At 38.2% G+C, this 288,358-nt stretch overlaps 2 protein-coding genes and 2 long non-coding RNA genes across 6 annotated transcripts in view; 1 reads left to right on the top strand and 3 right to left on the bottom strand.

Annotated features, from left to right (window-relative positions):
• Window positions 1-58,433: 58,433 nt before the first annotated feature.
• On the bottom strand, window positions 58,434-262,725 carry mdga1 (MAM domain containing glycosylphosphatidylinositol anchor 1). Of its 3 annotated transcripts, none has more exons than XM_023953566.2 (18): window positions 248,474-249,049; window positions 247,482-247,571; window positions 193,452-193,591; window positions 167,997-168,171; window positions 126,428-126,624; window positions 121,811-121,943; window positions 112,603-112,872; window positions 109,093-109,422; window positions 108,597-108,896; window positions 102,591-102,857; window positions 102,343-102,491; window positions 88,890-89,070; window positions 88,734-88,757; window positions 86,267-86,419; window positions 85,528-85,683; window positions 79,780-79,913; window positions 67,982-68,090; window positions 58,434-60,773 (listed from the first exon to the last, which is right to left on the bottom strand). In XM_023953566.2, exons 2-18 carry the CDS (start codon window positions 247,546-247,548, stop codon window positions 60,688-60,690), a joined length of 2,871 nt encoding a protein of 956 aa, XP_023809334.1. In that variant the 5' UTR covers window positions 247,549-247,571; window positions 248,474-249,049; the 3' UTR covers window positions 58,434-60,687. The 3 variants fall into 3 exon arrangements, with proteins under 3 accessions (XP_023809334.1, XP_023809333.1, XP_078801392.1); XM_023953565.2 differs by having other exon boundaries at window positions 59,667-60,773; window positions 67,973-68,090; XM_078945266.1 differs by lacking the exons at window positions 247,482-247,571; window positions 248,474-249,049 and adding an exon at window positions 262,708-262,725 and having other exon boundaries at window positions 59,667-60,773; window positions 67,973-68,090.
• LOC144991207 (uncharacterized) lies at window positions 161,874-166,095 on the bottom strand. Its single transcript, XR_013655169.1, has 2 exons — window positions 162,705-166,095; window positions 161,874-162,015 (listed from the first exon to the last, which is right to left on the bottom strand). It is a non-coding gene; the product is annotated as an uncharacterized LOC144991207 (long non-coding RNA).
• On the top strand, window positions 172,717-173,717 carry LOC144991206 (uncharacterized). Its single transcript, XR_013655168.1, has 2 exons — window positions 172,717-172,844; window positions 173,522-173,717. It is a non-coding gene; the product is annotated as an uncharacterized LOC144991206 (long non-coding RNA).
• A 20,715-nt stretch (window positions 262,726-283,440) lies between the features above and the next one.
• Window positions 283,441-288,358, bottom strand: part of zfand3 (zinc finger, AN1-type domain 3) — a 15,116-nt gene continuing 10,198 nt past the window's right edge. The window contains exons 5-6 of the mRNA XM_023953564.2: window positions 288,077-288,280; window positions 283,441-285,407 (exon numbers count right to left, since the gene is read on the bottom strand). Coding sequence (XP_023809332.1) covers window positions 285,253-285,407; window positions 288,077-288,280 — 359 coding nt within the window. The 3' untranslated portion in view covers window positions 283,441-285,252. The remainder of the gene's footprint in view (window positions 285,408-288,076; window positions 288,281-288,358) is intronic.

The following is a 288,358-nucleotide window of genomic DNA, read 5'->3' as shown; positions in this document are numbered from 1 at the left end:
GTCTCCAAATAGACTAAACGGAACATCTTTTTAGGTTGATGTAGAAAAGATTGAAGACAGAGGTGTTTTTTTTACCATTTTTTTCCTTTGTCCAACAGTGGAACTAATTTCACGATAACCAGTTAAGTGCATCACAAAATGACCATTTTATGTTATAATTAACAATTATGATGCTACTATTATAGCATGTTACCTGAATCTTTTCAGGCTGTTTTTCAGCAAAATTTTTTGAGAGCAGCCAGATCATTCAGAGACCCAGAATAGTGTATTTGTGTTCATCCCCATGTTGTGTGTGTATTTTCACACCTTCAAGTACCTTTTGCAGTTCATGTTGCTGTACATGAGTAAACTATTTTTGGCGCCCCATTGAGAGTTTGGGGTCCACTGGGATGCATGCTTTGGCTTGCAGGTGGTAAGATGTGCCATTTTTGGGAAGACGGTGTACAAACTAGCTACACCTAAAAAGGGTCACTATAAAGTTTTCGATTCTATGTATAAGAAAATATCCTGATACATGTAAATCTGAGATTTCTGTGGTGTTTTAGAGTTTTTGATCCACTGAATATTATCAGGTTCTATTGTGCAGATTGGTTTCTATTGCCTCTCTCTGTTCTGGCCACAATCACACCTGGCTTTCATTTGTAATCACTTCAGTTATGTTTCCTTTCTTAATTAATGGGATAGATTTAATAATAGTTGAATTTTCTCACTTTTATATCTTTTTTTCCCATTTCTTATGGGGACAAATCTTGTTTACTTTTAGCTTGTCGGTTCTGTTCTCTCGTTTTTTTTTCTTTGTTATGGGTTCCAGTTAAGGGCTTTCTCTACCTTTCTGGGGCTCTGCACCATCCAGTTAGTTTACTTGTCAGAATACAGGAAGGACAAAGTGTATAAAACAGTTCTAATGTATCCTTGTGCTATCCTATGGGGTCAAGATGACCATTGACGTGTTATCCCTACCATGACAAAGGTGGAGAGGATTTCATGTAATCCATGGACACCAGTGAAGATCACAAATCATTGAAGAAAAAAAATTCAGCGCACTGTCTTGTGGGGTCTAGATGACCTCACTCCCAATGTCAAAGTGCCTGGGATAGCACAACGGATATACTATCTTCATAGAAGTGGGAAAAATATAACATCCTTAACTTAGCTTAGATGGTGAGCAAGGGTCAGTAGAGGTTTAGATTATTTAAAGTCATAAAAAAGCATAAAAACTATAAAATAGAGTATGATAAATGACAATGCAATAGCTAGATGTCCTCTGTGTTGGTCTGTTCAGGCTCTTCAATAGCCTGTGATTATCCATAAGCTTTTCTATTCACTGACAGAAGTTAAAGATCCACCAATTAGCCTTGGCCTGCTGAAAACACCACTTTGGCTGCTTTTGTTCTGCAGTAATAGCTAGAAATGAAACCCACATCATACCCTTTACAGGATTGCCTGCTGTTCCACACATTTGACTGACTCCACTAAGGAACAAAGCCAGTGGCAGAGTTGATAACACACATACAAACAGTGTAGGATAATATGGAAAATGATTACCCTCTATATAGTTGTGTTATTTTCAGTTGTACTGTTTAAACCCCTAAAGTGGCATTAGGGCGGTTGGGATCTTTCCTGGCCATCATTGTGGACACTTCACATCACTGCTGAGGCATACAGTATGGACAGTCGTGCACAAATGTGAGCATGTGATTTAGCTGTTTACTAGAAATCTTTTTTTTGTAGCAATTTAAAATAATGTTTTACATTAAAAAATGTTTATAAAAATAATGTTAAAAAGGCAGAAGCAACAAATGAAGATTAAACTTTTCCAATGAATCTGTGAGAAGTGTGTTTTTTAATCTATTTGAGGTTAAAAAAGAATAAAAAGAAGCTTGAAACAAGGATAACTATATGATGTATTGTTTTTCCTTTCTTCTTATTTAATTTTTTATGGTAATTCCAGATCAAAAACTGCTGCATGCTGTTGGCACACTTCCTTTTTGAAGAAGGGAGCCTCAAATGAAAACATGTCACCTGTTTTTAATCCTTGGCAGGGGACTGTATTAAATGCTAATCTCTTCCATTAGAAGTGCTTACAATAGGAGAATAGCTAGCTAAAGGGAGATGAGGACAAAGGGCCAGATGAAACTTGGTAAAGAATAAAATAAAAGAATGTACTGGCAGAATTATGACTTAATAAAGACCTCCAATGACTGAACCATGGTGCTGCCTCCTTTTTTTTCCTCCCTCAAACCAACCCACTTCTTCAAAAGTATCACATTATTAGATTCCTCCTTTGACTCGTCGTCCACTGAGAATGTCTGAGATTAGTCTTGGTTCGGCGCTCAGTGTTGCTTCCTTCTGCGGTGAATCTGTATTCACTCGACAGCAGTCCTACAAGTAACAGCACTGAAGAAACAATTAGAGTCATAAAAGCTGATAGCTCGGGGGTTTGCAGACTAACTCTACTATTATTCAGTAATAAGACGACGAGGGCCATTAAATGAAAGCATTGTTTGACACAGATTGGATACAAATGGGAATTTAAAAGCAACAGAAAGGAGGACAATTTAACCCATAGCTTGGTGGAGTGAGGTTTGACGTGAGGAGAGAGGTGGAGGTATAAAGGGAGAAAGCAAAAGAGAACTCCCGTGGAAAAATTGGTCACACAAAGTTGAATGAAATAAAGACAACATGACAGAAAGGTTGAACATGATGACGCAAGTTATGAATTAAGAAACTGTTATACAACATTAAACCTCAGAAGAAACAACTGAGAAAACACAAGACATTGTTTTATAACCTGTAACGTTTATGGTGCAGTTTTCCCGATACATGAATTACACACTGCACCAAGTTTCACTGGACTTGGTTTATTAGTATTGCACAGCTTTTAAAAGAGAAACAACTATTTTAAATGTGACAAGTGTGAAAAATGGAAGTGTGAAGTTGCATGACTCAAATTTTAACACTTTGAGTGTAGGAGTGAGCTGCCACACTGCTTTTAAAGACCCACTCCAATGAAAATAGTGTTTTGGTGTTTTTAATGTGTTCTTGTATTTTTTTACATGATGGAGGACATTTATAAAGAAATAAGATTAAAACTGAATCTCAGAGTATTCCTTTATTCAAATCGGGGGGAATCAGATTCAGAAAGTATGAGTTAGAAAAAAAAAGCTGGGAGGGTCCTGAAAAAGCACAAAAACAGCTAAACTTTGTGAAAACAGGCAAAAAATCCCATGATGCAGTTTTGGGGAAAAGCAGGGGCGGTAGATGTGTGGTCGGAGAAGATCTGGAAGAAATATAAACATCCAGCAGCTTGTTGCTTTATGCTGCTTCATGGTTTTACCCCCCCCCCCCCCTCCTATGATCACCCTCCTATCCCCCCCCCGTCTCTCTAACATCCCTCTCTCTTCTTCCCTTCTTTCCTTTTTCGTCCGGTCCAAAACAAAAGATTTTCAAATATGATTAAAATGAATAAAGTTTGGCCTTGATTACAAAAGGGGTTTATTCAGACATACCTCAGGTTTGTCTGAAGATTAATAACCACTGTTGTTAAAGTAAAATATGTCCAACAATAGAGGCCTTCAGCTCTCATCTGTCTACCCAGCTGTTGGACAGGACAAGTTAAAACAAAAAAAACAAAAAATAAAAAGATCTGGAAGAAAAAAAAATCAGTGTGACTTGTGTTTGTCCTGACTTTGTATTTGACTTCTGACTCGAGAATTAGAATATTAACAGTAATAATGTCTTCCGATTTGATTACAACTTTGATTACAATAAAAAAAGAATTACAATTTTGAGGAAAAGACAGTGGTTTAGTGATTTTCCTGCTTTGGGTTTGTAATTGTTTTTTTCATGCAGTCCCGCTTGCTTTAGGCTTTTTTTCTAGCTCTGAAGTTCAGTTTTGTATTTTTGTTTTATATAATATTCCATCTTTTTCAATCTTATATGTTATTCTTCAGTATTAATTGTTCCTACCTCTTGACCCCAACCCCTATCCCCAATGGGATCCTTATGAGTGTCCAACTACTTTTTGTGCACGTTTTACACTTGATAATACAAATCTCATGTGAAGTCCCCGTTATTGGAAGTTTTTCCTTTTACTTCGTTGTCCTTGGTTAAATATTTAATTATTGCTTCAAAATTCTTAGTGGTTAGGTAAGTTACAGGGCTTTCATCTTCTACCTTCTTGCGTGGACCAATTTGTTCAACAAAAGAGACAATTAAAAAAACAAAAAGTAACTTTCATCTGAAGGGGCAAAAGAATGTGCTCAGGAAATGGTGCTTAATTGCTTATTGATAATTGCTAATATTTTTTTTATTTAAATCTTTAAATCTTTTCAACTTATATATAAATTGAGGTTGTCTAAAATTGCTAAACAAAAGGCAAAAAGACTCCAAGTTTTATTTAACATGATTGGTATAAACCAATTCTATCCAGATAAATCCAATAAAGTCAAATTATCTTAATTGTAAATTAATTGCCTGAAAGGGGACCAACAGCCTGCATTTTTGGACTCTCTAATTCCCTGTACTGCTTGAGCAAGCAAAAAGTCACAGTGGAAAGAGGAAGGAAAATTCATTCTTAATGGAGGATTAGGAAAAAAAAATCTCGAGTGGAACCAGACTCTCTAAGGGTGACCATCTGCCATGACCGGTTGGCGTCTGAGAGGACAAAAATGGACCAACGCAAAAAATGTTGAAACGTCTGTTGTAAGGCAAACTGCAGCAATGAGAAAAGAGGAAGCTGATGAAAAGTCCAGGAATATCTGTTTTTGGACAAAGGAAATGTTAGTCATTGTGGTAGTTAGCCATTAAGCTATGTTTTTTTAATTTTTTTATCTGTTTTTAGCAAGAGTATTTATCAATGCAGTCTTTTACAAAATAAAAATAAAAACATTTATTCCTCACCGGAATTTAAACAGGCAGCTAAAATTTCTGTAAAAATTAAAACAGTCAAACTGTAGTAAACAAGTAGTTATTAAAGTCCTTTAACTAAAAGCTTTCTAAAGATCAGTATAAAATAAAATTTATCTAAATGACAACACTGGTGTTTAAATTACATTTGGTTTTTCTGAGCCCAACCTGCGCATGGACACAAGCTTGATTCTTTGCAGCTCTTAAGGCTCCTTCTTCAGCACAAGCTAAGGCTGTACCCACTCAGCAAGGTGACATTTCACACCCCGATGGTTAGAGCCCATCTCTGTGCATTTGGTCATTGAGGCACCGGCCTTTGTCTCCCCCAGTACAGGCCCCTTGTGGTTACAACAACCCCAGGGCTAGCTCCAGAAAACAAAAACAGAAACATGAAGAAATTTGTTTGATCACTTTAACAAACAAGTGAGGTCATTTAGTTTATGTGTTTTATATTAAATGGACCAGTATTTTGTCTGCTTGAATACCTGTACAAAGCATCCATTTACTACTTTAATTTGATGTCTCCCAATTCTCTGAGTGCGTAGTTGAAGGTGAACATCTAACCTAGTTTCTTTACAAAGCAATTATTCATCATCAAAGTTTTTTTCAGATCCTAAACAGTGAAAACAAGAGAACTAAGAAAAGATCAACCCTCTAAGAATAGGAAGAAACCTCCAGGAGGACTATGCTCACTTAGGGCAACCATCTGTTGGAAGCATTGACTGTATAGGAGAAGTGGACCCAATGAGTGTGACTAACCCCATAGAAAATGGCTTAAATCCGGCTCTAACAAAATTAAGTTAATTCAGTCGCCATTTTGTGGTACGTTATGTTGGAACCAGATGACATCAGTAAGCAGTAATTGGTCCCAGTCGGTCTAAGTCAATGGTTCTGTGGCAACCACTCTGACCAATTAGGAGTGAGCTTGTTGGAAGGTCACACCCCGACCGTTAAGAGCAGGGTAGGGAAAATCTATCAGTCAAAAATTTTAAATGTTTGAGCTTTAATGATTCTGATCTGATTGGCCAGTTTATGTAAAATAAAGGTTAGCGAGAACATGTTACAGGTGTTGGAGCAAGAATGGTTATTCTGACAAATAGAATCACTGAGATGCTGTTTATTTCTCCATAGAAGTCTATGAGATTGAGCCAGGGTTACTTTCTGTTTGGAACGCAAGGGGGGAGGAGTCACTAAGTCCAGTTCCCATATACAGTCAATGGTTGTGAGCCAAATTGTGTCCACCCAAGTGATAAATTGGTGACCTTTCCAAAGTGTAGACCACATCTGGCTCAATGACAGATTGGGTCAACTCCTGACCAATGTCTAAATGGAGTAAATTACTTAGGTAAACAGTGAAAAGGGGATTGATTAGTTTTTAATGGACACAGATAAAGATGTGTACCAGTCTATGGGCAGTGCTTGATGTTGCCCATCCTTAATGTTGGCATCCTTGATCCTTAAAAGTTGCTATTTCAAAAGACTGATTATGCAATTACTACTTTGTTTTCAAGTAAGTACAACGTCTGCACACAGAAAAGCATGCTGATGCAAGACTCAGTGGAACGAAAAATATGAAATGTATAAAAGCTTTAGCAAATCCCATCAACACCACTGCAACTTTTAAAAAGAACATGGACAATGGAAACATTTAAAACAAACAAAAAAAGCAGTATTCCAGTCTCTCTGGGATTTATGGCTTCATTGTGGAAGCATTGCATTTCTGCTCTCTCCAACCATACTTCCCAACAGTTTAGTAATGAGTTCAGCTTTTTTGTTCACTGTGAAACACAACAAATCTGTGAGGTAAATTAAAAATCTCCCCCTTCCTTGATATTCTCCACCACTAGTGTTTAATTTGCCATGCGGTCTTTCTGCCTTACCTTGCCCCTGCGGGAAATCCTGAGGAAAGCTTACACAGGCTTATTTTAACAGTGTTCGACTTCACTTTTTTCCCTTTCCCCAGTGTCTTGCATGTGAGCCCAGACAAAACAGAGCACCTGAATCCTTAATGCCCTGATAAATGCAATACAAACAGTTTGCCCTCTGTGCAGTGGAAAATGTGCTGTAAAAATTAAATTGATCATTTCGATGTTTGTAGGTGATGCAAAGTTACAGCCATCTCACTCTGTGGTCAACTAAATGCACTATTGGGTGGAATCTGAGTCATGTAAAATGTGTGACTGTTGGACTAAAATAAGCAATTGAACATATAACTAATTCATATAAAGTGATTGTGTGGGTAGTATTTTTAGCTCATTTTTGTCGATTACTAAAATTATTTGATGTGCTTCTTTCCTCCCAGTCTTGTTCTCACTCTCTCAGTTTACCTGAGCTTAGATACAGCTGCCTTTTAATTGCCTGTGCTTCAATCCCCGCAGTGAAATTCCACACCTCATTAAAGCCTTTGGCAAATCCTTAGTCATTCAGAGAAAATCATGCAATTAAAAGGATGTTGGCAAGCTGTTCTTTTTGGCTAATTTATTGATTGACTGACAATGGTTTGTTCCGACTCTCACCCTGCCTCTTTGTTCACATGATAGCTCTCTAGTCCTTTTTTTGGATGCAAATTAACATCTGATTAGTTTAGACAATTGAAACTGTACATTTTAAACCATGTTTAAGGGATGTTTTAAAGAAAAAAATTGTGACATCTTCTACTACTCACCGGACATGTCACCCATTGAGCATGTTTGGGATGCTCTGGATCGGCGTATACGACAGCATGTTCCAGTTCCTGCCAATATCCAACAACTTCACACAGAGTGGACCAACATTCCACAGGCCACAATAGACAACCTGATCAACTCTATGCGAAGGAGATGTGTCGCACTTCATGAGGCAAATGGTGGTCACACCAGATACTGACTGGTTGTCTGAGTCCCCTGACCCCCTCAATAAAACAAAACTGAAGATTTCAGAGTGGTATATTCTTGTGGCCAGTCTAAGGCACACCTGTGCAATAATCATGATGTCTTATCAGCATCTTGATTTGGCACACCTGTGAGGTGGGATGGATTGTCTTGGCAAAGGAGAAGTGCTCACTATCACAGATTTAGACAGATTTGTGAACAATGTTTTAGAGAACTGGTTATTTTGTGAATGTGGAAAATGTTTCACATCTTTGAGTTCATACCATAAAAAATGGGAGCAATAACAAAAGTGTTGTGTTTATATTCTTGGTATAAAGAATATATATTGACACAGATTGGATACAAATATATATATATATATATATATATATATATATATATATATATGTATGCCAACACTTGAGGCATTTCAGGTTTGCCTGTGGTTGTGCAATTTAGGTTTTAATGTTTGAGCTCAGCAGAAACTTATGGGTTTCATTATTCTACCTGTTTCTCTCCACTTTCAGTTAAGTTAGTGATTCAATTTTTTGATTATTAATTAGGGGGCAGGAAAAAAACGTGTTTTAGGAAAAAAAAACAGTTGATGTGTAAAATGCAGGGCCTTTCCTCCACACTAAAGGGTTGTTCTCTAATTTGAGTTGTGAGCAGGCAAAGATGACTAATGGATTTCCTATGCACTTGGATCAGTTCTCAAAGGTGATTTAAAGGTATAATAATCCTTTACAATATTGCTCTGTGGTTTCCAGGCCATTAAAATAACACCAAATATGTCAGAGGAACACAAACAGTTCATTTAAAATAAATTGCTGGCCCAGCACAGAGACTCAGCCCAGGCATCAGGAAGCCCCCGCAAGTAAGTCACTTTTGTGGATGTTTGCACCATGGAAAAATAATAAAAGCATTTCATACAGCTCATTGGATTCATGGTTTTCTCTTTTCTTTTCAACTAAATTAAAGGTAAATTATTTGTGACACGGAAGTATGAACATTGCTGAAGTTGTGTCAAATAAGGTTTTTTTTCTATTTACTAATGGCCAACTGCAACACTGTTAAAACAAGTTGTCAAAGTCAATATTTCAATGTTTGCATTTGTTCTTTAAGTACAGTAAAAACAAATGCAACTGCTAGAGAACTTTTTATTTTGCCCTAAAGTTGCTGAACAAAAGTTTTAAGCAAATGGAAACAATTGTTTGCCTGTTTCTCAGTTTTTCATTTACATTGTTTTTAAGGAGAAAAAAAAATTTGGCTTTTGAAAAAGTTCAAGTAGGAATAGAACTCTTTTTGCTTTTGCAGCTGAGTCACGGTTTCTCTTTCAGTTAGGGCAGGGAATGATGACAGATATGTAAAAGTGTCCTCATGCGTGTCTTTGTCGGTGCATTTTTCAATTGGTATCCCAATTCTGAAACTTGCAATGCAAGCAAGCATGTCCAAACAGAGCAGAATATCAATAACCCAGCTCTTAAAGAAGTAATGGCAAACTCTGTTCACTCTGAAGGTGACTTTGTTTTAGTAATGGCTGTCACAAAGACCAACGATGAAACTTGAATTGATTTGCAGTTATATTTCCCCCTCTTGTGCTTAAAACTCATGCATCAGTTATTGCTGTGCATGCTGATGCCAAGGTCATTTTGAACATAAGAATGATAGAGTCTGACATTAGCCCCATTGCCTCTGAATGGGCAGATGCTTTGCTTCGGAAAGTAGGTTGCCAAGTGTCTGTTTTGATAACCCACTGTGGTTGGCTGAAAGGAGTTGGCAGGCTTGTGCGGGGAAACTCCCTGCGCGTTTACTCAATGTAGACTGACTCTGCTCTGTTGCCATTCAGAGGGCAATGAACACACAAAATTGGCTGCCTACTTACACACAGGAGAGAGATGTTTTGTGTTAAGGATTTCAGAATCCACTTGTTGATTTTATTACATCAACCAATGAGATTAAACAAGTACTTCAAGAAATGGACTTAAAGAATGTGGAAGAGCAAAGAAAGAAAATATTAGACTGAATCAATCCCAAGATTATTATTAATAAAAATTTCAGAGCTATTTTTTTCACTAATGACAGTTTTATTCCATCTGCTGGTTCTAACGAAAGCTTAAAGTGTTATTGCCTGCTCTCTCTTTAAAATAAATTATATCATATTATCTTACAAAGTGGCACTGTAAAAATGACAACCTATTGGTTTTATGATTCATTCTGCTTATCTAAGTTCTTGTATGTAAAAACTGAGGGCCAATTACTGTAAGATTGCACTTTTAAAGGCCGTAAAAGTCATAATCACTCATAGAAACTTTTATCCTAAATCACTCAATTTCTTTATCTCATTTATGAGAGAAGGGAATTACTTTTAATCTGAGACATCTGCAGAAAACTGTTCTTGTAAAAGGAGAAGTGTTTAGCTAAATGTTTTAATGTCTGCATATTCCTTAAATAGATTTTCACATCTTTTGCTGTGTTAGATCCCAATGGTTGTCACTGATCGCTCAGCTGTATTTTGGCTTTGCACGTCTTTGTAACTTTTAAAAGTGGCAAGTATTGGGAGAAATAACATGTTTTCTGTTTGAGAATTTACCTGAAACTGCATGTGTTTCATGCCTTCACAAATGATACACACACATAAAAAAGTCCAGTGTGGCACAATGGGAATTGCTTAGTGAGACCAAATAGATCTGCAGCTATGCTGTGTGGAGAAACCTGATGAAAAAGGTTCAATGCTATAACAGAAGTTCAGGATGAAATTTCAGATGAGCCAAATCTACAGGGAGCTTTATAAGCAGGAGGAATCTGCTTTATTGAACTGACAGGACTTTCACTGCTCTAAAAAATGCTAAGTAAAACCTAATATTTGTCTGGGAGGCTTTAGGCACCAAAATAACAACATTTATAGAGATGAATTCCCCTCAAATAGCTTTTTTTTAAATGGTTCAACTTGTTCTGGATTGTATTTGTTTTGTTGTGAAAAGTGAAGGTGAATTCCCAAATCTAAAAAAAGTCTGCGGTGCATTGCTTTTACATGGATGCTTCTTTATTAATCTCAACTGCGGTCAGCTGGGTATAAATGCACGTGCAGTAATTTTTTACCACATTTTGCACTTTGTTATCCTTAAAAAGTCCATTCTAGTGAGAGAAAAGAGAATTATCTTCTTCCACTATTTTCCTTTCAACTTCATTGCTGATGAAGTCAAAAGCTCAACAGGTAGGGCCCATAAGTGTTTTACTGATTTCACTGTATTGCTAAAAAAAAAGTCCCAATGGTTTAATAGCATGGATCAATGGGGATACAGCGGGTCACCTCGACTTATGTTTGACAGATATGAAAGCTAAAATGCTTTGAGTTTTACATTTATTAAGACAAAAGGACAACATTCTGGGAGGGCCCAAAGGTGAAACTGAAATAGCTAAGAAAAGTGCTGATGTATAACCTGAAATGACTAGTTTTGAATGATAAAGATTATTGAAGATGTACCTGGTGAAGGGGAAAAAAAGAACAGAAAACTCCAAAACGATCACGACAGAAATGTCATCAGCTTGTTCACCATCCTAACATCACCAGAAGACGATTGTTTAAATACCATCACAGCCCTACACAATGTGTGTGAGACGTTACATGATGGGAATCATGGTGAAACTTTCTTCCCAACAGCCAACTTCACAAACACAAGATTAATTTGATAAAAACCAGCATGGAAGAGGTTGGTACTTAATCAAATGGATGTGAAAACAGCTTACTTACACTCTTCCTCATTAATTAAGAGATCTCTATCGACCAGCCAGAAGGTTATGAACAAGAACGTTTTGATGTGTAAGCTGAAAAAGTGGGGAGAAACAATCTGTTTCCAACTAGAATGATTCCACTTAGAACCGAGAAAACCTCTGTTTCTAAACAAAAAAAGAAGAAACTGAAAAAGTAATAACGATCGGTGTTAATGACCTGATTTAAGCAACAGGCAGGAGGGGTAAGGAAAAATGCTTTAAGACAAGAAAGGAAGGATACAGAAGAAACTGGTGGAGATCTGGTCGCAGACAAGATGGTGGCAAGACATCTTTAGCTGAAAATGGAAATTATACAAGTTTTCAGAATTGTGGAATGTCTTCACAACCGTAACTTTTCAACACTTAATGTGATCAACGGGAATCAACATATTCTTTTGCAAAGAAAAGTGGCTGTGTGCAAGAATGTGACACTTTATTTGAATATCAGGGAAAAACCGCTTTGAATTGTTGCATTCGGGTGCAAAGCCGCATATCTCTGCCGTTCAGCTGATTCACGTTGATCAGGTATGGAGTTACGTATAGAGCAAAGCAGGCTTTGACAGAAACATCTCTGGTGTTAACGTTTTAACGCTTAAAGCTGAAAAAAACAAAAACAAACAGTAACTGTCAGGGTCGCCAGTTAAATTATTGTTTTTGGACCAAAATAAGTATTTCTCCTGACTGAAACGGGAGAGAACATGTCTGGTTCATGTCAAAGTGCCATGTGGTCTGCAACCAGGTCCTCTTGAGGATCCTGGCAGAAAGCTACCTGCTAACTACGATGAGCAGGGGTAGCTGGAGAAAAACTATTATGATATGGTGTGGCCTTCAAGGTGCTTGAAACCTCTCACTTTCTGTGAGGGATTTTTTAAATTATACGGTCATAAGGGTGAAAAGTTTTTTGTTAGGACAATCATTTATTGCTGACCTTTTAACCCAAAGGAACTCATTTTTAGAATCCCAATTCAAAGTAAGTCTTCAGAGACCTTTTATAGTAAGCCCATACATTTATTTTTGTTTTAAGTACATTTTATTTAGTTATGTCTGATGTTCTGAGAGATGCCAGTCTTTGTTTGGATGCTTTATTCCAAAACTAAACAAGTACGGTGGGCCAATACTAAGGCAAAAATCTGCAGTAGCACATTGAAATTATGAACTCATTTATTTTGGATCCATGCAAGCCCACATCTTACAGATCAACTACTTAGATCAGCTAATTCGCCTTGGCCCCTTGCTATTCTCATCCAATCATGTCCATACCTCATGAAGCACATGGACAGCACCATCACAAACAGGATTAAAGAACACAGCAAAGCAAAACAACGCAGAGCATGGCAACTTATAGCATAACAGGTTGCTACTGTAAATATCCACATAAGGGAAATTGCTAGATTTAATGCTAGGGAACAATAATAAACTCTAAGTCTAACATCAACAAATCTAGAAAAAAAAACAGAGGAAAGGACAGAAAAACAAAAGCGTTATGAATTTCAAAAATACAATATGGGTTCTAAAATAAAACACCATCTCCAACTGTCAGACCCCTTCCATATCCAGCTAATCCTCTGTGTGGCTCATTGTGTGGTGACCCTCAAGTGGCTTTCTATTGTAGTGAGCTATAATAATCAAGGCTATAGCAGAGGGCACTGAAAACAGCAGCATGGATGAGGTGAAGGTTGTCTTTTATTTGCAGCAAAGACCTGAATGCTCTCAATAAAGTTCAAGTAAGACGAGCCTTATTGAAAAAGCTCAAAAATGGAGGCAGGCCAGTGTCACTCGGATTTTCTGGGGGGAAACCAATCATAACCAATTTCACATTTCTTGAGTGCGAATGCATTTAATAAGCCAGTGTGTGAAAGACACAAGTCAGTGTGTGTGTCGCCTGTGTGCGTGTAATGTAGTAGGTGTATGTTGTGTTGCCCTTCTTGTCTTTTTAATAACATACATGCTTTACAAAGCATCAACAAACATGGGACCACTATTTAAAACGGAACCGTCCATCTTCGACTCGCTTTGTGATGGCTAAATGACTGGCAGGCTCATATATTCTTTATATTTTAAGACTAAGAAGTTATTACGTCATTTGTACCAGCTTACTAAAGCTATAAAAATTATAATCAACAACACAAAACTCTTTTTTCTGCTTTAAGGGTCCTTCATTTAACTATTTAGAGAAAAATACAAAAAAATGGTTGTAACCAGTTGTGAGTAGGATAGCATTTGTGAGGAGTTTTAGCAAGCACTTGCAGTTATGAATGTCAATGTATTTCCCTTTCTCTTTATTCTCTCCTTGTCTCCACCTTGTCTTATCTGACAATTAAAGGTATCACCAAATCTTGCTCATATCAAACACCCTCCTGCTGCTGTCCTTTCATCTCTTATCATATTCCTCCATCGTTTTCACTTTCACTCCCGCTCTGTTTACCCACTCCCATCTTGCCTCAGCCAGCATATCTGGCAAAAGCATCTGGCATGGATGCTAACATTTTATCCGGTCTGGAACAACAGAATGTGTCAGATGTTTGGAACTACAGGGGCACCATCTCACAACAAGACACCAATCCAATGGTTGTAAAGAGACTGATAGAAATTTTTGACAGGGGAGGTACTGATGTTCTTTGAACCCCCCCCCCCCAAGGTGTATTGCATGAAGAGCGGCAGTAGGGGATGCATGGCCTTTCATCTGATCCGTTTTACTAACACCTTGCACGCTGATAGATGAATGTGCAGAGCCTTCCAATGATCTTTTGCCTCACAAGCATATGAACCATCAGCAGAACACCCATTCACACCTGTCGTGACTTGGTGATATGGCCTCTTTGCGGTCTTTGAAACAGGTGCCACTTACAGGTACTTCCCTTTGGTGGTGTCACAGAATCACCAAATTCTGCCAAACAGCAAAACCCAGGAAATAAATTGGCGAAATCAAACAAGCCTGAAGAAAATTCCCATTCTCTGTTGTACTCTAGTGATTATTAGTCTCTTTTTATCAGTCATTGCTGCAAGGCTCATCAGGCAGCGGTGGACGGTAAAGATGGATGAGGGCAGAGAAATTAAAGAACTAGAAAACAGGAAGAGAATTTGCTATATTATGATGACAAAAGAGAGATTATTATAATAGGAAAAAGGGAACAGAAACTGACTTCCATATGGGAGTAAAAGAAAAAAGTGTTTTTCATTTATGCAAAAGCAGGTCGCATCATGCGACTTTTCCAGCACCAATTTTTCATAAAGAAGCATTTTAAGCAGTCAATGTATGACAAAATGTCTTCAAATCAAGACTTGCAGTCCTATAAAGTTGTTTAGTGTTTATAACAGGCTTGCATAATTATACCCTTATAAGGACCCACTCAGATGAAAGCCATGTTTTGAGGATTTTATTTAAATGTTTTTGTGGTACATTTCTCATTCTGGAGAACATATATGAAAAATTAAGCTTATAATTGAATTTCTGAGTATTGTTTTATTCAAATCATGGAGAATTAAGAGCAGTCAAATAAAAAAAAAAAGTTGGAAAAATCTTGTAGCAGAAGTTCACAGTTCAAATTTCCTATAACCTTCTGCCATTCTGCAGAAACTTTACCTATAAGACAACAGCCCCCCCCCCCCTCAAAACTGAATAATTATAATTAGAAGACCACTGGGAAATATATATATCAAAAGATTATTGGAGTGAGACTTTAGAATATTTTTTGCACTTCTTTTTATTTTTCAGCTTTGTGCTACCAAGTTGCTTTAACAGACTACAAAGCTAATTAAAAATACTCAACTGGCAGATAAATGGGCTTACTCTTTGTAATGACACATAAAGTAAACCTTTGTAAAGTATTTTAAACTAAAAGGATTAGGGTGACCATTTTGGTCTCTACTGAAGCAACAGATAAATATACAGACATGGCTAGGGAAAAAAGGAGCTTTTTCACTTTAAATCTGTTTATAAGATTCCTCAGTTTTTCACTTGATGTCTCTGTTAAAGGGGTGAGGTTGAAGGTACATGTTAGGCAGAGAGCAGAGGACACTCATACCAAGTCAGTTTTTTCTTTTTGTAAACAAAAAAGTGCCAAAAAACAAAAAAATACTAAAATTTTTTGTTATCTTTATGTTCTAAATTATTGAATATTTTATGTGTTCACTAATCTGTGGAGTATTTTCCCCCAAAACTGTTTCATTTTTGATCATGTGTAGCTCACTAACTGCCCTTTGCTGTATCATCAAGGTGGCCCTTTGGTCTTTAATCACTTTGCTTTTCCCCACTTTCCCCTCCTCTTCATCTTCTCATCTTTCTTCTTTTAAATACTAACCTGAACTTTCTCTCGCCATTCTCCCCCCTACACAATTGCCCTGGCTCTTTTTCTCTTGTGTAGTTGCTGGTCAGTAAAAACATTGGTCCAGAAGCACAGTCACCCCCTGAAGGTCATGCAGTAGGGTCAGCGCCAAAAGGGTCTGTTGACAGCTCAGGCTTGTATCAGCTCGTTATCCAGATCTGATACTGGGGACAGATTTAATGCCTGCAGTGTTGGAAGGGGCTCAGAGTCTATCACATGCCTGCCCTGCAAGAGGTAATGGCCATGAAATCTGCCTTTTTTTTAACATTTTACTGGACATTAATGAACTGTTTCTTTTTTTTTTAACAGCCATCTTTGTCTAAATTTGTAATAAAGTATTTTTTATTGGGAAAATCACAAATTAAAGACAGAAAAAAAGCATAAACAACAAAAATTTAACTTGAGTACAGGTAGCAGAAAAAATATTTGTCAAAAAATTAGGCAATCACCCAGATTAAATTCCAAAAGTCACACATCAGGGTTTCGGCTTGTGCAAAATCGTATAGATAATTTTGTTGTTTTGGTAGTTCAGAAAACATTTTGTTAAACATGAACCTTTCCTTTTATTTATTGCAACCCAACTTGTTCTTGAATTGGCCAGAACCTCTGGAACTTTGCTGATTTAGCTGTGGAAAACATTTTTCTTCCCAGCAGGACAAAGGCCTATTTAACTACGGAGCACACTGAAGAGAGAAAAGGATACAGAGAAATGGGAGTACCATTAAAAAATGGCCTCTAAACCACATGTGACAATAGCCAAGATTGCATTTGAACCCAATTCATCGAGGTAAAGTGGCCATTTGAGGAGGTTTGGTGTGGAATTGGTGTTCCTGGATAGAGACAGAGGAATACAAAGAGTGTAAATTGTTTGTTATATCTGTATGCCACTTTTAATCTTTGCTGCACACAAACACTGAATCTGAGTAGGATAAAGAACAGCAGCAGATTTGAAGGCATGAATGGGACATCAAAGAAGACAGGAACTAATAGATAGATGTCGGCCATGGATATAGTAAAAGATTTGAACGTTTTAACACGGATTGCAATAACTTTTTGTGAACTTTGACATTAATGATAATTAAACCTTTGACTTTTTTTTTTTTTTTCCCAAAAAGGGGTTATGGTTAAAGATGAAGTGATATGGACACTTCCCTTTTTTTTCTTGGGTCATTAAGACCGCAAAATTCACAGAGGCTGCATGTATGTCAGTTTAATGGCACGTAATTATAAACAAATACATGAACTCTGTGGCCGTGAGGTTGAATGTATCAGTGCATGATTTAAACAAAGGGTTTTATCTTATGATAGTTAATTTAATGAGCAAACCACAAAACATCTTACAAGACGCCACAAAGAACAAAATAACAAAAGAAGTCTTCTTTTTTTTAAAACACATTGGCCAATTGTATGAAGCAGCTATAAATAATTAGGTTGTTCAAAACAACTTGTTATTTTGCAGGCCATTTGGGATCTAAAAACAACTATCAAGCTTTTTAAAATCCTTTTTTAGTAAAATTCAGCAAACAAAAGTTAAAAGTCAGCTGGGGATGTGATTATCAAAATATGGTAATTACCAGATTCCAAGTTTTTACGCTGTTCACTTTTATGACCTACATAAAAAAGGAGAATCATCAGGGATGTCCACATGAAGGTTGGCTCCAGGATGGACAAATAAGAAAATGAAAAATAATATTAAGACACGCCATAATGTTAATTTTTTCCCCCTACAATTCATGGTCATTCTACAGTTCTGACCAATATTTATCTATGGTGGTTAGATAAACTAATAATGATAAAAAAATTACCGGTATGCTATACCCTATTAAATTGCATTTAGAAAATACATCTCGATGTTGCAACTTTGTGTTTATAGTCTCTCTTTTGCTGCATTTAAGAACACATTGGATAGATAAATATTTTCAACCACAAAAACAAAAATGCTATATTACACCATCACAAAAACCTGAAGACAAAAACTGCTTTCATCTGCTAGTAAGTTTGTGCGTTTCAGTTTTTTTCTTCTTCTCAAGAGTGGAGGACTATTTAAGTGTATATGCTCAGGTATGCATCATCAAAAATGTTTTGCTAAGAAAGACTGTTAACCCTTTTTTCTATGTTGGAGTTTGGTCTCCTGCATTTTGCAGGTTCTGAGGCATAACAGACCGCTGGGGTTAGTATTCTGGCAATCACACAATTCTGCCACCACCTCAATATTCAATGAGCAGAGCAAATTATCCCAACAACACAATCTAGTGAGCCTTTCCTTTTCATTTTGCTGAAACAAACTCAGAAGAAAAAAGCTCAGAAATCTTATTAAAGCCATTCTAACTATTTTAACAGACTGCTGAGATGATATTGTGCACACAATCATTTAGGATGCTACATACAAAGACACGCACGCTAAAATAGTCCAATCTACACCAACAAAAAACAAATATTTGTACAAATCTTACATTCAGTATCAAACAAGTATGGAGAGTTCTTGATTTCTCTCCCAATTTAAAGTTGTTAACAACATTTAGATCATCCAAACATTTTATTTTCCTGTTTAGTCCTGTGCAGGGTGCAGGGTGAGGTCGCTGGAGCCTATCCCAGTTACTTCATGGTGAAAGTAGGTAATGTCCAATGGAGTTTGCTTGTTCACAGACAAAGAAATGCTCCAATAGTGGTAAGAAATTATTACCAATGAGTATTGGTAATTTTTGTCATATTTTTATGCAAAAAGGGATCAGTATCACATCAAACCTTAACCCTTTAACTGCCTGCTCAACCAAACCGTGAAGCACAATTAGAAAACACGTTATTAAAATGATCAATAGTGAGGGATTGATCATTTCTCCCCCAAGGCAACAAGCAACAGAATTAAAAAAATGTATTTTTAATATTTGACTTGGTTGGGTAGTTCAGGGGTTAAAAGGGGTTGATACGATACCGTTTTGTCACTAAGACAAATAGACTCAGTTTCTGACTATATGCAATGAGATGACTGAGCGCTAACCACGAAACCACCTCATGCAGCCTTCTATTAACAGGCTTGATTTACTTTTCTTTATTTTATTTTACTGCTCCTTAATATTAACATATTTGGACTACTTTATAGAAATTTGGGGGAATAATTATAAGAGCTCACTACATCCTCTCTTTTTACTTCAAAAACGAGCCATCAGACTTGTACAAAAAGCCGGATATCTTGACCAAACAAACAATTTATTTTATCAATCTAGACTTTCAAAACTGTATAACCCTGTTGATTTTTTACACTGTGCAACTTTTATACCGAGTAAGTGGGAAAACTTTACCATTCAACATCCAAAAACAGTTCTTGGAAAATGAAGGAGGCTACAAACTGAGGGGATGTAGGAACTTCAAGATCAAAATGATAAGAACCACAAAGAAAAGTTTTTGTGTCTCGGTGTGTGGCACTAAACTTTGGAACAGGTTAAGTAATGAGCTAAAAAAATGTTCAAATATCCAAATATTCAAGAAAAGGTATAAAGAAACTCTGATTTAACAATATGAAGAAAAGAGGAGTTAAGAATCAACAGGTGTTTGAATAATTCCAAATTATTTGCAAAAGTGTGTAAACTTTACTGTGGTGAAATAATCAAAGCTCTTTTAATTACAATCAATGAGTATTACATTGTAATGTGCAATAATGATAACTGAAATATTTAAATTACAATCAATGAGCTATTGATTTTCATTACTTGATCTGCAATTTGTAGCAATAACTACTGGTTTATTGTGATAATGTGTTCTAATAATAATCAATGATTATTACATGTTGGTTACCGATACTGTTTACTGAAATCACAAATGAATGTTTTCCGAAGATAATCAATCATTTTTTACTTGAAAAGAATCTATGGGATCAGAACCAGATAACAAAAACTGTAAAACTATAAAATTAAAATTAATTAATAAAATTAATGAATTCAGAAGGGGTGGAATTATATAAGTTCGCTTCTTCCCACTCCTTTTCAAGCAATAAATCCAGCTCTTCTTGACTTTTGTAAATGATCACTGTATTTAATTAAGCAAAATATGACTTAGGTGACTTTTTTTGTTTTGTTTTGTTTTTTGTCTTTTTAAACTGTGCATTTCAACATTTCTGTAATGAGTTTGAAAAAAATATATGTAAATTCTTTATTGCTTTAACTACAATGCTTCAAATAAATCAATAAATCAAATCAAATCAATTTACAGCAATTATGATAGTTGTTTAACACTTGTGCTATCCTATGGGGTCCAGATGACCCGATCCTTACATTTACGTGTTATTCCTACCATGACAAAGGTGGATAAAGGTGAAGAGGATTTCATGTTATCCATGGACAACAGTGAAGATCACAAATCATTGAAGAAAAAAGTTTTATCGCAATCTCTAGCTGGTCTAAATGACCCCACTCCCAATGTTAATGTGCCTAGGATAGCACCAGGGTTGAGCAACACACAACAGAAATGAGTGAACTCAAATCTGTAAAACACCAATAAAGTCAGATCCAAGCTGCAACACCAGATAAATGAATATGAATTTTGGTATATCAAGTTTAAAGCTTTAATACTATTTTTCAGTTAACAAATGATCAACTCAGTGTCTTAACTGTTTCATGCTATAAACACTCAATTTTTTAACTTTAGGATTAGGATTTTTCAAATTGGTTAAGCAAAAAAAACAAAGCTGCTTTGGATTTCTTGGTGAAGCATGAAATTAATAAAATACTGGTAATGGTGATTGTAAATAACAATTCTTTTTCAAATCCATAATTAGTAAAACCCTTAAAATGTAAACAACAACTTGTAAAAGCAGCACATAATGTGTGCTGGATCCAGACATTTATCTGGTTTTGAAGCTTCCAAGTTTTTTTCTGAGGAAAAATGTGTTTATGCTCTAATGTGAACATCTCAAAGAGAGGAAGAAATCTGGCAGAGAAATCCTTCTGTTTAAAGACGGTATCCCTATTTAAACAACCACTCCACTTCAGCTCACAGTGTAATTCCCTCCAGTCACTAAACTAAAACAAAGCCTTTTTTTAAACATCTACCACGCACTTTTCTGGCTTTCTTTTCATTTTTGTAGTAAGTTCAGAATCGAATTCAACCAAATATCCTTTGACAACATATTCAACACTAAAATTACAGTTGACATAACTGTTGGGAAACAGGCGGCAGCGGCTCAGGCGGTTGATGACCGAAGGGTCAGCGGTTGGATCTCCGCTCCCCCCAGTCAACTGTCTTTGTGTCTTTGGGCAAGACACCCTTCCTGCCTCCAGTGTGGCTCCACTGGTGTGTAAATCCATATGAATGTCTCGGTGATGGTCAGAGGGACTGTAGGTGTGAACTGGCAGCCACGCCTCTACCATCACCAAGTATGAATCAAGAGTGAATGAATAATGGTCACATTGTAAGCACTTTGCGCGACTGGAAAAGCGCAGATAAATATAATTCATTATTAATATTATTATTGCAAACACTTCCTGCAGACTAACTTCAACATTATTTTCAGAAACAAGGTGTTGCTAATTGCGTGATTAACTGTACTACGATAATGTTACGAATTAACTTTCCGAGAAGCTTTTCCAAAGCTTGTTGAATTTTATTACTGGCTTTAAAAATTATTTTAGCTTAATGAATTTTAAAATCTAAGAAAAATTCTATCAAATTGTGAGGAAACAGATAATGACTTAAAATGCTTTCAAAATTTTTTTGCATCGATCGTTGTTTTATTTTTATTATGAAGTTTGCTGTCTGCTTCTGGCAGATGCAAGTAAGAAAGTCAATCTCTGGATTCCCTGCCATCTGGTGTCTTCTCTGAGTTTGTACTTGAAGATGCTGTCATCCATCTGCCTCACAGAACCCACTTTCATCTGAACAGTACAGGCTGCACTGTGAAGATCATCTGCGTTTAGCATTCATTTCTTGAGAGGTTTCAAGAAGATTCAGCTGAGTAAGAAGCCCCACAACCGCAGTTTGAGGCTTTCTCATCCGTTTGGACTTTTGACAGCTTGATAGACAAACCACAGTGTGTAAGATTGAGGGTTTGAGCCTTTCAGAAGGTGGACTGCAGCCCACGAGAACTGTTAAGAACTCTCAAGGGTTCTCCTTACAGACCCCTCAGATCTCTCATTCAACCTAGTAATCTTTAGAAATATTTATAACTGTCATTCATGGAAGTCTAGAGAAGTGATGAATTTGTCTACTCAAAAAAAATAAAATACAGGTCACGGTTTTCTAATGGTTAATTTTTTTAACTCTGATTAATGTGCAACTGAAAAAGTCAGGCTGCATGTAGGAGTAGTGTTGCTAGCTCAACAAAGTCACTATCACACCCACACATATGTGGGTAAATGCACGGTGCAATTTTGGCATGGTAAGAGAATGACTGATACGGAGCCAGACCAGAGAACTATTCAGAACTAGAGAGGACGATGGCAGAAAAGCAGGCGTTAGAGTTTTCATTTTCGGAACTACCATGTGACTGGCTTTGTTTTGCCAATGCAAAGCACTCATACAGACGCATTTAAAGGTGCCCAGCCATCCCCACCCCAAGACCCCCACCGCAGCAGCAGCCGGAATCCCCCCAACGCCACACGGGAACCGGCAGGGAACAACCGCCGCCCGGGCGACCAAGCCCGCCACCCAGGCCAGGGCCAGCAGGGCTGCCGCAAGGCCCCCAGAGCCAGAGGCCAGGGAAGCACGGAGGGAAAGAGAGCGCCGCCCCAGCCCAACCAGGAGAGCAGCCCCCCCGCCGCGCCGGGAGAACCCAACGCAGAGCCCCACCGGAGAAGGACGCCCACAGCCCCAAACGAGCACCCCACCACCACCCAGGAGTTCCGGGCATCCCCCCGCCCCAACCCCAGGTACGAGCCAGGACCCCCCAAGGGAGACCCGCTCCGCACTCCAGGCAGCCATCCGCCCGGCCCACGGTTGGTCCAGGGAGGAGCGAGGCAGGGGGCCCGCCGCCCCCGCCCAGGAGGGGGGAACCCCGGGGAAAAAAAGAGGGCCCACAAGGGGTGTTATAAATATGGCCCGACCAGGCTCGGCCACAGTTGGAAATTTGGCGGGGCCCAGCACTCAGGAGGAAGGACCAGAACCCACCCCCCAGGGACCAGACACCCCCGGCTCAGAAGTAATGTGAACTCCCCCACCGCGCGGAGAGAGCACCGCCGGGCCCAGGAAGCCGGCACCCCGGGGACACGGCCGCCGTTGCAAAGGGGCCCGCACCCCCCACCAGGGAAGAGGCAGGGGACAGACGGACCCAGGTCCCACCTTCCTTGCAAATTGTGTGTGCGTGTATGTGTGTTTGAGATGGTGTGTGTGTGCATGTGTGTGTGTTTATGTTGGGATGTATATATTGAGGGGGGAGGGGTGTGTGTACTAAGGGGGGTGCAGTTAAAATTGGCGGGTAGGGCACTAAGGGGACATCTCCTGATTACTCACAGTGACGTCCCCTCACCCTCCCCACCAAGGGGCCCTAAATGTCTAAGGTGCGGTTAAAATTGGCGGGTAGGGTGCTAGGAGGACATCCGCTGCTTGCTGGCAGTGATGTCCAAGCACCCCCCCTACCAAGGGCCCTACATGTCTAAGGTGCAAATAAAACCGAAAGAGGGGGGGCCCACTCCATACGGCAACCATAGGAGGGGGGCCACTGCCTAGTAAACCCCCCCCCACAAGGCTCATCGCAGGCTAAGCCCCCCACCCCCTCACAATATTATGAGGTTATATGAGGAAGGGGGTAAGTTGGGGACAGCTGATAGACTGTCCCCCGGTGGTCAAACAGCTGTCCCCCCCCCCCCCCCCCCCCAGCAAGGGGGCCAGGCCCACCCAGCCCAGGGGCCCCACCCCCGGAGGCGCCGACACCCCAGGCCCAGCACCACCCCCCCCACACAGAGAGAGAGGAGCCAGAAAGCGCCGCCCCCCCCCGGAGCAAGCCCAGGCCCCCACCCCCAAACGCCGGCCCTAGAAGAGCTCTGGTCAGGCCTCGACGGGACCGAGGCAGCCAACCGGCCGGGGAAACCGCCGATGGCCTCAGCGGAGACCCCGACCCGTCAACCCCCCCTGCCCCGTACCAATAGTGGACCCCCCCCTCCCCCAGAATGCCCCCCCACAGGTCAGGGCCGACAAGACCCCCCACCCCACCCCCCCCAGACCCGGCAGCCGAAGCGGAGGACACCCAGAGCGACCGGGGGCCCCAAGAGGGTTGTCCCGTCCCGCCCCAGAGCCAGGGAAGGGCCGATCCCAGCCCCAGGCGTAGATGGGAAGCCCATCCAGCGCCGCTGCCCCCCCCCCGAGCAGCGCCCCCCGCCAACCCCCCCCAGCACAGGCAAAGGGACCACCCCCCCAAGCCAAGCCAGACCACCACCCCACCCCCCCACCACGCACCCCCACACCCAAGCCCAAAGGACCACGCAGCGCCCCAGCCCGCCCCACCCAGGCGCCGGACCCGATCCCCCGACCAACGGAGCCCCCAACAACCCCCGCCAGGCACCGGAGGCCCCGACCCCCACCCCGGCCCACGGCAGAAGGGCAAGGAGCAGCGACGACCAGGCCCCCCCCCACCCCCTAAGTCACGGAGTTAGCTATGGGAGACCAGAGAGACCGAATTCTTTCGAAGTTACTTGAACTTTGGGCTGACATTTTTTCCAAGCTGATATGATCAAGCAGCAGATTTCTGTGTTGACTTATATTTATATTTTTTTTGCTTTTCCAATTTATTAAAATAGTTTTTTTAGCAATGCAAAGAGTTATGAAAATGATAGAGCCTAATCCTCCTTCTACATCGATGGCACTCATGTCACCAAGCACACAAAGTGACGGTGAAGCTGTGATTGAAACCTTAAGCCAGACTGAAAGATCGGCACATACCTGCCGCCAGAGAGCCTGGACAGGCGTGCAGAACCATAGTGCATGCATGTAATTGTCGGGTAGATTACTGTCACAGTGCTGACAAATGTCTGAGTTACTGAGACCCATCTTGAACATCCTCTGTCCAGTGTAGTAAATTCTGTGAAGAGTTTTGAAATGGATTAGCTGCAGATTTGGACTTTTTGTCATTTTAAAGGTGTTTAGACAAAGTTGCCTGTCCCATTTTAGCAATTATTACCTGTGTATAAATAAAAACCTACAAATGTTCAATATTCTATGTTTACATGAACCAACATGTGATGTTCTGACATTTTCTAGTAGTTAAGATTATGACAAACTACCAAAGAGTCTCACAAATAGGGAACACCAGACAGGTCATACATTGAGGTAATGACGCATGTTCATTTAAAAACAGTCAATGCTTCTCATATTATGGGGGGTTGTTGATTTTCTCATATAAGGTCTTGCTGTCGGTGAGGTAATTAAGACAAACTGTTACAACTGAATGGTTTCACTTTTCTTCTCCCATCCATCCCCACAAACCAAAACTCATTCTCTAGTTTCAAAATGAATCGGTAAAATTGACTGTGTCCTTGTAATCTAAATGATGATCGTTTGCCAGTGTGCAGTGCTCCTGTAAAGAAATCAATAAAAATCTAAACAGCTTTGTTTTCTTTTCTATTTTTTCTTTTTATTTCCTTCGGTCATTTAAAATATTTTCTTATCTTGGTCTTTTGCATGTTTTTTTTTGTCCTTCTTTGGCACTCTTTTTTTGCCACAGCAGTTGTTGGCAGAGACTCTATTTGTTGTCAAACCCATCAGTTTCATTTCATTAAGACAAGATTCAGTCGTCTGCTCTTCTAACACCATTTCTATTCGAACTGCTTCATGCAATTAAATTCTGTTGTGGGGAGATAACTTCTGAGCTGCAGCTAGGTCTCGTCATAAAGCTGAATAAGTGCTGTGTAAGACTGTTGAGAGACTACAATAGCATTGTTCGTTTCATTTGATACTCTGTCTTATATTAATACACACTTAATTCTTCAAATATTAATCCTTCTTAAAGAAAAAGTAAGAATCTAATTTTGGTAAACATTTAGGCAGTGTTAAATTTTTTTTTTTTCTTCCACCTGAAACGTTTACAAAGTCAAAAGGTTTTGACTAGAAATGTGTTTACTGCTCTCGTACAGGATGCAGCTTTTACCACTTCTTGATTGGTTTTCTTCACCAGAAACATGTTATATGCAATCATTTTAGGCTAAAGACTGCAACTTTAAGTTCAATTTGACCTGCTAGCCCATGATACTGTTGTTTACTACCTGGATCAGGTCCCACTTGTGGACGATAGCTGAGCAGTACTAAGGTGCTTTGATAGGATAGAAGCTCATCAAAGCACAGACATGTGCATGATGCACCTAAACAGTTGTAATTTATTTAACCCAATTTAACCGTGTGGGTGAGCATAGATTGAATAAATGGGCATTTTACTTGTATTTTAAAACATGTTTGAATTTTCTTTGACACTAAACGTATTTAAGTGAAGGCATAATTTTTGCAAAGTGGTTAACTACCCTATATATCCATCCATCCTACCCTACATTAATGCATCTATCTAAATTATTATAACTTAATCAGATATTAACTTTAAAACAATTTCTTTTTCATTTTTACTCTTATTTGAAAAAAATTATTAACATTCAAATAATTCGTATAAAACTATATTTAAAATGTTACCAAAAAATTTCAAGCCATAAACAACACCCTTGTCATTATTACGGCAGAGGTGTTGAGTTGTAGTAAAACAAGAGACCAGAACTCTAAAATGCGGTTTTAAGGAAGCGATGGGACGATGGCAGGACTTGCTTGCATTTGTAAATATTTTTTTAAATAGTTGCTACTTCTGCTCTTCTGCACAAAATCACTCAGCAAATAAGACAACAGATGTCGATTTTTTTTTCCACTTTAAAATAGGGATTTTGTTTGCCAGTTAACTCTCATTTATCAGTTTAAACATGATAAAAGTCAACATGTGTTGCTAGCTGTTTATGTGAAAAGAGGGCAAAAGTGCTACAGGTTTTCTCTGTGTGAGCAGAACTATTTGCAGAAGTGTTGCTAAATATACTTTAAATTGATATTTTTTTATGATTTATTATATACCCCAATAGATCTATGAAGACATGGGTGTCAAACACAATTGCACATTAACATTTCTTTACTGTTGTGTCATTTTATCTTAAAAATAAATACATTTTAAATATAGCAAAAGATTTTGCTCTATATAAAATATATATCCTGCGCGCGTCCTGAGTTTGATGGGCGCATGCCTAGAGGGGTGCGCGTCCTGAGTTTGTGTGATGCGCATCGTGTGGCACGTCTTGACTTAGGTTTTGGGTGGCGTCTTATGTTAATGTGGCGTGTCCTGAGTTTGATTTGGTCGCGTGCCTTGCGGGGCCCCGACCTTTGTTTGTGTGATGCATCTTATGTGGAACATCTTATTTGTGTGGTGTGCTCTTTGAGAGCTACCACTTTGTGTATGTGCTCTTTCTTCGGATAACTACTTATTTGAAAACAAGTTTTATCTTGGATTGGAGGGGTATTACGGCTGTGGCCGTAATATTGTTTTGTTTATATATTGGGAATGTTTTTTCTGTCTGTTTTATTTGATTTTCTACTGCAGTGGCAGGTTCTGTCTTTCCTTTTTCTGTCCCTCCTATTGTGTGCAGATTGGATGCCACAGTGTCCGGAGCACCTGATTGGCTGTGGACTTCCAGCTCAGCTTTAAAAACTGCCCCTCCAGCTGGTAGCAGCAGAACAATTGATAGATATTGTTAGAGGCTTTGGTCCTTGTAGTTTGGTTTGCTGGTTTTTGTATAGTTGAATTTTTCATTGTAAATAAATTCTCAGCTTAATTTCAGCCTGGGTCTTGTGAGAGTTTTTGAGTCATTGGTGAATTTAGTTTTCCTTTTTACCTTTATGTTACATCCTTTTACAAACCTCTAGCCAGGGGTGTAACATCTGAGTGCTGTTTTGTTAGTCTTCATCCCCGAGAAGAGCTTTTCACACAGAAATGAGCGACGAAACATGCAAAGGGTTGGAGCATTTCTGCAGGAACTGCCTTCAGTGTCCCAAAACACTGCAGCTCAATCAGCTCCATCTGAATCTGCGCAGGTGCAGTTTCCAAACTCAGTGTGCTCAGCTTCTCTGCAAAGTGTGTTTTTGAATTTGGCTTGTAGCGTCGTCTTAGATTATATTCTTTAATTACAGGCACATTTGCTCCAAAAAGAGACACGTGGGTTTACCAACGTCAATAAACATTTGTTCTGCCTCCAATTAGTTTTTAAAGGCTCTGTTTTCAGATCCAACTTTTTCTCCTGGGCATCTTGAGGGCTAGCAGAAGTGTTCACCTGAGCAGCTGAAGCACTGCATTATGGAATCTGAAGTGAAAATGATGCCACCGTTGCATTTTGTGGGGCAGCTGAAGTGCTGCATTATGGGATCTGTAGTTGACATGTTAAAAGCACTACATTTTGACTGGCAGCTGAAGCGCTGCATTATGGGATCTGTAGTTAATATGTTACCAGCGCTACATTTCGCCAGGCCAATATTAACACTAATGTAAAATGATCTTGCGGGCCGGATAAAATTACACAGGGGCCTTGACTTTGACATGTGAATTAAGACAAAAAAAAAGAGCAGCCAAGAAGGGTTTACGAGTCAGCTAGCCTATTTTTACCTGCAGTGCCAGAATTTCCGTCTTTAGGGAAGAAAACCCAGAAAGCAGCAGAAGTAGTAAAATGGAAGAAAAGATGGAGAAAGGTATTTCACACACTTGGATTATTCACTTCCTATCACAAGTACTTTACATCTGTGGGCAAGTGATGAAGGTCTAACAAGGACTCACTATTGCCCGGAAATTTATGATGATTATTTATAATGATGTGCCATTCTTAACTTAAATTTCAGTTAAGAATGGCATTGCAAATAGGGACAGACAGCAAAACCACACACAGAACTAAAAAATTTAAAAGAATGCAACAAAAACGTCTAAAATCATTACCATTTTAAAGTTGTACAAAGAAATTCTCAAGTTTAGCAAATCTGAAAATTGCTTTCAGTTTCTTCTTTTAGCTGTTCAGCCTTTTTTTTCCTTTAGAGAAAGATAAATAAATAATGACATTTCATTAAAAGTGCAGCTACACACACTAAATGTAACACACAAGCAGACAGATAAACAGAAAAGGATATTTCTGACCACACTGGGAATTTAGTTGCGACTGGTCGCCAATACGACAGACTGTAGTGAGACTCCCGGGGTGGAAGGGCAGCTTGTGACCACAGGAAGACTCTGTGACTTGATTTATTCATCAGCAGGTGTGAGGGTCCTCTGACACACCAACACATGCAGTCTGTTTGACTATGTTTGCACACACGATAGCACAGACCGTCTGGTATACGTAAACACATCAAGACATGTACACAAAGAAACACAAGCTTGAACGTTTGACCCAATCAAAGCGAGAGTGAAGAACCTGATGCATAGGTTGCATGTAAAACCAAACCCTTCAGCTGCTTTATGAGAACTTGGCTATGCCGCTGACCTCATTCTTTTCTGCCCTATATGTGTGCAATTCAGACAAATGTGCCTCCGACCATGCCTCAGATTCATGATTGCTAAATAAAAGAAAGAAGAAACAGAGCTATCTTTTAACATTCGATTTATTTATCTTTTTGCCATAAACTTTAAAGACCTCAGTTTCTGTAGTTTACTGAAACAGTTTTACTTCATATCAAATTAGGAAACACCTCAGAAGGAGGTACAGAATGAGAGGGCAAAAATCCTGTGGGACTTCCAGATCCAGACTGATAGGATGGTAATGGCGAACCAACCAGACATTGTAGTGGTGGATAAAGAACAGAGGAAAGCCGTTGTGGTTGATGTGGCAGTGCCAAGCGATGGGAACATCAGGAAGAAGGAACATGAGAAACTGGAGAAATACCAGGAACTCAAAGAAGAACTGGAGAAAGTATGGAAAGTGAAGGTGACAGTGGTGCCTGTGGTAATTGGAGCACTCGGGGCAGTAACCCCCAAGCTGGAGGAGTGGCTGCAACAGATGCCTGGAAAGACCTCAGACCTCTCAGTCCAGAAAAGCGCAGTGCTAGGAACAGCTAAGATACTGCGCAGGACCATCAAGCTCCCAGGCCTCTGGTAGAGGACCCGAGCTTGGAGGAGAAACCACCCGTGGAGGGTGAGAGGGGCAAACAGACATACATATATACACATATTTTTTTTAAAACTATGTCGGGTACCCAAAAGCAATCTACTTCTACTTTTCTTGACACATTTTTTACAGATGAAAAATGTTCATTTACAAATGGAAATTGCTTGTCTCTCCTTTTTTAGATTTCTTTCACAGAAAATATATATATATATTTACCCTTTTCTTGTTTATTGGTAGTTTTTCTTTCGTGCTAAGTTTTTCTGAGTATTTACCCATGTGTTTAGCAAAGGCAAGTACACTATAGTTCAGTTTATACTGTATTTGTAAGTCAGCTAACCACTTGGACTTAAAAGGTTTCAAAAGGTAATAAAAACTGTTTTGCATTCGTCCCGAATTTGCACTAAGAAATTATATTCACAAGAGTGGAACTGTCCAAATATTTTTGATATTGTATTTTATTGGCTCAGTTTATATTGATTTGTACTAGCAACAAACTATTTTTGACCCCGAGTAAACAATTGAACTTGATCGAATCCCAGGTCAAGACTAAACTAAATTTGGCTCAGTCGTGTTGGAAATCAAGCCTGCATCCATGGATCCAATTCCTAAATGTATTCCAGTGTGTATTCTCTATTGGCTAACTGAATGTCTGCATGCACTTATGTATGTGCAACCTCAAGAACTGACCTGTCACATCGTCCTTTTCCCTCTCCTGTGGTCTCCCTGTCACAGTCAGAATAAAAAGTGATGAGTGGCACAGTGTCTCCCTCAAGAACAGTAAAAGCATGCATTATGGATTGTCATGTTGGTAGATAACACATGGTGACCTTTTGGATCAGGGGAATGTCCAATAAAAACTTTACCACAGAAAAGAAATCACTCCAAAAAGAAAACACTGCACTTGAACGCAGTGCAGTGTTCTCAAATTGTACAAAAATATGTGGTCTACTGAAGAGCTATGGAGTGGCTTTCCATCAATAGAATGCTCAATTACGTATATCGTAGATAAGTCTACTGTTAATGCCTGAACGATTGTGAAAAATCACCTCCTGGTCAAGGAAGACATTTAAATGGTAAATATAGCATCTTTGATGCTTCATTATTGATGTCTGAAAACAAGGAACTCTGCAAAAAAAAGGTCTGTGCATGACTGTTTATGTGTGTTTGGAAATTTGCTTCTGTGCCAATGAATGCAAACCAAGGACAAGATGCCCCAAAGTACCACTTCAAACCCCACAACAGGCAGCCACCAACCCCAGGCATGCAAAGTCATGGACCGAGCAACAACTAATCATCTTTCTTAAGGCAGAAGAAGAAAAGGCCACCGCGGTGAGAGGTGGGGATCAGGCCTTTGACCTTAAGATGGAGAGTGGACACCCCATGTGTCCAGGATGCATGTAACTCATAGGCTGTATTAAACATTTAAATATTTCATTCTTTTTTTTAATTTTTTATTTTATTTATCTGTACCATTGGTATAACATAAAGTTAGATAATCTGGGTAACAACATGGAACATGATTTGAACTTGGTGGTGATTTGTCGCAAAACAAAATATAAAACATATTCTGCAGATTCCAACAGTCCTGAGAAAAAATAATAAATATTCTTGGGTTTAAAATGACAGCAAAGGGCTTTCTGTTTAGAGTGAAACTTGGGAAACCCAGCAGGGCTATAAAAATGAATCCTGCTTTTCAATTTACATGTGCTTGGAGCAAACAGGCCAGTTAATTCAGGTGAGGTGGCTGCATATTTACCAAAACTACTTTGGTGTTAGACACTCAGAGAAAACCCAGTGGTTCTGAGTCAATAGTTTAAGCACTCATTAAAAACAGTTCAATTTTATAATGTTTGAATAAAATTGACATTTTTTATTCCAACAGAGTGCAGCGCACATTTTGTTTTTTAGCAGAACTTTTAAAACTTTCTATGCTGTGCAATGTTAGAAATTGAATAAGAACGGTTTGCCTGTGCGTTTGCTTTTTGACATTTCTCTAATTTGGTTTTGACTCATAGCAGCGGAGAGCTTAGCTTTGTTCTGACTTTAATAGAGAAGACTCTGGGATCTGACAATGACTTGAACAAGCACTTCTCTTTTCCTCTTTTCCTCCCTTCAGCTTCACTTTACATCCCAGAATGACCTTTATGAATAATGAGGAGCTCCCAGGTAACCGTGACAACGGGTCTTCTTTAAAGGTGGCAAACAGACACTGCAATAAAGCAATTCAACACCTGACAAGGAAGTATGGTGTGTTTGCTTCGCCCACTGAAAAGCAGAATGGAAATCTCCTGATTAACGCTGACAATCGGAACAGTACATTGTGCAAGTACATTATTAATAAACTTATAAAAAGCCTTAGCTTGCTTTTACAGCCATGAAGAGAAAGTGGAATGCAAGAATTAACTGAGGGATGACAGCAAGGTTAAAACATGGTTTGGCATGCCTGCAAGTAATTTATGGGCTCCACTTGTCCTATTTAGAGGCCTTAAAAAGTAAAATAACCAATTTTGATGGTACTAATTAGCTTTTTTGTATGGGATGGTATTTTAGTTAGTACAAAGTACATAATTAATAACCCACAAAATGCTAATGGTTTCTGGGGCATTCAGCACTAACTGTTTCTGCAAATTAACACACATGACAAGTGGGATTTAAACTACAACATACAAATACTAATAGCGTGACGCAGATGATAAATCTAAAATATTCAAAAATTGTGTGTTCTGGACAACATTTATTTACTATAACAAAAAGAAAACATCAGTTTTAGTATTACTGGACTTGAGTGCATCTTTCAACACAGTTGACCACTCCAGTCTTTTAAACAGACTGCATGACATGGTTGGAATCACTGGAACACTACTCAGCTGGTTTGAATCCCACCTCACAGGAAGATATTTTATTTTTAGTGTATATGAGTCATCATCTGGGAGGCACAGACTGACATTCGATGTACAACAAGGTTCAGTCCTTGGTCCTACACTATTTACCCTTTATATGGTTCCACTTGGTGATGTCATCAGGAGATATGGCATGCACTTTCATAGTTATGCTGACGCCCAGTTACAGCCGCACTAGATCCCAATAACTTGCCAAACTACAGACCCATTTCCAACTCACCGTTCCTGTCCAAGGTTCTTCAAAAAGTTGTCGCTGCTCAACTCCACCATCATCTCTTAACGCATGGCTCATATGAAAAATTTCAATCTGGTTTCCGGTCAGCCCACAGTACAGAGACAGCCCTGGTCCGATTCATGAATGACCTACTTATAGCTGCAGACCAGGGCCCATCTCTACTAGTCCTTCTGGATCTTTCAGCTGCAATTGACACAGTGGATCACAGCATTCTGCTTCACCGTCTTCAGACTACTGTTGGACTCTCTGGGAACATATTTAACTGGTTTAAATCATATCTCACAAACAGGACAGAATATGTGGCTCTGGGGACTGCTAAATCTCACACACACACAGTCACCTGCGGATTGCCTTAAGGCTCTGTTCTCGGACCTTCACTTTTTACCATTTACATATCTCCACTTGGACTGAAGACTCAATACTGAAGCCATATTAATCGGTACACCTCACTAAATCAAAACATCTTCCATCAAAAGCATTCTGGTTTCTGGTCACAACGTTCCGCTCTCTTCACCTGTGATAAATCTTGCTGTCAAAATCAACTCTAATCTAACATTTGATCATCACATACGTCACCTCTCCAAAGTGTCTTTTTTCCATTTTAAAAATATTGCATAGCCCCGCTCCTCACTCACCCAGTCTGATGCAGAAAAACTAATCCATGCCTTTATTTCCTCCAGACTTGACTACTGCAATGTTCTCCTTGTTGGGATTCCTGGCAGGAGCCTGGAAAACTTCAGTATATCCAAAACTGCGCTGCTAGGGTCCTGACGAGGAGACGCAAATTTGACCACGTCACTCCTGTTCTTCAGTCACTGCACTGGTTACCCATTTGTTCCACAATTCATTACAAACTCTGTCTCCTCACCTACCAATGCGTCCATGCAACCTCCCCTGCCTACTTTAGTGAGCTCCTTTCCCCACATGCCACTTCACGACTCCTCCGCCCAAACTTTACTCACTGCCTTCACCAACTAAGAACCAGGCTAACCACAATAGGAGACAGAGCCTTTCAGGCTACTGCCCCTCGACTCTGGAACAACCTTCCAGAATTCCTCAGAGCCCCACAAAGCCTTGACACCTTTAAAAAAGGCTTAAAGATATTCCTTTTTAATGTTTGTCAGTACTTTTCTTTTGTTGTTGTTGTTTTTCTTCCTTCTTATTTAATAACTATTGTTAGTCCTGTTTTATAGTGTAGCACTTTGAGATTTTTCCTCAACATGTTAAACGCATTTTAAATAAAACTATTGTTATTATTATTATTGTTATTATTATTATTATTATTATAAGTGGCTGTGTCTCATGATGTCTTGGGACCCATTGATGACCTTCTAAGTTGTATTTTAGACATTAAAATATGGACGGGAGGGAACTTTTTAAAGCTCAATCAAGACAAATAGATATTTTAATTGTCGGCCCTGAAGCTAAGAGAGAAAGGGTCAAATCCTTTTTCATTTGATTTTATGAAATTTATTAACAATGTAATTAATTTTCTTTACATTGTCCTTGTGGGATGTGTTTCGTTTTTTGTGTTTTATTTATTTATTTATTTATTTTACTATGTTTGCTATTTTAACTATTCTTTTTTATCTTACTATTATCTATTTTATTAGGGAATGCACTTTGCGATGCTTTGTTGCAGAAAAAGGGCTGTACAAATAAAGTTGAATTTTGAATTTGAATGTAAACATGTATAGGATGCCTTATTCTGTATGGAAACCTGTGTTTGTGTCTTCTTTTCTTTTTTAACAACTGCGGCAGTCACCCATCTAAACCAGTTCACAACCAGCTATTGCCTTCTCACAGCAAAACACTTTACCTCAGCTGCTAAACAACGATACTCATAAAAAAATTGGTCCATAAAGATTTCTTGTCATAATTCATTTTGTTGACATCAAACATTTTGATGACAAACAAATGTATTATTGATGGGTTATGATATGTTGTTATCCTCACAGCATAGTCATTTTGTACATTCTGGTACTGTGGCAGTTTTGTCCCAAAAGTACTGTTATGCCTAGCATTTGTTCCTTTTTTCTAAAAAAATATTTTATGACTTGGCCATCTGTGCTGTTATGGTAACATTAAAGTGGGTTATGTTGATTTATTCAAAGTGATGGAGTTAAGTTTGATGCTTCAACAACAGGATATCAAGCCCTATTGAACACCAAAGAAGAAAAGTTCTGTGATGTTGAAAACGATGCACGGTGGGCCTAAAGTGCAAATCACACCGACTAGTCACTATGAAAAAACATGTTAAAGATCACAGTGGCAATTAAAAACAAAGCAAAGAATAAAAAACAAATAATAATGTTAGATTCAGGAAATGAAAACAAAATTACAAAACCACAGAACAATATTTAAAAAAAAAGGTAAATATTAAACTTTTCGGAAAACAAAAGTAATTTCCAGAAATCAAAATGATTGTAAAAAGAAAACACACACAAAAAAAACAATAAGAAACCAGTAAGGGTACTATGGGACATCACTATATTTAATCTTCAACACATACGCATGCATGCATGTGTGTTTATAAAATAAGTGTATAAAACATATTAAAAATGTAAAAAAAATTAAAGTTTCCAGTATAAATTTGTTCTTTGTTTAGTACACTTTCAATTTGCATGATGTTAAACTTTAAACAACTTTACAGTCTTTTTTCTACTCCTTTGGGTTCACACAAAAACATTTTTGCATGCAAAGTCATTTAGTGCATTTTCCATTTTCAGAATAAATACATTTGAATGCACAGACACTGGCTGGATGATTCATTTATAATCTATAGTAGATATTTTTCATTTCTTCATGACTTGTATTTTTAGGATGAGTGTGCATTTAAATCATCATTTTAAAGCTCTTTGTCCTGCGAGGAAATTGGAGCCAATGGTACTTCCACCAAAGTATTTTTTCCAATACATCTGGATATCTTAAGTGAGCAGTTCAAGAAAAAATACTGTTAGATTTGAAATATTACTTGGATGGTTGTGCATATACGCAAACAGTTGCCAAATGTAGCAAGCTCATGTGCCAGCACAATGGGTACAACTCCCCTGGTGTCCAGTGACCAGGTTGGGAATCATTGATCTGAGCAAATCAATAGTCAGCCCGTCCATCTCCCATCCACGCTCAGTGGGTCACCATCTGTGTGTGAGCCCTTATCCTGTCCGAAGTCTACACATAAGCCCAACAGCACACACCAGGTGGCTGCCATCTGGGTTCCACCGCTTAACACACAGTATGGTTCTGTGTGTAGGAAAGTGTTGTATCTGAGCATGGATTTGTGAAATATGGAGTGACTATTAAATGCTTCATTTGTGGGAGTGTACAGTCACTGGGCTGTCAGCTTTGAAGTGAAGGTGCACAGTGTTATTTTACAGCGAGGCGTGTGTCTATAAATTTGCACGTAATCAGTTAGCAAATCTTAATTGGAGTTTCTGGAGCTGAGGAAAGTGGCGTGATAAAACACGGGTAGCAGGGGGTGTTTGTTGTTTTGGCTCCCCACTTTCAGAAAGACTGACTGTGGAGAATACTCCATTTTTGAGATGAGCAGAGATGCATGGAAGTGTGGCTGCACTGATGTCTCTGAACCAGCCCCTATCATTACAGTTATCTATATGACTTTCATTTTGCGGTCTTTGACATTTGGTAGGCATGATTTATTTTCTTTTTAAACAGGTGCAATATTTGCTACTGGTAACTTTAATTAAACCTGTTGTTGTTTTGTTGTTTTGGTTGTTTACATTTAACATGGCTAAATGCATTACATTTCTGAAATGAACAATTGTCTGAGCCGATTAGATAAGCTATCAATGGTAAAGCTAAAATAAAACGTACACATTGAATACAGATTGGAAATGGTAAATCACTGTTTCTGTCCCACTTAGATAAGTTGGATTCTCTATTGGACTGAGCTCCAGAGAACAGGCCATTCCAGAACCTTTATAAACTTTTGACATAGCCACTTCTTCATTGCCCATGATGAGTTTTTAGGATTCTTGTCCTGCTAAAAGATCCAGGCACATTCAATACTCAATGTTTTTACTGATAGAAGCTCTTTGCCCAAAATCTCACCATGCGTGGCCCCAAAAATACTTTACCAAATGTAAATAGTTTGATCTGCCCTCTTTCCCCACAAGTAGTCCTAAATCATGGTGTCCCCACCGCCACGATTTATAATGTTTCTGTTACGGGGGGAATGGAAAGTACCCAGGCGCAGAGAAGGAGAGGAGGCAGGAGGTTGCAGGGGAACGGGGTTTAATAACAAAACTAAAGACAAACCAAAAACCACTGCAGAGCAGGCTAGAAACACTCAAACTCGAAACTCGAAATACACAGGAACGGGGAAACATTAACCTATGGAGCAGCACAGGAGGAAGGAAAAGACAGGACTTAAATACAGACAAGGCAACAAGACACAGGTGGAAACACTCAGGACTGATGGGGCAAGGTCAAATTCGAAACAACAACGGAACAGGAAATACTACAAAATAAAACAGGAAGTGTAACTCAAAACATCACAGAACAAAAAGGAAACAAGGCACAAGGGCAAAGAAACAGAAACCGTAAGTTTCTTGTTTGCAATTAATAGGCAGAAAAGGTTTCACCCCACTTTTTAAGAGAACAATGTGAATGAATGTCCATGTGAATACCAAAACTCGGAGTGGGAATAATTATGAAAAAGATCAAATAAGAACTTATAAAATTTAACAAATTAAAGAAAAAAAGAAAATAAGAAACTATTTTATGTTCCTTATTACAATTAAAAATTGGATATTTTATAAATGTTAAATGTTTATTTGTTCATGTAAAAGCTTTTACAATTAAATGCAAATTGTATAAAAATCCTCTGCAATATTTTGTCTTGCTTTGTTTATTCTGATCAGCACAGTGATATTTTTAAGGTAAATATGTTAACTATAATATTTAGCTAATACATTTTGTTTGAGTCTGTGTAAGAAATGTTACTGTATAGTTTTTTTGATAACAATTTTTTCAAGTCATATTTAACACTTTGAAGGACTAACATCCTAAAAGACAAACTTATAACGCATTTGGTTTTTAGTGTCAAGCCGAACCATGACAGGGAAAACAACTTGCTTATCATTTCCATACAAAATATCAACTATGGAATTTATTCATTCTTACTGAGTTTTGGCGGAAGTTTCCACAATAAACTGGTTTTAACAGTCTTTCCAAAAGAAAAAGTCCAACAAACCATTTATAACTTCTCATAAATACAGTATGACCAGCTGATAAGTTGGCTTATTTAATCAGATAAGGTAAAATAATTTTTGTCTAACTCCATTGTGTAGTTTTATCTGCCCTGATTTAATGTGTCTGTGTAGGCACGGACAGGACACATATGGCTACGGATTGTATTGTATGAATAATAGCGAGAATTTCATGCATATTCTTATGACTCCTCTTTGGAATTTTTCTATCTGCAGCATCCATAACTGCTACATCCTCTAAACATGAGACCTGATGTATTCCTCAGAGTGTTATTTGAAGGTGTTTGGTTCCTTATCTGTGCATGTCCTATTAAATACATATCCATGCAGAGTCTATGTTTGCAGCCTTTGTCCCAAATTCCCACACAGTGTTACCTGCTATCAGAGTAGCAAGGCTGCACAGTGGAGCAGAAAAGTAAACATGCAGTGAACTACTCTTGGTCCCTTGGTAAAAGTAGCACCAGCTATACAAGAAAGTGACCTGGAAAACAGGGTAATAAAAAAAAACAAGGTTTGTAGAAAACAATGGTTTAAAAATATGAACCTTTGAAACAATGATGAATGAAACTTTCTTCTGACAATTTTTTCCTTCTTCAAAACGTCTAAACTTCTAAAAAATCTGCAAAATATGATGCATCTCATTAATAGCACTAGAAGAATTTCTCTGTCCTTTCACAATTATACATCATCTAGTGTTCTTTACTTTATCATTCTGTGTTTTGCGTTTTTTAGGATTATAGGTGTTTGTTTGAAGTTGACCCGCAATTTGAACAGTGGGATTTTATTAGTGGATGTTTTATTAGTGGTATTTGAATTCCAATCAGATCAGAGGTTGTGGCAGACGGATGTTGATTTAGTACAAATAAAAGAAATGTCATTAAAGCAATAAATAAAAAAATAAAAAACCTTTGCTTTCAAGTTTAGGTAACATTTTTTCGTTTTCAGGTATAGAACATATCAAAATATCAGAAGATTCAAACCCGCTGCCTCTTACCAAAATGCTAAGGTCTTTTTTTTTTTTACCACTTACACTATTTTTGGATTATGAATGCGTTACATGTACTGATCAATATTTGGTATCAAAAAGTGTGAAGTTTTAGAAAAACCTCCAGGACAAAATTATAAGACGGACTTATAATTTTGATTCGTTGGATTATTTTCTTCTGTATAATGTATATGTTAGAGGACTGGTGTTTTTTTCTATATAGTTCTATATAGTTGCTTTCAATCCTGTTTTTTTCTGCTTTGTTCTCTTTTCAGATTTTTCGGCCGCTCAGTCCCAGTCACACCTCATTTTCAGTTTTAATCATTCCCGGTTATTTCAGTGAATTAATCCTTTGTGTATTTAAGTTGATTCTTTTCAGTTAGTGAGTGTCAGGTCATCAGTTTTAGCACCCAGTTGTTCTCCATGTTTCAAGTTAATCCCAATTTTATTTTTTTTACATTTGAGTTCATCATTTAAAATCTCTACATCTGTGCCACCAAGCTTGTTGGCTGCATTTGGGTTCATCAGTATTTCATGACCGGTAGTGATGCAGCCTTTAGAAGGGGGTTTGTTTTTTGAATACTTATTATTTTAAATGTTTCAATATAAACGCCTAAGTCTGCACAAAACAATTTAAAAATAGTAGGAAAAACAATAGTTTCTCTGACTCATCCACCTGCTGCCACAAATAATTCTAAGTACCATGCCAGACAAGATTCCAACAAGTTTAATCTATTTTATTTGTTTGGGTGAAACACTTCAAATGCTGTTTTATGTTCATATTTAATGAAATTAAACAGGACAACAATTTAATGCATAATTTCAATATTTGTTTTGGTATAAAATATTACTCTTTAAAAAATATATATATACTTTGAATGACAATGAACTTTTTTTTCCAAAATAAAAGCTCAAGAGACACCTTTTTGTAAGATAAATATAACAGAAATGAATTCAAAACAACATGTGTAGTTTTGTTAATCTTTTAAAAAAATCTTTTAAAGAACTAGCTTAAAATATTTGGTATGCAGGTGTGATAAAAGTTTTCATCTTAAAGAATCAAACATGGTTGCTGATCTATAAGGTTTTTTTATGTTTTGTCAAAGCCATTGTGATTGATAAACATTCTGTTCAAGTTAACAGCTGAATTGATTGCTTGGCATTTGTGTGTTAATTTACTTTTCGTTTCAGCACCCACTTCCACACACGTCACATTTTTGCCAGCAGTTTATTAAATATACAACAGGGAGAACATGATGGAGCACATTATTCTGTTTTCTTTATGCTATTTCCATAAAATGATTATTAAACTGTTGTGATAAAAACAGGATTTTGGTAATGAGAAAATCACTCTCTGCTGCCAGAAATTGTTAAAAAGAACGATCGCTTAAAATACATCACACTGATCTTTATTACTTAACTACCAGTGTGGTAACACTGCAGCATTTATGTCCATTTGCATCTCTGTCTTATGTAAAAAATCATCCATGCCTTATCAACCCCTCCTCTTCACCAGTTTGTTAACATGCAGACAGCTGATCACAACAGAACTCGGGGTGCAGTCAGAGGAGACTGTATCATTCCCTTTAGAAAAAGACTGCTTTTTCTGGTAGAGCTGCTACTGAGTGGAACTGCCCCCCCATAACTATAAGGAATCAAAAACCATATAATTAATTTAAGAGACAGTTAAACAAACAGCTCACTGACAATCAGAGCTGTCAACACTAAGTACACCTCCTCTCACCGATCCCCGCTACCATCTTGTCTTGTATGTGTGTGTAGGTTCATACATTTGTCTGATTTTGGATTGTTTCAGATTGATTTACTTTTAGGTTAACTGCTAACTTTACTGAATGTATTATTTAATATATGTATGCAATGTTATATAATATGTAATTTTATTTGATCTTTTAGGGCGATCTTAACATCTACGTAGGGGCTGCAGATGAAAAATAGCCCTTTGGCTAACTCTGGCATGTTGACAGAATTGTTTATCAACATGCACTGTCCCTGTATCAAATATAAAAACGACACATTTTTTCTTCTTAATATCTGTCATGAAAAAACATCAAAAACACTTTTTTCATTGGAGTAGCTCTTTAACATCCAAAAGGCATTTTTTTCAATAGCTACATAAAGACACTCACCAGACATACACTGGTCAGGCATAAGATCAGAAAACAATTTTTTTCACCAAAGTTTACGGTCGACAAAGGGAAAAAAGTGAGGGGGTTGCCAAGGACCATGTTTGATGGCTAAACTAGTGGGAGGTTTTAAAAAAAAAAAAAAATAAAGCGTGTGTGCCCTGTTCCCAGGTTGTACGCTTAAAGTGCATCAAAACTGAACCAGGGAACAGCAGTGAACCAAAGACCGGGTCATGAGCGGTCAGAGCTTAATGATGCATGTGGGGGGTTAAAGCTAGCCTGTTTGATTTAATTTAAGTGACAGTCTGTTTCTAAAAAAGATAAAATGGTTGATGCTGGTTGTGACATAAAGTGATAAGAATCCTCAGTCCATCACTTTGATGGGTCATCATAGCTGCTGAAATGTTATGGTATCTATGTTGACCAGTTTACATCCAGAACAGATGAGAATCCAAGTTTTAGGAAGAAATTTCACTTTTTGCAGCTTTTCTTTATCAAACCTAATTATACCTAATTGACACAATCATGATTTATGCATTGCTAGTGCATCACAGTTTAACTAAATGTTTATTTATTTCTTATGTGCATAAAGCCACTTTTCAAAGTCATGTGCTGGAACAAAACAATAGCGTCAGTAATTATCAAAGTTGTCACAAAGACAGTTAAGCCCATTGTACCATTGTATACTTGCAATTAGATTTTTTTTCCTGTGAATTCTGTGTGATTGTTTCATTTATTATGCTTCTGTTTATGGCTTTGATTGGGAAGATTTTCAGAATTTAAAGCTGACTTAAAAGACTTAAAAGTTGGTCCTCTTTCGCGTTTCTCTTTTTTATTGTTTTCACTCAAAAACTGTCCTCAAATCTTTTAAAGTAAACATATAAGGAATATAAAATATTGTATTTTTATTTATCATTTTAGAGGTAGTTATCACAGTTATTCATTACAACGTTTTGCCATAAAAAACAACATTTTTATGAGAAGAAATGTTAAAATGTTTAAAAAATGTACAGAAAAATTATGAGGAGTTGACATCTGTGAAAAATACAAAAAAACAAGTTTTTATTAATTGAGTCTTTATACTGGCAAAAAAAACCTTTAAATCACACTTCCAGCTAAGGATTTTGCAGAAAGAGTAATTCAAAAACAAGAATTTTACTGTTACAAACCCCTATTGTAACAGTAAAATCTGTCCAACACAAGGGGCCTTCAGCTCTGATCTGTTTGCTCAGCTGTTGGACAGGACCAGTTAAAAAAACAAAGAGATGAACGGGAAATTCTTTTCAGTTAACTGTAAGGACGCTCAAATCAGAAGCTGGTCAGCCTGAACTCTTATTTTTTTTTAAATTCTCTACTGGAATCGTTTCCCTCTGATGCCCAGACCAATAAGAGTGTGTGTTTAAAACAAGAATATTCCGAAACTAAAGGTGTAAAATAGTTTTCATTCCACTGTGATGTCAGATTTTTTTTATGCTAAGGGGATTTTCTTCTTACAGAAACATCCAGTTTTTTAGCTACACAAAAAACTCTCCACTATGTGTTCAACACTTTTTCTAATCATCTGACCCATTCACTTTATGCTTCCTTTTAAAGTTACCTTTAAAAATGTAATTCAAATGGCAGTGCTAAAAAAATCTAAATACATCTCTTTATTGATGTGAATGCTAGGAGTTTTAGTCCTTTCTGCTAATAAGACATTGGATCTGTGCTATGCAGCCTGATGGTGGAGCAAGAGCACAGAAATCTATCAAATAAACTGTATTTGTTGGGAAACATGTCTGCTTTTATTTGCAGACACTCCAGGTGGCTGGTACAGTTTACATATAGAAAGAAAAAAAGGAGGACTAAAAAGCCACATTACTCAAAAAGCGTCAAAATGAACTTTTCTTTATATATTTGTGTTTCGTACAAGTTTTACTGACTGAGTCACATCCAATATTTAATAAGATCTTTCTCACACATTGATGTAGACCTTCCCTATCCAGAAATGACTCATCAGAGTTGTGCTTCCTCTCGGTTATGAGGTACATCATTGGTTCCGGTGTCAAAACATCACTTTGATACTGTTTTCGCCCTCGCTCTGCTTCAGTTTCTAAAGACACAGAGCAGAATGGTGATCTTGTGATTTTTAATTACAGCCTTTAGTTATGTCTTTGGCTGCATTATATAAGAGCGTGCCGTGGCTCTGTTTGCTGTGAAGGGGGGGGGGCAGCTCGCACACATCGCTTCTCATTAGAGACACTCCCGGGGCCTCATCAAAGATCTTCCTCCTTACTGCCACTTCACTTCCTCGCATCTTCCATAATGCACCGTTTTCCCAACACACCGCTCCCTACACCTCCAGGACAAACACAGCAGCAAAAACATTCCTCCTCAGCTAACTTTTAACCACGTTGCTTCAAAAGGGAAAGGATTCACAGCGACTCCTTTTTGCTACGAGCTGTCGCTCCTTTGCCAACCAAATATGGCTTTCACACTTGAATGTTGGAACTTGTACAGCATCAAGCAAACGTCAGTGTTTGTATGTTGTTCTTCAAAATTTCTGTAAATCAAAGACACTTCAAAAGAGCAGAGGTTTGGAAAGAAGGCCTTCCTTACCTTGGATTTCATAAAACACCTGCTTACTATGATTTAATCAGACCTAGGAGTAGAACAAACCTAGAGGTCCTATTGCAAAATATTTTTTCATGTTACTATTACTTCAAACGGAGTCCTACTAATAGTTTGAGTGATCCACACCTGATTTAATAAAGCCCTGAAAGTCCTACATTCAGTCGTTCATTCGTCTTTTAAAACCGTTTTGTCCCTATCTGGGTCACGGGACTGCCGGAGCACCCTAAAAGTCATTATTTTTAATCAATTGCACAAGGAAGATGGTGAACTCAAAGATGACTGAAAACAGAAACCTGTTGTTTAGAAAATGTGAAAGGCAGAAGTGTTTTTTTTTTCTTTTTTGTAATTTGTAACCCATTTTCCTATTAGTTATACTCATTTATGAAAAGTTGCAAAGCACAACAGCACATTTCAGCAAATTGTGTTAAAAAATAAAAAACTGTTGTTCTCTGAACTTTTATACATTATTAAGCCGGTAGGCTGTCTCTAAGGTGAGCTAAAAGCAATAAAATGTTGAAAAAAGTAAAAGTTAGTTGTGAGCAAAATAAAAATGCAAAATAATATTGAGCTTATTTTTTTGTGCTACACCCTCCCTCTCTCTCTGCTTCTTTATATTCATCTCTCGACTCTCAGCAAATTGCTCTGAGACTTACAAAGCTCCTCTAGCAGAGTCCCCACATGGGAACTGGCCCAGGTCTACGATCTGTGCCTCATACACTTCGAACTTTAAGTGTGATGCCATCAGCTCAGCCAATTAAGCCTTTTGTTCCCCTGCAGTCCTGCCTTCTTCTGCTAACACTAGTAATTGGAAATGAAAATAATGTATGTGGCTTTCCCAGGTGGCAGACAAGAACTGTCTTCAGCTCTCCGTCTGCTGTAGGACATGTGGAGCTTTTTGATGTATCGTTAATTTCAAGCATAAAAGAAAAGAAAAAATGACAGAAAAGTCAGAGTCTTAATAGTATAATGGTAATAAATACTTTCCCATCAAGACTTATGACAGTCAGGTGCTGTCACAAGACCAATTAAAAAGTTCCTGTCATAGAGAGGCCACATGTAAGAGGAATTCAAGCAAAATGATCAATGTATAAATTCATTTCATTAAAAAAAAAAAAAACTAATATAAATAGTAACATTAGCTAAAAGATGAACTTATAATAATTACCAAAATTCAAAAATTTTCTTTTTTTGCTGAACTCCTAAGTTTTGTTCCACTTCTCACTTTTGTTGGGATTTTAAATATTCCTGATGTCTGAGCAAAAAGAGAAGCTACTTAGTATTGTTTTCTTCCACCACAGCATTTGACCTGCAGTTTATTTATTGCTGCTCTTTCTCTCTTCTCTCACACTGACAGACTGGCTAAGTAATTTTATGTCATCATTTATGTGTTATGTTGACTAGCTGTCAACATGTCCAATTTTCCTATTGGATGAAGTTGTTTGAACTTTAAACTCATTATATTAGTCTCAGAAATTAGAAGTACTTCCTACTAAAAGATGTTTCCATGTTGTTGGGTTCTCATTTCAAAATGAATAAGTGTATAAAGTAAAATGCAGGAATATTTTATGCAAACGTAAAACACCTTGTCTAAAGTGCACGTGCAAATAAGTACTGATTTAAATTTTAAATAGCTCCACGATGATCATCATGAGCATAAGCAAAATATATTGATGGTCAAACCACAAAGAAAAAGACAAAATTACTTATTTAAAAAATTCCTCCCTCCTCCTGTGGGAATCTGACTCCATTCAAGTTTGGGTCCTTTAGCAGAACGCTTGAGGATCCTGTGCAGCATCTAAACTGTTTCTAAAACTGCTTTCATTTACTCTAAATACATATAGGCTGCAATTATGAAAGTTTGCTGAAAAAAAAGAATGCTGGTTGATCATGTATCTGCTACATTCAATACTCAGTAATCCCCTCCCTTTACTTTTTTTGATAGATTTTAACTGTAACTCAAGAGGACCTGGCTGCAGGCATCAACGTCCAGAGCCGGAAGTCGTCTACCGGAACGGGAAGTCCCTCCATATTCATCCAAATTACATTTTAACAGGCGACGCTAACAGTTACAGTTTTTCCCATTTTAAGCTTTGAGTCTTTTCTACACTTCCAAACTCTTTCGGGTTAAAGTTAAGGTAAATAATATAACTTCCGCTTACGGGCTATGATGTCAGGGCTAGCTGGTTTGCATCCAGGTCCCTTTCCTGTTATTTAGCACATCATTGTCACAATAAAGAAGTAGACCACAAAGGAGCTCAGAGTGAATCTATACCATGTGTAAGAATCAATGGTAAAACAAATTATATCAAGAGCTTAAAAAGGAAGAGAGTTAAAAATCATTTTAGATTCGGATTGACAAGTACTGGGCTGACTGAACAAAGAATGGAGAAGGGGTAAACATGCGCTCTCACCCAATGCAATTCGCGCATCAGGGAAGTCCAGTTTGAATGTTAAGTTAATGCACAGACGCAATCAAAGATTCTGCGGCACGAGTTGAGCATCGGGCGCCTCAGTCTGGCGGCCAAGCGTTATGGGTATCACGCTGCAATCTGGCCGATGTGAGGTGTCGTGAGTTCAAAAACCTGATCTTTGGCAAAGAAGACACGTCACGTCAACCAACAAGGAACTCAGCTTTGGCCTGTGACGTGTTGAAGACGCGATCAGCAGGTGGAGACCAAAAAAAATAAGGAGAGCAATCACAGGCATATGTTTCCCAAATGCACAGTCTTCTACAGCACAGTCCATCTATTCATTAAAAATTAAATAAAAAATAATCAAAGCTGCAACAGACTGGAGCCCATTTTCAGTACATCAACAATCAGACAGAGCTAGGATTGGCAAAGAAAAAAATTATCACATTATTTTAGTCCATTGGGTAAAAACAACCAAAATCAATCCAGACTTTCTAATCTAAGTTTACAAATGTAGCTGCACAATGTACATTTTTTTACACAGTCATATGATAAAAAATGTCTATAGATTGTCTATAGACTTGACTGATTTTGGGCTGTATCAGCAACTATGGAATACAAATGCATTTCATTGCAACAAAAGAAGATTCTTGGACTAATCTATGATGTAATTTTAGGGCCACCAACAAAAAAAAAAAAAAAAAGAAGGTAAAATTATGAGATTTAAAAAAATAAATGTATGACTTTGAAGTAGTAATTATGTTTTTGTTAATGATGTTTGTAACCTGGCCCTAAAACTCTGTCGTACTAATCAGGAAAATCAAAATAGGATTAAATGTGGTTTAGGCAGAGCTATATACTTGCTGAGTAGCGAATTTATTTGTTTACAAGTACTGTATTGTCACGACCATAAGGCACACTTAGAAACTGTTTTTAATATTGATTTCTCCCATATTTTTGTACAGCACTTTGTAATCTTGATTTTGAAAAGTGCTATATAAATAAAGTTTATTATTATTATTATATTATTACTTAAAAATCTTAAATTTTCTCCAAAATGTAGGGGGCGCCCATGAGGCAGTGCGCCTAATGTGTTGTTGTGCGAATTTTGTCAGAGGACGTAGGAATAGACGGCATGAGAATGGTGGAGGGAAGTGTGGGGGAGTGAGGTTTACATAAAGAGACCAGATGGTTTTTTCCACGTGTCACCGTCTCTGTTAATCTGTGACTCCATGCGCGCACATCTCACAGATGCTGTGAAAAAACAAGTGCAGCAAATGAACTCGGAGCTTGCTGTCATTCCGGGAGGCTTGATGAAGGAACTCCAACCGTTGGACATCGGTGTAAACAGGGCGTTTAAAGTAAGGTTGTGAAGGGCGTGGGAGCGATGGATGACAGACAGCAAACACACTTTTTCTAAGACTGGGAGGCAGCAAAAGCCGGCATCATTCATGAGGAGCCGCACGGCAACGAGACGGATTCTGACAATGACACAAGTGAACCTGGCGTGTTTAATAGAAATTTAGCCCAGCTGTTGTTTTTAGGGACAGAAGATGAGGACTTTGATGGACTTTTGGATTCTGTTTTATGACTGAAAAAGTAAAAATGAAATCACAACCAACTCAGTTTTCCTGCAGCCTTTTTTAAACACACACTAGCATGCATGTTTTACTGGTATGTTTTAACGTGCCCGTGCCATAAAACCCGGTGCGCCTTTTGTGTGTGTTGAATACAGAAAAAGCACCCATTACTGAAACTGTGCCTTATAATCTAGTGCGCCCTGTGGTCGTGAAAATAGGGTACTTTTGTTTCATATCCTAAAAGATTTTTTAACTTTATACATGGCTTGTTCAGGATGTCAACGACAGCTTGGTCAAATTGTAATACAAAAAAATCCATTGACCCATCCTCCCATCCATCTACTCACATAAATGATAGTTGTGTACATGAGGAAAAAAAATCCAACTTTCATTTAGATTTCTCTTTGGACTCCAACAAGCCCAGTATTTTAAAGTAACAGTGATTATCAACAAGAATCTTAAATAAATGATTTAAAAACATGTTCATGCTACACAAGTTGGTAACAGTCCTGCATGCTTTGCCATCGTGTTATCATTTGCTGAAGTCTATAATTGTACAGTAAAACATCCCGGAAATGTGTCTGTTCAGATGAAGATGTATTTGCGTCTTTATAAGTGGTTGTTTTGTTATGAATATCATTTTTCTAAAATTATAAAATAATTAATTTTGGAAGATGCAGAATATATAATTGCACAGGAAGAAAATACAGTCTCTGAATGCAACGTGTGACTTGTCAGCACACACACACTTCTGATTTTTTTTTTGCTTCTTTTTTTAAAATTGTACTTCTTTGTCTGTGGGTGGGCTTATTGATGGGGCATGGTGTAAGTGTGAGTCGTCTTCATTTTCTGCTTTGACTTAATAGAGACTATTTTGTCTTTCTCATGTTCAGCAGTGAGATATAAAGTAGGTTCAAATAAATCACATGGTGCTCAAGTCTCACAAAGGCTCTCTGGCTGGCTTCAGTTCCTGTCCGTCAACACATTCCAAATGAAAACTCTATTAACAGTTTCCGACTGCCTTTCTCTTAACTAAAATATCAGCATGACCGAAAAGGATGAAAAAAACATTTATTAAAAAATTGCTAAAACACGAATTACCTAAAGACTGGTTGAATCCCTTCAGAAATGTAAGAAAAAATAATAGATAAAATTTACATTTGCTGTTAATAAAGAAATCTTTATTTATTCAAGAAAAAAGTTTCTCAGACTGCACGCAGTTTGAAGCGCTTTACAATGAAAAAACTAAAACAGACAGAAATCTAAATAAAAACCCTAACCACCCTTTACCCTCCTCTGTAAAAACATCCCATGATCCTACACACAATGAATACTTCCTATAAAAGCAACTTGGATCTGCCGTGAGTCCACTCCACAGCCCTGACCCTGCAATGCTGGACCCCCGCTGCCCCAGAAGGGCGAGAACTGTGGCAACAAACACCGACACAAAGAATCCCCACACTAGGGCTAAACTCATCAAAAGAATTAGGTTAAAATTAAATAAATAGGATGCATGTTAATACAGAAAATGGAAAATAAAATTCAATACATAGAATAAATTAAATACAGAACACATAATCAAAAAAATTAATAAGGTTTTTCTAAAGGCAAAAGGTGAAGTGAATGTGTCCAATGTTTTTTTTTTTCTTTTTCTTTTAAACACATCCACCACAATCTGGCTTATGAACTTCTAACATGTTTCCACACCAAAACTAGAAAAAATTAATAATAATAAATAAACAGGAGTGTTTCAAGTGACAGAATCTGACCTATTTGTTCACTTCATTTCAGCAGACATTTTTTTGTTTGTTTTTTTCTAAACACACATCTGAATACAATCACTCCCAAAGCAAATTTGTTTATCTTGCTTTATGCATGCATCCCACTTGTGTGTTTGCTATTATTATTGATGGCTTTTCTCTTTTGTATTACAAGAACAAATTAAATTAGAGCTGACAGAATACAAATCAGACTTTGCCAAACAAATGCTAACTAGAGTCCTAATAAAAAGGACTTGGCGGCATGAAGGCACATTTTTTTCAAGAGGCAGGAAGGGAATTGGTTTCGATGTGTCTTTTAATGAAGTTTTACTATTTTTAAAAATACAAACAAATTCAAATAAAAAAATAAAAGAATGCTTTTTTTTCTTTAGGCACAGTTTACTCTTCATTTAGACTCAAAGCAAAACAAACCATAAGATAAAGTCAGAGCTTAATCATGATGATATCTGCATTTGAAAAAAGTATGAACTTCATTAAGTACTTATTTACTTGATGTAAAACTGTATTTATTATAACTTAAAATGGCAACATTTAGAAAAAAAATGTAGTTTCATGTTTTGCAGAGAAAATTTTGAATCAACCTTTTCTTATAGAATTTCACTTCCACATTATCAATAAAGTCACCCCTGCAAGTAATGAATCTGTCATAGACGCGTTTAAATAGTCGAAAGCTGAATTAAAGGTAAAAACTAAAAAAAAAAAAAAATAAAATAAAACAAATTTTCAATAAATATGCATTTTTTTATTCTTTGTGGTAATTGCATTGATGCCAAGGTAAACATTCAAGTATTTACTCATATTTCTTGGTAATACTATTCTCTTTATTAAAACCGTGTGCGTTATTTCAATTTTGTTTCCTTACATCAAAACAAAATCATGTTTCCTCCTTCTCACAACAGCTGTGTTTATTTTTCCAGCCTTGTCCTTCTGCTGTGTAGGTCTGTCTGTTCATTAATTAGCTTCTGGCTGAGAGGTCAGAAAAGCCCCTACATGTAGACTGACCCACAGTGCACAAACATGAAAAAGGCTGAAAGCTAAAAATAAATACTGTAGCATATCTTTCCAAAAAAAAAACAACTTTTTTTTGGGGGATTCCAAAACTAGTTTTACCACGCCTGTAGATTTCACACTTACAAAGTTCTGACAAACTCCTAACCTTCTCTCTTTTCTGTAGCTGAATGATTGTTTCCAACATTTCCAACAGTTCCCTTGAGGCTCATGCGGCCACCTCAAGGGACGCCATGAAAACCTAAAACCTAACATTTTCGTACGTGTATCGTTAAGTATTTATAGGGGGTATTGTAGGCTGCATGCACTGATGGCGTATGAGTGATTCCTTGCACTCGCTTTAGTCGTTAGTGAGGAGCATGTACTGGCTCCTTACTGACTGCATGCAGATGGTGTATGCCTGGGGTGTGCCTGTAAAACACAATTGCCCCATAGGTATTTTAAAATTATTTTATAATGGAATAAGTCGATTCAAATAAGAACTTGCCTCAGACAGATCGATCTGGTTGAATCGTAGGTAAATAAATAAATATATTATTTGATTGACAGATTAATCTTTACACCCCAAGTTGCAGCCCAGCCCAAGTGTGGTGTTTGATTCCCAAGCAAGTAGGATGCTGCCTTAGTTATTGAAGTACAGCAGCTTGGATGCACTGCTGTCTTCAGACAATCACCTTTACTCCTGCGTAAGGAGTTATTACTTTACAATGTGAACAGAAAATCTACAGGGATTGTGTCTGTCAAAGATGATGGAATTGGACCATCTAAAGAAAAAAACTTGCTGTGACTGATGGATTTAATTGGCTGGTTGTTTAAATGTTTGACAGGGTTTTATGATTTTTCTAGGCACTGAAATACGGATCGTCCTCTGTCATAGTTTAAAGCCCGTTAACTCTACATTTACATTTCATCATGAGTCTCAATGGAACTAAATCAAAGGGATCCAAAACTCAAGGGTGCAGTTGGAGTGTTTTACCAAAACACTGGGAGCTGTTCCAACCTTTGATGGACTAACTTCAACAATAAATTGTTTGTCAAAACCAGTTTACGTAAGGACGGCGTATTAACTTATCATAGCAAAATAAAAACTGAGCTGTCTCCTGATGAGAAAAGTTGCCTCTCGAGTTTCTGAGTGAAAGTGTTTGAAAGATAAAGATGCTTAAAATAGAAAATCTAAACTAGAAACTTTCGTAATCATCTCAGTGTGGATTCAGCTGATTCATTTAATTTAAAGCTGATTTTGATAAACCAGCATTCAGCAAAGACATAGAAATGAAAGAAAACAGAAAACGTTTCTGCAAACAGAGCAGCAAAGAGGAGGCTTGTCCTTTATATTGAAGTTTCTTCTTTCCTAGTTTTGTTGTTTGCGGCCCAAATAAAACTTCAAACAAAGACACTATGTTTGATTTTTTTTTTAAATACTTAGGGATGATTCCTTTCATTTTTAAATCATAATCTGACTTCTGAAACATCAAATAGCCAATATTATCTGTTTAATGTTCATTTTTTGGTTTGTGCTGTTTAAGCGGATGTGTCTGTTAATGAAAGGGTTTCACATTAATGCAAAGTTTCCAAACATACAAAAAAGTTAAATGGGCAAGTCTGAAGCTGTGACTCATTTTACTGTGATAAAACCAGTGTTTTTTTTTAAATAAAACAATAGTCAGTAAACAAGAATAACAATCTGCAAGGTCAAAAAAGTCCAGAGGGAACTCTTTTATTTTATTTATTTTTTTGTTCACTTAGGTTCGGTTGATCGTTTTGGGTGACCCTCCGGCCACCTATTATAGCCCGCAGTTTCTTTTTAAAATAAAGATGCATTTGCAGAAAGACATATTTTGAATAACGTGCTTTGCAAAGATTTGGACCAGAGGCATTAAACATGTTTTTTTTTTGTTTCTTTCTTTGTTTTGTTCTTGGAATGGTCACCAAGTACAGCTTGGAAGCTGACTCTTAAAGGAAGATGATGAGCTACCCCTTTGGAGATTCTGCCACATTTTGAACTAAAATCATTCTCGTAAAAACCTAAAACATTTATGAGACTAAGTTAAGACTTCTACCTTCAGAAGTCTGCCACTGAGACGGCAGTTAAAGTAGCCACAAAGGAGCGCTGTTTAATGAATTATGCAACAAGGACAAGCCGTAGAATATTGTACATTTCTTTCCTGTGTAATCTGATGAAAACCGTTAAATTCACCAGTGGCTACGTATCAAACAAATATAATTCTCTCTTGTAGTATAACATGATTGTACTCTTTGGAAAAAGCCAAGTTTGTCATTCCACAGAGGGCAATGAAAATAGAAAGGCCTGTGCTGAAAAAAGTTGGCTGTCATCCATGGGGGGCACAAGCTTCTCTATTGGCAGAAAGAAAATTTAAAGGTCAGTGATCCAGACATAAAACCTGAGCTGTATTTACTTTTGGACATGTGCCACTGGATTGTTAGAAGTCGTAATCCTAATCCTGCCTTTGCTTTGATGATAGCAGGGAAAACACTTTAATAAAATTCTCTCCCCATGCAGTATCACAAACACAGTGTTGATCCAACAAATTTAAATCAATTCTTTTTGAATATGGGAGAAAATTTGCTTGAATTGTCCTTTGCTGTCCTTTACTGCAGCCTATCATTACAAATGGATCCACAGCTGATTGTGTTTTGATGAGAGAGGGCCATGCTAACCGCCAGCATCTGTCAATCACATTAACTGCGATAAAAACTAGGCTGCTGATTGTTCCCACCTCACATACAGTACAGAAACACTTAAACGTGTGTAATGCATCTCTGTTGTTGTGCTTAAGCAACCTTTAATAAATGGAAGCCATTAGGGAAACTGACATTACAGGAAATATCTCTTCTCAGTTTCTGTTGGTCCACTCAGAATTGCAGATGACAACACTTAAGGTAATCTATCTACACAAGAACAATTTATTATGTACTGTCTGTACTTTTAAATTCAATCACTATGCTGTTTACGTGCACACCCTAAACAGTATCATTGGTGTAGGATAATATTTGTGTTTACAGATGTAGCAGTGACACTGACGGTGGGAGATGCTGATCACAGTCTCGCATACGTTACAAAACAACAATTCACCATTCCAGGATTAGCACAAATTTATAGGTTAAAAGATGAGAACTAATTATTCAAAGATCCCAAAAAACTACAACAAAATACAACTCACTTGATATAGCCCATTACACAGATTAAAGTTCAACTCCGATCATCTTTTGATCTATTTTAAAAGCTTTTCCAGCGGTCTTTTAATGATAATTATGCTGTTTTAAGCCAAAAAAACAAACTGTGTTGCTTTCTAGGACATAGTTTCTGCAAAGTGGCAGCAGGAATTCATAAGAAATTTGTCTCAGTGTATCGCTGATGGCCTCTCACAACCCCACCTTAACGTTACAAGGGCAACAAAAGTGGCAAGCAATATTGGAGCTATCCAGCCGTACAATTTGAAGCCTGATAAATGCTGCAGGGACGTGTGTTGTTTGTCAATCACAATACTCATGAATAACACGCTTTCTAAAAATTATTTTACAAATCTCCCAATGTTTTTTTCAAACTAAATGCACATGCTTTGAAGATAACAGATGTGACCTTAACAAATCCTATCCGATTTTATGCGAAATTTTCAATCTCGTGGAGTTTTCTTGGAAAGTAAACATAAAAACGTCAACCACAAATATCAGTGAGTATCTTTAAATCAGACTGGAACGACACAATCCACCTGTCTACTAAATGTGTTTGCTGCAGTTCCAGGAAAAGACAAACATTTAAAGCTCACCGATGTTAAAACTCCTCCTCACAGCTCATACAGAAGGAAAAGCAATCTTTAAGTGTTATTTGCATTTATAATTTTTACACAATAAACATGCATGATGGAAGAGAAAATTAAGCCACTTTTACTTAAACTGGGGATCTGCAAAACTAATGAGGTGTTAAAAAAGCTGGCCTGCTTTTCTCATAGGCTTTATCAATGATGGAAAAAAGTAACAAAAGGAAAAACTGAAGCTGAGTGTTTGATTTTTCTGTGTGATAGCTTTTTTCCAAATACAAAACTAACTTACCGTAATTTGCGGATCATGGAGCGCACCTGATTATGAGCCGCATCCATTACATTTTTAAAGGATCAAACATTTTGTACATACATAAGCAGCACCTGTCTATAAGCCCTATGTACCCACATTGAAACATGTTGTAGAATGAGGATGTGTATGTGCTGAAACCATGCATTTGTAAGAAGGCGGAAGAAGGGGAGAGAGCGTGCAGCACAAGAGGGAAAGAGAGCACGCAGCGGAGGTGTCTTGGGGGTGCGCGTTCATGTTTGATATACAGAGTGAAAGAGAACTGTAATAAACTGTGCGCAGAGGCAAGCGCAGCGTGTGCGCCGGATGTTTTCTTCCACAACAGTGACACACCGTAACACAGCACTAACAAGGCTGTTTTAAAAATGTGAACGTAAAAGTCACTGAGAGCCTTCTTCATCTTCCTCCTGTGCACTGAAACCATGGAAGTCTTCCTCCTCAGTGTCGGATTGAAATAGCGTCAGATAGTCTTCGCCACATACTCTCTCAGTTTCTCCTTCGTTGTCGCTGTCAGTGTCACTCTCATCCTGAGGCCAATTCACTCCTGAGCTTGCACCGTCCTCTCCGTCACGCAGCAGACCGGCTTGAAAGGGGTTTGATAGATAACATTATCATTGGAAGTCAAAAACAAAATATATGGATTGAAAAATACTTTTCAGAGATTTGGCTGATCTCTATGAGCCAATCCAAAGCATCACTGCTCCTTAAAAGTTTCTGTATTGTATTTAGTCTGTCAATATACCACATTAAATTCATCTAAATAATGTATGACTTTGTATTTGTTAACTCTTATGCTACGTTCACATTGGGCATGCAACACAAGTTCAGGAAATGCACATCCTTGAACGTGAATTTAGCCTATGGAGTTCACATTAGATTGTCGCTACCGGACACTAGCATATGTACCTGTATCTGTAGGACGCTTGGTAAAAAATGTTAGAGCGGTTTAAATCTCGTGACTTTTGCTCCTGGCTTTTTCTTTCAAAGCTCCATTCTGACATATGACAGAACTGCAGTTATTACTTTGTCCTCCATGATCAATTTTCAAACGATTGGCATGTCCGTGTAGGAAAAGGGACTCCATGTTTCTGTCATTACCAATTTAGAGTCCCTCATTGGTCAAAATTCAACCTGCTTTACCTTTCAATGCATGGTCAGCGGACGTCCATTTTTTAAGTAGAGCCCGATGGATTTATGTGCTTAGCGATTAGTGCTGGGTTAATAAAATCAAGAAATTGATCTGAATCGATACAAGCTTAATAAATCAATGTTCTATTCATAAAATTAAATAATGCTCTTTTATGCCTTTCCTTTTCCGGAGACCTAAAACATAATAGCATAAAGCCTAAGTCTGCTAGCTTGATGCTAACGTGTAATGGAATTTCCCATAGGAAGGCTAGTGCGAACGCTTGTTCGACCTAAACGTACATTGCTGACTAAACAAAAAGTATTATTAACTTACAGAGATTAATTTTCCAAACTCTTGCATTTTTTTCAAAGTAACCATTTGTGGTCTAAAGGACAGTTTTTTGCTCAAAGCTTTGGGAAAAAGTGTAATGCCATGGCACGAGCTCCACCTAATGGTCAAACTGAAACGCAGGCACATTTTTGTTGGAGCTTCTCCGTTTGATAAACCATGTAACACTGTATGGTGTTAACAATCTCATTGGTTTATTGTTTTTACTACTACATTTTACAGTGCGTGAAGTGTAAAATTGAAACTATACAAATATGTCTAAATGTGAAAACCATGTAAATTCTAAATCTAATCAAATCGAATTAATTCAGGCTCTGGTGAATCAAATTGAATTTGGAAATAATTGGTGATACCCAGTCCTAGTATTGCGTGAAGACGAGAGTTTCATCTAGAAATGCACCCCTATGCCCGTTTACGCAGACCTTTTATTGCAAATTGTTGCTTCAACGCATGTTGCAGAGGGTGGTGTGAATGTAACATTACTCTTGACCACCATGTTACTGCATTGGGATCTGGAAAAATAGCCCAAAAATAAACCAAAACTTGAGCCTCAGAAACACGTTTTATGTAAAACTCAAGACTCACCTGGTGGACTTTAAAAGGGACAAACATGTAAAGAAAAGACTTGATTCTCATTTAGCTGTAAATATTCAAAACACCCATGATGACACCTTTTACACTTAAAAGTGTCTTCCAGAGACTCTTCAGTATGTCTTAAAATGATTTTGGTAATTGAAATTTGTCTTTAATTAAATTAACACACCTGACTTTTAACATCAGATCAAATTCTTGAGATAAAAACTCCCCCCTCTTAAAGATAATACAAATAAAAATGCAAAGCATGTTAAGCTTTTAGCTTTAAGAATGTATTTAAATGGACTACTCAGTTTAAATTAAAAAAATATTAATATAAAAAATACTTTAATCCTGAAGAGCATTGATCATAGTAATTATAAACATTGTTCCTAAATTTCTGGATTCAATTTTGAAAAGCAAGGAATGGCTGAGTGAATGAATGAATGAATGAATGAATGAATGAATGAATGAATGAATGAATGAATGAATGAATGAATCATTGTTTTGGGCATGTAAAAATATATTACCTAATTTTTAAAGCTAGATGTTGAAAAAAATGCGCTTTTTGATAAAACAATGCATATTATGTTAAACCTTGTTTTCTTATAAGCCTACTTTTATTGTTTATGGTTATTCCTTTTTTGTTCCACTTCAACTCATTATATATGTTTCTGATAGCGTTTACTATTCTCTGCATTTTGATTATTTTTTTCTTACTATTTTACAAGTTGGGGGTGTGTTTTTTATGTTACCCAATTTTTTTTAACTTTTTACTTTTTTTGTCTTTATCCTTTGACACATTTAGATTCCCACTTTACTTATTGTACGGATGTAAAACCTTCAGCAAGATGAGTATAGATTATGTTGATAGTTTTATCATTTAGACCCCCTTAAACAGCAATGCTAACAAATAGGCTTAACATTTAATTTTCAGCCAAATAAATGATTTTGTATACTTTGTCTAAAAAAAGGTTTTGCAATTTAAAATTAGTGATAAATGAAACAAAATTATCCTGTTCTGTGCTGAAACAATGGATGTTACTTAAAACGTAATCAAAACTTTGCAGCGTGTGATCAGAATTAGTACAATACATGCTAATTTAGCTCTGCATACCACATTGAACCGTTCAAAATGAAGAGTTAGTTACTGTATGATCTATTAAAACTGCTTATAAAGAACAATTATCACTAAATAAAAAAAGGGTGGAAATTAAATTGAAGAAAAACAAATGATTATTTTGTTGAAATCTGTGACAAAATAAAAGATTAATTAAAACATTAAATAGGCTTTTTTCCCCCAAAAGCTGATTACTTTGAGCTGCTCTGATCAAAAAATATTAATCAGGATTCTAATTTAACACCAACAACAAAGAATGTCTGTTCTTTCAAAGTAGATGCAAGTCCCTGTGTTTAGGATTCCCACGTCACACAGTTCAACATCAAATAGAACTTGGAACAGAAGAGAATAGTGGGTAATTGTTTATATTTGCATACATATATATTATGTTGCTTGAATACAACATCAGCCCATTTAAGATGGAATATTAAACAAAATATTTGTAAAATGAAAAATGTGCTTCTATGGATATGTAACAAAGTTTTCAAAAGAATAATTTTACTGCCACTGATCTGAACAGGACATTGTAAAGCAATACCTGACAGCCAACATGAGGGGAGAAAATGAACATCTGTGCGGGAATTTTAAAAGTAATAAGCAAGTCATGTAAGCTGCTTACATTATGACAGAATTTACAACAAAACCTGCCACTCTAATAGATCTAGAATAATACATTTCATTCTTGTATGCCGCACAGCCATTGGTTTTATCATTTTAGTGACCACAGAGAGGATACAGGAAGGATACAGGAGGATACAGGAAGCATTTTAAAATATTGAAAGAGTTTTTAAAGGTTTTTCCTGAGAGGCTTTACTTTTTTATTTTTATTTGATTTGATTTGATTTTATGACATGCTTGTGCCTAGACGGAATGATTCTCTAAATACGATCCATTCAAACAAGGACAGCTTCAATGGTACAATGGCAACAGACAGAACAACACAAAAAAACAGCAAGACTGGATGGAACATGTGTCGAAAATCATGTTGTTTTGATAAATATGTAGTACACAGCAATGGAGATGGTCAACAAACATAAAAGTACATCACTAACAATGTGACAGCTAACATGGACGTACTTGGGATGAGTTGGAAAATTAAGCAGTAACTTGTAGTAAAGTATACATGGATAAATGCATTATGAGCTTTACAGTTCATCTATGATATAAGTAGAGCTGATTACTCTAAAAAGGCCCATTTGTAATTAAGGTATCAAGAGTTTATTGCTACCAACATCGAACCTTGTATGATACATGACACTCAAAAAGTTGTTGAATTCCCTCCAGGGTACTTTACGTCTTTCATCATCGATGTGATCTTTTCATCAGAAAATGATATCACTATCTTAATGTATATAATGTTAATAAATTAAGAACTGAAATGACCAAATCTTTTTTATTTTTGAAGTAAAAGTAAAAATTAAAAACAAACCCTTCACTTATGTTGTCTTTGAAAGTCAGTTGAGATTCCAGCTGGTATAACTGGTAATGGGCATGCCGAGCTGTGTCTGTGTTCAGCAATGAAAAATAACTTCCTTCCAAGGGCAGAACCTGGTTTCAGATGGGAAATCATCCTCTTTAAATCTTATAGATATGAATATAATACTTTATTATTCATTAACCCTTGAGATTTCATAACAAAAAAAATATCAAAAACATTGAGTAGGTCTGACATACTGCAACAGCACACAAAAAGTAAATTAAACACCAAGAGAACAGCAGAGGTCGTAAAAACTTTGTGCTTCTTTAATTTTCACTTAGTAAAGTCCCGTCTTAGTTGTGTTTTAGTTTAAACTTTGTTATATATAATATATATTTATATATGTTATTGAGATAAACAATATGTATACTCCCCATTGAGGTTTGTCTCTTGTGGCAAGCAGAAAGACCATCGGGGGACGCAGCTTTCCAATTCCTGTGCGTCTGTCACTCAGCTATTCCTTTATTCATTCATTGATTCAACAGTTTTTGTCTGCCGTTATCCCTCATTCAGCTCCACCCATCATCTCAAAGGGTGGAAAAAAGGGATTCAGTCTTAGTGAAAAATTCAGACGTTTCCTCTGTCCTTTCACGTTCTCTGTGGAATTACCATTTCCTCGTTTTATTCTCTCTAGATCTTCATCATCTTTGGTAGAGTGTCCGACACTTTGGTGTGTCCGGGGAATAGGGTTGGAGCTTCTGAGGACGGAGGGTTAACGGAGTACGGGTACATGAGGGGGTGGACACATGGAGGCAGGAGGTTGATGTTGCAGAGGTAAAAGTGACACTGACACAGATCAGATAAGGGGATTCTTATAGGATGACATGGAAGAAATGTCAAATTTTGCTAAACCTTACGTATGCTAACCTTAAATACAATATGAGTGTCAGCTAGTTACAAATTGTGCGACTCAAAAAAAAAAGTGACAATAAACTAGACAGTTATTCAAAACAGAAGACTTGAAGTGATGCGAGGACGTGAGACTGCAAGCCAGGAGGATAGACAGGTGAGGAAACGGGTACGAAGAGGGAAAAAAATGGGGGTGGTTAGAGAGGGAAGTAAAAGAGCACAGGTCAGGGCAGTGTCTGACAGCACAGACAGGCGGTGCAGCAGTGGGAAGTGCTCATCATCTGTATGGGAGTGAGAGGAAACAAGAGAGGCCAAAGGTCAGCCAGCTGGCCAGTGGGAGAGACCGTGATCCTCCAATCAGGACTGCAGAAACAGAAACAGGGAAGAGGCTGATCAGTTATCGCCAAGAAATGGTATTCAATGTCATGAATTATTGTCTTTCATAGAAAAGTAGGTAAGTAGGTCCTTCTTTGACAAATACCAGAGTGCAACCATAAGTCACAAAGCATTTCATGACGAGAAAAAATATGCCTATTATGGAGTATTCAAAATGAACGTCAATATTTAAAGAAAAAGAATAAAGGAATAGAGTATTCAATATGAACGTCAATATTTAAAGATAAAGAATAAAGGAATGGGAACAATTGCTTTTTGTAATATGGGCTTTAAAACTAAACAGTTTTGGGACTATCTCACTTGAAACTGGCCTTTAGAGAAACAAAATTATGGAGTAAATTGTAGCTCCAGAGGGTAATATGAAATATTTGTTTGACTTTAACATTTTAGTCCACTCTTGCATATTTAAGCCTGTTGGTTGAAATTTTTTTCTTCTGTATAAAAAACAAGTCCACATTCACCCCTGCTAGCACATCTTTTTCAACTCATTCACAGCAGGGCTTTTTGGTCTGAAGCAGAATATTATCACACTGATGGTCCCTTTTCATTTGGGTGAGTTTGAACAGGCATCTGACCTCTGGCGTGGACAAAACAAATAGACTCTCGTCCACTTTTGTGTCAAAACAGGGAGACGGCTGGTTCCAATTGCAGCAGGTTTATTAGCTCAGCTAAAAGTCCACAGAGCTATATCAGGGTCCGACAGGAAGGGGTCAATAATGACCATAGGAGCATCAGAGAAACAACAAGAATAGTCAAGATCCAGATGAAAGTTGGGGCAGGTAAACGCAATCCGAGACAAAACAGGGTCAGGAAAGCAGAAGATCACGTCTGGATGTAAAGCTCAGCAATGCAGGCAACTTGGCAAAAAAAAAAAAAAAAAAATACAATCCTTCACACTGAGTGAGGCTCAGTGGAGTGCTTAAGTAGACTGTGAGTGATAGCAAATGAAAGTCAGGTGTGTGAAATCCAGAAACTATGCGCCGGGGTTGCTGGGAGATGAAGTGCACTCAGAACTCTGGAGACGGTTCCCGTCAATGACCAGAGGGGGAGACAGATCTCTGACTTTGAACAACTTTAGAGCAAATTTCAAGAAAGGTTTAAAATTTTTCAGAAGCGAATGTGGATGAGTTAGATTGTAAAAGAATGCAAAAGAAAAAGGACAAATGATTATTGTTTTTAAAAACTATTATACTGGTGCTGGAAGAAAGGCAGTCGAAATGCGACATCACAATAAAATAAGGGAAAAAATGAAAGGTAGATAGGTTGATTATAAGGTGGAATGAGAAAATGCTATGAATAAAAAGAAAAATGGCAATAAAAGTATATAAAAGCATTTATCTTAAAGACCACACCAATAAACTATCGGAATTCAATAAAAATGAAACAATGCTATCATAACTATCAAGCACGGTATGAATTTTTCTTATTTTTGGCGAGCTGTTATTGTTATTTTTTTCAAAAGGGAATGAAAAATCTAAAGCAAATGTTTTTATATACCCTATCTAGTCCAATTTCAAGCATTTTGTAATAAAACAAAGTACTTCATCCCATCTAGAGTTTTCAATTTTTTATTCTTTAACTTGAATTCTTACATTCTGCCCATAGAAATCCATTCTCCTCTCCACAAGCACAGCTGAGTCCCCCTTTCATACATAAATTACAAATACAACATCTTCAGACAGAGTTTCATTTAAAAAGGGAGCGTGGTATTAAAAAGATCAATATGATTTCATACCAAGTGTCCATCCTCCAGGCACAAAATCAATACCTATAACAAAGCAAAGCTACAGGCACAACACAGACAAGTATGCACACACACATGAACCAAAAAAATGAAAGTAGAACACAGTGTTCTACCTAACTGGGACTTTCCTCCTCTTCCTGGCCTTTAACCCACAGTCAGGGGCCATTAAAGCCATAACTCATTCTGCCATTCGCCTATATATGTGTCTCTTTTATTACATTTTAGTTCACATACATATTCTCTTTTCATAACGATGAATTATGGCTGTCAGACCAAAGAGAAATAGGGAGCCTTTTGATGGGGCAAGGTCCTTTTTGTCCAAAAAGATCATCACTGCAGACATGCAGTATCATTCATGAAATGTAATAAAAAATATGTACTTTGAAGTCAGCAATTTGACTTACTGTAAGTGTCATGTGAACATGAATTATGACATGCATTGCCTTGACAAATTAACAAAGCCCTTAAAATTGTATTTCTATCCGTTAATTCTCAGTTTAGGGAGCTGAATGCAAGGAGGTAAAAGCTGCACAAGGCAAACAAATTGTACTTCTTACAGTAGTGATTTTAAGTTGCCTTCCTTATAATTACCCATCTGTTTGCGCAAAGTATCTCTGCCGAGATGAAACCCGCAGGATGCCTGAGCACACTCACACTCGGAGAGCTCAAGAGCCTTCCTCTTCCTGCTTATACTTTCATCAATTATTTACCTCATCCGCCAGTGTTGTAACATGCGCACATGTAATAGATCGCAGCAAGCACACGTTCAGAAGCCATACACAAGCATCTCACACAGAGAGTTTGAGGTGGAAAAATGTTGTTAATTATTCATTGGAGTGTGTTTATTTAGTTTTTTTTGTGCATGGATTTAATGTCTTTGATTTTTCTTTTCTTTTCTTACACCAAGTTTTAACAAGTCCTAACAAGCTCCTGAAGATTTTGAAAATGCATTCTACCTCTGCATCCTTTCTTCCTCCTTCAGTCTTTACTGCGTTGAGTTACATCATGGCAGATTTCAATTACAAATCTCTTGATAAAAGATTAATTTCAAGTGTTGAATACTTTTTTTTGGTGGAATTTACTGTGGACAGCAAAGTAAGAAGGTCATTGTACGGAATGTACATTAAACAATTCCACATGCTCTGCAAGTACTGTATTTGATACAAGTGAACTTTTAGTCCCACTCTGATCATCTTTTGATTGATTTTACAAAAGTGTCCCCAGTGGTCTATTAATTATGATTATGCAGTATTTAGGCAAAATCAAAACCTTTGTTGTTTTCTAGGACATAGTTTCTGCAGAGCGGCAGTAGTTCATTAGAAATTTACCTCTGAGTTGTGGGCAGGACCGTTGGCACACCTTGTCCTGCTGTTACATCCCCTCACAGCCTCAAGCTAACATTAGAGGTGCAACCAAAATGGTGAGAAATATTGGAGCCATCCAGACGCACAGTTCTGAGTCAGATGCCAGCTCAGACGAGGAAGACAAAGATGTACATGGATCTATATGTCTGCAGGTGGATGCTGAATGAATGGTGCGGAGCAGTGATCTTGTGGCCTGCTGATTATAGTTTGTACGTAACAACTACAAGCTTTTTTAAAAGTATTTTTTAGTCTGCTCCTGATTCAGCACGTATTGAATAAAGAAATATGCAGAAACAGGATTTTAATCTAAATATTCTTTATATATTTCCTTCATCAAAATGCTACAAGAGCATGTTAAAAACACTAAAAATATTTATCTTTTTGGAGTGGTTCTTAAAAGTCACAATACTTTGGCTACAAACCGAAAACTACATCATTCTAGAATAAAAGTTAAAGGACATACGGTATATCATGCAAAATAATTTTTAGATTTTAGGTGCATTATAATTCCTCACTAAAAACCACCCAAAAGCGGCATTTTGATCTGTTCATTCATCTCTGAGTATTTTTCTAAAAACCAGGAGGAGTCTGCGCAGCCAGCCCCGCCCCAGGCTAACACACACACACACACTTTTTCTGCTGAGCTAGTTGTAATCAGCGAAGAAAAATCATTTTACGCACAATATGCACATCCATCCTTGGAAAAGTTTGGATGTTGTTTGTTTTTGTGGGCGAAACGCAGACACGCTGCTGAGACTCAACATGATGTCATTAAATGGGCGGCACCCACAAGGAGCGAAAGGCGGTACCTCAGAGTCTTACTTCTGAGTAAGTAAAGAATGTAATCAAAGTAATTGTTCTTTAGTGTTTCAAAATTTACTATCTTATATGGATAGATAAATTACTCTAAAAGGCTTAAGAAAATCACGATATAGGCCCTTAAAAATAACACAGTTTTGAATTTAGACTCCTCAACAATTTTTTTGATTTTAAAGTAAAATCCTTGTTCCATAATGTTCTTACAAAGCACAGATCCAACAGGTTATTCATACAACTCTTGTGGTAAGGTCAAATTTAACATGATTTTTTATGATTCCCAATGTGCATCACAAAACCCAAAAGTCAAAGTAAGTATATGCAGATTTTATAAATTTGTATATTAAGTATTATTCAATGTTATCGCTGGCTTTGTTTATAATAATCTTCTTTACCCTCATGTATGGATTCAACCAGATCAGAGGGCCTACATAAACATTAGGGAATATTTTTTACACCTAGATGTAAATGTCTACTACTGAGCCTGTGTCCTGACATTAAAAAAATGAAATATCCCCCCCTCTCTCTAACGTCCCTCTCTCTTCTTCCCCTCTTTCCTTTTCCGTCCGGTCCAACACCAAAGATTTTCAGACATGTTTGAAATTAATAAAGTTTGGCCTCAATTACAAAAGGGGTTTATTCAGACATACCTTTGGTTTGTCTGAAGATTAATAACCCCTCCTGTTAAAGTAAAATATGTCCAACCCAAGAGGCCCTCAGCTCTCATCTGTCTGCCTAGCTGTTGGACAGGACAAGTTAAAAAAAAAAAAATGAAATATATCTCGTTCCCACAAATTTATGTCTTGTTCGCACGAAATAATATTCCATTCCCACAAGATAATATGCCGTCCTCACTAAATACTATTTCATTCCCTTTAAATAATTAATTTGTGCGAACGAAATCATTGTTTACGTCATAATTCATTCATAAACACGGATATGCTCTCCGGCCGGCCACAAAAGCCGCTTTCAGCAGTAACTTCCGTGTCTCTGAGACCCACATACGTTCAAGAAAGGAAAAAGAAAAACAAGAATGATCAATTTATAATTGTCTCAATGAATATAAGAAAAATATCATAAGATTTCGGATGCCCAAGCTTGCTGTTTTGCCACACCACAGCGATTCTCCGGACATAGCACCTAGCTCCGCCGCAGAGCTCTTTAGCCTGTCTTGCCGGCATTCGGGCATCCGAAGGTTAGAAAGCTTCATGCTATGTGTCCCATCGTGCATCACGTTTTCCCCATAATGCATTTCGACCGATCATTGTGTCCCTATAACTGTAGTGTAACAACAAGACAAATGATTGGCTAGTCGTGATGCATGATGGGATACGTAGCATGTAGCCTACTAGCCTTCAGATAAAAAGTGACTGCTAACGAGTATGATGCTTTTGTAGAGCTTTTTAAAATAAACAAATCTGATCTCTAAACATCTTCCGTGTCTTCAATGCAATGTAATGAGACACACACAGACAGAAATGTGAAGGTATCTGCTGTAAATCCAACTATTGCTCACATCCGTGTTTATGAAGCTAGGAGCTATGTCCGGTAGGCGAAGCAGCAATCCGTGTTTATGAATGACTTATGACGTGAATAATTACTTCGTTTGCACAAATTAATTAATGCGGGAACGGAGTATTATTTTGTGGGAACAAGATACTATTTCCTTCGCATAACTTAATTATTTCGAGGGAACAAAATAGTATTTCGTGGGAACAGAATATTATCTTGTGGGAACGGAATATTATTTTGTGTGAACAAGATATTAATTTGTGGAAACAAGATATTAATTTGTGGGGACGACATATATTTTATTTTTTTTATGTCAGGACACGGGCTCCGTAGTTTACCTTTTCTCTTTAACGGGTCTTAAAGATCTCTGCTGAAACCTGCAATGACCGAAAGTTATTCTTTCTGGTTGATATTTACTTGTTATAATCCAAATCCGTAGACTGGCAGTAGCAGTTATGCAGAAATCCACCTCTTGGAGGGTATTTTCAGACGGACTAAATGTATTTTCCCCTCACAGATGCATAATGCAGCACCAAATGACATTGTTCAAACTCTTTAAAGAGTTCCACTGATTTATGTTCCAACCATGTCTATAATTATATATGATTTATGTTTTTTTTTTTTAGTATGATACAATTCTGTTCAGGGTACATTTCATCCCAATGCATTTTTATCAACATTTTTGAATGTAAGACAAATTAAAAACAGGATGTATTACAACCTCTCATCAGTGCCTAGTGAAATCAAATTTGGCAGCAATAAGTGCATTGAGTCTTCCTGTGATTAATATTACAAGCTTGGCATGCCTCGTCTCATTCTTCTTGGCAGAAATGTTACCTGACAAAGAGGCAGCAGTGCCATTTCAGGTTTGTGCATTAATGTTGAGTCTTTCACAAAGTCACTTTTCCATGACCTCCCCAATTTTGGATTGTTCTTGTTGTGAGTTTACTTGTGAATTTTTATCCGAAATTTGAGTTTTAAAATTAGGAAATTTGTTTTTCTCATTTCATATTTCTAAAACAGCTCACCTGATAAACATCCTTTGTTTCATGCTTTTTTTTTTTCTGAAATAACTTTTTTTTTCCATGGTCTTTTGCTTTTTTTCTTCTTTTGCTTAATTTATTTTTCATTTGTGGTTCCTTTTTTAAAACCACACATACACTTTACTCATCATGCTTCAGTCTCTCTGTTTTTGACCCTTAGTTTATTTCCGTTTCTGTCCACTGCTGGACTCATCATACATATTCCCCTTTTTGTAATTTAATTAACTTTTTACATGAATGTAAATTTTGCCTAGAAGTTGCACATTTCTGAAACCTAAGCTCTAATAATCAAATTGTTATAGTTTTTTTTTTTATTGACAAACTATGATGCTTTATCCAACCCAAACTGCACATAACTTTATATCGACTTTAGCGTAATCAGACATGCAAAGATGCACATTATCCTCTCATGTCCACTACTTCAAAGAATCTGTTCTCACTTGTTGCTTTGCAGTTAAAGCTCTCACACTGCTACATTGTAATCCCCGATACAAGTCGGCTTTTTTGACATCTCACACATAACATTGTTTTGATCCTTGTTTGGAGGTCTCTTATCTTAATATTGTTAACTCCATTAGAAAGGATCTTGACATTTTTTTCCAGTTTTCCAGGCTTATTTAACTTAGATTTGTCAAGATGAGAATTTAGTTGATCAGATTTTGTAATTCCATTCCTTTACACTCTTACCTGTCTTACCTGCATTGTCTAGATTGTTTTCCCGCTTGCATTTTCCAATGGTGATGGACACATCGTCAATTGCAATATCTCCCTCATAATTTAACCCTCGAATTCCTTCGAAGACAATCTGTTTTAAAAAGAAACACAAACATAAGCATATTTTACAATATGTAATAAACATAATCAGGAAATTGTCTTAAAAGTGTATAACCAAAAAAGTAATTATGTTGTACTTTATTGCTTTCATTTCTTTTTTTTTTTTATCTTGCAGAAGGTACAGTTTACCAAAATATTCATCATAAAACTTTGATGTTTTAGCCACCAGCTATTGGGTGTTGACTGACAGCCTAATTACTGCAGTGGACCAAGGCACCAAAAGCCCTCAACACACAGCTCATCAAAACCAAGCAAAGTCTGGTTGGCATTTGAAAAGAAAATAGCAAAAAGAGTCCTTTGTTGCTCTGAAATATCAACCTCAATTACTATTTTTTTTTTAGGGAGAACCCCATCAATTTTACGGTAGTAATAAATACAACTTCCTAAGGATTAGACAAGTTCACCAGCCTGTTTTCCAATCTGTCATAAAATCTCAGTTAATCTGCTCAGTTGTTTGCATGAAACATTTTTCAAGAATTATCTAAATTTTCCTTTTATTACCAAGCTTTCCTTAAAACAAGGCAATGCTAATAAAAAATGGAAAAGATGATGCTTCATCAAATTTAAAGTGGTTGCTTTAAAGGAAATCATGGCTGTGACTAATTTGCACTTCACGTACTATACATTTACGTACTCTATCTATCTATCTATCTATCTATCTATCTATCTATCTATCTATCTATCTATCTATCTATCTATCTATCTATCTATCTATCTATCTATCTATCTATCTATCTATCTATCTATCTATCTATCTATCTATCTATCTACACCCCAACTGACGTGTGCTCAGTGAATGTCTCAGGCAATGGAGAGCAGAGGATGCAGTGCTGGAGGACAGGTCCTCATGGGAGGACAAACCCTTGCATTGGATGTACCAACAGACCATAACTGAAGTGGCTGATATCAAGAAGTCTTACCAATGGCTGTGCAAAGAAGCACCTGAAACAATCCAGTACATAACTGCAGGGTGTAAGATGCCGGCAAGGAAAGCATACATGAGGGCCACAACCAAGTGGCTGCTAGAATAATACAAACCTCCTAATGAGAGAGCAAAGATCCTGTGGGACTTTCAGATCCAGACTGACAGAATGGTAATGGCGAACCAACCAGACACTGTGGTACTGGATAAAGAACAGAGGAAAGCTGGTATAATGGATGTGGCAGTACCAAGTGATGTCAACATCAAGAAGAAGAAACTGAAGAGAAAAACTAAAGAAATACCAATGACTCAGGGAAGAATAGGAGAAAGCATGGAAAGTGAAGCTGACAGTGGTGCTTATGATAATTGGAGCATTTTTGGCAGTAACCCTCATGCTGGAGTAGTGGCTACAGCAGATATCTGGAAAGACCTCAGACATCTCGGTCCAGAAAAGCGGCATTCTAGGAACAGCTAATATACAGTGCAGGACCCTCAAGCCTCTGGTAGATGACTCAAGCTTTTGTGAGAAAAAAATCCAGAAGGCTGAGACAGGTTTTTTTTTTTTTAAAGAAATGTATAAATAATGTGAATATTGACAATTCAGATTAGCAAGAAGGTGAGCACATGCAAGCACAGAGGGGTGGCAAATATGCATGACTGGCTTCATGTTACAGAATCCATCTGTTAATACCAACGTTCTGTGGTTAAGGGGCATGCCTGTGTTTAATGTGAATGCAAATTTACCCGACTCGAATGTGCCTGGGTTCAATGACCTGGATCTTATCCACTAAAGAGAATAACCTGACAAGTGAGCTGGCAGACCTCCCTCTCCACATAAATTTCCTCTAGTTTTGCTAGGGAACCCCAATGCCTGGAATATCTCCCCAGGGAGGTCGTCAGAAGATTTTAGAAAGAAATAAACTACTTCAACTTGCTTCTCTAGATGTGGAAGAGCAGTAATTATCACCCTAACTCTATGGGAGCACCCATCCATCTTACAGGGGAGACTAATTTTAACTAACGTATCTGCAATCTTATCTTTTCGGTCACGGCCCAAGGTGAAGGTAGGTACATAAATTGACCAGTTAATTGAAAGCTTTAGACTTTGCCTCAGCTTCCTCTTCACTACAAGAGGACTGCACGTCTGCGGCCACTGCACCCATTTGCTGATCAATCTCACGCTCCATCCTTCCATCACACGTGACACCAAAACCTCTTCACTTGTGACACCGCCCTATCAGGAGAGGGCAAACCGCCTTTTTACTGTTAAGAACCATGGCCTTTGGCTTGGAGGTTCCAGTTCTCATTTCAGTCACTTCACACTTAAATGTGAACAGTGTACTCTCCCCTTCTTGAAAAGTGGTACCATCAGCCCAATCTGCAAGAGGTCCTGTCTCTGATGACAACATCATGTTATAAAGGAGCGTCTCCCAGGACAACCCAACAAAATTCAATGAATTTAGATACTCAGGATGGACCTCATCCTCTCTTCTTTTGGGGGCATCAACAGGAGCTTGGTGACTTCACAACCTTGGATGATATACCGGACCATTTTTGTGTCCTAACCCAGAAGAGGAAGTACAGGAAGAGCAGGCACCATCATGAAAGAAAAAATCCCTGCATGGTTTGTTCCACTGATATCGGAAAATCCAACCAGTGCCTAGACCAAGCTAACAATAGAGCCCAGGAACTAGAAAGAGAAAAGGGGAAGAATTGATAGATGTAGAAATCCCAAGTGATAGCAACATCAGAGAAAAGGAACATGAACAGATAAAGAAATGGAGGAACAGAGGTCCTTGTGGTAATATGAACACTCTGAGCCATGACCCCCAAACTGCGAAAATAGTTCCAGCTCATTCCAGGCACATTATCCATGATATCTGTCTGGAAGAGTAGTTCTTAGAAACAGCTAAGATACTGGGCAGGTCCCTCACGCTCTCAGGCCTCTGGTAGAGGACACAAAATTCAAAGGAATCAAACTATTCTCAGGACAAGTGAATATGTATCTAGGTTATAAATATATACTGAAAGCAAAAAGACGTGGTGCTGTTATGATGACAAATGAGGAATGACAAAGTTCAGCTGCAAAAGATAGTGTGCCTATGTTTTTTGGTTTTGATGTGTGGATCATGTTTGGTGAGAGAGCTTTAACAGACTGGCAGAGTTGTGGCTGTAAAATAATACAAGTCTTTAAAAGGACATAAACTAACTGTCTCTTCCACTGTTTTTCAGTAAAATTGGGAGTTTTGTTACTGTGCAATTGTATCAAAAGCGGGTTTTGCCAAAAGCCTTCTTCCCTAAACCTATCTTTCTAAAGATATTACCACAGCCAGCTGAGCCAGTTTTCACACGTGCAAAACAAGATACTCATAATGGCTCTTAACAAGGCATACCTTTGTACACCTGCAAGTGCATCTGGATCAAGCAATATACCAGATTGCTGAATAATTACAAAAAATGAGAAAATAATAAAGGAATTGAAAGGCAGACACATTGGCTTTGACACACAGAAATGTAGAACATCTGCTCCTCTGAGCTATAACACTGCGCCATGAGAACTGAAAAACAAAAGGTTTCTGTGTAAAAAAATCTTTGTATGTATTATAAAGATAAACTGAGTACATGTATAACTAACATCAAATTAAATAGCAACATGATAGTCCTTCTGATTGAAGTTAAACAGCCAGCTGATAAAAATGGCATACTGTATGAGTAATGCACATGATTAACTCGATTTGACGTGCACTTTACTATTTTATAACACATAAAAACATCCTATTCCACATGTATATGAAGGACCAGAAGGAAGTAATTGCCATGACTCCGTTGACTGTGACGCAGAGAGTGGGCATGAGAAAGAAATACATGGCTTTGTGTGCGTGTGAGTGTGTGAAGGAGAGAGACTACAAGATCAAAGATGGTGTCATCAAGTGTCAAGACATAGTTGGGACAGTGTCGTTTTGTCAAGCTTTGTAACCTTTAATGTTCGCCTTGATGTGCTAGCAAATCACCACAGGGGATACAGGCTTCGGAGTGAGGTGAAAATGAGTCTGTAGCCGCGGTTACATGGGCAGAATATCTTGATCGGATCAATGGTCGGGTTAAAATTCACCCGTGCACATGGGCACAGAAAACCTTTTTTCCGATTAGAACAAACGTTCCCATGGCTCACACTCTCGTTCGGAATGAATCATTTGGGCATGCGCAGTAGTGTAAAAATCACCCGGATGAGGATATAGGTCCCGTTGTAAACAAACCGCTTCCACAGACATTTATGCAGCAGCTCGGTAACATACGAGACGATCTTCCAAACGTGCTTTTATTAATGTCATGAATATTATGAATTGCCTGTTCGCTCATCGTTATATTTAATCTGTGTGGTCAGTGCTTTTTTTGTGGAAGAATTAAGCTGGACGAAAGCTTAGGACAGACTAACACGGGCTAACATCATTAGCCTGATGGATGGACACAAAATCCAGGACCGTGCAAGAAACGCAGCAATCTGCAGCTTTCTAAGGACTGAGCGACATTTATTTCTGCTCTGAAAAGTTCACACAGACCGCCCCAAAGCCACTCTGTGAGCTAGCGGCCCGAGCTCTGTTCGAACACGGTTCCTCCTGAGTCCTGCAGCCGCTAACCCAGAGCGGCGGGACGGCTCGCAGTCTGAATTCTCCCACACATAACAAAACAACAAAACGCACACGTAAAAAAGCCCCCCCCCCCCGACACAAAATTATTAATCCAGCTGCTCTGCTCACTCGGGTGCCAGTGGACCGAGTGAGCGTCAGGGGGCACGAAGCGCTCCTCCTCCGAATCTCCCCCGTGAGGGGTGAAAGAGAGGGGAGAGCCAGCGGGGCGAGAGCGGAGCGGCGCTTTTCAAGGGGCGTCCGCAGAGCTGGTCGGTCCCGTATGCGCTCCAAAGCATTCTCACAGCGAAACACCTTCTATGCGTGACGTAAACCAGAGCAGCAGTGACACACGATCGGAATGACCGTTTACATGCTCCACGATCGGATAAACGATCGGTATAACCCACCTATCTCGATCGGAAAGAAATTCTGATCCGAATGAGTCTGACCGGGGCAGAGTATTCCGAACGGCGCGTTTACATGACGCATTTTCTTTCCGATCAGGCGTTCATTCCGATTGCTTTTGCCCATGTAAACGCGGCTTGTGTGTGACAAAGAAAAGTGAAAGAAAGAAAGAAAGAAAGAAAGAAAGAAAGAAAGAAAGAAAGAAAGAAAGAAAGAAAGAAAGAAAGAAAGAAAGAAAGAAAGAAAGAAAGAAAGAAAGAAAGAAAGAAAGAAAGAAAGAAAGAAAGAAAGAAAGAAAGAGAGATTAAGGGAGGGACTTTTTGAAATATCCCTTTGTAAAGGGAGGCACAGAAATGTCGGTTGGCCTGGTTCCCTGCAGGCCACCCAGGAACTAAACACAACACACAGATGTCCACAAAGTAGTACATTCACCTTGACATGCTTCTGCATTTTTGTTGTGCCTCTATTGAAATTCTATTTTCATAAACTTGATACTCATGTTTAAACCTAACTAACAAAATCTTATTAGTAAACAGCTGAAAACATCTAAAAATAATTTTCAAAACCTGTTACTGACTTAACTGCAGTTTCTGCTTGAAGACATAAAGAAAGACTAGAAAGCTTCAAAAGAGGCATCTCACATTTTGCATGTTCATAACACAAACACTCAAAACAACCACAGACAAGACTTGCAGGCAACCTATAGCTTCAAATTATAAATCTGTGTGTGTTCTGTCACAATTCAAGGTGGATTTATTTCCCTTTATTCATTAATTTCATGTCATGTTTAAATGGAAAAAACTGGGATTTCTCAGCCTTTACTTTTTTGTGTAATATTAGCCAGACAAGTCAGAGTTTGACAAACTCCAGTGTCTCAGATAAAAGAAGGTTATTGCATTTTTTTTTAGAAACTCCTCTTTTTTTGTTTCTTTCTCTTATGTCATTTTAATGATACTTACTAAAAAGGTCAGAAGCCTTTCCATTTGAGATCCACAGAACAGGTATGTGGGTTAAACAATGCATTCTGAATACAAATGTGACACATAGTTCTTACATTATTTGTTTTTCTGTTCCTTATAAGTGAAACTAAAAAGGTAATGAGTTAATTAAATTGTTACCAATGACATATTGCATTTGTCTGCATATTGTGTTACATAAGGTTAAAAAAATGTGTATTTACTGCTCATAAGCAGGGCTGAAAGTAAGCCGGTAGATAGATAGATAGATATAGACAGATAGACAACTTTATTTATCCATTTGGGAGGTTCCCGCATGGAAATTGACAATTAGATCTGGCGGAGGTACTCTGTATCGGCTGGAAGATCAGCTGTGTGGCGGCTCTTTACTGCTTTGACACTTATTTAAAAGAAGCTGCAGGCTTATGCCGCTAAGACCATGAACCAGGCAGCACTTTATCTCATAATTTTACAGTTTCTGTGGTTTTTAATGTCTTATCATCGCTACTAAATGTGATCTACGTCCCTCTTCCTCCTCACGGTATCTGCCAATTCTGTAGCTTCCCTAAACAATAGTTAGTCGGTTGGAAATTCCTTGTATTTCTTGCAAGATAATCACATGTAAAGTAAATGTGTACAATCAAACAAGCAAACAAGAATGAACGGTAAATCCATTTATATTTTAGTTTCATAAGGTTCAGCCCACTGCTGTTTTTCCACATCAAAATAATCCAAAGGGAACATTATTAGAATATTCTACCACATAGTACGGGCATTTATTTTTGCAAAATTCAAAGTGTTTCTACACATTGGACTGGAATGATGGCTTAATTATTATTTGTTGTCATCATATATATGTTGTCCGCTGTGATGTTACTTGGTTGTTTTTAGGTTACAGTAAAATAAACCCACCATGTCTCAATCCAAATGGTATTGATATGAGTTTTGATGAGTTTTGGTATGATCAATTATCATCAATTTATTTAATTTTGAAACAATTTTATAATGGTATAATTTCCTCCCACCATCCAAGAACATGCTTCATAGGTTAATTGGCAACTCTAAATTGTCCATAGGTGTGAGTGTGAGAGTGAATGGGTGTGTGATTGTGGACATTCTACCCTGCGACAGACTGGCGACCTGTCCAGGACATCCCCTGCCTTCGCCCACAAGTGGCCGGGATAAGCTCTGGCAGCCCCATGACCCCGAAAGGGATAAAACGGAATAGAAAATAAATGAATGAATGAATGAATAATTTGATTCAATAAACAACTTGATTCAGACATATATTTGTGGTTGAATAAATGTATTCAATGATTAATCATTAGACCCCTAATCTACATTTATTGCTATTAAAACTGTACTTTGATGATGGTATAGTACCAGCATAAACAAAAATCTACTTTCACCACTGCTCATAAACCATATTTCGTAACATAGCACATCAATTACTGTTTAGTTAATGATGTTAATCTCATCACAGTTAAATGCATTTTATGATATTCTATTGTTTTCTCTCAGTGTCAAGACACAATACATCTTGTTGAAATGCTAAAATGTAGACCCTTAAGTAAAGGCATAGGTTGCAAAGGTCTAATCAAGGGTATGTGAGGACTTGTATGACATGTTGGATTCAAAGAATGAAGAGGTAGATCTGTACTGGTTGGCAAGTCAGAGAAACAAGAATGGAAAGATGTGCAGCAGGTTAGGGTGATCAAGGACATGGATGGAAATGTGCTGACTGGTTCCACAGGTGTAATTAAAAGATAAAAGGAGAACTTTGAAGAGTTGATGAATGAAGAGGGTGTTTGTGAGCACAGAGGAGAAGAAGTGGCTGTTGTGAAGCAGGAAGTAGCATGGTTAAGTGAGGATCAAGTAAAGTTTATCCTGACAACATGCATTGCTCTGGAAAAGGGAAGAATGAAGGTCAGCTGCAGCAAGACAGTATGAATAAGAGGGAATCAAGTAAAAAGGTGAAGTTTTAGGGACCAAAGGAAACGAAGATAGAAGACTTTAAGTACTTTGCGTCAACAGTCCAGAAAACCAGAGTTTTGAAGAGTGCAGAGAAGAGGCTAAAAGATGTATGTAAGCAGGTTGAAATGGGTGGAGGAATGTGTCAGGTGTGATGTGTGACAAAAGAGCGTAAACAAGCATGAAATGAAACGAGTAAAAGACTGCTGTATGAGCAGCCATGGTGTTGGTTTGGAGACAGCAGTTCTGAGAAAGAGAAGGGGGCAGAACTGGAGGTAGCATAGCAGAAGATATCGTCTTTGGGAGTGACAAGGTTGGATTGGATCAAAAATGAATACATCTGAGGAACAGCTTGTGTTAGATGTTCTAGAGATAAATGCAGTAACACCAGATTAAGATAGTGTGGAGATGTAGGGAAAAAGGACTGTGATTATGTTGGTAAAAAAAATGCTGAGGTTGAAGTCCCCAGGAAGGAGGTCTAAAGGAAGACCAAAGAGGAGGTTCATGAATGAAGGAGGACATAAGGGTAGTTGTTTTGAGTCAGGATGATGCAGAGGATAGGATTAGATGGGTTGAATAATTTGCTTTCGAGACTTCTAAGGGGAGCAGCCAAAAGAGACAAAATAATCCCGTCCATGAAGTCACAAGGTTCTCTTAACTACCCCAACATATCACAACTCCTGTTACTTTACTTTACTTTACTTGAGTCAAAAAGTAAGTAATGATACAATTAATCCCCCCCCCTCACTAAAGTGGGATTATGCTTTCAAAAGCTGCTGAGAAATGTAAAAAATATATTTAAAATGCTTTTAATATTTAGAGTTTAGCATGTTATGGGCATTCCATTAAACATGTAAGTTGTTGTGCCATAGCTTTTTTAATCTATTTCCTACCAAAAATGCTGCATCCCCAGTTTTAAAACAGAAAAGAGTCATGCAGTTAATACAGAGTAAATGCAGCCCCCCAGCTAAAGCACTCCATCCACATTCATCATGAATTCAATTTTCCCTTTGGACATACAAAGGGTATCTACAATCATTACAAAACAACTAGCAGGCATCCCTTGCTCATAGCTAAACCTGTTAATTGACCCGTCAAAGCTAATTGCTGCAGGGGATGGGAGGCTAGGTATGCATGTTTCAAAAATAATTACCTGCGTATTTAAATCAATAACATCATTAATTCATGAGATTTTACTTAAGCATAACAATAACTTCAACAAAATTAGAGTGCCTGTGTTGGAAATGATGATTATAAAGAACTGAAGACTCAAAATTGGTTCAATTGGCTTACATTAAAACTCTTTGGATAAACTTTCAGACAGTAAACTGTAATCAAAGTGATGAGAATGATCAACAAAATGTACAACATGATTACTTTTGTTTTTTCTGCTGATTGGACAAAGTATGCACACAAACATTTTTAAAAACTCAAAACTTTTAAGTGGCTAGGAAAGAGATTTTGAGAGAAAAGTGGAACATTTGCCAAAAAAGTAGCTGCCAAAAAGCAGAAGAGACATCAATTAGACAGAATTCAAACACCCTTTTCTGTTTCGTGGCACTTTTATTTCAAATATTGACTAAATATATATTTAATTTAAACCTATCACCTTCAAATGATGAGCAATAAACGTGCATTTCTTTGTGTATTAATTATATTGTGAATTTGTGTAGCTTTGGTTAATAGTTGCTTGAAAAACAAATAGGACATTCAGTCCGGTATCAAAATCAAAACGTTTTCAAAAATCTTTGCATTTTGGATGAGTTTTGATTCAATATTGTTCCTGTCAGCTCGGTTTTGCTCTGTTTTCTGGACATTGAGTTTAGGTCGCGGTAGTCAAGCAAAGAGTGAACTGCTATTTTCTGGATAGTTCTGATACACAATAATGGTTTAGTAAAACCACCAGAAACCATCAGAATTCATTTTATTGACTGTTACTCATGTCTTCAGACTTTCATTCATGCTTTTAGTTCACTTTTTTGCAATGCGGTTCACAATGGTGTAATTGGTTAATTACTAAGATCCTTGACCAGTGCAAGTCTAGGATGACAAAGCTTTACTTTAATGCAACAGTTATTAGTCAAATTAAACTGTAGTTCGTAATTAGTGTGTTAAACTAGCATGTTGGATTATGCTTCAATAAAAGCTCAACCTGCAGTTATAACAGAAAGTAAACCACAAGTCTTCCGTAAACAATTTGATCCAATAATTTTCTTTACAAATAACTTTAAATAAATCAAATAATTTATGATTTCTTCTTCGTCTTACTTGTTAATCAACTTTGCAAAAAGTGATAAGGTAGAGGTTCTCATTTATCATTACTCACAGCTTGTTGAAAATGCCATAATCGTGCGCTCTCTTCTATTTAATGAACTGATGACGAAGTCGAAAGAGTTTTTTGGGGGAAAAAAAGATTAATCTTGACTGGATCCAAAGTGAAAAATGTTCAACCTGAAAAGCAAAATCCAGATGACCTTTCTTTAAAACGTTTCCATCCTGGATGAATGAGAGTCTTCACAGAACAGATCAAGTAAAGATATTCTGGGGTTTTTATTTATATCATTGCTTATATTTCTTTACATTAATAACTATCATTTAAATTTTATTTATTGATGTTAAAGTGTATGGCTGTGTTATATTTAATCCAGGAGCTTAACACACATTTGGAATGTGTGCTTACACATCCACACCTGCAACCTCCTGCATCTGCAACCTCCATCATCATCTATGAGCAGCACGTTTGCAGTCTCTTTAAAATATTGTCCAATATTTATACCACAGTGAGATTTTCCTCAGTAAAGAAAACAATCAGTGACGTGAAGGGGTTAAATGGTATTGCACTGGCAGCACTACAAACATTGATGTTTATGACATGTTCTGATGGACAGACTCTCAAATAATTTATGTTCTCAGAGTCTCCCATTGGACAGATACTAGCCAACAAAAAAATTGGAATATATTTAGCTTTGTAATCACTAAAATATTCATCCTGTAGAGACCGTTGGGATCTTACCACCACTAAAGAGATTTTGGAGATTTGATATATCTCTAAGCTCGGTGTATGAGGTAACGCTGAAGCTGGAAAGAATGTCTTGCTGGTAAATCTAATTCAAAGGCTATCTCCAGTTCTTTTGAGCCCCAAATGTCACTGCAAAGAATGTCGTATGAAACATTCATCTGACTCAAAGCAGAATTTAAAGCCCAAGTCTTTCAGGAATTCTCCAGTTTTATAAAGTAAGTGTATAAAAATCCTGTTTGTTCCAGGCTGAAGTGGTGATCTTTCTTCAGGGAAAGAAATAATACAGAAGAAATAGCAGCAGCAGCAGAACAAATATCAAGGACGCAACCATTTTTGTGTCATCTTCTTCAAAGACCAACCAGACCTATGACGCTGGGCAGAGAGGAAAAGCTAAGGAAGTAATAACTGGAGGTTGAATTTCTTGTATATACTGATCTCTATGGAGTGCACAGTTGTACCTAAAGCACATCTCAGCTGACTACTGCGAAGCAGAAGGAAGTTTTTCACGATTATGATGCCGACATTTTTGCTTTCACTGCAAATACATATTGGCTAAAAATATTGGTTAACGACTGCCTTGACTACCTACTGCAGTTTACCTACCGACCCAATACTAATTACTATTGGCCATGAAAAAAAAAATTGGTTGATCGCCTGAAAAAGATCTTTGTGAAGGTAGTTTAGGTCTGCAGATTTCCTACTTCATTCAGCTCTGATTTTTGTATAATTGCTGTTGTAGGAAGAAAAAAAGTCCTTACCTGGAAGGGTCCACTTGGGCTGATGTCAAAGTCTGCTCTCTTCCAGTCTGGACCTTGATGTCCAGACTTGGTCCACTTCAGTAAATCCAAAGCTGAAGCAAAGCTTCCCATTCTGAGAAATATATTGAGTGTGCCTGTGAAGATATTGCATACATCCATGTAAGCAGACTCAAGCACACAAGATAGAAGGAACTGTCAGTTTACTCCTACAATTTGTTTAATTAACCCAACAAACATCTAAGTCTGCCTCATTATCTGATTAAAAACACTGTAGTTCTATTACTACAAACTTTGATTGTTTTATAATAAAAAAAATATGTATTTTTGAATTGTTTCTATTCCAATTATTCATCTAACAAGAGAAAAAAATGAATGCAAAATTAATATATACCACCCAAAAATAATCTGTCTATTTTAAGCTATCACAGAATCATCAGCAATGCATTCACTATGACAACACCAGTCGATGACATTTTCAGGCAAATGTTACTGCAAATGTTACATATTTAAAGTTGACATGGCGGAACCAGCTCTTTAAATTTCTGCATCTAGTTCTCTGCACAAAAAGCAATATAACCAAACACAGTTTTACCATGTTTTAAAATGAAAGGACAATATCAGCACAAAAACAGGTTGTTCTCCACAAAAATACAGTGGAAGTAAAACAATCACTGTTAACTGATTGATTCGAGAGCTGATACTATAGTAGCAGAGACATGACACTTTGTTAAGCAACCCACTGGGAAAAAGCAACTTATACGATACAGGAAACTTTTGAGTTGAAATTAAATCTGTGTTGTCTCTTAGCAATATGCTTTCATGTCATCATGCAGGACATTTGGATTTCTCCCCGACAGCCATCCAGACAGAAAAAAAGCTGACAATAGAAGGACTTGTTGAAAGGACACAAAAAAAAGATTTCTAGAATGTGTTAATTAACCATGTTTCCTTTTGTATATGCACAAAACACACTATTCTGTCGAGTGGTGTGTGGATTTAATGAAATATGTTGTGTGAGCAATGGATGAGACTCTCTCTCTCTTGTCTCTATTTCTCTCAGCTCTCTAAGATGTGAGAGATTCATTTATCTTCTTAACGATCTCCAACCAGCTCCTAATTGGAACATTAACCAACCACCAGTCTCTTAAACAAATAGACAAGCAGGGGGCATCTGTGTGCTATAGGGTGTGCTCATAATTTGGAGAATGGATATGTGTGCAGCATGGACATATGCTTCCATCAAGGGTGTCCTAACTGTGCAAAGTTGTCCAGATATGATGTAAAGGCTTTCCATCCAGCTTGCATCCTTATAATAACATTAAATGCAAATGACCTATTTAATGAATACTTTTGGAATGGGATACTTTTCATGTTTTCATATTGAACAGAAATAAATTGAAACACATTCTGACCAAAATTATTGTGAATTTCTTAATTGGAGACTAAAAATACAGAAAAAGTCTGTTTGGGGAAGAAAAAAAAGAAAAACTTTTGTAAACATTAAATTATTTACAATTAGATGATCACTGTAAACTTGTAAATTTAAATCAAGTGAATACAAATAATACTAGTAATAACACAAATAGTTATCAGAAAGATGGCTTTGATCACTGAAACAAAAAAAAACTGTTCCTCACATTTGGCCCTTAAGGCTGTGAAGGTAAAGTAGCCACCGGTTGTGGCCACAGGTTTATGGCTTACAACGTGACTTAGCCAATTTTAATCAAGAAATCATACACCCAGTTTTAAAATAAAGTTTTGATTTTATTATTACTTTTATGTCAAAAGACTGTGGGACAGTAGAATTTGAAAGGGGGCCACATTTGGCCAACATGCCGGACATTGGGCATGTCTGGCTTGGCTTGAATGTTTTCTAGATTGTACACTCTCCAGTTTTAGGCAGAACAGAGAAAATATACACATATGGTAATTTTCCTGATTTTCTTGTAGAAGAAAAATAGGTAAAAGACTGCAGTCACTCCTAAAAATGCTACGACAGATGTGAAATAAAAAGACTTTTTGTGGATTGAAATGCTCTTTAAAGATGAAAAAGGTGCAGGTAGGTGTGCAGGTGAGAGATCCAAATGCAAGGCATGAAAAACAAAACAGGAAGAAGTCTAGAACACAAGCAAACAAAAGGAGCAAGAATGTCTACACAACAAGAAAAACAAACGAACACTGAAAAAAATAAACCCAACAATCTGTAAGAAAAAATGCTTCTGGCTTTGCTGTTTTGCCTCACCCAAAATGAAGCTGACTATCCTAGGAGATAAAAGGTGGTCGGGATCAAAGAGAACTAAATGTGTCACAGTGAATGTGCTAAAAGTGTAATGTCAAGTCAAAGTCCCCAGTTACATCAGGAAATGTTCACAAATTTGTTGTTTTTACATCCAAAATTATATTGTAATATATACAGATATATATGTCACATTGTGATCTTTTTTTTAGTTTGCTTTGTCTGATTAAAAAGTGAAAGTGTTTCATTGAATATATGTTTAGCACTTTTAGGCAAAGTGCACTTTGTGGTGATAAAGTAATTTTTGACATTCTGCAAAATAACAACTCAAAAAAGCCTTTTTTGTTTGTTTCGTTATTGTGTTAAGACAAAAAAAACAAAAAAAAAAAAAAAAACACTTGTCTTGCACACCAATAATTGCAAAAGAGACAATCTTCAAATATGTGGAAAAGAAGGAAAAATACAGCAATTCAAAAGATAGTATCAATGCATTCAAACATATTTATCATATAGAGTACTTTTAACACTTAAAGCTTTACAATGAAGCACTTAAAAACCATTCACAGTACATTATCATCCTCTCACTACTTCTAAACACCTACAGGGTAATGGCTGCTCTTAAACCACTGAGTGTTTCTGTACTTTATTCGCCTCTTTTTCCTCCTGTTCTCTTTGGTCTGGGTCTCATTATGAAGCATGTTCTTTTTTAGCCTAAGCTTTCCCTGACCCTCATCCTGCCCTGACTTCTCTCATCTCATCTTCCTTCTCCCTGACCCCTCTACCTTATTCTCATCTTGCCTTTTCTTTGACACGAGTGTTAACTCTGCATGGATAAGGCAATCAAAGCAGCATCGCATTGGAGCTGCCTGGCAGGACAACATGAAAATTGAAGGAGGAAAATTGGAAAATTTCTCCCGCCACGTGCAAATATGATTGCATGTTCTGCTTTAACTCCAGCAGGCGCATTTTTAAGTGCATTTCATTTTTGTGCATGATACGCATAAAATCTCATTTTGAAGATTTTCCTGTTTTAGATTTTTCCAAGCTTTCTGAAATAACAAGATCTTGACAAGAGGAATACTCAGTAAATCCAAGTGAAATACAGGACATACTGGCCAAAAACATTCCATGCAGTTTTCTTAAAACAAGATTTGCATTTAGAATTATAACATATTTTCAGTAGACTTTGAACCGCTTTATTGATTTAGATCTAAAAGTGCAATCATTTTCTTTTAACAAAATGTAAAAGATGGACTCTTGCTCCAATATTTTCCCTGAAAGTTTCTACAGATGCTCAATGGGGATAAAGTTTGGCCTATCTATGGGGAGAGACCAATCTTTCTATTTAAAATAGTCTTGGTTTTGCCTTCTTCTTTGGTTTTGTGAAAATTATACTTTGAAATGAAACACTCTGAACCATTCTCTCAAAATGTATGCACACTGATTCAACTCTTTCTAAATATTAACCTAACCAGCCTCGAAAAGAACGTTAAATATCCCCCTTTTTTCCTTAGTATTAGGCTTTTCCTTGCTTTGTAGTATAACATTTACAAATATTGATAGTTGAATGTGATTCAAGTTTAACATCTGACTTCTTACAACTGATGAATCTAACAGTCAAGTAGACTTGGTAAAAAAAAACACATGCTCCTTCAGAGCTAGAATTGGGAGTTTGGCGTGCAGCCGCATTACCTTTATCACTCTGAAGCCTTCGTTTTTTGGAAAGAATCTGCTACTAAAAGAACACACATTTTTAAAAACTATCGTAAATGAAAATGAGCTTAGTTAAGACGTGTTGCCAAAAAAAAAATTACTTAATGAAATTGTTTGCAAAGAAATCATAAAAAAAAAACGAAAGGGAAGCAATGCAAATTTGCATTTCAAAGAGCCTATACCATGCTATTCTTAAGCCTTTTATAGTAAACAATGTCCATGTATATGATAATATTTTACCTTTAGCAAACACAAAAAAACATTTTTTAAATTAAACCCGGAAATGACATGACTCAATCTCTGAGGCATCGCCTGTCGAGGGGGCCGCCCATTTCATGACGTCAGCCTAGAGTCGGCCTGTGGGTGTGTGTGTTAGCCTGGGGGGAGGTGCTGGCAGTGCAGACTCTTCCTGGAAGGGGCTGTTCTCATTTATCTGTCAGCTTGTGAAAACCTACTCATTTTCGTTGGTTGTGAGGGGCTGCTTGTCAGAGAACAGATTGTTAGAGGAATACCCAGAAATGTGTGAATGGATCAAAAATACCTATTTAGGTTTTTTTTTTGTGAAGAATGAATATTATAACAGATTTAAAGGCTCAAAAATTGATTTTAGTAAGTTTTTCTTGTTTTGTAGTACTTTATTTCATTTTTTTGTCCAATATGAACAATACATATTTATTGTTTTCGTTTATGATCTTTAACTGTAACACACAGTTCCCTTGCAACAAATTTGGATGCGGACTAAAAGAAATATTTACTAGTTTCTTATTATATCTGTGTTTAAACTACATATTCTTCACAACTTCAATGTATTTTTCAATATCATCATGCAAGCTGGACATGAATAACGTTGAAATCTAAAATACAGTGTTCCCTTGTCTATTGCAGGGGTTACGTTCTAAAAATAACCTATGGTGGGTGAAATCTGTGCAGTGCGATTACAGACGTTTTGAGGCTTTCAAAATATTAACATCATAATATTAATATCAGTCAAATATGAACATTTTCACTCTTTTCTCTTTTGTTTAAACTCTCAAAGTCTCAAAGATTGTTTTGTTCCTCTGGCAAACGGAATACATTCTGTACAGCAAAAATGCACAGAGGAGATTGATTGACAAGGTATACACCTAATCAGGACGTAGAACACAGAATCACTGAGTAGTAAGAAAAAAACAAAGCAAAATTGCACTGAAAAAATTCTGAGAAATTGTGAGAACCACAATATAGCAAGGGGACACTTTATTGGTTTTTATTTATTGAAACCTTTCTGTCTTTGACTTAATGTGTTTTAATTAATACAATTTCACATTTGTGCATTGACTTACTATTTGCTTCCATGTGAGTGCTAACATGTTTGCAGCTGTGTAAACTCGGCGAAATATGCATTCAGGCTGTCTGACAGAGCATATTATGATGAACAGCTCTGCCAAATGACTGATTGTTTCTTATCCTTGCTATAAATCACACAGCCACTGCCCCCTTCATCCAACCTGAAAACACACAAGTGCAGCCACACCGAGGCACGACGGAAACATGCAAACAGACCATTTTTAACATCCTGCCCTCCATCCCACACCTCTTCTGCTTACACACACAAAACCTACAGGGTTGTGTCTGACAAGCTCTCCACAAGCGGGTCAAGCCCAGAGATCAGTCTCTGACAGAAATATACCGATAGCAATGAGGTTTAGCTTTGTCTGCACACTGCAACATTGTGCCTGAATGAATGCTTTCATTTCAGAGGGAAGGATTTCTGTGTGTGTGTTTGTGTGTGTATGTGCATGCCTGTCTATAACACTCACCAATGTGTTTGCCCTTCATGTGATAGTAGAAGGAGACGCAGTATGGAACTGGACCCTTTGGGCTTTTGACAGAAGACACGTTGAAAAGAGGGGAAAGAAGTCGGGCTTTGTCTCCTTCAGCTCGCGGCCGTGATGCTTCGATGTACATGTAATACCCTACAACAAGCCATTCCGGAGAAGCAAACAAACCTGAAGTGACTGACACCTTATCAAATTATACACAGCTGTGAAAAATACTTTATCACAAGCATATAATAGGCAAAATAAGAATTGTTTGAAAACAATTAGATGCTAAACGCGGTGGTTATCCTGTAAAATGTGATAATCATTACAAAAGTACACTTTCGGGGGCTCTGAGATACAATTACATGTATGATAAAATGTAAAATTTGAAGAAATGAGAAAAAATGTATAATTTTTTTCTCTTCAACTTTTTTAATAGTGCTATGAACATATTTATTTTTATTAAAATGTCTTGGTGGACCTACCAGGGGAGCCCCCCACCTTATGGCAAACAGTTGCTGGGATAGGTAACATCGTCCCCGTTACCCCAAATGATTCAGCAAGTTTGTGAAATGGATACATTTACGTTTTCTGATTTTTTTCAGTCTGATTATCTTTTTTTTTTTTACAATTCAGTCTTGACACATCTTAATGACTAATCTCTAAAACTATGGTGGTAGCTTTTATTCCTGTACATCACAATGTTCTTTAATGTCCCCCTAAAACCTGTTCTTACCTTCCTTGGTTCCGCTCCGGTCAGTCTCTGGACCGGTATTGGTGGATCTTTTGGGATTTTGGGTCAGGTTATTCTGTCTAGTCCAATCAAAGACATCAGTCCGGTCTTGAGTAAAACCGCAGATCCGCTCATCCTCAAAACCACAAACTTTATCTTGAACATGTTTAAATATAAAAAAAAAGACAGAGCAGGAGGAGTGCACATTTTATATGTGACATTTTACATATCTGACATTGTTAAGACAGACATTTTTTAACTTTGCCTGAATGCCAACATTAAATGTGTATATGACCTCAGCGTTATGCTCTTCAAATCAAACTGCCAGGCAATTACTGACAAAATAATGGGCACAATGTGGGAGGCAGACAAGCACAGTCTATATAGGAACTCTTAAAGTGGACTCCTTTGCATTCTCTAACGGATGACGCAAATAAATTCAGCAGTACGATTAAGTAAGGTTTTTTTACATGGAAATATATTTTTCGCATTGCACAGCCAGTCACATACATATGTCAGTGATTCTGTTGAGAAAACCAAGGGCAGCCTGTGGCATACTTTTTTCTGGAGTGTCTGGTGTTTGCAATCAAATATTCACAGCATGACTGCAACTTCAGTGCGTGCTCATCAGAAACCCCATGGGAACATTAAGAACACGAAATAAGCCATTTGGCACATTGTTTAATTTAGATATTAATAAAAAGAACTGCAAATAAATGACAAAAAATATGGGTTTTCAGCAAAAGGTTCACAAGAATTACAAAGGATGATGTCTTATGAACTTTTGTTGTTGTTTTGCTTGAATCATATGTCCACTGTTGATCACAAATTGACAAGGTGGTCTAAAATGGAGCTCAGATCTGACACAAATTAATCCAGTTTCCTCTGGTTCAGTTCAGGTTTGGCCTTCCAGAGGGAAACAAGTCAATAGAAATTGAAACTTCATCATTTGGCACAGCGTGGCTCAAAAATGTCAACACAGATGAATAAGAACTCAAAAGGTAAACCAATTATCAGGCTGCTGTATCAAACACTGTCTTAAAATAAAAACAATGCCGTCTCATCAAAAGTATGAATTAAATTTTATATATATATATATATATATATATATATATATATATATATATATATATATATATATATATATATATATATATATATATATATACTTCCTGTATATACAGTATAATCTTATATCAGGTAATTCAACCCCATAAAAGTTTGGGAAAAAGAAAAATCCATTCTCTGAACTAAATAAATTTTCTGACAACCACACAGCACAGGACTACTTCATAGATGTCTTTATTTGTCCAAATAGAGTTAACACATAACCTTCATCACCCATAATAACCACTTGATGGTGTTTGATAAACTGAAAGCATGAATCTGACCCTGCAAATGAAAGTAAAACTTCTCCAATCACAACATGTTCCGTAATAAATCGGACAGAACATGCTGGAATTAAATGTGTACTTCTCTGAAACCCCTTTTTCTTATCCTACGAACTTTAAATTAATTTCAAAACTAGCCATCAATTTCTATTTTAATTGCTGTGCACATCATTAAAGACAAAGAAGCAATGCTGCTACATCATTCTTAACGTTGATGTTCCTTGTTAAGCAAGATGAAGGGGCTTCTCTCCATGGTGTTGTCTCCTTCATTAGCCCATCTGGAGGGCTTAGCCATTATCAGAAAATCACTAAAGAAGCCAATATAACAGCCGTCATATAAAAATGCCCAAGCTGACAGCTTTAGCAAGAGCATCCCAGACCCACACGCACACGAAAACAGTCTGCTGCAGATCCACGCAGCTCTTGCTCCCCATGAGGACTGCCTGTGTGTTCGTCTTTGTTTCGGGGAGCTAATCTATTACCATTCACACCCTGTTTCACTACATGCGCTCCTTTCAATTTACACTGTTGTTCTTGCAGTCTGTTACAATCTGCTGTTGTTTTAATTGCCTCACCCTGGCTGAGCCAACTGCCACTCCTGCCAGAAAAATTCAGCGTGTCCCTTAATGAAGAAAATAGACATGATGCAACTGACTGAGAAGAAGAAGTAGGAAGAGAGAGGATGAAAGGCAGATGAGAATCAGTGCATAAAAAGCATCAGACTGACAGAAGCAAAGAGGCTCAACTTCATGTTTTTTTGTGTTTTCTTATCAATTTCACCACTAAAACAAGTTGTTCATCCTGCTCTCATGGACACTGTTTCACTTAAAATTCCTTTGAACTCTTTCCATCCTTTATTTGCCTCCTCAAGCTTTTTATCATTGAGCCTTTTTTTTGTTTACCAATAACAAATGTAATAAAAGCCAAGGCCTATTTCCAGCAAGTTCCACACTGGCAAACTTGCACTTATGCTGCCTGGAGCAAACTTGGCTTTCTTTAGGAGTTTTACATCCATCTGGCTAATGCCAGATGGATGGAATACAGCAATGTGTGATGGAAAAGTTGTAGTTTATTCTCACCTGAAGATCTTGGGTAGGTGTAGGCTGTGAAGAAAAATTAAAAAATTGTAACTATCAGTCAAATTTTCCTATAAACATTTACTTAAAAGTAGCAGTTTCAGAAAAATGTAAAAATCTTTCTCAAAGAATAGGTTAAGGGCTTTATAAGAAACTCACGCTCAGAGTACTGGATGATTCGGCTGACATAATCCCCAGTGCTGTAGGCAGTGATGGGAGCCAGTCGTACCTCGTAGGAAAGAGGGATCCTGAGGTCTGGTATTGTGTAGGACATCAGGACACCTTTCTCTGGCTCTCTGCCCCCCAGGTCCACTTGCTTTGACAGAATTTTCTGCTTGTTCTGCATTCACAGGGGTGATGCCACACACAAGCACAAAAGAAAAATGCAGGGAGATGTGTTACATACAACTGCGAATGACTGTAGGAAAAAAACATAAAGACATGACTGGAAGGCAAAAACAGCAAGAGACATAAATGTGGGTGGCTGCAAGGCACACTTTCAGCACCCACAATCTCTTCTCTATCTTTCATGACTCTATAACAAATGTACTATTAAATGGCATTTTTAAGTAGTTCTGTGTGAAGTACTTTGGAGTAGTAAATGTCTCATATGGCGGTCAGGTTGCTAATAGTTTTGAAAATTGAGAACAGTACAATACCTTGGAATAGCAATCATCGAGAATCTATTTGTTTTATCCATCAAATAACTCAATTTAAAATATTTTCATTTTTATAACAACAATAGATGTTAGATGTTTTATATATTTTTGTAACCCCACTGTGCGTTCTGTAACCACAGATAGCTATTGTTGCAATACAAAATTCAGCATTAGGTATTAGTCATGGCCCCTACTTGGATTCTGATTTTGAGTTCTGCTTTGTTTTTGTTGTTGTTTTATTAAGTCTCAACAAACAGAACATGTGCATTCTCTACCAAAGACCAGTACCTGAGGTTTTTGTTATGGCCACACTCAAGGATTAGTATTTGGTCAATATAATTCCACAATATACCATTTTCTCAGAACTGTAAGCAAACGAAAAAGCCTAATTTTTTTTCAAAAACTGCCAGTGTGTTTTTTAATCTGGAGCGCCTTATATATGGATTCTTTTTAGTTTTGCTTACTGATGTCAAAGCTATTTTGAGAGCTACAGACCACATTCAAAATGTCACTTTGTTTTTTTGCATGTTGCAAACAAGATCGTCTGTTTTGCAGTGTAGATATACTAACATGGTTAATGTGTAGGTGTTGGGCTGTTTTTTACATGTTGGGAGTTTGCATAATCACAACTGTGTTTGCTTTAGCGGTATTGGTCTTTTTTTTTTGGGTTGCAAACAAAGTTGGGTGTTTTGTAACTGCTAATGCGGCTACCGTCAAATTGTGTCAAACAGTCTTTGTTACGGGTTACTAATGAGGTTAGTAGTTAGCATAGTCACATGTTTGTTTTAGTGGTATCAGTCTGTTTTTGTCCACATTGCAAACAAGGTTTTGTAAATATGCCACCGTGGCTAACAAGTAGCTTTGTCAGACTGTGTTTTTTACATGTTGCAAACAAGGTTGGGAGTCACTGCTCATAGCTAACATGTAGTTTGTCACAAACAAGTTCTAAAATTACTGTGAACACAGTTTATAAAGTCTGACTGATGTACGCCACAAATCTTTGACTGTTTTGTCTCGCTTAATGCGCCTCATAGTTTGTTGCATCTCATATATGACAAATCTTCCAAAATAGAACATTCATTGATGGTGCACCTTAAAATGCAGTGCTTTCTGTGGTGTCGAAAAATTTAATAGATTTCTTGCTTTGTTTATAAAATGACTTTGAGCCAACACAGTCAAATCTGCTTCGTTTCCTTAACTTATGTCCTAAAGAAGACATGTTAGTCCAGTATCACTGACCTCAGCAAGTCATGTAGTCTGCCTCAGGTGCACCAGCACCATGACTCAAAAACAAATACTTAAAAAGTAAAATTTAAATGAACCTTTTAGAATTAAACTTCATTTTTACATTTCAGGCTGAATTGTAATGTTTAAAAAGAGTCACATAAATCCTGCATAGGCAGCCCTAAATTCATTTAAGTGATCGAGCATAAGAATAAAAATGTAAAATGATTATAATATCAAGCATGCCCAGTTGTTGTCTCTTTTGATTGTTAAGCTGTGGATTTTTTTCTTCTACTGTCCCTATCACATGTATTAAAGCTATTGCTGTGTTATTCCACCCACAGAGATAAGGATCCATTAGCTGTGTATCTCCCTCTGATCCCTACTACTTAAAGACCCGACGGTGAACTCAATCTAATGCATTGGGTCAGCCACTTCACCATAACAACTTAGTCCACCCACAGCATGCCATTATCAGGGAACACATGAAGCAGAGAAGTGTGTTAATGCTGTGTCATGGGTGTGTGTGTTTGTGGGTGTGTGTGTGTGTGTGATAACTGGTTACTCAACATGTTTCTTCCATTCAGTCAGTGTGTATATAGAAAGTTTAGAGAAACATATTTGAACACTCATCTTAGAACTAGACTTTTATTAAACAATATAAAACAAATGAAACATATGCTTCCGTATAAGACACTTTTGAACCAAACTTTGGAATTTCATATCTGGGGACCTGAGTTATTTAAAAAAAAAAAGGCTGTTGAAAAGTGGTTTCCATTTTATTGCTACAATATGGCGTAATTTGTCTGAGCTGCATCTTGTTAATTACCTTCATTACTTTCAGTGTAATACTCCAGTTTTAGTTGTTGCTTGCCAAAATCTTCTTGTCATTATTCCAGTTTCATTGCTCAGGCTTTGCTTACTGTCATTATTTTGTGATTTGGGTTAATTGCAGCAATTTTTGTTTTGTTTCAGTTACCTGCGCCAGTTGAACGTTTGCTTATTCCTTACATATTGTTGGATACAATAGTGTTCTTTAAGCTCCTGGCATTTCTATTCTAATGCAGTGGGTTCCTTCAACTCACCATCAGCATTTTATCACAACAAAAGCCCTGAAAGGACAATTTGTGGATATGAAATTATTCTTTATGTCTTGAGGACCTGGAAGATTTCATTACTGATAGAGTCATAGCTCTTCTCTGTATCAAAATTTGACCATCACTTAGTAACTAAAGATCATGCATAATTCTAGCAGTATTTTTAAAAGTTCCAACAAAATAAATGAATTTTTTGAGGATGCCTTGTCAAAAACCAGATGTATATTGCTATACTTTGAACAAGCTCAAACACCCTTCTATTGTTACAAAGAAAGCCCTTCACAGCCAAACAGTGAACAGTTTGTTGCAGTTGCCATTAAAGATCTTGGCTCAACTACTTTTAAGGCTTAAGAAGCCCTTTTTAAATGGACTGCACAACTTTGGACATTTTTATCAAATCTTAAAATAGAGACTGTTCAGAAACAGCATTTTGTGTTAACTGAGAGCAACAGTATGCTTTATAAGAATAAAACAATGACATTTCAAACATTTTTAAAGTAATAAAAAAGTTATTTTCTCTTTAAGTATGTTTGTCAACTACTCAATAAAATATGTAATATTCCCTCCAGTCCTTCTGTAGTGTTTTTAATAAATATATATTAAAAAAAAAATAGTAAAAAAAATACGCCCCTCTCACCCTTCCACAGGTGGTTTCTCACCCAAGCTCTGGTCCTCAACCAGAGGCCTGGGAGCTTGAGGGTCAGGACCATAAATATTTGGACAGAGACACATTTTTCCTAAATTAGTTTCTGTACATTATCACAGTGAATTTTAAAGAAAACAACTCAGATGTCATTGAAGTTCAGACTTTCAGCTTTTATTCCATGGGTTGAACAAAAAGATTGCATAAAAATGTGAAAAACTAAAGCATTTTTTAAACGCAATCCCTTCATTTCATGGGCTCGTAAGTAATTGGAAAAATGAAATAACTGAAAACAAAATGGTCATTACTAATATTTGGTTGAAAAGCCTTTGTTGGCAATGACAGCCTGAAGTCTTGAACTCATGGACATCACCAGATGCTGGGTTTTCTCCTTCTGAATGCTCTGCCAGGCCTTTACTGAGCGGCTTTCAGTTGCTGTTTGTTTGTGGGCCTTTCTGTCTGAAGTTTAGTCTTCAACAAGTGAAATGCGTGCTCAATTGGGCTAAGATCAGGTGACTGACTTGGCCATTCAAGAATATTCCACTTCTTTGCTTTAATAAACTCCTGAGTTGCTTTGGCTGTATGTTTTGTATTATGAAACGCCACACAATCAGTTTGGCTGCATTCACCGGATCTGCGCAGACAGTTTGTCTCTGAACACCTCAGAATTCATTGGGCTGCTTCTGTCCTGTGTCACGTCATCAATAAACACTAGTGTCCCAGTGCCACTAGCAGCCATGCACGTCCAGGCCATCACACTGCCTCCACAGTGTTTTACTGATGATGTAGTGTGCTTTGGATCATGAGCTTCTCCACGCCTTCTCCATACTTTTCTCTTGCCATCATTCTGGTAGAGGTGGATTTTGGTTTCATCTGTCCAAAGAATGTTTTTCCACAACTGTGCTGGCTTTTTTAGATGCTTTTTAGCAAAGTCCAATCTAGCCTTACTATTCTTGAGGTTTATGAGTGGCTTGCATCTTGCAGTGTACCCTCTGTATCTACTTTCATGCAGTCTTCTTTTTATGGTAGACTTGGATATTGATACGCCTACCTCCTGGAGAGTGTTGTTCACTTGGTTGGCTGTTGTGAACGGGTTTCACCATGGAAATGATTCCAGGTCTTTTTGTGTTGCTGAGTTCACCAGTGCTTTCTTTCTTTCTCAGGATGTACCACACTGTTGATTTTGCCACTCCTAATACTGTAGAAATTTCGCGCATGTTTTTTTCCTGGTTTTGTCTGGTTAATGATGGCTCCTTTCACCTGCATGGAGTGCTCCTTTGACCGTATTTTGTCTGTTCACAGCAAAATCTTCAAAATACAAGCACGAGTCCTCTAATCAACTCCAGGCCTTTTATCTGCTTCACTTATAATGACATGCCAAGGGAATTGCCCACACCTGCCCATGCAATAGCATGGAAGTCAATTGTCCAATTACTTACGAGCCCATGAACTAACACATTTAAAAAATGTGTTAGTTTTTCACATTTTTATGCAATCTTTTTGTTAAAGCCATGGAATAAAAGCTGAAAGTCTGCACTTCAATGGCATCTGAGTTGTTTTCTTTAAAATTCACTGTGGTAATGTACAGAAACTAAATTAGAAAGACTGTGTCTCTGTCCAAATATTTATTGTCTGGACTGTATGTAAGGGTTAATGGCCAACGAAGTATGCATTTTCACTTTTTCACACACGTTGTGGAAGCCTTTGCTTCCGCTTATACCATGGTCACTTAGAAAAGAAATAAATATTATTTTAGTCCTTAATTCTTGTTTTTTTCCCCCCGATTTGGATCGCTTTTTTCACAAAAAGCGGACTATTTGTTATGTGGAGCGGTGCTTTGTCATGTTAACGTGTCAAGGCGCCACACCACCACTGGAGTCAAGATTCGGTGATATAAAGCGATATATATGTATGCTGATCGTCACGATGGGTTGAATAAAGCATCAGTTCACAGAGAAAGTTCACCTCTTACCGCTTGTTTTTTCCCAGATGATGAGCTAAAAGTTGTTTTGAAGAAACCGGCACAGTGATACAGAAGATTTAAGATAGGTAACCAGAACTTCTTTTTGGGGCGTGCGGTTATCACTGTGTGTTATCACTTTTTTTTTTTTTTTTTTTAAAAAGTGTGTTATCACTTTTTAATGCACACCCAGCAGCCAATCGGAATCGAGTATTCACCCAGACCATATATATGTCACACACAGACACACGTACATATATATATATATATATATATATATATATATATATATATATATATATATATATATATATATATATATATATATATATATTATGGATCTTTAACCTTTAACATAGGTTAATTGGCAACTCTAAATTGTCCATAGGTGTGAGTGTGAGAGTGAATGCGCGTGTGATTATGGACATTCTACCCTGGGACAGACTGGCGACCTGTCCAGGGCATCCCCTGCCTGCGCCCACAAGTGGCCGGGATAGGCTCCGGTAGCCCCATGACCCCAAAAGGGACTAAACGGAATAGAAAATGAATGAATGAAAAAAACTGAAAAAAGGATCTTTAACACAAACGATTGCATCAAATCTGCACACTTGGAGCTCCTTGTACCTCCCCAAAAGAGTTCTGTACACAGTGCACTTTACTTCTTTACTTTTGCTCCTGTACTCTGACACTCACATGAGGAGAGCTGGATCTCAACTGTGTTTTCCCCTTTTACACAAATTCAGATTTTGCCAGTTTGAATTGATCATTTTTATTTATAGGGCCATGGTGAGTCCTGCCTGCAGCTGCCAAGAATTTGGTGCATCTCCAATTTCTTTGCCAGTTCCTCATAGCAGCCACGACCCAGTCCAAGAGCATGCTTGGCAAGAAGCTTGGAATCAAATCCAGCCTCTTTCACCAGGTCCTGTGCCACTAAAGCCTGTTAAGTTCCCCTGCTTCCTGCCAGTTCTTCTGGTTTCTTGTTAAATGCATCAACACTCATTGTCAGTGGTGCAAGCAATGTTGACTAACTTATTTTTTAAAACTTATTTAAACTTATTTTCTCATCTAACAATACAAAGTGTATTAAATGTTGATGCATTTATCTTATTTTGACAAAAGAGTAATGTACTTAATAACTTAATTCTCCCAGCTGCTGAATTAGAAAAACTTCTATTGAGACTAGGGGAAAATGTTTTATGTAATAGAAGGGCCTTTTTATGAAGTAGCAGGAGAGTTGTCTTATGATTCCAAAAAAAGAAAGGTCATAGGTTTCACTTCTTAATTGTTTTTCAATAGTTTGCCTCTCCACGTTTTAAAGAATTGGTCTAGCACCCCAGCATGTTTATTTAAGTCCAGTCGTATTGATGTTCTCACTGTTTTTAAAGTGTTGTCAATTGCACTATCCCAAACAGCTCAGCATGCATTTCTCCCCTGTTTGACCTGCGTGCAGCAGTTCTTCACTCCAGTCCTGGAGAGAGTTGGGGTCAGTTTAAGCATCATGGCTGAGAGCCAGCATTTGGCCTTAAGGCTATGCGAAACAAAATACCTGCTGCTTAGAACAGGAGGAAGGGGAATGGGGAAACTCAACGGGATAGTATTCTTGATACTTGGTCACTATTAAAGACAAAGAGGAAGCAAAGGCAATTTCATAAGGTTTAGATTTTATTTTAACTTTTTTTGTTTAAACAGTAAAAAAAAGTGATGATTGGTTTCTCATTTATCGTGGATCATCTTTTGTGGTCACACTGTTTCGTGGATTTTTTTTCATGCAATTTTGCATGTTTTATTAAATTAAACAGGACACTGTGTTCCGCATCCTGATTAGCTGGAGACCTTGTCAACCGACCTACTGCATGCTGTGTCTCCTGTACAGTCATGTGGAGCTCTCCAAATCTGCTTAAATTGTCAGTTTATCTTTGTTTACAGCCTTAAGATATAATGCAACTTTGTGAATTTGACCTAGTGCGGGTGATTTTTAAAACATATCTCCTGCAATAAAGGAACACTGTACAGGTTTTTGAGTACATTTTACTGAATCAGACATTTTATCTTACTCGACTCAAATGAAGATTTGAAAGATAATTGATACTTTATTGATCCCTCAATGGAGAAATTCTTCTCCGCATTTTGACCCATCCCCTGGGGGAGCGGTGAGCTGCAGCCTAACCGCGCTCGGGAGGCGGTAGCTTTAAGGGCCTTACCTAAGGACCCTCACTGGCTGATGTTCATTGCTCGCCATTGATATGGTAAATGACCCAGTACCATTGTTTATCCCCTTCCGGGAATCGAACCCTGGATTCCTGCACGTTCCCAAAGGATTATGGGAACAAGTGTTTTACTTTGTGGTTTAATTTTACATAACACGGCTTGTGGTATTTTTCTTTGTAAATCAAGCAAAACCTATTAGCAAAACTGACATGTATTGTTATATCGTCATAGTTATTGTTCCATAGTTTTGTGTTTTTTCCAAATTAGGACTAAATTAGCACATATACCCAAGTATATAGTCACAGATACACCTTTATTTATTTAAAGCACTGCTCAGAATTCTTATCTCTCCTCGTACAGCTTTAGAACACTTTTACTGATTTACTAGTATATCGGCTAGCTGACTCACTACTCCACCTCGCACATTGTCATGCGGTATATAACATTTGACATCAAAGCTACTGCAGAACACAATCATTTAAATCGAGGGCTTTTAACACCAAACTTTGCTCCAATTCAGCCAAACAAACATTTGCACAAATGCGTAGGAATAATTGTGTTAAATATTGAATAAAAGAAAAGCTTAGTTCATGTCATATGCATAGTTTGTCAGTTAGAAGAGATGTGTCAATTGTTTTCTGGTCAGCAATAAATGTAAAGGACTTTTATGGTGGGTGGGAAACTGATGACATAGGTAACAGGCAGGAATAGGGGTTTGGACTAAAAGGCTCTGGCTCACATTCATGCACTATTTCAATACATTTACAGTATGTCAGCTGGATCAGCAAGTTACTGAAGTGTGGCTCAGAGGAATCCAGCTGCTCTGGCTGCAGGTTCAAGTCTTTGACAGTCTTGATAGGTCGATCCACACACATACACAATCGGTGTCTTTGTTTGTGATACAGTGACACGAAACTAAAAAGCGAAGGAGTAAAAAAGATACACAGGAGAGTGACAGAGTGAAGTATTTCAAGGGTATGATGGATGGATGTGTTCAATCACACGCAAGTCCATCTTCAACCTGTGTATGTGTGTGCCTGTGCGATCTACCACATATGTATGTGTGATATTGAGAAACCCAGAGGCTTTCATGATTTTTCTCCAGTGTTCTTAGTTTTCTTTTTCCATCAAACTGTCATCAAAAAACACAACACGATAAAAATAAAAATAAACTGTCAATGTGGGTAAGAGGCAAAGAGCCGTTGTGCAATAAAGATGCAACTCAGGTCTTTTCCCAGTTGCTGATTCATGCAGATGCCACAGAGGCGTAAACCCAGCCTTTTATGACCTTAGGTGCCAACTGTTACAGTGCTAAACAGGAGGGATGTTACCAGTAAGACTCCTCATGATGAAAACATTTTAAACATGAGGCTGAAAAATATAACATCTTTCATAGCAATGATAACTGGCAAAAAGATTGCAGGTGTGCTTACAGGCCCAGATACTTTTAAGTGGTATCTCTTTTGCAATGGTTAAACAGTTTTAATAACTGCAAGCAGCAATCAGCATTTGAAAATACTTCCAAATATAGCAGCATCAGAGAACTTACGAGCGAGAAAAAGTTGGAGATAAACTCAAAATCCTGAATAGACGCATTTCATTGTTTCCTGTTATGTTTTAACTATTTAAACTATTATTTTTCTTGAGGCATTTATAAGCTGGGTAACATATTCTATATTATTGCTAAATAAAAATATTTGTTGCTCAACTGTGTTTCACTTTCTAAAAATCTCTGTTGTACAAATGCAGCATTTAAAATAAATCAACCAGGAAATCAAGTCAATAATTGTCTTGTAACAGAACATTGTAACAATATGGGCTGTTACTGAAATTCAACACAGATGTTGGATCTTAGTCTTTTAGTAAACATTTTCTAGATTTACAAAGACCCACTAAAGCTTCTTTTGACCTCTGTTCTTCTTCTTCAGTGGTATCTTTAAAGCGAAGATTGCATCTGTTGTTCTCTTTCTTGGAATGAAACCATACTTTTGCTCACAAATACAAACTTACCACATCCTATCTTCCACAACCTTTCCCCATAACTTTATTGAGTGACTCATCACCTTTCCTTTACTGTACTTTCTACAACAGGTCTCCCTCTTTGTCAAACATTGGCACCACCACACTTTTCTTCTATTCCTCAGGCATCCTCTCACTCTCCAACGGCCCATTAAGAAACTCCCCAGTTTCCCTGATCATTTTAGTTTTAGATGTGCGGTCATTTGGGAGAAAATCCTTTTTTCTGTTCCCCCCTAAAGCCACATCCCACTCCTCCCCATTTTAACTTTCACCACTTGGTCCTCTGCTTTGACCTCTTCACCTTCCTCACCACCAGAGTCATTCTATACACCACCACCTGTAACTACAGGCTACATTCTCCACAAGGGGTGTGTAGTGGCAAGATTCTGGCAATACAATATGTATCGCCATACGCATCTCACGATACTACATGTATCACGATACATCTCAGCTGCGCTGCTTCACACATTCTCATCTGAAGCCTGCTACAAAGCGTCACAATCCACGTTTTTAATATTGTACTGGCAGCAACAGGGCACAGAGTTTTGGTCTGGTACCCATCCCAAGCAAAGACTAAGTAGTACATGTCTCATGACAACAAAAACTGCAAGGCTGACTGAACATTTAGCATTTAACAAAAGCTGATTCTTCTGAGATCTTGTTGTTTTGGTGCGGTGTAGAGCTGCTCAAAGAGGCTCAGAGTGCTGTGCCGCCAACTAGCAGCCAGGGGTTTAAGTGGAAACATTCTGAAGTGGCAGACATCAAGATCTTTGACCACTCCTTGCACGTTATTCCTTTTGCAAGGTATATATTAGTAATTATTAGCACAGATACGGCACTGACTCCCTGGAAACTGTGCATTGCAATGGCCCAAGCTTTCTCATTTCATTCCATTGCAATGACATGAACAGAAAGTTGTGCACACTAAAATCTTCATTTTAACACTGTTGTTTGCACAAGCATTCAAATACCGGTACTTTAAAACTGGAAGACAAAAGTAAGTGCCATCTAAGTGCTTGTGCACATGGCTTTGTTTCATCAGTAAATAAAATAAAAATGACATGTGTGTCAATAATTACCCTAGCCCAAAATCATTTGCTGTTTTCCTGTACTTTAGTACTAGTAGTTGTTTTTGAATATTGATGGGACAAACAGTTGTTTACCTGCTTTTACCCACCTTTGTTTCAGCTAATTTGTCAAGCTGAGTGTAGACTATTCGTGAGGTCAAAATGTCGGAAGGTTTAGAACTAGCAAAAACAAAACCACGACCAGACAGAGACAGCCCAATTTCAAACTTAGCCCAAACAAGTTACCTTAACGCCTAATGAAAAACACTGCAGAGCTGACAATACGATATCTATTCAGAAAAATGCTAATGAATCAAACACATGTAGAGAAGCATAAAAATGAATTGTAATAGGTAAAAAAAACTCCATCATAATTCTACAGTATTTATCTGATATTAAAGATCGATTATTCTTTAAAGATAGTATTTAAAAATACCACTCTCTCAAATATGTTTGATTTAGTTTCTCTCAAGTGTTGTATTTGAGACAAGACGTCAATTACATGTATGGATGAGCTCTGACATCTTCATTATGATTATAAATGCAGCATGCACCCAACAATTAAGGAAATCTACAACTCATAACTAAAAGGTGACATTTTTACAAATCAGTTATTGCCTACAAATTCAAATCTGGGAACTGTGGAGGGTGAAGGATGTTTGGAAATCAATCAAATAGAAGAGAGCTTTCCGAAAACAAAGGCGACACATCAGTTGTAAGTGTGAATCCCCAAACAGTGAAGTAACAGATGCCTACAGCAGAGTAAAAAGGGATTTCAAAGCATAATAGTAAGTTCTGGTACAAACCATACAGATCCACTCACGATTGCATGTAATCTGTAAATATTAATTGATACACTGATTTAAGAAAAAAAAGACATAGTGCCAAATGAATGAACACCAGCTTACATATATATATATATAAAAAAACTCCAGTCAAGATGTAATTAAAATGTGAGTATAAGCATACATCTGTTTAGATCTACACCACAGAGCACTGCCCTCAATGAACTGATCTGTCCTGCTGCATTTCCCTCAGTGTCTACATGCCTCCCCGAGGACCCCTACATCATTTTGCATGTGCTAAAAAGATAGAGTGTCAAGGCGTTAAAAGGATGAGATGTTAAAAAAGTTGCAGAAATAGATGGGTTGTGAAATTGAGATGGTATTACATCTGAATGTTCTAGTACTCTATTTAATACTTGAGAGGACTCGAGAGATTTGCTGTTTTTCTTTCATTTGCATTTAATTTCTCGGTTTGCATCCATAACTTCTTCCCCGGCCTCTCTTCTTTCCTGTTTTTGGTATTTGTGACTTCTTTGTGATTTCTACTGAATACATAAGAATGTGTGCAGGTGAACACCCAGAGATGAAATGACAGAGATTAGGAAACACATCTTGATGCAATTTGACATCCTTAATCTGCAAGAAATGGTGGCAAAAATGGCATGAAAAGTGGAAAAGTAAAAAACTAAACTTTAAAGGCAGAAAGTGAATTGCTTATAATTCTGAACACAAAGTAGTTAGTAGACGAAACAGTAATTAATAAAGAGGAATAATAGTTGTTGACTTGACTTCACACTCATGCCTTCAGTAAATATTTCTGCACAATCGCGTCTTAAGTTGCAGATTCTGAGTGCAAGGCTAATTTAACACCTTCACAAGGCTGTGAAAATCCCAGTCACATCAAATTAAAGATGCTCAGCCAAGGACAGGCACAACAAATCATAGTAAGAAACATAAAAGCTGAAAAAACTCATTTTTGTCACATCATTTAGAATTAAACAAAATTTTCCGTCAGGCAGATTTTTTAAGCAATAAATTGTTGTTTGAAATGTTCAACGTAGTTTCAGATTTTGGTGCAAAGGAGCAGAACGTCTTAACTGTCCGCTCTACTTTCTGTTCATGGAAGATGAAGATAAAGCCTAGAAATGACAGAGAAAAGATTTTCATTGTTTAAGTGGTGACATTTATTATTTAATACATTCATCTATTTTATATTTAAGTACCGTAATTCAAACCGGCACGAAAACACTATTTAAATAACTATTATTTATGCACATCTAGTAAAAAAAAAGGAGGTCTTCCCACATATTGCCAGTTTATAGTGATTCAAAACACATGCTTGAGTCCTCCAAAGCCCCAAATCCCTATCTTTACTAAGCATGCATGATTTACCACACAACACACACACACATGCATTCATGGTGTGTTTGCTCTTGTCTTTAAAATCCATGAGGGAGACCATTCAAGGTGATTCTTTCAAAGCCAAGACTAGTGACCGGTGCTTTCCTTGTGTCATGCCCTTTGCTTCCTCTGCCACTCCCTAGTCAGGATTACTCCTTCCATGCATGTGAGTGCCCCTCAATTGCAGGAGAGGAGACAGGTGAGGCACACAGGTCAACGGCTGCAGTGATCCGTCTTTACAATGAAGATTAGGTTCATTTCAGTTACTGTCAGATCACAGACTGCAGTAAATATTGTGATTGAGCCAAGTTTATTTTTCTTTACCATTGGGAGGTGCAGTTTTCTTCAAGTTTGTACTTCCAGACTTATGCATCAATCTTCTGTTATGATTTTCACCAACTCTGAAACCCCTGAGTGTTTTAGATTTTCTTCAAGAGGATGTCTTAGTTAGCTGTCTGTCTGTTTACTTCAACAGCAGCTGTTTTGTCTAAAAGAAAAAACCCTATTTTAAATCTGTAGAATACACAACCTGAGTAGTTTTTATATTACCTTGCGTACATTTAGCCAGTACCCGACGATGCGTTCTGTGGCTTGAGGATCTTTTTGTGTCCACTGCAGGTTGTAGGAATAATTATTTCCCTTCAGAATACGCACCGGGTTAGGTGTGTCAAAGTAGAATTCAGCATTGTAGGGTTTAGCTGTTGGACACAAAGAAAATAAAGAACATTCTTTATTGTTTTCATTAAATCAATGATTGATGTTGAATAGAAAGTGACAGACACGTAAAATTCACTCACAAGAAACATTAAAGGTGCACGAGGATGTTCCTGCACTGTTGCTAACTCTGCATTCATACGTGTCACTATTGTTGGGTTCCAGTTTGAATTTCAGCTCTGGTGATTCCTTCAGACCCGGCAAGGACATTCGTATGAAGTTTCCGTTTCGTAACCATCGGATTTCTGTCAGGCGTGTAGGGTTTGCTCGCTGAACTGTACACTTCAGGGTGACTGTCTGAGAGGTCCGAGAACGCACATCCTGAAAGACCGGGTCCAGAATGGGAGGGTCTGTGGACGCATCAGATATCATTCTGTTAGTTTTTAAATTCTGTCTCAGTGGCAGTTCAAAGTTCAAAGTGGTGACTCTTATAAAACACAACATATTTGAAAATAATGTAGACAGGTTGTGTTTGCAAAAAATACTTTAACTCACAAGTTAAAGTCTGTTCAATTACTTCATTTCCTGTTGTTGTTTTTTTGTGTGTTGTTTCATCAGATGATTTTAACACACTACACAGAAACATGTTCAAATCGCCATGGACAGATGAGAGAAAAATCAGACTTTCCAAACTATAATCTCTTAACTAGTTAACTTATTAACCCATTAAAAGTGAATGGTGACTTTGGAGGTTAATGGCTGGCTAACTGCTGCTGTTCTCGGGTCAGCCAAGACACAACTCAACCAAATTACTCTGAAACAAATCCCAGGCCAGCTAGAATGCTGTTGGCTAACCATCTACGAAATCCAATTGCTAATTGTGGTACATGTGAACTGTGATAAGTTTTGGTGCTAAAACCCCTGAAGGTGGAGACATCTCAGTGGAGCACTTTATGAGTCCAAGTTACCCCCTGTAAATATGTCATTTGCTTTCATTTGAGTATTTTGTGTAGGTACGCTGCAGGATGGTTGAAAAAAAAGAAGACAAAGATGACCATGTTTACTAAAAGGCAGAGAGGAAAAGGTCATTTTAACTCTTTTTTTGTAAATTTTATTTATCTTAACTTGTCTTTTTTAAACTTATAGTATTGAGACTATTGATAAATGAACCAAGTTATTGTCATTATGTTGCTTCTTTCTCAAGCATTTGTACTTGGACAGCATCTAAGTTCTTTTCAGACGGGGAGACACGTGTGATCTAAAAACTGCGAAGCGCTGTTGCCACCAGCACATGCTTCTGTGCCATTTGTTTTTTTGCCTCCTCCTCTTATGCTTTTTATTTGTTAACAAGTGTAAAAGACATTGAAGTTTTAAGAAATATGATATCAACAGTTGTATAATAAAATGAAAAAAAAAATCAACTTAACTTTGGAGTTCAAGATTGGGCCAATATATATATATATATATATATATATATACACATATACATCAACTGTGACAACTCTTCCTTCACTTGTCCTTCACTTATTGTTCAATTTTTATCTTTAAACCTCCAATAAAATAGCTCCAAAGATGGATTTTAAACATTTTTTTTTAATATGCAAGGCTTTTATAAAGAATACATTTTGGGCACTACAAACTAAAGCAATTTAAAACCTCCTTGCCTAATGCAGCATGAACAAGTAAAGCGTTCAGAGGTAAAAAAACAAAAACAAAAAAAAACAGCTCTCTGTCAAGACAGCAGCTTCAAAGCTCATTCGATAATCTATCCAAATAAATTTACTGTATGTTTCAGAAATGCATAATGTTCCAAAAATACATCAACTTATTGTGACTAAAACTCCTACTTTTTTTCCAAATATTTTTCATAGACCGGTAAACATAGTCAGACCAAATTTCTGTTAGAAATCAGTTTATCATTCTGTGCTTGCACTGCAGTCCAGGGAACATGAGCGAGCACCTGAATGCTAAAAAGACTGGAAACCACCCCAGCATTTACCTTCTGGCATTCTGAGCTGCCTGTTTGTGTTTTCAGAGAAGATGCTTAGTGTTTTGGAAAGAAAATTCCAACATCTTGCCTTTGTCTTGTTTTTATAATCGTTTATTTATATTCTGCTCAGTACCATGCCATCATGATCCCCCAGAACCCCTTATACATGCTTATTGCAGAGTTAAAGCTGTGTGACAGAGGTTGAATGATGCAAAAGTGGTCAAAAGAGTAGTTCGATGGTCTGATTAGTGTATGGTCACATACTCCTGTTCCTATTTATAGACTAATAGATGCATATAAGTGAGTAAAACCAAATGACACGAGTGAGAAAAAACAATCTGTCAGGTAGGGATAACAGAAATAAAGAAAAGGCTGGAAAAGAGGAGAGGGAAGTTGTGAGCTTGTGTGTGAGCAGTTTATTAAATATTTTCATTCCCACTCAAATTTGGTAGACAAATTATTTTTTCTCCACAGCACACTGGCTCTCATGTTTACACTCCAAATAACAAAAGTGACTTGGCTGTGTTACTTTATTTTCTAACTTTTCAGCTTCTCCCGGGCTTTGCTTTTGCATTCATTTCCTCCTCATTAGGGACTCGCAGCACAATGCCGCAATGTTTCATAGACAGCAAAGCGTAATCCATGTAAGCATACTGTTGCTATCTGTCTTATTGGATATGAAATGGATTCCATCCAGGAATGCAACACTGATCAAGCCAAGCGCTTACAGTACACACAGAGAAAATCAATTTGCATGAGACAGAGAACAGGGGGCGGTGAGGTGGGGAGTTAAGCAGGATGTGGAGAGAGAAACAGCTCTTTAGCAAGACGACAATGAGGAAGACAAATGATGGAGAAAGTGCGGAGCGAAAGAGCAGAAAGGTCTGTGTGGTAGGTTGGGAATGGATGACAGAATGAAAAAGAGGACGACAAAACAGAGGAAGAGAGATCTTGGATGGAGGCCAGCACTGATCTGGTTGATGACGTTGATGATGAGGATGACAAGAAACACAGAAGAGAAAGGGACTAAAGCTGGAAGTGTCAAAAAGTGCAGCTTTGTCTAACAGCCTGAGACCCACTCCAATGAAAATAGTGTTAAGTTTTTTTTTAACATGTTCTTGTAGCATTTTTCTCATGATGGAGGACATATATATAAAAAAATACAATTAAAAATTGCCATCGGAAAAAGCTTGCAGTTGTTATGAATACATCTACAATTAGCTGGCCACAAGCTCCCTGCTCTGCTCCATTCTGATGCATCCACTTGTAGAAAATATAGATCCATGTCCGGCTTTGTTTTCCTCGTTTGAGCTGGCATCTGGCTCCAAAGTCTGTGGCTGGATAACTCTGATATTGCTCGCCATTTTTGTTGCACCGCTAATGTGAGATTGGGGTTGGGAGGAGCTGTAAACTAGCAAGAGAGCGTGTCGACAAAGGGATACTGGGAAATGAAAGGGACTCACTTGTGCCAGCTGCCCCCCACACATACACACACAACTCTGAGGCAAATTTCAAATGAATGGGCTACTGTCGCTCTGCAGCAACTATGTTCTAGCAAATGACATATTTTTCTGCCAGAAAACAGCATAATTGTTATCAAAAGCCTACTGGGAATACTTTTAAAATAGGTCAAAAGATGATAAGAGTGGGACTTTAATGAAAATAGAGAACAGCTACCTCTTATAAAAAAAAAAAAAAACGCCCCTCTCACCCTCCGCGGGTGGTTTCTCCTCCAAGCTCGGGTCCTCTACCAGAGGCCTGGGAGCTTGATGGTCCTGCGCAGTATCTTAGCTGTTCCAAGCACTGCGCTTTTCTGGACTGAGAGGTCTGAGGTCTTTCCAGGTATCTGTTGTAGCCACTCCTCCAGCTTGGGGGTTACTGCCCCAAGTGCTCCAATTACCACAGGCACCACTGTCACCTTCACTTTCCAGGCTTTCTCCAGTTCTTCTCTGAGTCCCTGGTATTTCTCCAGTTTCTCATGTTCCTTCTTCCTGATGTTCCCATCGCTTGGCACTGCCACATCCACCACAACGGCTTTCCTCTGTTCTTTATCCACCACTACAATGTCTGGTTGGTTCGCCATTACCATCCTATCAGTCTGGATCTGGAAGTCCCACAGGATCTTTGCCCTCTCATTCTCTACCTCCTTCTGAGGTGTTTCCCATTTTGACCTTGGGGTTTCCAGTTCATATTCTGCACACAAGTTCCTGTATATTATTCCAGCCACTTGATTGTGGCGCTCCATGTATGCTTTCCCTGCCAGCATCTTACACCCTGCAGTTATGTGCTGGATTGTTTCAGGCGCCTCTTTGCACAGCCTACACCTTGGGTCTTGCCTGGTGTGGTAGATCTGAGCCTCTATCGCTCTGTTGCTCAGGGCTTGTTCCTGGGCTGCCAGGATGAGCGCTTCGGTGCTGTCCTGTAGGCCAGCCCTTTCTAGCCATTGCTAGGACTTCTTGATATCAGCCACTTCAGTTATGGTCCGGTGGTACATCCCATGCAGGGGTTTGTCCTCCCATGAGGATCTGTCCTCCAGCACTGTATCCTCTGCCTGAGACATTCACTGAGCACACTGTCAGTTTGGGCCTTGAGCTTGATGTACTCATGGATCTTGGATGTTTCATCCTGGATAGTGGCTTCTACGCTCACTAGTCCTCGGCCTATATATGTGTATATATATATATATATATATATATATATATATATATACATATATAAATCTGAGTGAATAGAAGTGATCTTGTCATCTGAGTTAAAATTTTCTTTATGTTCATTTGCACATCACCGTTCCTTTTTTCGGTCCTTTGACCATCACTGAGCCAACTCTGATTTTAAAATTCTCTCCTATTCTCATTGTTTTTTTTAACTTGATTCCTACTTTTGTATGTTTCCCATTCCTCCTCTATAGGGCGGCCACCTGGTTCATTAATCAGAGAAGAACTACTGCGGACAGAAGTGTTCACAGAGTGTTGCCCCTCCAGAGTGCCTGCATTAACAACTAACTTTGTAAATACTTCCTACAGGTGAGAGGAGAGAAATGAGGGGACAGGAAAGAGGGTTTTCCCGTTTTTTTTGTCTGAATAAGGGCAAAAGTGTACAATGGTAAAATAAAGATGAATATTAACAAACTAAATAGACTGTTGGCATCAGTGTTTGTTGTTGGTTTGCCAGTTTACTTGCAGATTGCACAAAGCTTTTTTTGTTTAATGCTAATTAACAACAAGACAATTAAAATTAAGTGTTTAAACTAAATGATGAACAACAAACTATGAGGGATTTTGTTATGACAAATATCCACAAAATGTGTTTTTCCAAATAAAAACAAAATACTTTTTTAATTAATAAATAGTAATCAACCATTTGCTCACAATTAAGCTCTAATTTCTCAAACTATTTAAATCGGGACACTTCACATCAAACATTGCAGTCAAGTGTAAGTAAAATAAAAAAAGAACAAAATAATCATTTGAATTTTCTTTCCATTTTGCAATAACTCAGAGATGAACTGGATGTTTAAACACAAATGACCTAAGTTGCCTCCTTCCTGGAGGTGCCTTTACAATGTCCCATACTCTATGATGAGAGCTACAGGGTTGAAAAGTGAGCTGTCCAGTTTTTTTTCTTTTTTCTACTTTTCATTAATGTTTGACCTTTTTAGGGTTAATGTGATGCCCACACATTTTTGGCTAAACTAACACAGCAGGTAATTTTGCTTAACTAGGACCCTGTGACTCCAAAAAGAAAAAAAGGCGTAATCAGACATAAGCTTGGGTCTTAAGAGGTTAAATAAAAGTTTACATGAAATGCTGAATTGATAATTATGTTCATCTGGAAATTAGATAAAACCTTTTTTCTACTAAAATAGATATCTGATCAAACATTTCAATGATCACTTGCAAAATCTAAGACTTTCACAATTTCATGCAATAACACATTTCTAATTCATACATAGCAAAGTGGCTAAACTTTTAGGTTTTGCTCTTTTTCGCCTGTAATATTTCTATATTTCTCTACTTTTCAAAATAAGTTATAACCATGTATTTACATTTAACAGTTTTGTGATATGTGGCACTGTCTATGTATGTAACACTGCTTGGTCTGAAGGATGCTATTGGAGATTTGTCAATGCTGTAGGTGAAATAAGCCAATGCACACTCACACTGCACATTGAGCTGGACCTGTGCTTCCCTGCGCTTGATGTTGAGTCCGTTGTACGGAGCAGTCTGACACCGATACCCTCCCATCATGTCCCGGCTGACGTTCCTTAGCCTCAAGCGCCCATCAGGCGTCTCCACTACGGGTATCCCTGAAGGCATCACAAGGTCCTTCTCTGTCCGCGACCACAGAATCGGAGGACGGGGTTTGCCTTCAGTCACCAGGCAGACCAGCTCAGCATTGCCTCCCTCGCTTATGCTTACAATTTGACCTCCTGGGGGAACTGACAGCACTGGAGGAGTGACTGAAATAAAGTAAAGTGGGATTATTTCATTTTTTTTTAGTTTATCATTTTATAAGAAAAAATACTCTATTAAAAAAAAAAAACTCCACAATTGATGGGAAACAGTTACACTGAATTTCAACTGCTGTAATTTAAAAGCAAAAATGCCTTTGTTTTTAAATCCTATAAATGCAGATTAAGAAAAGAGAAATCTTACCACTGCTCTGAGAGATGTTGACATCGACACGAAGCTCCGGCACCCTGCTTCCCGGGAAGTTGACCATACAGCTGTATGTGGCCAAGTCACTGAACTTTATGTCCACAATGTCTAAGCTACTGGTGCCAGGCTCCATTTCAGGATCACTGCGCAGCAATATCAGATTATCCGAGTTAAAGATGGGGACCCCGTTCTTGTACCAGGTGTAGTTGACTTTGTCTTGAGGCGTGGCATCAACATGGCAGGAGAGTTTGAGGTCACGGCCGATCTGGATGGTCTCACTGTCCTTATTAGAGTCCGGTGTAATTTGGAAGGTCAGGTTGGTCATGGCTGTGTGATGATGAGGTGAAGAAAAGATCTAGCATGTTAAATGCATCTGGGAGGCTTTAAGACATTCTCACAAAACATTACAAAAAAGAAACAGGTTGCAGTAAACCTGAGATGTGACAAATGTATAGCATGGAAGCTTTGCTTCAGTTTGAAAGTAATCCTAACTGCATTTGGAGTCTTAAAATACAAATAAGCTTAATGTAGACAAACACTCACTCTGCCTTCTTTAACTTTAGCGGCAAAACATGGGACCTGCTGATAATTTACAAATCACTTTCAGTTTTTACTCCACCATTCTGTAACAAAAGCAACAAGCCCATGTCATTCTTTTTTTTATTACATTAAACATTCAAACTTTCATAAAGAAAGAGAAAAAAAATCTCAGCTTTGGAATGTAAATGGTAAAACTACAGAATGACTGACCACCTGACCCAACATTACACTAAAATGCTATTTAAATAAACTAATAACTATTGAAACATGTATGTGATGTGGTCATGATGTGGCCTCCACACTCTGACCATAAAATTCTGAAGATATTTATGAATTTGGCATTTTATGGGGAGAAAAAAGGCCATTTTATAGGAACACCAAATGGTTATGAAGCAGGGATGGTAAACAATAGGTCATAAATGTTCTGAATGCTGAAATCTCTAGTGATCAGACACGTTTTTCACAATTTAAATGGCTCGATCCAATAAAAGTGTTTAATAATAAAAGATCAAGATGTGTCCCGTGTTATTGACACACAACTTTCTGTCATTTTATTATAGGAACTATGCATGTTTAAACATGCCTATGTTCCATTTTACCCTGGGGCTGGATAAAGACCTTAAATGCCACAGGTCCTACTTTTCATTCATTTTCTCCATGAAGGTCATTATAGCAAAGTTTTAATCAAATTTGAAACCTTCGAGACCCTGAAAACTTTTAGAAAATAAAGGGTAATAAATGTAGAGGTCAAGCTAATGTTTTTTAATCTAAAATTTGAAAAGCAACTATAAGATTGTGCACGTCACTGTCTTATCACTTTTGTGTTTGTCCAAAGAGGACAAGTGTTTATTGTCAACATAAGGTTATTATAGACAAGGGGTGGCAAACTATGGCCTGGTGGTGGTGGTGGTGGGGTGTGGATGGGGCACTTGTGCGGCCCGTTAAACAGGAAACAGTTAAATACTGGCCCACACAACAGGAATAAATTATGTTGACAATCCTTATTAATGTTGTATTTCCATGTAATTCTTTCGTCTCTGCATAGATGGTGCACAAAAAATATTGACCTTTGCTTAGGCGCAGAAAGTTATTTTGCATTCATGTAGTGTTGAAAGATTTGTTGTTTTTCTGACATTGCTTACTGAGACGTTTCAATCATTCCAACACCACATGAAAACGGCATATCTCTAAGCTTGTGTTTTTTCTGAGGGACATCAACCCATTAGGGCAATAGGCACAAAAACGACAATAAAAAGCCACAATTTGAAATAAAAAAAATCAAGATTGCTTTGTTTTAAAATATATAAATCAATTTTCAATCAAAATTAAAGCATGTTTTGGTCAGGATTCCATGCTATTTCTTTCTCTTATGAGAAGAGAAAGACTGACCAGCTCAGTGGCCTTGTGGTAGACTGTCTGCCCAGAAACTGGAAGATTGTGGGTTCAAATCTGCAGCAGAGTCTTATACAAAAAGCTCTAAAAATGGGATCCAATGCCTTCCGGCTTGATGTTCAGCAATAAAAAAATGGGTTAGGGAGTTAAACCACCACATGGTTTGGTGGTTGTGTCAGCCAAAAGTCAAAGAGTTTGGCCACCCCTTTTATAGAACAAAAAAGAAAAGAAATGTTGGTGGTAATCCGCAAAAGAGGAAGATGGTAGCCAATGTGAAACATTGCAACCTGTGGTAAGGACAAAAAAAGAAGAAGAAAGGAAATTGGAAACGGAAGACTGACACAAAAAGGAAGAAGCAAATATTGGAAAGAGAAGAAACAAAAAGAGCTATATATGAAATAAAATAACAGGGAGCTAAAGAGAAAGCGGGGGTACTAAATCAAGGACAAAGAGTAACTCTCACACTGTCACATTTAATTTTTGCGTTCAAAGGCTGTGTTTTCCCCGCTGATTTCCGTGTTGAATACAAAACAACTCTGTTTTTCTGCTTAAAGGAGGCACCGGCAGTGAGGAAGAGAGAAAGGAGGTTTGATGGAACTGCTTTTGAGCTCATTAACAAGACGCTTTGGAGGGGCAGTGGATGGTTTATGTTAGCCTGCATCTTCATTTGTGTGAGCATTAGTTGCAGGGATATCTCAATTTGTTTGGACTTTACTTGATCACAAAAATGGGGGGGAAATGGAAATGTGTCCTGCCCACCTAAAGCAATAAATTCGCCAACTTTGAGTGTGTCTCTTCTAGCATCCTGACACCTGCGCTGGTATGAAAATGTGTTCAGGCCCATTAAGCTAACAGGAGAAACCCATCCAGCATATGTTCTCTGCAGTGTTAACTAACAGAAAAGACTGCCACTAATTGCTTCCACTCCACTCTGAATAATTAGAGTGAATAAAGATGATTAAAGGGGCTAAAAATAGCCAGAGGGGAGTGAGAATGGAAGGTTTTTGCTTTAATGACATGGAAATTGCAGAAAGAGCAATACTTAACCTGCCCATTCTGGCAAAATTCACATCAGCTCACTGAAATGATGGATCAAATGCTCACTCCACACATGCAGCTCACGCAGTTAATGTACACGGACAGTTAAATATCTGATCACTGATTGAAATTCACACCGACTGCAGAGGTTCATAGACTGAGCAGGATGACTTTACTCCAGTCCATGAATTTATTTCATACAATTACGTTTAGATGTACCCCACATTTGCTCCAATGACTGAGCAGAACAAGCTAAAGGTTGTTTTCTGTTTCTAAGGCATTCTTCAAAAGTTTTAGTTTTGCATCAAGTTAAGGATCTGAACTTCCAAAACACATTTTAAATCTCAAGACTAATGAGGGAAAAAAATACTACATTTTTCTCCTATAGTAAGTGACGCAGACATTGTTTAGTTTTAGAATAATATATTTATGGCAGTTAAAGCCACATGTCTTGCATATGCTGCATATAAAAAAGACTCAGATAAATCTCTGAGCTATTTTCCCTTTTTTGTCCAATGACAAACACGAGTGACTTACTTCTGACAACTAGATTGACGTTCTTGCGAGCCGGGTTGCCCACGTTGTTGAAGGCCGTGCAGTTGTAGAAGCCCGCATCAGCCTGAGTGACAGCACGCAAAATCAATGTCGGCCCTCGGACTTGGGCGCTGAGGGGAAGAGGACCTGGGTAACGTGACCAAGTCACAGTGGGCCGGGGGAAGCCAGCTGTCACCTCACAGGTTAGGACAACATCCTGCCCAGGATCCACCACCACAGTGTCATCGACTGACAGTTTGATTATGGGGGGGGCTGTGGAGAAGGAACACACAAGGCATCAGTCTCTCTTTACTTTGATTGAACTAAAGCTAAATGTTTGGAGTAATGTGTGAACATTCAGAGAATATGAGGGTCAATATTGTTCATTTTGTCAGTTGCAGTTTTCAAAGACCTCTAATTACAATGCCAGCGTACTCCCAGCCTAAATCGTTTCTCCGTTCTCCTATGCATGAAAAACGATGGACTAAATGCACAAAACAGTTTTACTTATGTCATCTGTGCATTTAAATTATTTAAAAAACTTTGTAAACTCAGCCCAGTTCAACCACACTAGTAGTGAGCAGCCTAACACTTAATGATTTTTTTAACTTAATTTATATATGAGGTACAATACCTGTAATTCCCAACCTTGTTAGTAACATGTAAAACAAATAAATAAAAAAAACAGTCTGACACACGTTAGTCACATTAGCGTTTTCATAACAACAGCCAACTTCTCAGAATCACATCATCAGTAAATAAAACCAGAGTGAATCCATATATAAGGCGCACTGTTGTTTCTTTTACAAAAAAAAGGCTTTTAAGTCTGCCCTATAGTAAGGAAAATACAGTAAAAAACATCATACGGTTTCAGTCAATGAGTGATTCTTTTTCATTGTGCATTTGTTTGAGTGTTCCTTCTACTGTCATGGTGAATGACAAGAATTTCACATTTAATTTCTCTACTTCACTTTGAATTTTAATTTAATTCTATAGTTGTTTTTTTTGTTATTATTATAGTAGAAAAATGAGGAAGTAGCCATCACCATTTCTCTGCTCTCTTGCTTCCCACCACAATACATTTTACATTTCCTGGAGCTGAACTTCAGCAGGAAAACCAGTGTGACCCCAAATGTAGTAGAAAGAAGTGACAAAAGTAATTTTGCAACAAAAGACAAGAGTTCACTTTGACACAGTCAGTTTTAGAGTAGAACAATTCAACTCAGGCCACACACAGCTTTTTGGTAGATTAGGAACAGGTAAATAGTCTTTTGTTGTAACTTTAAAAAAAAAAAAGACATTTAACAAGATGGAAATGCCATCTGCAGCATTTTGTAATGGGTTTTTTACATATGCTGCCACGGGCCCAGATGGGGTTGCAGGAGGGTAACATTGAAAGAAATGAGCCTGTGGCCAGCGTGTCACCTATTTAAATCCCTCGAGAAGCTGCAACAATTATTTTTTCTCCTTTTTTTCTGTTGAACTGAAAGGTTTCACCTCCATTGTCTGACAACCTTCATTGTCAACTACATTAAAAACACCCAGAGGCAAAGTTGTCAAGCACCAGCTCCTCGTCGGTGCATGCTTCATTGACCATAAGGTACTAATCTATACAGCTCAACAGTACAGTCGTGTCTCTGTGTGTAACCTTACTGATTTAAGTAAAAAATAAAATGCCGCTGTTGCACTAGTGAAAAAGCAGTAGTTCACAACATGAAGCAGGTCAGAAGTACTGTGCCATAGATAAGTGGGGTTGTGTTCAACAATGTAAAAATCTGAAAGACACAATTCTAGTTCCAAATCGTGACTAATTTGCCTATTTAATTAAGCGTGACCCCAAATGTTTTTCTCCAGTTAGGAATTAAGTATTCCTAATTTGAAGTAAAGTGTCTGTACCGAAAGATCATATTTGATGTTTGACTGACTTCACTTCATTAAGGGAAATTGCTGAAGGTAAAAATCTTATCAGCGACCTTGCTGTGACTTTAAAGATTAGGAGAAAAAGATGAATTGAAAATGTTTCAGAAAATGATAACAAGCTCATAACGGTTTAACTCAATGCTCTGATGAACAAAAAAAAAAAGTTTTTTTTTCTTTTTCTTTTCTTAGAAATAGCCCATCAACAAATTAAAGATGAGAAAGAAGCTGAGACCGTGGCATTGACAAAAAACAAATAAAAACTGTTATTCCCAGTCAGAAGTTGACACCACAAAAAGTGAGTTTAAATTCTGTAATAGAAAATTACTAGACAATGAAATTATGGATTTTCTTAAGCTATTTATGCAAACCTGTGGTAATGTTTAATGTTTTAATCTGTTTTATACATTTAAAGGGAAATGCAGCTGTTACAAAAACACTTAACCTGAGGCCTTTTTGAGCTTTGTTTTCTATTTTACAATTTGCTTGAGAAATGTATCTTTAAATCTGTTTTAGTGAGGATGAACCATCTTTTTGGTACGACCCCAGGTTCTATTTTTACAGATATATTTCATCACACAATAATTCCACGATGAACCTAAAACTGTCCAAAAGACTTAACTCAGAATGGTAAATGTTGCCATTTGTGTACTGCAATAATACAAAATTGAGATCAAAATGTTTCATGTTTAATAAAAAAATCATTAAACATGTAAAGATAATTCAAAAGTATAAATCAACAAACAAAGCAAAGACAAAGTCAGAACAATCTAAAAAAAAGACAAATCTCCACTGAACTATATACAAAGTTCCAAAGATATCAGATTTATGTTTTTGTTTTAGAACTGTTTGATTTAAATAAAACATTTCAGACAAGAAAATTTCTGCATTTTTCATGTTACATTTTAGATAACAACAATGCTAATGGGGGGGTGGGGGTGGGGGGGGGGGTGTCCCAGCGTCAATGTAAACAGGCTATGTGATTGGTGTGATTGGCAAACTCTACGGTGAGTTCAGTGACTACTGAGGGGTAAAGCTTTGAACCGATTTTATAGATTTCTTTTTGTAAAGAGATAAAAAGCAATTTTTTTAGAAGCTTAATAAAAATACAAAAAAAAAATGGAATCCAGGATTTGTGAGCTAAAAAAAGAGATAATCCTCATTAAAAGATTGACCTAACAGAGTCCAGTCATTTTAATAGCTTTAATGTGGATCATTATTTGACTGTTAGACTGCAATCATCACAATGAAAAGGACAGGCAGATAGATGTTCACCAAGCAGAAGATGCCTCAACCATTAAATTGACAAAGCAAGCTGAAATGAGCACTCGCAAAGCCATGTGTGCACTCTTTAACTAGTCACAGCGTGCATGCCAAGACATATACTCACTAATGGGACATCTCTTCAACTAACTTCACTAGTGATGGGTCAAAACTTGACAAGAAATTTCACTGGTGTAACAGCTGCAATCAGCACATAAATAACACTGTCTACTTTGATTCTATCAAACCACAGCGCCACCAAAGCAAATCCCTATAGGCCTGCAAAAGCTTTCTAAACTGCAAATGCAGCTTCGATGGAAAATGTTTGCTTAATCTTTAGCTTACTTGTATAATGACAGTTTAATTGCATGTAAATGCTATACACACACACACATATATATATATATATATATATATATATATATATATACACATATATATATATATATATATATATATACACATATATATATATATATATATATATATATATATATATATATATATATATATATATATATATATATATATATATATATATATATATATATATATATATATATATATATATATATATAGCAAATAGAGACCAAAGCAAGGAGGAGTATCTGGGGATTAGAGAATTATAGCTTCTATTTCCTGGGGATGCGTGGGAGACAGTAACAGAGGGATCAGCCAGCACTTGTCCCAAAGTAATGGGATTTATGTGCAGCACAGTGGTTTACAACCAGGTAACAAATGCCTCCCTCCTCCATGCTCATAGTTACTTATTTAATCTTATTCTATTTCTTTCTCACTTTGTCACCTGTGAATCTTTCATTTTTGTATTTTCTTCCTCTTCTCTGTTTCTGGCTTTTATCATTCTGAATTGAACTTAATTTAGGGTTTATTTTGTTGTTTGTTTAAACATTTTGACAGGATTTTTGTCTTGTGAAATGCTGTTAAAACTCTGTCAGGTTCTGTGACAGGAGGCTGGGCTGGGTTGGGGGTTCCATTTTCAGCTAGCAAAGTCACATGTTAAGATATTCTTTGGCAAGACACTAAGCAGGTTCTGTACACGACAGGTAATTTAGTTGGAAATTGGCCTGTGTATTTGTGTTTTTAACCCACAATAAGCACAAAAGTGCAATGTCAGGACGTGCTACACCTGCCTAAACTGGTAACAAATGTTCTGTGGTAGAAATGCAGCCAATAAGATGTAGTCATCAAAGAAGAAAAACTACCAGAATTATGGTACTGTATCTGTGGTTTTTAAATTTTGTATAAAGGTATATTTGTGTGTACATATTTTAAGCCTGCAACCAACGGTGTAAAATTGTGAGTTTGAACTCAATTGTTCCTGAAAAATAACGAGGAGAGATTTCTTCATAAATGAATCCGATATAAATATTTTTTAGGTCCTAATAAATCTTTAAAATAAATAAATAAAAATAAGATAAAATTAAATAAATTAAAAAAGAAATATAAAAAAAAAAGAAAAAAAAAGATAAAGTTAATGGTGAATCCTGGTAGTAAAATGTGTTTTTTTTTTTAACTGGTTAAAGTTAAAATGCAACATATTGGGGGGGAAGAGGACTTAATTTATTCATAGTCTATGACTGTATGTGAACATAAATGGTGTTGAATCAGATGATTAAGTGGTGCCAATGTGGACTCCCTCATGTTCCACAGTGGATCAGTCTTGCTTAGTGGTATTCTTTGGCCATGCCTTCAACACAGACTGCACCTTGGTCCCCGATTTCTCTACAAACCACAATGTCATCTTAAAAAATTATAGTTCAAGAATACTTCTGCCCGATCTCATCTTTCAACCTGTCCATCACCGTTGCAAACAGGAAAAAAAAGGCTGATCCTTGATGTAAGCCAACTTTCACTTTAAAAACAGTCCATCATTCCAACTGGTCACCTTTTGACTGTTCTGTTGCCCTCATAAATGTCCTCCTTGTGCACTTTTTTTCTACGCCTGACTTCCTTCTACAGCTTTTTTGTTTAGCCTTTTGCCAAGCAATCTCCATAAATTCACAGATAAAATGTAGCTCTTGTCTAAATGGATACATTGCAAAATAATAATAATAATAATAATAATAATATTAAAAAAGACAATATAAGTGGTCTGTATTCTTTTCTCTCCAACAAACAAACCTCATGTTTTCTTTTCATTTATTTATTCTTTCCACTGACTCGAGAGAAAACCAAATTATGGCATGTTTTTGCTTTTTGTCCCCTAAATTTGAAAACAAAATCACAAATTATAAAAACAAAATATGTCTGACTGTCATGCAGTAATTTTTCTCCTATAGATTGCAAATTAAATGTTCTCATTAGCCCATTCAAATAGTTAGTAAGCAAAAACCCACGTTTACACTGTTGATTAAAACATAACTCATAGTGTTGTAGTTAAATAAAACCCATTAAGATTTCCTTGACCTTTTTAAATGTTTGAGTGATATTTTTGACATCATTACTCTGCAACTCCGGTTCTTGAACAATTCCAAATCCTCAATCTCAGTCCACTTCATTTAATGAGAGAACATGCTCCACAAATTTGCCAATAACCTTCTTTTTAAAGGAAGCAAAAGAAAGAGGATTTGATCACTGGCAGCACTTACTGACAGAAGTGTGTGTGTGTGTGTGTGTGGGGGGGGGGGGGGGATTGTCAAGTTCCAGGCTGAGATTATTCTATAAAAAAATCAATCAACTTGTGCCAGTACAAAGAATCAAACATGATGTCATAACCTCGTTGGATGAATCTAATCTATGCAGTGACGGATGCAACAAGGACAGACAGAACTCATCTGGGAACAAAACAATATGCTTGTTAGAGGAATATTTAAGAGGATGAAAAGCAGAGCATGGGTTTGTTTTCCTCTTTCACAATCTCTCTGTGGCTCTGTGCCCATCTGCTCCTCTCACTCTGGTTCCTCCTCTACTCTGCATCTCTTTTGTCATTTTCCTGCAGGTTCTGCTGTCTGTCACTTAGGTTCATATTTTGTCATTTTGAGAGGTAAGACAGCGTTTTGCAAAGGTTTCCTTTTTCTTACTGAATATAACATTTTTGCCATTTTATCAGTTTTTCTCCTGTTTTGTTTTTCTAGTTTTATTTCAGATTCTCTATAACATAATTGTGGATAATTTATTTGAACAGACACTTTCTGGCAAGTTTGCAAATTAAAGTTTGTTTATTCTACTATTGGTTTTACACTACATTTCTATTTAAAAAGTTTTTAAATCAATTTGCCAAATGCCACAGAAAACTGTATTCCCTCAACAAAATGGTTGAGTTTCAAACAAAAACTAGTTAAAACTGCTAAAGCATGTATATTCTCTAGCCCTAAAGTATGTGAATACTCTCATTCATGCGGGTCATGTCTGTAGGCCATCGGTTTTTAAGTTGGATTGTGGCATCTGGTAATTGCATGTTTCTGATTTGGGCAAATATGGTTCCAGAAAGTCTACAACCAAAATCTGAAGAAAAGATGCAAGTGTCCATTCTGCAACTCAATGTACCTCCTAAGGCTTCTTGTGTCTAGTTTGCAACTTGCCTGGTGTTTGGAAGCAATGACTTTTTAAAAGATGGTTAAAGCATGTTGTATCATCACTCACTGCTCTATCTTAGGCTGCTGTGGAAACAGTTTGTGGCTGCTATCTGTATAAAATATGATGCATTACCTGTCCACACCTTAAACAGTCAGACTGCAACTTCTTTACCAAGACCAAAACCAAAGAGCTTTCTAAAGACACCAAAAATAAGATTGCACACCTGAATAAGACTGGGAGGAACCAATCTACAAATAGACAGGAGTTTGGTGAGGAGAGAGGAAGTGTTGGAGCAATTATTAGAGTGTTGAATAAATACAAGATCCCTGCATATCTCCCTCTAAAAAGCCTTTGGTATAAATGCCAATCACTGTGTACAGAAGAGAAAGAATGCGGAATTGCATCCAAGAACAACTTTGAAGCATGGGGGTGGTAACATCATGCTTTAGGGTTCCTTTTCTGCAAAGAAGTCAACTGATTTGTATTAAAGACAGAATGAATAGGTCGTGTATTATGAGATTTTGGATAAATCCAAATGCATCAGTGAGAGAATTAAGGAAGAAACATGGCTGGGTCTTGCAAATACAACACAGCCACAGTGTGTGTGTAAACCTGGTGAATACCTACAGGAAACCTTTGACCTGTCATTGAAAATCAGGGTATGTTACAAAGTGTTGAGGTGAACTTTTTCTTACTGACAAAAATACTTATTTTCTGCACCATTATATACATTTAAAAAAATCATATACAATGTGATATCCTGGATTTTTTATATTATTCTATCCCTAGGAGTTGAAGTGTACATATAGAGAACCTTACAGACCTCTTTCATCTTTTTAAGTGGGAAAACGCAGAATCTTTGACTGAAAAACTGTTTTTTTCCCCACTTCACAGTATAACAAGTCTACTAGTGGCTGACCTCCCTGATGGTCCTAGTTACTGTGTTTCAAATGGAAAGATATTGTGTCCGTATTGATAAAAAGAAAAAAAAACTTTAAATATGGAAGATAAATTACAGTTGAAACTGCTAAGTGGTAATTTATTTAATGAGCACATAATAACAATTGATGTCACACATTACAAAACTTTAAGAAGAGGCAACAACAACTCTTGAACAGATAAAGGCAACACTTTCTAAAAACTTTTTGTTTTAAATCTATCTGTTCCTCTTATGCAGCCTCTTTCAGACTGGCTGTTTTGGCGAGTCTCTGAGCCAGATGCCAGGCAGGAGTTTTTTCTGTAGCTATATGTGTCTTTGCAGGTGTGTTTACTGCACTGTTGGGATACAATTGATCTCAGCTGCAGGAGCTCAGTCAGAAAGGAAAGCTTCCAAACTGAAAGAAAAGAATATCATAGGTGGAAGAAGGCTGGTCAGTAGTTCAGGCCGTTCCTGTTTTTGACACATTCAATTCAACGGTAACAGTCTGTGACGTCAGTTTGGAAAAAAAACAACCAGTGCCTAAAAACTAAGTGTCACTCTGTTATAATTTGTATTGCTTAGTACATTAAGTTGCTGCTTTTTGTTTTGAAGCCTTGGCCACCTTTCTGTTTTCAATTTACTTTCTCTTACTTACTCTTTTTGTTCACTTTTATTACTTTGCATATTAACCTTTTTATTTTTTTAATGTCTCTAGTCTTTTTTTTATTGCATAAAGAGTCTTATCAGTAATGCAGATATTTAATTAAAAGAAAGATGTCCCCTTGTATGACTCTCAGAAGAAATAATGCTTGAAGCTGCAATCAACACTGACAGTGATAGGAGAATAAACATTCAGAAAGTCATTAAATTCTGTGTATGGTTAGAAATAGCTGGATAACAAGCAGGGGGAATCAACATTTTCAAGTATGCTGCACAACCCTGGACATTTCCCCGGTGGTGTATCAGCCTGTCCTTTACAAGCCTGACAGGGTTGTCAATGGCAACGATGTTGTAGTAAGTAAAAGAGTTGCCAGGCGATGGCGTGTAGATGGACAGAACTGTGCAGAGAGAATTGGAGATAACAGGGAGCATGACAACTGAATTACAGCTGACAGCCCCGAGACGAGCTCTCAGCAACAGAAAAACTAGAAAGACAGACAACACCGCATGCAGGGAGGCAGGCGAGACGATGGAGATACTCAGAGCACATCTCAGCGGAGAGTCAAAAGCCAGAGAAGGAAAATGCAGGAATAGAAGTGAGGCAGAGAGGTAAGGAGGGATGTACTCTAGATGAGAAAATGAAGATGAAAGGAGAATGCTAAAGATGGAAAACACTGTAACAATAAGAGAAAGAGACCGCTGGCAAAATACTTCTTAAGCACACACAGCAAATAGATGAGACTATCAAAGAGTGAGAAAAGAAGGGAAATATTCAAAGAAAGAAGGAAACAATGTTGACTGTATGCCGACATGTGCCTGTTTGCGATTGTGTCACTTCAGACGCCTGTTTGGCTTTCTAGTGATTCAAAGAAAATGAAAAGCTTGTGTAAGATGTAGAAGAAGAAAAAAACTTACTTGTCGCATTGGTTAGCCTGAAGGTGACAGACTTATCTTCAATGTTACACACATTACGGACAGACACCTGGCAGGTGTAATCTGCAAAGTCTTTGGGTCTTAGATTTTTCAGCTTCAACACCTTGGTCTCCCCCTGGATGAAACACACCGACAGCAAAGTGATGCAAATTAAAGAAACAAATGCAATCCCCACAAAAATGTTAACGCATTATTTTTCCACCTTTTTATGTCACATTTCAACAATGTAAGAGATCAATGCTTTTATTTGTTTTTACTCAACTGCCCAATTATTTTGTCTTTGAATGTGTGAGGCCACACATGGATCAAACCGAACAACAAACTCTTTACATCCACTCGTCACAAAAGTAGCTGCAGACGTTCAGAGGAAACTATTCATTTAAAAAGTCCTTGGTTGTAAATAGTCAGCTCATCTGACACTTTTAAAATTGACTGAGACATTAAAAGTTTTTAAAAGTACTTCATGTATTCCCCTCCTTCATCCACAGTTTGTACTAACTAACCAGTATGAAGCTACATTCATGGACACAAAAAAAGCTGCAGATCGTTGTCAGCATCACTGTGATTTCTCAGATCAAGACGTTGTTCATGATGAAGCTCAGAGTCTCTAAGGCGGCTACAGAATGAGATCCTCTGACTGGTTAATTGAACTCCAGGGGTTCTGCTGTGTGTCTGACTGATGCTTTGATAAACGCAGAAAAAGGGAACAGCTGTCTGAATTCAGCCCTTCTGTGCTCATCTCCTTTATCAGAGCTGGAGACACTGATTGGCCAACTTGTTAACTTATTGCCGGCTACTCGAAACAAGTGAACTAATAGATGGTAGCTTAATCAACAGTGACATGTAGCAGCAGTAGATGGGACAAAAAAGTAAAAGAAATATATAATTACAAAAAGTCAGCAAAGCTAACTAGTATGTTGGTTAAAAGGAGATCTAAAGTCAAATTAAAAGGCAATTTGTTTGTTAACTTTATTTTTTATTTATTTTAATATTGTCATTGTGAGATTGTTATCTGTATTACAAATTTGCTGAATGACGCCTTACATCAGCTTCACTTTTGTAATTCCTGAACTGAGTATTGTTTTGATAGGTTACACTACAGTGAGGGAAATGTTACATTTATATATAGATCTATTTGTGTTAATGTCAAAGGTTGCCAATCTTTTTAAATTATTTTACTCAAAGTTACTTGCAAAATGGAATCAGAAACTCACATTTCATATTTGTTTCCCATTAATTTTTTAGAAGTCTGCAAGCCTATTTACCAGGAGAATTTTTTTTAAAAAGGGGGCCAGGACTCTCTCATTTGTGTCAACAGATATTTATCGATTTAAAAAAATCCCATTGTGAAAAGTTTTATTTCTTATCATCACAGCTGAGGAAAAATGCAACATTTAGCTGTCCTCTAACATAATCAAGAAAACATTGATGAATAGAGACGACCAAACTGCTGTAAAAAATTTGGATGAAAATTGGTTAAAATTGAAAACTGCAAGAGCATTTTGTCATTCCCAATTTACATTTGAAGCACAGAAAAAAATAACATAATCAGTGCTGAAGTTAGTTATCAAAAGTAAAACCATTGAGTACAAAAGTTAGACCAGAGGCACAACAGCAGGAAAGGAAATGTAGGCTATTGCCTGGGGCCTCAAGATGGAAGGGGGGCCCAGTGGCAGAAGATAAACTAGTCAGCATGCTGTGCCGCAACCTGAACAGCTCTTGAAATATTACTATCTGCAATTGAAACAACAGCCAAAGATAAAACAACATGAAAACATGTTTAGAACTCGCCTTGGAGGGACTCCATATGAGAGTGCAGATTGATCAACAACTGACTACTCTGGTTTAAATCCAGTACTAGCTCATAGATCGCAAAAGGTAATAAAGGAAATTAGGGAGCCAAATATGACCTTGTGATAATCAAAAGAGAAAAAAACCAGCGTAATCAAATTGATTTTCTAACATTAACAAATTGTGATCAGGATTTGATTAAAAAAATTAATTGGTCATAGAAAATATAGATTGGGAAATTCCAAACATGATCAAATAATAAACCAGCAACAGTAAAGATTTTATAAGGATGATACAGTTACTGTAATGTCATGCAAAATGATAGCTGAAGTCTCCAACCTCCTTTCACTGATGTGATGGTTGTACTGTGTCTGCTGCCGACACCTGTGAAACTTGATCCTCTGATGACAACTTTTCAGCTTTCAAGCACTTGTTTCAGGAGAGTCTTGCAGGACTGACTCTGAGGTCCGTTAAATGCCATGTACAAATGTCAAGAAGCTTTTGTTGCTCGTGCTGAATAAAATGCTGAAAGCAACTTCATTACAAAGCTATACAACTAAAGTTTGAATGTAAAATCAAGACATACAACTAAAAAAAACAAAACAAAAAAAGTTTTATTTGACTTCTACCTTTCTTTGAATACAAGAATATTAAAACGGTTGTTTTTGACCCAACAGATTGAGCTGGGAATAGGTTGTAAAAAAAAAAAGTACTAAAGTGTCTGCTGACTGTGGTTTAGCGGGGCAGCAAAAATATGGAGCTATGGTCCAGTTTCCTTTTCGGTACAGACGTTTTAGCAGTTCATTTATTAGATTTTCCATCCAGTTTGCATTTTATTGTCATCAACTAAAAACAATGAAAGACAAGTCAGGAAAATAAGCATGACAGAATCTGTCAATTTGGTGTCCCGGAGATGTTTTTCTGAAAATACCTGGCTACCTTTGAAAGATAAACCTTCAACAAATCCATAAACTCTAACACTGACGAAAAGCAAAAGAGAAACACTTTTTTGTGAATTCACAAAAGCCACAGTCCTGCACTGCATTAAATTGTCTATAATTTTAAAGGATCTGTGTAAAACTGGAACAACTGCCAATGTCTGACTCATCATAAACTTTATTATCTGCCTTAAAGCGGGGATTTTATCAATACACTGCTTTAGAAAGATAAACATTGCATGTCTTTATAAGCCATTTGTCTCTAAGACTGCAGTCTTTGCAAACTTTAAGCACGTGGAGAACACTGACATCTGGGTAGACGGGCCTTGCAGAAAATAGTTCCTGAACCTTTCCTGCTCAGGCCTGGGGGTGGTTAGTGAAGGCTCTGTTTATTTTTAAAGCTTCTGCGTGTCACAGTAGAAATGATGACAGTTTAATGGCCATGGGTGTTCCTAAAGTGCAACAAAATTTGATTTAGACTTTTTTTTTCTTTCCAAGTGTCAAAGTCATCATTATAATACAGGTGAAGAGAAAAATAACAATAATAAAAATAAATAAAAAGCAAGAACACATGATAGAATTAGAAGTTTGGTCAATTCTAGTCTGGTGTCATTGATTCACAATGTCAACCTATGTAATAAATAAAAATTAAAAAGGATCCACTGAAATTTTTATTTTGAATTATGTTAGTGCTCTGATAAAATCATTTGAAATAACTTTTTATATGCAATATTTTAAAGTGATACAGATAATTCCATGGCTTTTGTCACATCATACAATTATTTAATTTAATAATTACAGATGTATGGAAGCATGGATAGAGAGAGAGACAGAGAGACAGAGAGACAGAGACAGAGACAGAGAGAGAGAGAGAGAGAGAGGGATAAAGATAGAGAGAACATGGCTTAACATTAAAGTGCTACTTCTAAAACCATTGCCAATGTTCTGTAAATTATGATTTTGCAAATTTGATAACATAAAAAAAAAACTTGACATAATTAATAATAATCTAAGTTGGTTTTAAAGCTTGAGCAGGAGAAGGTCACTTAAAACAAAATTTGCTTTTGTATAAATTGAGCGATAGAAGAAAGGCCAATCAGTTGTTTCACACCACTGTACACAAACACATTTGTGAGTATTCTTTATACCTAGTTAGGGACTTTAAAAATGTATTTTGTAATCTGCAGGCTGTATAGCATGTTTACTGCTAAGCAAACCATTTCATTCTACTAAGTGTCTCTACGGAAATGACCACATTTTGACTGTGCCCTGAACAGGTGCAGATCAAGCCACCTGGAAATGTCACTCAATTACAGCTAATTGTGTTTGAGGCCATGTTACCTAAAATGAGAACTGACCAGAAAAAAATGAACAAAAGTTGGATAACCCCTCTAGTCCTTTGACTTTCATATGTAAACACCTACTTCCCAATTACACCTTTTTTTTCACCCTTGGTACTTTCTAAAACATTAATTGAGACATTTTTCAGATAAGAATTGTTTTCATTGTGTTTTATTTTACTCACTGGAGATTAGTGGAACAAAAAAATATATAAAATTGTTATCTTGTGATTTTTTTTTTCTTAGTTGAATCTCACTTTAAAAAACCTTTGCTGTTGCTCTGCTCTTACCAGCAATTGTCTCGTTGGCTTTTCTTTTAACACATACTCAAAATGTTTCCTATAATGTTTGTGACAAAACATCACAAACATCAACATAAAAATGTTGGGTTTTTCTGTCAGTCTTAATATACATGTGGCACACATCCCTGCATTAATGATGTTTAGTTGGACCATAGCATGTTTTAAACAAAACCAAGTCTAAACTATTGATAAGAGGTTGGGGTGTGTGTGACATGTGCCCATGTGTACCTGAGTGTATAGAGGCTCATAAATGTCCACGCCATTGTCCTTGCTTTGTTCGATGAGCGTATTCCCGCGTTTCCAGATAAATCGCGCTGGTGGGTTGGAGTTTACTGTGCAGCGCAGGAACACCGTCTTCTCCTGGTAGTAGCTGCCTCGCACATCGCTAATGGTCTGGTGCACCGTCAGGACAGGTGTGTCAAGATCTGTACGTTACACAACACATGGTTGAACTTTTCATGAGACAATTATACATCAACATGTGAAAATACTTATACTTTTAACAAATAAATTGTATGATAAAACAGAAGAACATTGTTTAGTAAATGAAAAAAGGAAACAATGAATTAAAATATTCTTTATGATGTTGTTAAACTTTTTGATTAATTTACATTAAATTATGTTAAATTTTGACACTTTTAAATCATAGAAATTTTCTGACGTTGAAACTATTATTTATTTAATTCCTTTGTCCAAAAATCACAACATGCTTTCACTTTTTGATCAAAAACGTATCTCAAATCAGTCAATTTTTTATTTTTTTTGTTGTCTTTGCTTGTGCTCTCCCTCATATTGCATCAACACCCTTTCAGCTTGATCATTAGAATGGAACCTGTTCTCTATTTTCTTCCACCTCTCAAAAATTCACTGCCACTTTTTCTCTTCATCACTTCCCACCCAAACCCATCCTCTTCTCCTAGCCGCTTGTGTGTGTAATTTTGATTCTCTGTGGTCTAATTGTGGTGTTGCTGAGTTCCAACGTTAAGGAAATAATTTTCAGCATCACTGCAGGTACCTCTTCTCTTTGCCTCCTCTTCCTCACCTATTTTTTCTCCCCTTGGTCTGCATTTTCCCCTCACTTACTTCCTGCTATGTCAGGTCCCCTTTGCAAGGATTACGTTGAGAATAGAGTATTTGACAACAAATTTAGAAAGGAAAGTGTTTGTGTGTATGAAGAGATTTGATGATGTGGGGCATCTTCATACATTTTTTTTATTGTATTTTTGATTGTGAAGATAAGCAAGCCTGATTTTTGAGTGTGCTATTGGAAAGGGCACAGCTGTCACGTGAGGCCACTCTCTCGAGCACGGACATGCGCTCGCCTGCATAGCCGCCCACGCGTGGCACGCTGAGAGCGCAGCTCTAGCACAGCAAAAGAGCACTTTTGCAGATTGAAGGTTGGACCTCTGGGACTGACTGGCATAGGAACACACAAGTAGTTTAAGCTCACAAATGTGGCAACAAACACATCAGTCGTCGCACGGGCAAACGTCTTTTTAGAATGAAAAGGAAGCCGCAGGCTCATGGGAAGTTTATTAAATCATTTATTGTATAAGCACTCAGGTGTGCGGTGTAGAGCGAGGTACAACACAAGTCCTTTTTCAGGCATGATTGGATTAACAGCTTCATCAATATTTAAGGCATGAGGATTCAGTCACTCTGATGTTAGTCGTGCTTCCTTTATTTCTGATTACATGAAATGTCAGAAAAGGTAACTGAGAAAGAAACCATATCACAAAGATCATAGTGTATTTAACAGAGAGCTATATGAGTAAGATATGAGACTAAAACTGCTAGTTTTGAGTTTTGCTTTTTTTAATCCACATTATGTCATAACAGCTTAGAGTTGGAGGCTTACAGAGTCTGACAAAACCAGCAGCAGTGGATGCAAGCAGCTGATAATATTAGGCTACTCTTCAACACAGATTTATCTACCCGTGCTCCATCTTATTCAGGATCACAGGGTTTACTGGAGCTTATTTCAGTTGTCATCATCCCAGAGAAAGCCCAATCGTGCACTTTGAAACATTTGAGTTGCAAAAATAACAAACAAGTTTTTTCCTTCAATCATTCACATTCACATTAAAACTAAAATGACAACAAAAGCTCTCAAAATCACTAAACAATTGAGTTTTTTAAAATAAATTTGTTTTGAAATAAAATATATGTACATATCAACGTAGGTACAGTAGTTTACATGTTATTATGTATGACGATGTAAGGAGTGGAAGTCTCAAATGCAGCTGAAATTTTCTCTTTGCAAGATGACTTCTGAGATATACCACATAGAGACAGATTGCACTAGTAAAACATTACTAAAAGAATTGAGCAAAGGATAACAGGCAAAAAGACGTGTATTTCAGGATTTCTATAATCAATGCAACAAAAACTGGGGCCTCCCTTGAAAGAAAAATGGGAACCCTCTGAACATGGTCTAGCAACTATGATGCTAGAGGTGTGCTCTGTTTTTTTGTGACCAGAGTTTCAAGGCGGCATGTTAAGGCCAATGTAGCAAACTCAACAGGTGATCGTGGCCAAAAGTGTCCTCCCAGGGTTCAAAGCTCTAGCACAGGTGGTGGTCAGCGCTCTCCACAGTTTCTCTAGAACACAGCAGTTGGGGCTTTGGAGGGAACGTAATGTGCAGACAAGAGGAACAGACTTAGGACAAAAGAAATATCTCAGCTTAAAATGTTGGAGAAAAAAAGAACTCTGTTAAAAACAATTAATGTCTGCTTTAATTCCATTTCTTAAGTCAACTGAAAACATAAACACTACACTGCAAAAAAAGGCCCTAGTGAAATACATCAAAAATTCTTACTGCGTTAATCTTTCTTTAAATAAATGGTAAATGGCGTATACTTATATAGCGCTTTCTACCTTCTTACGAAGGCCCAAAGCGCTTTACAGTCACAGTCCCATTCACCCATGCACACAGACATTCACACACACATTCACACACTGATGGCGGCTCCGCTGCCGAACACTGGTGCCAACCTCCCACCAAATAAGCTAAATAATATCTGCTAACAGGCTAAGAAAAATGACCAAGAAGTCCAATTTAAGAAAAAAATTCTAGTCCCTAAAACATGCCATCTTAAAAATAAGATTATTTTGCTGTTGAAAAACTTTCTTAAAATTATTTTTCTTGCCAGACAGAAGAATGACATTTTTTTTCTTGAAATAAGGGTCTTTTTACCTTCTTCAGATTCAATTTTTTCAGTGTGGAACTCTGAATTCATTATAGCTTATGTCCTAGTATACTTTACCTCTTTGTCTCATTCCAAAATATTTAAATGAGCAGATGCCCTTTCTCTGACACATTTTGTTGCATCAATTCTTCTTTAAAATACGCTATTTGTGTATAAACTTGTGCTAGTTTGCACACCCTTAAAATGGAAAAATATGGACCCAAAGGAGCTTCTGCAATCCTGCTTCTTTTTTGAAGGTGCAAAATTGATCTATCTCCTCTCCACAGTTTGCACATTTTGCCAGATTGGCGCATAGTGCATTGATGGTTAATGTGAGCGCAATGTTGTCTGTTTAACAGATAAGTTCTCGGTAGTAAACCAAGTGGACATTTTTTTTTTGCAGTTGGTACACAGTTTCATGCAGGCAAACTTTTAATAAATTTGAGCTTTTGTGCTCGAAGCAAAATCACAAAGTGAATCAAAAATCCACATTAGCTCAAATATTGCTTTTAACAGACACCCAGAATAAGAAATTTAAAGAAAGAAAATAAGGGGGTTGGTGAATGACTGTTACATTGTAGCTTAAAAATATAAAGCTGTAGCCTTTAAAAACCATTTGAGTGTAGTTTGAAAGAACAATTTTGTTGCGCATATTTAAAAATGTTTTTTCACACGCATAATTAAGAAAGAAAAAGCTTTAAAAATATATTTTCATGATCATTCTTTAATCTATTTAAGGAAGGTCCTTCTCGCTTGTTTCATTCTCTTTTGCCACCATACCAAGACCTCTTGCCACCTTTTTGTAACCCTAGGAAAAAACTTTCTATCCCCAACCAACCGCCTGTAAATTAATTGTTGCTTTTAGATAAAAACCCAGAGAAGGGAAGTTTGGACAGCATTGGCTATCATTTATTAATTAAAGCACTGCAGCTGTGCATCCGTCTGTTATTGTGACTGCAGCAGATCAAAGATGCGCCCTGATGAAAGCAATGCACAGATTTTACAGCGTCCAGCATCATTATTCTGCTATTGCAAATAGTTACAGAAAAGCACCAGGGGATCCTAATTAAACATAAAACTTACATGCTCCCTAATAGGAGAGATACAAAACAAAGTGTGCATATAAAGGGTCTACAATGTGCAAAAAGACACATCTATCTTGATATGGACATAAATTAACAGTGAAAACCTGTAATTACAGATGTCTCAAATATTTTTTTTCTAATATCTCACTAACAGTCACCGATCATATTTCAGAGGAACATGAAGTAATGAGGAAAACGTATGAAGTTCTAGAAATGCCTTCATGATTTGAAACAGAAATAAGCAAAATAAAAAAAAGACTGATGCTGTTTGAAGAAAAGTAGTACTTTAACTGTGTTCCATGAACTGATATGTGAGATGAAAAATTGGCATTTAAAACTTGCAACAGCTTCTGTGTTATTTGAAAAGAAAAAGTGTTTTTAAGAATGAGAAATCTACTAAACATAAGGCCTTAGTCACAACTGCCCTCATGGGTGGATATGGACTGTTTGCAGGCAAAAAATGGGCAAACCTGTATGGGTCACACAGGTGGCCCGCACGAAATAATGACTGGAGTGCAGCGCAAGGGGACCATATGATAGTATTACTCTTAGGCCTACAAATACTTCACAATACACTTACATATAGGACAGTGGTACGTTCCATTTTCATGACATCCTCGCATGACTCTCAAGGGAATTTCAAGACACATCTGCGCTCCTAATGAGATGCAGCTCCGCCTGTCTGCAACCCTCTTTGAGCCTGGACAACCAAAAAGCCCTCAGTATACCCGTACAGATCAACCTACCATATTGGTGTATGTGACTAAAGCATAATTTGCTGTAGATGCTTTAAAAAAAAAAAAAAAAATCACAAATTTGGAGAACCAACTCATTTTTGCTCTTTTTGTGTCTACCACATTCTAACACACACTTGACTAATGTTGAGGTCATATTATTCCTAAATGGGTAACTTAAATTTGACTGCAACCAAAATTGTTACAACACTGCCCAATGGAAAAAGCGGTGTCGTAGTAAACCCAGGTTCATACTAAGTTATACTTGCTAAGATTGCCTCTGTAAAGTAACGCACACAAAACTTCTTTGCAATACCTGCAATACCTTCCTTGTGTAAAGCATGTGTTGTTTGTTTGTGTGTGTGTGTTGGGGTGCAACCAAGAGGCCCTAAATGTCTCTGGTGCAGTTGAAATTGGCAGGTGGGGCACTGAGAAGACATCTCTTACTTGCTGGCAGTGATGTTCAAGCAACCCCACCCCACACCACCGCTAAGGGTTCTACATGTCTAGGGTGCAATTTAAACCAAGAGGGGAAACAATCGTCCCCCAGCCCTCCCCAGGGTTGGGCCCCTGTCTGCCCAGCCAAGGGGGCCCCATCGCAAGAAGAGTTGACCCCCCCAGCCCCAACACTCCCCCATCCCCACCTCTTACATCTTTTTTTAGTTTTGTTAAAAGTGTTAAATTGGGGGAACTGGGTAGATGGAGGGACAGGTCCTAATTTTGTGTAAATGTCCTGTTTTATTTGTGTTTTTTTGTTTTTGACCACTCTGCCTTTTCAATTTGTATTTTATTTGCTTTTATGTAAAGCACTTTATATTTGAAATAGTGCATAATTCACATTTGAAATCTTAGAATTTCAAATCTTAGAAATTCAAATTCTAGGGTGTTTTCCTTTACAAATGCAGGAGACTTTAGATGAAGCTCAGTCTGCTGACCTACTGTTACACTCTGAGTCTAAAAGAACAGCTTCAACTAGCATGTTGTTTAATCAACCAACAGCAGAGTCTACCTTAAGAAAAAAAAGGGATTTTAGATTTAAAACGACTTCCATGTCCTCACAAAGGGGGGAATGCACTGTAGTCTTTGAAAGAAAATAATTTAACAAACACTTCAAACCTAATGCATGTCTAAATCCCCTGTCAGATCGTTTTTTAAAAGGACCGTATTTTTACAACCCAGGTCTCCAACAAAGGAGTTGCTACATTTTTGTGAGTCTCAGTCAGAGCCCATAAGTAAATGGAGACATGAGATGAAACTGCAAGTGTATAGAAATACGATATGAAACTTTAATGAAGGCTCTGATTTCCCCAAAGTCCTGGCTTTGGACACAACTGTGATCAATGATTAGGCCATTTTTTTTATTTCTTGGTTTCTTTTGTTTTTCTGTATGTACATCTAGCCTTCTAAATTAAAAAAAGTTGCAGTAGGTGTCATCCACTGTTTTTGGATGGTTGGATGAGGCAAAACAACTGTGTTTGCTGAATGATGCACACATACATTGCATAGTTTAGCTTTCAATTAATCTGACAAATAAAATGTTTGTTGACATCTATTTTTATTTTCAATTCATATACAGGTCTTAGAAAAAGCAAGAACAGTGATCCTAAGCTTTTAAGACCTCAAACCGGTAATTGTGTCTAGAAAAATAAACTGAGCATATAAACAGTTAGTCATTATGTTCTTTTTTAAATCAGACAATAATGAGTACATGTAAAAAAAAAAGGACAAAAAGATGTAGCTTACGTTGACAGTAATAAAAAGCATAGACGTCAGTCTGCAAATCTGAAACCATTTATGTCTTCTGAGAGGTCTGTCCTTTCAAACTAACAGGCCACAACAGACCTTACCTTGAGAGAAATAGCCATCAAGCGATCAGGATTGAGAGCTCTCTTTATAGAGGCAAGAGTGCACTCCTTTGACTAAAACATTCTTAAAGCAGATATTTTAAGATGAAGCAAATATGAACCAGCCAAAACAAAAAAAAATTGAAGTTTAATTATTGAGAAGCAGAATGAGCAGAAGATGATACCAACATTTATTGGAGAGGATGACATAAGGACTCCGAATGAGTTAGTCAGTTATTTGTTTTTTTTAATACATTTTACCATCCAATTATTTCTATGTGATCGTTGCTTTACCTTTTCAGATAATAGGAAGGTAAAAGGCATTAATCAAATAAAAACTCCCCCTAACCATATATAGACAAGATCTCTAAGTGTGACACTTCCATCTGAGGAGGTGCACTTTTTGGTATTTCCAACATTCCAATGCCAATATAACAGACTGTTTTACTCATCTTTGCTGTTTTATAGTGAAATGAGACGTTTCATCTGGAGGAGGGGACGTATGTAACACTGTTTTCCTTCAGCCTTGGTGTTGTGCGCATGACAGGTTCATGATGTAATAAGACAAATGGGCTTCTGGGTATGTGGATGAAAAGGAAAATAAAGTAGCGTCACTTGCACCCAAACGTGTCTCTGAGCTCCTTATTTTACATATGAAACTCTGCTTTACTGTCACAGAATCCCGGAAGGCCGGCTACACTAACAATAAACTGATTTTGAGTCGCCAAAAGGTTCGGAATTTCTTTGTTTTTGGAACCTATCCGGAAATAAAGCTTCACAAAATGCTCCACATCTTTCATCTTCAAGCTAGGCTCAGATAAACAGACAACTTTGGTGTTTATTCTCGTAAATTTATGACTTTTTCTCTTAAATTCACGACTTTAAAGTCGTAATAATAAAAAAAAAAATGTTAGTATGACGGCGTTTTGGGCCGGTTTACAATTTAAAACCACAGTTCCATGACTTTAATTGATGTAGGAAATGCCAGCATGACAGTTTTTAACAGTCTAAACAAAATGTCTAACTACTGTAACTTTGGCAACAACTAAAACAGAAAATGTCTATTCTTGTGGTCAGAGTGTGTTTTGGTAACAAGCTGACCTCTGCTTGGTATTTCCTCCAGCACAAGGGCACCCTGGACTCCAAATCCTCTTTGATTTCCAATAACATGCCCGGCACTAATAGCTCTCCAAAAGTGGATGGCCATTAAGAGACCAAATAGAAGATGACAGGTTCAATTATGTGAGAATGCTACAGAGAAGGTGCAGTGCAAGGCGTGTGTGTGTGGATGCAATTGCACAGGTTACCAGCTCTGTGTATAGAGGATTCTACAAAGCAGCTATAGGGCTGTGTTTTGAAAATCCATGGCACCAATTCCAGATTTATTAAGTGGGGTTTGGGGACTGTGTGTGGTCACTTTATTCTTTAACAACAAAGGAAATATTTCAGGTGCCTCCTGGAAGTTTCAAAAGGGCTGTTTTTGGATTTACTCAGAAAAGCAAAGTATTCCTTAGGCTTAAGACATTGTCATCTGATTAGTGTGTAAATTCAAATGTCCAATAAGAAATGCATGTATTTCTGCAATTAGGGGCTTGCTAAGCAATACCATGGTCAATGAAGATTATAAATTGAGGAAAGTGATCGTTTAGTGTTTGAGGTAAAGAAAGCACATAATCATTAATATTAACCCAGTAGAGATGCTTTCCAATGAGTGAAAAAGTGTTCAAATTAGTAAACTATGAAAGGTTTCAACCCTGTCGACTAACGTATGACATTTTATTACTTTTTTTTTTTTACTGTCAACCAAATCATTGTATTTATCGTTTTAAAAAAAAAGTTCAAAAGCCTTTTATCATAATTTAAGTTTTGCATCATGCTCTCTAGACAATGATACAATGCTATGCAACAGATTTCATGGCTCTGATATAGAATGTGGAAATTGTTCATAAACAAACTGTAGTGAAGCATATTTGGATAATATCACCTTTAAACTGACCTCGGCAAAGAGCAAGATTTTAATAAACGCGGCAGAAAACATCAAAGTAAATATTGTTTCTTTTTTTTGGCAAATTTATGTCATGATTTGAACTTGTCTTGTTTTTGGTCCTTGTTCTGTCTTGTTTCTGTTTCCTGTTTTATTTTGAAAGTCTCCTGTCTTGTCTGTTTTCTTGAGTTTTACTTCCTTTGGTCCCCATCAGCCCTGATCGTGTCCACCTGTGTCTTGTCTGCCCTGTCTGTATTTAAGTCTTGTCTCTGCCTTCCTCCTGTGTTGGTCCATTAGTTATTCCTGTCCTGGTTGTCCTTGTCATGCCATGTTCCTCGTTTCTTGTTCCACGCCACAGTGAGTTTTGTTTAGTTTTGTCATCCTGCTCTGCAGCGCCTTTTGTTTGTTCATTAAACCCTCTAGACTCTGATCCTCATGCCTCCACCTCTGCGTCTGGGTCCAACCGGCTCTCGAGCCACCCTCCACCATGACAGAATGGACCAACCAAATTTTTTGGACCCAGCAGAGCGGGACATGCGGCTTCTGGAGGCCTACTGCCAAGAAGCCGAGCATACGAGGTATTTTTGGGTGTTTGACCAGGCCCAGTTTCCCTCATATGCCTGGAGTGGGAGCTCCCTGGACTTTACTGGGAGCCGGCTTGCCCTGAGGGGGGGTCGTCGTCGCCGCCGCCGTCCCCTTCAACCTCCCCTTCCTGTTCCGGAGGTGGTCCGGCACGCACCACAACCCCTTCCAGTGGTGGTCCCGGATGCCCTCCAGCCCCTTCATGTTCCGGAGGTGGTCCCGGACGCACCACAACCCGCTCCAGTGGTGGTTATGGACGCACCCCGACCCGTCCCGGCTCCCAGGGGGTTGCCGCCTGCACCCCGACCCGTCCCGGCTCCCAGGGGGTTGCCGCCTGCACCCCGACCCGTCCCGGATCCCAGGGGGTTGCCGCCTGCACCCCGACCCGTCCCGGCTTCCAGGGGGTTGCCGCCTGCACCCCGACCCGTCCCGGCTTCCAGGGGGTTGCCGCCTGCACCGCGACCCGTCCCGGCTTCCAGGGGGGTGCCGCCTGCGCCCCGACCCGTCCCGGCTTCCAGGGGGGTTCCGCCGGAACCCCGACCGGTCCCCACTTCCGGCTCCACGCCTGACCCGCCTGAGCTCGGCTCCACGCCTGACCCGCCTGAGCTCGGCTCCACGCCTGACCCGCCAGAGCCTGACTGCTGGCCCGACCCGCCAGAGCCTGACTGCTGGCCCGACCCGCCAGAGCCTGACTGCTGGCCCGACCCGCCAGAGCCTGACTGCTGGCCCGACCCGCCAGAGCCTGACTGCTGGCCCGACCCGCCAGACTCCATGCCTGACTCCATGCCTGACTCCATGCCTGACTCCATGCCTGACTCCATGCCTGACTCCATGCCTGACTCCATGCCTGACTCCATGCCTGACTCCATGCCTGACTCCATGCCTGACTCCACGCCTGACTCCACGCCTGACGACTCCACGCCTGACGACTCCACGCCTGACGACTCCACGCCTGACGACTCCACGCCTGACGACTCCACGCCTGACGACTCCACGCCTGACGACTCCACGCCTGACGACTCCACGCCTGACGACTCCACGCCTGACGACTCCACGCCTGACGACTCCACGCCTGACGACTCCACGCCTGACGACTCCACGCCTGACGACTCCACGCCTGACGACTCCACGCCTGACGACTCCACGCCGGACCTGCCTCGCCGGACCGCTCGGCCCCCCGGCCGTCCTCCGGACCTGCCTCGCCGGACGGCGCGGACCCCCGGCCGTCCTCTGGACTCTTGTGCCCGTCGAGGTTTATCCTCCGGGGCCCCCCCTCATGTGACTTTTGGAACCTCGGAGCGGTTCCTTGAGGGGGGGGTACTGTCATGATTTGAACTTGTCTTGTTTTTGGTCCTTGTTCTGTCTTGTTTCTGTTTCCTGTTTTATTTTGAAAGTCTCCTGTCTTGTCTGTTTTCTTGAGTTTTACTTCCTTTGGTCCCCATCAGCCCTGATCGTGTCCACCTGTGTCTTGTCTGCCCTGTCTGTATTTAAGTCTTGTCTCTGCCTTCCTCCTGTGTTGGTCCATTAGTTATTCCTGTCCTGGTTGTCCTTGTCATGCCATGTTCCTCGTTTCTTGTTCCACGCCACAGTGAGTTTTGTTTAGTTTTGTCATCCTGCTCTGCAGCGCCTTTTGTTTGTTCATTAAACCCTCTAGACTCTGATCCTCATGCCTCCACCTCTGCGTCTGGGTCCAACCGGCTCTCGAGCCACCCTCCACCATGACAATTTAAACCTATTTGTGCATCTGGAAGCTAGTATATTGCTTAAAAGCAAAACGTCATTATTGTTTTCATATAAAAGCAGCTGCTTTTAACAAAACTGCTGGTAGGAATTTCCACCAGTCCATAGTAAAAACTGGACATCACAGGGAAAACAAAAACAACAAAAAAAACAGTAAAAAAAACAAGAAAATATCTGGTTTATTGACCACACAGACTGACATTAATAGATGCAGCACAAAGAGAAAAGCCTGCGTACTGAGCACAAGCGAATGTAGACTCCACTGTTTGATCCAGCTTTGCATTTCGTCAATTATTCATTATTCCGCTCATAGACATCGCCTTAAAGAGGACATAAATCATGCACAAGGCCTACATTTAGAAATAACGAGAACTCGGTCTGTGTTTAAAATGCAACGTTCACAAGTAAAGATTGATTTAGGCTGATATTCTGGAGAAGAGTTTGTTGATGTTTGGTAATAATTCAACAAATCAAAGGTTCTTTTTTTCTTTTGTATTTTTGTTTAAAAAAAGAAATTCTTGATTCCGATTTTAGAACTGATTCCTAAAACCAAACCCAAAAATAAAAATTAAAGTAAAAAAAATGAGATTACAAAACTAAAGCCAGTGGAGCTTTTGTGTTGAATAATGTTGAACAATTATCAAGGTGATGAAAAAATTACAACCGTTTTGAATTTTGACCAGTTTACGAACCAAGTTTTTTTATGTTTTTTTTTTATTGCTGTTTTATTCTTGACACCCTTTAAAGTAGCTATTTTAACAGCTCTTTAACCTTTTGGGAGAATGTCATCATTAAACCAGCTATTCTACAACAGCTCTGGTGGTCTTTTTAAGTATTCTCAGGCTAAAACAAAATTATTTTTATGTTATTCCTTTAAATTACTGTAATGTGACTGTAATTTATTTTATATCAACTTCAACTTATCAAGACTGATTTACAACTATAGGCTCCATTATTGATTCTTTTTTTTTTTTTTTTTTTTTTTTTTTAACTTGTTCTGTCCAACAGCTGAGCAAACAGATTAGAGCTGAAGGCTTTTTGTGTTGGACAGGTTTTACTATCACAAAAAGAGGTTATATAGCTTCAAGAAACTAGAGTGTAGATTTGTATAAACCCCTTTTTGTCGTATTATTTTTTATTTATTTGTTACATTTAGTGTGTGGGGAGGGAGAGGGGAAGAATGTGAGGGGAGGGTGGAAGAGAGTAAAAGGAAGAAAGGTGAAAAGGTGGGGGATACAAGCACTGATTTGACTAAGTTATTAATTTAAGCTGTAACAATTATACCAGATCTGCTGGAAAGACGAATGTTACATCAAAGGTGAAAATCTGACACTAAGATGAGCGAAAAAAAAAAAAAAAAACTGTCCATCAATACACTGTAGGTAAGGAGGAGGGATGAAGCAGACAGGGAGCAGTGTGGCAGTGTGCATGTGCACGTGGGGGTGGAGATACATGCATGCTGCCGACGTGAACCGTGTGTTCATAAAGGGAGCCAGATCCTACCCAGCCAGACCAGCCAGACCAGGAGAGGGGAGGAGAGCCCCCCAGGCCAGAAGTCCCCCCAGCATCCGGACCCAGGCAGCCCGGGAGGGGAGGAGGAGGGGACCGCCCACCCCACCAGCCAGGCACAGAGAGGGCCCCCCTACAGGGGCCCCCCCAATGCCCAGAGGCACAAGCGAGCCCAGTGTCCGGCCCCCAGGCCACAAGACAGGAGCGCTTAGCCGTACCAGGCGGCAGCCATGGGGGCCACCGGGCGCCGGACACCGAGACAAAGGCCAGGGACGAAGCCAGGGCCCCCGGAACCCATGAGCCGGCCACCACCCGACCGGCGCCCCGTCCCCGCAAGCCAGCCCAGGCACGCGACCCTAGCAACCCAGGGATCGCCACGCACCCACAGCCACAGCCACCCCCCTAAAACCCTACGCACTACAACCCCCCCCCCCCCCCCCCCCGCCATAATATCTGACCCCCCCTCCCCAACCCTCTCAGTGCCCTCCCCTCTCTGTGATGGGGAGGGAAAGCCCCAGAGGGTCCCAGCGAGCCAGCCCCCAGGTCGGTCCTACCCATGCACTCACACACACATACTCACAATCATCTGGTTACCCTCCCTACCCCCGCCGCCAAGCAGTAACCCCCCCCCCAGCCGGCCGACCCCCAGCGCCGCATGCCCGACCCTTCCCACAGCCGACAGGACACCCATAAGCCCGGCCGCCCTGAGAGGACCAGGTGGGTGAAGACCGGCCGCCCCCCCCCCCCGACCCCACCCATGTATGGAGGTGTGGGAGTGCTGTGTGTGTGCTGCAGGTAAAATAGGAGGTCACCAGTGTGGGGGGCTCCACCGCTGCCAAGCCGCAAAGCCCCCCACTCTGGAGTCCCTCTGTGAGTGGTGTGTATTTGCTGTGTGTGTGCTGCTAGCATGCAGTGTGTGTGTCTACAGAGAAAGTTAAAATTGTGGGGGGGCCAGCGAAAGGTGAGCACGGATGTTCCACCTTCTCCCTTACACCAGACCCTCTCCACAAGGCCCTAGATGAATCAGAGTGTCTAATATGCAAGTAAAAAGCGGGGAGGAGGGCGGGTGCCAACGAGAACCCAGAGAGGGGCATCCCCAGTGAGCCCCGCCAGCATACCCCTCCCATCCAGATCCCGGGGCCCTATGTGCCTGTGTGCAATATTTGTTTGGATGAGAGCGGGGAGGAGCGGGCGGATGGGCACAACCGGGGGAGAAGGCTCCCCCGAGCGACCGGCCCCCCAGCCGGCCGCAGTAGGCGCCCCCCCTCCCAGAGCGGCCGGGCAGCCAGAAACGCCAAGCCAGTCGCAGTTGGAGGCCAGAGCCTCGCGGCGCCGAGAGACAGCCAGCAAGGAAGGGTCCCGGTGCCAGAACGGGGGGGCAGGGGATCCAGCCCCACCATTCATACCCTGGCCCCCCTAAGGACTAGCACACTGCCCCCCCAGCCCCCCCCCCAAAAAAATAAATAAATAATAAAATAATAATAATAATAATATTAATAATAATAATAATAATAAAATAATTAAAATAATAATAATAATAATAATAATAATAATAATAATAATAATAATAATGAAATAAACCCACCCAAGTGAACCCATTAACCCCTGCTGTGACTGCGGCGCCAACCCCCGGGGGGCCAGGCCACGCGCCAACTACCGGCCACGGGCGAAACACCGGCCACGGGCAGACGACCCCAGGCCCCAGAGCACCAAGCCCCCCCCCCCAGCCCCCGCCACGGCGACCAGCCACCCAGCACGGCACCCGGCCGCCGTTCCCGGTCAGCCGCACTGCCTACCCTGCGCCCAGCAGGCACCCGCCCAGGAACCCCTGCCAAGTTGCCGGCAGAGTGTGCGCCCCCACCACCACCCCACCCAGGCAACCAGAGCCCCGAGCCGGGAGAACGACAGGCCCGGCAGAGCCCACCCCCCCAAACCCACCCCGGCCCACCCAACCAGCCAGGACCCGGCTCAACCTATCACCATCCCACCCCCACTAGGTGATGTGACTAACCAGCTGGAGCCAGGGAGAGTCTGAAGCCGACAGGTTTTTTGTGGAGGACATTATCTCTGAACTAATATGCTCTGAAATGAGGTTTCTGTAGTGGTTGATGCTAAGATTATTTTTAGATTTCCAGTTTAGGAGGATAGTTTTCTTTGCGATACATACAGCGGTGAGAACCTTATAAGCCTTGTTAGATTCCATGTTGATGTTATTCAGGTCACCTAATAAGCAGAATTTGGGGCAAGCAGGAACCTTATGATTAAACCAGATTGATAAATCCTCACAAACCTTACGCCAGAATGATTGGACAGGTGGACAGACCCACAGGGCATGCAAATAGTCGTCTATGTTGTTACCTATGCACTGTGTGCATATAGCAGACTGATTGAGACCCATTTTAAATAACCTCTGTCCGGTGTAGTGAGTTCTGTGGAGAATCTTGTATTGAATAAGTTGCAGATTAGGGCTTTTGGTCATATTAAAGGCATTCAAACAGATCTGTAGCCAAAATTGATCACTAGAATTCAATGATAGCTCAGACTCCCATTTTGTCATGGGTAAGTAAATGGTTTCCTCTATGTCTGATAACATCTTATAAATTTTGGAGGTGAGTTTGGGATTTTTAAGGTCCATGAAATGTGTTACTGTAAGGGGAGGGTCTAGGTCTATTTGGGTCAGGCAGTATTTAGTGCTTATAGCTGATTTAAGCTGCTGATATTCTAGAAATTTGTTTATATTAATTCCATAGGTTGAGGATAACGTTGAGAGGGACATAAATTTTCTATTCTGAATTATATGCTGGAACTGCTGGATTCCTTTGTTCTTCCATGAAGCAAAATGAATCATGTTTTTGTTAATCAAAATGTCAGGGTTATTCCAAATGGGGGTAAGTTTACATGGAAATAATGTGAGGTTGTTTTTTTTAAGAAAATCCCACCAGGCTGTTAAGGATGAGCTGATGTTTAAACTTCTGAAGCATTTGTGTTGTTTAATTTTAGAACTGAAGAAAGGTAAATTAGAAATATCTAGGTTATCACAGAGATTTTGTTCAATGTCTAGCCAGGATTCATCCAGCACACCAGGATTCAGCCATTTTTGTACATAACACAATCTGTTCGCGGAGTAGTAGTCCTGGAAGTCTGGAAGGCCTAGTCCTCCTCTATCTTTAGGTTTTTTAATAGTTTTTAAACTAATCCGTGGGGGTTTACCTTCCCAGAGGTATTGGGAAATGAATGAGTCTAATGATTTGAACCAAGTAGTTGGAGGTTTGGAAGGAATCATTGAAAATAGGTAGTTAATTTTTGGGAGAATCATCATTTTTATGGCTGCTACTCTCCCGATTAGAGAAATGGGTAGAGTTATCCATCTAGTGAGATCAGCCTCGGTTGTTTTAAGTAGTTGGGTGTGGTTTAGCTTGAGTAGATCAGAAAGCCTAGAGGAGATATTTATACCTAAGTACTTTATGTTGCCTGTTTGTATTTTAATAGATGACGGATTTAGATAATTGCAATTAATTGGTAAAATTGTGCTTTTAGACCAGTTTATGGAGTATTCTGAAACTGAGGAAAATCTATTAATTAGGGAGATGATTTGGCAGATGGAAGATTGTGAATTAGGAGTAAATAGTAAAACATCATCTGCATAAAGACTTATTTTGTGTTCTAAATTTTTGGTTTGAATGCCTTCAATGTCTCGACTTTGCCTAATAGCAGCAGCTAGAGGTTCAATAAATAGTGCAAATAAAGACGGAGATAGTGGACAGCCTTGTCTGGTTCCTCTTTGTAAATTAAAGCTTGGAGATGTTTGATCATTTGTTCTGATACAAGCATTAGGAGAGGCATATAGTATTTTAATCCAGTTAATAAATGATTTTCCAAAGCCAAATTTGTTCAGGGTGGCTATTAAAAATTTCCAGTTGACCCGATCAAATGCCTTTTCTGCGTCCAGTGACAAAATGGTTGCTTCTCGGTTGTTGATGGTTGTATAATCTATGAGGTTGATTAATCTGCGCATGTTGGTAGATGAATGTCTACCCTTTATAAAACCTGTTTGGTCAGGATGTATTATTTTTTTTTTTTTTTTTTTTTTTTTTTTTTATTTATTTTTTTTTTTACCTTGTCCTGTCCAACAGCTGGGCAAACAGATGAGAGCTGAGGGCCTCTTGTGTTGGACATATTTTACTTTAACAAGAGGGGTTATTAATCTTCAGACAAACCAAAGGTATGTCTGAATAAACCCCTTTTGTAATTGAGGCCAAACTTTATTAATTTCAAACATGTTTGAAGATCTTTGGTGTTGGACCGGACGGAAAAGGAAAGAGGGGAAGAAGAGAGAGGGACGTTAGAAAGAGGGGGGGAAGGAGGGTGATAGTAGGAGGGGAAGGGGGATAAGACCATGAAGCAGCATAGAGCAACAAGTTTACTGGTTGTTAATCACCATGGTAAGGCTCAAATGCAGTACAAAAAGGGCGGAGCCTGTCCACACACACACCCAAGTGTCAAACACACCTGCTAGTTGCAAAAATGTCCATCTGTCGACATGTACACAAAACAGATAGTGCTCACACGCATACTTATGCCTTAAAACCAACTAGTGTGAAACATTTCAGTCATTCAGTCACGCAAACCGCCAGTGCAAAGGTGAGCCAACACCCGTGCTCAGGTGAGTGCTCATGTTCTTCTAATATGGATGGTGGAATGTGTAAAGAAGGAAGGAGAGCGCCCAGCCATCCCCACCCCAAGACCCCCACCGCAGCAGCAGCGGCAGCCGGAATCCCCCCCACGCCACACGGAAACCGGCAGGGAACAACCGCCGCCCGGGCGACCAAGCCCGCCACCCAGGCCAGGGCCAGCAGGACCGCCGCAAGGCCCCCCAGAGCCAGAGAGCAGGGAGGCACAGAGGGAAAGAGAGGGCCGCCCCAGCCCAACCAGGAGAACAGCCCCCCCGCCGCGCCGGGAGAGCCCAACGCAGGGCCCCACCGGAGAGGGACGCCCACAGCCCCAGATGAGCACCCCACCACCACCCAGGAGTTCCGGGCATCCCCCCGCCCCAACCCCAGGTACGAGCCAGGACCCCCCAAGGGAGACCCGCCCCGCACTCCAGGCAGCCATCCGCCCGGCCCACGGTTGGTCCAGGGAGGAGCAAGGCAGGGGCCCGCCGCCCCCGCCCAGGAGGGGGGAACCCCGGGGAAAAAAGAGGGCCCACAAGGGGTGTTGTAAATATGGCCCGACCAGGCTCGGCCACAGTTGGAAGTTAGGCGGGGCCCAGCGCTCAGGAGCAAGGACCAGAACCCACCCCCCAGGGACACCAACACCCCCGGCTCAGATGTAATGTGAACCCCCCCACCGCGCGGAGAGAGCACCGCCGGGCCCAGGAAGCCGGCACCCCGGGGACACGGCCGCCGCTGCAAAGGGGCCCGTACCCCCCACCAGGGAAGAGGCAGGGGACAGATGGTCCTAGGTCCCACCTTCCTTGCAAAATGTGTGTGCGTATATGTGTGTTTAAGAGGGTGTGTGTGTGCATGTGTGTGTGTTTATGTTGGGATGTATATATTGAGGGGGGAGGGGTGTGTGTACTAAGGGGGGTGCAGTTAAAATTGGCGGGTAGGGCACTAAGGGGACATCTCCTGATTACTCACAGTGATGTCCCCTCACCCTCCCCACCAAGGGGCCCTAAATGTCTAAGGTGCGGTTAAAATTGGCGGGTAGGGTGCTAGGAGGACATCTGCTGCTTGCTGGCAGTGATGTCCAAGCACCCCCCCTACCAAGGGCCCTACATGTCTAAGGTGCAAATAAAACCGAAAGAGGGGGGGACCACTCCATACGGCAACCATAGGAGGGGGGGCCACTGCCTAGTAAACCCCCCCCCCCAAGGCTCATCGCAGGCTAATCCCCCCACCCCCTCACCCTATTATGAGGTTATATGAGGAAGGGGGTAAGTTGGGGACAGCTGGTAGACTGTCCCCCGGTGGTCAAACAGCTGTCCCCCGCCCCCCCCCCCCCAGCAAGGGGGCCAGGCCCACCCAGCCCAGGGGCCCCACCCCCGGAGGCGCCGACACCCCAGGCCCAGCACCACCCACCCCACACAGAGGGAGAGGAGCCAGAAAGCGCCGGCCCCCCCCGGAGCAAGCCCAGGCCCCCACCCCCAAACGCCGGCCCTAGAAGAGCTCTGGTCAGGCCTCGACGGGACCGAGGCAGCCAACCTGGTCAGGATGTATTAGACAGGGAACTACCTTCTCCAGCCTTCCCGCCAAAGCTTTGCAGATTATTTTAAGATCTGCATTAATCAGCGATATGGGTCGATAGCTGGATGGTGATGTGGGATCTTTCCCAGGTTTCAGAAGTAAGATTATATTAGCAGAATTCATATTTGGAGGTAGATAATTGTTGTCCTTAATTTCTATTGTCATTCTGAGAAAAAGTCCATTATTGATTCTGCCTTTTTTTTTTTTCATAGCAGGTTCTACAAAGAGCAAATCGTCTTTGCAGCCCCGGCATTGAGATTATTATTGCTCAGAAATGTCCTGATTATGGGTGCATGAACTTTAACATAAGGTTTTATTAAGAGTACATCTTTTTTTAGGAATGTTATTACCTCAAGCTATAATGCATACAATTATTTGTGATCTCATGCTCTCTCATGCTGTGACTACCAGTGGTGTTGACTTTTCTGTAAAACTAAACGACTTCAACTTTTTTCCTCCAAAACGTGTTTTGTAAAATGTTCAGCCTGAGCAGAAACAATATTTATTCGTTACAAATTTCACTGTTAAGACATAATGTGTGTTAGGAGTAAACCTGGTAACACGAGTCCATTGAAAATGCAGAACACATTTTTGATGAGCTCAACATTCACGAACACTAATTATGCTTTTGTCAGCAAAGAGCGTGGGAAAAGGAATTAAACATTAATGATAGCTTGCCTCTACTATTTTAGGCCATAAAAAAGGCTAATTTGGGCATGCTTATTTACTGTGAGCGTAACCTCAAAGCTGCACAATGCGGGGCTGACAGCAGAGAGGGTGTTCTGGGACACACAGACGCAGCTCATTGATTTGGCCTTCAGGCTAAAATCTCTCTTCCACACACATGCACAAAACATACCAGAAAAGCTGCACATCACCACATGTACAATAGCTATGTGATGAAATGCAAGCACAGACATCAGATATGGGGTGACACAGAAGAATATGCTCACAAAATACCTCCGGGCCACCACAGCACATGGTTCTTACTTCCCTTGGTGCAACCCCTCAGGGCAAAAACAAGAAAGAAAGGTCTTCTGAGTCCCTACCAGTACTTTCTGAATGTATCTGCAATGGAACCAAGCGGATAAAGAATGCCCTTCAGACTCCATCCATATGCTTGTAAATGAATGGATCATATAATAGGAGCTGGGATGCATACACAAAAACAACAGTTTGATCATAAGTCTTAAAAAAATAACGATGTGGGCAAGAATGAAAAATCAGGGGTGCCAGCATCCATAACTTCATTTATTTGATTTATTCCATGGCAAGCACCACAAGAGTAGCTATGCAGTAAACATTTAGTACACCTTCAAATATGAGGCCACACTTATAAAGTTTCTTGCATTTTTTACTGTTGTGCAGAGGGAGAAACAGTAGACTCTAGTGCAATATGCACAATGTTTTTATTAATGCAACTCTGGACACCCTCTGTGAATTCTTCCTCAGACAATGAAGTGGTATTCAAGCTCTTCACTTCTGTAGTTGGAAAGAGTAAACAAATAAATAAATGAGAAGGAGGAGACTCCCAGGGTAATTTGAGTCTAGAATGCAGTTTCTCCAGCAGTCTGAATGCTAGGTCGGGGTTATTGTTGGAATGCATGTGTTAAAGATGTCGAATGTAAGTGCTACTTCGTCAAAGATTCATAAACATATCTCTCTGTATAACAGAAAGTGTGCTCATTTTCTTTTAAAATGAAACCTAACGACGGAATTTATGTTTATAGAACATTAAAAATGAAGTCTAGTCACAATGTTTTCTTTCAGAAATATTGAATTCAATTTATTTGACTACATACTCATCATCCAACATATCTAGGGTTTAAAGAACCCAATTCTTTATCCTTCCTTACTCTTCTCTTAAGGAACCATGCAGGGTTATCAGACTTTATGCTTAAAATGCTAAAAGCTCATTCAATTTGTTCTCCCAGCTGTTGCAAAATTTGCAAAAGGTAGTCATTGGAGATTAAAAAATGTCTAAATTAATAGAAATAAATAGAGACACAACTCCTAATATGCCTCTCTAAACAAGGTGCTCAATAGTGCCATCTCTGAGAGACAGTAATAAATTCAACCAAATGTTCCCTAAAATAAAACGTTTAACTCTTCGCTATTAAACACAATACCACAGCTTAGTGACACATTGACTGTTCCTGCATCCATAACTCCTAAATGTTTCTTTAATTACATTATAGGAAGATGAAAGGTTTACTGCAGTATTTATTTAGAACATGATACATAACGTAAATGTTATTTACAGAGAGATCTGATCATTATTCAGCCAAAATGAGCTGTTAATGTTAATCCACCTAACTAAATGTACTGTAGTGTGTGTTAAGAGGAGTCTAAATTTGAAATGTGAAATAAAATCCATTAAGAAGGTAAGCAGAGAGAGTTCACTTTGATCCCTTTTTACTGGGGCCTCCACCTCCTGTAAATTTCATCTCCCTTCATCCACAGAAAAGTCAAACTAATGTTAGAATGAACCCCTACTTTTCTTTTTTTTCTCTTCATCTGCTTAATAATTAAACAATGTCAAATATATTAATACAATTCATTCATTATAATGTATTTATATATTTTATAATATAATTTATATATTATAAAATATATAAATTAGAAGAGTAGGTAGTAGTGTGCAGATTTTACATCATTTGTACATTAACATACCTGTTTAAACTGACTGAGTGTATTACTAAATGATGACATTCTTAACATATCCAACACATTGTTGCATTTTTTGAGTCTGGTCTGCTTTTTCTTCTGTACTTTATTTAATACTAAACCATATTCTTATATATTCTTAAATATTAAGCATTAAACCTGGATAATTTAGTGGAAAAAATATGAGTTAAATGCTTGTTGTATTTTGTGATTTTCTCTATTCTGATGGGATTTATAAATGCTTTCTTTTTAGCTGCTTTTAGGGGGGTTCTGGATCAAGTTGTGTGAATAGATCTTTCATCGAAAGTGTAAAAACATGTTTTAATTGTCATCAGGTTTTCCTTTTTTTGCCCTGATTGGGTTGTTTTTTTTTCAATAAAAGGGACAAAGCCAATCAATGCATCACATTTAATGTCTTCTAGGATAAACTAACTAAAAAACAGCTTTTGCATAACAATCTTCATATGTTTTAATGTGTCTTATCTCCTATGTCTGCTTACATTTTCTCTTTAGACTATATTTTTTGTAATTCCTTGCCTTAGCACCTGTCATTCATAAATAAAGAGTAGTGATTGTTTATATCTGCCCACCTAAGATAAACACCAATGTTTTAGGAACAAAAAATTGATTGTCTGCCAGTCTTTGTTTCTTTTTCTCTCCAAATCTTCGGGAGAACACTCGTCATGAAGCTTATTAGGCAGTGCTTTGACAAAGAACACCCTCACTGGCCTGTGGCTGTAATGGTTATTACCTTCTCCACATTGATTTGTGTGGTTTTCATCACCTTCCTATACTCTGAAAGTGCTGAGTGCATCCAGATCTAATAAAGGTTACACAGAGTAGTTAGTAACAGTTCAGACTTTTTTTTTAATTGTGTTTTCCTATTATTCTTTGACATGTTTTTGCAGCTTTAGTTTCCACTACTATCTAAAAAAAAAAGTATTTGGATGATGCAGCAGAACAAAATACAGATGGAATTGACCAAAAGTAAGTTAATTTTGCCATTTGAACTTAGATGTTTGGTCTTTTCTTCATCCGTTCTTACAGATGTTATAAAAAGGCTTTAAACAAGACCCGACACAAAGAAATATTTCTCATTCCAGAAACGACTTTCTTTGTCACCTTATTGTTATTTCTTTATTTTTTACAGTCTTGGATTTTGTCTGTTTCACTGCCTTCTAATCCTTAAGTCTGTGCCCCCTACACCTCCATCTCCATTCCATTTGAGCTTTTCTACCTGTGATTCGTGGAGCTTGCCCAAGGCATGTCCCACAGTATAAACTACCTTCATTATCCAGCCCGGTGCAGCTGGTCATAAAAAGGAAAGAAAGAGAAAAAAATTAAAGAGGGGTGGAAACGAAAGGGGGAGGGAAAAAAACATACAGAAAGAGAGAGTGGCTCCGAAAACTAGAGTCAAAATTAAAAGAAAATCGAGAGGAAGGCAGTCTGAAGTAACAAGAAGGGGAAAAACTAAAGCTACAAAATCAAAGCCATAAGTTATTGGACATTGGCTGAATGAAAAATGTCATTGCCATAAAATAATATTAGAATTGGTCTGGCCTTATGGCATTGATGAATACAGATGACACCCCTCGGGGTCTGGGGAATGGAAAATTAGTTAAGTTGAACAGTTGTCTTACCTGTGAGGGCATTAAAAAATATGAAAGGAAATAAAATGAAAGGTTCATTGTCAGTTGTTTAATTTATACTCCAACATTTACATCTCATAGGGGCTTCAGGTCCCATACTAGAGAACTACTTGCTGAAAATAGCTAATAACGGCACAGTTTTCCATGTGTCCAGGAATGTAAGTAATATCCATGAAGGAGCAAGACACTGGGGCAGAAATGAACTGGCCTCTGCATGAAAGAAATCTATAAATGAATAGAGCAAAACTTTAAATCAATCCTGCACAAAGACATGAGATCTTATTTTATTCCCTCCTCCCCATCACATTTTCAGTAATTGGCCTGCGAGGACTGTGAATCAAGCCAGCTGATGAGGGCTGAGAGGAAAGAAATCTGATCAGTGGTATTGATTGGGGGATATTAAAAATACAGCAAGTTTTCTTAATTACTGCATCATCATGGTAATGTGATTTTTATCACATTTGTACAGGATTTTCAGACATCCACCCCACCTATCTCTTCTGTAATTATTTAAAATACAAAGTCAATGTCACAGCTTGGACTAACAGGTGTAATATGATTATTAGAGTATGTTTTTCCTGCATGGCAAATATGTATTAGAAGATTACCTTACCACGTCTGAGGATTATTTGATGTATTCTTGTAATTTCTGGTTTTCTTGGTCATCTAGAAAAAAGACTTTGCAGTGGATGACAGCAAAAGGTTTAAAGACCCCTTTATCTTCTCATACAAAAGCATCTTCTATGTAATAAATGTCTTTCATAGTTTTTTTTCCTATATCAATTTTAATAATGCTTTCCACATTGGAAAAAAGAAAAAATTCAACCTCTTGATTTATGTGTCATTCCAGCGTAACAGTTATTTTCTTGATGAAAAATATCAGCAGGAACCAGGAGCACATTGTAAGGTCAAGATAATTTTGAGCCTGCACTGCACAGTATAAATTTCAGGGACGAAAGGAGTCAATAAATAAACAGAAAACACAGAGGAAAGTGGAAAAAGGACACATTTAAGATAAACTTAGCAAGATGACAGGGAAGGGTGGAGGGTTTTTATCTCTAGCTGATCTGCTGGATAGCTTCGAACTAAACATTAAAAGACTTATGAGTTTGTGATGTGTTCTTTGTGCGCTCAGCAGGTCTATGGGATCTGTAAGGTATTAAGATCTTTTAGAATGGCTTACTTCACAACTGGTAGACTTTATTATATATAAATAGAAGACTAAGTTGGATTTATGGTGTTTGATCTAGGGATACAAATTGGCGTGTTCGTTGTGTTTATATAAAAATGTTATTTCATTGAAGCTCTTTTAGATTACTGACATCTGAACAAAAAATATAAACGGCATATTCCTGTACTTTAACTGCGAGCACACAGAATTTCAATACCTTTGCTCTATATTTCAACCAAACTGTTTCTTTGCATTATTTAATAAATTGTAGCCATGCTCTCTGATACCATTATGGAACATCTGACCTACAGGCAACCTGAAATCGTCATGGAAACTTTATCACATCATTGGTGATGTATTCAGGCTGGGATTCAGAACTGTGAGGAAACGATACATAACTCCTGATGTGGTTGCAAATTTTATCAATATTTTACATCAAACTCCCGCTCATATTTTATCTGCATCATGTGATTTTATGGTTGAACATTTTAACAACAAACTACAGTCAGCCATTGATGCTGTAGCTCCACTTAAAACGAAAACGTTGAAAACTAAAGCTACAGCACCGTGGAAGAACGAACCAATCAGAGCCTTGAAACGCGGATGCAGGAGAGCGGAGAGGAAGTGGAGAAAAACGAAGTTAACTGTACATTGCGAAATTTTTAAAGAACAGCAAACGAGGTACAGTCATGCAATAAAAAAAGCCAGAACCCTCTACTTCTCAAACTTAATTTTACAAAACAAAAATGATCCTAGAGTTCTTTTTAAAACAATAGACAGTTTAACTAAAAGAGACTCTCAAAGGTCCTCCATAGGAGCCTCAGATGCTGTATGTGAGAGTTTTGCAGACCACTTCAGGAGTAAAATCAATGCTATTAGATCTACTCTTTTAATTCAAAAAGGTGTTGCTTTTAATGAATCTATAGCATTGTATTTATCAGAGGTAACACTGGAAAGTTTTGTCCTGGTTGATGCTGTGGGACTTGGTCAGGTTTTCTCCCAGTTAAAGCCAACCACCTGCCTTTTAGACCCAATCCCCACATCGTTGTTGAAAGCATTTTATGACTTCTTTGAGTTTGAGCTTTTAAATATAGTAAATAACTCTCTTCAGACAGGTGTCTTCCCTGCTGCCTTTAAAACGGCAGTGGTGAGGCCTCTTCTGAAGAAGAGTAATTTAGATCCAAACAACTATAACAATTATCGTCCAGTATCCAACTTACCATTTTTAAGTAAAATGATTGAAAAAACTGTTTTAATCCAATTTAATGAGTTTTTAAATAGAAATAACATATTTGAAAAATATCAATCTGGTTTTAGGACGAACCACAGCACAGAGACGGCCCTTGTTAAAATAGTAAATGATATTAGATGTAACCTGGATTGTCAGAAACTCTCAGTTCTGGTACTACTGGATCTCAGTGCTGCTTTCGACACTGTAGATCACAGTATTTTACTCAACAGACTGAGAGGTTTGGGCATCTCTGGTACTGTACTAAAGTGGTTTTATTCCTATCTCACAGATCGAAGTTTTTACGTAAGTATGGATACTTGCTCCTCAAGGGTCTTCGACATCAACTGTGGGGTCCCCCAAGGTTCAATTTTAGGCCCACTACTTTTTAATCTATATATGTTGCCACTGGGGGACGTCATCAGGAGGCATGGCGTTTGTTTCCACAGCTATGCTGATGACACTCAACTCTACATCGCTGTGTCTCCTGATGATGAAGAGTCGGTCAACACACTCTTAAAATGCATTTTAGACATTGAGTCATGGATGGCGGAGAACTTTCTACAGCTAAACCAGGACAAAACAGAGGTTTTAGTGATCGGTTCTGAAGACAAGAGAGAGATAGTTTTATCTAAACTAAAGAATTACAAAACTTCTCAGTGTGTGAGAAACCTGGGTGTCATTTTTGACTCTGAGTTGAATTTTATCCCACAAATTAAAAACATCACAAAAACAGGATTTTATCATCTAAAAAATATATCCAGAGTCCGCCCATTTCTCTCTCTTTCCAGTACAGAGGTGCTAATGCATGCTTTTATTACCAGCAGATTGGATTATTGTAATGTCCTGCTCTCTGGTCTTCCCAGAACAAGAATAGCAAATCTTCAACTGCTGCAAAATTCAGCAGCACGCGTTCTGACGAGGACCAGGGGGCGGGAACACATTACACCGATTTTAAGATCGCTGCATTGGCTCCCTGTGCAATTCAGGATTGATTTTAAAGTTCTTTTATTGGTTTACAAATGTTTTTATGGTCTTGGGCCTTCATATTTATCTGACATGATTTTAAAGTATGAGCCCTCGCGGACCCTGAGGTCCTCTGATACAGGCCTTTTGGTTATCCCAAAAGTTAGAACAAAAACGTACGGCGAGGCCTCATTCAGTTTTTAGGGACCTCGCCTGTGGAACAGCCTCCCAGAGAGCCTCAGGGCTGGAGAGACAGTTCATGTTTTTAAAGGAAGGCTTAAGACCTACCTTTTTAATTTAGCTTTTAGTTGAATTTTAGGATTTTTTATTTTTTTTTATTTTATTTATTTATTTTATTATTATTATTATTATTATTATTTTTTAATTTATTATTATTATTATTTTTAAATATTTTAATTAATTTATTTTTCTTTTAACTAGTTTTATATGTGTATGTAAATACATTTATTTATTTATTCTATTAATTTTTAAGACGCTCTTACTATTTCATATGCCTATTAAGGTTTATGTAATTATTTGTTCTTTGTCCATGTTTTATATATATTTTAATTTTATTCCTTTTACATTTTATTACACTCCAGTGTTTCCCTCTGAGGGATCCTCCACATCAGTGACTGACCCTTCTCAGTGAGCGGGGTCGCTGCAGTGGGATCTCCTGGGTCTGACTCTTTTGATCGGATCTGGGGGGTTCTGTGGTGGTGTACTCCGTGAACTTGGGGTGGGGGGTCGCTGGTGTGGACATGTCCCCAAACTATCGTTTTCCCACCTCAGGACAAAGCCAGGTCTCTACATTCTATCATTCTATCACTTTTTTATTTATTTATTTATTTGTTTATTGATGTGTGTGTGTGTGGGTGTGTGTGTGTGTGTTTTTTTGCGGGGGGGGGGGGGGGGGGGGTTGTCGCACGGTTTGTCTGTCATCTTGTTTTTAAATTTTATTGTATTTTATGCACAGCACTTTGAGTGACATCTGTTGTCGAAAAAGTGCTATATAAATAAAGGTTGATTTGATTTGATTTGATTTGATGAAGTGGAGATGGCAATAGAGCTTTTCTGTTATTTGGATTTATTTATGTGTTTATACTTATTCTATTAAGACCACATATTGTCAACATGCTTGAACATAAAACAAAACATTTCAACCCCCTTAATGTTCTACTTTTTCAAGTTAGTTTCTACATATATAATATTCAATTAAGATTAAAACTACTTTTCTGAATATTTTTTTATTCAAATTGTTGTGAATCAGGAGCAGACAAAAAAAGCCTTTGGAGGTGTGACGTAAAAGCCACAATGGCAGGCCACAAGCTCCATGTGCAACTCCATTCTGATGCATCCGCTTGTAGACAAATAGGTCCACGTACGTCTATGTTTTCCTCAACATTTGCCTCAGAACTGTGCTGCTGGATAGCTCTGATATTGCTCGCCAAGCTAGTGGGAGTTTGTGTAAACAAATAAACAAAGGGATGATGGGAAGTGGGGCTAGGTTTACTCCTCGCCAACAGTCTTGCCCACAATTTGGAGGCACATTTTTGACAAACTCCTGCTGCTCTGCAGGATACTTTATCCTAGAAAACGACACAAGTTGTTTTTTTTGGCTAAAAATGGCACAATCATAATAAAATATCTCAAAGCTTTTACAATAGATCAAAAGGTGATCAGAGTGGGACTTTGACCCATAAATTAGCCCTGACAGAGAAATATCTACTTAAGAGATGATGAAAGTGAACAGTACAACCTGTGTCTGATTTTTGTGTTTATCATTTCTGACTTACACTTAACTTACACAACTAGAAGAAGCCTGAATATCAAAACAAAATAAGGCTTGACTGTGGTATTAATAAACATATTGCTGGGAAGAAATGAAAGACTGATTGTGGTTTTGTTTTCATCACCTCCATCTGCCCATCCGTCAGGCTCACTAGAAATTATTCTAAAAGAGAGAATATAAACACTTAATATATTAAAATATCAAAACTTCCCACATCACACAGATGTCTCTGAAATCACCTGTTCATAATACTACACATCCCAGGTTTAATTGGATTAAAATCCTGTCCGTTTTCCCACTGTTTTGAATATTTAAAAACTAAATAAAGAGCTGGGTAGAAAAATTTAAATGATACAAATTCAACAGTAAATATACCCACTAATCTGACACGTCACCCTCAACTTTTATCTCTAACAGAAAAAGGAGAAATAGTATAAATAAATGTCAAAATGCAGTGTTTTTTCCATTTATATAAGTTGTCCTCCAGAAAAACTCAAGAAACTTGAAAAATGAAAAATGTTTTTTTAGCTAATTTAAAGAAAAACAGCTCATTGGTGGAAAAACTAAAAGAGCAACATGTACATATATTTTTATGTTACTTAAATTGTTTCAAAATCGTTTTGACCTTTTCATAAAAAAATTCAGCAGCAATAATATTTGTTTGTACATTTAGTATTTTGAGACTTTAAAAAAAATTGTCATTTACTGTTCCTGCTATCGAAAAGGTGCGACTTTCTTTCATGTCAGTGTTGAAGTTGGTTTACAGCTTTTTTTAAGCTTAGGCTGCGAGATATAGGTTTAGTTTTTCAGACAAGAACACCATTTTTCCACCACATAGGCATTCAAGTTAAACATGGTTCTCTAGAGATTTATTAATCCGTTGTTTCCATTTCGGGGTCATGGGGCTGCTGGAGTCTATCCCGGTCACCTGTGGGCGGAGACAAAGGACACCCTGGACGGGTCGCCAGTCTGCCGCAGAGCCACAATCACACACCCATGTGCAATTTAAGGTAACCAATTAACATATGAAGCATGTTTTTGGACGATGGGAAGAAGCCAGAGTCTCCGGAGAAAACAAACGAATACTCGGGGAGAACATGCAAACTCCACACAGAAAGGTCCCCCATTGATGTTCTATTTCAGGTCCCAAGGCCAGGACTTGAACCAGGGGCCTTCTTTCTGTGAGGCAAGAGCGCTAACCACTGTACCACTGTACCACGGTGCACCTCTAGAGATTTGAAATAAAAAAACCACAGTAACTTCGTTCTTAAATATAGTGGTCCATGTAACATGACAAAACTGTCAATACAGATTTTTCATGCGAGGAATGATCCCCACTTAATACTTTTGAGGTAGGCATTTTCAAAGACTCCATTCTTCTGGTTGATCAGAGGATTTGGGAGATACTTTTAAGTGCTTTTCCGTGTTTAGTTGATACATACCCTCCAGAACATAGACAAGCTATTATCTGCTGCCATGGTCTCCCTTGATTTTTCTGTATGTTTCCTTTATCAAGGTGACACTAATCCACTTGTCTGTGAGTTCACATGCAATACTTTTACCTTAAAGGGAAAGGTTTTATAAACGCTTAATCACATCCTCCCTCCTAAGATCTGCATGCCCAAGGACTGTCTGGATGAGCAGTAAATGAGGTCATCATTAGTGTCTGACAAGTTAAAGACCATTAGTCTAGAGTATTTCATTAATAAAATAAAGTATTTATGAAAAAAAGGAAAATATTCAAGTGATACAGCTTCTTCCCACAGTGGGCTGTTTTTTCCGCATTTGCTTCTGCTCTTTGGTCCAATGAGTAGTAGATGTGCATTTAGACTAGTAAAACACACTAGGGGTTCTATTAAGTGTAAATTAATAACCTTGTTTTAGTGCTTGTTAAATATAATTGTGGCAAGCATTTGTTTTTGCCAAAAAACTGTAATTCTGACAAAACAGTTCTGAGTAAAAGCACCAAAAGATGTCCATAAGCATGACAGATGGCCTTTTGTTTCCATCAGTTGAATGGCACTGTGACAAACAATGAACTATTTTTAGGTGAAACCTTTCTCATTTCGACTGATAGACTGCCTAAAATCAAATTAAACCAAAAAATTTGAATGCATAATTTGCTGATCTGTGAATACTTTACCAAACTCATTTAATGGGAGCAGGCAGGACGTCGCAAAACAAGGAGTTGGGGCTCACCCAAAGCGTCAAAATGTGACAGAGAGGGTTTCCTGCCAGTGTGTCCGTATATTTTGAGATGGGAGTGAAAATGTGTTGACCAAACTGTAATTGAAATGCATCAAATTAGCACCTGATGCAGACAAAGAGAAATATTTTGGATCACTGTTCACTATTTTTCTTTCAATGATGTCAGCTTCAAGTTGGTTTAAAGATGTAAACATCACGATTTCTATCATTTTATTTGAACTTGCCTAACGTTCCACAGTTTACATGCTTTACTTTTAGAATTACACATCCTTCATTAGACTCATTTTCACACATTTTATGTCAACATGGTTCTTATGCTTAAAATTCTGCTTAATTTTAAAAGATTACCATCAATGTGCTTTTTAAGCAAACCCATTTTTGTCTATTTCTAAATTTGAATAATTATGTACTCTAATTTAAACTGAAGTGGAAAACAATATTATTAGCTATTGAGCTTGATACCATCTTCTTACTGAGCCAAAAAAGGATTTTTTCAAAAAGTAGATATGAAAAAAAAACCTTAAAGTTAAATAAATACAGTAAATACATCAATATTTGATGTATAACCACTTTTTTGTCAAAACAAAAGACACTACAGATTTATTTTCAAATGACTAGAGGAGCTTTTATTTTGGTGGAGAATAATCAAATTACTTTATTTTAGATTTGACTGACCGTAAAAGTCCACTCTGGAAATGTAAACGCACAAAGATGCAACTCAATTATCTATAATTCTGTATAAGATTTCAGATAATGCTAAATACTTTTTTTTTTTAAATAGGCACAGCTTCTTCATCTACTGCTGGAGCTGATTTTAATTACAGATGGAATATTCAAGCATTGCAAAACATGTCAACTCATTAGATTGGACAACATTCAACCTTTTTGGTTTTGAGGAGCTCACGCCTGCTGTATCGTCCATTTTCTCTTTTTCGCTGAAAAAAAAATGGAAGTGATTGTGATCCCCTGAATTATGGATTGGCATGTTCTTTGAAAGATGCTTTTAAGCAGGCTTGTAACAAAAGGTAATTTTGGTTAATGCTGTATTTCTGTTAGACATCTTTCCCTTCTTTGATTCTTCTCTGCCTTCAAAAAGCATTTTACCCAGAAAACTGTCGCTCACTGGATGCTTTTTTGCCATTTTGGATGATTTTCAGTAAAACTGGTGTATAGTCTAGTGTGAATCTTACAATCGATCATCAGATTTTGAAGTTCATAGATCAGCTTGCCAGAAGCATTTTGAAAGTTGCATTACCAGTTGCATTTCTTCATCTATTCTGACAATTTATTTTGACTTTAGCAGACCTTCAGACTATATTTTGATGCATAAATGTGTTTAGTTTCAAGTAATATATAATGTCTTGTAAAGATAATGGTGGTAATGACAGATGGTGGTAATGACAGATAAACTTCTCTCTGGCTCTCTGGGAACCAGAGACTCCAAAATCCAGGAGAGGTTGGAGTGTAAACATATATTGACCAAGGTAGATGGATCAGTTCCTAATTGGTGATTCTGAACAACAAAGAAACACAGACATGATACTGTCAGAATGAGGACTGAGGAAGAAATCCAGGTAGATCTTAAAGACTTATCATAGAGCCTGATCATGGACAGAAACTTGACTGGCATTGTGGGCTTGGACTGAAGCATTGAACTCTGTCGATAACACAGATTTCATGCTAAAGGAAGGACAGAAACGTAGTTTGCTGTGAAGAATTCATTTTTATTTTTATTTTGGAAGAGTGTTTAGATCCATTTTGACAGCTATGGCTTGTTTTTGTTAGCTGTAACCCTTTAACATCGGAGCTTTAGCTCCAGTATTGACATTCTTTCAACTACCGTTACTCTTCAACCGTTTACACAATTAATGCAATTCCAGCGGATTCTGAAGTGGAGAAAAGCAGCTTGGCACTGATACGTAACACTTTACAGTAGTGAAGTGCTTATGCTGTCAATGTAAATCAGCTGATATTGATGCAGAGAAAAGCAGTCAGTATATAACAAAAGCTGCTTTTCTCTGCGTCAGAATCCTTTGGAATTCTGTCAATTGCATAAATGGTCAAAGAGTTATGGTAGTCAAAACATCTCCAGTGTGAAAGGGTTAAAGTACCAAACAATACATTTATGTGATCAAACGTTCCCTGTGCACATTTTGTTGCTATTACCCACAAAATAAATAATTGATACATCAGTCATTAATTTAGGGCACAGACCTTCAGTCTGCTCCAAATCTACCCACGTGACTTCCAACTTTGAAAGTAAGTGGCTATTTCATCATTGAAAGAATTGTCAATCTGATTTAGAAAGAAAAAAAAAGAGGAATCTTTCCTGGTCTATTTTAGGTCTCCTCTTTCAACAAAAGAAAATGATTTTCTTTAAAAATAAGTTGACAATGGCGAGTAACAGAAGAAGGACAAATCAACTGAAGACTCCTACCTGCTATTGTACAGTGGATGTTGATGTTGTAACAAAGGATGTTGTGGGTGTAATCGAGATCTTATTCTGGTTCCTGAATGTCCTCCTTGGATGAGAAATTCTCTTGAAAAGCAGTAATGTTTCAGTCTGGTATTCTGAAGTAAATGCATCCCCTCTGGTGCTGCTAAAGATTTACTTTATTATCGTTTGGCCAATCCTAAATTGAAAACATTGACTGACATGTCTTTCAAACCACAAGTCAAAGAATTGTTTTTTCAGCCGCCTATTACCTTAAATATCTGACGTCATTGTTGAACTGACACATTCTCAGCTTTCAGCAAACACCAAGCTTTAGTTGTGATGGTATTCTGTAACATCTCTTTCTTTTTTAATATATTTTTACTCATTTTTTTGCTGCAACTGTGTTTCATAAAGTAGGAGGGCGTTGCAACAGAAGAAATTCATTTGGCACTGTGCTTGTCCATATTTCATTATGCTTTCGAAGCTAATAGCTGATTTGAATTTTTTATTTCTCCAGTGCCCTCAGTACCAGGAGTGCTCATTATAAAGAGGTTAAAGAGGGTTTGGTTAAATAAAGAAATTAAAATGTCAGTGTGTATTTTGTTTTTCTAACCTGAATTTAATTTAATCTTTAACCGGTTGGTACCTCTCTGCAAATATGGTGTGATTAAACTTATGTTTCATTATTTTTCCCAATGTATTAAATAGTTAGCTGCAATACAAACATTTAAAATAAATGTTTCTTTTTTCCTTCTCTATTATAATTTTATTTTTGTAATTTATTTACCAATTGGAACCAAATCTCACTTTTACCATCTTAATGTTTCAGGTCAGCATGAACTGACTTGATCCAGTACATTTCCACTTGTAGCAAATGTGTTATACAGGTTAATATCATGTAATAGGATGTGAGATTTTTTTAAGTTAAAGCATAAACTCCAGGTTAAAATATCTTGCTTCAATAAGAGTCCATTGCAAGTGAGGAAAACACTTGTTCTTGGGTGAGAAAATAGATAAAAGCAGCAGACGTGAGATTGAACTGTTATAGGAAAAGTGAAGACATTACTACAACAGAGAATGTAATCTTGTGAGAAAACACAAACAGATTGAGACATTGACAAAGACACATGAACAAACAGAAAAACTGGAAGTGAGCTAGAGTCATAAAGACAAAGTAAAAAAAAAAAAACAGTAAAACAGGCCTGGACTGGAAAAGAAGGAAAAAAACAGTGAAGAGATGTGAAAGAAGACAGCAGTAAAGGGCAGAAAGTTTGTGTAACCTTTGCCATGTTGTGTGACTGAAACAGCAAAGAGGTGGCCCAATGATTCACCATCTTTTTTTTAACCTTAAATTCACAGAAAGGTCAATGGTTCTTTTTTTTTCACTGCTTCTTCCCCCGTCTTTCTTGGTTGTCTAGTTTACTGTTTCTCCCTGTAAGAATGTGAGGAGTCAACTTCTGTTTGTGCTGTTTTTTTTTCCCTTTATTTTCCAATCTATTAAATCCAGTTCTGCTGCATATTAATTTTGTTTCATTCGGGGCTGGAGCCACCTTAAAACTGACCACACCTTGTGATCAAAAAGTGTCATCTGACAGTAACGAGCACCTGGTGCAACGTGGATTGGTCTGAATAGGTTACTGAGTGGTAACAAGTAATTTTTTTTAACTAATATATATATATATATATATATATATATATATATATATATATATATATATATATATATATATATATATATATATATATATAGTGTATAAGGAAACTACATACATTATGTCCTCCCATTGACTGTCAATGTCAAAGTCACATAAATTTGAAATGTTCAGTGGCTCAACTGATCAAGAAAATCAACAAAAACTGATTTGTTTTTTCTCAGTATAGCTTAAACGTGTAAAAGCCCTTTATTTTTTATATATTTGCTTGTGAAATCTCAAGCAACAGATGAAAATTCTGTTGAATTGTTTGAATTAAAAATGTTTTTGCTTGTTCTTATTACAACTAAAACCTTTTTTAGTGTGAATGAAAATGACCTGTTTTTTCCTTATTTGCATTTACACTCCAACTAAAATATTTAGTGAATTGGTGAATATTTATTTATTATTTGGCATACATATACTATACATACTTGCTAATTTGTGCAAATGTTTCCTTAATGCAGTTTTTAACTGGACTGCTTCTAAGAAATTGCATTTGAATTGGATTTTTATCAATAATGGAATTAAGAAGAAAATAAATTGTCCTAAGTTAAAGTCTGAAGTTTAAATTCTTAACATGTACATGTCCCCATGTACACTCCTTATGTACATATGTTTGGGAACACAAAACAGTACACTTAATGTGTCCACCTAAAAAAAAAAGAAAAGTCAAATGGTCTTTATAATAATTATTGGACACATGGAAGAAAAATAAAAGCAATCAACAAAATATCAGCTTTTTTTAACATTTCTGCAAAGGAAACACCATAGTTGTCATTCACTTTAAAACGTATAACCACCATCACATCTGCACTTACCTTGTCCTGTTGTCGAAGTAAAAATCATGGACGTCTACAATTTATCTGAGGATATAATTTGTTTTTTAACGGATTGACCATTTTTCCTGATTAAACCATGCTGGGTTTCTGAACCAAGTCCATCCCATCAGTAGAGGCTCCTGAAAGTTAAACCCGCCTGCTCACTGCCCCACTGCCTCAGTGGCCAGAATGTCAGGTCATTGGTAAGCTGTGTCGTTTGTAGTAATGGCTTGTGTGTGGGCAGTGTGTTGAGTGGGGTCCATTAGTGAAACCAGCTTAAAGGCCTGTTCACACCGGGACGAATTTCGCCGGCGATTTTCGCCGACGTTTAACGCCTCGTGACTAAACAAAGGGCCCCAATGAGAGTGTGCACACCGACGCGAAAAAACGCCAGGCGTTAAAGCGTCAAAAAAAAAAAACGCCTCGGGTTCGTTTTTTTTTTTCGACGCGTCGCGTCGAAATCTACTCGACCAATGAGAACGGCGCTTTTGCTCACGTGTCTGGAGCTTCTGAAGTTACAGTAAAACACAACTTGGGGGCGCTCAAACACAAAACTGCCTTGCTGAGCACACATACCAGCGAAGAAGATAGTCGCCAAGTAGCGTCTACACAGCCGCGAAGCAATAATGACGGACATTCTAAAACATCCCCGAACCAAGCACCAGTTGGAGCTACTGGTGCTTGAAATATTCATGTTTTCTTTGTTTGATTCTGACAAGCGTGTAAAAACTTGCTCTCTTCTTCTGAGTGAAAAGCGACTTTAAGAAGCGTAAAGTTGCGCAGCGCCACCTTGTGTACAGGAGTATTTCTGTTTTACATTAAGCGCCATCTAATGTCAGGGAATGAAATTGCATGTTCACTCCACTCATCGTCAGCGAAAATCGCCTGGGTGTGAACACAAAAAACGTGGCGAAAAACGCTGGCGAATAACGCCTGGCGAATATTCGTCCCGGTGTGTACGGGCCTTAAGAGGCGGCGTATTAATGACCAGGGAGATGTACCCATCCTGCTGTATACTTTCTCAGAGAAGAGAGAAAAACTGTGATTTACAGGAAACCAACCTTTTTACCACCTTATTTATTTAAACCATCCTATGTTTAATAAGTAAATACTTTCTGGATTGATACATGATTTACAACCTTGGTTCAGAGTACTCAAATGAAAAGACAATGTGAAGAATAAAAAAGTAAAAAAGAAAGATACATTTTTGTTGGGTGAAATGAAAAAGAGAGAAGAAATAGTATAAAAGAATAAGAGAGAATGAGAAAGGATGTGGGGATATAGGAGTGACTTTTGATGTATTTGCCTCCTGTTCAAAGCAGAATATTGAAAATGTGCCTTGCTCCACTCCTTAAAGTCTTGACTCATTTTCCTTGCTCCTTTTTCAGTTTCCATCCATCATTCACTCCCTCGCCTCCTCATTCTTCCATACTGTTCGTCTCACTCTCACACTTTGAAGTCTGAGCATGTGTGTTAAAAGGCTTATGTTTATGAATATACTCAAAGTGTCCAAGTTGAACATGCATTGATACGTCTGTTCATGTATGCAAATAAGGGCTGCTGAAGTTAACACCATAAAGATCCTACTGGGAGGAAAAGAGGGGATGCTGGAGTGAAAGAGGTAGTTCTCACAGCCCATCTTCACTTCCAGCTGCTGCTTTAAACAGGAAAAATACAATATACTCCCAAATCGGGAAATAGAAATTCCTTTTTTTGTTCCTTAAACTGCAGGAAAACCAACCACATGCCTAACACAAAAGTTTTAGTAAGAAAACTACAAAATGCATTTAACAAAAAAACAAATGCGGAGAAAGTTTCAGCTTTCAGCTCTGGTAAAGGGAATGTAATGTAATGTAATGTAATGTAACAAGACTGGTGGAGCCCAGTATAAAGATTTACCTTTTTCCCCCATGTATTGTTCTTAGTCTGGGTAATATGTTCGCTAAATAATCCTATCCTTAGACATATTAAAATTATGAATTTATTCGATTTCTAAAAGCAATACAAGTTTTTTCTTCTTCCCAGGCCTTACTTGATTTCATTTCCATTTCTATTGGGATGTAACAATTAATCAACTTAATCGATTAATCCATTTACGATCCAACAAAATCGATCTGAGGCAATTTGTAAATTGAATCAAACTATACCAATATAAAAAAGTTGCAAAATTAAATAAGTCAATAATAATCTGTATTGGAAAACACCATTTGGAAAGACGTACGGTAGATTTATTTTACTATAATATAAAAATGATCAACCGCATCACAGCAGACAACACGCACGTGATGGCAGCAAAAAATGAATGAATCATGAATCAGATCAGGAACCAGAAATTATTGTATCAATTGAATTGTTTTTAAAATAAATGATCACACCCCCAATTTCCATGCATTTTCACTGTCTACTTTAGGAAGTGAAGCATCTTCCATTAGAGCACTTTCAGATGTTCTATAATTTACCTCACTCCCAGTTACCCCCAATGCCGAATTCCTAGAGAAGAAGCACAGCAGATGACGTCGTTTAATTCTGTTTTCTCTTGTCTCAACATGACTCACTCCCACTTGACGTTTTAATTTGTGCAAAAATGTAAGATGTTGTAAAAGTGAAACAAATTTGGGTGGAATTCGATTTTTACCTATCAAATATAAGGAGTTCTTCAATGAATTAATGCTAAACATTTTTATTGTGTTTTTGGGGATAATCCTAACTCTAAAGATGAGAGTGCAGCACAGAAATGTATTCGAGGTGGCATGTGCGCACTGCTTGCACGCCTGCCTGCATTCATGAAAGACACTGTTAAATCCCCATGCAAGGTAGATGACCTATAGCCAGACACTGCTGTGTTTGCTTGAGCCTCACAGCTGGGACCCCAGCTGATTCCCTTCATTCATGTGTAGAATCAAACAAACACTGAAACAGCACTTTTACATGAGGCATGCAGCTTAAAGAAGAAAGAATGTCGAAGACGTGAACAAAGAAGCTTGTAAAAAATATGGAGAAAAGAAGCCTACTGCAGATGAAAAGCAAAAAAAAATTAGGGTAGAAAGGCGAATATGAGGTGGAAAATAAAAAGTGCAGCTCTGACTTTCAATTTCACGCAGCTGGGATAAAAAAAAAGTGTGAATAGAAGACAAGAGAAAGGGACCTGAAGCTTCTGTGTGGGCAGAAACATCCTCTGCCTCTTGTCTGGAAACTGACCTGCAGAATACATCCAAACTGGATATCATCACTACCTCAATTTCATTTTATGCATTTAGCTTCCTTTTCTTATTTTCTTTCCCTCCATCCATTTTCTCTGTCAACTAATTTCTATTTTTCTCCCAGTACATTTTAGTGCTGCTTTCTGACTCAAAACTACTCTTCACTTTGCTGTAATCAATCGTCACTTTTTGTGTCTTGCTAAAGTTTTTCCACAAAAAGGTCAAACTCTTCCTTTGACCTGTACATTAATTTTTACATCGACATCCACACATTGTGTATGTGTGTGTTTGTACTCTAAAATATACTGTCTTTCTCACCGCCTTATGTGCCAGCCCTGCAGCTGACATTTAATCTGTGATGTCTCTTGTTGTCTTTGGACAAAACCTTTGGAAGTCTAGAGTCGGATTTTACAACCAACCGTTATTTTGACAGTTTACTTTAGCCAGAAATACAACAAAAAAACAAAAAAAAAATACAATGATATTTTATTTTGATGAAAGTAGCACCTAACTTTAACCGTTAAAGTAGTCCCCCTAATTTAAACCATTAATAAAAGCATGAAATTTCAATGACTTTTTCTAAAGCCATTGTTTTGGGAAAATTGGTGAAATTACAGCTGGGATTATAGAACAGGAGGAAAATAAATAAACCCTCTGAGACACAAAGTAAAAATGAATATTATCATCACAGTCTGACAGAGGCTGATATCAAACGGATGGTTTATTTGATGCCAGCTTTGGAGTTTTGCTCAGTTCCCTTTGTTTATTTTCCTATGACGTTCTCTCCCTGGATAACTCTGAATTTGTGAATTAACAAAGAGTTTTAGGTGCCAAAATATTTCCCCAAATGGTTGGAACAGTTCTAAATTGTTTTCTGAACTTTAACTTCCTAACAGTAAATTTCAAATTGCTTTTCCATTTTTTTTTTAAATATAATTGTCCTTTTCTTTGATGTTTTTCTATTATACTTGTGTGGTGGTCACACCCATTGCCCTTATGCTAACGTGACCTCAATAACTCTCTGCTCAGCTCCATTCTGATGCATCCACTTCTAGACAAACAGATCCATGTACGGGTGGACAGCGCTGATATTGATCGCCATTTTTGTTTCACCGGATATGTTGGCTTTGGTGTCTATATCAGACATTTAATTTTGATTTAAAAATAGCAAACATCATCCCTACAGTCACTCTTCAAAAGCTACTGACAATTAACTTAAAATCTAACTAATCAAATTACCCTATTTCAGCACAACTTTAAATAATGCAGGAAATAATCTGATAATGTGACATTAAATTAATCCCCAGCACAATCGCCACAAAATAAATCTTGTTTCCCTCTTTTTCCTGGGCTAATTGTTCCATCATTCCGGGCTAAAGACACTCTATTAAAGAAGCATGGCTTTTCGACACTGCATCTAGCACCGCACCGGCACAAAAGAATTGAACAAGCATTGACCGTCAGAGCTGCTTAACGTCACACAGCTCCTGTCACAACTACACTCACAATGAAACCTGTTTACCAACCAAGCCCCCTGCAATTACCATCTCCCCACTAGTGGCCAAGCTAATCCCAGAGGAGAACTAACTCTATCTAAAGAAGGGGGAGTGGGTTTAATGAGAGTGGGAGAGAGAGCCATATTAAGAGGCTGAGGCAGGGTGAAGGGCTAAGTGATGAATCTCAAAGGGACAAGAATGGAGCAAGTTTGTGTGTAAGTGCGTATATACATTTGTTAGGGTTGAAAAGGAAGTTGTTGTCCTGCATTAAACCATAAAGAAAGATGAGTTTGACAATGAAAGAAAGTAACGAGTTACAAGGACCTTGAAAAACCAGCTTTTTTTTTTATTATTCTATAAATCCACCATTAACACGATTGAATCAATGAAGGGGGGGATTATTTACTTAATAATCAGAGGATGGGGATTTTAGTGCACAAGGACTCAAATAAAAGCACATGGTTGTATTGATGTGTTGAGTGTATGGTCGCATGTGAATCAAGCTCTGAAGACCTGACTCCTGACTCACAGGGACAGTGGGGCAGTGAAACAAGCAGCAGCATAGGACCCCTACAACGCAAAACTGTTCTCAACTGTAGAATAGTGCACAATGTGGGCAGAGTATGATTTCTTGAGACAAAAACTGGTAAAGTTTAAAAACAACCTTCACATTTTTGCAAAAATTAAAACTGCTAATTATATTTAATGACAAGGTTGTCCACCCCATCCTGTCTGTATGCAAAATACAATTTGCCTTCAGTAAATTCTGGAATTCTCAAAGTGTCAAATGATGACACTGCTAGGTTAAAAACTCCTCAGTCTGGAGTGCCTCTCTGGTAAATTGCTGGTTCTGGTCCAAGACAAAAGTGCCTTTTAATATAATCTTGTTGTTGTTTCACAATAAAAGAACGACAGCTCTAGAGAACCAGACAAAAGAAGGTCAAGAAGGCTTATAATGTCAGGTTAATGTCTCTTTAAAATGTGATTTTACAAGCATTTTTTTTTTGTATGAAGTGCCTTACATGACTTTAAGAAAGCACTAAGGATATTTGACTTAACTTAATTAGTGCTTTTTAAATAAATGATGAAATTGATTAGTTGAGAACAGGTGAGTTAGGGAGCCTGTGCTGCCTGGACTAACTATTATGAAATCTGAGTATTTTCCACAGGCTTCACTTTCCAAAGAGTATCTGTCAGAAGGTTCTTTTTCTTTCTTTTACCCTCAAATATTAAAAGTTGTTGTATTAACACACAAACAACTACAACTGAACTGATCCTTTTGAAAGTGTTAAATTGTCCTTCAGTATTTTCATGATATAACTCCATATGATCCTAATCCTGACCCCATCAAGCTTTTAATCCTTTTCACCATGATATATCAGATACTCTTGGAAGCCATTCCCACCTGAAATATCCTCATCAATCCAATCGGTCTTTCATCTTTTAATCTTTCTGACCATTTTTGCTCTGTCCAACAGTGGGAATGGCTGCAGTGAATGTCAGCTGTGGTTTCTAAGTGGAAGGAGCATTTTCTGTTCCTTGGCCTCCCAGCCCACTTACACTGCACATCTACGCGGATGGACTTGATGGCAGCCACCCCCACCCCGTTGTCGGCTTTGCAGTAGTAGCGGCCCCCTTGCACTCTCTGGATGCCCTCGATGCGCAGTGTCTCATTGTAGATGGATGTTTCCTGGAACTTGTCTGAAGCACTTCCAGCTGTCTTTGTCCACCTTACCTAAACAGGACAAAGGAAGAGAAGAGAGAAGTCAAAAACATTTTTAAGAAAATGAATTGAATAATATTACACCTAAGTGTTTTCTTTTTCCTCAGATGGCATGCGTCTATGGTTTAGGGATGCTGTGCTTTTTTGTGTCTCTTTCTAAAAACAGACATAAAGGATTTGGAAGAGGTACCCTGCCATTGTTGCAAAATGCATACAACTTCAAAGTTTGAGTGTCTTTCTGCTGGAGATCTCTTTTCTTAAAAAAAAAAAAAAAAAAAAAAAAAAAAACGTGCAGCTTAAATAGCGAGTGCTCCATATACAAAAAAAATGTATCCTGTAAAAGGAACAAAGTCAATACATTAACTCAAAACGCAAAAAAAAAAATTTAGGAACAGTCAATGAGAACAAAGCACCAAAACGTGTTCATCTTTAAACAATCACTTCCAAAATATAAAAGAAAAGAAAAAATATTTTGCAATTAAAATTATTCTGCTGACTTTAGAAATATAACACGACACACGCTTTTATTGCTTTATCTAAAATGTTGGAAATAAATAAAAAAAAAAAAAACATGTTTTTCACTTAGAGGACAAAGAAGAGACTGTGGGTGAGAAAGGACTTGATGAAGCTGATAGGTCCTTAAATAGTTTATTCTAAACCTAAGATGACATGCATGTGTATCATAAGTCAGGTACGTAAGTGCTTGTTGAAAGATAAAAAGCTTGTTAATTGATTCAGGTGGCAAAAAAAGATAAAGACAACACATTAGTGAGACAGACAAGACTTAAAATGATGTAGCGAGTTATTAAATTGTCAAACAGATACAATTCTTTATTACGCTTTTGGTAATAAAAGCATTCTGATTTATGTGACAGTACTGTACTCCAGTGTCCCTGCCACTCAGAGCAGGAAGATTTTGACACACAATATAAGGCTTCTTCACGCTTATCTCATCAAGTTGTGTGCAAGCTGCACAGCAGACAGCATCAGTCATACTCTCAAATGATTAAACCCAACTTCTATACACTTCAGATAAACATATGAAAGGCTGTACACATTTCAGCTCTGTTTTTGTGTACCATTCTCTCCATGACTCTTGTGTATACTCTATTAATCCCTATTAACCCCTCTGTCTCTTATCAACATCAACAAGACTATCAACAATGCCCCTCCAAGGAGGTCACAGAGGATAATAGGGAAACATTCCAGATAACATTTGTGCGTGTGCAAAAGTTAGAGTGCATTCCCTGTTTTTATGCACGCTTCCTTGCTTGTGTTGCTGGATATGTACACAGTATCAGTGCAAAACCTTTTTTTTTTCTGCATGCATTTGATGGTGTGTGTTGATCAGAGAACAGGTTGAATGGATTAGCGGATTATCAGTGCTTGTGTATATGCTCTCTGTCTGTTTATTCAGATCTGTTTGAGGGAAGGATTTGGAAGAGGCACCCTGCCATTGATCAAACCAGCCAAGGTGAGCAATGAACTGAGCCCTGTCTCTTTACGCTTTATTGACTCCAGTTTATATTCATGTGTGTGTGTGTGCGCGCGAATATGGATAAGATAGGATGTGTTAAACCCTAAAAGGAGCTATATAAGAGCAACAGTCATTCAACCTATTAGAGTTGACACAAATTAGGCACAGTTCTTTTTCTTTTTTTAGCAGATTTAGGATTTAAAAAAATACTATTTCGGAACAGTGGAAAAGGAGGAAGAATAATTTAAAAAAAACTGTATGGTTTGTTTCACTATATGAAAATATGGGGGGGGGGGGGGGGGGGGTTAAGAAGCAATATGTCATACAAAAATGATAATATGAGTAAGGATTAGGTTATGTAAGGGTAAAATGTGAGGATAAATATCAGTCAAAAGCAAAAGGCTGGATAACAAAGAACAACCCTGCATGTAAGGAAAATAGCAGCTGTGTACAGAAGAGTTTGTTGTTTTCTTTTCTTTTCAGGTTGTAAGAACAAAAACATCAGAAAATGAGAGGGAATAATATATGCGGCATCCCTGGGAGCGGAGTGACGACAGGGAAGGAGTGCAGCACACTAGGAGTTGCTCCACCAGGGTGGCAGATGAAGCAAAATAGTGAGCGGCGATATGGTGAATAAAGGGTGGATTGTGTGCAATGCAGATGACAGCCAGGCGGCACAGGAACCTTTATCTCACTGTGACACAAGGAGCTTAATACTGTCACCTGCGCTCCCTTTCTCTGACCTCCTTCACTCTCCTTCCATACTTCTCTCCTCACTGAACGACTGACGCTGCTTTCTTTTTCTCTGCTCAGGTCTTGGCAGACTGAATATCTGAAAGATGGTTTTTCTGTCCCTCACTCAACATTTTTTGGCTTAATTTTTTTTTGCAAAGACCAAGAAAACCAAACACTTGCAGATGAAAGCACATTTGTTGAGTAAGACACTTTCCAGATAACAGCTCCTCTGTCTGTGTTGGGGGTGCAAAGCACAGAGGGGGCGGGGGGGGGGGGGGGGGGCTACATGTCTCTAAAGATTCAGCTTGACTTGAAACGTAAAGTTTTTTTCTTTTTTTTTACAGTTTTTGTGTGCAACTGGGAAAGTGCATGCCGTCTGGGAAACAGGTATTACAACAAGAAATGGGAACGTATGTAGAAAAAAACATGCTACTCCTCATTAGAATATTGGGTAACGCTTTCTTTTACAGTACAGTACTTACAGTGTACTTAAGTGGTATTTACATGGTACTTATAGTGTAACTACTGGGTACTTTCAGGGTACTTACATGGTACTTTTTATGGAATTTACTGGGTACTTACAGTGTGTTTACATGGTACTTTCTATGGTACTTTACTGGGTACTTACATGGTACTTTTTGTGTCTACTCTGTACTTACATTGTACTTACTGTGTATTTATATGGTACTATTTGGTTCATACCTATGTGGTACATACTGGGTATTTATAATATTCTTACTGGGTATTTACATGTTGTGCAAAGGTGTCTTTTATGGTACTTACCACATGTAAGAACAAGGTAAGTACAAATAAAGTACCTTGACCTTTAGGTCTGCACTCGCTGCACGTTTCATGGTATTTACCATGAATTTACCACAGAAACTACCCCTTAAGTACAGTGAAACTGTAACTGTAAAAGAAAGTCAGCCCTATTTCCACTCAACTACATGGTACTTTCCTTACTAAATACTGGGTATGTTCACTTGAATAGTACTTGGTACTTACCCCTTAAGTACAGTGAAACTGTAACTGTAAAAGAAAGTCAGCCCTATTTCCACTCAACTACATGGTACTTTCATTACTAAATACCGGGTATGTTCACTTGAATAGTACTTGGTACTTACCCCTTAAGTACAATGAAACTGTACTGTAAAAGAAAGTCAGACCTATTTCCACTCTATTACATGGTACTTTCAGTAGTAAATGCCACTTATTACCTTCCCGTACAGTGTACATGAACACACTTGGTCTTCTGACCTCACCACATGAGACAATGCTAACCTGTTGGTAAGGGTAAAGTAACTACATTGTAAAAAAAATATACTGGCCTGATTACTTCTTGTAACATGAGGCAAGTTTAAAGAGAAACAAGACAGCTGTGAAAACAACAATCTTTAATATGATACATGTCTGCAGCATACAAAGTGTCATCACAATGAAATAGGTTTTAAGTACAAAACAGTACAAAGGAGAATTCTAAAAAACACATTATTGGCCTGAGGGTCGTGCTTTTTGTCCAGTTTGGTAAAGGTGCAGGACTTCTTCAGAGTTTGTAACTGCAAGAAAATTCACAATATGAGCTCAAGTGAACATAAAAAGCATAACGACTTTGATGAAATACAAAATAAATTTTACTTATTTAATCATTTCTGTAATGAGTTTGATAAATCTCTATGAATTTTTGTATCGCTTTGACTGTAATGCTTGAAATTAATCAAGTACTATCCTCATTTAAAAACATAATAAATTATTCAAAACTTAACTTTTTTTAAATATTGTTCTAAAAATGAACTTTTTTAAATATATATTATATAATGTCAGGAAAATATGTAAAACAACAAGGCTAAATAATTAGTTTTAATACTAAAAACACCCCGAGTGTGTGTTTTTGTTAAGTATGGCAGGGGAAGTAAAGTTGCAAATTCCCAGCGCACTTGAATGCAGCACAACTACCCCCAAAGTGAACGTGCAGATTAATCCGGAGAACCTCGAGGCGCGCGCAACAGTTTGAATTTATCTTCATCTGGCAGGTAAGACAGTGTTTTTTTTTTTTTTTTTAAATATTGGATAAATTACATGTAAATATTTAAACTGATCAAACTTTATAAAGAAGCTAACCTCGTGATTTCAAGCCGCTATCTCTGTGTTTGAAACGTGACGTAAGAGCCTGTCTACCTTACTGCAATAATTTCAGTTATTTCATGTATACATTTTCAAAGTTTGTAATGAAAATCTACAAACATTTTTGTTACTTACCAGGAGAGAGGCACCTGTAAAACAAGCACGTAGCCTAAATGATAAAGTCTGTTGTTCTGTGCTCGTTTGACTGAGCGCACGTCTTTCTGGGAAAATCAAAGAAAGGCGTTTATTTAAAATAATGATGACGTACTTCCGTCTTTTTACCGCTTTAGATCAGCTATGGTGAAGAAGACATCCCAGACGAATCCGTGAAGCCACAGGAGAGTAAGCTAAAGTAAGCTAAATCCACCAAGTGGACATATTATTTACATTAATGAAGAGTTTAAATGCCGTTTCCCCATTTTCTTTTCTTTCGCCGTTTTTATTTTATTTTTATTTATTTATTTATTTTCAAATATGATAGAGACAACAATACCACCCAACAGTGAATGTAAATGTTTGAAAATTAAAACATATTTTTGTGAATAACTGTGTTGAATTTGAAATTGCCTATTTATTTATTTTTTCCTTTTTTTTTTTTTCCTTTTGGCAATTATTTTTCCTTTTCTTTTACACTGCAATGTTTTTCATGCTAATGCAAATTGTAGGTGCGAATAATATTTATAAAGAATAAATACACACAGCAATTGCCAATTAAAACATTGCTTTTGTCATTCTTTGTCTAAACAAATTTGATTTTTTTATGGCAATTTTGATTTTTTTTCTTTGATTTCTTTTTTGTTGTTTTTGTTTATGTAACTAAAATATAAAGTTGTGAATAATTTATTGTCATGTTCATAAATGAGGATAATTGATTAATTTCAAGCATTACAGTCAAAGCTATAAAGAATTCACAGAAATTTATCAAACTCATTACAGAAATGATTAAATAAGTACAATTTATTTTGTATTTTATCAAAGTCGTTATGCTTTTTATGTTCACTTGAGCTCATATTGTGAATTTTCTTGCAGTTACAAACCCTGAAGAAGTCCTGCACCGTTACCAAACTCTGCTGAAAGAATTTTGATGGACAAAAAGCACAACCCTCAGGCCAATAATGTGTTTTTTGGAATGCTCCTTTGTACTTTTTTGTACTTAAAACATATTTCATTGTGATGACACTTTGTATGCTGCAGACATGTATCATATTAAAGATTGTTGTTTTCACTGCTGTCTTGTTTCTCTTTAAACTTGCCTCATGTTACAAGAAGTAATCAGGCCAGAATATGTTTTTACAATGTAGTTACTTTACCCTTACCAACAGGTTAGCATTGTCTCATGTGGTGAGGACAGAAGACCAAGTGTGTTCATGTACACTGTACGGGAAGGTAATACGTGTACATACCCAGCATTTACTACTGAAAGTACCATGTAATAGAGTGGAAATAGGTCTGACTTTCTTTTACAGTTACAGTTTCAGTGTACTTAAGGGGTAAGTACCAAGTACTATTCAAGTGAACATACCCAGTATTTAGTAATGAAAGTACCATGTAGTTGAGTGGAAATAGGGCTGACTTTCTTTTACAGTTACAGTTTCACTGTACTTAAGGGGTAGTTTCTGTGGTAAATTCATGGTAAATACCATGAAACGTGCAGCGAGTGCAGACCTAAAGGTCAAGGTACTTTATTTGTACTTACCTTGTTCTTACATGTGGTAAGTACCATAAAAGACACCTTTGCACAACATGTAAATACCCAGTAAGAATATTATAAATACCCAGTATGTACCACATAGGTATGAACCAAATAGTACCATATAAATACACAGTAAGTACCATGTAAGTACAGAGTAGACACAAAAAGTACCATGTAAGTACCCAGTAAAGTCCCATAGAAAGTACCATGTAAACACACTGTAAGTACCCAGTAAATTCCATAAAAAAGTACCATGTAAGTACCCTGAAAGTACCCAGTAGTTACACTATAAGTACCATGTAAATACCACTTAAGTACACTGTAAGTACTTTACTGTAAAAGAAAGCGTTACCGAATATTGCAGGACTAAGTTAGTAAACACTAAGCCAACAAACTGCTGCTGTGTTCCTATGAGGGCTGAAGAGGGCTATTAACCCTAATTTAAACTGTGGTTATTTGTAGAAAAATGACCGCAGATAAACAAGGTAGTTAATTTTCTATGAGTGCTTCTGTGCTTTGTCAAAATAATTGCCAATTTTTATTTTATTTTGATTCTCAAACAGTACATTACCGTTTCTGCACTCTCAGAGCCACAACACTTAATGCATGATGTCCAAATGGCATTGCATTTCAAGTGATTACATGTGCGGATTACGGGGAAGGCAAAGCCTTAAGTACCCTTCAGTAACTGACGATTTCATGGCTGTGATACACAAGTTTCCACATTTAAACCTAGAATGGCAAGTACAGATTGTTCAGTGGAACTCAGGTCTTTCCATTTCACGCTGCATTCTTCTCTAGTTTCTGTTCTGTTTTGATAAATTATACTTTGGTTTATCACTGGCCTCTTTTTACCTGTAACAAATCAAGGCTAAAGTTTCAATTAACTTTTCAGAGTGAAGTTTTATAATCACATTTGGGTGATTTCATTACCTGCATAAAGATGCTTCTCATGCAGCAGAGATTTGTATCAGATGAACTACAAAATTCAGTTTTGTGTATTTTCTTCACTATCCTGAATAAAAGGTGATATTCCCCACATTTCATCCATCACTGCTACTTTCTATTCACCCAAAACTTTCATGGTAGAATAATGATTAAAGTGAAACTCCCATTAGTTGTCATACACTTGGGTGTGTGAAATTGGTTTTCTGGATTTGAACCATCCCCTGGGGAAACGGTGAGCCGCAGACAAGCTGTACTCTGGAACCATTTGGTGGCTTAACTTCCCAATCAAACCTCTTAATGCCGAGTGTCAAGCAGGGGGGCATTGGGTCCCATTTTAAGAGTCTTTGGTATGATTCAACCATGGAGCGGACACTCTACCACTAGGTCACTGGTAAGAGGCCCTGCATTTCCATATTCAAACAGAGGTTGGTGGTACAAAATTATATAAAAAACATATTATATAAAACACAACTTGCTGTTTTTGTTTATTTTAAATATCTGGAAATAGAATAATTTTTTTAGACACATATCCACTGGATATGTGTTTTTACTCTTTTGTGTTTATTCACATTATATTTCATTCAACAATGAAAACCTTTTCCTAGAATTGCTAAAAAATAAGTTCCATTAGGTAAAAATGATTTTATTAAATGTGTTTCCTTTACTCCTGTAGATCTCAAAGTGACTTGCTCCAAGATGTATTTTCTTAACACACACTTGTTACAACTTAACGTATTATATTGTGAGGAAAAAATCCTATGCACATAATTTTTATCAAGTTTGTCTGATGTCAACATAAACAATGCCTTGCCTGCAAGGCCTTCTTCTCTTCTGTACAGCAGCTGTCTGATGTGTTTGAATCCTTTATAGTGCATCTTACAAAGCTGCCTAGAACTGTCTTCTACAATTTTGCTAACTCTTTTCTTGATGTAATGCCAACAGAGTTTACGATACAGTGCCTTACGCATCCAGCTGGCACACTTCCCTTGAGTAGGATTAAGATGGTAATCCTGTTATCATGGAATTTTTCTTGGCATGGATGCAGACCACACAAAACACACACACTCACATCTGAGATATACACAAATGCATAAGTTCAATAGAAGAACAACATAGTGGGTGACAGTGGAGGCTTGAAGTGATAAATACCCTGTGAAATGATCATCTCGCTTGACTTTAGAAATGATGACTACATTGGTTACGTTACATTGCATCGGTGTGACAATGCATGGATGACATGCAGTCTACCAAGAGACAAAGAGTTCTAGTACAGGAATACATCTGTTTAAATAAGATGTCAGCATCAGAGAGGAATTTAAAAACAAATCGGTAGAAAATAAAAATGATGACTTGCATGAGTAATGCAATTGCCTTTTTAGTAGCTCAAATGACTGCTATCAGAAATGCTGGTGTAGAATCCACAGTGCAGGATACTGGGCTTCTGACGGAAACAATAACCACTCCACAGAAAATGGTGTTTTGGGTGTTTTTAACATGTTCTTGTAGCATTTTCTTCATAATGGAAGACGTACAGAAAATAATTTAAGAACAAAACTCAATTTCTGAGTTTTTCTTTATTTCAATTGTGATGCATTAGGAGCAGATAAAAACCTGCCATTTGAATTCAATTGTGTTGTAGCAATTGAAATGGGCGGGCCAAAGCCTTTCTTCTCTGCTTGATTCTGGCGCACCCACTTGCAGACAAGTAGATTCATTAACGTCTTCATTTTCCTCATCTGTGCTGGCATCTGGCTCAAAACTGTACAGCTGGATTGCTCCGATATTGTTTGCCATTTTGTTGCACTGCTAATATTAGCTGGGGTTGTGAGAGGCTATAAGCTAGCAGTAGGGGTTGTAAACAAAGGGATGATGGGATATCAGCGGAAGGTTACTTTTATTCCAACAGCCCCGTCCACAACCTGGAGGAGAATTTCTGATGAACTCCTGCCATTCTGCAGAACTGATTTTAGCTAAAAACTGCATAATCATAAATAAAGGACCTTGGAGAACATTTACATTTTTTTTTAAATAAATAAATATATAAATAAAAATATAGGTGGACTTAAATAAATAAACTTAAAGATGACAAAGTTGAGAACAAAGGGGGAAAACTTAAAGGGTTACAAACCTGACCTGACAAACCTGAACTAAACCAAACCCTTGAATTTACAGAGAATGTTTGACTTAACTGAAGACAATAAGGAAACCAGGTGAGACTCACTGGGTTTTGTAAAAAACAAAACACATATTATAACATAACATGAACCAAAAAAAAAGGATAACTTATATCAAACAAATAAAATAAAACCAAAGGCTTTAGTCTTCACAGATACTTTTTAAATAATGCAAGGTATCCGGTAAAGAAAAATAAATCCCCCTGTAAAAGGATTGTTTGATACATCTTTTTTGAGGAATGTAGATAAAGGCATTAATGTAAATTGAAATAACTTTAGGAAATGTTTTGATTGCAACACATCTCATCTGTGGCACCACGATCCAATGATGAAGCCGACTAGACGTTTTGCTGATCTTAGTCTTCTCTTTTCCCCCCTGGTCTTGACATGAATGTGGTTTGAACGAACACAATATATACACAATATATTTGTTATTTGTTCAGAACTAAAAAATAAACAAAGAAAAAAAAAAGAGGTATTTAAAGTTTGCTACCAAAATAGAGATCAGTTACTGACTCAAATAAAGCAAAGTAGACTAAAAGATGAAATGTCAGGTTAAATTAAAGAAGAAAGAAGAAATAAAGAAGGTAAAACAATGGTAATAGTTTGTACTTATATCTTCAATTGAAATATGGTAAATTACTTTAATTATTAGTTTAAAACCCATATATATATATATATATATATATTCATCTTTTTCCCTCGAAATTGTTTACTGTTCATGACCCGACCCCCCTGTTCAGTGTTCCTGTTACTTTGTAGACACATACATCCAGCTATTCAGACCCTTTCTTTAATACTGTTAGCTGTAGCGAGGGGCCAGCCTAAAGTACATTGCGTTTCTATGGCAGCAGACACTCCACACAGGTAGTTTTCTATCCAGACATGTCAGCAGCATAAAAGCAGTCTTGTTTATGAAAAAAGTTTTATCATTGAATGTTTTAATTTTGTCATTTTTCAACTGGACAGAGGCAGTATGGTCATGTAATTTGTTTATTTTTTCATACATCTTTGTTATTAAAAGTAGACAGAAGATGTATTGCATGCAGATCTTTAAAAGTTTCCAAATAGTAAGAAATTGAGCCCAATTTAAAGTTTGAGCATGATGATACAACTTCTTGTGAGCTTCTGTTTGTATTTTTTTTTCTGCTCAACTGCCTGGTCACTTAATGTTAATTGTTTAACCCTTGTGCTATCCTAGGCACTTTAACATTGGCAGTGGGGTCATCTTGATCCCACAAGACAGTGCAATAAACCTTTTTTCTTCAATGATTTGTGATCCTCACTGGTGTCCATGGATTACATGAAATCCTCTCAACTTTTATCCACCTTTGTCATGGCAGGAATAACAGGTCAATGTAAGGATAGGGTCATCTGGACCCCATAGGATTAACACGCTTTTTATACGTTTTTAAGTGAAAGAAGTCAAGATTAAAGGAGCATGCTTTTAGAAAATATATCATTGTAGATTTTCACATGATTGTACTTTTTGTTTGTTAATGTGTGATTTAGGGTCATTGTTATAGTGAGGTACTCTATGAACAAAACTGTTGAACCTAAAAGTTTTTATTATAACCATCAACTTTTATTGTCACACCTTCATAATCTAAACTGAAACCTAATGGGCTTCTCATCATCAGTGCCCCATACACAATTTAGACTCAGACACACTTAGGACAGATTGATCTTCTGAAGCATTTTGCATCAACAATCCACATTTTCCAGAATTATGGTTAGATTTGTTTGTTTTCCCTCCATTCTCAAGTCCCTATATCTGTTCAGTGATTGGTACATATCAATGTCTCTTTAGCAAGTTTTTAGACATATATAACTTTTAGATGTTTTATGACAGCAGATTATGACAGCATCTCCATTTTTCACTCACAGAGTATATCTACCGATACATCTAATTCGTTTTGAAGCAGTTCCTCTGGAGATTGTCAAAGGAGAATCATCAAAGCAATCAAAACCTGCTCATTTCTTCAGGTTTTCTTTTTTTGTCTTTACAAATCATTTCTTACAGTCAGATTATCAGGTCGACATAAGTTAATTTTTGAAATGTTATTGTTTTGAATTTTAGTCAGTTCAAACAGCATTTACTAATCATCTGAAATGTTTTTTTAAACTTCGACTTATATGAAACATTTGCTTTCAGCCTCCACTTTTGGCAGTCTCCCCATCCTCTGCATCCAGCGATGACCTTGTTTGCATTTGGGTTTTGTTCCCGTTGAGTGCCTGCACAGCCTCGTGCTGCCACCCGATCAGCCCTGCTCTCATCCTCACTATCGATCGCCCTCCACTTCACCCTCAAGGACGGAAATCCAAAACCAGCATTCCAGACCACAGCCCCCATCTCCCTCTTCCATGTCCCCTCTCTTCCCCACATCTTTTTTTTTCTTTGCTGTGGCTTACCATTTTTCCCACCAATAGCATTCTTCACCTTTCCTTTGTATAGAAACCCAATGTACACACTTGTGCAGGTCTCACAAGCCTCAAGGTTGCAATGACCAGAAGCCCCATGAATAAATAATAAGGAGGTAGGAATCACTTTCAGAAAAAAGCATTTACTCCCCAATTGTGTTCTTGAAGAAGACATTTGTGTGTGTGCGTGCACTGTCCATGAGTGTGTAACTAAAGAAAGATTTATGAGAGAGGGTACAGTGTTTTGTTAAATAAAATGCCTGCTGCTCCAGGACTTAGCTTAAGCTACAAAACTAGGGAGTGACCACTATAACACTATAACAAAATAATTCTTTTTTTTTACTTTTTTTAATGCCTGACTTTGAGAAGATCAAGCATCAAATCACTCTGAAAGAGAAGCTCTGTAATTTGTTTAAAAGTGAGTGTGAGTCCATGTGTGGTTGTACATTAGCATGTGGCTCTGTGATGGACTGTTGAGGAGTCCAGGATGTGATCCTTATTCAATGGGATAAGGCTGGCATGGGCTCCAGCCTGTCTAATGATGTCATTGCTAGAAGAGAATAGGGATGGATGGATGGATGGATGGATGGATGGATGGATGGATGGATGGATGGATGGATGGATGGATGGATGGATGGATGGATGGATAAAATGAATACAGCATAATATTAGATAAATGATAAGTTCCATGTGTTTTCCTTTTCTTTTTCAGTATTGAAGTTGTTAGTGTTTAGCATGTTTAGTTCTTGAATTAGTTCTTGTTTTTATCATTTATGATTATGATGTATGATTTTGACCATATTTTAGACAGATGTAGAGTTTCTTACTTTGACTCTCAGATTTTCATTTGTATTCTGACAGTGTATCAGATGAATGTCATCAAGTATTGGAAAAGAAAAAAAGGGTTAATGGAACAAATATCTGAACTTTTTTCTCTGCTGGCAAATGAATACCTACCATTTTGTTTAATCAGGTCTCCACCTAAATCTTTTGATCACTTAGAACTGTGTCAAGCTTGGATAAATCTTGGATTTGACTTCTCCAAAGCAAAGCAGCTGTTTCACAAGTTGGCTCACCCAAAACTGCATAAAATGTTCTTGTGAGACAAGCTAACAGACATGGATATCTACTCTCATCACTTCACTACTTAATGGCACTGATTCCCATTTTTTTTTACAGCTGTTTGCATTCAAAAAAGGCTACATGATATTAAAGTCTTCAGCAGTAATGCATTTGGACTGAAAATGTAGAGAAAGTCAGTGTCAATCAGAACTCATGCATCGTATTCCTGTGATCTTAAATAGACCCATTAGAATGTGGGACACGAGCAGCTCCCCCCACAGCCAGAAACCAGGGACAGATAAAAGACTTTGATGCTCTCAAACAGCTCATCTGTTCAATAAAATATAAAGCTCTAAAGTTTTTAAAAGAGTCTGTGAGGTTTGCCTCACAGGGGGTATGTTTATCAATAAATATATAAAAATGTCATTAACACAAATTTGTTGGTGTATTCTTTCTTTTACAAGAGAGCAATATGAGAGCTTTCATGCTGGAATGGAGTACATCCATAAATGATAACAAAACCGCCAGAACACTTGAGTAACTTGCATATCTGCCAACGCCCAGAAGCCAGAACAAACTTTCTCATTGAGGGTTGGAAGGAAATAGACTTTACAAATACTTCAGCTGTGATTCTCTTCCTCTTTTTCTCTTTATAGAATTAGAAGTGTAAACAAAAAAGATGAAAAGTGGCGTGGAGGCGTGTTGCCAAACCACTGTGAGGAAACCTCTGAAATAGGATTCATTTCTTGAGGCTCCGTTTTTGTTGCACATGAAGTTTATCTTACAAGGTTTTCATTTGTTATTAATCCTACTAATGAAGCTTTAATTTAAACTAGCAGCAGCAGTTGGTGTTTTTGTGTTCTTGTTTATTTTTTATGTACAACACCTTGAGCTGTTTTTTTTTTTAGTTACGTGAAAGATGCTTCAGAAATAAAAATTTAAATTTGAATTTTTAAAAGGAGATTCTATAGATTTGTTCCTCACATATTTATATTTTTTTCAAATAACTATACAATTAGTTTGGCTAAAGTGCAATTTATTGAAAATATAGTATTTTCCAAGAAAATCTTTAGAGTTGGTCTTTTAAGTATAAAAATGACCTTTGCCTTCATTCACAGAATCTGCAGGGTTACAGTCATTTTTATGGAAGTGCGTGAACATGCAATGCTTGAACATTTATTGTAAGTCTAGTTTTTCTTTTTTTTATGTATTTCAAGGACTTGGTATGGATGGCTTTTCGATATTTTGCTTTTTTCTGCTTGGAATGAGCTGCAAAATCCCTTTGGAGCTGTTCGAACTAAAAAATCTTAAGTAATCTTTCAAATAGTTTGACAAAGCTTGAGAAAAATGTCTAAGCATCATCTCTTTATTTTTAATCTTTTGCAATCATATTAAAATTCTGATCACAGATATGTTCTTGCACACCAGTTGAGATTGACTCCAGAAGACAGAGAGGGATGGATGGATGGATAAATAAATGGATGAATGGACGGACATTCCTGAACAAAGAATGTCATAAAATCACCCACAATGTAAGGAGGATTAGAGAGCCAACCACACCACCCAGCCATTATAATGTGCTAAGTAATGTTTCTGCTTAAATAACACAGCACTCTGTCTGCTAAAAGTGCATTAAAATGATAAGAAAATGATAAGATAAGAAAAACAGCTGAAATTAATATGTAAAAAGTAAAATTGAAATGCATGATGGATGAGATACATGCTGCCTTTAGCGCTCTGCAGATTAAAATTCCATTCACTGTTGCCCAGTGTTTAGAACAGTACATGCTGACAGTCACTTTGCTACATGTTTGACAGCTACACACATGCTGTGAGGAGCTGGGAGTCAATAGATGCATTGTAGAAAAGTTTTAAAGAAAGTGAATGTGTTAGAGAGCCAACAGCTAACTCTAATCCTATAGACTGTCTTCTTTGCTTTGAATTTCAGCTGCTCCTTGTAGGGGTTGCAACATCAAATCATCTTTTCATTCACATATTGGGTTTGGCGTTGGTTTGACGGAAGCCCCAACGACCCTGCATTTATGCAGACTTGGAACAGGAAAACGAATGTTACCTAATTAATGCTGGTTTTATAAACTATAATCCTTTGGTTACATAATCAGATAAATCTAAATAGCATATGACTTTCCTTAATCATTTGTGAAAATGATTCTACAACAAATAAAGAATAACCTCTATACACGCTGACAAAGCTACCTTTTCAATATAGTCTTAAATCTGTTGCCATGCATTTTCTCTCCGAATCCCTGTGTGAATTGATGTTCACTTCAATTAAGTTCATTCATAAAACACCAGTTCACAACCAAGATTGTCAACAATTGCAGTACCAAAACGAACAAATCATGACACAAAGCTTTAATTTTTATCATTCAATTTGGTCTAAATAATTCCTATAAGCGCCTTAATTGTGTACCAATAGCCTATATAAACAGACAGCACTGCTGTTTACCATTTAGATGCCATCAGCAATTTCTTTTGGTGCAAAAGGCATGAGCTGGTGCCACATTGCCACTTGGTGCCCTATGCACAACTCTTGTTGCATGTAGTGGGAGCGGTGGAAATACCAACAAATTCTAACAGAGTTTTCAGTGTAATCCACTTTAAAAACAACAATGGAGGAGAAAAAAACTAACTCTCAATTAATCTTTTTAGTGGAAGATTGGGAAGAAATATCCAGTATTACCAGATTCAGTAAGGGCGACCGTCTGCCATGACCAGTTAAGGCTTGAGAAGACAGGAAAGAGACAAAACCAAAAAAAAAAAAAAAAAATAGAAACATGTAATAAGATTAGAAACCACAGCAATAAAATGAGGCAGATGAATAAATGTCATTAAACTCCTCTTCGAGGACACAACAAGTAAGACACAGCAGCAGTTAGGGACCATGAAGCAGACAAGCACAAAGTCATTGAACATCTGACGTAAGAAGAGATATGTAGGTGACTGCAAATGATAAAGAACGCGATGAAGATGGACCAACTTGAAAACCTTATATTCTTATTGTCAGATGTTAACCTATCCCCACTTCAAACCCAAGAGTTTTCAAAAGTAATGTAATAACTCATACAGATGAATTAAAAATGAGCAAATAAACCAATAAATAAATAAACCAGTTATAGAAACAGTGTTGGTTTATACTGACAATCTTTGCACCACAGTGGGCAAAAATCAAGAGGTTCTGTACGATAGATATAGGCCACTTTAGGTTTATACAACAAAATAAACTGATTTTTTGATTCTCACGGTCCTGGTTTCAATTGAAAATCTGAAACTTAAAAGAATAACAAGAAAACCCATAAGAAAATGGGTTCATAAACTTACAAAATATCAAACAAAAAAAGTCCACTTTGACTAATCACAACTTTGTTTTTTTGTTATCTTTGAAAAGGATGAGGTACTGAAAGCTGTAAAGACAGCTGAAGGAGACACTGGACTGAGGCAGATCAGGTCATCAATGCAGCATGTGGAGTGCAGCAGAAACTCAGTAAGCCCAGTGGGACCAATGCAGAATGCCGCAAAGTGCTAGTCAGGCAGTATGCACTGGAACAGAGGTCAGCATCCTCAATGTTTGTTCCACCATCAATGCGCCTCAACTTTACCTCATTTTATGTCAAGAGAAACTATGGATGCAAAGCCTATGGCTGCTGACTAGCTGTGGAACATAAGCAAGACATATGTAGTAAGATTAATAAATAGTGCAGTGTAAATTATAATTTATAGCAATATAATTTAGTTTCTTTAGTTCAGCTATTAGATTACTTTAAGGCTGTAATTGTTTAAAAAAAACATTTACAATGTTGATTTCCAGTGGTGTTCCTGTTGGAGCAGGAAAAAACACATTTCTTGTTATAGCCAAAATCTTATTAGATTTAACAATTTTCATTTAGTGCCACAAGGTTAAGTCTTAGGATCCCTGTTTTTTATTTTACTATTCACAACCAAACTATCATGCATTTTAGGCTTATATCTCATCACTTAACAAGAAATCAATCTTTATTTATATAGCAATTTTTTATATGACATAACACAAAGTGAGAAAACAAATATAAAAACAAGCAAAACCGAAATAAAAACAGAACCCCTAGCCTTATTTCACACTTCCCATCCTCTTAACTGATGGAGATAACCACTGGGAAAGAGGCTGAGGATGAAAACATTTGTTGGTGGTTAGTAGTTGGGACCTCCCCTCTCTGTGGACAGCTGCATAGCCAGCCATGGCAGGCGGGGACCCAGCGACACCACAGCGAGGTGGCGATGCAGATCCCCATCTAGAGCCGCAGCGGCTGGACAGCATGCTGACCCAGAGGGAGAGGATCCAACAGGGGAAGCTCTGAAAATAAAACTAAAAATAAACCATAATAAAATCAAATAAAATCAATAAACAATTAAAAAATAAAACCTAAAATAAGGAATATTAAAATAAACTATATTTAGTCATGTGTAAAATTATAACGATAAAATGGATAGATGAATAAATACAAAATATATAAAACTATTAAAAATAATACAATTATATGAAAGCCAGGTCAAAAAGATGGGTCTTGAGGTTTTTCTTAAAAAAAAAAAAAAAGCTCAAGATCCATGCAGATGATATGTTTTGTTTTGTTTATTCTTTTAAAAATGTTAACATTTCATTTGATTTCCAACTTACTCAATTCTTTGGTGAGTACCAATAAACCTTTAGGCGACAATTAACTAAACCTGAAAAAGATTAACTCATATTTGCCCCTGACATGATAGTTCCATAGATCCATTCCTTGAACTCCTTTCTTCAGTCAGGTTTTAGGAACCTTGATGATGTCTTTGATCAGTCTGAGTGCAGAGATCATCCTGAGGGATGTATTGTTTTGACATGTCTTTATCCTCTCTTAATTGAGGAACAATTTCTTGTTTTGATTGGGGAATGATGTATGCTTTAATTTCTTTCTTAGGTTGAAAAGACCTAAGATAGAGTGAGGTGGAAAGGATGATTCGCTGTGGCGACCCCTGATGGGAAAAGCCGAAAGAGAAAGAAGAAGAAGAGGTTGAAAAGACCTAAGCAGGAACCAGCAAAGGAGGCCACATTACACTGGTTTTACATTCACCTCACTGGCTGCCTATTGATTTGTAGAATCAACCATCAAATTCTTTTCCTCACTTTTAGAGCTCTTGATGGTCAAGCTCCCAAATACATATCTGACCTGTTGACCCTCTACAGATCCTCTTGTGGTTTAAGGACATGGGGTCAAAATGTATTTGTAGCTCCTAAAAGCCATTATGAAGCCCAGGGGATCTGTGTTTTCAGTCAGTGGCTTGTGGATTTCTGTGTAGCCGACTCTCCTGACTGATTAAAAAGGCAGTTGAAAATATTTCTTTTACGATGATCCTCCAGCCATATGGGCTGTCATTGCTATAGATTGTTTTGTTTTTTATATGTATTTTTATGTATTTATCATCTATTTCTTTCTTTCTTTAAAACAAATGAGGATTTCTAGTAAGTTAACCTATATTAATGTAAAGAATATATGAAAGAACAAAGTAAAAGAAAGAGGTTTAGTCTCAGTAACGGACAGTCTTTTTTACAGTTAAGGTCACAAAGAGCCATTTCAAAAGGCAACTTTCGTGATTTTAGTATTAAAATTTTACAGACCAGTTTTTCACATATTTGTTTTTGGATGAAGATGTTTTGTTTTAATAATTCTCTTTGAAAGGCAACAATTCATATCATTAAAAATCTTGAGAAATTCAGTTTGTAAGGGACATACATTTGTGGGATTAGATTCTAGTATGCAGATTTCATCACAGAAAGAAATTGTCTAATATCCTTGGTGCAGTTTACTTTTGTTTTGGACTTGTGCAGCCCCCAGTTTCTGTGGCAGGTAGGCATCTGTTTCAAGACTCAGGTCGCGCTTGGTGAAAAAAAAAAAATCAAGATTGCTTGGAAGGAGCTTGAGAGGTAAAAACCAAATTCCGTAGAACCATGGATGTTACCTATATCTTGCAAATTCAACTTTGAGCTTTTACATGTTCATTCCTTACAAAAAGAAACCTCAAAGTGGTATCTTGATTCATTCACGCATTTTTGAGTATTCCTCTTAAAACATGCTGACGTAAACCAGTTTAAACAGCCCCTTCCAGGGAGAGTCTGCACCGACAGCACCACCCCCAGGCCAACACACACACTTTCTCTACAGAGTTATCAGTGATCGGCAAAAACACTTCCTTTTTCTATGCACATTATGCGCGTCCATCTTTGCGAAAGGTTGGATGTTGTTTGTCTGACAATAAGAATATAAGGTTTTCAAGGTGGTCTATCTTCATCGCGTTCTTTATCATTTGCAGTCACCTACATATCTCTTCTTACCTCAGATGTTCGATGAATTTGTGCTTGTCTGCTTCGTAGTCCCTAACTGCTGCTGTGCCTTACTTTTTTTGTCTTTAAAGAGGAGTTTAATGACATTTATTCATCTGCCTCATTTTATTGTTGAGGTTTCTAATCTTGTTGTTCATCTTATTACACATTTTTCTGTATTTCTTTTGGTTTTGTCTGAGACACGCTGCCGAGGCCGGCTCTAGGTTGATGTCATGAAATGGGCGGCACCCACAAGGAGCAGAAGGCGGAGCCTCAGAGATGGAGTTATCTTACTTCCGGGTTGGAAAATAACTCAGAAAAATGACTAATATTTAATTTAAAAAATGTGTTTTTTTTGTGTGCCAAAGGTAAAATAGTCTCGTATTCATGGATACTGTTTACTATAAAAGGCTTAAGAATAGCATGGTTTAGGCCCTTTAAAGAAAGGCTGAAAGTGGGTATCCCTAGAAGATCATACCAACAAAGCCAATTCCTTAACTATTTGCCTTCTACAGATTTGCAGATTTGTTGGATGGTTCACTGCTGTATGCACAGCAAGTGTGAACCAGGCTGCATTTAATCCATCTGCATTGGTGGAACCTGGAGATGTGGAGGAATGGACTGTTAGTCCAGATTCTGCCTGCAGCAGTTTTGTTTTAGAGTCAAAGTGTGAGGAAGATGAGTAGGATGTTATGCTGCACTGATAAAGTAACATCTTTACACACACATGAACACACAATGGACAATGAAGAGTAGCTGCTGGTGATCCACTGTCAATTTCCCTATCTCAAATTATGGTGGCCTGTAACTGGCCGCGGGTATCTGCACCTTATTTCTAGTGCCTTTCTCTTCATAAGGTAAGTAGGATCCTGAGCATCTACACCCACAGCCATGACAAAAGTCCGAGACCAGTCAGCATTGGTAAATGGCATATACTTGTATAGCGCTTTCTAATTTCCTCAAAGGCCCAAAGCACTTTACAAACCCATTCACCCATTCACACACACATTCACACACTGGTGGCAGCTCCACTGTTGAACACTGGCACCAACCTTCCACAAGAGGCAAGGTGGGGTTCAGCGTCTTGCCCAAGGACATTTCGACACATGGTCGGGCAGGGCGGCAATCGTACCTGCAATCTTCCGATCAGAGGACGATCGGCCTACAGCTGCACCACGGCCGGCACATTTTAGGCAGGGGCGCAATTCCCCAACTGTCTTGTCATTGCATTTACACTCTAACTCACAAACGCCTTGGGTGACTGGAGCCTGATAGGTTACCCAAAGTGTAGAGTTGGTTTCAACTTAAACCAGCACCTGGCAGCCATTACGACCAGTGGTTTAATTGCTTAGAGAAACTTGAGGGCATCTCCTAAATTGTCCTGATCCACTTATGGACTCAAAACCTCCTCTCATCTGGGGCTGATGAGGCCTTCAGGTGGACTGGATCCCAGATATTCTGGGTCTATTCTTAAAAAATGGAAACTCACCCACCAAAGCTGGGTCTATGAGGGAATACCTTAAGAATTTGGGACTGGATACAATTTAAAGATTTAACCATTCCTCTGTGACACCACCAACATACCGGTACTTCTTTCACAAAAACAAATTCCTTACAAATGTGGACACATCTAATAAGGGAATGAGCAGGCTTTCCTACAAAATACCATGAAGAAAATCTACTAAAACTGATTCCCTCATCTTGTGTACTTTGTTAATATGACTTTTAACTATATCAAAACTGTCAGCCTCTTAAATGTATTTAACAATAGAACTCAGATGAACTTTTTAAAAATGTATTTTATTGAGTTAGCTAAGGTTAAAATTTTCATTGGAAAATATAAAAAAATGTTAACATTTTTATGTCAACAAACTGAGCAGGTGGAAGATAACTGCCTCTGTGCTATTATAATACTTCTGATCTTCTTTTGACATATGGTGTAGAATCTGAGCATCTGGCTCTGTTCTCGCATAACCCTCTTTTGTTTGATCATTTTGTAATTGCTTTTTAACTTGAAAACAAAATCTTCACTGATTCTAATTTTAAAAGACAAATAAAGTATTTTATCATTAGCAAAACGAGGTTTAGTTAAAAACTATAATCAAGCTTCTTTTTTTAATTTCCCATATGAAATAACTGTTGATGGTCAGAAATCTTATGCTGACACGACTACATCAATCAGCTGCCAATCTACACTTGTGTACTGACAACATTGTTCCAATAAAGCTCAGAGCCTTGAATTTTACAAGTTCCTGTTATAGCTCACAACTTGAAACAAATGCTGCAAAATCTGAAAACAAATGCAGTCTCAGTAAATCTGATAAGAATTTAAAGCGATTACAGCAACAAAAAGGACCTGAGCAGGACTCAAGCTACCCAATTCTCTCTGCTTATGGGAGAAAACAAGACTTTTTTTTTTTTTTTTTTTTTTTTTTTTATTGCAGACTAGTTGACCAAAAATCCAAGCAAGATTAAACAGTGCATCGTCCCAAGGTGAAGAAAAAAAGTCTGGCTTAACTTAAACGATTTAAGAATACTGTTTGATCCCATAAAAAGAGATGTTAAAATAATTGACTTTACTGTACACCTTTACACCTGCCCTAAAATAACATCACATAAACAATTGACTTCTTTTAGACCTCACTACTTCATTTGAAACCACTGACCACAAGATGTTAACAAAGTGATTTAAACAAACATTCTGCTTTGGGTTGTGCTTATTATTATCGATTATATGGTTTACAGAATGCAGGTTTGCTGGAAGCATGTGTGGATGCAGAATTGGTGGTCTTATTTCCTATAAAGCTAGGTTCGGGCATTTATTCCCATTTTTACTTGCTTGTACGTATTATCAATATCTTTCAAATTGATGATTTTATCACTTCTTCATTTGCTATTTTCTTCTATATTCTGTTTCATCCCATTGAGCATTGTGGGTTTTGCGGAGTAGAAAATACATTCAGTTTTAGTCAAGAGAGCTACTTTATCAAACTCTTTAATATTAGAGAATGAATTTGGTTTTAAAGTTTTTCCTTTCAGTCCAGGGTGTATAAAAAAAAGGTCTTTATAAAGCATAGCAAAACCATAAGTAGCCATGGTTCTGATCACATCAAGAAAAATGTATTTTTGTGGAGAAGGAATGGAGCCCAGGAAAAAAATCTTTAATTGACAGAGAGGAGGTCAAGGGTCACAATTTCGAGGACCTCACTTAGATTTTCCTGTAAAAATGGCTGTGGTCTTAGTTTTCTTTTGTTAGATTAAAAATATATATCTATATCTATATCTATATCTCTATATCTATATCTATATCTATATATATAAATGAACTAATTTCTATATATTTCTTCTTTTCTTCTTGTGGTAGCATTATTAGCATAGGTTTATTTATTTTATGTTGTGTTTTATTTCTTCAAGGCTGTGTGTTGTACACTGGATGTGTTTTGTGTGTGCATGCTGGTCGAAGAGAGCAGAATGGAGAGAAAGAGACAAATGATCAAATGAGAGAGCTATGGAACAACAGGCACGATTATAGGCAGGTTAGGTCAACAAAAGAAAATTAGATGTGATTGTTTTGCTTCTGCAGAGCCACATGACAAGCAGGAACTGCTTCTTCCATACAAGCGCATATTCATACACGTACATGCACACACACATTCATGCACAAGCACAGTCTTTCTTTGTGTAAACATAAAAAGAAGAAAACTTAGACACAGGCACTGATTTATTCATGCTGATGTGATGCCAGTAGACATGCATCCGTGAGGAACACCACTTTTCTCACCTCACACATTCCCACAAAAATACACACAAGGCACACAACCCCTCCAGAGTCACCTCAGTTTATTTTCTATAAAGTGCTGGATGCTAAAGCAGGCTAACACACACTAACCCCTGCACGATTACACACACATCATTTGGTTTAAAAATGTTTTTTTGTAGTTCAATGCAGAAAAGCAGATGTGCCCAGGGTCAGAGGATAGCATGCTGCTTTGAGTGCAAGAATGTGATCTCATATGACGGTTTCCTTTGTGTTTTCGGTTACAGTCCCTGTATGATTTTGGCCCCAATCCGATTCCCAGTCACTTCCTTTATCTGCTGATACGGAGTCCTGGTTCCATTTTTATTAACTTTCTATCGTCATTTAACACTTAAACTTCTGTGAAGTAGCTTTAACAATCGAGCAAAATATTGCAACTATCAACTTGAAAAAGTAATCACTAATACCTAGTAAAAATAGGTGATCATTAGTCCTGTGGAAAAGTTTGGTGACTGTAGCTTTTAGCACCTATTGAACATTTTTGATCATATGTGATTCATATCTCCATTAAAAATTCTTAAGAAAAGGAGCAATTACCCGGTACTTTCTTTTGTTTTGTTACATTGTTGTTATACCATCGAGTATTTATAACTACCTCATTTCATTGGAACAAAAAAAAATAAATAAAAAAAATAAACATTGATTAGTTTGGGTTGGTTCTGTGAGAGTACAGATTTTTAAATCACTTTTTCCCAAAACTTGCACATTATAGTCGGTCCCTTAGTAGCTGTCTCACAGTCGTCTCTCCATCGGCAACACAGGGAGAGCCATTTGTATTAAAAAGAAAAACATCTTTTTGAAATGCCATTGCAGTTCGTTGTTTAAGTCAAGACAAAACGATTGACACACTTGCTTTCAGTTGAAACCGTTTATTAACCCCAGCTACTATTTGAGCTAACCAAAGACACATTGAGTCACAATGCCCCAATTAACCAGAATTAACTACTGTGGTAATATAACCCAAAAAGTGATGTCCACGAATGTAGACGCCAGGTCTTAGGAGGTTAAAAGCGTTATCGAGCCCGGAAGTTTAAATGTGTGTGAACATCTTGAATATCTTTGCAAACTTAGCAAACTTGTTGTGCACTTCTTGCTCAAACTAGTGCCTTATTCTGTTGCACTTTACGTCAATAAAATGTTGTGATCTATTCATGGTATGCAGACTTCTAGTAGAGTATTTATCTGTTGTAATAAACTTGAAATATTTAATATTGATCATAAGAATAAAATACATATTGGATCTCTGCAAACTACGTGATTGGGCCCGATTTCCGACATCTGTCTTTTTTATTTTTTTAGTTTAATTAGCTGGCTGTATCATGAGCACATCTAAAATTAAGGCAAAGGGAATTTAACTGTGAATTGCAGTGGATTTCCATAAATGAACTGTTTATTAACCTGATCTGGTGCGTGGGTTTTTACAGCTTACTTTTCCCCCCCAATGTTATATATTAAGAATCCACCGATGCTGAAGCACACTCAGCTTTGCTGAAGGCGTATAAAATAAATCAATTGTTTACAGTACAGAACACATTCATCCAACCAACCAGTTGTTTGCAGAAATTACACCCGTGACCTCTAAGTCACAAACATGTCCTCAGCTCCAAAGTTGCTTCTTCTCATGGAAACGGTTTGCATTGGGGTAAGCTACATATGGTGACAGTATCATTAACCGGATAACAAACTCAGGAGAGCCAGTTTGCATCGTGGCTCAGTAGAGTTCAGTTCGTGTCACTTTAATAGAAGAGCGCATTTAACACAAACCATATTTTTCTGTGACTGCTAATCATAAAATGTATCCACGTGGCATGCAGTCTTTTCCCATTATCAGCACATTTTACCAAACAGCACTTGCCTGAAAACAGCAACTCTGTGTAAACAGACTTAAATCTGCCAGATTAAAGAAAGAAGAGCCCATGCCAACATCAGCAGCTGGATAAGACCTCTGGCCCTGCTTCATTTTCATCATCACATCAGCTCAAATTCAAGCCCAACACTAATATTCAGCAAAACTAATAAGTAGAGATCTGAAAACGTGGGATTTCTTGAAGAGAGAGGAGCAGAGAGCTAATCAAAGCTTGCTGATAATCCTGACTGGCGAAAGAACGAATGGGTAAGAGATAAGTGGCTCTGATCAACTTTATTACCATCTGCACAGAAACAAAAATCTCTCGCTGTCTTGCAAGTGAATGTTTCTAATTCATTCCTTTGATCATTTTCTGTCTCATTACATGAAGCATGCAATTTTTTTATTGCTGTTGTTATATAGTCACATTTTTTATTATTTTGGTGTGAAGCATTCCAATTTTAAGTATGTTTTCAACAAAAAAACAAACAAAAACAAAAAACATAAAACTTTAATTTTTGATTCACAATTCCTAGCATGATCTGTTAGGATCCTCCAAAGCCAGCCTGCACATTTAGTTGTAGTGGACAAGCAGTCCCTTGGCATCTGAAAGTGCATGAAGGAGGCAGGTGGGACAGGAACCTACCTGTGGCCGTGGGTGTCCTTTAACAATACACTGAAGCACCATTGTGTCCCCTTCTTTGATGGTGTAGATCCTCTCGTTTATGCTCTCATCTTTGACATTACACGCAGCACCGGAGTGCACGATCTGGGCGTTGGCAGGGGCTGGGATTGAGCACACATCCAGACACAGACATGAATCCATGCATACAGAGACAGACACAAACACAGAGGGAAGAAAACATGTTACATATTTAGTAAGATCATCTGATAAAAAAGGCTCATTCTCTTGTGGCTCTAAGTAATACTAGAGTTAGTATTGATGAGTCACATATATCACATTACTCTCACATCTGCATGAACTCAGCTCTTACAAAACCGCTCAAGTGATATATCCATCGGTTTCGGGCAGGGGACACAAGCATTTATTGGAAAATGGATACTATAGTCACCTTGAGAAGGTCAGAATGTGCATTTGTGACTGTAGAACAGTGCGTTTGTGTTGTTTTTTTTTTTTGTTTTTTTTATATTATGTATGTCTTTTTTGGACCGCATCTGAGTCTGAAATAAAGTGAATTATCTATTTTAAAATGTTTTTGCATCACCATAGGGTATACAGTCACAATGTTTTTAATATGAACACCGAGTTATAGTTATCTAACACTTCAAGCAGGTTTCCTTGATTTAACATAAATTGGTAAATACAAAGACAAATGTTCAAATTCTAATTTTTACACTATTTTTTCAAAGAATTAGAACCAAAAAAACAAAAGCCATTCCATATTGTCTAATTTGTCTTCTACAAATTGCCTTGTTCCAGTCTCAGCTCTACTTTACAACAATCAGTGACAGCTGTTGCAGAAATAATAGATGATCGTTGCATGATAGGAGCTCTTTGCAAAGATGACAGTTAAAGCATCAATCTGCACAGACTTGACCCATGCGGGGGGGGGGGGTTTGCTTGCGTGCAAGTAGCCTCAGTTGGCTTCGCCTCCCTCATGATCAGCAGAGACATGAAGATGCAGGGCAAAAAAGAGAGAAGGAGTCAGAGCATGAGAAGCAGCGGGTGAGGAAGAGAAAACCAAAGAGGAGTGTGAAGCCCTAGAGAGCTATGAGGAATAGGGCTGCACAATGATGTGATTAACATCGATTCACAAGGAGAACAAATCTTCACTGTACTCAACAACTGTTATCATTGAATGGACAGAAAGAAAGCGGGGAGCCAGTTCACTTAAACTTCATTAGATGCACACTCATGAAAAAATGTGGCGCCTAAATGCGAGTTTAAGGTCTGCTTGTAAATGGGAAAATTCATGTTTTTTGATGTGGAGTCATCTGACGCCTATATTGAATAAGCATCTTAAACTGCTTACAGTTTCTGAATACCACAGTTTTACTTCAACACACTTTTGCTACAACAATTTAGCTTAATATGCTTTTTTTAGTGTCCTCTTAGGATCTTACCATTTGAACTATAAGAAGTATATATCCTTTATTACTCTCAGTCTATTGTATATTTTAAGTAGTGCATCAGTAAAAAATCTGAAAGATTTATTTATTTATTTTCCAAAGCCGTTTTCTTTTTTTATTCTTTTGTAAAAGCAAATTAAACTGGTGTGGGTTCTAGATATCCAAAGTAAGGCTTTAAAACAGTTTGCAGTAATAGGAACATGTTTTCTTGGAACATTATGTCTCGTAGATTTAAATAATTTGTCAGGTGGGCCGGTGGTTTTAGTGTTTTTTGGTTTTGGTGGACACCAGAGTTCAGATGAGCTTTTGGACTTTTCCAAACAAAGGTAAGCATTCATCTCTCGGCTTGACCAAACAGCCTTGCTTTAAATCTTAAAATAAAAATCTAAAAGATATGACATCACTCTATTAAAAATCAGAGGAAAAATAAATAAATAAATAAAACACAATAAAAAAAAAAAACAAAGTTTTTGTTTCAAAGTTTGTTATATTTACACAAAAATACCTCAATTATTTTTATGTTAATCTACCATACCTTCATATTTTGAAGAGGAAACAGAATGTAGAGAAAAAGCTTCTTCATACGACTCAGTGAATGCATATTTCAGCTGAAGCACTGTGGGGACGTGTATGTGCTTGAGGAGCACAACAACATAGGGGTCAGTCAGTCAGTCAGTTCTCCAGTGTTTTCATTATTCTTACAAAGGCATTTTTTGCATGCCACAGCCATTCCTTCTCCAGCATAGCAAAGAACCTGTCTGCTCTTTTAGCCTCCTTTTTATACGTTTTAAGCACATTCCTTTCTCAATAAGATGGCCATAAAGGTATAGAGGTTTTTGTACAGACAAGTTCAAGCATAGTCAACCAAGGACATAAACCTTAAAAGTTGCGTAAAATTATAAAATTTTACACAGATTGTAATGGCTTTGACATATTTTATTGTGGCGACAGGAAACTGAGCACACATGTAATAAGGGTTTAAATATATTGTTAGAGAGGAACGCTCCATCGAAGCAAAGTTTTATGCAAGACAACGCACAGGGCAGCAGATAGCAGGTCAATAAACTGTTGGCCCATGAGCAGAATTAAAAGCCTCAAGGCAGAATAAGCCTTTGTGCATTTTTTTTACTAATGAACCAAAGTAATTATGAGAAAAAATATATATAAAATAGGGCAAATGAGCTGGTTTCATAGGTTGTGTTAGACTACCTGAAATGACTGGGGGGTACTTTTAATTTTGAATAATACTCTATTAAGAGTTTATACTGCTATGTCTGTATTAGTTTCCACTCTGGAAAAGGTAGGAAGATCAGACAGAGTGGCTCCTCTACATCATCCTGCTACTGGCAGTTTGGCTGCATCAACTGTTTGATCGACTAAAGTAAAAAGACGCTGAGTGAAAGAAGGCAAAAGAAGAAAGGGAAAAATACACCAGACGATATCAATATGCACAAGTAAATGAAATACGAGAACCTCACCAAAAAACAAAAAAGAGACAGGAAAAAAGGGAATAAAAAAGTAAAAACAAAAAAAAAAGAGAACACAAAACACAGTGGAGTCATAAAAGAAAAGTTGGTACAAAAAAATAATAAGGAATAAATCTAAGGATAGGATAATCTAACCAGAAATTTGATGAAGCAATAAAAAAATATAAATGACAACTTTAAGGGAGCGGTAAAAATATATGTAGCAAATTTAAAATGCAACAAACAGCATAAAGTACAATACAGAAATGACATTTTTTTTGCATTAGACAAAAACAAAAAATGACAAAAAAACTTGATTTAAATGATGAATGATGAATGAAGTATTACATGCAACTTGAAAGGTTAGGCATTTTGAACAAAGGCACATAAACACTAATTCCAATGTTGTTGTTTTAACATGTTCTTGTTATTAAGATTAAAATTGCATTCATGAGTATTTCTTTATTCAAGTCATGGAGTAGACGAAAAAATGCAATTTGAAAAGAGTCCCTTTTGTGATGTCACAAATGCACTAGGCAAGCCACAAGCTCCATTTCTCTGCTCAATTCTGATGTTTCCACTTGCAAACAACTATCCATGTACGTCTTTGTTTTCTGCAAAGAGTATGTTAATAAAAGACAAGTCCTGAATATTATTATTCCTATATTCAACCTTAAACTACAATATCAGCTGGCTGTCTGTCTACCGGCCAGCCAGCTGCCCAAATGCCGACAAGCAGAAGAGCTCAGCGGCGGAGCTATGTCCGGTGAATCGTATGGCAAAGCAGCAAGCCTAGGTATCATAAATCTTATGATATTTTTCTTATATTCATTGAAAGAGTAATAAATTGATCATTCTTGTTTTTCTTTTTCCTTTCTTGAACTAATGTGGGTCACAAAGACACGGACTAAAAGGGGCTTTTGCGGTCGGACGGAGACCATATCCGTGTTTATGAATGACTTATGATGTGAATAATTATTGCATTCGCACAAATTAATCATTTCGAGGGAAAGAAATAATATTTAGAGGGAACGGAATATTATCTTGTGGGAACGAGATATTATTTTGTGCGAACAAGATATTTATCTGTGGGAACGAGATATGTTTTCATTTTTTAATGTCAGGACACGGGCTCCGTATTAAAACATGTACGTTTTTTTTTCTCGCAAATGTACAACTTCACTACAATCTCGTAATTTAACAGTTATGACTATATTTCTTGTAAATTTACGACTTAAAAGTCGTAATTTAAAAAAAATTACTTTTGTAAACTGGCCCTAAAACTCTGTCGCACTGTGCAGAACCTGTCTTAGCAAATGACACAGCATTTTTGATTTTGCCTAAAAACAGCATAGTCATGGCTAAAAGACAACTGAGAACAATTGTAAAATAGATCAAAGAATGACATGAGGGAGACTTAAAACATAGAACCAGGTTGGAATCATTTGAGCTCATTAGGGTATGGGACAAAACTAGAAGAAAATGTTAAAGATCTGAGATGGGATTTAAAAAGCAAGTTTAGTTAGTACAAATTATATCAGAAGTTATTATAGCTATAAAGTCTATATTGCGGGCAGAATGTTGAAAGCTGTTAAAAACTTCATTCTATACTCATGTATTATCACTCCACGTTACTTTTGTTTCCTGAACTGTACCAAATACTGAACAGTAGGCAAACAATATGATTTTTAAATTAAAATGCCAGCAGTTTTAACATCTCTAACATTTTTTGTGTCCAACTTCTTTTAGGATATTCTGCAAAGAAATTAGACTTCTTCTGGGAGGTTCTTGCAGAAGATCTAGTGGAAAAGCACGCGTCAGGTGCAGTGGTCTTTGGCCTCATAATCATAGACAGAACACAAAGCAAAAATACTTGGCAGAATTCAAAAGGCAACACTGTTGGCAACAAAGCAGTGGCCAGTATCTAACCATCAGCCAATAGGTATGTAAATAATAAATCTCTGGACCAGGACATATTAACCGAAACCAAATACACACCACATGTAATGCCCTATGCATTTACGCAAATAACTATAAAAAAATACATGACTAGTTAAAAACAAAAGAGTTGCAACCTGAACCATCAATGCATTTTTTTCCTTGCAGCTAAAATTAAACAAACTCGTTTTTTTGTGCTATTTCAAAATTTGAAGCACCGGAAGTCCTTCTCTTCAAGAAGGAGGACTATGAGATGTGCTTCAACTACAGGGGGATGGATCCCACTTTTCAGTCTCCTTAGGAAAGTCTACTTCACGGAGGGAAAAGAGAGGAGAATTTATCTGTGAGCGTTTTTCATCCTGGCTATAGAACAATAGATCTTTGTCAGCCCTTTGCCTCGGCTTCTGCTCATGTTTTTTGTAAGCTGAAATGTAAGGTGCAGCCAGGGGTTGGAGGGAGTCTGATTTTGAAAGATTATATCTTTGCTTTTTGCCGATGATGTTGTTCTGTTGGCTTAATCAAACCAGGACCTTCAATGTGCTATGTGGTGGTTTGCAGTTAAGTGTAAATCAACTGGAATAAGAATGAATCAAGTCAGAAGCTTTGATCATCAAACCGGAAAACGGTTTGCCCTCTCTGGGTTGGTGGAGAGCTCCTGCCTCAAGTGAAATCAAGTGTTTTTGAGGTCTTGTTCATGAGTGAGAGTAAGTTGACTGACAGGCAGAAAGATGCATTAGCTACAGCAGTACAGTTGCTGTATTGATCCATCGCAGTGAAGAAGGAGTCAAGCAAAAGGGCAGAGTTTTAGATTTACTGGTCAATCTGACTCTATAGTCATCAACTTGTGGTCATGAAAATGAAAATGAGTTTCCTCATTCATTGTGCACCAAAGACCATGGGCACTCTTTCAGAGGTTGAGGAGCTTGGTGAAAATAGTTGAAATGGCTAGGGCATCTCCTTGGATGCCTCCTGGGCCTCACCCTAGGAGGTATTCCCTGCATGTACTACTGGGAGGAGGGCCCAGGAAAGACCCAGGATATGTTGGAGGGAATGGCTCTCGGCTGGCCTGGGAGTGCCTTGGGGTTCCCCTTCAGAATTTGTCTGGGAATCTGTACTGGTATTAATGTCTGGATTCGGATAAGCAGGAGTAGATGGATTGATTCCTCTTTAAGTCCATCTGTCTTCTCTGTCCAGAATGTGCACTGTACTGTCTTCAAAGGAAAGTCAGCTCTCCTTCAAGTGTCGAGTGGGTGAAAAGCTACTGTGAGAAGGAAGTCTCAAAATTGAAAAATAAGCTTTTGTTGAAACACCTTCATTTTGCCATTAAATCCAGTCATAGTCAAATCATCAGAGCAAAGAATCTGCCAAAAAGAAAGGCAGAACAACTGAGGATAAAGGTGTCAGCAACTACCCCTGGTGCCAAACCACCCACTGCCACCCTCACCTCAGGTAGAGCAGTAACATCTCTACAAGAGCCTCAAATATTAATCTCATTTTGAGAAAGATAACACAACAATTCAGTTTAAATATTGTCAGTTTTACCTGCAGCACTTTCATTTTAAGGTGGAGCCGCACCACATGGTTTGTATCATACCCTTACTCCTTCCATTATTCTTTCTCTGACCTGATGTGCATCCACTTCCTCAAATGACAATTCTATCCAGAAAAATGAATGACGTCTTACAACAACCTCTATTAAGCTCTGACTGGTCTGCCTGATTAGCCACTAATGTTTCGTAACCTGATTGCAAAAGACATCAGAATACAGCAGCTCATTTACAGCCGATGCCTTCAGTTACAAGCAAGAAGTTAGTATGGGTGCATAAATCTAAAATAGAATTTCTCAGCTGGATTTCTGGCACAATTCTGGACATTTCCTTGGCAAAAGCATGTCCTGCCTTTTTGTGGGAGAAGCACAAAAATCTAATGGCTTGGAGCAACATGCAGGCTCACCTGCTGCAACAAAGCCAAAGGTTTGGTGCTTGGCAATAAAACAACACAGGAAATTAAGAAAAAAGACATGCGCAATTGTCCAGCACCAACCCAAAATATTTTTGAATCCATTAACCTTTGTGATTAGAACAACAATGAGAATATGTGCATGCTGTGTTTGTTATAAATTATTTCTATATGCTAAAAAGATTGATGATTTTAGCATATTTAGTATTTTAGCATTCGCCGGTTCCAAGCCCGGTTAGAGAAGGTTGCGTCAGGAAGGGCATCCGGCGTAAAACATTGCCAAATTTACCATGCGACTTGTTCGCTGTGGCGACCCCTGATGGGAGAAGCCAAAAGTGGAAGAATAAAAGGAACAAATCTAAAGAAAGATGTTGTGATGATAGCTTTAGTAAAGCTTCCACATCGGTTTAATTTTTGGTCAGAGTTTTATGAGCTTTCTTTGATTTAAGGCAAATAGCTGATAGTTAGAAGCTGCTGGAAATTGGTGATGTTCCACATCCCACCTCTAACACAGGGACCTGAACTTGGAAACAATAAAAAGGCTTGTTGGTACTCTAAAAGTGCAAATACAGATTTCTACTGGATTGACACACTTTCTATTTCACCGTAGTTCCATTCTTGCTTGTTTCTCTCATTTTGTTCAGAGTATGTTCTTTTCTGCATTTTATTTTTATTATTTTCATTGTGTTTTCACTTAGCTTCTTCCTGGGCATAAGATTCAGTTTGCTAAAGTTTAGTTTAAATGGTAACATTTATCACGGAAAAGCCATACAATGCCACCTAACATGAACTCCGCCAACATAATTCTCCTTCTAAAACGAGACAAAGATCCCACGAGCCCTTCAAGCTATCGCCCCATTTCTTTAATCAATGCAGACGTAAAAATTATTTGCAAAGCACTAGCACAGAGAATAGAAAAAAAATCACTCCTCACATATTTCACCTTGATCAAACTGGATTCATCAAAGGCAGACACTCGAGTGACAACGTCCGCAGACTTGTTAACATAATAGACTTTGCCACTATCAAAAACCAGGAAATGACCGTACTCTCATTGGATGCTGAAAAAGCATTTGACAGAGTAAACTGGAAGTTCCTCATTGCTGCCCTCCACAAGTTTGTGTTTGGGGAATCATTCATCAATTGGATTAAAATATTATATCCCAACCCAAATGCATCAGTCAGAACTAACAAACAGACTTCTGACAGGTTCTTTTTTTGGAAGAGGAACCAAAAAGGGTTGCCCACTCTCCCCTCCTCTTTTTGCAATATTTATTGAGCCTCTAGCTGCAGCAATAAGACAGCATAAGAGCATTAAAGGAATTAAAACCAAACACAGCCATCATAAAATTATGGTAAATGGTAAATGGCGTATACTTATATAGCGCCTTTCTTCCTACAAGGACAAAGCGCTTTACAGTCACAGACCCATTCACCCAGTCACACACACATTCACACACACAGTCACACACTGGTGGTCGCTCCGCTGCCAAACACAGGCGCCCGCCTACCACCAGAGGCAAGGTGGGGTTCAGTGTCTTGCCCAAGGACACTTCGACTCATGGGCGTGCAAGGCGGGAATCGAACCTGCAACCTTACGACCATGGGACGACCGCCCTACCGCTGCACCACGGCCGTTAGTCTCTATGCGGATGACATATTAATTTTTTTCAATAATTCCTGTTCTGTAAATGAAACAGTAACAATTATTAATGAATCCTCTTCCATCTAAGCAGTGGCGGTTTTTGATATGGGCGATGTGGGCGGTCGCCCAGGGCGGCACGTCATTGGGGGCGGCATTTGCCGTGCCTGATGCGTTACACATAATGTGCTACATACTTAATTCAAAAAGGGAGCTTGGAGCTTTTAATTTGAAATTGCTTCAGCAGCCGACACTTCATGCTTTTATTTTGACACATCAGACTATTAAGAATGTCTTCCTCCTATTTCCTCTTCACACTTAAGGTGCAAAAAAAAAAAAAAAAGAATACCTCAGAGTGAAACAACGTAAAACAGGCACATGAAAAGGAATTAGGCAGAACAAACATCCGTGCTCAAACCAATTTCGAAAAAAGCAGGCAATGGAGATTATTTCCCACAATTCTTTGCTCCGACACAGCAGACCCGATGCGCACGTGACCACCGCCCTCTGCTACAAGACGCTTGCGGCCACACCTCTTTGCGCTAGTCTTTGGAACATAAGTCAAAAAACTCGAGAGGGGGGCGCAACTCGCCGGTGGCTGGCTGAATCACACTAACAGGTGATTGGGAGTCTTTTTCTATCTAACAATCAACTCTGGGCCGCAGCTGCGCCTCCCGTCATAGAGACGGAGCTGCGTGTGTCAGAGGGAAGGGGAGGGGGGATGAGCGCAGGATTGAGTTTTTTTGGAGGATTTCTACTGTTGGTGTTGCACAAATTTAGGGAAATGCCAAATATTTTTGGAGTAATCCCACTGATGTGTTCTAAGATTTAGTCTTTAATGTTTTATAAGACCTAAACATATTAATCACAATAAGTTTCATTTTTTAGATATAACCCCTCTGTTATGTTTCACAAAGACACACACAGGACGTCACACATTAAGAAATTATTGCAAAAAATGAAGCAGGAGTCCAGCTCTAAAAAAAATGCTCTAAAAAATGATGAAAGAGCAAAAAAATGGAATTATTTGATATGTAATTTCTTATTAATATTTCCAGGCTTTCTTTGTTTTTTGTCCTGCAGCATGTTCATATTTGTATAATTTTGACAGAATATATTTAAATGGAGAACAAAATATTAAAAGTTATTTAAGGTTTAACTTGAGTTATTCTGGATTAATGTTCCTGTTTTTATTCATATTTATGTTCAAAAGGTTCAGTGTAAAAGGTTTAAAAGTTTAGCTTAAGTGTGTAGTTCAGTAAATCTTTATCTTTCTTCTTCGGCTCAAAACCTTAAGCGTGTTTTTTAACTTAGGCCCCTGTGTGACTGAGTTTGACCCCCCGTAATACGAGTCTAGAAAATTCATGCATTTTTTGATAAAAATGGCTAAATAGAAGATAGGGAACACAACAGGATGTTGTCAAATTTTGTATGTGTGCGCGCGGGGGGGGGGGGGGGGGGGGGGGGGGCGCTGGTGGGGTTACTCGCCCAGGGAGTAAGTTAGTGTAGAACCGCCACTGCATCTAAGACTACTCAATTAATTGGAATAAATCTGTTTTATTATCACTGAAGAGTAACACAGAACAAAGACTCTCGATACCAGTCAAATCAGGCAATATCAAATATCTAGGTATTTATTTCTCCCCCAAATTATCAGAACTGGTGCAGCTAAATTACACCCAATAACTGAAAAGCATACAGGACGATCTAACCCGCTGGGTCAATCTGTCTCTGTCCCTCTTGGGCAAGGTAGCCCCTATTAAAATTACAATTTTGCCTAAAGTTAATTATCTCTTCTCGATGATTCCCACACAGCCGCCACTAAAGTGGTTTAAACCATTAGACTCATCGATATCAAGGTTCTTATGGAACAATAAACCTGCAAGAATTAGTCTAAAAACTTTAAAATCTGCAAAAAGATGTGGAGGCTTAGAACTACCAAACTTCCACAACTTTTATTTAGCAAATAGATTACAATACATCTTAAAATGGTTGAAAAACAATCCAACTCATGGTTAGACTTAGAAAGCGCGTTGTGTGGACAGATCAACCTGTTTATTAGCCAAACAGTTAAAAAACAGGACTGCTTTCAAAGTATTCATATAAATGCCACTGTAACAGCCTGGTGGGAATTTCTTAAAGTGTCAAACTCCTCACTTCAACTGTGCAAAATGACTCCCATCTGAAACGACCCAGACATCCTTATCAACAAAAATATTTTACACTTCCCAGCTTGGCAAGCAGGGGGCGTAACACTACTAGAGCATTTAATTATTGATAAAAGATTCATAACACCCCAGGAACTACAAGAAAAACATGGAATAAATACCTGCTTGGAATACCAGCAACTTAAATCTATAATTACCAAATAGTTTAAATACAAAACAACGACTTAAAGCTACAAGAACAAACTTTGATTAATTTTTCAATGAATAAAACTCTCACCAAAAAATACAAACTCTTATGCAACCTAGATAATACCATTTCAGTTCCAATAACAAAATGGGATGGAGACTTCAAAGCGCCTGGGGGTGGCTGCTTGGGGGAGCAAGTTGGTCCTCTATCAATACGGGGCCTTGGAGGTTAGACGGGTTGGGGACTCCACTGAGGCAATTGGTGGCTGCCCTGGCTGGTCAGCTTCCTTGGTCCCATCGAGGCCTGACCAGAGTTCTCCCAGGGGCGGTGTTTGAGGGCGGGGGCTTGGGCTTGCTCCTGGGGGCGGCGCCTTATTCGTTCCTCTCTCCTTGGGTGGGGTGGGGGGTCGGCACTTCCGGAAATGGGGCGAATCCTGGGCCCTACCTGCCAATTTTAACTGCACCTTAAACATTTTAGGACCCCTTGGTGGGGAGGGTGCTTGGACATCACTGTTAGCAAGCAGAATATGTCCTCTCAGTGCCCTCCTTGCCAATTTTAACCCCACCCTTTAGTACACAGACCCCCTTTACATCATGCACGCTTACTAACACATATACATCACACAAGGAAGAGGGACTTCTGATCTTCTGTCCCCCGCCCCATCCCTGGCGGAGGGAACCGGGGCTCTCTGTCCCTGGGGTGCTGGCTTACTGGGCCCGGCAGCCTTCTCTCCACGCAGGGAGAGGGATCCCTGAGCTCTCTGGCATGACCGGGAGCCGGGGATCATATCACATCTGAGCCAGGGGATGTCCGTGTCCCGGTGGTGTGGGTTCTGGTCCCGGCCCCTGGGCGTCGGCCTTATTTTCTATTTTCTAACTGCTTGCACTCTCTACCCCCTGCGCCCCTCTGTGGCGTTGGGAGCCACTGTGGCAGTCCCGCTGGCCCTGCCCAGCAGGCGGATGTGGTTGCCCGGCAGGCGGTCTTTCTCTATCTGCTGTACTGTGCGGGTGTTGGGGGGTCCCGGCTGCCGGTGCCGCTGCAGTGGGGGGCCTTGGCGGGGGGGCGGATGGGTTCTCTCCTTCTTTTTACATTCCATGATTCGCCCCAGAAGAACATAAACACTCACTCGAGCACAGGTGCTATCTCACCTTTGCACAAACAGTTTACGTGACTGGATGAAATGTTTCACGTGTTAGTCTGAATGCATAAGTAGGCGTGTGTGAATGTTAGTGGTAGTATGTCCATGTAGACTTGTTTGTGTGTGAATGCTTTTGGAGCAAACAGGTGTGTTTGTAACGTTTGAGTGTGTGTGTGTGTGTGTGTGTGTGTGGACAGGCCACGCCCATTTTAGAATTTACATGCATCTTAACCTGTCAGTTGTGATTATAAAGCTCCAGCAACTTGTTGCTTTCTGACGCTTCATAATCTTACCCTCGCTAATATAATCACCCCTCTACCCCCCCCCCCCTTATCTGTCATCCATCTCTCTTCTTTCCTCCTTTTCTTTTCCGTCCGGTTCAACCAAAAATATTACAAAAATAATTATCAATAAAGTTTAGCTGAAATTACAAAAGGGATTTATTTAAATATACATCTGGTGTATCATAAGATTCATAACCCCTGTCGAAAAAGTAAAATATGTCCAACACGAAAGGCTTTCAGCTCTCATCTGTTTGCTTAGCTGTTGGACAGGACAAGTTAAAAGAAAGAAAATAACAAAAAAAAAACTTTCAATTTGGTTTAGGCAAGCTTGGCTCATGAGCATTTAGGTGACCAAAAAATCATGTCACCATGACAGGATGGACACAGCTGGAGATATTCTGCCGTGATGACAAACACTGCAGCCCACTTCCTGTCTATCTAACAAGTGTCAAAGTCAAAGCCCATAGGCCACATCTGGCCCGTGAGATTATTTTATATTGTTGTTATTATTGGCCCGGCAAAATAACGCTCGTAACATTCACTACAGTTTCCACAATGCAGCGCTTCAGCTGCCCAACAAAGTATAATGATGGCTTCAATTTCACTACAGATCTCATAATGCAGCACTTCAGCTGCCCTTGTGAACATCCGTCCTTCCGATGCCGAAGAGAAAAAGTTGATTTTGGAGAAAGAGCCTTTAAAATCCAGTTTGTCTCTTTTGTGGAGCGAATGTGGCTGTAATGAAAGAATATAATCTAAGAGGGTGCTATGAGACAAACATCAAAGACGCACTTTTCTGAGAAGCTGAGCACAGTGAGTTTGCATGGCACTTTGGTAAACTTCAAAGAACAAAAAAAGGAATTTTGAGTTGCTGCGTAACCCGTTTGCCATCGATGTAGAAACTGCACCTGTGTAGATTCAGGTGGAGCTGATTGAGCTGCAGTGTTTTGAGACACTGCAGGGCTGCACAGTTTATTCACTCCGTTCATGCAGAAATGCTCCAACCTTTTGTATGTTTGGTCGCACATTTCTGTGTGAGAAGCTCTTCTCAGTGATGAAGACTAACAAAACAGCACACAGGAGTCGTCTCACTGATGAGCACCTGCAGTTCATGCTGAGAATCTCCACAACACAGAACCTCACACCAAACACAAACCAACTTGTTGACAAAAACTGATGCCAGGCGTCCAGTTTAGGTCTTTAGATTATTTTAGTCATGTTGCTGCTGAGGTTCTTTCGTACCGCTATTTAATTCCTGTTCCTGCCTCTTGTGTCCTCAACCTAAACATAGAAATACAGTACAGAAGGTTGTATTTACTTCGTAATGCAAGACTTTGAGTCTAGTGATAATCTAAAACTGGATTTCTGCTAAGATTTTTCATGACAAATTGTTATCTTCATAAAGATAAAAACCAAACAACTTTTTTACCAAAATACAGAGTTAATCTCAAGAAAAAGGAATTGATGAAAGCTTAAACAAACTGTGTTTAACAGAACAAGAATCAAACCATAATGCAATTCCTAAACTTTTTAAAAAAATAATAAATATAAAATAAATAAAATATTATAATTATAAAATAATAAAATAAAAAACCTCTAGTCAGAAACATCCTGCTTTGACAGTGGTCTATCTAACGGCTGTGATGATTTATTGAACAAAACTGTTGAGGGCAACGCTGACTGGATGTGTTGCTGAGCATTATTGGGAACTTTTCTACAACATTCAATGCACATTAGTTGTAAGTGAAGTATAACTATCGGCAAATGCCGCGCTAGATAAATTGATTTGTCACAGACAAACATGTTTGTTTTTGTTGAGAGGACAGGACATTTCTCACTAAAACTAATGATGAGCTGGTGTCAAACCACATTGACAGCTGTGACAGAGTGCTAAACACAACTTGTGTGACTGCAGCTGAGAGACTGTGTGAGCAACGGTGAGGTGAGGGTATGCTTCCATTCATATTTCAGTGTGTGTGCGTGTGGCGTGCATGTTCATCATACTGTATCTAGCCACAGGAACCCCTCAGAAGGTCATGAATCCTGCTCAACATGAAGACTGTGATTTATATGCATAGTTACTTTATGGTAGCTGCTCATGCATGCAGATAAGCTGTGTCTCAATTCACTGCATTCACAAGAGACCATTTAGTTGCATTGGTACTTCTGCTAGAACAAGAAGAGAAGGAATGGAATAGAAAGAATAGAAAAGGAATGGAAAGAAAAAGATAGGGGAAGGGGAGAATTTAGAAAAAAATGTGTTAATCGGCTTTAATGGACAGAAGCTTTACCTCGACCCTGGCAAGTTATCACACACACACACGCAAAGCTTGAAGTCTGAGTGACTAACGTTGCAACATGTTATCAGGATTCTCTTCTTCAGACGAGATGGCAAAAAAAGAAAAGAAAAAAAATCAAATAGTTGATGTCACGACCACATCCTTTTCATTTCGCCCTAAAGCTGTGGGTATCAACGCGCATCAGCGACATCCAATGAACTTTAACTTGACCGTTTAAGAGGCGTTATAAATGAAACAACAATTCCTTGCCAACCCTTCTGAAGCTTACAGTGAGCTCATGTCTCAGTGCTTGCACGGAAAAATACTACATTCTTAAACTTTAGCTGTGTGTTTGACAGAGCTTGCCTGTGAATGTCACAAAAGCTGCAAGAGCCCCTCTGTACTGCTGGACATCTGACTACTGGGGCTCTGTTCAGAGCTGTCGTTATTGTGCGTCATGAGTTTTTGATCACACTCAGTTCAGACTGTGTCACTTTACACTTTATGTGTCCACACACATTCAATCCAGCGAGTCTCACAGTGACAACAGCCTGAATATATAAACGCAGTTGACATTCTTTTTGTTAAATTAAGACATTTTTTGGGTAATAAAGGAAAGAAAATGTATGTGCAAACAACTTTTTCTATAATAAAATATCTTGATGTTTAGGCAAATTTCAAATATTAATACAACAAACCCAACTTTGAACGTAGATTTTCTGATTTAAACAGAAAGACACACAAAGCGTTCAACAGACTGAGAAAAAGTCAGGTGGGGGAGATGCAGCTGTTACTGATGCAGAGGACCTGAGTGTTTTGAAGTGATTGGGGGTTTGTAGAGTGTGGTCAAACATGACTAGTACTCTTCAATACAAGTGTGTTTGCAGCACTTGAGCTTCCACAAGACAAGATGATAAAAAGAGAAAGAGAGATGGTGTCAGGAGATGAAAACTGCTCACAGATTTGAAAGATTCTAAAACTGAGGGGAGCACGGAGAAGCAGAAAAGGGAACTAAGCATGAAGTAGAGGAAGAGCAAAAAGGAAACGTGTCTGGGATTTTCTTTGGGGAAAGTCGTAAAGAAAGTCAGAATTAACTATGCTGAAAACAAAAAGAGAAGGGAAGCGAATGGAGAAAAGAGTGAGTGTAGAGTGAGTGTAGTTAAGAAAACAGGCCTTTGGTCTCAGTTAAAAGGTTACAGATTCTGCCCTGCTTCGAACTATGTTTGCAGTGAAACTTTTTTTTTTTACATTAAAAAGTATTTCAATCAGAAAATTGATGCAATTTTTGCATCAATGGCTGCAAAAATTGCAGCTATTGAAAAGGGGAACAGAACCATCTGTTTTTGCAAAAAGGTTTATAAAATTTTCTTTGCAACTACAAAAACTTGCCAACGCTTTTTATAATTAGAGAAGTAAATGCATTAAAATGTGGACACCAGTGGGCATGAGGAAGTGTATGTAGCCACAAGGGGCCCCAAGCCGGGGTCTTGGCCGATCCGGATAAATACGGGGGTTGTGTCAGGAAGGGCATCCGACATAAAATCTTTACCAAACCAAATAGGGGAATCAGACCTATGAATGAAGCTGATTCAATGTGGCAATCCTTGAAGGGAAAAGTCTAAAGGAAAATAAGTAGTCAGTCAGGAGGTGAGAGCTGTGGAGTCAGAGGGCAAGTATACAGAAAATATTTTATCCTACAGTAAAAATGAAGACAATTTGTAAATATTTGTGAATATGAATTTCTTCATGTTTATAGTATTTTCTTTAAAATATTTTTAGTTTCCTACTGCTAAAAAACAATTTGACCGTCGTAAGATGCTTCCCATTGGTGCATAAAGTTTTCATTTTATTTTAAGGGAAATTCAGTAAGATGCTTAAACCCTCAGCTGGAAAGAGTCTAATACACCTAAAACAAAAATTTTGTTTTTCATCTCAGATGTCTCTTATGAAAACATAGGTGTCTCCTTTCAAGTTACTACTCCTTTTTGAGGATTTCTCGATTACACCCCCTCTAAATATTGGGGATGGGGTGTATATGAAATTGGGTTTCCTTATGCCCTTATCCAGTTTCAAACCTTACCAGAAAAAAAAATCATCGTTAATGTTAAAGTAATGTCTCTTAAAAGAGGAAGTCAAAGCTTGGTCACACTTTCTACAGCATAATTTCTATCATACTTCGAGTATTTAAAGTGATCCAAACATGTTAAAGCAATAGTAGCCAATGAGTACACTGCTGCAGACATTAGCAGCTGAAAAGCTTTTCAAACTGCAGAAGACATTTCTTCTATTGCACGTGTGAGATGCTTCTTTTTGAGGTGTGTATGACATATGTCTCTCTAAAGCACCTTGGGTGTAACATATGGTTGATCTTGTAAACAAAGCTTTCCAGAGCAGAATGGCACAAAAAGAGGAAAAGAGGAAGGAAAAATCTCTGCTTTTCATAGCTGCCTTGGTTATGAGAGAACAAAGGCAAAGCACACTGAGTGCAAATGACAAGAGCCGTGTACTGAGGTGGATAGGGAGAGGCAGAGAAGACAAGGCAGTGCAGTGTAGCGGTCATGTGCCGCACATCATCTGTCTGCCTGACTGTCATCTTGACCTTATTCTATTCAAGCATGAGGCTTCAGGTCCCGCTCAAGCATAAACAAAAAACACACACTCCCACATGCACTTTCACTCAGACCAATAGCACCAAATACCAGCAAGCACACTTCAAGTGAAGAAAAGAGCCAGTGTATGTGTGCATGCTCATGTGCCTCTGCATTTCTAAGGAGCAGCAGCAGAGCAGCCAACAATGCACAAAGGTCAGTTTAAGGAAAGTGATAGGTAGGAGGTACCAGGAGAGGATGTCGATAAAGAGGAGGGCAAGAGGAACTGCCTGAATAAAAGGTTGGAGTATAAGAGCTGAAAGTAAGGGCGGGGGAAAGGAAAAAAGTGTTTGCATGTGAGCATAGTGGAGACAGGATGTGAAGGAGAAGCAACTTCAATCTGTCTCGCTGGTCCTGCTAATAAAATGACTGAAATTGAACATTTGAAATTTTCAAAAGAAGAGGGGAAAGGACATTCTCAAAGGCTTTTTTTTCTACCTGGTAAAGAAAAGCCAAAGCTGACATCTGTTCAAGCAAAACGAAGGGGGAAAAAATGGCAGACACGGATCCTAGCAAGTGCGATGTGAAAATTGTGTCGAGTAAGAAAGAAAGAACAGGTGAGAAGGGAAGTATAGAAGACAGGTAGACACTAACTAACTCAGGGAGTGAGGCAGGAAGAAACAGCATGAAAGGTTGCAATTACCTCACACTTAAAATGAGATTTGCTGTGAATCTGTCAAAAACTGCCAGACTTTGGATGTTAATATCACTCTTATGCTCAGCTTTCTTGACTTATTGATAAATAGTACTTCATTAATTTGTCACACTTCATTTCACGCTGGCCTTTTTCAGCTGCTATTAGGTTTTAATGAAGTGCTGGCTCACTTTTCATGCTCAGCTCAAAACATGAGACAACTACAAAAAAGCAGGTGATTGGATACAAAGGCCTACCCGTCACATGGGCCTTGCAGCCATCAGCATTCATTCCCTCTGGTCAAATTGGATCATAGAAACTGCAGTAACTACCCTATAAAGAGGGATATATAAACTCACAACTTTCATGCCAAAAGATGATTTTTTTCTTTACATGTGCAAAACGCAAGGCTGGCTTTTGTTTTCATTTGATCGCTATATAGGACTGCAATAAATCACTCATCACATAAAATGGCTATAAAGTGTACATTTTCTTGCACATAAATGTTTATTATAATAGATGTTTTCACACTTTGCCCAACTGCAAACTGTTTATCATTCAGAGCAAGAAAACGATTGGGGGGCTGTTAAGATGTACGACAGGATAACATCTGGTGTGTCTGGCAGAGACAGGCACTGATAATTGCAGTTACTAATTGCATGTGGAGAGAAGTGCTAAAAAAATATATTTAAGGCAGGACAAGTTAAATACTGAAACTGCAAATTCTACTCATCTGAAAGGAGCTTCAGTTGGAAGAAACAGATTCTTACAGCAATAAGTCCATCACCTTATGGAAAAGTCACCCATAATTCACATCAAACATAACTTTACTAAAAATAGACGTCCCACTTTTTTGCTTGCTGTCCAGTGTGAACAATATCCAGAGTGTATAAAGGAAAGGAGGTGAGGCAAACAAAAGGAGGACAGGTTTAAAGGATGAGGGGAAGTGATGTGAGAGCGGGAGGCTAAGTGTAATTGAATTTACTGTACTTTGTAAATTGTATTCAAGATGATAAGTAACTGAAGAAGATAAGTTAGACCTCTGGACGAAAACACGCACACACACTGCCAGAGAATTGGATTACACACTCACAATATTACTGAATGTGCACATTTCATACAATACAGTATGTTTTAATCTACCACAGATGAGAAAGCGATGTAGTTCAAGGTAAAAAATTAAATTATCAAAATTGGAAACTCATCTAAAAGCATGTGAGCGTGCAACACCCAATACCATCAGCTATGATGAATTTTCAGCTATATGCATGCCCTGGATGCGCCCTTGGATGAATCTGGGGCAGCAAGGAACCAAAACCAAGAGCTGGCTGAAAATGGTGGTGGGATTTGGTTTGAAAGAGATGAGAAACTACAAAAATAATACAAAAGAAGGTTTATATTGAATCATTTAACATGTGTTCTTGCCTTATCTAAGTAAGTGTCATGAAAATGCTTGTGAAGAGCATTCCTTTATCTTTCCTTGGGCTAATAAGTATCTGCTCACTTATCGAGGCAAACACAGTAGGGTCACCTATCTGACACAAGGAGAAAAGGATTCTTAGTGACATATTTTTAAATTTCAATGTGGAGAATTGAGGTAATGTTGTATTTTTCACTTTTCAGTAACAGTATAAATTATTTAGAGGCTCATTGAAACTTAAAAATTTGTATTCAGATGCCAAATTTGATGAGCCGGGGTTTTCTTTTTTTTTTAGTTCTGCTGCAGATTGCAGGCCCACTGCAGACTGAGCCCATGTCTTCCTTTTGGGCTAGGCCCGACTGGGACCAATGTGAAAAGTCCCTGCCACCAGCCCCATCCACCAGCCCCATGCTCAAACCAGGCTTCGGGGTGGGACCCCGTGACTGCCACCCGGGTGAAGAAAATGGATCCAGATTTTCTAAAGAGGTTCTGAATTTACATGCCAATCATTTTTTATAAAAAAATTGTGAATTTGATCAATGTTTCCTAAATTTGGTTTTATTATGTGATGGAGACATGTAAAAGTTCTGCATCAATTATAGGAAACAAAAATCTTGTTAATGTTTTAGATAAACAATTTAAAAAATACAATATTTTCTCTGAAAGAAAAATTCCCAACATATACCTATTCTATTGGGACTAGAAACAGTTCATTAAATTTGGAAGCCTAAAATACTAACTTTCAAAATAGTGTTTACAGAAAATCAGCTATTGAGAAACAATCAAAAGCAAACTACAATAGGATGCATTTTAATGTCCCAAATTTTACTAATAGGTAAACTTTAAGTGTGCAAGAAAAACATAATGCATGTTTGTCTAAATAGAAAAAGACAATTAAATGAACACAAGAATCCAAAGCACAGCAGAAAATAACTTGTCAAATTCTGAACATCATACTGTAGAACACATAAGAAATTGAGATTAAAAGCAAAGAGAAAAACCAAACAAAAAAATTGAAGGCAAAAAAAAAAAATTCAAATAAAAAGATCATAATAAAGAAAATAAACAGGGTTCAGTTAAAGAAAAATAAATATTCTTAACAACAGTCATTCAAGAAAGATAGAACAGAATAAATGCCAAGATGGGGACATGATGAAGAAGAGAGAATGCAAAAGTAGAGAACGAATGACGTGCTGTCAGTAAGTGAAACGCCACCCAGCTTGTCACATATCTCTGCAATATTAATTACACTGTGCAATGCTTCTGAATTATAGAACAGACCTATTTAACCAGACTGAATTATTTAGTAGCTGCTTCACCTAATGTATAGGACAGGATCAATAACAGCTTCACACAGGTAGTGAAATTATGGAGCACTCCTCACAAATGAAAGTTTAGTTCACCTACACAGTTGGATTTCGTCCAGAGGATCTGTGTGCTTTTGTGTGTATATGTCCACACACACACACACATTACACATACATACATACATACACACACACACACACACAAGCAAATGTGCTTTTTTGCATTAGTTTCCATGGAAACACAGGCTGAAAGATTTTTGTTTAAATTGAAACATGTCTTCAATGTACTTCGTCATGTTTCAGGTGTGTCTGAGAAACAGAAATGCATCCACCCAATAGACAAAACAATCAGATCATAGTGGTCTATACGATCCAGCGTCATCAGCTCTGATCTCCCCCTCCACACACATACATAAAGGGATGGCATTTCACGGAAGAGTCACAACATCAGGCCTCAGCAGCTCACCTGCATCTGAAGGACAGTGAACAACTGAGAATGGTCACAGACACGAGGACACATTTTACAGAAATTTTTGAAAAAACTGTAACAAGATATTTCACTCTTGACAACAAAATAGATAGCAAAAGGCCTTCAGTCAATGTTTCCACAAGAGCAGAGGCTCAGTATTAAGGCCAAGAGATTGCAGCTTGGTATTTTCCAAAAAATGGCCAACAAACGGTGTATTTTTTCACCAAAAAAAAAGATATTTATTCAGTATATTCAGTAACTCTTATAATTTGACTGATGAGAGCTATTATGTCCATAAAGACACTATAGTATCTATTTAAAATTCTGGGACAGTTTTTAAGTTAATGTTGGCTACACGGTGGCGCAGTGGTTAGCGCTCGTGCCTCACAGCAAGAATGCCCCCAGTCCTCGCTGGGGGACATTGATGGGGGATCTTTCTGTGTGGAGTTTGCATGTTCTCCCCGTGCATGCGTGGGTTCTCTTCGGGGTCTCTGGTTTCCTCCCACCGTCCAAAAACATGCTTCATGCATGTGGCATGAACAACTCTAAATTGTCCATAGGTGTGAGTGTGAGAGTGAATGCGACATGAATGCGACAGACTAGCAACCTGTTCAGGGTGTCCCCTGCCTTCGCCATAAAAGAGATAAAACGGAAGAAGATGAATGAAGGAATGAGTTTTAAGTTATTGGTCTCATAAAATGTACTTTGGAGAACCCAACAAACAAATTGACAAAGAGTTAAGAATTTTAAAAAAAAGAACATCAAAGTTAATAAAAAGCTAAATCTGGACTACACAAATTTTTGGACCATGACAACAGATTCAGGATCTGGCAATGAACAACTAAAACAGCTGGCCTTAAAAACAAGGAAGATAATAATAATGTCAATCAGCTGTAATATTGTCAATTCAAATGTGCTGTGATAACGGTGGAGCACAGAAATAAGTCTAATAGATAAAGGTAATTTCAACACACACAAAAAAAGTATGACCAAGTTTATTAGAAAGGACATGCTTGGATTCAGCCGTTTCTGAGTCTGATGGTAATACTCTGCATATAAAATCATTTAAAAGCATTTTTTTCTAAAAAGATGTTTAAACAGGTATTAGATTAGAATTCAGAACTGTAACTGGGTCACAACATATTGAAGATGTATTGCTTCAGGGAGACTAAAATCAATGTCTTTAAGTCCTGCTGCTTGTTAAACTACTATTTTTTTTTTCCTCCAAAGACATCCAAATATGCAGAAGATCACTATGAGGAAGTTTGATGACTAATAATAATTTTTAAAAACTCTCTTAAACAGCCTAAAGCATCAGTTGCAAAACCGACCATTTTAGTCTAAAGCTTTTTTGGATTAACTTAAAGGCCGAATGTAAACACGTCTGGTTATCTCTTTTTAAATAATGGGTTTGCAAAGAGGTGACATAATTGAAAATGATGTCATGTAAAGACAGAGTCAGTATGTCCTTTAAACAGAATTACATTACATTTGTCAGCACTCAGGGACAATGCTGGTGAAACTGATAACATCTGTTATATTCATTTGCGTTTTTTCTTCTGCAACTCTAGAGCCTAGAAAGATATCAAGTTCAGTTTCCAGCTTGTGGGTCTTGTTAATTGAACGTTTATGAGCTACCTATAAATACAATAGAACTATAAAAACATTAGACTTTCATAAGTAATTAAAATAACAAAATAAGAAACCATATAAAAATTATAAAAAACTTATTCTCAAATAGACTATGCTTCAGGATATAAAATTGTGTATTCAGTTTATAAAGCTTAAACAGACCTTTGGAAAAACTTACGACTAGACATTACCTTATTTAAATGTCTGTATTGGGGGTAAGCCAATGTGTCAACCGGGCCCAGCAACCCTTTTTAACATTCATCAAGCTTCCCTTCCTTTTCTGGGAAACGGCTGTAAACAAAAAGTTAAAAGACCTAATTAATTAATAAATCATTCGGTAAATAGGGTTTGCGCTGCATAGTACAGCAGATGAGGCTGCACATATAACAAGGTAGGGAGAAAATTGATCCTCGCATGCAGGAAAAGGCAGGACTGATGGAGGCGATTGGGATGATTTACTGTTGGCTGAGCGCGGAAACAACAAATACTTGCAGGAAAGAATATGGAAGACAGAGAGTTGAGGATAGGAAAAGTACTTGGACACTGGGAGACAAGGGGGGAGGAAAGAGTCATGAAGACAAAGTGAAAAGGATGAGAGAAGTTGGAGCAACTAATTGTTGAATAAAGCTGTGGCAATTTTAGAAAAAAATCAAACAAAGAAAAAGCTTTACATGCTTAACTTGGGGAGAATTGTGATGCATCTACTTAAAACTAATGTTACACAAAAATTCTATTTTTAGGACCACCCGAAAGTCAATTATAAAATTAGAAAGAAAGAAAAAAAAACAGAAAAAAAGTTGTGGCCCAAAAATTTACTTAATTTCACTGATGTTTGTTAAAATAAAAAGCCAGGATTAACAGTTTGGTTTATATATTTATGCTTTTCAGTTTTCTTTTGCTAAATCTAATTTGGCCTATAACCTAATACTACAAATGCTGGGTCAGTGAAAATGCATCATAGCACTATTAGGTAAAAAACAAAAAATACATTTAAGGTCAAAATAATCGAAGGTCTCTAGATTCCTGCCAAATGTATTGGAAAATCCTTGAAATCTATAAGGGATTTGGGAACAGTAGTTGGAATATTCCTTTTTTTAAAGCATGAGATAAACAGCTGTGATTTTTTCTCACACTATTAAAATGCATCATTGCAAAATAATATCATGTTAAAGGCAGCAAGCGATTACTCTGGAAACCTTTACACCTCCGAACAAATGGTGTTATTCACGTACTCCATTGTTAGTTTTTCAAGAGTTGATGTATGGAAGATTCAAATCTACTCTCAGTTATTTAAGGACATGTACTGTAGTGCTCTTGAACAAAGATAAAAAGCCATCAGCCAGAGTGATGATGTAATGTTTTACAAGCATTTCCATGCAGTAGACAAAAGCAATGTTTCTTTGGCAGCAGTAAAAATCAGAAAATAAAATAAGATTTTAGGGAACCTTTTCAGCTTCAAAACCACATCAGGATATCAGGATATTCTTTTAAAGGGTAATCAAAAAGTCAAATTCATCGAACACATCAAACTCATTGCTGCTGAAGGAGTTGGAGGTACTGGTGTTGTCCGGACCTTTTCGGAAAAATGTGTGAGCATAAGAATTTTTTTTTTCTCTTTTACTTCTTTCACTTTCTCATTTACTTCAAGGGGTGTTAAAGTTGGACTTGTTATTCATTAAGATTGTGAGTAAAAATAGGAAAATGCAGAAAGCAGTGGCATCATTTCAGTTATTTAAGTTTTTAAACACATATTACATGCAGGACATGTCAAGAATGTATTAAACATTCCCACCTAAAATAAAAAAAAAAAAAATAGAGGCAAATATTTTCAGAAGGATAAATGCTTGCAAGTGCATCCTTGATGACTTTTTAGACCTCAACTTACCCAGGCCGCTTTCATTCGCTGTATAAACACCACATCTTCTTCCACTTTCGGCTTCTCCCATCAGGGGTCGCCACAGCGAAATTCACTTAGAGAACACCGTCATCACTAAAGTCATAGTCTCTCCATGTGCAGTAATTAGATCTGGCATAAGTCAAAATAGTTTGAATCACTTCAAGGCAAATGAACAACAGCCATTAGCTGCATGTCTTTTGAAGACATTTGAAGTGCCTATCATCTTACTGAAAATGAAAGAGATGATATTTAGTGGTAAGATGCCAGATGTCTGTTCAAATGCAGTTATGTGTTTACCCTTTGAACAATATTTGCATTGTTGTGCCAAACAATACAGATTCAAGGTTAAAACTGAGTGGCATTGAATAAAAGACATTTTTACTTTGGTTCTTTTGATTAGAAGCTGACACTGAGACTCTCAGGTGATAATTGCACTGTAATTTCGTTGTACATGTACAATGACAATAAAGATATTTCTATTTCTACATCATTTTATGTCTGATTGAAGGACCCTTTCTGATACTTTAACTTTAGGAAATGGAGGTATATGAGCGATGTGTGCAGATGAAACAGAATGGCTCCTCAGAAGTGCACTGATAGAGGTTGAAGTTAGACGTCCACCTGTCGAAATTGTCATGGGGGGGGAGTCTTTGTTTGTGTAAGACTGATTATTAAAACTGAGACAAACATTTTGCTTTAATTTTAGTGAGATTTTTTAAACAGATTTTTTTTTAAATTAAAATAGCCTTTCAATACATATAAAACATGATTTAAACTTGTACTCATCGTCTTTTTATAGATTACATCGTCTGTACTGTCAATCATTTTCAGTTGCTTTTATTAAAAAAATGTTGCTGTAGACCATGTGGTTACCTGTAAAGGTAACATTTTGTCAGATCAAATGATTCTTTCAGCAATTAAACGATTAAACAAGAAATGAGGGACTTTGTTCTTGGAAGAACTTTTCACAGAAGCAATGCGAATGGAGTTTAGCAGATCTGGCAAAAAAAAAGAAGGAATTTTTATATCCAAAAGGTCAGTTTCAGACAACCTGCTGAGCTTTGATGCCCAGTTTAATCAGGTCACAAGTCTTGGACATTTTTCACAGATGGATGCCCCGTCCCAATTCTTCTTTGGCTTATAGTTGAAAAATGAAAATATAATTCGCTCCATGCGATCTGGCTGTGGCACAGTTAGGCCACATTCCTCTGGGATTAGAAATTGTGTGGCTACTTTTAACTTTAGCGAACTGAAACTATCCTGAGGTAGGTCAGGTTTTCAACAAAAAAAGAAAAAAAAACTGTATGACAGGTCAGCAGCAAGGACAAAGAAAGATGGAGGGTCAATTCTCCCTCAATGCTTTGTGTAACTCTGATGCTATTCTAATCCTTTCATGAAGTTTCCACCTGTGTGGGCTGAAAATGTGCTACATGTCATTCCAGGTGGTTTAGAGAAAGGTCATGTCCATCCAAAATGCAGGAGAACAGTCAATCACTTTGTTACTCAAAGAATGGGATCTAGAGGATTTGAAGAAAATGAGGCGTGCTTTACTTGTCTGCACTGCTTTGGTTTTCACACTCACATTCATGGAGGTGATGATCTCTGTGATTCATACCACTCAGGTGTATTATGAGGCAGAAATGATGAGAAATAGCATGTCCCCCTAAGTCAAGATGTTTTGAAGGTCTCTGGCTTGGTGGCTGTTAACACCAGGGTAATTTTGATAGATCAAGGAAATGCTTTCAGTTCAGTTGAATACATTATATATATGCATTGCATAACTTGGGCACTCTGGGTTCATCCTGAGTTTAAAACAAGTCAAATCCTGTAAGATGACATTGCAGATGTCCAAAAAAACATAAAAAAATAAAAACTGGTATCTTCACTCTTCACTCTGTGAAGCATGTTGTAACATGTGGTCATTAAAAAGCCTTTAATAGAATAATGGTCACCCTTTTTGCCATGACGATGAAGCTGTTATAGTCAATGAGCAAAAAGACATTGATCCATGGGTTTAATAAATGGCTGGGTTGCTTTTCTTGTACAACATTGGGCTTGTTAATAAAGTGAGGATGTAATCAGTGTAGAGAAGGTAAGAATTAAATATCAAAATTTGATCATTAAAACAAGAAAAAGAATCTTACATTTGAGTTTTTTGAAAGATCAGGTCATACCTTCACTCAACAATGCTCTGAAACAGTATCTGTTATCACCAACACTGTCCAAGACATGTTAAAGCCAATAGCCTGTTTCTACAGTTAGACTGTATTGTTTAACTTTAACGTATTGTTTAACAACCTGCATGTGCATCAAATCAGTTCTAAGTCACAGCCAGTGCTGCTTCTGGTGCAATGTAGCCAAAGTTATAGTGTAATTCAAAGTATTTCTCATGGGTTTATCAATTTTCTCTTTCGTGTGTAATTTTATTAAACAGCAGGGTCTGGTACACACATTTGTTTTGTCATTCCTCACATATTGTTCAAAAAGTGTCGATTTGGAACCAAAAATATGTCACTTTTCACAGTTTCTACAACACATCTTACTAAAACAGAGCAACTTCACCATTTCTGAGGCCTTCTAAAACTGTCAGTATATGCAAGCATAGTAAACAAAATAAATAGGTCTGTCAGCATTTTTTTTGTTGGCTGTTCGAATTAAGATTCAATGTTGAAATCCCACACCAGTCTCTGGGCAAAGTACAAAAAAGTCCCTCAGACTTCATGATTGATGCGAATTTGAGGCTATTTTGTTTAGCTTTTCTTTAATGTTTATAAAAAGTTTTTTTTTTCTAATCAGCTAGAATTAAGAGCTACAAGATGGTATTTCCCTTTATCTCTTTGCCTTTCACACTCTCACACAAAAGCATATAGTCTCACACATCTTCAAATATCCCTCCCGTACCCCAGTGGAGCTTTCCTTTTCTCAGTGACTTTCACTGTTATTAGAACACTTGATATCTCATTAAGTCTCATTTGGTTCGTTAATTAGCTGAGTTGCTCTGCTTCCACTGCTTGTACAGCAAATAAGGTCAAGAAAACAATGACAAGGCCATCAGATTTGTTCAAGAGCTGCTTAAAAAGTGTAGTACCTATGAGAATTAGGGATCATTAAAAAAAAAAAAAAAAGAAAAGAAAATGCATTTTATATAAACATAAATGATGATTTAAAAAAGGGACCTGGCCCCTAACTTAGCTTTAGCTTTGAGGTTAGTAGTTGGCTTTTATTTTTACAAGGGATTTTGCACAACATAAGGACAGAGTTCTTGGAGTTGGGTTATAATAATCTTGATGACAAAGGCACAGTATCCAACTAATACAATAACAAGTAGAGTTTTTACAGAAAGGAACAGTTAAATGATTGTTGAATTAGAATACAGTGATCCCTCGCTATAACGCGGTTTTCTTTTCACGGTTTCGCTACTTCACGGATTTGTATTGTGCATTGTGTTCTGCATTCTGATTGGCTAAAAAGTGACTCCACTTCTTCTCTACCTGTGCGTCAATAACGTTGCAGTTTAATATGTACACGTACGTAAAAAAGTTTGCCAAATTTACATTACATATGTGCAAATTTTCTTGCAATTTCGAGTTTCTCTAAAACCCATAGAAAAAAAGAGTGACAACAATTGCCTTTCACTATGTTCTTCTCCCGAACAAACACACCTGCACCGCGGGCTTCAAAAGAAGAAAACACTGCAGAGCGGAGTCAGGATGCAGCGGCTCAGTCTGAAGAGCAGTGAAATACACCTGAGTCAGTCACTATTTGTCCGACTGTACTTTATATTTTTTTCATAATCATTTTAAATTTTCTCCCATTTAATCCAATGACTCAGGTCGCGGTGGGCGGGGCTAATCTCCGCAATTTTAAGCCTTCTGTTCACATTGATGCTTCAAATTATTATTTGACAGTACAGAACAGAAGTTATTTGTTGAAAAAAATGTTTCTAAAGTACTTTTATTTGTGAAACAAATGCTAGAGCCTGTAAAATGGTTTGTTCTTTCTTTTCAATGTATAATAGAGTATTTAATTGTATAATAATTGTTTAAAAAAAAATAAAGGTTTCTACTTCACGGATTTTGCCTATAACGGGTTCTTTTTGGAACGTAACCCCCGCGAAAAACAAGGGTTTACTGTAACCGGATAGGTATGTTGGACAATTGCATCAAGTGCGTAGAGCATCTAATTTGTGGCTTCATAAAAACTTACTTTGGTTATATGGTGGTATAGGGATGCTGTATTTTGACAAATGAATGAAATGACTATTGTTTTTTTTTTTTAGAGCAGGAGCCACACAGTGCTAAAATGTGAAAGTGTCAATGTTTGTTGAAGAAACTCTCAAACACTTCTTTTAAAAGTGAAAGTTGATAAATATTGCTTTAAAGGGATCCCACATTCACTTTTTTAAAAATTCTTATTTAAATAATTACCTTTTTCAATTGCTAATTATGGATTTCTTCAATCACTTACGTCAACAAAGTTTTTGTTGCAACGTCTTAATCAATTTTGCCAACTATATTGTTACCATATTAACTATGTGAATTGTCTTCTTAGTTTTGACATCCTTGTTAATAATTGATGAATTACTTTATTCGTTAGTTATTTGTTCAAGCTGTGTTCTGATTTCTTCAGCTCAGGTTGTTTTTGATCATGTGTGTTGCTGCAGCACATTTCCGACAGCTCACATATCCCATGCAGTAACTGCATCCATAAATACCTCTGTTTTGCATGTTTGTATTGTATGGGCTGAGGGCTCTATCAAAGAATAAAATATTTACAATTATTCTCTTTTAATGATTGTCTGTTTTTTGCATCATTAATGTTTATGTTTCTCCAAAGCAACATTCTTTTTTGCTTTAAATTATGGTTTTAAAAACACTCTTGAAACACTTTGTTAATCTTAAAACTCATCTAGCTTTTACTTCATGTTTCTGCCTTCTAAATCTGTACCATTACAAATTTCATGTTGACAAATATTAAAAAGTAAAAGGAGGTTTTAACCCGAAATTCATTGCCAGCTATGAAAAAAAGCACCTATGAGTTGTCTTTCAAATAGGCCTAGATGCTAAATTACGACAATTTTGGAGCCTAAGCAGTTTGATGCATATTTGTATCAATTGGTGTCAAGGGGTTTTAAATATTAAAGTTTTAATCTGCAGCTGAAGCAGCTGCAGCTACTTTTGGATAGTATCAGCAACTGCAAACAGGTAGGCCCCCCTTTTTCTGGGCACACCAGAGCACCCCAATTTTCCATCGTTGCTCACAGCAACTAGAGCCTGGTCCTCAGGTTCACAGTCCGCTGGCCCTGTCTGGGGCCTCTGCTGGTCGCCTGTGTCCGCCTTCCCAGTCCAGCGGTCAGTTTCTGCCGCTTCCTCTGGTTTGTCCTCGGTAAGGCTGGTGGGCTGGTTGCCCGGGAATGCAGTGCAGGCTGGCCATGGGTGGTCCCAGCCTAACTCTGGGGGCAGGGAGAAGTTCAGGACCCCCGGGCAGTGTTGCGCCTCTCATCTGGGCGCCGGCATAGGTGTTGCGTAGGGGCATTGGGTCTGGGCCTGGAGCACCTTGGGGATGGAGCGGTTCCCTGCCCTGGCCGTGGTGAGTGCACAAAGGAATAGGGCTGCCGGGTTGCCGGGTCTAGTCCTCCGGCTCCGTTGGCGCACATGATTGTTCCCGTTTTTTATTTATTTGTTTTTTTTTGTTTTTACTTGAAATTGTAACTTGTACTTTTGGTGGGAGAAATTTTGCTTTGGTTGAAATGTTTCTTTAAATGTATTTTTGGCTCACTTGGTATTCTGCACACCCATTTTTCAATTAAGTGTACAACAGGCTTAAAATGTTAATTTTTTCTCCAAATCCACTGTATCCATGTGTATTACTGTTAAATACTAAGTAGAACAAAACTGTGTGAACCTTACAGTTAGTGTTAGTTACTTTGTTGTGCTTGTGTGGAAAAATAAAACTAAAACTACATTAATTCATGCTAAAGCATGGTGTGTGCTGATCTTTTAGCTCTGCAGTTACAAGGCTGGCACTGCGCCTGCGTCACAAGACGTCTCAAAGACAAAATAAAGGTGAAAATAAACGTTAGCCGATATTGTGACAGGTCTCAATAAAGAGCAGAAAGACAGAGTTAAAAAGACCAAAAGGAAATGTCTCTACTTTTGTAACCCTTTTGGGATTCTTTTCCATGATGCCGAGCTATTTTTACATTTTTGTGCAATTTATAATAACTTTTACAAGAACTGTAGTCAGCAAGAGTGTTGGTTTGGGGTCAATTCAGGAGCTTTCTTTTCGATGGGGTGGTTCACAACCGGCAGCAAGGAAAGCAGCTCTGCACCTATAATAACTGCAGAAACATTGCAGCTACATGTCACTCAAACACTTTACAAAGTTGAACAGGTTTTGAAAAGGTATCCAGAATAAATATAAATCTATGAGGAGACTAAAGACACTATCAGATATTGCTGTAAATGATCTCAATGCTGCATGTTTAGAAAGAAAAGTCTATGCAAGTAATGAAGAATACGGAGAACAACTCGTCTATTATGGTTGTGTATGTGCAATGCATGTTTGTGTATGTGTGTTTAATAGCCCCAGATTTCACTCCTTTTAGCTTTGCTTGAGTGTATAAGCAGAGCACACAGTGAATAATGAGGCTATTACAACCACAACAGACCACAGAGCAGAGCCTGCTTTCATTCAATATTGTGTGTGTGTGTACACCTGTGTGTACAGTGGTTTGTGTGTGTTATCTTTTTAGTCAATATTCTTGATAGACCCTTGTTCCATATTTTCTCCCAATGATACACTCCTGCTGAAGCATCACAGGTAATTCAATATTTGGTTTATGGAAAGGGTCCTGTGGAGGATTGGCAAATTTAGGTGTGTTTGTGTGTGTGTGTTGGTATGCGTGCGCAAGTGTGTTTTCATAAAGAAAATTAAATACAGGGATAAACACGCAACTGCAAATGGTTCCTTTCATTCACAATGATACTTTAGTAATCAAAAAAAATAACATGTCCGCAAATTTGTGAGACCTCTTTCCCTAAAACATCTTGGCCGCTTTAGTGAAGAAGCAGCAGTGAAGTCATCGTGCAGAGTATAGCTGCATCTGTTTGAATGTCAAAACCAATAGCAATCAAAGTATAGATGTAGTCCTATTTTTGGCCTCTATTCCCTTAAAGGTAAGGGAGCAATCTCACTTTTGCTCCAGTGGGACTGTTGCTTCAGAGTGATTTAGCTGATGTCCACCATGTTTGGAATTAGGCTTTTAAGGATTTTAATTTATCTTGAGTACCTTAACTTTAGCTGTTTGTTCAGCTTTGCATTCTGAGTTGGAATCACTGTCTGTTTTTAGGGTATTTTTCGGTCACCCATTTCCTCTCCATCTACTTTTGCTATAGAAACGTTTACCATCTGCAGAACATGGTTAACACTTGATGCCATTATTAACATCAGTGGGGTTCGTTTTAGACTATATCAAACTATAAATAGAAACAGAAAACAATTATCTGTAGAAAATTTTCAAAACGCAAAATAGGAAGTGAATAAAATCTCTGCACTTTTTTACCTGACAAAAACATTATTATTTTTAAGCATTTATGAAAGATCTTTTTAAAATCTGAATATAAAGCACTGTTTGTACAGAATGTCTCTTTTTTTTCTGTTTTGATATCCGTAAAATTCAAACAGCATCTTTAGTATCATATATATGTGTTTGTTTTTTGTTTTGTTTTTCCATGGGAAGAAGGGGCGGGGTTATCAATTCAGTACTCACTGGTTCCCAACAGGTTTTCAGGATTTTGCCAAACATTTTCCAGAATATCTTATTTTAACCTATCACGCTGCTGTTTGTATGTTTTTCCACTCACTGCAAGGATTTTATGACAGTAGTAGGAAGTACATTAAATTCAAATGAAGGCCAAATCACCATAGTTCACTTTAAGAAACAAATTCAAACAATCAGTGTGCCTTTCTCATCTCATATCATCAACTGGTTAAACAAAACAGTCGGATAAATAAATTTGTGAAGAATTAACAACCTTAAAAATTAAGATGCATGTTAAGAAACAGTAAAGTTAATAAGATAAGATAAGAATCCTTTACCTCGTATCAGGTGAAAGTACAAAAGTGGAGTAACTCAAAAGTGTATGCATATCTTAATGTAATAAATTGCATGATTTAATGCAAGAGCAACTGTGTGCACCACAGTGTATCATTTACGGAGGAACACATCATTCTGATGTGTGACTGACAAGTTCTGTAGTGACTGGAAATGAGTTGTGCAGCCTTAGGTAAGGGACTTTTAGTCTAACACAGCAATGGAAGAGAGTCATGTAGTCACAAAAACCCCACAAACAAAAAAAATAATAATGTGATAGAAACAGAGAACATCAAGTTTGTAAGATGAATTGGTCAGTAGAGTGTCTAGTTCCGAACACAATCAGGGCTCCTCAAAAAACAAATGTAGGGTGTCAAAATGTGCATGTTAAGCAAAAAAAAAATCATGCGAAGGACATGCAAAACATGCATTGTACAACAAACAAATTGAATAAAAAGTCTTTCTACATTCTATCGCTCTACTCTTCTAATATCACATTCTCACCTCCATGAAATTCACAAAACAATTAATTAAAAACTTCTTGTCAAGTCCAAGGACAACAACTAAGAGCTAAACTTTTAGAGAGGAATCTTATGGACGTTTTAAGGAGCAGCATCAGCCTCAAAACAAAGCCAAACCCCATTCATCAAGCCACTGGCTGTTTGCCAATATCAGAAGCACATTTATATTGCATCAACAATCTTCAATTCAATTTGGCACTAATAAAAGACATTTATGTGGGCAAGGATTCAAACCTCTCACAGCCAAACAAAAAGCAGAAGAGAAAAGAAAGAAATGAAATCCAGTGATGCCAATTACAATATTAATACATTTCTCTATGAGGGACGCAATACTCTCAGTCTGGTCATTTATGAAATTGTTGTTAACTCTTTATTTTTAAACAAATGAATTTGCCTAAAATTTTATTTTACTTGTTTGGTCTCTTTCTTATGAATATTTTTTATATTTATGTTATCAGGATTTTTGTGTTGATTTCCTGTTAATTGTTGACACCTGGTTTCAGTTATGATCACCACAGCTGCTCCTTGCTTGATTATTCCCTCAAGAGTATTATCATTCTGGTTTCAGTTATCATTTGTCATTCCCGTCATGTCGTAATGACATTGCTTCCTCTCCTCAGTTTGTAATTTTGAATCAAAGTTTTCAGCTTTATTTACTTTTAGCTTACCGTAGTTTTTAGTTTCTTGCTTCTAGAGCCCTGATATTTGCACGCGAGTATTTTTCCTTTAATTTGGAATTCTTTTGAAGTTTTCCGCCCTCCTTCCGTCTCCTTCATATTCACCTTATCAGAGGAATGTTATAACCCTTTAGACACTGTTGACCTGCTAGTTCATTGAATCTTTTGTCATCGGCATTGTACTCTACCCATGATGCAAATGTGGCCGAGTCTCTTGGAAGCCCACATTCTTGGCTATCTTGGGTCAATATATCTCGAGTTCTAATACAAATGTGCCAGTCTAACAGGTCTCTATTTTCATCAAAACATCTGTAGGTGTTATACCTTTTGTGGCAGATGTAACTGCAGCTCACTGTTCCTTCGCAGGGGCTCCGACTACAGGCCTAGAGTGCCGGACTCCTGCTGGTTTTCCAGAAACCCTACCTCATCCGATGCTCATTACCTGGATCAGGTGTTTAGCCAATAAGGAGCTTCCATGGCAGGTTAGTTGAAAAACATGCAGGAAACCGACCATTGAGGCCGGAAATTGGACGTCTCAGGGGAAAGGTCAATTTTTTATTTTTTTTTTCATAATTTAGAAAATGTGGCGACGATAGGGCTTTGAGCTTACGTCCATAATTATCAAGCAATAAAGGATTACTCCTCAGACTTTATTTTTGACACAGGTGTAAAAACAACTGGGACTAGGTTATCTTAAGAATTTTCCCATCACTTTGGGTGTATTAAGACTTGAACAGTTCTTTATTCTGGATCAAGTCCTGAACATTGCGTTTAGTCTGTATTCAGACTGGCATTATGCGCCCGTGGTGCAGCGGTTGGGCAGTCGACCTCTGATCAGAAGGTTGCAGGTTTGATTCCTGCCTTGCCCACCCATATGTGTCCTTAGGCAAGACTCTGAACCCCACCTTGCCTCTGGTGGAAGATTGGCACCAGTGTTCGGCAGCGGAGCCACCATCAGTGTGTGAATTTGTGTGTGAATGGGTGAATGGGACTGGGACTGTAAAGATTTTTGGACCTTTGAGGAATATCCCATCACGCCATTTACGAACCAGTGCTTGTAAACGAAACCACGTAACTAAAGATCTTGTCAATCTTTGGCCAGGAACTAAGAGGGTGGGTCAAAACAACAAGAACAAAGATGGCTGTGCTGAGTTTTAAAATGAACCGTAACTTCCTCAGGCCAAATTACAATTCTGACTAAAAAGAAAAGTAGTATAAAGGACAAAAAAATCAAACAGTAAAATCTGAATAGCTTAGTGTTTTTAGACACTAACCTCAGCAGGTGGGTCTCAAAGAAGTCAAACCAGATAGAAGTAATGTGCTGCATATGCTTACACTCTTGACCAAGTGCAACTGAGTTCAGTCTGAAACAGCTCAGCCAAGTTTCCAGCTGCGCACATCTCTGAAATGTATCAGAGCTGGGATCTGAGGAAGGAGTTTGTCTCCAAAAGTCTAACAGCCTAATTCATAATACAACATGAAAGCTGTTTGGACAGAGGGAAAAGCTCCACACATCAAATGAAATGAGGATGTAATGAGCTTCAGCAGCTGAAACAGCAACCCATAGAGGAGTTATATTAAAGCCATTGTACTTTACAGTCACAATATGCTTGTCTTTACATTTTTCTATTACACGTACAGTATTGTCAGCTTGCTCCCTCCCCTCTGCTTTTTTTTTCACAGCCAATAGGACATGAGAACCTTATCCCTCTCACTTCAGTGCATTTGTATCGACTTTGCCTTTAAAGTCTGGGCTACACCGAGTGAAAACTGAGCAGATGATGCCGAGAACGCGTTTAAGCGCTTGAGCTGCATCCACACCTCTACCCTGCGGTTCACCTCAGCCTTGATTCAGGGAGGTGAACTGAATAATAATCCCTGAAACAACAATACCATTACATGTAATCATAGACAACTACATGTCTGTGAAGATTTGATTGAAAGAAAATGAGTTTGCTTGTTTGGATCTGTGGGATTATGTGGATTTTCAAATAAATCATTCAGCCATCTCACACAATTTTTGTGTTTATAGGTGATTCCCAGCTGTGCTCCTCATGACAGACAAGCCCGTCTCCACTTTCAAAAACCCCATTTTGACAACTTCTCTCCTCACTAAAAAATTCAAACAGTCCATTCACATGAATGCAAACTCTTTACCTCGTGTAGAAATTTAAGGGCTTTCACTTTTAACTTCCCTTCGACTGTCTGAGGGAAAGGTACTGTGCTGACATGGATTCAGACAGGAAAGACAGTGAGATGTACTCAACAGAGAAAAATGAAGAAAGAAAGGGCAAAGGCAGAAGAAAGGCACACGCAGCAGCCGTCGGAGTGAAAGACAGGTACTGTTGAATGTGTAATAACATCTGGTGTAAACCTGCCTTTTTCAGCTTTTGCCACAACGCTAAATAAATCCCCATCTGATATATTCAAGTTCATCAAATAGACAACTTTGCAGCTTCTCGAAATATTATCAGAACATAACTATATGATCACCCCCCCGAACACCACCAACTTCTCTGTTGTGCAGGTAGCGATCATGTAAACAAAATTAGATTTTTCTGCCTGAAAACCTCCTTTCTTTTCTCCAAAGAAATCCATCCTCTCTTTCATCCACCCTCATGCCTCCCTCCATCGTTCCTCTGCAGCCTGCTTCTGCGCAAAGGGAACGGCAGCAGCTTCAATAATTCACTTCCCCTCAGAACAGGTTGTGTTTGCATTGTAGGGTGCTGCTGGCGAGAACGGAGAGGGCGTGAAGGAAAGATTAAAAACCGTGGAGTTATGAAGAATGAAGTTAAAATGGATGGAGGCTTTGACTACCAAGAGCGAATGCAGGTAATGCTAAGGTCTGGTGACTAATCTAGAAGAGGGGAAACAAAAAGGAGAGAGGGAAAAATACAATAAAGTGGTTTGTGAGCAACATGTTTGTCTCATTTGTGCTCCCTCGTGTGCTTGTGGTCTCTTGTGTTTGTCGTACAGTGAAAAATGGAAGATGATTTCATCCCAGAGCATACATCTAGAGTGACTCCCTGTGTAGAACCAGAATAGGAAGGCGATGAGAGTCTGACAGGAGTCTCTGTAGCAATGAGACAAGGATCATCACTGAATGTATTTACCTATTTCTTTATTTGGGTGGAAATTGTGAAGACTTTCTAGTCTCTCTATTAAAACTATAACTTTGTTCATAAAACCAGAGCTTATCAGAGTAAAAAAAAATCATAACATTTGGACTTTTGCCTGATTTATTGATTGAATTACTTACTTGATTAATATTTTCTGATTTTTTTTCTCCCTTGGTCTTATGCTAATCATTCAGTCTTTTGAGGTTCCTTTGCAAAGACATTTTTTCCACATGTAACAAACACAAAAAGATTCATTCTTCTCTGCAGAAAACCTCACCCCTGTTACTGTACTGCTGTACATATCATGAAACATATCATAAATTTCAAGTTTAATTTAACTACAAATTGTTTTGCAAAACTAACCACAAAAAAGTTAAGCCATGGGTAATTGTAAAAGAAATCCAGGCATTATTCTCACTGTCATTTGTCCAGCTCTCCTGCTCTATCAGTCTTCCTGTTCTTTCTCATTTTCTAACCCCTTTGTTAGTCTAGCTCTTGGTCTCCAAGGAAGCATTTCTTCTTTTAGCTGCTCTGTATTTGGCCCTTCCTTTTCAATGTCAGTCTCTCCATGTTTCAGTCTTTTTAACATGAGTGTTATCTCTTGCACATCTCATTCTTATTTTCCTTTATGAGCTGTATTCATGTCTTTTCATCAGATGTGAAAACGCTGTGACATCCCATTAATCTTGCCTGGATATTATAATGCCTGCAGTAGAAAGGTGCTGTTGTGGTGAAATATAAATGTAGTCAGAGTTTTCAGTGAAATATGGCGACATAAATAAAACGTAAAAAAGAAACAAAGATCCCACTCTCATTAGCTTTGCACATCATAGAAATTTAATGAGTTTAATTCAATGAATCTTATGAGACAGCTGAAGAATTCTCTTTATTTTTCCTGAATAAAAGTGTAACATTTACCTGATATATCACTCTCCTTCTCTGTGTTCTCTGCATAAATGTAGAATGTGTAGATAAATGACTTTTTCCAGGGTGACATGTCCTCACTGAGCCACAGGCATGCTAATGATTGAGCTCCAATAATATTCTCATATATTCATCTAGAAATAGCAAGTCTCATTAGTTTCTGCCCTCATGCAATACACTTCTGTAATCTTGATTCAGCAAGAATTTCCTTGATTTAAGATCTCCTGCGTCTTGATAAAAGACAGGGATGTCTCAGTTCAATGGAAAAAAAATTTCTGTTTCAAATATATGTGTGTATAAGCTGTGTGTAATAAACCTGAAAGAGGCTTTAAAGTCATACTGAGTACACAATGTTTAATATTTCGGTTAAACTGAACAAGCAGAAGTTACAAGATGGTCTATAAAGGCTACCATAAATCTACTATTACTTATCGGCATTGAGATTACTTTTTAGCTACGTTCACAGCAGCCAGCGTTGAAGCGGCCACCTGCTATGAAAAGTCTATGTTAATGCGTGTTTCAGGCTTCCACGTTCAAAACATTCAGTTCAAGCATCGCTACGCACGTTTTTACAACATTTTTTGGGCTCTACATACAAAACGCATGGCCACTGAATGCACGTCGCAAGTTGAACTTTGACAAATCAGCCACTCGGATTTTGCAGTGACGTATGGATGGCGTCCCTTTTAATTCACGGATGTGCCCACCGTTTGAAAATTGATCATGGAGAAGAAATTATTTATTGCGGTTTGTGTCCGACCAGAAATATATGACACCACATTTTTCGTACATTGCATAGATCTGTGATGGAAAAAGAATGGAGCAAAAAGGACACCACGCTGACAGTTTTCACCAAGAGGCTTGGTGAAAACCAAATGAAAGATGCGAACAAGTAAACAGTAACAGAAGAACAACAACATGCTCCTCCCTGCTTTTCCAGTGTTGTCACCATGGGCTAAATGTGTGTTCAAGAACTACAGTTTAGCATATTCTTGAACACACATGACATGCCTGGTGTGCCTGTGGCTTAAGTTTTCTTATCTAAACTGTTTTTTTTTTAATGCATCTCCAACACAGGCTGTTTCTAAAATATTTTGTTTCACTATTGCTATACTTTATTAGCTCAGATTTCATTTGTGTTTATTTTACATTTAGGTATTTGGATTATAATTATTTTCAGACTTCTTGTGAAGTCCTCGTTTATTCTTCTTGTCTGCCTTTAGATCAATAATTGCACCTTTTTCTTTCTTTTATTTAATTCCCCTTAAGCCTGCATGTAATGCTGCGATTTTCAGTAACCCACAGATCTCGTGTCTGATTCCATAGATTATAGTTCTACAGTGTAGCTTTTTTTGGTTTTAATGGGTCATGGTCATTTTGGTTCAGCTTTACCATGTAAATAATGTTGGCTTGGCAAAGCAGTAAACCATGGATTGTGTTAATTTTAAGGATTGTGGGTTTGTTAACATTTTGTTTTGCTAAAGAATTCTGGTCAAAAAGGAAAACACAAGAAATGTCTTAATCATGCACAACAGTACATACAACTAAATAAGTTAAATATTATTCATGATAGTTCTAGTGGGTTTTCCCTTCTGAGTAAAATTGTTCAAATTAAGAAATCTTTTTTTATGACTTGTATTGATTTGGTATAAAATGTGACTCACAAGGCCATAACATGCTTGTTATATACACATTACAGCCCCCTCGGCACTTATGTAAATTTACGTAAAGATTGGTCAGTAAAACTTGATAATGAGGGTGGTTTTTTGTAACCAAGGAAGGTGTGGTTATTTGTGTCGGCTGGAGATTCACGGGTCGTTACCTGTTTGTTGACACAGCAGAAAGTCAAATTTTCAAATGTACTTTTTCACCAAACATGCTTCCTACCTTTAACCCGTGGGGGTGATCTACCACCACCACCTGGGACACAAGAATCAGTGCCTGGATGCACAGAGGTAAAAAAGTTCCATTCATCTTGAGTGTGTCAAAATAAAGCTTGCACTCTGCTGGCTTAGAAAGCCTGAGTGCATGGTTCTTCTACAGGGGATTGTTACTCATCGGGGCCACAAAAATCAGATTTTCTTTAAAAAGTCATTAATTATAGCAACTTTAACAGTGATTTCAGGACACAACCAGCTTCAGCATTTGACAGGAATGGAAACTCTTTATTTCAGCTCTAATAGTTTTGTTGATGGAGGAACAAAAAGTGACAGTCCATGCATTTAAAAATATAATATAAAAATAAATTAAATAAAAACAGCCCCATATGTTTAATGTCTCTTAGGACATCATTATCATTATTCCCTGCTATTCCTGATCTCCTCTTCTCACGTCCACAAACCACCCAACAGATACACCTTTACACTTTCCTCATTTCCCATGGTGCATCTAGGCCAGCCTGCTCCCAGGTGTCAGCCTTCCACCCTGCTTCCAAAAAGCCTCTCTGCAGCTGCCATTGACAGTCTGTGCTATGTCCTATATATACAGTAAGTGGAAAGGTGGGAGGATGCTTGCCATCAAGCTGGTGGATGATGGTGAGAAGATGACAGGGCTTTTTTTTTCTTGGGGGGAGGGGGAGCATATAAATAAAGAAATTGAAAGTAAGGAAAGAACATGATGAAAGAGTCAAGGAAGAGATGAAGGTAGATCATTCTTTTGCATCTTTTAAAAGGGTTTGGGTCAGGAGATGGATTTACAATGTAGGGAGAATGGAAAGCAAAGTGAGTAAATATCATTTGACAGGCTAAAAGATGTTGATGGTTGGGGAGGAAAAGAGGATCAGAGAGAGGCGAGACGAGGGAGTAAAGAGGAAAAATGACAAACATATTTTTTGAGAGATACAAGTTTAGTAGATGGGTAATGACAGAATGAGGGAGGAGGAGAGAGGGATCAGAATGTGTAGTAGGTGAATCGCTGCAGCAAGAACACGACCACTTTCAACATATTCAACACATTTTATCCCATCTCCTTAAAGCCAGCTGAGACGGCTGCAGAAGAGGTGGGGAAACTGTAAAAGCAGCAGTCCAAAATTTCTCACTTTCTACAAATGTCAAGACATTTTTCTAAACTACACTAAGTAAGGAGAGAAGGGAACTTTTCTTTTTTTACTTAGGAAAGAGAAAGTTTGAAAAATGCTCAGTGAGAGCAGAGGAGAAAAAGAGAGGGGGTGAATTCTCCAAGCAGAAGGTATTGCTGAATTATTGAGGCCAGATGTGTGTCAGACAGATTCCAGTGTGGTTTCTCTGTTGCTGTTAAAGATAAGTTGGGTATGACCCGTTGCAGTTGCGGTTGTTTTGTTGTACTTTTCAGCAGCTTCCCACGTAAATACATAAAAATAACTTAGAACCCAAAAGAACTGATATAATTTAGCTTTACGTTTACCCAACATAAAACGGAGAGCACAATTTATTTATTTTTTTAAAAACACTTGTATTGAAAAAAGAAGGCATAATTGAAAGTTATCAAATTTAACTTAACACAATTTTGATTGATTGTGAAAAAAGTTGCAGAATTTCACCCTTTAACTAATCAAATCAAATAAAAAAACAAAAACAAATGCAACATAAAGTTCTTTTTAGAAATCCTCTGAAGGGTCTGCGGAACAATGCAAACATTCTATTCCTCCTTTTGTCTTTATGAGACTTTAAGAACAAAGAACAAATTATTTTTCAGAAAAGGAACATCTGGAAGGTCCTTAATTATTGAGCTGCAAGGCAGGAAATCTCAAACTAAAGAGACGTGAATAAAAAATAACAGTTGTAATAAAATCTTATTTTGTAACTAAATATTTTTTCAACATATTTCTTTTTGGAACACTTGCCTTTGTCATCTACAAATACCCACAAATATATATAGTTTAAATAAATATATGATTTAGACATAATCTTTTCCCAAATACAAGTAAGATTGTGATTTTATTGTTGATTTATTAGACTTTAAGAAACATATCCAGATCAGGCTAAAATCAGGTGAAAATCTTGTTTTTCACCTTCCAGTATTTAATAATAATAATAATAATAATGGATTCGATTTATCTGCGCTTTTCCAGATGCTCAAAGCGCTTACAATGTGTCCATTATTCATTCATGCTTGGCGATGACAGAAGCGTGGCTGCCAGTTCGCGCCCATAGCCCCTCTGACCATCACCGGGATCATTCATACACATTCACACACCAGTGGGGCCACGCTGGAGGCAGGGAGGGTGAAGTGTCTTGCACAAGGACACAACGACAATTGACCCAGACTTGGGAGCACCTTGCTTGGGAGCAAAGCGAAAATCAGTCCAGTAACATTTTTTTCCAAATAATATTTTTTTATCTAATTTGTATCCCTGGAAACATATTTGGATTATCTGTGCATTTATAAGAATTCTATCAAAGGCTTTGATGATCTCCAAAGGGTGAAAAAAATGCCATCCTAACAGTTGCCTAACAGTTTTACTCCTCTTTGTTCACTTATAGCAATATAATACACAAAAGAAAATATTTCTTGCTATAATTGTTACTTCTTGCTGATTTTTCTAAGTGTAGTCTTGGTCAATGGCATGATACTTTGACAAAGGACCCACCAGTGGAAAAGACATGGAGTGACGGTACCGCAGCTCCCCTAGAACTTTCTTCCAGATCCTTCAAGCCAAACACATCAAATTAAGAAAAATAAAATGTCCCAAACTGTAAAACAGGAATTTATTTTACTAAAATAAACAAACTCTGAACTAACACCTTCTTAAAAGTGTGAACAAGTCTTACAGAGGTCTTTTCATTTTTCATTTTTCCACAAAAGAAAGACTGTAAAATGTAGGACAAAAACAGTCCACGGCATCAAAGGAAAATGTTTGGCAGACTGCAGCCGAGGAAAGAAATGCACGCTAAAGGCATGAGAAAGCAGAGAAGGAGAAAGGAAGTGACAGTGTGAGAAAAGTGCAGAAAGAGGCAGACGGTCTCTGATGTAAGCCATGTTCTCACCACTGTTCACAACCGTCCTGTTGCCTTCATAAATAAGTTATATGCCAAATGTTCCCTTTCTCCACTGTCCATGCATGAAAACACACAGTACACTTACTCACAAACATACCCCTTATTCCCTAGAGTGGACTTAAGTAGTACACACATAAATACAGAGAAATGGCAAAATATACGATTACTAACACAGTCTTTGGTTTTATTAATTAATAAATTAAGATTTGTTGTTTTGCTTTTTTTTTTAAAACAGCACACAAACATATCTCTCTCACACACACAAGTGTATTCCCTGCAGAAGCAGAGCCAGTAAGAGGTGCTTGATTATGTCTGACAGAGTGACAGGGGTACAGAGGAGAAAAGTGAAGTTTTCCTGACAGTTTTTTACAACCCACAGGCACTTACATCGGCCTGCTTGCTCTGGACCTCTCTCATCCAAAGGGAGGACAGAAAAGTCAGAAAGAAAAAGAGAGTGCTTTTAACCTCTTTTAACAAAAATAAGGGGAAAAATAGGATAAGAGTGCATCATGTAATCGTAGCACCTTCTAATTTTAACCTTTAATGCACTGTATAGAAATTACTGCGGAACTGGGTTTATCAAAATAAATTCTCAAAGACAAGCAGAAATTCTAAGACAGGAAATGATGGACTGTAACTGTAACAAAGAGATTATAGTTTATATTGTTCCTTTTCTAGTGTTTTGACTCAAATGCTGCAGCATGCTAAACATTGCATATATTCTCATCAGATTCATTATTGCCAAGAGTAAAAAGAATGATGGGAAATGTTTAAAATAAACCTGTTTGTCAGACTCTTTTTGTTATTCAAAACAGTGGCAGTGTAAGCTGCCAAATAGGCTTTATACTAAAGATTGACGGATAAAAAAAAATCTCACAATCCATTATAGTAACATTTGCCTCCATTCATGTTTTAAAGTGCACATATTATTTAGTTGACAAGCTCTAGAAAGAAAATCAATGGCAGTCTTCAACGAGATTTTTGATTTTCCATAAGGACACTGAGCAGCCCTTCAGGAGAAAAAGTAACCCCAAAGGTGTGTGCGTGCACAGACGCGTACACATTTATAGAAAGTGAAAGTAAAGGGAGAAGCAGGGACACATCTTGGCTGTTGCAAAAATAAAGATGAAAAAAAACATGTGATGTGGATGGAGCTGTGGGATTTTAGATCACCGCGGTGACGAACCAGCAGGGGGCGCGGTGTCATGGTTAACCGCAGCCCCCCCCCGCCGCCGCCGCCAAACACAAAATCCTCAGGCGGCCGCGTCGCAAATGAATACAATTAGCCCGCAGTATTCTTTATTAACAAATAAAAGTAAAAACTACCTATCTAACTAACTATATAGGTGTTGTAGAATGAGTATGTGTATGTGTGTCAGCGCGCTGCGTGTGTAGAAGGAAGGAGCGCGCACACGTGCGTTGGCGTGTTGATTCTTCTGCAGCGGACCGCTCTCCAGCTGTGTGCGAGCCTTCACCTGTGGTGTCTGGTACAGACACCTTCCCAGAATATTATATGTTGCCCAGTAGAAAACGAGACTGCAGACACTTTGTCACCTTTCCGGTAGCCATGAAGCCCGACACCCATGAAGAACGCGGGGCAGGAGGCTCTGCCTCTGTTTATACAGACACGTCACTTTGCACTGCACAAAATAGTTCCCAAACAAAACATGTAGTGATATTCATGGAAATCTAACAGTGCGCGTTCATGTTTGGTATTATAGTGAAAGAGAACAGTAACAGTAACACAAAATCCTCAGGCGTGCGGCCGTGTCACACACTCAAGAACGCACGCAGCTTGTAATGGAAATAAATGCAATGGAAATTAATAATTAGAACGCAGTAAGTTTGTCGTATTTCTTCGCAAGACGGAAACTACTGTTGTAGAATAAAGGATGTGTATGTGCTTCTGAAACCGCACGCGTGTGTTTGTAGGTAGAGGGAGCACGCCGTGTGCAGCGTAGAGGGAGTGAGAGGTGCGGTGCAGGGAGTGAAGGAGAAAACTAATAAAAGGTTTCCCCCAGAAACGCTTGAAGTCTGAACACAGGACTAGCAGAAAAAGTAAATTATCAGCAAAGATGAATGTGTTTAATGTTTTTATTATAGTTCCAATCACGCACCATATGCAGAACTTTCAACAAAAAAAAGGAAAAGTGCGGTGATCCGGTGATTGCCACACACCTAGATGTGGAGCTCTTTTGACACAGAGTGCATAATGGCTGATAGGGTTGGGCAGCCACTTGCCAATCAGTGAGTTAGGCGTTAAAATCCCTGGTTTCACAGGTATAGTGTATGTGGGCCAGACAATTCAACATGGCAGTCCATTGTTTAAAAGAATGTTAATGTTAAATAATGTAAAACCTATAGAATAAAGACAGTTTAAATCTGGAAACTATGAATTTTTCTCTACATTGGGTTTGATCGTTTGTGCAAACGTCAATATACAATTTTAGAGATGAAAACAAGCAGAGTTTTTAACTCCTGGAAAAAATTTGTTGGGTGCTCCATGCAAAAATAGAACAAAAGTTATTATCCATTATCAGGTGATGGTTTGAGTGCCCAGAACTGATCCAACATGTCTGACATCCTTAGGGTTTAAATCAAACTTTTCCTGCACCAGGTGAAGGCCCAAACAAGCAAATAAAGTAGTTCCTCAGTATAAAAAGTAGCTTTCCTGTATCAACATACTATTACTTTAATCAGACATCTGCTTCAGAAGCATCAAGTGATGTACCAAGATGATGAAAACAGCTACAGTTGTTACAAAAAACTTGAGCAGAGACAGATCTTCATTATTTAGTGTAGAAAAGATTTTTATGCACTAAATAAATTAAATAACTCAATTTATGATGCAAGATGCTGAGCCTCACACAGATTTTTTTAAGCACACAAAGTGGAGTTGCAGTCACACTTTCACAGCTGGACATATTTAATGGATACACTTCAAGCACCCAAAGGATGTCACACAGTGTGTCAATTATTTTTTGGATATTTCCCTGAATTCAAAGCGGCCTTATCAGATTACTATGTCCGATCTGTGCGGAAGGTCTACCTCATTCCATGGATATGCCCAAACAATGTTCTTTGCCAGGAACAGTTGCCAAGCAACTACCAGAAACAACAGAAAGTTACCTATCCTGGCAAAGACAGTTCAGTACATGCTGTAATCCCTCTTTAAGCTCTCAAAAATTAAAATATAGAATAATAAATAGCAAATAATTAGCTGCCACCCCATTTAGAATGCAGAGGTACGGGTCTTTATAGTCAGCTTCATGGAAGAAACTCCTCAAACACATCAGCAGAACAGAAGTTTTAAGCAAAATATGCGAGTAAAATAGAGTCTGCTGGATCTTCCACCTAGATGCTTTCTGTACAAATGACTATCTCACTTGACTAGGGTTGACTAGGGTAACCCTAACCGTTTTGCCTTGAGCTCACCCTGTGCTTAGAGTGTGTCCTGCAGGCAGCATGGTGATAAATCAGACCTCCTAAGACATCATCTTAGCTTTCTTATCCTTTACTCCAGGTAACAAGTTGGGTCTAAGCCTGTGTCACTGTTTCTCTGTGGCAGCAGGTCTTTAGCTCAGCTGCTGACCTGTGAGTTAATAGAAACAATGTTAGGCTTCATTATCTAGTCATGAGAAGATAAATTGAAACAAAGACGAAAGCTTAGCTTTAAAGGCAAATAAAGTAGGCCAAAAAATGAGCCAAGTCATATTACTTTTCACAAATTAAGAAACTTTATGTACTAAAGCAGAAACCATGACACCTGTAAAGACAACGGCAAAAAGACAAGAAGAGGTACTTGAAGTACAAAGAGAAATGGATATGAGAAATTTTAAAGACAAAGCCAAGAGATGGAAAGATGAGGGAGAAGAAAATGCTTTTCACTAATTAATCCATTAAGGTTCAACCGGAACAAAAGTCTGAGCACAACTGCTTTCATTAGGAGAACTTCAAAACTTAAACAGACACAAAAGCACATTTAATGGCTTTACTAATCACATCTTCGAAAAAGGGTTCCAATCTGTAAAAGAAAAGAAAAAAGGAGTACTTAGAACTCACTTTGAAAAAAATAAGGGGTATTGTGTATGCATACGCTCTCCCGAGAGCGCACCTGTGGAGATGATACACATGCAAGTGTGCAGTGAGCAGAAAAATGCAGCAAAAAGGTAAAAGAGCAGGAGGAGTGCGGGGGGTGTGAGATTGTGGGAGGTGAGAGTTTATCATCATCTCTAGCTTAATGCTCCAGTCTCCTCTTATCACTGTCTGCCTTCCCCTCCCCTCTTCACTTCCTCTGCCTCAGAGCCAACGATAAATTATGGATGCTTATTAGAAAAGGGCAATATTCGGCATCTCAACTAAACTCAGTAGCGAGAGAACATAAAAGAGACACCAACAGAAAGAGCTGATGTGAGGCGAGGAAGAGTTGAAGTCACATGGGAGCTGGTGGCCACACCAGTTAAACCTGGAACAATCTCTTTCTAGGTCACCAGCTTTAGAGCCGTGTGACTACAACCAAGGTGGAAGAAGCACTCAGGTCTGCAAAAGCTGTGGCACAAATACAGCCAGGGAGATACATGTAACAATGGCATGCTTTGTCTGTGTCGACTCTTATTCATCCCAGCTGATGCCATTAAAGTAGCATAACTTCGTTTATCTGTTATATTGAAGACGTTTCACCTCTTCTTTAAGAGCTTTTCTGAATCCTGAAGTTTCCTGCTAAGGAAAATAGTCTTTCTGGATTGTTCAATGATCATCTGAGAGGAGAAGTGTCCCCATCCTTCCCTTCACCTCCAAAATTCTAGAGAGAGTAGTCGCCTCCCAACTTTATGATCACTTAAAACATAATAACCTTCTGCAACCTTTTCAGTCAACCTTTCAAGATCAGCCTTTAATCTTCTCATTGCAGCTGATTCTGGCCGCCTCACCATTCCCATCCTCCTCGATCTAAGTGCAGCTTTCGATATCATTTCTCACTCTATCCTCCTCTAAAGGCTCTACTCCATTGGCATTACCTCCACCCCCCTCCGTTGGTTCCACTCCTACCTCTCAGGCTGCACCCAATTCATTCAACTTAAATCATTTAAATCTCTGCCTTCCTGTCTCTTCTGGTGCGCCCAAGGTTCTGTCCTTGGTCCTCTTCTCTTTATTACTTATCTTCTACCCCTTTTATTTTCCCTAAATTTAATATAAATTTTCATAGTTTTACGGATGACACCCAGCTCTACGTATCAAGCAAACCTGACTCCTCTGTTCCACACTCCTCCACTCCTGTCTATCTGAAATAAAAAACCGCTTCACCTTAAACTTTCTCAAACTCAATGGTGATAAAACCAAGCTACTTCTCGTCGGTTCCACCCCCCCTCTCCAAACCCACAAGTTTTACTCCTTCCATTGACTCATCGTCTGTCCCCCCCCCCCCCCCCCCTGCAAGTGAAGAGTCTGGGTGTCATCCTGGATAGTTCATTATCTTTTCAGCCCCATATCAATAACATTGCTCGGTCTGCCCATTTCCATTTACGTAACATTAATCGCCAATGCCCCTCCCTCACCGTCCACTCTGCTTCTATTCTGGACCACAGTCTGGTCACTTCCCGTCTAGATTATTGTAATTCCCTCCTCTTTGGTCTCCCTCAAAAAACCCTCAATGAGCTTCAACTGGTCCACAACTCAGCTGCCCGCATCGTCTCAAGAACCCCTCCTTCAGTCATATCACTCCGGTTCCCCACCAGCTGCACTGGCTTCCAATAGCCTCTAGAATCAAATTCAAATTCCTCCTGTTTACCTTTAAGGCCCTCCATAGCCTGGCTCCCCCTTATCTTTCCAACCTACTCCATATCAAAACCCCCTCTCGTTCTCTTCAGTCCTCCTCCTCTGTTCAGCTCTCTGTTCCTCCAGCCCGACTCGTTACCATGGGAAGTAGAGCCTTCAGCTGCTCGGCTCCCGAACTCTGGAATTCCCTCCCTCCTGACCTCTGTAACATAGAGTCTTTACAAACTTTCAAATCAAAACTCTTGTGTTCATTTCTGCCTTCTCATCTTAATTCACTTTTGATTTTTTGTCTATTTCTATTTATTGTGCTTTTAATGATTTTTTTAACCTTTGTTTTTTACAGTGTGCTTGGATTTCTTGAAAGGTGCTTTAAAATCAAATGGATTATTATTATTATTATTATTATTATTATTATTATTATTATTTGGAAGTGTACAGATCATCCGCCAGCTACATAAACTTGGTGTGAACAGAACTTTGCAGCACAGAGCCCAAGAAATGCTCACAGGTGCTGAAAGTAAGATGAAAGAGGAATAACGTGTCATGCAAAGTCCTCAGAACCTGCAGATATCCAAACTGGATATCACTAAAAACATAACAAGAATGAAGAAGAGCCACAGAAGGAGAAACATTGGGATGTCAAACATCTGTCCAAGACACTCAGAGAAACTTTTGCCCAACACATAAATGTGGTCTATTTCAAACCTTTAAACAGTTTGAGACAGAAACTGGTCTCACCCCCAATGACAAAATCCCAAACTACAAATAGAGTCCACTGCTCCATCAACTACCATGACGTGGGAAAATGGCACATCGAGGAAACCAAACAACTGCATAAGAAACAATATCAACTAACTACACTGGACCAAATTCACTCGTTTGAGGACAATGAAGTTTGTATCTTAGCCTGAAAGAAAAAGTGGTTTGAGGAAGATGAAAACAAATCAATTTTTCTTAGAAAAGACAAACTTTCCCTAAATTGAAAAGGTGGACTCAGGTACATCCTCCTTTTGTCTAAAACCATCTCTTGAACTCAAACTGGTTTCACACCATAGAGAACACAAGTCTGAGGAGTTTTACCGACTGTCCTCCTAAAAACAAAAGGAACTAAAACCACTAGGACTTTTTGTTAGTATATTACTCTCCTAACCAATAGAACAAAGGGTTGTGTGTTAAACACCTTCAGCTCTCCTGCCTCTGGATTTCAGAATTCAAAGAGCCTCTTGAAGAATAAGAGAAGAAACATCTTACTTTCGTTAAGCTTAAAAACTAAATGATTCTATTCATTTTTCAATAAGTACAATTTATTAAACGCAAGCTTCAAAGTAAGAAAGTAAAAGTTTTATGCTGAAAATATGCATTTCTTTTTGTATGGACAGTTGTATGCAGAAGACAAAAACAGAAATGAGTCAACATTTCCACCTGAAATCAGTCTGGCACTGTTGAAGTAAATGCTCGACTGAACTTTGAGAGGAAGTGCTTGTAGAACTTTCTGCCATCACTGAATGCAGAAAGTTCTGTTCCATAATAAAACATGAATACAATGAGCATGAAAAACAGAGAAATATGTTCCAAGCCTTCTAATTTTTCCCTGGGCAGAATCTTCAAAGTGTTGTGGAATTTGTGAACAATTTAGACGCATGAAAACTTCTTTTTCCCCCACTCTGTCTCCCTTGTTCTGCTTTGTTCTACTGCTAGTGGCAAGGACTCGTCTCTCCTGCTGCTGTGAGGGCTCTGCTTAGGAAAGAAAATAAAAATACAGTGAAGCAAAGCGTCTAATTTAAGTTCATTAACTTTCTTGTTAACAAGCACATAATAAAGCAGCATATCGATGGAAAATGCAGCCTGGATTTCATCTCCTGCACCAGTTAATGGTTCTGTGTGACTTTGTAAAGCAATCAATAATTTGGTGTCTTAGCTCGGCTGCTTGGCAGTGTGACGTGACGCACTTTTTCTTGCTGGTTCACTCACTCAATCTCTGTTGAGTCCCTCAGTTTTAGATGTGATATGGGAAATTAAATTTCAGTCAAGTCTGCTCACATGTGAAAATATTTCATTTTTGCAATATTATCCAAATGTTTGTTTTCGAAAGATTATTTTAAGTGAGTAGGGAATTTCCTTTGTTCCCAAAATGTGTAATGCTACCAGATCAAACTGGGCATGTGACGTGTTTTCCCAAATGAACGCGTGTTTGGCCTATTGTGTTTTCACTGGACTGTCGCTACCCAATAGCGCTTATCTGCCATTTACAGTTAGAAGAGGCTTGGTGTGCAAATCTCGCTCCAGGCTTTTTATTTCTCAGCTCTATTCCAATATAGGAAAGACTCTGTGTCCTATAATTCCAGCCAGGTACAATCCGCAATTATTTATTCCTCCTTCATAATCAATTTGCCTAACTCTAACCCTCTTCCCAAACGTCACTTCCAAAGCCTAGTCTCTGATTGGTCAAAATTTGACCTGGTTTAACTAGCAAAAATGTGTTCAATGGCTATTCATTTTATACGTAAAGCTTGAAAACGGTATTTAAAATGTGCGTAGCTACACATAACACAGGAGTTTGAATGCAGGAGCCCACATAAACGCAAATTTACACATATTTACATAGAATTTCATTGGAAGCGGCTGCTTGGAGGCCTGTTGCCGAGACCAGTGTGAACGTAGCTTCAGGGAAAGCTTCAATGAATAGTGAAAACGTTGTGAATATGCTCTTAATTCTGACTGGTCAGTACACTTTAACTGCTGCTATAAATGTGATCAAACACACAAACCAATTTTTTACCAAGCTCATGAGCTCCATTTCAATCTGCAGCCACATAGCAAAACAACGATAAATGTACCAAACACAAAAAGAATCTCAACCCTTCTTCCGATTACTTTGCCTCAGCTGGAGCTGCTGTAGAACTTTCTCCGCAATGTAGGAACATCCTCTGATGCTGCAACTTTCTGAATCCCCCTCACCTCTCTCTGTGTGGCAGTTATGTGGATGTCATATCATGCCTGGAATGGGAGTACAGTGCAGTAAATTCACAAGAAGCAAAAAGTGATGTACAATAAAACAGTTGAAAGCGGAAAACTCCAGTAAAGGATACTCACTAAGTGTTGGCCTTCGAACATAGAAGAAGTTGCAGTCAATATTTTGGAAATTTTCCTCGAAATGCAACTTCACATTTCCTCTGTGTTTGTTTGCAATCAGACATCAAGGTGTTAAAAGCTTTTTGACAACCTATCAGAATTCACAGAAGTGAAATCAATACTGAACTGCTGCAAGAGAAACGGAGACCGATCCAAAAGTCCCTGCTGAGCCAGCAAACTGTTGCAAAGGAGAGAAAAGTGTGTCTGCAGCAGACTCACACAAACACACGTCTCCCTCCAGCTTGTACAAATCTACGCACACACTGATTCTGAGGTCTACCGGCTGCCTCACTTCACCCACTCTGATACGTAAACACCTGCATGCACAGGTTCCCACAGTTCCAGGCTGACAAAAACACACGGAAGCCAATGCACCCCAAAGGAGGCAACAGTAAATGAACCTCACAGCCGTCCAAACTGCCGACATCAATCAAGCCGACTTCAACATTCAGCTCCTGACGGACGGTGAGCCGCATCTGTCTGTTGGAGAAAGTGCTAAACAATTCCAAAGCGATGAAATCCATTTTCTGCTTATCTGCATACAACATGTAAAACTTGGCTCTTCCTGCAGTTCTCCCGGCTCATGTCGTTGGCTGCAGCTGAGCAAACTGCGTGACAGTTTGTCTCTTTTTCAGAGATGATTTCTACTTGCATGAAACAGTTGTTTCACAGGTATGAACAGTTGAGCACCACCAGCTCAACGTGACCCACCTGAGAGCATGGTACCTGTGAAAGCTGCCCAGTAACACCCCCTCCCATCCCTCGTCTCTTTGAGCCTTGAAGCTCCACTTCCCTCAAAGGTGACTGAAAGGCTGCAGTTGCAGCACAGGCAAGGCATCCAGTCACTGCAGCCCTTGCGACTGGCACTCAGTCGCCTCGTATCTGATTCGACTCACTGCACATTTGTGACAACACCCATGAGGCACGCATGTTCTGTGGCAAACCCTGAATTGTCCTAAAGGGATCTAAAGAAAGAAGTGCTAAAAGAGATATTTCAGAAACCCAGAAAGTCTAATAAATCACCAATATATTGAAATGTAGCTTTGTGAGGGACAACTAATGAAACTTGAATTAAAGTGCATGAGGTGTTACATGAATACCATTAGTTTAAAACATTATTTTATGGTTTTTGAGGATTGCTGTTCAGTTTCTGATAGACCTGCTACATATTTTTTTAAACTAAACCTCAAAATACTTTTTAAATAAATCTAGATTCATTTTTGTATGGTTTTGTTTATGACTTAGACTAGTAATTTGATTATTTCAATTAGGGAAAGTTTTGATGAAGGTTCAGTGATGGGAAAATAAAAGAAACATCAACTAAGTTTTGAAGAAAAAAAATGAGCAATGTCACGCTTGAAATAAAGAAAGGATCTGGTGTAGAAAGATGGATTCAGTTTACACTCCTACTGACACGTCAGCAGCCGTGTGAAGCATAAAAGTAGTACAAGCCCAATTAGTTAGCAAGAGACTTTTACATGGGTTTATATGCATGGGCAAATGACAGACTGTCAGCATTTCTCGGTGTGACGGCGGGCTGCAGGACCACATATGACAGTCACACTCTGTGCGGTGCAGCTATGACTAAACAGAGCTCGTTCAATGGCTGCCACATGCCTAAGATTGTCAAATTCAAAGTATCAGAGCTGACAGATCAGTTCGTGTTTGCCTCGCCCGGAGGGACAGAGGGATGCCTAAACGGCCAGACACATTTAGAGAAGAAACTGAGCTCCTGTGATACAGTGAGACGGTAGTGGAAAGAATTGTACAAATCTCAGCTTTATCCTGAAAAGCTGGGAATGACGGTCCTGTTTGACCTGACAGAGACGCAGAGAAGAGACGCATGTTAGAGATCTCTGTCACTCCTATCCTCTTGTTGAACTGGGAAAAAGTGTTTTTGAGTGTGACTCATTCTGTGTGCACTCACATTGATGAGAAAAATTTGAAACTAAGCAGTTTTCCATCCAAATTCCTGCCAACGTCTTAGAAAAAATATATGATGATAAATGTCTTATAAAGCACCACATAAAAGAAATATGTATTTAAAACAAAAATGTGAGAAGAATAAACTAGTCGATCATAACAGTTACTAAAAGATTTAAAAGGTTTCTCTCTTTTAACACATTTTACTGCTCTGAATGGCAGGTAATCCGCTGGATTTTAAAGATAATGAAAATATAGAACACAGGCAAGGCCTTAATTGTGCCTTAAAGTGATGAAAATGATCTAACTCCTTCAAATCGAGCTTGTGAGATGGTAAAAGTATTGGTAAGGCTGTGTAAAAGGGTTTCATGCTCTTACCGTAAACCCCTTGGCCGTTCACCAGAGGACAGACACTGGAAAGTATCAAAATCCAAAAAATCTCCATGTTCAGCTCAGCTCAGTCATAACCTGAGAAGGAAGGGATGGGGAGGTAAAGCAAGGGCTGAGTGATTTCACTTTAAAATAAATAAATAAAGAGCATGTATTATATTGGGTTTTATTTTCATGTGCAATTTGTTTCGTTCGAGCCCTGTTATCCGTGAAAATAATATTACAGAGCAATTTAAGCTCCACGACAGCGCTTGCACTGCTTCAATCAATTTGAAAGGGCGGGTAATTCAATCACAACATCATGGATTACACAAAGCTTACAAGCCATGTTGTGTGTTAGTGAATTGGAGATTGAAAAGGACTGTAGAGGAATGCCCTGCCTGCCTGGGTGTCTCCTTGCAAAAGCACAGGGGTGGATAGGTACATTGAGACAAAAGTCAACTCAGATTAGAGGGCGCTTATTGGGGTCACCAAGACACTTGCAAATGCAAGAAACTGCTTTTGCAACTTTTGGAGAGAGAAAAAAGTCAAACACTTTACTTATAATGGCTTTAATTTGAATCACCATTTATCCATTTTGTATTTCTAACTTTTTAATTCTTTTTTCTGCAGTAGCCTGCAGATAAGGGAACTCTTGTGTGAGTCGATATGAGGATTTCCTCTGAAGTCCAACAATCTTTTTAATGTAGTCTAAAAGCGCGCGCCTATTCTATGACGCATCCGGGAGGGGAGGGAAAAAAACATCCATGTAAAAACGAATAAATAGCCAATAGTTGTGGGGAAATCATTGCAATTGTCTTAAAAGTGTAGTTAGAGACAAGTATGATCCCTCTGTTTATCTATAAGGTTCATCATCAGGAGGATCAACTTTATTGGTGCCGATAATGCTCCTTTAAATATATTATGTCCTCCTATGTATATTTTGAACTGACAAAAATGGAAAAAATATTTTTTTTAAAGTAAATTCATTATTACTATACCTAGACCTCGATGCTGCCGTCCTTTAAGTCTGTGTGCTGCGCCGCGATGCGCGCAGTCCGGCTCGGCGCAGACGATTGCTTCGTTCCGCGCCTCTCCAAAGAGAAAAAAAAAGAAAAGCCAATAAACCTGTTTTAAAAAGTTATATATCCACTTCCGGAGATCAATCAAATATAATTATGGAAATCCTGAGGAGTGCCACGAGGAGTCCTTGTCAACTTCACAACATTTCTGAAACAATGTCCGCGTAAAGTTTGATTTTAAACTGGATGGAGCCTAAAATCAACACGGCTCAATCCCAAAGAGTCTCTGCTGCCAGAATAAAATCACTAAAACCTTAGAAAAACTCAATCAAGTCTACTTGAGAAGATTCCTACACCGTGACTCCCCCTTTTGTGGGTTATTCACGGTGAAAGGCGTGGCTGAAATGGGTTTAGTGCCTCTCGCTCTCTCATGAAACCCCTCTAAATCATGCGCTCCCCTCCGCTCGTTCAATCAGCGCTGTGTCTGTGGACTCCGGGAGGCGCTGGCCAAGTAGAATGTGCGCAGACTAAGAACGACAGACCTTGTCTGTGAGCAGAGAGAGGGAGGAAGGGATGCAGAGAGGGAGGGACGGAGGATAGAGCCTCGCACAGAGATGCGCTCCAGTCTCACAGCTCCAAACGGAACAGGTTGTCAAAAGACCATCACTGCTTTGTTTTTCCATTTGTTCCACAAAGAGACACCACAAAATGGGCATTTTATGGGTTATAGAGAATGGCTTTGATAGCTAAATATGCACATTCTGTCACTGTCTAGTTCTCTTTGATCTGGTCCCACCAAAAGTCCATGCAAATTCAAGCTGGTATAAAGGGAGCAAAAAAAAGTTGGTCTTTTCAATGAGCCTCCAAACCTCAAGGAGTATCCACAATGACAGAGGAGGGCACCATCCCCTCCACCCCACCCCACCCCACCCCACCCACCGGCTATCTTAACTGGGATTTATTGCCCTTTTCTTTTCGGTCACCACTCACAATCAAGTCACTCTTGTAAATTCCCAATGAGGCCACAGGAGGGCGCGTTTCAGCTCATCATTATACAGTGACTTCTCTGCTTGTCTGGCGTGCGCAGACTGTGCATGTTTCAGTGTGTGCGTGTCTTTGTTTGTGTGTGCTCTTGAGATGGAGTGAAGTCATTGAAATCAGTGAGTGTAAAGGGCTTTTGTATCTGTTGCCTCTTGGTTTGTCACAAAGCAGCTCCTCTTTGTGCAGCTGGATAGAAGGAAAAAAACTCCTTTAATATCAAACAGCAAAAGCAAGCAAGTTGGATTGATTTTTTTTCTTGCAGACAAATGATCTACTTATATAATTTAAACAGTAAACAACTTTTTTTCACCTCTTTGAGGAGTTGTTAGAAAAACAAAGGTTATTAAAAGTGCCTGAATCCTCTTTTTTTCCAGTCATCGTAAGAATTATTAATCCTTTTGCTACACAAAAAAGATACATCTATGCTGTTGTCTCCAGGGTGAGTTACAAATGCAACCCTATGAGCTTAAAGACCTACTCAGATAAAAATTTGGTTTTTACTATGTTCTTGTGGCCTTTTTCTCACAAATGAGGACATATATAAAGTCAACTAGGCTTAGAATTGCATTTCTGAGTATTTCTTTATTCAAATTGTTGTGAATCAGAGGGCACAAAAAATGGAGTTGGAAAAAGCTTGTAGGTGTGACAAGAAGCTACAACAGCAAGCTTCCCTCCATCCTGATGCATCCACTCTTAGACGACTACATCCATGTGCGTCTTTATTTTCCTCGTCTGAGTCGGCATCTGGCTCAAAACTGTGACTGGATAGCTCCAATATTGCTCACTGTTTTTGTTGCACCGATAATGTTAGGTTGGGGGGCGTGAGGGGCTGTAAGCTAGCAGGAGAGACTGTAAACAAATGGATGACGAGACATAGAGGCCAGATTACTCCGCACCAACAGTCTCACCCACAACTCAGAGGTGAATTTGTTCATTCCGCTTTGCAGAAACTGTCCTAGAAGATGACACAGGGTTTGTTTGTTTTTTTTATTATTTTTTGGGCTAAAAACAGCATAATTGTATTTAAAAGACCTCTTGGAATGCTTTTAATATACCTCAAAAGATGACTGGAGTGGGACTTTAGGGGTTGCTTCAAACAAAGACCCTGCAGTTTATTTGCTTTCCCGTTGATCCATATTTTAATACACAGTGCTGTTCCAATCAATTTTGCAGCTTTAACTTTGCAGAGTCCCCCCTGCAAGTACATGAAAAGATAGCAGACACTGTATAAAAACAAGCAAAGACTAGAGCAAGGGACACCCTGCATTGCAGAATTTGCTTTATTGGTTCCATACCAGCCAAATATCCTGAACATCCCAACGAGACAGGACTGTGTGGAGTCACTTTCTGCTCAGCTTGGTTTAAAAATGAATTATCGCTTAGGCTATTAATTTGCAAGTTCTCCGTCTATGTGCACTCACACAGTCTTCCAACTGCTGCAGCTCAGAGTCCACAGGTGCAGCCTAAGATGACATGCTTTGATCAAAGGCACGTGTTGAATGGAACACTGAAGCTTGTTTCTTATTTTGTTTTGCTGCCAGCATGTTCACAGAGCAATTCTGCCAATTAGAGCTCAAAACCTTCCTATCGTGTGTCCGTCCATTCTGCAAAAGGCTAAATTAAATTACTACTAAGAACTGCATCAGGACAAGGACATTTGAGAGACTTAAAAGAGAAAGAACTGCGAAATGGGAGTTTGATCAAGGGTTCAGGAGTGTTTAGCAGTAGCTGTCAGTGTTAGTGATTCAGTGTGGGACTGCAAACTCATGTCTAGGTAAGTTTTCTCCAATTACGGACTCCAGATGGTGCCTGATGAGAAGAAGGATGAAAAAGCAGCGATAGTGAATGTCAAACAGAGCTGAATGAAGTTTTGAAAAGACTTGCCATTACATTGGCTCCTGTGATTAGCTGGGATTTGCTCCTACTGCAGAGCTTAAGTATTTTAATTTCACGTGTGGTGAATTCTACTTGAATGATGACACAGATTTAGCTAATATTGAACTCTGAGGATTTCAAGCGTCATCAAGAAGATGCAAGCCCAAGATGTTGATTTAGGGAAGATCTTAAGCTGATCAATAATTTTGTCACTTGCTGTAAAGTTTCAAGAAAGGTGAACTTCTATTTCTGACTTTTTGCCAAATAATCAGTGAATACTTTAGCTGTTTAGGAAACAGTGACTCAAAAAAATTCTTCTTTTTTTCCTGAAATGCCTAAACAGAATCAAAATATTCTGTAATTGCTTAGCACTTTCAGTTCAAAAGAATGCATTATTCAGTCAAAAACAGCATCGAGGGATCTGGCTGCACCATCTCCTTCCATCCTTCCCTTTCCTTTTCTTGCCCCTCGTTTGGGCTACATGCCAGCACTCTTGGCGTGTCTTGCTGAGAGCGCATCATTGCTGCTTAAGGCAATGAATCTCAAAAGACAACATGTTGTAGGAACAACCTTGGCTGGGCGCCACACAGAAGGCATCAAATTCACATTCATCCAACTACACAAAACTATGTTTTTTTTCCAAGAATCACACAAGGCAGAGTAACTGCTAAGGGTGCAGTGAGCCATTAGGAAAAATAAAAGACCTGAAAAGTTGACTTGAGTTAACAATGTATTGATTAATTAAATAAAGTTAATTGACCTTTTGTTAGTGGCATTTTGGAGCAGTGTGGTTTGTAAACATCCCTTTTAAATCAATTACACAAGAAGATATGTTTGTGGGTGGAGCTGGTTTAGCTCGTGCTGGTTTGCGGCGCCTTCCGTCCGTGAAACCAGGGTTCGACTCCGGTCTGCTCCCTGTTCCCTTCTCTACCTCTGTGCCGGTTCCAAGCCCGGTTTGAGAAGGTTGCGTCAGGAAGGGCATCCGGCGTAAAACATTGCCAAATTTACCATGTGACTTGTTCGCTGTGGCGACCCCGGATGGGAGAAGCCGAAAGTGGAAGAAGACACAAGAAGATATGTTTGATTTTGTCTGTATGACCTTGAGCTTCAATGCTGGTAAATATTTTCTAAAGTGAAAATCAAATCTATGTTTCTATTTTTATGCCAAATCTGCATCATTTTAAGAAGTAATAATATATATTATTGTAATTACTTTACATAATGTTTCCTTCTTTGTGTTGTCCTGTATTTAGACTGTAAAAAGTTTGTTGCAAAAAAAACAATGTTCCATATAACGGTCTAACTTCCGATAAATACATTTTAAAACAGGGCGTTTCATTGTAAAAATAAAAGTGTAAAATGATTAAAATATGATTTAATGCAAGTGAAGGTAGAACAAACAGATAAAGAGGAATAAAGTAAAACACTTACGCACTCTCCAACAGCAGCAATGCAGATGGATTTCAATTATCTTAGTACGCTTGCTACGTCTTTTAAAGATCAGATGTCTGTGTCTGTTGCAGGAAAATATAATTATTATTGACCACAAAACATATGATGATATATGATATATGACCAAATGTCATAATCAGTTGAAATAACTGAACAGAATTGGATGTTAACTTGTGACTAAATATGCAGTTTCAACACGAGCTGTATTTTTGTCATCGTTCTTAAAATAAGTTCAGTTTAATAATTTCCTTGTTTTATTATGACCAGGTATTTTTATTATACATTATGCATTACACCCCTCTTCCTTTCAGTGCATCACACTTGGTTTGAGCTTATTATATCGATTGTTTTCCACCTCCTTCTGTGTTCAATAATTTTCCCAGATTTGTTGAAGTTTTACATTTGTTTGTCTGACAAGATGCTTTTTGTCCTTGAATTTCTTTAGAAATCTGTTTTTCCATTCTGGCTGTTACGTCACCTTAGTGAATGACAGATTTGTTAAACAATTAATCTCTCTTAAGCAAATAATGAAACTGTGTTGATTTGCTATTTGCACATTTGGCAAATAAAAATCTTGATTGAAATAATCTTGAAATTTGTATCTGCTTGTGTATTTCATTGTTATAAGATTGTTTCTTTTTCAAATACTGTTGTTTTCTTTTACTTAGAAACAAAACCGTATTTGCAAGACATTTCTAGTAAAGACATAAGTAGATGAATTTGCCCAATGTCCTTGCTTGTACAAAACAGCTTAGTCTGTTGTGAATCAACAAGGTGTGGTCAAATATTTTGTCAAACCAGCCATTTATTTTGAATAGGAAGGCAGCTTCTAATGTCTCATCAGTAGAATGTCAAAACCCAAAGTGTTCATTCAATACTTTGGCATCCAATTCTTGAACCAATTGTTTTTTTGGGCACTAGAAAGATGATCAGTTTGTTAGAACTGATGTCAGGACTGCTGATTTTATTCAATTCTCTCCCTATTTTTACATTCTGGTGGTAGTCTGACAAATCTCACTCTGAAGGGGCGAGTGATGTTTTCTTGAAAATCAGAGGTGAATCCTAAACTGTGGAAATAGGAAAATTACCACTAGCTGCAAAATACCATCTTTATTTTTCACTGCACTGACATAATCTCGAACGATGACGACGCTTGTTTTTCCAGTTAGGGAGATGTAACCCATACCACTCCACTTCACCCACAATCTATATTATCCTTTTAGTGCAGCAATCAGCCTTGCATAAAAATTTGTTGCAACAAAATTTGTTCCAACAAAACGTTTATAAAATGCTAACTTGTATTTTGCTAACTTGAATCAATGACATGCTGACTCTGTGATGGGTTTTGACTTTCAGCTCCGGACATGAATCACCAGTTTAACTGTGCACATGCTAAATAATTACAAGAAAACTGAATTATTTCCCTCCTTTTTGTTCAGTCTCCTTCTCCAGTACGCCCTAGAGGAACTTTGATGAATTGACAACCACCTCTCATTGATAATGTTTATGGTAGACTATTTTAAAAGGTGTATATTTTTCTACTGGCTGAAACTGCAGAGGTTTGCAAAACTAAAAAGGGGCTGTTCATTCTGTAGAAATGTGCTGCTCACAGATAGCTCGTAAACGCTGCTGTCCAAAGTCCATACTTTGCTTTTGCTCAAATGTCTGCAAAAACTATTAGTGTGTTATGCAAAACTAATCACTAACACTAAGAACAGGGTTTTCTTGGTGTTTAATAACAAAAAGATTTGCAGCCTTTTAAAATTGATGGATTATTTGTTGCATCAGTGCAGCCTCTAAAAAAAAACTAAAAAAAACAAAGCTGGAAATCAGGACTAAGATGCATACGTTTGTGCTTGTGTGTATATGTCTGTACTTATATAATATGTCAGTATAGCTGTCTACAAGTGTGACACCAGCCGGTCCGTGTCAAACTCTCCGCCTGCCTTACAGCTGCACACGCACATACACACTTACATATAAGGAAGGGTCATTTTTCACTGGGTAATTGGCGGTGTGGCACATTGCCCTTGGGATTCGATAATTCATAACCTCCTCCCATCCGATATCGGATAGCGAGTAGAAATGGGCTGAGACAAGGGGTGGTGTGTGCAGAGACGAGAGGAGGGGGTGGCTGCATCATTAGAGACGAGAGGTAATGGCTCTTATTGATTTCACCCTGCCAGGGCCCCCCTCACAATTTCATGTTTAAAACAACACTGATCCTCATTACCTAGGCAGCCGCCGCTGCCCTGATAAGGAGGAGAGGAAAGACACAGTGAGACAGGGCGAGAAAAGAAAAAGGGAGTGGGGTGGGATGAGAGGAGTGCATGGAAGCATTAGGTATAGCTGCAGGGAAGAAAGAAAGCAAAGATGTGGGAAAGGAGGAGACACTTACGAGGAAAAGGATGAAAGAGTGTTCACAGCTTGTGTTTTGCTGTCCTAATGCCTTTATTTGATAGGTGTAAGTAATTACTGTAACCCCTTAATTCAAGTAATGCAGTATTACTTGGTAAAATCCCCCTGCAGTGAGTAATAAGCCTGAAGAATTGACTCAAATGCAGACTGCAAGGATCCGTCTAGTAATTCTCCTTACTATTATCCTCTTTTTACTGCAAATGCACAGAGTTCTGCGTGTTTGGCCACCAGCGTTCTCTATCATTACTGCTTGAAGATTAGCTCTAAATTCTCTTCTCTTTTTCTCTCATAGTCTCTCTTTGATTCTTTCCAAATGTGGGTTTTATTACCAAAGACGATTTAACAGATTACACTCTGGTTGTCAAAAGAATTTGTTCTCTGTGGCTTAACTTTCCCATAAAAGGGACAGGTTGTTGTGCTTTTTTATACTACTTTGAAACTCTTAACTGCAGTATTTTATTATTTTAAGAAAATGTCCTCCCATGTGATTTGTGTTCTGGAGATTAAAACATCTGATAAGAAATACCCAGGTGTAAATCTTTAGTATTTTTCTGAGCAAGAAATCAAACCATATATGAAATGGATCTAACAGCATTCACAAAACCATAAGTGTTATTCAGAAATCAATAACCAAAACAAGACAAAATCCGTAACTAAAGCTGAGTCAATTTAAGTGATTTTTATCATTGCCCAAACTTAATATTTTAAATTAGTTTTTGCTACAGAGCTTCCCCAAAATTGTACAAAATTTTTGTTAGTTTTATTGTCTCACTGGAGATATTATTAAATGTCATTCTTAGGCATGTGTTTGCCTTTTTTTCAACACAATTCTCAACCAATAACAGTAAATTAAATATACAACAGGTGTGCAACTTTTTAATGAACAAAATCACAGAGCAATTGCCATTCAAAATAAGGGAAACAGTTGAGTTAAAGAAGCCCGACAGTTGCTGGAACACAGACAGTGAGGCTGTTTTAGACCTGATGATGATATTTTACATTTTACATGAGACTTGCCATCATTCGCCTTCCGCACAGTTATCACACATTTTAAACTGAGCAGTAAGGTGAGAAAGGTGTTTTGAGCCAGAGTGTAAGTATGTTTCTTTGCTGTAGCCAGCTCCTTGTAAATTAATTGTGAATAACTTGGTGAACAGACTTTCTTCTTGTAAATTTTGTTTTTAAATGAGCCTCAATGTGGAAGTTGTTTAATTACATCATGATTGTAGCAACTGTAATGCTTGACCAGACGCTCAAGACGTTGAGGCAGATTCATTGTTTGTAACATTCAAAAGTAAACAAAATATTACTTGTCCAACAAAGTTCTTGTGTTTATTCTTGAGAATAAAAAAATTTGTTAGAAAAAAGCTCATTTTCAAGGTTTCAAAAATAATTTCAGGTGAATGTTTTAAAGCAAAATACCAGAACCTACCCACCCTCTCCATACACAAACCACCACAAAAGACCAAACTTGCAGGTCCACTAAAGCCTCGTTTCCACTGAGCGGTACAGTCCAGTCCGGTTTAGAATGGTCCTGGCGATTCAGGCTAATGACTCCATACAAGGTGGGAACGTCATGGTGCATGCAAGAAGTAGACCAATTGCGTAGCTTTGTGTCATAGTAGTGCGACTACAGTGAAGCCATCAACAATAACAATGGAAGTCATACAGCAGCTCGTTTTTTTTCCACTTGGCTTTTGGTGCTTCGTATATACAAGTCATTTAATAATATTAAAGAGAAGATTGCAGGCAGCAAAGAGGAGTAGAATGGCCCTGGTTTGGCGGTTTCATCGTGGTACAACAGTAGCTCCGCCCTTACCGATTCATTCCACTTTTCTATGGGCCTAGAACTGTTGGGGCCCCAAAATGTCATGGTTTGGTACGGCTTAATGGGTCCATTTTATCATGGAAACACACAAAATACCAGACCGTACCGCTCAATGGAAACGGGGCATAAATCAAATTCCCTCCCTGATCATGTGACATTGTAACAACAATGGTGGGTGCAATGATCTTAACACACTCCTCCCTAGTCCCTAATATGCTCCAAAATTCTGTATTTACTTATAACCTGATTTGCAGCTGCTTTAATCAGGACACTAAAGACTTAAGAACAGTAAACATGTATACGTATCCATACTGAAAAACAACAGATGTAAAGAGTAATTGAAGTACATTTTCCCGAGGAAACAGTACTATCTTGAAATATGCTCCAAAAGAAGCAGCACAGACTGTTTTTCTGCTTATCAGCACTAGTTGACAGCAGAGAAGTGTGGAACAACAAAATAGCCACCTTTCTCCTGCACATGTCCTCACCCCTGCCTTGTCTCTGATGCCCTCTCCAATTGCTGGTGTTCCTTGATAACAAACAAGCAGTCAACTCTCACTCTTTCAATTATGGGTCTATTCTGACACTTGCTATCCCCATGCAGGCCCCTTAGCAGGGCAGAGGAGTTTTCTAAAAAGCTGTAAATTGGAGTTGTCGACCCTCAAGGGGATAATCCAAGTTCTGTGGCATGTTGAGGGTCAGCTCTTTGCATCCTGCATAATAACAAGCAGGACATGAGAAAGCTGGAGAAGAGAGACTGATGATTCTGATTAGCTATGCATTCTTTCATCCATCTAACCCAGTGCTATGCTGCCATTGAGCAATACAGAGACACTCAAAGCCTGACTGGCTAGCCAGCAGATCCCGAGATAAGCCTGCAAAAAGGCAGAATGTCTGCAAAGCAAAATTAAAAAATTCATTAACTAAAGATCTATCGGTTCTCATCCTTTGACCTCACATATAAGCAAGTCACTGTTGAAACCCAAAAAACGAGTGCGCTCCTTTTGTGAGATGGCACCTTTGATGTTTAAGACTGTGCAACTGTGATTCAGCTTTGAACAAATAACAACAAAGAACGTCTGAGTCTCTGCATTCCCTCCTCCTAGATCTGCAGCCTCAATCTACATTAGCGTGTCCCTCTGTCAGTGTGGTCACTAGTGGAGACATACTTTCCTTGAGTTGCGTCTATCGATGGTAGTCAAGTCAATGGCATCCTTGCAACAGTCATCCACACAGTCAATTACCTCACACAAGAGTGTGTCATCTTGCTGATAGTCCAAGCCACTTTTGGCTGCATGCCCAGAAAGAATGTTCAGCATGATTTCTTCCTGAAATTACTGTTTTCTCTCAGATAAATTCAAATAGTGGGCTCGCCAGAAAATGACACTAAAATGGAAGTCAGATGAGAGGAAAGAAGCTATCATTTTGTGCTTGAAATAGATCAAGTTAAAAAGCTACAGCTATGCTCAGATTTGCAGAACTGTCTAAACAGGAACCAACAGTGCATAGTTATGGAGTGTGCAATAAGCATAAGTCATTTGGAAAAAGTATGAGGGAATTTCAAAATGAGCCCAAACGTAGTAGTCTTTTAGAATTGATCTGCAATGGTAAATCACAGACACTAAACTGACATTTCTGCCTGATAAAGAGCAGAGCTTTAAAGGGAGAGGATGAAAGGGGAGAACTGAAAGTAGATATTATAAGAGTTGTGGCTTCTTTATTGCAAACATAAAAGTATTCCTTATTGTTCTGTTATTTTGGCCTTAGCTCAGCTTGCCAATTTTCATTTCCAATCTGAGGCCTTGGTCACATGCACCTGTACAGGGGGGGGGGGGGGGGGGGGGGGGTGTGTGTGACCTGTACGGGTTCATATTTTTGTGCGAGCCCATAGAGGGTTATAGACAAAAGAGGTTGCATCTTAAAGGTGTGTTTCAGTTCCCTTGAAGCTCGTGGGGCCACCTTAAGGGACGTCACGAAAATGAAACGTACCATTGTCATTTGTGTGGTAAGTGTATCGTTAAGTATTTGCAAGGCTAATTAATTTAATTGCATACACTTATGACGTATGGGTGATGCTGTCGTACAGTGTCCTTGCACAGCACTCGCTAGTAAGGTGTGTGTACTGGCCCGTTACTGATCGTGTGAAAGGCTGCAAGCACGGGGTGTGCTGGTGATACGCAAGTGCCTGTAAGATACCCACACAAACTAATTTCCTCATTTCTAACAGTAAAGGCCTGTACACACCGGGACGAATATTCACCAGCGTTTTTCGCCACGTTTTTTGTGTTCACACCCAGGCGATTTTCGCTGACGATGAGCCGAGCGAACATGCAATTTCATTCCCTGACATTGGATGGCGCTTAATGTAAATCAGAAATACCCCCTGTACACAAGGTGGCGCTGCGCAACTTTACGCTTCTTAAAGTCGCTTTTCACTCAGAAGAAGAGAGCAAGTATTTACGCGCTTGTCAGAATCATACAAAGAAAACATGAATATTTCCAGCACCAGTAGCTCTAGCTCCAGTTCCAGCGATGAAGAAATTATTGTTCTGTAGAATGATGAAAGACGCCGGAAAAGACGTCGATTTTGGGTACATCCAATAGTTACGAGAAGAGAAGAACATGGGGAGTTTTGTCGACTGGTACAAGAGCTGAAAATGTATCATGAGATACATTCGGGGATTCGGGGATATTTTAAAATATTTTAGAATGTCCGTCAGTGAGTGCATCTTCTTCGTCATATTTCTTCGCGGCAGTGTAGACGCTACTTGGCGTTTATCTTCTTCGCCGTGACTTATGTGTGCTCAGCAAGACAGTTTTGTGTTTGAGCGCCCCCAAGTTGTGTTTTACTGTAACTTCAGAAGCTCCAGACACGTGTGCAAAAGCGCCATTCTCATTGGTCGTATAGTTTTTGACGCGGCGCGTCAAACCAAAAAAACGAACCCGAGGCGTTTTTTAAAAAACGACGCTTTTACGCGTGGTGTTTTTGGCGTCGGTGTGCACACTCACATTGGTGCCCTTTGTATACGGGCCTTAAGGTTGCACGCAAGGAGTACGCAACAGGCGCACAATGGATACGCTAGGAGGACGTACTTAAACAGCACTAAAGTGCAAGGTTTGAATCAAAAAGAGAAAAAAAAATGTGCAGAAAATTTTTACTCTATGCTCTCATCGATTAGTCTATGATCTTAAGATTTTGTGCGGGCCCCATGTCTGCTCAGTACAGGTTTGCTCATATCTACTTCTAAGAGCAGTTGTGACTAAGGCTTAACTCACAGGTCAAGTTTCTGTTACCTCCATTACAAGACTGTTTGCAGTATGATGTCCTGTAAGTGCACACCTCCTTAACCAGAGTAACAGAGGACTATTCAGTCTGTTAATTCAACTTGTGTTTTAGCTTAGTTACAACCTCTCAAGATGGCACATAGGCGTAGCAAAGATGGAAACAAATATTACTCTTCTTCCACAATTCACACATTATATAAGTGTAGCGTGGAGTTAAGAAAACAGTTTCAGAGTTGTAAATTACTGTATGAATGGGGCAATACGGAATTGACGCAATCCCCACAAAGCGGTCATACTTTCCCAGATATAGTTCCAATTTTTTTTTTAAACTTGCTCCTGGGAATGTACCTCATAAATTATTCTTGTCTTCTTTTCCTACAGGTGTAAGACAAATTGAGGCTGATGTTTTGCCAAAATCCTCTCCTTGTCCCCATTTTCAAAAACAGAAAGAGTTTTTTTTTTTTTTACTTTTTGATGGGTAACTTAACTTTATGTTTTTTTTCTTTGTTTTTTTGCCACAGGCGTTTTGTGTAAGTTTCCTGAAAAATAATTATTTTCCTCCGTCCAAAATGTTTTCTTCAGGAGAAAGTCAGCACTCCTGTAAGGTGCATGTTCAGCATGGGACCTCTGTGACAAACGAAGATTGCCTTCAAGGTCAGCTTCACGACAATTAGCTCAGCCAGGGGACTGACCTTAGTTTTGCAGATGTTTCTGGTGTCAGTGATGGCATTTTCTTAAAGGGGCAGCAGGAGTCATACAAGACTTTTGACCTTTGTCTTGCTGCTTTGTGATTTTTGTCATCACTTTGGTGAACAGCGTGTACAGTAAGGGGGGGGAACTTTTAAAAACTACCACATCGAGTAATTTTAATTGCTTAGGGATCTTTGTATAGACCCCAAAACAGTTAAATAACTTTAGTCCTATCTGGATTTGTGTATTGCACAGAAGTCGGGTTGGAATTTTGCTTCATTCATTTAAAAAACAGCATTAAAGAATGGCTTGGTAGGTTAATAGGACAAGCAGAGGATCAACAGAGTGACTCCTGCTGAGAGGCAGCAAAAATGTTGCAAAAAGGCCTGTTGCATTTGCGCATTTTGAAATAGATGTTACAATATATATTTTTTTTAATTTCCGTAGAGATGGTACAAATTCTAGTTTTACTGTTTCTTCGAGATCCTCCCCAAAATTACACATGCACACAGATACCTATAAATACTTTTCCATGGTAATCTGTTGTGTTGACCTTTATGTAAAGCACGAAAACCCACCAACATTAAATGATTTCTTGAATGAAAAAAATAAGGTAACTTATGAGGGAACAAAAGCTAAATCCATGTGAGTAACTTTCTGTCTACAAAAGAAGAGTAAGGGTACAATGTGAATGCACATTATGTAGAATCCACTCAAGGGACTGTAGCTAGCATGTGTTAATTGAGCACTACAGTAAATAAGCACGCATCAGATGAGACCTTCTCACTCAGGTGTTGATCAGCTCTGGGAGGGAGATGAGAATCGACGGAGTCTCAATTTCCAATAGCAATCACAATGTGACATCTCTTTCTTCAATTAGGACTGGAGTTTAGCAGAAATAAATCCACTGGGAGCCAGTGTTACTTTGAATAAGTTGTTGTCTTCATTAATTCTGTCTCTCTTTGCGGCTCTGACCTATAAATGATGCAGACACTGCTTGGCCCACGAACACATTCTGCCAGCTGATAATGTCTGCCTCTGGATAAATTGCATTTCACTTGTAATATTACTTTGGAAAAAAAATAGTAACATAATAACTTGACTGTAAACAATTTAGTTTCATGTTGATACAATTTGTCAGGAAAGTTTCATTTTTTTTCAAGTAAAACCAACAAGCTTAAAAGCAATATAAAACTATTAAAATGTTCTGCAATCTGCAAAATCCAAGCAGAACATCTACAGTCAAATTATTACAAGCTCTATTGACTTTTTTGCGGGATGCAAAATTAAAATAAATTAAATTAAATTAATTAATTAAAAATGGGCAATGGTTTACAGCAGGATTTCAATTGCATTGATATTGATAGTAAACAAAGAGAGTATGTTTTGAAGATGCCTTTTACAATCCCTGTGGCAATGTGACAAAGCAGCATCATCACAGGTTGGAAGAAAACACCTGAACACCAGCCTGAATTGCTTTTGTTTCTCTCATCTCTCAGTCCATTAGTCTCTTTTCACCGGACACAGCCACAGATCACACCCACAAATAAATCAGTCATTTCGTCACACCCTATGGTTACTTTTGTTTAAATCTAAACTTGGTTTTGAATAGAATTGTACTCACCATCAAGCTTTTCCCACCACTAACTTTCAATCAGGAGCATGGTACACATCATCATACCAGGAAACAGGAAGTGACTTCACATCTCAAAGTTGTTGGATTTTTTCCCACCTTTTCTTTCACTGACGTATTTCAGCATTTCAGAAAAGTCTGTTTAGAATATCTTAAATTTTTTATTTATCTTTACAAATTTTCAGAAATCTAAGGGAAGATTTTGTGTTAAAGAAGTCTTTGGTTAATTGGCCTGTGGGAGGGGCTAACTTTTCTCAGTTAGAGGGAGCGGTTATACTAGTGGTAACTCCCTCTCTCTCCCTGGAACTGCTTTTTATGTTTTTGTCTGGAAACCATTATATCCGATTGTTTTTTGTCTTTTTTTTCTCATTTTCTGGCAGGGCCATCTTGTTTTTTGAGTGTCTTCAATTTTCACTGTCGAGAAGAAACCTGCCCCATGCTACATTCTCCTTTATTTACCTCAAAAAGCAAATTGATATATCACAATCTATGCCGGTTGGCAACTCAGAATTGTATTTTCACAAAAACTGCTAGGGCCTTTGAAAAACAAAAACATCTCAGTATATTTGTCCTTTTGGAGCATTGGAATGGGTTGTGTTTTTCAACAGTCTGTCAAATTACAGTTAGTCTGCAGTTGTTCCTTAGTGGGGTGGGTGGTTTCTATTTGTTTGCTCTATTGAGTTCTGTTAAATTCTTGATTTGAACCAAAATTTTTGCTGCTTTTTTAGCATTTGTTACAATATGTCACCATAGCAACATACGCCTTTTTCACTGGGGCGACTGTAAAAGAGCAAATCTGAGATGTTGTATAGAAGACAATCACTCACAGAAACAGCACAAGTTCACAAAGAAGACATGTAGAAGGTGGGAGAGAATATTGTGACATTTACTGACAAAACAATGCAGTGTCTTTAGAGACTTCTTTAGGTTTGCTGCAATATTGTGCTGTGCAGAGTCATCTCACTGAATTCTATAAAGGTAGACTTCCTACCAATACTGATATTTTTTTTAATTAATAACAAAAAAACAAAGTACTGCAATTAATTTCCTTTAAGAAAATATTTAAGAAACTTTGAAAATGTTTTAATATAAAACAGTGCCAGCTATCATTAGCTTGGTAAAGCAAAACATAATGATTCAAACTAATTAATCTAAGAAGATGAAGACAGGCATATGCAACAATAGCAAAAATGGCAACAGCATTGAAATCCATCCATGCATTTATCCAGTCCCCATATTTTTCTTTGATTTTTTTTGTTGAAAGCGTTGGTAAAGGATGGGATTTATTGCAATAAGATTTTCTTCTTGATTTAAACCCAACAGGTCTGTTAAATGATTTCTAAATCTTGATATAAAACGCATATATTGATTAAAATGTTCATAATTAAATAACAAAGGCAAAGCTGCATCCGCAGAGGAAAAGCAGTGAGTGTGTTACATCTTCTGTAGTAAAAGGAAGTGGAGGAGATTGTCATGTTTTCCATTTATGATTTGAAAGTGTATCTCACTCTCCACAGGTCGTACACTTTCAGACAACATGGAGGAGGATGTCTGTGAGAGGAGCTCGCGTTAAGACAGAAAAGAAAATAGAGTGGCAACACAAACGCAGCACAGGTCACAACAGCAGGCTAAAATCCTATTTTGCTCTGTGAATCATTTAGTTCCCAAGGTAACCATAAACTTTCTTCCTCTAAATATTTAGCTGACATTAACGTAATAGCAACAGGTAATGTTTTGTGCATATTTCTAACAAAGTAATGGAAATCAGTGGTAAATGTGTTTATCGCATTTGGCTTATTTTTTTTGTATTTTAGTCAAGGAAAACCCATTATTTTGAAGTGGTTTGTTTTTTATGAATCATTTATAAAAAAAAAAAAATTACTTAATACTAACCATCATTTATCATTCTAGTCCTGACAGCTTAGCCAAAAAATATGTAAATTTAACCTTTTCTAAATCTTTACAATTGTGAATGCAAGAGTGTAGGAACCTCGAATGCAGGAATTTTGTCAGAGGAAACTAGAGAGTTGGCCAGCAGAAGAGAAGAAAGCTGGATGTTCAGAAACCAGATGGAAAGAGCGCAAGCCTTGTAGATTGGGAGCAGGGTTGAGCTGTTTTATTCTGATGTGAATGGAAAGAAGGACAGAGCAGAAGTGATCCTGAAGGAGAAGTTTGCTAAAAATGTTCTGGAAGTGAAAAGAGTGTCAGATTGGGTGATGAGTCTGAAGCTGGAAATTGAAGGTGTGATGAATGTTGTCAGTGGTTGTGCTCCCCAAGTAGAGGAGAAGGAGAAATTTAGGAGGTAGATGAGACACAGGTGAATGGTGCAGACTTTAACAAGCATGGGAGTGAGGGAAACAGAGGTGATGAGGAAATGGTAGCTATGTTTGGTGTTTAGGACATGAAAGATGAATGACAGATGGATATGGACTTTGCTGAAAGGACAGGAATGGCAGTGGTGAAAAAGTTGTGGCTGGGGAGAGTGCTGCTTGACACCAAAGGATCCTAGTGTGCAGGGTGTTAGTGAGGAAGATAAAGAAGAAAAAAAGTACAAAAGTAAAAAGAAAAAAAGTGCTGTAAGCCTTTCCCGGGAAGAGTTGAAACATGCTTTTGGTGCTCAGGAAGTTCTCCCAGATGACTGGACAGCAACAGTGATCGTGGAGACAGGAAAGAAGTCACTTTTGTTTGTCATCTGGAATAAGAAAAGCAGAAAAAGAGAATTACTAGTGGAACGCAAAAGTTCAGGAGTGCGTTAAGAAGCCAAGAAAAAGCGGGGACATTGAAAGGACATCAGATGGAAGTATACATGCAGAAGCATGATGAAGAAGGAGGTGACCAAAAAAGGGCGTGTTAGGACTTGCTAGGCCTGACTGGCTGGACTCCAAGGATGAAGAGGTGAATCTGTCGACAGAAAAGGCAGAGAAGCAAAGATGTAAGGCAGTGCAGCAGGTTAGGGTGATGAAGGACAGAGATGGGAATATGGAAGCATTTCTGAGTTTCTGACTGAACTGTTTAACAAAATCTTGAAGAATGAGAGAATGCCTGAAGAATGCAGAGTGGTGTCCAGTTTTGAGAAGAAGGAAGATGTGCAGAGTTGCGGAAATTACAGAGGAAAAGAGCTGATGAGATACACAATAGTCATGGAAAACAGAGATGGAAGCTTGGCTGAGCTCAGAAGTCATTATTTGTGAGCAACTATAGTTTCGTGCCAGGGATGAGAACTACAGAAAGAATATGTGTACATGCTGAGTGGAGTGACAGAGGTTATATTGGTAAACTGATGCAGGTTGGGGCTACTACAAAAGAGGCCCAGAAAAATACCAAAGAAGAGGTTCATGGATGTGTTTAAGGAGGACATACGGGTGGTTGGTGTGAGCGATGAGGAGGCAGAGGAGAGGATTACCGGTAGATGGAGGGGAATGATTTGCTGTGACGACCCCAAAAGAGAGCATCTAAAAGACAAAGAAGTCTGCTTGAATTCCAATATCTGGATTCTGTTAATGATTTTCACACATGCTATGGTAAATTTTACCTTAGTCTTTCTACCCGTTGTTTTTAGTATCTTTATTAGTTTATTATTATTATTTATTAGTTATTTCTGTATTTTGAAAAAATTTGTAATGTTTTTTTACAGTTTACATGTTTTGCAGACCGCATGTTTTTTACACTTTTGCAGCTGTATTTATTTAATATTTATTTCTTTATTTAATAAGAATCTCATTTTTGATAATAATAATTTTTCATAATAATTTTAGTAATATTTTTAATTATCTAATATAAATGTAATTTGTGATGTCCTTTATTGATGTTATATTATATAGATTATTTCTGAATGTCGTGTTGCTGCCACAGATAAATGAAATTTCCCCATTGTGGGATTAATAAAGTCATCTATCTATCTATCTATCTATCTATCTATCTATCTATCTATCTATCTATCTATCTATCTATCTATCTATCTATCTATCTATCTATCTATCTATCTATCTATCTATCTATCTATCTATCTATCTATCTATCTATCTATCTATCTATCTATCTATCTATCTATCTATCTATCTATCTATCTATCTATCTATCTATCTATCTATCTATCTATCTATCTATCTATCTATCTATCTATCTATCTATCTATCTATCTATCTATCTATCTATTTATCCAGTATAACTATTCAAACGCCTTGATCACCTGTCTATTGTAGTGATAAGTTGAAGTTCAAATAAGTTGATTTTTTTTCTCTTGCCTTCTGAGACTGAGACTTTCATTCTTATCTCAAGAATGTCATCTTAAGGTTTCCCACATTCTAACTAAATTGTTAATTTTTGAGCTTTTTGTCATTTTAAGACAACTTTTAGATTCATATTTATGTCACACAGTTCGTAAATGTAGATGCTGAAGAAAGAGAACATCATGAAAATGTACATTTTACCACATTTTGCACTTTGTTAGTTTGGTTTTATAAGGAAGTTTTGATGTGGAGAAAGTTTAATGCATTTTTATATGACTGTATTATTAAAAAAAAAAAACTGCAAAAGATTGTATATTTGCCAGAAAAAGTAACCAAGGTCACTGAAACAGCTTTGATACATTATTCAGTTTACTATACTTTCTCATGCAATTCCAACAAAGAGAACATTGTCAAATTAGCTGTCACAGTTGCATTATGTTAAAACAACCAAGTACTGTGCACATTGTTTTCCAAAATTACTCTTTAAATTGGTTTATTCATTGCTATAGCTGTCTCCCCCATGGGCAAAGTTTAGGAGAAACACTGCAGAGGAAAACAGCAGGCTTTGTGAGTAATAGTCTCTGCATTGAGTCTACCTCTTTATAATATGTATACTGAAAACGATAACAGCTGTGTTGTGTACACAGAGCAGCCAAAGTTTTAACACACCACAGACTGAGTACCTGCAAATATGTGTAGATATTGGACTAGAAACCAGGAAATGAACAATTGTCTTTTCTATCTGACATGTTGATATGAGACGTTGGCATGATAGTGCCAATGCTGACCTTAACAGGAATTTTGATGTTTTCACATAACTATAGTTATTTACGACAAACCACGTGAGGAGAAAATGTTAAATATAGTCAACACAAAATCAGCTTTTTACTGCTGCTGAATTGGAATAAAACTGCATTGCCTATTTAACTGAAAAAAAAGCTGATTTGATTATCTAAGAGAATTGATACAGAATAAAGTCAGAAGATTTTTATTATCCCTTTGAGTGAGCTGCTTCCTCTTTAGATTAAGGGGAAGGGGAGTGTAATGTTATCACCTGTCATGTATGTTAGAAAAAATGCATGCAAAGGACTATTTAAAAGATGGAGTTTGGGATTTTCTAGCTTATCATTGCTTGTTCTGACAGACCATTAACAAACGAAACTTACTTTTGTCTTTGCATAAAAGCCTATAGCTGTCATGTTAAAATGCCCTTTTTTGGTGGTTTTGCATTTTTAACAGTACAAAGAATAATTAAAGTTTTTTTTATTAGTTTATTTTTATGAAAGTAAAAATAACACAAAAGATACACCCATGAAAAATAAGCAAAGGTCACAATTGTGTACTTGAGAACGATATCATTTTCAAGGAAATGCATGCAGCTAAATTGGTAATACATTGCTAAATGTCTATATACGCAAAAAAAATCTATCCAAGAGAAAAAATGAGGAAACAGGAGTGAGGGAATGGAATGAAGATGAGATGGGTCTGCAACGAAAATCTTCTTGTCTGTCTGAAAGCCCTGACAACCTCATCCTTCAGACCCCTCCCACATTGCTCCCTGATTCTATTACACAAGCTGTGATAAAATTTCCCAGTGACACCCAGCACCATCCCATCTGCAAAAAGCAAAGGCAGAGGCCTGAATGCAATGTTCATTGAGCTGCAAGGTTTCTCATTGTGAACTGTTGAAATATTACATTAGAGGCACTGATTGCATGAGGAGACAACACTGCAGAGAGGCATAACATCAAGTACGATTTTTGATTGTAGAGGTAGCTTGAAGGATTGTGTTCTTAATTTAACAGGTATGGAGGCTCAAACAAACTGCTGCAGATAAAATGCGGAAAAAGTGTGTCCTGGTGTGATTTAGCATTAGTGTGAATGCAAACAAGCTGAAAGAGCGAAAGAGGATAAAAACGATGAGCCTGCTCTCGTTTCCCATCATCCTTTTTTTACACTCTGTTCTGCTGACTTACAGCCCCTCACAAACCCAACCTAATATAGTGACAAGCAATACAGTTATGAGCCAGATGTCGGCTCGGAGGAGGGAAACAAAGCCATATTTGGATCTATTTGTCTTTGAGTGAATAAATCAGAATGGAGCGGAGCAGTGACCTTGCGGCACACTGATTTTAGATTTTATATAACAACTACAAGTTTTTTCAAACAGCCGATTTTCATCTGCTCTTTTTTGTCACAACAATTTGAAAAAGGAATTCTCAGAAACACAATTATATACTTACTTTTCTTGAAACAAGTCCTCTAGCATAAGAAAAATGCTAAAAGAACATGTTAAAAACACCAAAAACATGATTTGGAGTGTGTTTAAAGTTGGCACCTGTCCTGTGCAGTCTCACAATCCCAGACAATCACAAACATCACACACATACTCACATAAATCGACACGAGTGAAAGCATTAGAAAGGTCAAACAGTGTCACATCAAGTGGAGTAAAAACAAGAAGGGAAAAAATGGGATGAGCACATCCCAAAAATGAATGCACATGTAAAGATAAATTATTTTGAAATTGTACATGCATATTATTTTACAGTAAGATTGAGCTTTATTAGAACATTTAGATAATCAATTTTTTGTAAAGATGTTTTTTTTTATAAAAATAGGTGTAATTAAAAAGTTCATCTTCTTTGATAATTACTTTGGTTTATACCATGGTCCAGTTGAATACTCGATTCTGATTGGCTGCTGGGCATGCATTAAAACCTGATAACCGCACGGTGAAAAAAGAAGTTTGGTCAGCTAGCTTTTATGTTTTGTATCACTGCGCCGGCTTCTTTAAAAGAACCTTTTACTTCATCATCTGGACAAAAACAAGCGGTAAGAGGTGAACTTTCTCTCTGAACTGATGCTTTATTCAAGCCATCGGGACGATCAGCATATATATATCGCCGAAACTTGACTGCAGCAGTGGTGCTGCGAGACGCGGACTCTATGTTACGTGATGCGGCGCATCCGCTTTTTGTGAGAAAAGCGATCCAAATCGGAAAAAAAAACAAGAATTAAGGACTAAAACCTGGTTAATATGTATTGCTTTTGTAAGTGACCATGGTATAAGTGGGTTAATGGCCTTCGAAGTGTGCGTTTATTACTTTTTAACGCACTTCTGCGGAGGACGGTTCAGGCTTCCACGGCCTGCGTTAAAAAGTAATAACCGCACACTTCGTCCCTTACGTGTTTGTTTTATAATGAAGATTTAGAATTAAATAGAATTTTTTTTAAAAGAATTTAAAACATATATTTCATTATTTCAGAGGCAACAGTTATTAAAAAGATTAGCAAAACATTTAGTAAAAGGAATAAAATCTTTAAGAAGCCAATTCAGCATTCACAGATGGAAGAGGTGGAGACATCCAAAGTGATGCTCCTAAGTATAAAGAAAAGACCAGTACAGATGCAATAGGCAGTCGAATGCTCAGTTAGAAAATGTTCCTCAGACAGGTGTAAAAATGATGGGAGAGATTGTAATACTTCTTCCTGAGTGATACTTTGTGTATGAGGGTTTTCTCAAGTCACCCCATGTGTCTGGAATTGAGTGTGTCTCAAAGTGAGATGTAAGCAAATGGAAATGTCAGATTTGGAGCAGAAAGAGCTCATGCTCAATATTGTAGTGAGTGTATGTCCATGTACAGAACTGCAAAAGATACATTTTGGAGTGTGATATTGCAGAGAGAAAAATATTATCTGAAGTTCTTTGCTCTATGTTTTTATTTTCTTCTACTACATGTTTGACTGTGGTGCAAAAACCTGTTTTCAAAGAAAAGACGCAAACACAATATGCAACATGCTCGCATGTAAACTGTATTTTTTCCCTGTGTGAATTCACCTTAAGACTCCTGCGATAAATAGAAGTGCAAAAAGTTTTGTTCATTATTGTTAAAACCTTTGTGTAAACACATTTAAAGTCCCGCTCCAATCATCTTTTGATCTATTTGTTCCCAGTGGTCTTAATCATGATTATGTAATTTTTAGCCAAAAATACAAAAATACTTATGTCATTTCCTAGAATAAAGTTTGTGCAAAGCGACAGGAGTTGATCAGAAATTTGTTTCGGGTTTGAGGGCAGGACTGTATCCGTGGAGGATGCTTGTGCTCATTTCCCATCATCCCTTTGTTAACACTCTCTCTCGCTAGCTTACAGCCCCTCACAACCGCAACCTAACATTAGTGGTGCAACAAAAAAGGCAGAGCAATACTGGAGCTATCCAGCAGTTCAGTTTAGAGCACACATCCGGTCTTATGGGAACAAAAAAGACGTAGTGAAACGTGGATCTTCTTGTCTACAAGTGGATGTAGCAGAGAGAAGAGCAGGGAGCTTGTGACAGTACAGTTAGCTTTGTCTCAGCAACAAGTGTCTTCCAATGGTGTTTTTTGGTCTGCTCCTGATTCACCACAATTTGAATAAAGAAATACTCAGAAACGCTGTTTAATCTTAATTTCCTTTATATATGTCCTACATCATGGGAAAATGCTGCAAGAACATGTTAAAAACACCCTTTTCATTAGAGTGGGTCTCTAAACTGTTTAGCTGTGTCACTAGGCATCTCTTTCTTAATTTTCTAATAACTGTAAAAATTGAAATTGCTTAGATGACGGCAGATCGTAGTTTAGGAACTCTTTTATATCTTATTCATTTGAAGAATGTTCTAAAGACGAACTGTCAAAAGCAACCATTCCCCAATAAATTCTAGGCTACTGACTTTAGTTTTTTTTTTACTCAAATATGAATCAACTGTTGTCATTCATTATTCAGTCCTCTTCACTGTTCTCTTGACCAAAATGTCCATGTTTCACTTCATTTTCCTCTGCTGTCCATGCTCCTGCAAAAAGGACATCTTCCTGTCCTCAGGCAGACACGGCCATTCTGTTTAGATCAGCTCCAGTTTAAGGGGCATATTTCTTCTTTATGCATGCTACATCTTCCTTTACAACTTGGGGAGCATCCAGCGCTACAAAGGCTTAAAAAAAGATTTAGAGTTAGAGCTGGAAAGTGACAAAGAGGCAGGAAGCGGCTCATTGGGCAGCTGCTGTTAGTAACCCTGAAGAGCAGCCTCTCTTTCTGCTTTGCTCAGGTGCTAACAATAGAAGACTGCGATTCAGCTGGAATGATCTGCACCCAGCTGTGAAAACATATATGCTTTACATGCAACCTGGAAACACAAAAAATGAATCATATAATACGGTGGCCCAGAAGGGTCACAACACATTAACTTTATACACAACACACTAACTTTACACACAACACATTAACTTTACACACAACACATTAACTTTATACACAACACATTAACTTTAGACACAACACATTAACTTAACACACAACACATTAACTTAACACACAACACATTAACTCACAACACAACACAATAGCTCACAACACAACACATTAACTCACAACACATTAACTCACAACACAACACAATAACTCACAACACAACACAATAACTCACAACACAACACATTAACTCACAACACAACACAATAACTCACAACACAACACATTAACTCACAACACAACACATTAACTCATGGCCCAGAAGGGTCACAACACAACACATTAACTTACCTCACAACACATTAACTCACAACGGAAGTAAAGCAGCAATTGAAGTGCTTTAATTCTGAAATTTCTACTGGGCTGAGCAGCTAACTACCTAACAGAAAGTAATGTCACAGTGAGCTGTGGAGGGAGCTGCACGCGCGCTCCTCTCCTCTCCTTTTTTATATAAAGATAAATATAAGATTAAAATTGTGTTTCTGAGTATTTCTTTATTGAAATCGTGGTGAATCAGGAGGAGATGAAAAATGCTGTTGGAAAAGGCTTGTAGTTGATAAGCATAAACTACAACCATAAAGTCTCAAGCTCCCTGCTAAACTCCATTCCAATGCATCAATTTTCAGATGAACAGATCCATCTATGTCTTGGTTTTCCTCGTCTAAACTGACGTCTGCCTCAAAAGTGAACAGCTAGACAGCTCCAATATTGCTCGCCATTGTTGTTGCACTACTGATGTCAGGTTGGGGTTGTGAGGGACTGTAAACTAGTGGGAGAGAGTGTAAACAAAGGGATGATGGGAAATGAATGCAGGCTCATTGCACCAACAGTCCCACCCACAGCTTCAAGGCAAATTTCTGATGACATCCTGCAGCTCCAGAGACACTAGAAAACCACACGGTTTTCTGATTTTGCCTAAAAATTGTTTAATCATTATTCAAAGACCACAGGAAACGTTTTTGCTATAGATCAAAAGATGATTGGCGTGGGACTCTAAAAAATCTGGTAACTGCTGTGATTGTTGTTATGCACAGATGTACTTCCAATCTGCTGTTTTGCTACTGCAATTTTCTTACACAAGCGACAAGATATATTGTTGAGATAATTTAAACATTGAAGAAATTAGGAAACTCAAAGGAAAAACATTCTCTCTGATGTTTCAGTTTTGAGATTACAGACTTACAGATGAAAGAAACACTGTAAAGGACTAAATAATACCAGCATATTCTATAAAATAGCCTATACAGAATCTTGTAAATAAGAAAAAGAAACTGTTCCATCACAAAAAATTCAGACCTACATAAAGTTGTCAGCTTAAATAAGGACAGAATTGGGGCTACGGGAGGAGTAATGTCAACCCCCGCTTCACACGTATGCTCTGTGCTGAATCATCCAGCTGTGTGAGCTGATGAGCTCCAGGAGACATGCAGATGGAGCATGTTAGAAGAACAGAAGCATCCCAACAATCAGAATATCACATTGGGCTAGAAAATCAGAATATTTCTAATTATTTGTTCTTTTTTCTGAGTTGCTTTAAGAAAGTATTCAAGCAGCGCCAGAACTGGAGTCAACACATATGGCTGCATTTATTTATAGCAACAATTAAACATGTATAGACTCGAGGTACAAAGCTGAAAACTCTTGCTCGGTTAAGTTCTTTAAAGTTTTCTGTCTGCTACCCATGTTTCTGTCAAATTTTCCTAAAAGTAAGCGGGTAAAATTTTCCCTTTACTGTCAGGCTCCATCTGCTAAGGAGGTGTGTGTTGTCTGTATGCCTGAGCTAAACACATGTTCACCAGTTTTTTGCACAAATGTGTACAGAGGTTGCCTTCAAATGTTATGTTGCGCATTATTTGTGTGCAAAACCCTTGGATTTGTTTTCTTTTTTACCTAAAAGGGGAAGACTGCTAAAAACGAAGGAAAAATAAGAAAAAAATTGTGTTGGAAAATGGTCTGCTTAATCTTTTCATAACTTACTTGTACTTTACACTCAGTTGAAGTTATCATGCAGTTCGTTCTAAAAGCTTATTGAAAAGTAAGACAATCTATAGCTAAATCCGGGCTGCTTTTGATGCTACTAGTAACAACCATGAAAGTCTCTCATATGAGTCTTTGAGAAAAGAAACCACCTGGCTTTAGATTTACATACTCAAACATTTAAATGCCATTTGAAAAAGCATGTAGTAAGGACGTAGAAGCTACAGTCGGCAAGTCACAAGCTCCACTGTATTCTGATCCATCCACCTGCAGACAAATTGATCCATGTACGTCTTGGTTTTCCTCGTCTGAACTGGCATCTAGCTCAAAACTGTATGACTGGATAGCTCTAATATCACTAACAATTTTTGTTTCATCTAATTTCATCTCATTTTATTTATTTAGCATATTAATCATGGGACATGCCCATTTATGCTCAAAGTCAACACATGTACATAATAAAACATACAAAAATAACATCCTAATTCTTGCTACATAGAAACACATACATCAAAAAGATTTGAACATATATTGCACTGATGTAAGGTTGGAGTTGTGAGGGGATGTAAGTTAGCAGAAGAGAGTGTATACAAAGGGATTATGGGAAAATGTCTCGTCCACAACTCAGAGGCAAATTTCAGATATACTACTGCTGCTCTGCAGAAACCATGTGCTAAAAGACACAGTATTTTTGATTTTTGCTTTAAAAAAAAAGCATAGTCTTAATTAAAGGACCACTTGGAATGCTTTTACAATAGATCAAAAGATGATTGGGAGTAGGATTTTAGATGAAAATGGGTTAGTCAGTTCGTGCTTGGATCCTTAATATTAAAGTTCTTTTAGAGGGAGAAAACTTTAAAAGAGTAAGATGTAATAACTTACAGTATGTAGACCACAGCACACACATGTGTAGGAGTGTCAAATCTGCAGTTCTCTAGTCGACCACTTAAAAGCATTTTACACTACAAGCCACGTTCAATCATGCACATGTTCTTTTTTAAGACTATACAGCACTTTTCTATTAGCTTATAAAGTGCTGATTTGTCAAATTTACACACATTTACGCTCCAGTGGATGCATCAGGGGGCAATGTCAGGTTAAGCATTTAGCCCAAGGACACCAAAACACAAAGACTTTTGAGGCCAGGAATCTGACTGCCAGCTTTTCGATTGGCAGATGACTGCTCTGCACCTACATCCCAAACTAAAACAGCAGGACTTTTCCTGCAAGCACAGGTCTTCTGAGACTGCTAAAATGTCGAAAGAGGCAGAGGATGTGGGGGCAAAGGATATTGGATAAAAACAGGTTTCAAAATGCTTTAAAGCCAAAAGTAAAGAAGATAAAGGAAAGATAAGCAGATATTATTCAAAAGAAAGGAAATAATCCCATTTAAGGACATAAGCGGGGACAGATGCAAGCAAGATGCCCATATTAGCTTTGTGAAGCAGAAAATCAATAGTGTCAGCTATCCACACAGCTAAATAACAGTGGCTTTCTAGTTGGCCACAATAAATAATGAATATGACTTATTAAAAATGTGTCACTGGAGGCCATATCTGAGAGAACATTGAACTGAGGAAATGAGAATGCAAAAGAATGAATGGATTATAAAAAACTTGTAATAAACACTCATAAATCCAGACTGTGATCATCCTATTAATTTCAGATATAAATGACATGCAAGAATGAAAGAATAATATGCTTAAGTAAAAATTAATGAACAATTTAGGGTTTAAGAACTTTGTTTATATTAATATTTGTATATTCCCAACAAAGGCATTTAATGTTAGCAGTAAGAGGGCTGTACACCTTAAATCCTTGTAAAAAAAACGTAAAATATTTGTTTCTCTTACTTTTTTAAACGAAAAAAAATAAATAAATAAATAAATAAATAAAATAAAAATAATAGAAAAAGACAATAAAAATTAACATTAAAAAATCCTTTCAGTTTGATGGATAGAGAGTTGACAAGACAAGTACAAACCCATAAAAAATATGTTAAGAACATTTTTTAGACAAACTTTTTTTTATCATTCTTAGAAATAAATCCACATGAAAAAGTTCAATCTTCTGACACCACTTTGAAATTGAAAGCCTTTCATTTGGATGCTTGAGCAGTAATCTGACCACAAGTTCACAAATGGCATGTTTTTATTCAGCGCAACCTTCTGATGTGTCAAAAAGATGCGACCCATGAAGCAGCGCAATGTCAGTCAAGTGTGTTTTGAGCTCTTAATGCAGCCTCCGGTCATAATATCTTTATCCACCACTTACACAGGTGACTTAGAGTCTTCATAGTCCTGCACATACTTCTGGAAAGGAAGGGAAGCTTTCTGATACCTAGAGGTACTTTAAATACATAATCAAGTTTAGTTGTTGCTTCTTGTAATCCCTTTTCAGTGTTCCCTTTATTAGAGACACACATTTACTGGTAAGTCTCTTCCTCTCATTTTTGACCTTATTCAAATGAAGTCAGCCAGCAGCTGAGAAGAAGTGCGCAGTCAGCTTCTTCCTTAAAGGTCATGAGGAAGAACTTCAGACTGGCAGTAATGGCTATATTGGGATTGAATCTTCCACCACTGCCGTTAATTTCCTTTTAAACCTGACCAAATGTCAGTAGCAGGGCTGTTTGAAGCCCCCCGCAGAATACTGTCAGTTTTTGGTGCCTGGTGTGGTAATGGATGTTGCTAAAGACATTAGCTATGATATGAAAAGGGATTGTGCAAAGTTACAGTCAAAGAATGTCTGATTAAGAAGGCACTCAGAAGGCAACGAACTCTGCAAAGGTTCACAATCTTGAAGAGATCCAGGGTCACATCAAATGAGGGATTCTTCCTAGTCTATAATTTCAGTCATGTATCTGTCACAGCACGTCTGGATATATATAGAATAGAATAGGACTTTATTAATCTCACAAGGAGAACCCAAACTGAAATCAGACAGACAACAGAAATGCAACCATATGACTGTGGAGAAGGGGCTCTCCTTGTGTAGCGTGGGTGTAGATGGGTTTCAAAAGACGGGTTAGGTCATGGGTTGCCAAAAGAATTTGCATATTAACAGTAGCCGCGGTTACATGGGCAAAATATCTTGATCGGATCAATGGTCGGATTAAAATTCAACCGTGCACATGGGCCCGTCTATGCATGAAATTAAACCAGAGCAGTAGTGACACACGATCGGAATGAACCGTTGACATGAACAAGGATCGGATCAACAATCGGCATAACCCACCTATCTCGATCGGAAAGAAATTTTGATCCGAACGAGTCTGATCCGGACAGAGTATTCTGAACGGCGTGTTTACATGGCGCATTTTCCTTCCGATCAGGCGTTCTTTCCGATTACTTTTGCCCATGTAAACGCAGCTAGTTATATAATGTGTAAATTACAAAGAAAAAAAGACATCATTGTATATGACAAGATAGTTAACATTTCTATTGTTTTCCTCCTTCTGTCTAAGAAATGCTCACCTTTTTGGCCGAAAACGCTCCTAACTTTCTGGTTTACTTTGGTTTACCAGACTTCAAATCTGTCTTCATACTTGCTATTTGAGTCAGACTTTCTAAAAAAACTAACTCTGATGTAAACCAAACAGCCCAATATAAAAGTGTACTTAGATTTTCTGAAACTAGTTAGATAGTTAAATAGTTAAATAGTTTCTGTTGTCCTCTGACCTTTAAGATACTTGGGATCTAAAGTGGTTTCACTTGGAATAGAATAAATATCTGCAACAATCACTAAACTTTTGGCAATTTTAATGCTATGTTTACACCACCTTCAGCAATGCAGGTTCAAGCAACTTCTTTAAATGAAAAGTCTATATGTAAACGTGTGTGTATGCACGTTTTGGGCTTCTGTTGTGTTCAAAACCCTCGCGTTCAATGGTCGCTACAAACGTTTTTAAGTCTGTTTTGAGGCTCTATGTACAAAACACGTAGCCATTAAATGTGCATTGTAAGTTAAACCAAACTCTGACCAGTCACTGACTTAGATTTGGTAATAATAATGAGTTGCAACCTTTTTAGTTCATGGAATTTGAAAAGTATTGGAAAAGTGTTCATGAAGAAGACAAAAATAATAGCTGTTCAAGAACTTTTAAACACTAATCTGCTACCTGTGACGAAGGAAGTGAGGCCAACTGACAAAATTGTGAATCCTTTCTTAACGTCTACAAATTAGTGAACTGACCTTTGTAAAGTATTGGTGTTTATGTAGTTTAAAATAAATATATCCCTGACAACCTTTTACTGTCAGTTTGTGACTAATTTTTTCAACATGTGTTACATTATCCAATATTAGCCGTCCATGTCTGTGACATTATATGTGCATATTAAATGAGAATCATCCTGTGAGCTTAAAAGGATGTAACACATCTGATGTAATTACATATATGCTTTTACACAGCTGAGTGCTCATCAAATTTAATAAGACTAACAAGAGACCGTCTAATGTTGTCATATAGGACCAGCACTTCCTGGAAAACAGTCTATAATGCAATTGACAATGAAAGCGATCCTTGCCTAATTTTAACGTTGCCCTCTCACTACTGTATGCAAAGCACAAAATCACTCTTTAATTAAATTTTTGGCTCAAATTGGTGCCTGCTTTCTGAAGTACAAACTGAAAAATGGGAGTGAGGGAAAGCAACCGCGGTTGAGGGATGAAAGTTCAGACAGAAAAGCCTGACATAAAGAATTTAACAAAGCAATATTCAATTGACAGATGGCGAACACAGCGATGGTAGGCAATCAAGGCAGAGAGAATGGCAGGCTTCCTTGTTTGTCAAGCTGTAAGGAGATTACTTAGCACCAACCACAACATCTTATCCCTGAATCCCCCCTCTAACACCAGACAGCCTCCTGCAAACACAGATCTCATGCTTCTTGTTGCCATCCAGTCTTGGCACGGTTCTTCAGTGATTTTGAGAATATAAAATCAACACAACACACAAAAGAAAGCGTAGATGCTGATAACCAAAACAAAAAGGGGGAAAAATACTTTTTTTTAAAAATTAAAAACCTGTGTCAGAAAAATACAAAAATTATTTTTTAAAGGTTCTTTTTATCTTGTCCTTACAACCCAGTGCTAAATTGCGATTGATCTCTATGTCGCATTTAGACTTCCGTGTCAACTGATGCCTCTTCCAGCTATTCTGGGAGGATACAGAGGCAGGCCAGACATGAGATTCATTCTTTCCAGCACAGAATCCTGTTCTTCTGGGCAATGACTATCTTTTACTGCAGCAAAACGTTTTCTAGACGAAGAATCCTGTGATTGCATGATCTGGATGACTGAAAATCTTCGCAGGCATGTTCATGAAACCTTCCCAGGTCTCACGGGGGTAAAAAGGACTGGTGCCGTTCACTGCAGATGCCCTAAACCAGCTACTCTTGATGTTTAGGAGCAATATTAGGGTGCAAAAGAATTTCATTTCTACCCCACGTATTTGTGATCTTACCTGTTCGCTCACAACGCACAGCCCCTAGGTGAGGATAAGATCGTAAATAGACTGATCAGTTTAAAGCATTGTCTTCAGACTCAGCTCTCTTCATCACAACAGCTCAATGCAAAGTCTGCATGAGACGTTGGTTGATCTCCCACTCCATCTTTCCCTCTCACATCCAGGTTCCTAACACTCTTCAACCTTAAACAGTGATTAGTTCCTAACCAGCAAGGAAGATTCCAACCTTTACCATCCCAGGACCATGAGCTTCACACTTAGCTTCAGACTGTACAGTGAGCTGGAGGTCAGCAGTTTGAGAAAGCCTAAACTGACCACTGGATTCCAAAGAACTCAAAGACAGATGGATGAATAGATGGATACAGATAAAGTCCAAAAAGTCAGACCAATGGCTGACTTTTTGGACTTTAGACTTTAGACTAGTGTCTCTGGAGCTGCAGGATGTCATCAGAAATTTGCCTTGAAGCTGTGGGTGGGACTGTTGGTGCAATGAGCCTGCATTCATTTCCCACCATCCCTTTGTTTACACTCTCTCCCACTAGTTTACAGTCCCTCACAACCCCAACCTGACAAATCAAGCTTCTTCTCTAAGTGTGCGGGAGCTGAACAGCTGTAAGCAGTGTGACATGTTTCCCACAACATCACTCACAAGATGTCCAGAGAGATGCAGTCACATGACTTCAAGTCCAATAAAAGCTTGTGGACTTGATGTTTGTTGTAAAAAAAATAGGATTTAGATATCTCTAAAACAAACTTTACATTTAAAAACATGTTTGCTAAGTAGTGGAAAATGTAAAAAAAAAAAAAATACTAATAACTCCTCCGTGGTTTATATGTCACTTTATCAAATTTGGAGGAAATTGCTTCTTTTACTTTTGTCATTACTGCAGCCGACTTTAACAGGATCAGCGTTGCTCATCCAGTAGCCACTATGTTTAAAAGTCTCCATTAGCAAACATTTCCACACAAGAGCGTGCACACAAACAAATGTGGCAAATAAGAGTAGCTTTTTAACAGAACAAGCCATCCCAACAAAAGCCATCCCCAAATAAATGACTATTAAAGGCAAGTATCCTTAAGATCAGTTCATTTAGGTCTTAAACTGATTTACATTTTTTTTTTTTTTTAGTATTGCTACCAGTAGAAAAATAAAAATAAAAACCATCGGGCACCAGAAGGGGGCGGTGGAGACTCCGTTAGTCGGGGGGGGGGGGGGGGGGGGGGGGGGGGGGGGGGTCAGGGCCGGTGCCTGGGTGGGGCAGGCTGGGGTGCTGCGTTTTCTTCCGGGATCGGGTGTGGGGGATGTGTGGTTGGGGAGGATAAGTGGTGGTCTGGCTTGACTTGGGGGGTGGTCTTTTTGCCTGTGCTGGGGGAGTTGGTGGGGGGGCCCTGCTCGGGGGAGGGTCCATGGATGGGCGACCCATCTGCACCTGGGGCTGGGATCACTCCTTCCCCGCCCCCGGCGTTACCTGGGGGCGGGGGCCTGGGCTTGTTCTGGGGGGGCGGCGCTTTCTGGCTCCTCTCTCTTTCTGTGGGTGGTGAGGGGCCTGGAGGTCGGCGCTTCGGGGCATGGGACCCCTGTCAGACCCTTGGTAGAGGGGGGGGCACTTGGACATCACTGCCAGCAAGCAGGAGATGTCCTCTCAGTGCCCTACCCGCCAATTTTAACTGCACCGTAGACATTTAGGGCCCCTTGGTGGGGAGGGTGATTGGACATCACTGTGAGTAATCACGAGATGTCCTCTTAGTACCCTACAATTTTAACTGCACCCCTCCTCCTGGGCAGGGATGGCTGGCCCCTGCCTTGCTGTCTCCTGGACCAACCGTGAGCCGGGTGGGTGGCTGCCTGGAGCGCGGGACGGGTATCCCTTGGGGGGTTCTGGCTCGCACCTGGGGTTGGGATGGGGGGATGCCCAGAACTCCTGGGTGGTGGTGGGGTGCTCGTCTGGGGCTGTGGGCACTCTTCTGGGGCGGGGCCCGCGTTGGGCCCTCCCGGTGCGGCGAGGGGGCTGCTCTCCTGGTTGGGCTGGAGCTTGCACTCTCTGTCCCCCCCATGCCTCCCTGCTCTCTGTCTTTGAGGGCCCCTGTGGCGGTGCTGCTGCCCCAGATGTGATCACCTGGGGGGCGGTTGTTCTCTCTCTGCTACTGTGCAGGTGTTGGGGGGTTCTGGCTGCCTCTGCGGCGGGGGTCTTGGTGGGGGGATGGCTGGGCACTCTCGCTTCTTTTTACATTCCATCATCCATTTCAGAATAACATAAACACTCACTTGAGCACAAGTGTTAGCTCACCTTTGCAAAAATACTTGGTGTGACTGAATGAAATATTTCACACTAGTTGGTTTGAATGCATAGGTATGTGTGTGGGAACATTATTTGTATTGTGTACATGTTGACATGTGAACATTTTTGGAGCCAACAGGTATGTTTGTGACATTTGGGTGTGTGTGTGGACTGGCCCCGCCCTTATAGACTTGTATTACATCTGACCCTCACCATAATGAGTTCAACCATCCAGAAACTTGTTGGTTTATGCTGCTTGATGGTTTTACCTCCTCCCCCCCTTCTACAATCACCCTTCTACACCCCCGTCTCTAACATCCCTCTCTCTTCTTCCCTCCTTTCCTTTTCCATCTGGTCCAACACCAAAGACTTTCAAATATGATTAAAATTAATAAAGTTTGGCCTTGATTACAAAAGGAGTTTATTCAGACATACCTCTGGTTTGTCAGAAAATTCATAACCCCTGTTGTTAAAGTAAAATATGTCCAACACAAGAGGCCTTCATCTCTCATCTGTTTGCCCAGCCGTTGGACAGGAAAAGTTAAAAAATAATAATCAAACAAAAAGAAAAATCAAAACCTCCATACACAAGCAGAGGAAGTTTTGGGTGGGTCTCAAACTCTACAGCACACACAAGAAAGGTAACTAAAAGAAATTCATCGTGTCAAAGTAAAAGAGTGGGGGGATTCTGTTTGCTGATGCACACACCAGAACTTTTTTCGCAAAAACTTTGATCCTCCCTCTATTTTTATGTTTTTTCCCAAGCAGTAACAAAATGAAAGATCCAAATGTGTGGATGGTGATCAGAAGAAAATCTAATTCCAATGCCGTCATATAATTTTTTAAATTATCAAAGCGTATCAACAAGGTAAAGTTCTTTAAAAGACTTTTGTTTATGAAAGGTGCTACACCTTTTCCTGCCAATGGTTATGCAACAGGTCATCACAGGAAAACGGTCTCTCTGAGTTGAGAACAATTGTTGCATCTGGTGTGTGGTCGCTTTCATTGATCTGAAGTCTAATTGCCTCCTCTGGAGGTAAAACATTTTTAGCCAAACCCTTTGCACCTCTGTTTCAAGGATTTAAGCATATTGTTGAGACTTTAATGGAAATCCAGAGAGATGAAAAGACCAAGAGATTAAATGTCATTAAAGGAAGTGAAGCATCACACATCAGTCACAGACAAAAAGTTATTTGGGTGCAATATTACTATTATCTGATTTTTTTTTTCATCTGTAGCACAAGCACCCCCCCTCCCCATCATGGCAGTAAGTGGACTAAAAGAGTTCATATTTTTTGTCTAATCCAGTTTATTCTTTCTCAGTTAAAGAAAAAAAGTTGGAGAGGTAAATCAAGATATAAAGCAAAAGAGAAAATATATAGTCTTTCACATTAATTTTTCCATTTTTATAACCACATTACAACCAAAATTGCAGCTCAACACTTAAGTCATGTAATCCTGAAATGTGAAAGAGTTTAAACAAGGTTTTCTTTAGGATACCCAAGATTTATTTATTATGCATTTTCTCCTCCATTTTTTCACAATCCACCAGGAAAACATTTTAATGGTTACCAGTTTCTGATTTTAATTTTAAGTACTCTGCTCACCACAGCCCTAATTTTTATCTAAAGCAAAACAACAAGAGGGAAGAAATAAGGCAGAGTGGGTACAATATGTGGAAAACAAAGCAATCAATACATCAAAGATGAAATAAATGTACTGAAGAGAATGGAAGAAGAATGCACATGATCTCATCATGCTAGTTTAAAATTAAAACATTTTGTAAAGGATAGTTGTGTATTGGTAAAGAGTTAAAGCCAGACATGTTGCTTCAGGCCTGGAACGGAGAATTAACTGCAGTGAAGGTCTAAAATAAACCTGAGACCTAAACCGCCATCCCAACCCAAAGTGGGACACTCTGTGTCAGCTAATACAGCTTCAGTCCACACACAGTGTGCAACAGTGTTTGATTTTACCTGTTTGTGCTCCGAGCAAAAACAACAGCTGAGCACAGAAAACAACACTAGTCACACTTGTGTGTTAGCAAAGGTATAATATCACGTAACGATGCAGATATTCCAGGTCCAGTCGCTTCTTTTACAAGCAGTTTTGTCCCCCCCCCCCCCCCCCCCCCCCCCGTGTCCTGTAAATGCGTCTTCCTGAAGGGTGTGTACATCCGGCAAACAGAAACTCCACAGTTGTTGAAAAAGACAATCGAGTTAGTGAGGAACTTATTATACGTGAACGTTTTGTATGGAACAAAAAACAAAGCATATCAGGGAAGACAGAAACAACTCTAAACAAATGAAATTATCAGTCACTTCTTGACACTTAAGATCAGTTTATGCGTAACCCAAAAAAAAAAAAAAACACACAGCCAGTTCATTGTCCTGAACGTGTCAGATGCTGTCCCATGCAGCCAGTTGTGAAGAATATTTATATTTCGGATCCCAATGCTTCACTCGTCCACAGTGGCACAAATCTTCACGACAATCTTAAAGCAAAGGGGTACATGGAGTCCTGTGGAGGAAAAAAAGGTTGTAGGAGAGTAAGGGCAGGCTGAACTTACCTGAGGCGGGTGATTAAAAGGTTTTTGTTTATTATTTAGGATTACAGGTGGCGGAGGGTCTGGGAGTAAGACATGACTTCAACTAAGGCTGGCTATGTGGCTAGCCTCAGAAGGTCTACACTTGGCGCAGAGAACAAAGCAGCTCTGGTCTGATTTTGAGGTAAAGAGCACAGTCTATAAACAGCGCCAAAGCCAAAGTGTACAAGAAGGATGACAGTTTTTTTTTTTTTACTTCCCCCTCATCCTTTTCATCATTCTGCTTTTTTTTTTATCCTTTGCATGTCTGAGGTAAAGAGTACAGTCTGGCTTCCAAGACAATCATTTGTATAAAGCATTGCATTTCATCTCTTTATTCTCTCTTATTCCAGTCAAACTTGTGTCGTCAAGAGCTTACAAGACGGTGAAATCATATTTCCTCTGCTCTTGATTGTTCTGTCTGTATGCGATTTCTTTTACTTTTTCCAAAAAAAAAAAAAGGCATCCGAGCTGCAGGGATATGATCAAGCCAGTGGGATCAAAAAATAAACAAGATGCTGGTTATGACAGAATTTAAAAAGAACGATAAACATAATTCAAAGAGGAAAGCTGGAGGGCCGCATCTCTCCACAAAGAAAAAAAAAAAGTTAGATGGTTTGAAAGACTAAGTGAGTAAAAGAGCTAAATCATATCCCTGGCAGTGCTGAGACACCGGCTGCACACGGAGGTTTCGAGCTTGGGGGCCTGGAAGCTCAGGAGCACTCCTCTCCGATGCGCTGGCAGGAGCGGCCCACCTTGCGGTCAAGCTTGACCATCTTGAGGACAGCCTCTTGACGCCCGCGACCCAGGTGGTCAAAGAGACAATCGTGTTGCTCTGGAAGACGATGGAGCATGCAGAAGACGTAACCTGAAGGAAGGATGGGGGGATTGACAAGTGAGTTAAACAAAAAATGATGAATGAATTCACCAAATCACCATAAAATGTACTTAAAATTACAGTAATACTACCAACATAAAAAATAGACCTTCTAATAATCAAAAGAAGTTTGTTTTTTTTTACCAATAAAGACATTCTACTTGGTAGTTTATTCTTCTTACTTAGTCAGCAGCAAACCTTAGTCCACTCATCATTATCTGTAATTGGCCTTGAAAGTGCAGGAGACTCATTAGTTTACACCTTTATGATTTAGAATTATTTACCAATTCAATGCGTGAAAAACACTGCTGGTTCTTGGTAACTAGTGGTTAAAATCTCAGTTTCCAAGAACATCTTGTTTTTTTATGGAAGCAAAACCTGTAAAATTATGTTTCTTACACATTAAGTGTGAAGGACAAGGCAGCTGATAATAAAAAACACAAATATAAAAAATAACTCATTCTGACAACATTATCTTCACAGTTTATTATATTTCAAACTGATAATATACTGTATGTTTTCAGGTTGTATTTAAAGCCCCACTCCAATGAAAATTGTGTTTTTAACATGTCCTTGTGGCATTTTTCCGATGATTGAGACTATGTTTAAAGAAAATTAAGCTGAAATTGCATTTCTGAGTATTTCTTTATTCAAATTGCAGTGAATCAGGAGCAGACGAAAACAATGCTGTTACAAAAAGATTGAGGTTGTGCTGTCGAAAATACGTTGTGCAGGCAACAAGTTTCCTGCTCTGAGCTCTCAGCAACGGGCTTCGCACCAATGGTTCCACCCACACCTCAGAGGCAAAACTCTACAGATATACAAAGCCGCTCTGCAGAAACTATCCTAAAAAATGATTTTTTTTTTGTTGCTAAAAACGACAATCATAATTAAAAGACAGCTGGGAACCCTTTTATATTAAATCAATAGAAAATTGAAGTGTGACTTTAAACACTAATCCGAAATTTAAAAATAAAATAAAATGTGTGATGATGATCTTGTGCTTATCTTCTTTCCACAACGCCATGATCAGATAAACAACGTATTGTGAATAAACACAAAACTATAACTATAGCTTTGCCCACAGGGTTCACAAAGCTGAAATAGTTTCACCCACAGGTTCAATTCAGTCTGTATGTTTACAAATTGTGTGCCCATCTGGCAAAAACTAAGCAGGGGAAGCTATTAAAATCCAAACACATAAGTATTTATCGTATTTTCCTCAATAGATCAGCACTCCCTTTTTATTACAACACTTGTAAGTGGTTAATGGATGACTCTCCCTCACTGGAAAGTCCTCATCTACACTTCTTTAACTGCTGCTGAGCCTGATGCTGGCAGAAGTTTACATAGTCCGGTAATTGCAGAATGGACATTATTCACAGAAATAGCCTAATTATTTACAGTAAAAAAGTTTTCACAATCTCTGTTACTGCAGAACATGCACCTTGCTAACAGGGGCAAACAGCCTGCAACCAATATGAGATTTTAATGTCCTCGAACCACATCTCATTTTCACACTTCGGAATAAGGTCAGACGACCAGCAACGATATTAACTTTGGTCGTGTGGCATAAGCTCGGGCACATTTACTGGCCACAACTTGCAATTTTGAAGTGAGAGCCACAGAGAAGACAAACAGCTGATGAGGGTCATTTATTTTCACGCTTTTAAAAGAGTTTACTGGATGTGAACAATAAACTGCAGTCATTTGTAATCAGATTCCTATTTCAGATTAAAGAACCAATTCCTGTTCATTAAGGAAGGAGATGGTTAAGGCCTTCATTGCTGGGGTTCAACATGAACGATAGAAAGACGTCCATCTGTTGTTTAGTACCAACACCAAAATGATGAAACATGGAGGTCCCATAATAGCAGATGACTTCAGAGAGTGGATCAGTTTCTCTGCTGTGGCGAATCTATTCTGCCGCATTTGCAATCTGAAAAGCATTCATCCTTTTAACTCATTATCAGATCTTCTTGGCTTACACTCAATGAAACATTTTGCAGGATCATTACCAGAGTAACCCAAAATTACTCCAAGAGCTAGAAATCATGGTAATTGCAGCCATTTCCTCTTTTGGTCTGTAAAAAGCATGTTTTCTTATTAAGCGCAACACTTATTAGGAAAGGGTAGCGCATGAATTAAGAAGTGTCAAGTGGAAAAAAAAGAGGAAGTCAATTTCTAATTTAGGCTTTATAGCTTTGGTTTAAACAGACTGTTCTTTAAATAGTAGAAAGCTGTGACTTTATAAGTAGTTTAATTTATATGCAAACAAGTTGATTAGTAAGCCAACTGTGGATTTAAACTCTATTAGTGTTTGTGGTAATTGGCTAATGTTTTATGTGTCAAGAGAAACACTCAAGCTTTGTGCGACGGTTCCCTCCAGGCTAACAAAAGCGCTTTAATCACAGACGTTCTTTGAACAAACAAACAAATGCTCAGGTAATGGAAGCATTCCTCATCTTTGAGTTTAAAATTAGGTAATAAAACTGTGGCTACGTTTACACACGCATTGGGATATCTATGAGAACAATAAATAACCACTAATTAACAAACATTTAAGGTGAATTTGCTGTTGTGTGAGAGGGCGTTTGTGCTTGCATTTTCCTTCATGGGTCACACGAGTGGTTAACATGCACAAAGTAACGCAGTCGTACCACAACGGCAGGATCCCAGCTCTTGCTGTACCAGCTCGAGCTTGGTTTGGCAGCGATGGCAACGCTTGCGGCTCCGCTGTTTAGTAGTGCTGCGGGATGAGGATGAAGATGCCGACACAGATGATGATGAAGATTCTTCACCCTCTGAGACTTCAATCATTCTCGCTCGCTTTTCAGGTGATGCGTCATTTTCCGACTCTGAAGCTGAAAGCACATGAATGCATACTGTAGAGACAAACAGCCACCATTTGAGCTTTAGGACTGCACATCTACGATTTAGCA

The sequence above is a fragment of the Oryzias latipes genome, chromosome 3, assembly GCF_053564925.1.
Source record: "Oryzias latipes strain Hd-rR chromosome 3, Olatipes_Hd-rR_3.1".
NCBI lineage: Eukaryota > Metazoa > Chordata > Actinopteri > Beloniformes > Adrianichthyidae > Oryzias > Oryzias latipes.
The sequence above is the reverse complement of the archived record's forward strand: the minus strand, read 5'-3'. Positions and strand labels throughout refer to the sequence as shown.

Coding starts and splice junctions, on each gene's coding strand:
- mdga1 (XM_023953565.2), bottom strand. CDS start 247,548: ATGGAGATTTTTTGGATTTTGATACTTTCCAGTGTCTGTCCTCTGGTG. Junction 102,492..102,590: donor GTGCACCTTTAATGTTTCTT/GTGAGTGAATTT, acceptor TGTGTCCAACAG/CTAAACCCTACAATGCTGAA. Junction 86,420..88,733: donor CACCTACCCAAGATCTTCAG/GTGAGAATAAAC, acceptor AACATGTTCAAG/ATAAAGTTTGTGGTTTTGAG.